The following is a 225,288-nucleotide window of genomic DNA, read 5'->3' as shown; positions in this document are numbered from 1 at the left end:
CCCAAAGCGGTCACATGTAATGATTGACGCATCAGAGAAACATCTCTCCCACTGATCACATGACGACCCCTCAGAGTCATCTGGTGACCCTCTGGAGGGGCCCGACCCTTAGGTTGGGCATCTCTGAACTCAACCAGCTAACTGTATATAAAGTAATGTAACCGCCATGACTCACTCCTGCTTGGCATGTGAATGATCACCGCCTGCTTTTAATTGAAATTTCTTTGTGTCTTCAATCAGTTTTTAATCGTCCACATGCAGGGATGAACCCCATGTTCCTGCCTTCCTCCACCTTTCCCTCCTCCAGTGTGTGTGTGTGTGTGTGTGTGTGTGTGTGTGTGTGTGTGTGGGCGTGCGCTCATCAGTGTCTCTTATCAGCTTCCTTCAACAGGAGCTCGTTCACATGTTCGAAGTGACGACTCATCGTATTAATTTCTGCTGCGCTGCTTAATGAATCAAACAATTAGCATATCACACAGATAAGGCGTGATGCTTTGTTTGAAGAGTCTCGTGTGGAATAATCGGATGTGACCGTGTCAGCACACACACACACACACACACACACACACACACACACACACACACAGAGTTTCTCCTATCTGTTGTCACATGTGGAGTGAGACCTCAGGCCAAAAGAAGCTGCTGTTTCTTGGTTTTCTCTTTCAGTCTCTGCTGCTGTGTGCAGACCTGACACACACACACATGCATGTGCGCGCGCACACACACACACACACACACACACACACACACACACACACACACGAAAGCACACAACGAGATTTTCAATTTTCAACATGACAAAAAAACAATAAATGTGTGGGAATAAAACTCCTATCTGACGTCTGTTTCTGAAGTTTTTATCAAAGCCAGATTATTATTTCAGTTTGATTTCAAAATGCTTCTTCATCACATTTCAGCCCAAATCAGTTTGTGAAGCAGAGCACGGCGCGGACGTTTAACCACTTTACCGTCCAGCCTTCGTGCCTTCGTCTGAACACAGCAGAGGCAGATGACAGACGTCGATGAAAGCACAGCTGTGCAGGCGTTCGTGCTGCTTTAACCTGATCAGACGCTCTGACATGCTGTGATTCTGCTGGAGGAAACAGTAAAGAAGCAACACAGTTCTGCACAAATACATCATACATCTACAACATATAATCTACAATGAACCATTGTGTATTACTGTAGATTAAGTAAAGAGTTTCTTTCCTGACTGTCGACTGTTTGACGCTGCGCTGATAAAAGACCTTTATGAATGTTTGCTCATGAACACTTTTCAATGGGAGCTACGTTCAGGTGACAGAAGTTTCCAAAGTGTTCATGGTAACTGATAATTCTGTGTCAGATACAAAAATATGAGTCATAAGTACCGATGAAACGTCCTCCTCAGACTCTTCTCCCAGCCGTCGATTACGGTCTCGTGTTCCTGTTACTGAATTCTCACTTTTTAATGAGTTTGACCTGAAAGCAGGTGGCGGACAGACGCAGAGAAGGAGAACGCTCCCGTCACTCTCGGGTGAGTCGTGCCTCTCTTTGTTCGTGTCACATCCTTTCCTCATCACCAGCTCAGACTTGAGCTTTCACTACCTGCACTGTGCTGTGAGGCTCAGCAGCTGCGAGGGGAGCAGGTGACAAATGAGATTGAATCCTGTTTTCCCTGCAGTGGATCCTAATAGCTCCCATCTGACAGACAGACAGACAGACAGACAGACAGACAGACAGACAGGCAGACAGTGAGGAGCACTGGTGCTCAGGATAAATACACTCCATTTCAGCGCAGAGCCACATATCTGTTGCTCCATCACTTCGGAGAGCTGACATTCAATTTGGCCGAGAAGGCCGCAATCCAGCGACCTTTTGACCTCACAGTCATCCAGCAGAGCTGCTCCGTGCAGCTTAATGATCTTGATGTGTAAATGGACATCATTTGTCTGGAACGCATCAAATGTTGAAGCATGAAATCAATAAACACGAGACCATGAGCCAATTTCAAAACCAACTGGCTGTGAAATAATGACGGCGGTGGAAGATTTACATGCAGCTGTAGTGAATTTGTCACCTTCTGGAAACACTTAAACAGCTCACCATCTGGTATTCAGAAGCAGCACATGAACAATCGATAAATGCTTCTTTCTAGTACATATAAAACATTCAGTCAGTAATCATAGTTTAACAGCTGTGACTGTGTGCCAAGCTTCGGATTTCTAAGTGTGATCAGCATCAGGCTGCAGTAGCAGCATTGAGCCGTGGCTGTTAAATTATTATATATCATTAGATTATTATTAGTCATGCGTTAACATATAAGCAGGATTTTACTGCACTTCTTCTGCGTTTCTTCCACAGCTTTCCCCCAACTTTGTCTCAGTGTTGATGAAAATGTGTTACATAAATAAGTAAACAGCTTCCTTCATTAATAAATATGATCCATAAGTATTTGGAATAAATCATTAATTAACATAATTTCATAGAATCAACATTCTCAACACCTCATATTCATATTTCAGCTGCTCTATGTTCATCATTAATGATTTTTTTTAGACACCAGTCAGATGTTTTCTAACTATGGACACAGAAACACGTCAAGGCGTCGTCATCTCAGCGCGCTACGACCCAGTAATTGTTCATATACTGTTACCTGTTTTGGACATTAAAAGCCATCATATTATATAAGCCAATATCATCAGACTGACCCGGAGCATTCAGGACTAATCCTGCTGGGATCGTATTAGGGGTCCAGATAAGTAATGTTGCATTTCAGGGTCATACAGAGTGATTTGCAGCCGCTGAAATCAGCCAGACAAGACCGAGACCAATCATTCGGCGTGTTGATGGGGAAGGGGTGTGTGAGTAAAGAGAGAACCGTGAGGGAGGGGGTGGGGGGTTAGACACCCCGAAGCGCGGCAGTGGTCGGGCGCTGTGTCGTGCGTTTTGGTGCGGTGATGTCCTCCGGAGCGCGCGGCATCGCGGTGCGTAAAGACCGTTCCACCGCAGAAAATGAGAGAACTGCGCGTTTTCCATTTTCACAAGCGCTGCTCCTCAACCTCCTAGAGAGGAATCTGCTCCAGTAACAGGACACTCATCTGTTTTTAACATCCAACCCACCAAACAGGCCGATGCACAGAAGATGGACTCTCTCTACGACGCCACGGATTTTAACGGCACTAACGGGACAAACGTGTCCGTGAACTGCAGCGACGGCTTCAACCAGTTCATCCAGCCGGTGTGGCAGATCACACTGTGGGCTGTCGCTTACTGCAGCATCGTCGCGGTGTCTGTGGTGGGTAACATGGTGGTCATCTGGATTATCCTGGCGCACAAACGCATGAGGACCGTCACCAATTACTTTCTGGTAAGTTCAGCGCGTTGACTGTAGCGTTACGTCAGGAGAGTTAAAGCCAGGTTCTGCTGGGATGTTCGGTTTTGTTGGAGAAGGTGATCAAACTTTTGAACTCTCTGTTGCCTTTTGGATTCTTTAATTTGTGTCTCCACAAAAAAACAGCAAATATGTGAAGTGAAGATGCCCCTCAAACACGAATCATGTGCATTCATGACTGTCAGTACAGAGAGGATGATACTGCATCAGTGTACATCTAACAAATACCACACAGGAAGTACAAATGCAACCATTCCACCTCTGACTGCTGCAGTGAAAAGCTCTTTTCAGCACTTTGCACAGAATCACTGAAGGGTTTTAACACTTACGTGCTCTTAAAGTAAAAAAGTAAACATCATCTCAAATCAATTAAAGTGAAAGCGGTGCGAAGTCTTTCATGTTGACTTTATTCCGGTTAGATTCAGCTCATTGATTTCTGTAAATACACTCATTTCTCACTCAGTTAATCCTGCATCTATTGATGAATGATTGGGTTTGGAAAATGTCAGATGATCTCCTCTTATTGCTTGTTTTGTTCAGCCAACTGAAATCCAAAGATATTCACTTTACTTTCATTAAAAAGTATCAAATGATCAAATTTGAGAAGCTGGAAACATCATTTTATCTGACAGATGACTCTCTCTGATTGGCTGATTGATTATTGATTATATAGTTGCGGTCCCTCTCAGTCTGCCTCAGACGTGCATGTTTAGATCAGTTTTTGCACACAATAACACAACATGTTTAATTTGAAGTTCTCTGATTTGAAACCTTTGCAGAAAAGGACGCAAATCCAATGAAATCATAAATATTAGGAAACCAATCAAAGCCAAATCAATGCTCTTTAGAGAACGGGCTCATAAAAACACTGACTGGCACTGAAATGAAATGTATCTGGAACTGAATGTTTACTATTGGTCAAGATAAGCGCCTGTGCTCCTGTGAAGGGAGATGTTTGCCCTGAAATGTGTCTCCCAGGCAGCTCTTCCTCCTCAAGAAAGTCTTAAAAAGCACTGAAGTCAGTTTCCTTTAAAAAAGGTCTTCGGCAGTATGAAAAAGTCTGACATTTAATTTACAAAAGCCTTTGATGTTTTTTTGGTTCAGAGATGTTTGTGTGTGTGGCTGCAGGCTGCTGGGAGACGTTTTCCTTCTAGAAACTAAAAGCAGGATGGCTGTGACAGTGGATTGTGCTGCAGGAGACAGCTCAGTCCTTTTCATGTGGAGTTTCAGTCAGCGCCATCATGTCTACAGAAAACACTTCATGTACAGCAAATACTGCAGCTGCACCAGCTTCTCTTAGTGGGCGAGAGTCGAAAATGGATAAAACACTAATTCATTAATCATTTTAATTTAGCCGATCCATCCGTCTGTTTTCTGCTGCCACTTTGCATAAATACAAGTAATTAAATAATCATGAATTATTATTATATACTGCTGATAAGTACCAAAAAAGAATGTGATATGATAATATTTAATTCTACGCCATGTTGTTCATCACATGTTCACAGTATGATCAAACAGGTGCTGCTCTATGTGATATTTAAAAGTCTTCCATTTAACCTGCAGAAACTCCGGTTAGGATCATTATCGATACTGCTGATCATTTTCTCCATGAATCGATCGATCGTTTGGTTTGGAAACATTCTGAAAATAGTGAGAAATGTGGCCACAATGAGCCCAAAGTGACACCTTCACAGTATTTGTTTAGTCCAAAGCTCCACATTATTACAAATACATTCAAATCATTCAGATCAATCAGAGGAAATGATCGTGTACATACTGTTGTTTAATTTAGAACCAAACACCAAGCTCTTCATATGTTTTGTATGATGAAACATGTTCAGCTCTGCTTGCTGTGTGCTGTGTCTCTCTCCTGCAGGTCAACCTGGCCTTTGCAGAGGCTGGCATGTCAGCATTCAATACAGTGATCAACTTTGCCTACGCTGTTCACAACGTGTGGTACTTTGGTTTGGTTTACTGCCGCTTCCACAACTTCTTCCCCATTGCCGCCATATTTGCCAGCATTTACTCCATGACGGCCATAGCTCTGGACAGGTGTGTGTTTTCTGCAGGGACTGTGTTATGGGACTATACTGTATGTCTTGAGATAAATGTGTGTATGAGAGCCATTCTTCTTTTCACAGTTCATACTTCTGTGAAAAGTTATGAAAAAGAAAAAAGCAAACAAGAGTCTGCAGGCATGCTAGCAGCTCTACCGTAAACTTAAACACAGCTTTGAGCTACATGCTAACAAGCTAACATGCTAACATGCTAATGATGACAGTGCTAACATGGCGATGCTTTGCAGACATAATGTTTACCATGTTGTTCACCATCACAGTTTAGCATGTTTGAATGCTAACATTTGCTAATAAATAAATCATCCTCGCTTCTACTCAGAAAATTTGTTAAAGGAAAAAAGTTGAATGTACAGACACAATAATCGGAAACATATAAAACGATTAGGAATCTTCTTTTGAAGTCTGAAAATAAACGTGTCAGGTGGCTGCAAAATAACAGAAAACATGACTTATTCACACAGAGGTCCCTTACTGTTCTAACTGCCCACCGGTGGGCCGTAGGAGCATTTCATGTCACTCATTGTTCTTCCTGTGTATTGACACAAATGCCACGTTCACGCTCATACAGATTTATACAGTTAGAAAGCTAAGATTCTCGTGACTCGACTGCTGCCAATCATTGCAAGACACAATCACAACAGGAGGCACAATAAATGCTAACATTAGACAAGCATTTTTAAAATTAAGGCAACATAAAGGCAACTCAGAGATGACGTCTCTCATTGATCCACAGATCGATAACACATGATAACACGCGATAACAAATGATTAATTGTGGATTTAAAGTAAGCTTTATGCTGTTGTGAAATGAGTAGAAATCAATGGCTGCCTGGAAAGCATCAATTAATTCATGCTTTGGAATGATTGGCAGTAATGTAAATGATAAAGTTTGTAGTTAATGGGCTCAAACATGCAAACCAAACAGAATTTATTTAGACAGTTAAGTCAAATAAATGTTCACCTCTTCTGCGTCTGTTTGTCAGATACATGGCGATCATCCACCCCCTGAAGCAGAGGCTGACTTCCACAGAGACCCGTGTGGTGATCGGTGTCATCTGGATGCTGGCTCTGCTTCTCGCCTTCCCTCAGTACTACTACTCGTCCACCACCCAGCTGCCCGGACGCACAGTCTGCTACATAGACTGGCCCGAATACTCCGTCGTGGACTTCAAGAAGATGTGAGTACCTGAAAGGAACAAGCAGAACAGGAGGCCCCTGTAAACCTGGACCAGCAGAAGGCAAAGATGCTGATTCCTCTCAACACTTTAAATACTAAAGCTTTAAGGATCAATGACAGTGAGAGAAGACTGATGAAACGCTCATGTCCGTATGTTAAACCTGCAGTCATTAATTTTTTATTTTTTATTTTTTTGGCCACTTGGGGGCAGCAGAAACAAGCTCACAGGTTACTGTGGCTAACGTGTTAGCAAATTAGCTAATTTATTTACACATGCAGTGGAAGTAAAGTGTGGACATAGAGCAACATTAGCATTAATTTGGAGTGGTGTTTCTGGTCACGGGATGAAGTCCCGCATTTTCTTTTTTAGCTTTGTTCTGGTGTCTACAAACCTCGCTGGAAACAAGGCTGAAACAGTAGAGCTACAGGTCATAAAACAAAGCAATGAGCTGAAAGACGCTAAAAAGCTTCAGCATCACCTTTCCTGTTACATTGAGAGAGCTTCAACTATGGAGCTGGAGTTAGCATGTGGTTAGCTTAGCTTATTGAAAACACTGGAAGGAGAGGAAGCAGCTAGCTGAGTTCAAAAACACAACACCTCTAAACGTCTCTGATGAACATGCTGTATTTCATTTCTAATCTGGGCACAAACAGAAATGTGCTTTCGGTTTGGTTTTACTGATCTGCATGTGCTGGAAACAAGTCACAGCTGGGACCAGTGACTCCCAGAGTCTTGGTGACTACAGATGGATCAACTGTTGTTTGTCAACAAATACAGGAAGTAACTGCCCTAAAACCTCCAGCTGATGCGTTCGCAGTCACGTTTGTGTCCAGATCAACACACTGAGGTACTGAACTGATTTGGTGTTCATGGTGTGAAACCTGAATGTGCCCTCCTTCTCCTTCAGCATTCAAAAGTTGTTTATTTATTTAAGTTATTTTGGCAGCTGGTATGTCAAATATTTGATGTCCAGTATTATTCCATGCTTATTATATATATATGCGTGTGTGTATTTGTATTTGTACGTATATATCCTGTGGCGGCAACACACCTTTTTGTGGTTAATGAGGTTTGATCTCATCGTCTCAAGCTGGACACGATAGCTGCTGCCTCAGAGACGCTGCAGTCTGCAGAACTGGTGCAATAATCATTTCCTAGATGGATTAATTCAGTGTCTGAAAAAATAGACCCCGCAGGTGAAGCGACTCCTGTTCAGGTGATGAATCCGTCTTTGACGATCGTTCTCACGTCCGGTCCATTTCTGCTAGAAATGTGTGAGGAGAAAAGAGAAAAGAGCATTTGATGAATCTGACTCCAAAATTAACGTCTTATTACCGTCTCTGACTGCCTCCCTCGCACTCTCTGCAAATTAAAGCATCTTTAATTCAGCGGTTTCTTTGGCCTGGGCTCTTTGCACAAAAGGAGATGAGAAGTTACTTCCACGTTGGAGTGTGTATGCGAGTGTGTGTGTATTAGTGCATGTGAACATGTTTTCCATGAGCTGACAGGAGGCGATGATGAAACTAAAGATGAAGGCTGAGAATCTGGAGTTGTGTTAGCTGTACCTAGCCTCAGTGTTGCTTTGAGCTAAATGCTAATGTCAGCATGCTAACACCCATGGTCACAATGACATTGTTAACATGCCGATGTTAGCAGTTAGCATACAATGTTTACCACTGACACATTAGTGTAGCATGTTAGCATGCTAATCTAATCACAAAGTACAGCTCTGGCTGATGGGAAATGTGGAGACAAACTGAAGTGTTGGACAAACTGGACAAACGTTTGGCCTGACGGTGGCGCTAGATGAAAAGAAACAGGATCATCATGTATTGAAATGAATCAAATCCAGTGCAGGATGGAGACACATTCACCTCGACCTTTGTGTCTTTGACGAACATTCCTTCTCTTTGTCTCCTTTTCCAGATACCATGTGTGTGTGACACTGCTGATCTACTTCCTGCCCCTTTGCATCATGGGATGGGCGTACACGACGGTGGGTGTCAGCCTCTGGGCCAGCGAGATTCCTGGAGACTCCTCCGAACACTACAAAGAGCAGCTTATTGCCAAACGCAAGGTGATGCAAGCACACGCGCACACACGCGCACACATACGCACGCACACACATGCACACACGCACCACTGCAGCCTCCTCAGTGTGGCCATGCACTATCACTAAACACTATCATTTAATTTAATGGTTTTTTAATCCCCACGTGGAAACAAAAACATTGGAAAAGATTATTTTAAAGCGGCCGCCGCCGTCGCCTCCTCCGTGTTTGTCTGTCAGGTGGTGAAGATGATGATCGTGGTCGTGTGTACCTTCGCTCTCTGCTGGCTGCCTTATCACATCTACTTCTTACTGCACCAGTTCTTTCCCGACCTGTTCGAGCAGCGCTACATCCAGCAGGTCTACCTGGCCGTCATGTGGCTGGCCATGAGCTCCACCATGTACAACCCGATCATCTACTACTGCCTCAACAGCAGGTAGGAAGTCCAGTCTGAGAATGGCGAGCTGTGTGTGTGTGCGTTTGGCCGGCTGCGTGGAGGTCTACTGTATTTGTGTCGTAATCCTGCGTATATAATGCCTCTTTAATCCATCCTGTTGTGAAATATTTGTCGTCCGCCCGGCAGGTTCAGAGCAGGTTTCCAGCAGGTGTTTTCCTGCTGTGCTCCCACTGTCGCCAAGGAGGAGCTCGAGCTCAAATCCCGGCGCTACCTGCACACACAGGTGCGTGACGCCGGGTTCAGACTGCACCATGTTTCTGCCTGCTCAGATGGTCACTGTGTCAGATTAGACGAGAGCAGCGTCAGAAATTCTTGCTTGGTCGAGAGCACGACAGACCGTAGTTAAACATACCTCGCCATCTTTTTCGACCGCCGTGATGTCATCAGGAAGGAGGTGCCAGGGACGAACCTCTGTGAACAGGAATGTAAACAAAGGAGGAAGGAATGGATTACACTGAGTGTTAGCGCGTTTCAACATAAGCTACAAACATTAGCACGTCACTGCTGTGAATGATGAGAAAAGGCTCAGTTATCGCTGTCCTGACCCAAAATCAATACACACAGCAATAATAATAATAATAATAATAATAATAATAATAATAATAATAATAATAATACAGAATTCATTGAAGACATTTAAAGAAAACTGGGAATTGAATCTACGTATAAACTCACCGTCTCCATTTTCAGGTGAGCATATACCGAGCCAGCCGGGTGGAGACTGTCGTCCACCCTGCAGCGGCGGAGCAGAACAGGGCAGAGCTGCCGTCCTGCGGCCCCCACGGCCCCCACGGCCCCCACGGCCCCCACGGCCCGCCTTGTGTGGAGGTCACATCCAACGGCTCAGGCTCAGACGCGTTCACCAGGAGCCCCAACAGTCCCTCACAGTACAGCGAACACCATCAGGTGGTGTGAGGACAAGGTGTGGAGGTGTGACGGGCGCCATCGGCTCACTGCGACGCATCGAGCTAAAGAGGCGGTCGAGCTCCACCGCCGCCGCTCTGGTCAAGTGCTTTATTTATGTTTGGTTCTCAGCATCCAGCCAAGTGCGTTGAGAACCCACAGCTGCTCAGTCAGCAGGACAGGAAGTGACGCAGTGGTAGGAAGTAACAACTGAAGTACATTCACTCAACTATTGTACTGAAGTACAATTTTGAGGTATTTGTACGTTACTTGAGTGTTTCCATTTACTGTTACTCCATGTTAGAAAGAGATATTATACTTCACTACATTCGCTGTATCTGACAGCTCGTTACTTTGCAGATTACAGTAATATTGTACTTTAAAAAACTTTATTATCCTAAAAATACAAAACTAGAGAAAGCAGTGTGAGCTGAGGGCCCGGATCATTTCAAGGATTGTTTTCTTTAGTGTAAAGTGGTAAAATTATTTTACAGAAAAGCAAATATAAGAGAAAATCACAAAAGATTTCTTCTTCTTTGCCCTCAGATTGAACAGGTGACCCCCTGGGGGTCGGGCCCCTCTGGCCTAAACTAGCTACCTGTATATGAAGTCGTGTAAAGTGGCTCCACCTGCAGCAGCTCCACCAGTAACATGCTGCTCTACATCAATGCTTCAGTGTGAACAAACTAATCATGTCTGAACTTATCAGTCACAGGGGCCAAGTACTTTTACTTTGATACTTTAAGTACATTTTGCAGAGAGTACTTTTACTGAAGTAGAATTTGACTGTGTTTTGACATTGCTGTATTTGTACTGTTGGTAAACTAAAGCTTGTGAGCAGATCTTCTCTCTGGGGAAAAGTCTGGGAGGCCTGACGGACGCAGCAGAAACGCTGCCGTCGACCTTTTCATCATTCCGCGCCGACATTTGACCTCCAGCGTTCTCAGGCTGGTTTTGGAAAGTGGCGTGACCCTCGGCCTCCCCTGGCGACAGTGCCACGTCAAGCTGAGTGTGTGTGTGTGTGTGGGAAATAGACAGGTTCAGTGTGTGTGTGTGTGTGTGTGTGGAGCACCTGTTGGACAGGATTAGCCTCTTGTTTTGATAATGTGCAGCGCAGGGTTCAGTCTGCAGCAGCCGGGTCACATGCCAGCTAAATATAGAGGATGGGACGGGAAATGGAGACACGGATAGAGGGACTGATACAGAGCCGCAGGAACGAAAGCCACAGGAAAACACAGGAGCTTCCTCACACTCGATGCATCCCTGTCTAAGCTGAGGGCCGGGGGCCGGGGGAAGAGGCCCCTCACTGCTGAGGAATGATGCTATCTGAGCCTCGCAGACAGCAGCTGCACAAATTCAGCCAAACAATGTCCACAGACCCGTTTGTCTGCTGTGCTCCTGGCGATGTGACGAGCGTACAGAATGTGTGGGGACCAGGTATTATCGTGTCACGTGGTTCAAGGACATGTCATCTTTTATTGGTCCAGTGTGATCACAGCAGGTGCTCAGGAAATCATCTACCACATGTGCTGTTACTGCAGGTCATTTTAACGACCTTCTCAGCAACATCTTTTAACTTCCTGTCCACACAGGAAGTGGGAATGTTTCACGTAGTTTAGTTTGACATCTGCTGCTTGTGATCACCTTCACCTGCATTTTATCAAACGTCCCTTCATTTTTATAATTCAGCATGAAGGAGGGCAGAGCTGGAGGAGGAGGAACAGGAGGGACTTTGTCGGATCAGTTCTTCTGCTGCTCTGGGATCAGCTGCTCATCGCTCTTCTAAGAGTCACGGCGACTGCTCATCATGTGTTTGTGTAAAATTCTGTCCATAACGCCATGAGGTCAAAACATGGAGACTCACCTGGTTACACGGATTATTATTACTGTGTAACAAGCTGATTATTCAAATATCAATAAAATTCATATTAGACGACATGTTTGAGTGAAGAGTTTTAACTTAAAAATCTTAATAACGCTGATCAGTTAAATATCAGAGCTCTGAAAACCACAGAGTGAGAGAGCTGAGCTGTCAGATTAATGCAGAACTTTGCACCAAATATCTGCATTTTAATCTGATTTTTGCTGCTTTGGGCTTTTTTTTCCAAATGGAACTGGAAATGGAACAAATGAAATGAGGTGCACACATGTCACCACAGCGCCACCTAGTGTTTCAACTCCAAACTGCACAGTGCTCATTCATATGAGCAGCACGGACACAAAGGGAAGCTTGAAATGAGCATAAAATGACCCCAAACTGAAGCTCACGCAAACAAACAGCTCAAAGGATCAGATCTTAAAGGCAGCACACAATCAGACCCCCTTTCAGACTGAAATACCAAAAGTTTTTACCGAATCAGAAACACTTGAAGAGCTGCAGTGGATGTCTGGAGGGCGTTTGTGGACCCACAGCTGCTGCTTTATGGGATCTGCACAACTTAGAGTGAGGAGTGAAGACCCCTGTTGATTTCCATAAGAAGCCTTTACTTCAGAGGAGCAATAAAGCTAACAGAAAGACCCAAAGCTCAACACAGTGGAGACAGTAGACAGGACAAACTGAAGTCCAGATTTAAGCTTTTATGTATCTGAATGATCTCTGATCAGTTTGCATGAAACAGCAACAAGTCCTTTACGACATGTGGACAGTCTCCATCTTCACCGCAGCTTCACCAGCACAAAGCATCTCGTTTCCTCTCTGCTCTCGTCTTTACTGACTCTTCGTTTAGCCCCGCACATCGTCTCACTGAATAAAAATAATGTGAAGAAGGAAAACAAAGCCCTCCGAGCTCACGAGCTGACCTGGGGTCAGTTAACAAACTCATGAGCTCAGTCGCTAACAGGACTGTTCACACAGTTTATACAAACGACGTATTTGTTGCATTGACTCCAAAGTCAGTTTAAAATGAGAGAAAGTTAATGTGACCTGAGAAGAATTAACATGTTTAAAACCTGCTGTGCTTCAGTTAAAGTGGTGGATTTATGGAGCAGCTGGAGAACAAAGTTTAAACTAACGCACTGAGAAACATGAAGAGGTGAACTCTGCAGAAGATTCATCGTCATTTTGAAAGATGTGGGCATTTATCAGGTCAGGGCAGCTTTTCGGTTGCATTATGGGAAAAAAAGGACCACGGTTTTTACAGCCTGATGCATGTCCGGTCTCTCATATGGCACCTCGTTAACATTAGGTGTTCATCCTCTTCGTTCTGCTCACGTTCTAATGAATGAAGCGTCATCAGACGATACGTTTTGGTCAGTTAAGAAATGCTCTGAGAAAAATCCTCACTTCAGTACAAACTGCTGTGTGCTGATTTCTTGGATTTGTCTTAGAAAACTGTGTATAAATGTCATTTATAGAAGCAGCTTATGTACAAAGACGCCAGCAGACTTTGACTTACGACCCTGCTGCGTGAAGAAGTGGAAGTTATTATCAATGGAGATAACGGCTGCAGCAGATAAAGAGGTCAAACTCCTCTGCATTCAAATCAGAGGATAATTACCTCAATCTGTGAGCTCGGACACTTTCTGTACGTGGAGAGCGCTGTGCCATCGACACATCCACAGGTAAACAGGCTCATTGGTAACAGGTGAGAGGATCATGGTTGGGTATGAAAGGGGCATCCTGGAAAGGCTCAGGCATTCACAGAGGATGGAGCGAGTTCACCACTTTGTGAACACATGATTGATTGAAAATGATTCTGGTTTATTTGTACTTTAGAAAGCAGACTTTTTAGAGTAGCTCTAATCCCATAAGAGCAATATACATTTGTTTGACTGAGAAATCAGAGCATAAAGAGGGATTCGATCATTACTTCATTTTATAATTGTTTTGTAGTACTTCATAGCTTTATTTTTATCGCTTGTATATCTTTAATTATTTATCTTTTATTATCTGACCACCATCTTTTAATGTCGTCTTACTTTTTGTTGCTTTCTGCTCGTTTTGGCATCCATTATTCTTTTAACTGAATCAGTCAACCAATCAAAAATCACAAAGTGCAGCCTCTCTCCACGAGTTTAAAACAAACAGACTGAACCTGAAGGCAGCGTTGACTGCAGGAATGCTGCAGACAGAATTTCATTTATTATCTCAAAGGTTCTCTTCATTTATTCAATCGATTCATAACGAGGAGGCGTCACTCACACCATTCTCAAGAAATACATTCACACCTTTACAGAAGACAGCGGCTGACGAAGAGGAGCGTCCGCTCTGCTGGACCGACTGTCGGGGAGTGTCTGATCTCCGCTTTCATCTCAGCTGTGATCCTCAGTGCACATGAAATACAAGAACCTGGAGGTTAGTTAGACAAGAAGTGCTTCCCCTTTATGAGGCACATTGGTAGTAAAATACTCTTATAGTTCCCTTGTTGTTGATACAGAAACATTCCTTTAAAACTGTGGTAAAAAGAGCCGCCAAGAATGAAGAGATGAAGCAAGAAATGCTGCGGCTGCTGGTGATCGTCAGCAGCATGAACACAACCGTCACTGGAGATGGAAAAAAACAACAAAAAAAAAGTGGCGTGAAGCGACAGAGCGGCTTCCCTCGCTCTGCCTGAAGAGATCGAACAGTCTCAACTCGGACAGCCTCGACACAAACAGCTGACGGTGAAGGTGAGTCTTTGGCTGAGAGTCTCATAAACGTTACAGTACACAGAAGACGTCCTGCCCAGCGGAGCACTTGTGCCAGTGTTTCACTTGAAAATACTGTGATGATGTCGGCCGTCAGGGAGTCCACGACACCAGCTGTGTGTGTGCATATTCGTGTGTGTGTGTGTGTGTGTGCGTGTGTGTGTGTCAGTCAATGTCATCTTGCAGCAGAGGGTCTTTCTCTCCGGTCGAAGTACTCGTGCTTCCGTCTGATGCGGCGCTGCCGTCACATGTCTCTCTCTGTGTCAGGACCAGAAGAAAGAAGAGTTCAGAGGACAAACAGACAAACCACCATCAGGCCTGAGCAGCTGAAGCGTCTGCAGCCTGTTCCCTTCACACAACACGCTTATCACTTCATGTTCTGACTGTTTTCTTCCCCCATCACTGACTGTGTCTACACACACTCAATATTCCAGTTTGTGCCTTTATTCCAAAAAAGCACTGAACACTTCAGTTGACATGCAGCCGAGCAAACGCAGCCTCCCTTCACTCGTTCAGCCACCTCCTTGAAACGGGCACTGCTGTGATGTTGTCCAAGTCTTTCGTAATGTGTCAAAGTGTGTGTTTTTCTGCTTCGGTGCAGAAACGTGAGCTTTGCTTTCGTGCTCGCAGCCTCGCCAACTGCTGGTGAAGCAACACAGAGCTGACAGCAAACAGGCAAAAGGCTTTGTGCCTCAAATTGCATTAAAAACCCCAAATGGGACGCGTACTGTGTCCAAAGAATGCTCCTAAAACCTGAGTCATGCTGGCATGTCACACACGTCCTAATCAGAAATTGCTCAGCTGGAAAAGTCCAAGCAGAACGTGATGTTTACACGACCCACCGAGCCAGAGGACGCCTCAGCGGGAATAACTGGAATATCAGTGTGCACAAAAACGCATTTCTGCAGCATCCTGGTGATGATTTATGCATGTAAACATCATATTCTGCTCATCTTTGAGTAAAAGTTAATGCGATTCCCTCAAGTCCTTCCTGAGGGACAGACGGACAGACGGACAACAGACTCTGCGCTGTCCACATGAAGAAAATGAGGGACAGAAATGCTGCTCTTCACCTCCGTCTCGTCCATTCTAGGCCTACGAGGACGCTCCTCTGTGCACTGACATGCAGAGCTTCATGCATCTGCTCTGCAAACTGCCAAAACAGAAGCTTGAACGGACGCTGCAGTACGTTTTTAACTAATGTCCAAACACTGACCAAAGAAGAAAGAAGAATAAGAGCAGCATACACGAGCGTAGGATCGGTTTGCTCAGTCAGCAGATAAAAGGTCTGATCCTGAGCAGATGTTTGATTCAACCAGCTTCTGTTTGGTTTCCTGTAAGAAACTGAGTGTGATGATCTGCAGAATCCTGCAGCTTTGTGCTTCGAGCTCAGACTGAAAACAAAGCCAGCAAAGGAAGGAGAACATTTCGACGTGTGTGTGCTTCTGTGTGCGCACCCACCTGAATTATTCATGACATATTTCTCCTTCGTTTCATGGTCATGTGAACCTGCTATCAGCTCTTTATCGGTGTCCTAAAAGATGACCAGATCGTCTTACACGTTAGCCAATCAGGAAATAGAAAAGACATTTAGCTTCTGGTTTGATTGGCGTCGTGACGAAGGCGGAAGCAGCAGCAGGTTTTATGTCAGATTGCGGCTGCGCAGTTATTAGGATTCATGCAAGGAGTCATTCGGGGCGTTCGATTGGACCATGCAGTTAATTCTGAGGACATGCGATTGGTTAATTCAGCGTCTTTCCAACATCACATTCAATCAAACATGAAGACATTCGGCTTGTTTGCCTCCGCTGCTCTTCTGATCATCGGGCGACAACACTGCTCGAAACCGACATTTCTGAGTTTCCTCGAACACATCAGCATCACAGACTGAAATCAGACGACTTCTGGCAGCTTTGCTTAAAAATGACAGTTTTCAGTAAAGTTACTGAAGGATGTGGAAGCTCATCCCTCTCAGCATCCGACAGGTTATCTGATGCCGTGTGAAGAACGAGCGAGCTGCCTGAAAGCTGGAGGTCTGAAAAAACTGCAAACACTTTTATGATCGGACTCCTCCAATTTACAAGAAATTCAGAATACTCTTGCTGCACTGATTAACCTCAAAGAAAAAAAATCCCAAATCATCTCCACCCCAAAAATCAAGCCGATCCCCAGAGTTCAAAATCAGACCAAAACGGCGACGTGATTCAGATCTGGATGATTTAAGGCGGACTAGGAGGGAACTGACAATGTGAAAAATCCCGGGCTCGTCCAGCACAGCGGGAGTCACCGAAACCTTCTGCAACACAAAACATCAAAACCAACTTTCAGTCGTGAGATTCAAACCTGCCCGACTAAAACTGAAAGCACCTGAGCGAAATCTGGAACTTAAACTTTGGGTTTTGACCTGAACACAACAGGAAGTATCAAAGTCAAACGCTCTGTTTCCTCCGTTTGTCTGACAAAGACTGATGAGCAGCTGTTTGTCAGGCGTTTAAGTTTACATCATCAGTGGGAACCAATGAGCTCGCAGCTGAGAACTTCAAACAGGAAGCCAGAAAGTACTGAGAGACGGAGTAACGTGATCTACTATAACACCAGACTCTTACTTTGAAAGGGTTATTCTGCTTTATTACAGCTTCAGTCTAGTTTTGGTCTTTAATAGAATAAAATCCATTTGTCCTTTAACGCAGGGAAAATTACTCCCTGTGTGTATTTATACTGCGTTACCAAGCTTTAAGGCTCTGTTTTCTTTGCTGTTAGGGCAGAAAATGACGTCGTAGCAGCTGTAAATAAAGTGAATGAGAGTGAACGTGACGCTGCGCCCGCAGACGCGTCGTCTCAGCGCGCTTAATAAATCCTGTAATATCAAGCATCTGTTTGTGGGAGAACATGCGAACTGTGCGACATGCTACATGCGGGTAAAACGCCGAGCGGCCGCACGCCGGCCCGCGCGCCGTCGGCTGCTTTACCTTCACTCGGTGAAGGAACACGGCGGCGATGACGACCGTCGCCAGGCCGAGGGCGATGAAGCCGTACTGCATGTACTCCATCACAGTCGGCAGGATGACCAGGTTTGTGTGGAACATGGTGAGGATGGGGCCGTCGATGTAGCCGCTCTGAGGAGGAGGAGGAACAAGAGGAGGATTATACTGCACACAGAGTCTTCATGTGCACTGGAATACTGCAGTTTTTACACGCATGGATGTACTCTGATGCTGCTTTATACTCTTTTTTTTTACTTCACATCCTCAGGTCCTTTAAGTGTCGCTGCGTCAGTACTTCTAGTCTAATAATATAATATACACAATATGACGGTCCACACACCGTAGTACACTTCAGAGTATTGGAAATATATACTTTTAAAGAGTCTACTTCTACTACTACTAGTTCTGCTTCAGTGCATAAAAAATTAATACACTAATTCTGCAGTACTTAAAGTGCTATTTCAAAGTACTTGTGTAAGTGTACTTTATTGTAAGTACATTATGAATTGTACTAAAACTTTTAGTAGTATAAAAGTGTACTTATATACTTGTTTTCGGGTCCTTTGTAATACACTGTTAGCATCCTTGGTTAAGTGTACTTTCATTTCACTTCATTTGAAGTATATTTAAGTATACTTCCAACACACGGGTGATGTAATACAATTGTACTGCAAGTGTATTTTGAACGCTCATGATTTTCTCTTCAGCACACTTGAAATTTGGAACTTCACGTACACTCAAGTGGTACTCTGGGACTACTTGAGTACCACTTGAAGGCAACAAAGTGTTCTTAGTGCTTCCTTCAAAAAGTATCATTTAAGCGTGATTTTTTTCAGCACTTACTTTTCCTTACAGTATTATTTTGGTAGTAATACTTGCTGACGACTGAACCTTCATGTGAGGTAAAAATCTGAGCTCTGATGTCTCTGATTGGTCGATGCAGAAACAGAAACAAATCTGTGGATCATGTCTTTCATTTCTTTCTTTCCCTGATGAGAAAAGGCCGCTTCAGGCTTCCCGCGCTCTGACGGCGCGACTCGATACCGAGCACTTCATCCTGAAACACCACAAAGATCTCAGCCGAGCGCCGGACGGGTGACACTGGGAATGTTCCAGTGTCACCAGCTGGCTGAGTCTGACACACGTGAGGAAGAAAAGGCTTTCTGTCAGTCTCTGATTTGCAGTGTTGAACTAAAAACTGGACGGCGGCGACTCACCTCCTCGAACCAGATCATCGGCATCACCACCTCAGAAATCTTGCCAGTTTGTCTACAAGGACAAAAACTTTTGACTTCAGACTCGAAGGATGCATCATGAACGGCCAGAAAAGCAGGAAATATCCACGAGACATTCATATTGAACAATGAAACATATACACACACACAATACACGACAAACGTTTACGGCCTGCTCTCAGTTCAGGGAATAACTTACGAAATTCCTGTCACTTTCTTCATTAAGATGTTGAGCTGCAGGCGGATGGACACGTTCAGCGGGACGCCCGTTTGCTGGAAAAGAAACACCACAAACGTCACATCGGAGCTTTGAAATCTCCATCCAGCTGTTAACAAAATGTTCCCATGTAACAAAAGCAGCTAACAAAAGAAGGAAATCCTCAAGTGCGAGGGATTCTTCTGGGGACCATATTTGACGATGAGCTGAATGAGCTGAAATGTGATTATGATGCACTTTTAGCATCACATCAGCGCCCAAAGACTGAGGCGACGCGGCAGCAACACCCACAAGAGGTTTTGTCTTAAGAGTCAGAGCAGCAGAGACTTCAGTCTTTGAGATTTACTGGAAATACCTGAACTGCAGGTAAACCAGAGGAGACGCTTCACATTTCAGCAGCAGCAGCAGCAGCAAACTGCACCATAATGACAGGCAGCGACGGCGGCAGCAGACAGAGCAGAGAGAGCTGCAGTGGGCTTTCGCTCCGCCGCTGAGCGTTTTCCTGGCAGGACAAACTGTGCAGCTCCGTCCAGGCTGAACGTCTCTCAAACATGGACTCAGCACCGATGTTCACTCTGAGGCACCATCCCGTCATCTGCCGCCGTGTGCCGGGTCTTATCTTAAATTAGCGTGAATCAAAGAGGCTTTCTGTGGGTGACGGCGCGGACGCCATCATAACCCTCGCGGCCTTTCATCTCACGGTCTTTCCTCATGCCATCTGGCACCTCAGCTACACAAATACTGGACTTTGATGTCCTGTGCTATCACGCGCATGAGAGGCGGAAATCAAGCGCTGACCGCTCAAAGCTGCAGGAAATGAAACGTCCCTGAGCCCCAGACAACATTTCTGCAGCTACTACACACAGAGAGGTTCAAGGAGAAACATGGAAGACCTTCGTAACGACAGAAATGTGACCGGTTTATCCCTCCATGGCGGCTGCGGTGGGAAGCACATCCTGCTGAACACAGCAAGAGGTGTTAACAAACAGATAAAGTTATTTTGATCTGCGAAGCTGGCGGACGTTAGCTCAGCCTGAACGGACTTTATGCAGAGGAAGTGATGAGCTAAAGGCGGCGCGGCTGAAAACCTGCCGACTCGTCGACTTCATCGGCTGAAACCTGGTCAGAATCAGGAGCTTTGAGCTCTGCAGGCAGACGAGCACGAAGCTCCTGCGAGGTCACGACTATAAAAGGTCAATAAAACCAGAATCAATCACCAATAATCAAACCGTGTGTGTGTGTGTGTGTGTGTGTGTGTGTGTGAAGTGTCTCTGAGTCCATGTGTTCATCTCCTTCATCCTTCATGCATTCAAAGTGGTGAACTCGCTCCATCCTCTGTGATCGACTGAGTCTCTCCAGGACGCCCCTTTCATACCAATCATGATCCTCTCACCTGTGACCAATCAGCCTGTTTACCTGTGGAATGTTCAAACAGGTGTTTTTGGAGCGTTCCTCTTCTTTCAGTCTGTGAAACGTGTTGCTGCATCAGATTCACAATAAGAGATATTTACAGAAATCAATGAAGCAGATGAGGAAGAAGATGAAATCTATTGAGTCTGAGCTGATTTCAGGTCAGTTTTGTCCAAACATTTCTGCACCAAAACAATCAACAACAACCTGCAGCTTGAGCTGTTTTAAAACATGAGTTCGTCTGTCTGACCCAGACTGGAACAGACCTGGTCAAACCTGGTCCCTTCTGTCCCTCAAAGCGTCCAGCAGCTCACTCACTTCTCCTGAGTCAGCTGTGAAGAACGAACTCTGTTTTTTTTTGAAAAATGTCCCATCACACGGGGGACAACACGGGAGGGAAACGTGAGCCTACACGGAGACGGTCTCCGTCTCTGCAGGGTTTGGGAGCTCAGTCCTCGACATGCTGCTTTGATTAACAGTTAAATGTGCTGGAATCAGGAGGACCCGAGTGCAGCTGGTGGCTCTTCGCCACACGTGTTCTCTGCTCCACACCCTCATGACTCTCTCAGAAACCAAACCACACACACGTGCATTGATGAAACACTGACAATAAACTGTTCTACATCAATAAAATGCTGTAAATACTTGCTTACATCCTTAGTTCAATTGTATTTTTATTACATTACTAATAACTATATATTTAGTCATTCTTAGTTAGATTTCTATTTTAACAAACTGCTGTTATTCCTGTTTTTGTTGTTTTTTTAAGCAGCTGTTCTGTGTTTTCTGTATGTTTTATTGCTACTGCAACAAAATACTTTCCCAAGTTGGGATCAATAACGCAGCAGTCTAAAGTCTGAAGTCTAAAACTCGGATGGCGTCTTTGAGCAAAGCACGTCGTCGTGCCAGAACTGTGAGTGTGAGGAAGTTTGAAGCCGACGGACTCAAACGGACAGAGCGACATTCAAACTGATGAAAGGCTCGAGGTCACGCACCAACGCGACTCCCGACCCCGACACGCGCTTTAAACGAGGGCACGCCGCCGCGGGAGAACGAGCTTTCCGTCGTTTCCACCTGCAAACTCATCAGCCAATCAGAGTGCTTCCCTCCAGCTGTGGAAATGGTTTCTATGTTTGGACAAGGCGGAAAAACAAGATGCAACAAACTGCGACTGAAATATACTAAACTGACAATAATTCATTATATTTAGAAGAACTACTACATACTACATATACTTCGCTGTATTTTTAAAAACTACTGCTGTTTATATATATTTAGTTATATATGTTAGTTTGCTCTTATTCTATGTTTCTACACTTAATTCTAGTTGTAAGAACATTCTTTCTGTTAGTTTTATTCTCATCCTAATTCTTCTCATTTTCTGTATATTTTATGTTTATGTGTATGTTTAACCTGCTGCTGCAGCGAAAGAATTTCCCACGTTGGGATCAATAAAGCCTAAGTCTTAGTCTAAGTCTTAGTCTAAGCCTAAGTCTAAGTCTACATGAAACGAACAGACCGTCTGATTTCCATCATGCTTCCCATCGTTTCAGCTTTGACTGCAGCTCTTCGTTCAGTCTCTTCTTCTGTGGTGGTTAAATGGCGTCTGCAGAATCAGCTCCACCAGCCGTCGATCTCCACCCACCCGCTCGAGATATTTACGTCAGCGGTGGACGGATTGCTCGTCATTAGCAGATTTCTGGACATTCAGCTGATTCCTTTGAGTGGAAAGCTGCCTTCAGCCGCACCGAATCCACGAGCTGTCAAGTCATCAGGTACAGCGACGTGTCCCTTAATTATTAACGCACATGAGCTTTAATCTGCGGAGCAAGAACTGTTTCCCTATCAAACACACTTTTTATTGGTGCCATAGAAAGTTTCTTAACAACTCTTAACTCACAAACAGCTGCAATTACAGAGAAATAGACCAATTTCCAATTAGCTTATCGCAGCACCTTTTACAGCCAGCTGCACCGCTGGGCCGTCCACTTGCATAAGGGCTTTGGAACGAGCTGAATTATGGCCGTGTTGCATCAAACTTATCTGTCCGCAGCGCTTGTTGTGTCCTGAAACAGCACTGCCATTATCAACAGTGCACTTTTACTGTGTTATGTATGTCCAGCAATAAAACCTGACATGGAGTTCAGTGCGGGAAGGAAGAAACCAAACATTAACTTCAAGCCTCCTCCGCACAGTTTATCTGTACTATCAGCAGTAGGTCAACAAAGGCAACTGTGGTGATAACGATTTTCAGCTTGATTCGCTAAGAACCAAGACTGCCTGATGGTCACAGCTTTCCTGCTCTTTGCACGAAGAATGGGCCTGGAGGAGAGCGACTTCCTGTAAACTGCTGAGTCTCACTCTGACTCAGACGCACACTCTCGTTTCGATGTGTCTTGACTTATTTCTGATTTGCTGCTTTAATCAGCAGGATGTCATTTCCGAAGCTGACAGAGGAGCTGAGGGGAAAGCTGGCCCACGCACCGACGTCTCACAGACTCAGAGTCATTAAACTCACTACCAGGGTTCTAAATTAACACCCGCCAACCCGCCAAATGCGGGTTAAAATTCATATTGGCGGGTGTAAATAAAAACTTACTAGCCAATTTGGCCGGTAATGCATTAGGCAATCATGTCAGTCAGAGCCGCTCTACAGTTCTCGGTCATTTGTCCCCCTGACAGTCCGTCCTACATTTCCCATGAACACTGTCGTAATGCTACGTGATGACGTACAAGACGCCCATTGGCTGTGCGCAGGCACACTACAGTCTGTAGTGCAACCGGCGCGAGAAACCACGGAAACGCAAACACAAAGAAGAAGAAGAAGAATGAACGGCGGCGTATGAACTGTAAAAAAGGAGACTGAGCTAGCTAAAAGTAAAAAGTAAAGTTAAACTAAATGCTGCGGTGGTTGGGAGAGACGTCTGGGGGCGAGAAGAGGAAGGAGGCAGGGGATGAGAATGTCGACAAAGCGTGCGAAACGAAGAAAAGAAAGTTTAACGCTAAATGGCTGACAGGTCGTGAATGGCTTGTGTTTGATCACGAAAATGCCGTCATGTTTTGTAAGGATTGCCGCATGTACACGAAAGAAAAAAACAAGACGAATAATTTTGTGGTGGGGACTAATACTTTTAAAGTGGAGGCAGTAAAGGACCATGAGAGTGCCCGAAGTCATCAGGAGAGCCGAAGGAGTCTGCAGTACTGACTGCTGCACTATTTGTGTTTTCTAGTTGTACATACATAATTCAATTTATTACCAATGCAATTTTTTGCAAGTGTTTAAGTCATGGCTGTTACTTATATATATTTCTTATTAAAGAAGGAAAGCAGAAACACTTTAAGTTGAAAGGAAAAATACATTTTATTAGGAATGTAATGATACTAAATACTTACTGGAAAAATGTCTTCTATAAAATAATTAATCTGACAGCATTTTTTGTTTGTATAAATTAAATGTTTGCACTTTCTGTGTATATTTTGTTTCATGTGTTGTACTTTCTGTGCATTTTTCATGCCAACAATGTAAATAAAATGATCAAATGTATTCAGTGGCACTCATAATCTCTTATTTTCACCGGGAAAAAATTTGGCTAGTGGAAATTCTGATTGGCTGGTAACTTTAGAAGGTCACCAGCCACATTGGCTGGTGATCAAAAAAGTTAATTTAGAACCCTGCTCACTACGTGATGAACATAAAATGTCACGTTTGAACGATCTCACATCCTACAGCTGGAGGCAAAGCTTCACCCCCCCCCACCCGCAGCACGCCATGCAGGGTTTGCACTTCTGCTGGAGATGCTCAGACGAGGCCTCGTGGACGCCAACATGGCCGCACTGAAACAACCTGATGTCACCTGACGTTCTTTTGGTGTTTCTGACATTCTGAAAAAACTTGTGTGTTCACGGCCAACTGAGCCAAATGTGTGTGACGGGATGTGATGAAAACTCAAATATCAAACACGATGATGATGACAGAAGCTGAGATAAACAGTGGAAACAGCAGGAGCCTGAACTGAAGTAACCGACGACGTGGATGTGAATTCGCCCTGAACTGTAAATTCTTTCCATGGCGCCGATGTGTGCGAGGAGTCAACAGGAAGTCTCAGACATGCGTCCTCGCCTGAAGAACGGCTCTCCCCAAAGTTCTACAGGCGAGAGAAGACGCCCTGATATCAGCCTCACCCACCAAGAATGTGCTTAACAACAAAGGTGGGTGACGGAGGTGAGGGCGGAGGTCAGCGTCCGTGGACTGTCTGTCCTGTTTACCTCTGAAATACGTCACATGACAGCAGATAACGATGCCGCTTCACTGTCATTTCCTCAGTACAGACTGTGTTCGTGTGTGTGCGCGCTCACCGGGTGGATGTCGATGAAGAGGCCGTGCTCTTCCTCGTTTGGATTAAGGCCCTGCACGAAGTCCAGCAGCGCGGGATCGCCGTTGAAGAAGTGAGGATGAGAGATGAAGACTGACGAGTCTGTGAAATGAAGCGTGACACTTGTACTTCATGTCAGAATCAAATATTTGTACTTCAGCTTCAGCTGCTTTGCAGATTTTACATGACAAACATGCGACGAGTCTACAAAAACAGTGACGCTGCGTCGTGTTTTAATGCATTCATGAGACAAACTGGCACAAACCAAAAGGCTTTCCGAGCTAACACAGACGGACGCGTGCTCACTCACTGTGGCGGCAGCTGCTGACGTTCAGCAGCCCGGACTGTCTGCAGGGGCAGAAGCCCTCGTTGGGGGCGTAGTCTGCCCCGTTGGCGAAGAGGGTTTTGGGTGCAACGAATCGAAACAGAGGGATACCCTTCAACTCGCCGGGCCGCTGGTACACGAGCTCCAAAGACCTGAGAGGAACCAGGAAGTTTTGTAAGCATGCTGAAAGAGAGACAGAAGGCAGGAAGACCTGAGGAGGAGCGGGGAGACGTGTACCTGCAGGCGTCAGGGCTGTAGAAAGGTAAAGTGCTCTCTTCAGTCATGAAGGGAGGCCACATCTGTCCAGCTGTTCCGTTGATCATGTTGCACTGAGGAGTCTGCCAGTAGTCCAGCTGTTAACAGAGCGGACAGTCAGAGCGGCACGAAGGTCCAACACGTTCACCTGGAGGAGTCATGCTCATGTCTCACCTGCGTCAGCCCGTTCCAGGAGTCGACTTTGTGGACGTTCCTGATGTCGTCTTGTCCGGTGAAGATGGTGAACAGGCCGGTGTTGGAGTTGTTGAACTAAATAAAGACACAGCGGAACATTAGATGTGATCTGATGCCTGAAGGAAAAGGTGCACCGGAGCCGGCCTCCGCCTCACGGCGACGTCAACTGACGCGTTTCAGTGGTGAAAAACCTTCAAGCTCATTGGTGCGTGTTTGTTCACGGTGCATGAAGAAATCCTCCACCGACGCGGCCGAAGGGTTTCTGCTCTGAGCGTTCAGACGCCAGCGCCACATGTGAACGTGCGAATGTGGAAGCTCCAAAACAACTTTGTGGACAGTAAAGTTGTGTTCAATGAACACGTGTCCATGTTGTCCTCTCTGGTGCACAGGCCATAAAACTGGACTTGTATGAGTGTGATAAAGCATTTTTAAGACTCACCTCAGCAAAGAGGCCAAACTTCCCCGATATGGGCAGCATGCCGGGTAACATTGTATTGAGGAAATCCACCAGCTGGCTGTCGTAGCCCCACATCAGCTCCCCGACTGTCTTGGTAACGAAGGCCTCCTCACCGAAAGACGTGAAGGCGGCGCTGGCGGCCATGCGTACAAACACGGACTTCTTTTCCAGCATCGCTGCTGCGCCCTGGAAACACACACGGGAGTGAAAAAGTCGCCAGCAGAGGGGCGGCGAGCGAGTGCACTGAGCGAGCTCAAACAGCGTCTTACCAGCACCAACATGTTTGGAATCGTGACATTATCGGACTCGCTGCCTGCAGACATGGACGGCTCAAAGTAGTACTGTCTGTACTCCCTGTAGGACACTGTGTGGTTGGGGTGAAAGGTGATGTTGTCTTTCTGGATGCGCTTCCTGAGAAAAAACACATACGAATGAACCTGAAAACAAAAGCAGCACCTGCCTGTTCCTGAAGTACGGTGGCCCTGAGAGCTCAACACAGCACAGCTTCCACAAACTGAATGAAACAGCCGAGCAAGAAACGCAACCGAGCACAGAAATACGGCAAGTGGCAAAGAGGGCAGCTGTTTCCAGGGGACGCCTAAAGGTGACGGACACGAGGGGAACGCGCTCGCTGATGTCTCGGCATGTGACTCATGGAGTTACTGCTCTGTGATCTGTGCTGGAAAATGTGCTAAAACGTGTTTTTTAGCCGGAAAACGAAGCTCGTTCGGGCGTGTTCGTCACCTTTTAGCGTCCCCCAGAAACGGCCTCTTTGTCGTCTGCGCACACTTCTGGATTCATTTTGCATATTTCCATGTGTTTTAATAAATATGCATTGTTTTCTTTGCTTTTTTGAACTCCAGCCTCGAGTTCAAGGTCCACTCTGTACACAGAATCCTACTAATGCGATAAAGAGGATGAGAGCAGATAAGATAAGAAGAGAGAGGAATCCTTCTCACACATGGCTGTGAATTTATCATTATTAGCAGATTTGTGTACGACCTCAATACCTTCAGCACGGAGCAAAACGTGTCTTTAGCAGCGCTCGCTGTCCGTCCGTCCGTCCGTCCGTCCGTCCGTCCAGCACAAACACTGCTGACTGACTGCCACATGCTTCTGCTCGCAGTATGAAAACACCTTTAACTGGACATTTCTCTCTCATATTTTCAGAGCTCCTGCTTCATTATTCTCTCTCCATGTCCCTCCTTTCACTTGAAGGCGGCTTGAGGAGCTTTTGACCACAAGCGGCACTTTGGAAGATCAAGCTTCATCTCCCGACTGTCTTTACACAAAATGTGTGGACAATCACGTGACCTCTGAACTCCATGAGTCCATAACTTCTTCCTGTCAACAAATCCCATGAAAAGACTCGAACCAGCGGTGAATGCGTCTTCTAACAGGCACTGTGTGTCACAGCCTGGTGGATCTTCTTCTGCTGTGTCATACAGCTCCATTTATGTTGCCCAAATACTCACAAGAGCACCAAATGTGGATTCATCCGCCGCTGAAAATAGTTCCAACAAATGCACAATTTCCTCCTGTTTGGGCAACGTTTGGTAAAAACGACAGCGAGCGGCTGTTTGAGGAAATCACTGAACCTGTTTTTTTAAATGAAACCACGTATTTCAGAGGTATTTTTACAGAGTTTCGTCTTCAGTGAAGCTGAGAGCCACAGATGGGGAAGTGAGCACTGAGAGACGGACTGACACGTTGTTGGTTTTGGTCCTTTCACGCAATTTGTTGACAGTAAAGAAAATGCAGAATAACACCTTTGAAACTGCACACACCAGCATGGCCTTGTGAGGAGTGGCAGCATTAACCTTTCATGTACAATAAAAGACTGAAATCCATAAACGATAGCACTTATTACATTTTTCCTGAGCTCCTTCTTGAGCTGTGGAGACGAACTCGGCGAGAAGGTTTACATCACTGCGCTTCCACCTTTTCACGCTCCAGTTACGCAAAGGGGAGTAAAGAGTTTATAGAGTGCAGTAAAAACCAAAATGTACAGACTCAACCCGCCCAGCATGCATGTGTGACCCACATACTGCACAGAGGGCACACAATGTTCCCAAAAATCAGCCAATCAGACCAAAGGAAGCAAATCAAATGAAGGCAGAAAGTCTGGAAGTGGGTCAAAAATCACATCTTGTTTCAAACGGAGTCTTATTTGACAACAAAGGACTCAAAGCAGCCAAAGCAGAGAAGACGACGTGGAAACGCGTCTTGCAACACATTTACAGTTTGCAGGACAAAGTGTACTGATAGGCAAATGCAATACAGCAAAACCTGCATGTGTGGGTTACAGCTGGGGGGAGTACTGCACGTTGGTGTAAACTGTGTACCTGTACACATAAGGTCCCCTCTGCTCCACCATGGGCTTCTCTCCATCCAGGATCTCCAGAGGGTTGAGGATGTGGAAGAAGTAGACGGACATGAAGAAGGGCACGGGAACGTCCTTCCACATGGTGTAGGACATGTGGTTCTTTGGGTCGATCATGGTGTTCTGACAAGAGCGAGAGAACAAAGGAGAAATCATAAACGGGATGATATTTTCATGACTGATCGGTCTTCCAGTTCATTTTTCTTTCACAAAATGCCAGAAAGAGGTGGAAAATGTCCATCACAGCATGTCCGACGTCCTCACGTTGCCTGTTCTGCCCCGAAAACCCAAAAGTTCACCATCACACATGTTAAAGACAAGCATGAAATCCTCGCATTCAAGGCGTGGGAACAGGGAAATGCTTCAAAAAGACTGAAAGGACTCACTGTTTCTGCTCCATTTAACTGACCCGTTTCAGCTCTGATGTAATCAAATCTACAGGAACACGCTGAAATCAAACAAATCCAGGAGATTTAGCAGAAACCTTTGTTTTAACGCCGAGGTGGCATGAAAGAGCAGCCTCGTCGGAACAGGTGGAGGGATGTTAAAGAGTCCACGTTCACTTCAAACTGTGATTTCCCATCAATCCGCTGATTGATCGGTCTGTAAAATGTCAGAATAGTGATGAACGCATCACGGTTTAGCATATCAGATGCGTCAAAATGCATAAACACAGTAAAATAAAGGTTTTTTCAGCCGAGTGATGCTGAGGTTTGCGTGAACGCTGCCTCTCAGGGGAAACGCTCCTCAGTGAACTGAAGGCGCCTGTACATCCTGAATACTTCATGTGAGCAAATACTCAAGACAAGTACATCACATCAACATTTATTTTACATATTACACACTTGTCTCACTGTCTCCTCTCATCCTCTGAGTTCCTGATGAGCTCATTATGGTCAGTGTATTTCTGTGTATCGATCTTCTATCCTGTCTATTGATCCTGCAGCCACTGAACATCTCACCACTCATTTCTGTAGAGGACAAACAGTCCTCTGACTCATGTGGACATACACCAGCAGGACGTCACATTCCTGATCATTTCTGTCTGCTCACCCGCACAAACACTGTTTTCGTCACGTGACCGTCTGAAGCCCCTTTCGGCTGTGATTGACAGCTAACTTGGCTCAGCCTGTTTAAAGTGGGTCAAAACATGCTAACACCGAGCCGGCCGGCTGCTTACCTTCACTATCTGGTCGTCGATGATTATTGGTCCCACAAACACAAGAACCGTCCCCAGAAACACCGTTATGACCCCCGCTACTATCAGCCCAACGGCCACTTTGGATTTATTGATTGCCATCGCAGGTAGCTGGCGGACTCTTCGTAGCTTGTTTTTGTCTCCGGAGCCGTTCGGCTAACCGGAATTAGCAAACTGCTAACGACTACGACGCTGTCCCGGTGTGAAACGCTGTCCTCTGAGGAGACGGGCGACGGCGCGGGCGGCTTATCGATCTCTCTCATCGATATCGTTAACCTGCTTCAATTGTGTTGTATTTATACTCTGCTGGTAACGCCTCCGCCGCGCCGAGGATTCTGGGAGTTGTAGTTCCCGCTCACTTTACGCTCAAACGTTAAGATTTCTTTTCATAGTAACACCTGAGGAAGAAGTACTCAGATTTACTTAAGTTAAAGAGCACTGAAATACTGCGGATATACTCAATTACATGTAACAGCCCTGCATTCAGGTAAAAGTATAAAGAATCTGTAAAATATAATTAAAGTATCAGCAGTGTTGTCACCTTCACGCAGTAAAAGTACTGTGTGCAGTAAAACTGTGTCTGATTGTTCGTACTGAAACTTCAATGTCAGAGCAGAATATTACTGTCGGAGCTGCTGCAGGTGGAGGTACTTTCAAATACTTCATATACTGTTAGCAACGTAGGGGTCGGGCCCCTCCACAGGGTCACAGGATCAATGTGAGGAGTCGTCAGATGATTCATGGGAAAGAAGAAAACAAAGGTCTGATACACAAATCTGGTTCGGATGGGAAATGTCACTTTCATGTAAGATTTCAACGGTGGAAAATAACTCACTTCTTCACGTTGTTTTTATTATTTTATTACACTTTCTATTCATGTCACTTTATACTTCTACTCCACTACACTGAGGGAAATATCGCACTTTTTGCTCCCCTGACAGCTTTATTAAAATTATATATATTTTATATACAAATCTGTTTTTTTAACCTCATTCAAAAGTCACTGTGACCGTGTCACTCCATTTTGATTTGGACCATCAATCATTAATGAATTGTTTTTTTTATTGTTGGCAAGGTTCACTCCCTTTGATTGCATTGCATGAAGCAGACAGATAAAATGGAATTAGCTTATGACACATAAAGTAAAAATACCTTGAAGTTACACAGAGCTAGTATATCAGTCAGTCAGTCAGACGGTTGGTTGGTAGGTTGGTTTGGAACTTCATTGTCTATATTGTGTAGAATTTTTTTTGTTTTGTTTTGTTTCACTGCAACGCATTTACATAATAGAGGACATATCCAGGTCAAAGATGAGGACAGACGCAGAGACACGATGTCAACAAACAGACACATAAACAAAGTCCAAATCAAAATAAAGTGGAATAAAATAAACGGTCTGCTGCCTTCACCATCCTACGCCTGAAAGTCTGGTTTCACGTCTGCTGGCTTTTACTTTAACCCCTTAAAGTCTCCAGCTGTGAGTCTGAACATACACTGTGAGTGAAACATTAGCAGCAGTGAAGATACGCCTCCTACGAGCAGCATGCATTAAGGCTCAGCTCTGAGGCTGCGAGTCTGATTCACTGATAAACGCTCATATATGAGTCCTCCATGAAGTCCCTTTGAATTCTCACTTATTTCATGAAGAGAACTCTTCACTGTGAAACAACCGGACTCAGCTAAAAAAAAGAAAAAAGAAAATACTCCACTTCTTTTAGTAATAAAAACTGGAATAAATCAGGCAATATGCAGAATTTAATGGTTCTGAGCTGATATTCATGATGTTAAAGTATTAAAATCATGACTTACCTTTTTTATCTGGTCACTCATGATCGATGGTCCCACAAACAGAAGAACTACTCCAAAAACCGTCGTCAGAGTCCCTGCCACTATGAAGCCAATGGCTACCTTGGCTTTACTGATGCCCATTGTCGCTAACAATGATCAGTGCTGCCTGATAAGAGAAGACAAAGAAGATCAAACCAGCTGAAATATGACTGATGCTGCTCAAAGTCCAGCCGGGAACAGTGATGGAGTGAGGGAGGCTGCAGGGAGGCGAGCTGGCTGTTTATACTCTGCAGGAGCAGCCCCTCCTCACGCTGAGGGCTGTGTGGACATCCTGTTCTCCCCATCCAAAAATCATCCAAATTCATATCGAGTCACGTGACCTTCAGATGACACAAATCACCCACTGAACAGGCGCCAGTGGTGTAAGGAATCAAGGACCACGATGTCTTTTAAAAATCTCTCACTCTGACCAAGAAGTATTCAGATCCTTTACTTTAGTGAAAGTACTAACAGATGTTTCAGCTTGAGCTCATTGAACTCCTTCATATCCTGTTGATGCTTTAAGCGATGCATCAGATTCCATAAGATCATCATATGTTTGCAGCGTGGCCGTCCTCTGAGAACCACGTATCTTTATTTTTTTTAATTTAGTTTGTACAGATACGAAGGTTTGCTGAATCTGACTTGTATGAACAAATCCAAACCAATCACCAGACGTTTCTTTATGTTCAAAGTTTACATTTCTTATTTTTAAACTTTACGTTTCCTGACATTCAAACTTAACATTTCTTTGTGTCCCGACGTCATCTTAAAACTACTCGTTTCTGTTGGCACGAGAACTATCTCTGGATCACGCGTTTCCAATGTCTTCCTGTTGTTCAGCACAAACACATCTCAGCCCAACGCACAGCATACTCGGACTAACCTCGGTCCGAGCTCACTCGTTGGGTTGTGAACCTTTACTGTCGGCGTGAACGTCCACCTCATCAGGTCAAATTAAACCACAAAACACTCTGTTCGTCGGTGATTTCTGGAGCAACAGCGTTTTCTGATCTGTCACCAGCTTCCAAAACGGTTACAAATGCCTCTGTTACGGCCATGTGATCTTTAAGGGAAGAAAACCTTCAAAGAACCAGGTTTCCTAGAGTTGACTTTGTAATTGTAATTTCATTTCCTTGTACTTCATCTCAGGTCTTTTTGTGTTTTAAATTGTGATGTCAAGACCTCTTAAAACCTACATACATAACCCTGCATGATGCCTCCGCTGTGGACCACACCCTGGGGGGTCAGCACCGGTACCTGCAGCAGACCAGAGGGTGTGAAAACACACCTTCTTCAGGTATAAATGTTTAGCTCTCCGCACGCTTGGGGTCTTTCTTCATTTTACCGCTCGTGTGATGATTGATCTTTTCTTTGCAGAGAAAATAAAACTTTGTCGGCCGGCAGAAGTCTCTATTTCATTCTTCACCAGCAGCAGAGAATTTCCACAACAACCTCTTTAAGGTTGATTATGCGCTTGATATGGTTAGCCATGGTGTCTAAAATATGTGCCTAAAGCACCAACACATCTATCAGGTTTATACCACTGTCTGCAGATATCATGTCCTTCTGCAGCTCAGTCCTTGTATTTTATTGGAGGCTTCTGATGGTGGGTCACGATAAAGTCAGTGTACATAATGTGGTCTCACATTTCCACCTATTGTCTTCATCAGGGTCATAATAACCCTACAGACCACATCACATAATAGCAATTTCATATTGTCGTACGTGGCAATGAACTTGAAAAAGGGCTGGTTTCCACCATTAAGTATTATTTTCCGTTGTTTTCCCCACAGTTTTCAAGAGCATCCTCTTCAGCAGATGAAGCTGTGCCAGAACGCTACTCCGACAAAACTCAGGTGTAACAGAAGACGGTGAATTATGAATGAAACAGAAATCAGCATCATCAGGACGACACCGACCTCTAACCGTTCAGTCAAGTTATTTCACTCGAGTCAGACATGTTCACACACACTCTGGATTTAGATAAGAACCACTAATGAAGATAACTTCATTTGTACAGGATTCTACTGTCGTGTAGAACATTTGATAAGAAAAACCCTCAAACATTAAGAACATAAAAGAAGACTGACAGTATTTTCCAACAGAAAAGCTCCAGGTCTGATGGGACCAGATTGCTCTAAACCAGGGACTTAAAGTCCCCTTTTGCTCTTTCCTGCTGGCATCTGGAGAACCTTGTAGACACAAATCAGACCATGACGAATCAAACACGACGGCAGCTTCTACAACTAATTTGCCGTTTCACGGAGAGTTACGTGCCTGAGTACTACTACTACTTCTTACGTTTTTCTCTTATCTTCACCGCAAATATGAAGCTACAGCCTGGGACTGTTAGCTTAGCTTAGCATAAAGAATAAAGCTAGCCGGCCTCAGGACTTGTTTGGGGACGTTTTGACCTGATGATGGAAGATGAAACGTTGAGGGATCACCAAAGTGCTGACAGTTTATCCCGAGGGGAAAATAAATATGTGTCGCATTTTCATGGTAATCCATCTAATAATTTCACTCAAAACCACAAATACCACCTCATGGTGGCACTGGAGGAAAAGGCAGATAAAACAAAGAGACTACATCGTCTTGGAACCATTTACGCTGCACAAAACCTCACGACAATCCAATGTGTAGATGTTTCGGTCTGGACCAGCCACTGGCTAAAATCCCTGCTTCACGTGGAGTCTGTGTGTCTAAGCCTGCTTAGTACAGGGTTCTCCAACACTGAAGTAAGTTGAATGAATGTGCCTTAAAGGTAAAGTCTGCTGACGTTATCGTGCTGCCAGTTACTTCACCAAAATTTAGCTTGGATCCCTGTTGCTTCCTCTGTCATTGAACTTTTGTTTGGCATCTGTCTGAAGTGATCACGTTGCACTGCAGCACACTGTGAGCGTTGCTAATAGAACACAGCATAATTCTGGAGTCTGAACGTCATTTTCGGTCATGCCAACAATCTCCTGTTGCATAAAGATGTCTCTTTGAGACATCATTAAAAGTTGCTCAATCTGGCTCCAGGAAATACAAAATCCTCAAACGCTGATAATGGTAACTGCCTCGCATATCTTTATTCATGGATTTGGTGAATTTGGGTAATGAAGAGGTTCTCTCTTTGTGAAAGTTCACATGATAACTTCATACCTATTAAAGGGACATAAGAGCACAGAGCAGCAGCCCACCACAGCCCCTCATCTGACTGCTGTGTGAAATCTCTCCTCCTCACATCGTTTGAGGCTCTAAAAGCGATATTTGTGCTCCTGCGTTAGAGCAGATGCACATCTTCCTCACATGCCTTCCTTCCTACATGCTGATGGTGGCATTTAATAAAAGGAAGTCTTAACAAAAAGGCCTTGAGCTTCCTTTTGTACTGAACGCATTTAACATATCAGTCACAACGTCATGTGACTCCGGTTTGATGTATCGTCACAGTCACTCGTTTTTCAGGTGATGAACGATTTCTTCACACAACATAAAATGCAGACTTCGTCATTTTGTGTCACATTTCTGAGTGAAAGGCTGATGTGGTTGACTTCACAGAAGACAAATAAAACCTTTGTTTTTAAGGTGTTTTTTTCGTTCTGAGTCACAAACACATGTTTCTGAAGACGCGCTCTTCACATCATATGCATGTTTAACAGTCTGTGCGCTCTTGATGTAAACATCTAATGTCAATAGCTCTACAGCTACATAAATAAATACTTATTTACTTTTACAGTTATGATATCACAATTTCGTTGGTTTCATTTTTTTCTTGTGACACATTTTGTGTTGTTTTATATTCGACAAGCACATTCTTGAAAAGACATTTGTACAGACTATTTGGCGCGTCCCCTGACTTTTCCTGTAGCGTCACCATGAGGTTATTTTTTTGTGTTTTTAAGTGAAATATCTCAAGAGTTTCTGAACAGATTCCTCAGACTCTGGTGTTCTCCTCCGGATTCATTTGAAAAACTGCAGTGACAGTGGTAGAAGAAGTACTTGGAACATTTATTCCAGTGAAAGAAGCAATACCACAGTGTAGAAATACTCTGTTAGAAGTAAAAGTCCCGCATTTAAAAAATCTACTAAAGTTAAAGTACAAAAGGACAAGCACGAAAACATACTTAAAGTACCAAAAGTACTCCTGTAGAATATGACGAATGTCCCATTACAGGGTAATGTATATCACAGAGATTATGCATTTTAACTGATAATAATCCATAAGAATTTTTTTGTTAATTAGATTTTATTAATCCGATTGAGCAAATTCACCACAAACTACATCTGTCAGATAAATATAATGAGGTAAAAAGTACAATATTTCAAAGTATCTAAGTACATTCACACATCGCACCATCATCAGGTCAAAATGTTTAGCAAATGTTAACATGCTAATATGCTAAGCTGAGATGGTCAACAATATACCCGCTAAGCATGAGCGTGTTAGCAGGACAGCCTCACAGAGCTGCTAACATGGCTGCAGACTCACTGCTGCGCCTCTTCACCATTCAGTCTTACAAAATATGCTCTTCAGTTTGCTTTAGGTTGCTCGAATGGGAGCTAATTCAGGTTTCAACAGCACGATTCCCTTTCTAAAAGTTGAGTTGGCTCGTGTTCAGGTCTGAGCACGCACCTCTGAGCAGGCAGGGAGTCCAAAGTGGCCGATCATCAGTTTGACACGGCTAAAAAAATTTGACTGAGACCTTGTTTCAGCTTCAAAACATCTAAAGAAGGAACAAAGCAGCAGCTTTCTCTCTGGCATTTGTTAAATGCAGAAACAACCAGCTGATCTGTTTGTGGTTTCTCTGCTGGTGTTTCATGGTTATTCCATTTTCAACTTCATTCAGCCAAACATGGTTTTATTTATCTCTGTTATTAACGAGCACACAAACAGTCGACAGGAAGAGAAAGAAAAACACTGATTAGTTTTTCTTAATTCTGCAATGAATCGAGGCATTTCTGTTATTTAGTCCACCCTCACTGACATAAATGGGGTTTACAAAATAATGGCACTGCTAAATGTGTTAAAGCAGGTCACAATAGGTCAGTTAGCAGTGTTTGCCAACCACATACTGTATATGATGTACAGTATATGTTGGTCATGTGTCTGTTGGTGACTTTCACAGTGTGATCGCTGTTCCCTTTTCTTGATGCTGTTTTCCTGTTGAACCAATTAAAAAAAAAACAACTGCTCTGCTTCATATTCTAATAAAAGATTTTTTAGACACGTGTGTGTCTTTGGGTGATGCCTCCAATCTCAACATATTGCCTCCATCACACCCATTAAACACATTTAGAAAGCTGATGTTGAACTGGGAGAAGAGAAGAAACTCCCAGTAGGGCTGCTGTGAGGTGCTGATCACTGGAAATAAACTTGAGATGAGAAAAGTGTTGCTCACTCTGGCCTCTCATGGATTTCTTTTATTGGGTGGCATACCAGCATATAACGTCATCTCATAAAAGAAGTGCGTATGGAGCCTTATGGAGAGCACAACACTCCTATTCCACTCAAACTGGACTCAACATGTGGCCTCCAGGATGGGAACCTTGGTTTTTATGGATGGGCACTGACTTTTTGAACTTTTTAATGCAGCACAATGAATAGTTTAATATTATATAGTTTGACATGCTCAAAACAACCATGAAATAATATGCTTATTGACTGTGTATCTTAATGATGACACTTAGAATCAGGTTGAGTTGATGTGAATTAATTGGCCCGACAGCCTGTCAGTTATATGAATGCTAAAGTCATGCAGTCTCACCCCAATATTAAACATTACAATTCATGCACGAACGGGCCGAGGCTGAAGTCCTTCATTGGTGCTAAACAAAAACAAACTTGGTGACAGCAGCATCAGCAGGATGGACAACATCAATAAGCAAGGCTGCAACAGCGTGCAGCTCAGGGGACATTTTGTTCTACCGTTCAATTGGAAAAAGATCCAATATTCACCTAAAAGCTGAAAAACAACGTGCACAAAAACGACTGGATGAATGAGGTGCCGTGCTCTCGCAACCATGACAAGAGCCAAACTGGAAAAAAACTCTCCAGGAGCGGCTGTTTATGTTTATCCACCAAGTCATCTGGAATTAATTCTCCAAGATGAGGGTTGGGAGGAGGGCGGCTAGCAGAGGAACGACTGCCATCCAGGGTCCAGAGACCCAGGCCCAAGCAGAGGTGGAGGAGGAGATGTTGGTGGCTGCACTTCTCTCTGCTGTGTTGCGAGCTTGGTGAAACCATCACAGCTCCTGTCTCGTTACTGGAATCCACTGAACTGCTAGCGGTAGCTGATTCCTGCAGCGTAGCTGCACCTGCTGAGTTGCTGAACCTTACTCTAAACCCGACTGAACCATAACCTCAACACAAGCCTTCGTCCTAAAATTTATTGATTTACGTTACGGGAACTTGTGTTTTGTCCCCGTAAGACAGCGGTGTCCCCACAATGTATAAAACGGATCTATGTCCCCACAACGTGAGTAAAACACGCATATATAGATCTGTGAGAATTTAATGTGTTTGTACGGTTCAGTGACAAACTGAAGAACAACAGCTAAAAGCTCTGGTGGTCTCCAGTGTAGAAAAGAGCCGACTGCCGTCAGCCTATAAGTCTATACGGAACACTGGAGCCATAACAGAGTTTCCGATCATTGACTCATTGACATTGACTCTGAACACACAATGGATTCATCGTCGTCCTTCACATTTCAACAAATCTGAACAGGAAAATCTCCAGACTTCAGGGACCAATAAGACGTTGGCAGATTCTTCTCTTCCTCCCGACTCTTCCATTGCTGACGTTGAGACTGCGTGGGGGGAACCGGAGACTATCAACCAATCAGACGTCAAGCGACTGTAGACTGCGGGCCAATAGGCGGCCAGGACTTGTCTGAAACGTGTTTTCTGTCCTTTCCACGTTTTACAAAAATGTGAAAATGCCCATTTCTGGATTAAGATTGTTACTGGGCTTCATTGTTCTGCTCACATAGATTTGTGATTTCACAGTCTGAGAAACGTTTTAATGTGTGAACTTTATTTCTGTTAGCTAAATTATTTTTTCATGCTGTTAGCCAAATACAGAGCAACATGCAGTAGTCTATTAGCTTATTAGATTTGTGTTATTTCATCGTCATTTTGGAAGCTGCAGTTTGCGGCGCCGTTACTTCAAAGAACAACCAACACTGTTCACACTCCAGAGCACCAGGGGGCAGCAGCAGGAGTGTCAGCGGCAAACGGAGATTTCTGTCTTTTTAGACTTTGGACTGCTTCTTTACTGATCTCAATTTGGGAAACTGTTTTTTTTTTTTTTTTGCAATAGCAAACATACAGACAAACACAAAATGTATACAAATTTGTTTAAAAAGTAACAAAAAAGTAACAAAAAATATAGACGAAGAAATGGAGAAAACACACTGAAATGAACAAAAAATGCCGAAAACCACAGAGCGACTGCAGCAGGCTGCCTCCTAACACAGCGCCATCTCGCCTTGTATTCTCTCGTCTGAATTTTAAATCTTACCTGTCCAGGAGAAGCCAAAGTCGAGAAGGAAGATGTCGGATCCCTGCGACGGGGACTGTACCTGCATCCCACCCTGATGGATTAAGAAATGGAAAGGAGAAAACTGATGATTTGCACCTGATCCACACCCTCTTGAGCCTACAAAGATGAGAATACCCACCGCAGTTTAACATGACATCAGTGAACAGTCCATCCTTTTCCTGTCACTTACTGGCTCTTGTTTTCTACCTGTGTCACACCTTGTTTCACCTGAGTCCTCTTTGTTTATACACTGCACTCCCTCACACACACAAGCAGTTTGGGTACAGAGAAACAGATTCACATATTAGATAAGTGTGTGTGTGATGATACAAACAGGAGCTCAATAGCTGTGTTTCCCTGTGTGTTTACTCATGTGTTACAGAACTCCTCCACTCCACTCACCAGGTGATCGGACGAGCTGCAGTGGTGCCATCTGTCCACCAGGTGTCAGGATTTCTCCTTCCTATAAACTATGAATGGGCAGCTGTGACTCTGGAGTAAAAACATCTGGAGCCTCTATGACACGCAGGTAAATGAGGGTTAGAGGTCAGGAGTGTGTGTTCATGTGAAGGCAACGTTAACCTGATGAACACATTAAGGCATCAGTAATTATAATACAATAACACCCATTATTCTGAAATGAGTCATTCTGCAGTTTTACTTGTTGCAGAGTATTTCTACACTGTGGTAGTACTACTTTTACTTGAGTAGTAAGAAATGTGAATAGCTTTGGGTCTGCTGCTTTTCTGGTGAATCTACATCTGATGCCTGCTTGGCTCCTTCTGCTCAGTGACGTGATGGTGCACCGCTGCTCCAGCAGCTCGGCGAGGACTGAAGGTGGATGATGAAACTGCTGGAGCACCATCCGCCTGTGGGCACCTGTTGGAGCCCGTCTGCAGTCCCGCCTCTGTGACAAGGCGTGTCACGCAGTCGAAGACCTGCATCCACTCATCTGTGAGTCACAGGGACGGCAGGTGAGGCTGCAGCCAATCAGCACGCCTCATTATCTCAGCTCAACCAGCTGGACTGCTGTGACTGACTGTGGCTGCTGATGAGCTCTGATTGTCTTACAGTCAGTGCATGAACGCTGGGTGTGCAGCAGCTTTGGACACGCAGACCAGGACGACTTGTGGAACGCACACACACATACGCACACACATGGAGATCGAAAGCATGGTAGCAAACAGCGCACTGATTAAAGCCAGAGAAGGTAAGAGTCCTCTTTCAATCACTTCTGCAGAATTTATGTCCAGAATGTTTCAGAGCTTTTCTTCTCAGGTGTTGGAGGTTTAAGTAGGATGTCCAAACAAGAGGCACATTTTAAGTGTTCAGAATGCTTTTCAGATCAGTAACATGCAGAATTTTTAGACTTTCTTTTACCGATTTTCATTTCACACACACGTCTCTCTGGTCTGGTCTTGGTTGGGTGATATGAGGACAGTGACTTCCCTAAACAGCATGCTGTTGTGAGGATGAGGAATGAAGACAGTGCACTGATTACTGGCCTCTGTCCACTTTTATTCCTCTTTTTCTTCTTCCATTAATCCTGCTTTCATTTTTCCTTCACGTCTTTTTTTCTGGGCTCATTCTCAGTGAATATTCCATCAAACACGGAGCACAAAGCCTCTCAGTCACAGATCATCTCCCATTAAAGTGGAATTCTCTCTGAAAGTTACTTGAATTTATTCGTGCATGCTGTTTCCTTTGAGTTGGTCAACAAATGTACTTTGAAGAAACTCAGACGTGATCTTCAGGTGACAGCGTGACCATTTAAGTCTAAAAGTAAGTTGCAGAGCAATGTGGTCCCACAGGCTTTGCTTACCTGCTCCCAGAGCTATTAATAGTTCATTCACTGTAGTGCAGCTCACTATTGTCTGGAACCTGACAGGTTAGACGTGCGTGTACGCGTGCATGGTTATGTCACTGCTGACAGACATGTCGGTCTGAGGAATTCATCACCGCTTTTGTGTGTTTTCACAACACTGCAGCCTGAAATACTTTCATTTTCTGTGCCCTGCTCTGCTGTCTGCAGGCGGAGGGAGTAAAGGCCGAAGCTGGAAGTGGAAAGAGATGCTTCGCTTCCCTCAGATCAGTCAGTGTGTGGACCTGGCCATGAACATAGGTGTGTGCACGAGTGCGTTTCATCAGTCAGTGCACGTCGCCGTTTGTTTCTCTGTGATTTCACTTCATGTTTTATGTCACGTTTGTCTGTCAGAGAGAGACTACGACAGCCTGTGTGTGAAGCAGCCGATTGGCAAGAAGCTGTTTCAGCTCTTCTGTCGGAGCCGGCCTGATCTGCAGAACTACACGTCCCTCCTGGATGCTTTGGTACACGTCAAAATCATCATTTACGGGATTTCTACTGTAGGAAGCACAGAATGGCTTCAGGATGCACATTTCAGGCAAAGGCTGTTTGACCGTAGTTAGAAAAGACACTAAAAAACTGCGAAGTGCATCGATCACACAGGGCTGTTCTGTGATATCACGAGCACAGAGCGAGTTTTCAGACCTGATCGTGTTCTGATACGTTTATGGATCCCAGAAGAAAAAATATTAGACTTAAATGATACTTTCTGAAGAATGTTGTGAGTATACTTTGTGTTATTTTTGTCACCATCAAGTATACTTGCATAATACCTGAGTACACTTGAAGCTTTTCCAAACTTTAAGAGTAATGAAGTCCACCAGTGAAAATCAGGATTCAAAACACACTCGCAGTACAGCTGTATTATATCACCAATGTGTTGGAAATATACTTCAAATGAAGTGAAATTAAAGTACACTTTCATTAAGAATGCTCATAGTGTACTTTTACTGTATTGATCCCAATTTGGAAATTCTTTAAAAGGACTTGAAAATCTACTTTTCCTAAAAATACTTTATAACTATGAAAAGTATTTGTAATCTAGTACACTTCTAGTACACTTCAATAAAGTACGCTTTTTATAAGCACTTTAAGTACTACAGAATTAGTCTATTTAGAGGTACATTTTTTAAAAGTATATGTAAAACATACTTTATGCACAAAATGTAAAAGTAATAATGAGTTTTCTATACTTCAGTTATATTTCTAATACTCTAAGAAATACTACTGTTTGACCTGGGGAGGAAAGGTGAGAAGTGTTAAATACTAATATTTGTGTGTCATGATCAAAAAAAATATGGATTCAGGCTTCAATCTGCATTAAGGACAGAAGAGTGAGACATGAATCAGTGTGTGTTTCTCAACCTGCACTTGAATTTAGGACAAAATACAAACATGAAAAAGTGGCGGCTGACCAACGTTTGGACGCAGGAAGAAAGATATCAAAATGAAAAACTTGTTGGACGGACTTGTTATCACTGAAAAGACGTAATGTGACGTGTGTTTGACAGCGTGATGGGTGTCAGTGAAGGATGTCTTCCATGTGATTATGTGTGATTATCTTCAGCTTTACAGGCGCAGGTTCGTCTGTTTTCGAACATCCTGCAGCTTTTCTGGAGAGCCGACCTGCACACTCACACGTCTGTCTGCTTCGTCCTCGTCTCCTTTAGGACGCCTTTGAGACAAAGTCGGACGAGGAAAGGAGAGATTTTGGCATCAGCATCATTCAGAGATTCCTCATGAGTCAGGTGTGTCCGCTGTGGAGAAAGAAACCTCCAGACTTTATTCAGCAGCTCAAAGTCGTCACTCGGTCGTCCCGTCTGTCTCACGCTGTTTCCTCCGTCTCCTCAGTCCAAGCAGTGTGTGTCCGCCCTGCTGAAGCATGCAGAGAGCAGCATCAGACGTCTGGAGCTCGATCCCTGCGGGGACGTCTTTCAGGACTGCAGGGAGTAAGTCCACGCCTGCTCGCTCTGCTCGTGTGTGTGTGTGTGTGTGTGTGTGTGTGTGTGTGTGTGTGTGTGTTCTGAAGGAATAATGTCAGACCTCTGTGCTTCATCCATTAGAGACCTGCATAAGCTCCTGTGCGGAGAGCCCTTCATCCAGTACCAGGACAGCATGTTCTTTGACCGTTTCCTGCAGTGGAAGATGCTGGAGAGGTCAGTATGTGACGCCCAGCAGAGGCACATCAAACCTCACGTGTGACAGACGCTTGTCCTGAACACTTTTCTCGGTCTGTCTCTTCAAGGCAGCCCATCACCAAGCAGACGTTCAGGCAGTACAGACTGCTGGGAAAAGGAGGCTTTGGGGAGGTAAGACTGCGGTCACGTCAGACCAAACATGTCTCTGCTGGCCATCAAAGCCGTTAGAAAACAGAGATTTTCTCTTTCAGTGGTAAAGTACGTTTACTTAAGTACTGTGCTTGTGTACAGTTGTGCAGTACTTGAGTATTTCCATTTTATGATGCCTTATACTTCTACTGCACCATGTTCTGGAACTAATACTAATACTTTCTACTCCACAGTACTTATTTGACATTAGTGACTAGTGCAGATTCAGCTTAATACAAAATACTGAACTAATAAATGATTACGTATTTTAACTTAACCCTTCTACGACTCGTCTTTAACCGACTTCTTTCAGCTTTTGACAATCCAGCCTCATGTCATGTCAGTTTTTCTGATCCTGTCCCTTAAAACTAATCAAGATCTAACCACACAGGCTCGCTCTGGGCTGTCCTGGTTGTCAGTTTGGGATCAAAGGCAGCGTTTGTTGCCCTCAGATGTCTTGTAGCTCTCTCATGCAAATATCGGATAAAGTGCCTAAAATAAATCTAGAAGGGAATTCCATTAAAGGTAAACAGTCGGTGAGGGAGGAGAACTCCTCCTGTGAAGCAGTTATACAAGCATTATCGTCTGGAGGGATTCTGTTAAGATCTCAAAGGTGGAATTTGAAAGCTGAGGGCATTTAGCAGCCGGGGAGGGTCTGCTGAGGGATGCTGTTCAGTTGCATTATGGGAAATGTAGGATCCAGTGTTGTTGGCATCAACTTATTTTGATCAGTTTGTTTCGCTCCGTCTCTCAGAAGTGCTCCAACGTCCTGAACAGGCTGTGTGTGTTTCCAGGTGTGGGCTTGCCAGGTGAGAGCCACGGGGATGATGTACGCCTGCAAGAAGCTGGACAAGACCCACGTGAAGAAGAGGCGAGGAGAGGCCATGGCTCTGAATGAGAAGCAGATCCTGGAGGGGCTGGACAGCCGGTTTGTGGTGAGATCACGACAGAAGCTCCTCCTCTTTGATCCTTTAGCTTCTGTCTGCTTCCTGTTGTTTCAAAAAGCGTTCAGGATGTTGAGAATTTATGATTTTGATGACTGAATTGATGGTTTGCCCCAAATCCTCACTGGAGCACCAAATGTTGATTCATCCACCACTGAAAATAGTCCCCAACAAATACACCGTTTCCTTGTTTTTTTTTGCTAAGAACTACAGTGGGCAGCTGTTTTAGGAAATAAATGAGCCTTTTTTAAATGAAACTATAGATTTATGAGCCATTTTTAAAGATTTCCAGCTTCAGTGGGAACCGGAGGGTTTGGAGCTGAGAGCCACGGACAGGAACACGCTGCTGGTTTTGGCCTTTTTGTGGGATTTGTTGGCAATAAGCATTAAATGTCACCACCTCCTTTATTTATTCCTTTTTATTCTAACACAGAGATCACACTGTTGCTGATGGCCTTTGGTGACATTTAGCTAACATTCAGAATATTGCCAGCGTTTCACAGTTTAACTGACCTACGCTGTTTGCTCTTCCTCGTTCTCCCTTTAGGTGAACCTGGCGTACGCTTACGAGACCAAACACTCCCTCTGCATGGTGCTGACCATGATGAGCGGCGGCGACTTGAGGTATCATATTTATAACATGGGAGTTCCCGGCCTGGACAGAGACAGAGTGCGGTTCTACGCTGCAGAGGTCTGCTGTGGTTTGACTCACCTCCACCATAAGTCAATAATATATCGGTCAGTGTTTCCACAGCAGCTTTCTGTCCCATCTCTGCTGTCCTGGAGGCTTTGAATGAAACGCTGTTTTCCTCCTGCAGGGATCTGAAACCAGAGAACATTCTGCTGGATGACAGCGGTATGTAGAGCCCCAGTGTGTTCCAGCAATCACCAGTAAAAAGTTCTACAGATGACATTCCTCACTCTGCAGACAGAACGCGGTGAAAGCCGCCGCGGCACCTTGTGACTCGACTATTTTTAGCTCTGAAATTAGTCTAAATAATTAAATGATAACCTCAGTCAGACAGTCAGCCATTCAGATTCATTCCTTCTACCTGCCCCTGAGGAGGAAGTAGTGCTGAAGGTATTTTAACGCGGGTCCAAACAAAGGCAGTTGGAGGAAGTGCGCGTGAATCAGGTGTGGTGTCGTCTATTTTAAGTAACGCAGCTGCAGAGCTGGAATCATGCACCTTTGTTTAGACATGCTTTGATAATTACAGAATACCAGTCAGAGCTGTCACATGACTGAATCAGCTCCAGCTCTTGCGTCAGTGAAGCCGGGGACAGGAAGCAGTAATTGATTGAGCAAAAAGGAAAGTGGGTTATCAAAAATCTCAAACCAGTTCGGTGAATTTTTTTGGTATCTGTTCCCTCAAGGACACATCCGCATCTCTGACTTGGGCCTGGCGGTGAGGCTGTCTGAGGGGAAGCTGGTGCGAGGCAAGGTGGGCACGCTGGGCTACATGGGTACGTATGTACCTCACATCACCGACGTCCAGCCGAGAGCCCGGCGGCTTGGCCTGATTTCACTGATGCTTTGAACCAAAAGAGGAGCTGATCTGTAAATAAGACAGAGTCTGCACCACGAAGCAGCTCTGTGAGGCTGAAATTCCACTGAGGAGAAACCCAAAAACCATCCGAGGAATCAGACCTCCACCTCCAGCAGGATGATCATGAAATAATTGGCCAGAGATGATGAAGGTGTTTGGATGATGTGGTGGCCTCACAGGTTTGACTCGTGTTTTCAGACTTCGCTGCTGCGTGTGGAAATCTTACATAAGGATTTCCTTTTTAATCTTGTTAAAACCTGAAACAGTAAGCGGGATGGGTGTGGTGGGCTGGATGTGATGACTCGACATTCCATCAAGTTGATAAAACAGCATGAAGCAGAACATCAGCAGCCTGTTTCCCTCTGTGGCTCTGAAGACTTCAGTTTGACAGAGTTTGAGCGAAGATGCTGAAACATCAACATGTCGAGTCAGTTCACACACAGAGAGAAGAAATAAGCCTGATTTCTTTACGTTATGTCTGCTTCTGGTCGCACAGCAGCAGCTCCGAACATGAAGTCCAGCTGAGGCTGATGGGACTGTCGTTAGCCTCGAAGGTATAAAGGGTGAAACTCAGAGGAAACACTGAAGTCATTCAGGTTCATCCTCTGGGGACCATTAATGTCCTCCAGCTTCATGGCAGTCCACAGTGATTTCTGAGCTGAAGAAGCTCACCTGTGTTTGGATGATCTGCTTCCATAAAGTCTGTATCCACGAGGCATTACTGCACAGTCGCAGGCTGATTTACTGATTATTGATCCGCGTCCTGATTCCAGCTCCGGAGGTGGTCGGCTACCAGTACTACGGGGTGAGCGCTGACTGGTGGGGCCTCGGCTGCCTGGTTTACGAAATGACTGCAGGGCAGCCGCCGTTCCGGGCCCGAGGAGAGCATCCCAAACCCCCAGAGATGGAGAGGAGGATTCAGACGGAACAGGAGGAATACAGCGACAAGTTCAGCAGAGAGCTGAAGGACCTCTGCTCTTCGGTGAGTCCACAAAGACGCCTCCATCCTGAATCAAATACGCCTCCGTCCTTCAAGGCGGTCACAGGGTTTCTGTTCTGGATCGTAGCTGTTGACCAAAGACCCCCAGCAGAGGCTGGGCTGCCGGATGTCAGGAGGCAGAGAGGTACGGTCGCATCCCTTCTTCCAAAAAATCAACTTCAGGATGCTGGAGGGAGGACTGGTCGAGCCTCCGTTTAAACCAGACGTGAGTGCTCAGATGATTTATTCAGCTTCTAATTATTTAGTCTGCATGCACGTTTTTACCTGCTGGACTCCAGAAACATCCCAATTCTTTACTTCAAAATACCACCGTGTAAACATACTCTGGTGCAAGTTAAAGTGTTTTAAAGTAAAATGTCCTTTAACAAGTAACACTTTATCATACTGGTTCATAATTTTCTAATTTCATAGGACACAAACTGATTCGTTACTAACATACAAAGCTGTTACTTCAGGTTGAGTCAGCTGTTAATTAAGTCTGGTCGCTTTAAACCTTCGTGTAAGTTAGATTTTATGTTTGCATGTTGACCTGCTTGCAGAAAAGTCAATGACGTGTGTAATCCACTGAAACTGTACCAGCTGACGTGTGTTCGGTGTGTGAAGTCTACAATTAACTACTATATAAAAGCACCTGCAACAGTGGAAGAAGTATTTACATATTTAAGTAGAAGTAGAAATAGTTAGGAGTAAAAGTCCTGTGTTCAGTTTGACTTCAGAATAAAAGCATAATAAGCACGAAAACATACTTAAAGTGCTAAAAGTAAACATTTTGCAGAACGGCTCATTTCAGAATCAAATTTTTGGTTTAAAATGATCGATGAATCATTATTTCATGTTGCAGCTGATAAACGTGGAGTGAAGTTAAAACACTTCATCCTGCTGGGGGCTTGTGAATGTCACACATTTTCTCTTCTAAATAAAAAAGTGAGCTTCTGCTCTCTGCGTTGATCTTACTCCTCCAGCCCAGACTGGTGTACTGCAGCGACGTGCAGGACATCGAGGAGTTCTCCACAGTGAAGGGGGTCACTCTGGACCACACGGACAGCGACTTCTACAACCAGTTCAACACGGGCAGCGTTCCCATCACCTGGCAAAACGAGGTGCGTTCATATCAGTTACCTGCCGCCATCCGCCCACGCAGAATCTACTGACCTCACCTCCTCTGCAGGTGATCGAGACGGGCTGTTTCAGGGAGCTCAACACTTTCGGCCCAGAGGGATCTCGATCTCCGGACCTGGACTGGTCCCAGACCCCCGAGAGCCCCAAACGCAGCCTGCTGGACCGGATCTTCCGCAGACACGTAAGAAGACATCCTGCTGTCTGTGTGTGTGGACTCTGTGCGAAGGCTGAACATCTCTCTCCTCCGACAGCATCCTGCAGACACGGCGGATGAGAGCCGGCAGAGTTTGGTGTCCAACGAGACGTACATGGAGTCTGGACTGCTCAGCACCACCCTGTGAGGACGGCCAGGCGCTTTAAAGACACTGAAACACAGCGAGGAGGCAGCGCTGTCCGCCTGTCAGTCACAGCGTGGCGTTTCTTCGCTGCTCTGTCGCTCACATGAGCCAACACTCATCCCCATCTGTTTTTTAACGAATGAAGCTTTTTGTTAAGTACTTGAATTTTGATAGAAATAACACGACACTACTTCATGACATTAAAGCCAGTTTCAGCAGTTAAACAGTTCCAGCTGAGGAGCCTTAAATATGAACCAATGACAAAAACAAAATCAGGATGAAAAGAGAATAAAGGCAGAAGGATTATTGACACTGAACTACAAAATATATCAAATGTTTTGTTTGCCTCTTTAAAGTATTTAAAATGAGACGATCTGAGCTGAAAAACAAACCAGCTGCTCTGAACTGAAACCATCAGCTGCTCCACAAAACCAATCCAGCCGATTGATCGTCGTCTCAGGCAGAAATGTGCTGCTGTCAGACTCGTTTCTGCTTCCAAATGTGAAAATCTGCAGATTTGTTTAGTCTCATAAATCCTAAATGAAACATCTTTTGGGTTTTTGACTAAAATGATCATTTAGCTGCAGCTCAGTTTAACTTTAAAGGCTCAGGAAACGCTGGTTTAACGTCAAACGCACCCACTTCATCTGTGTAACATTTTTTTATTGAACCCAGAGTATAAAACAGTAAATAAGTGACACACAATGAAAAACAAAATTAGCCAAAAGACTGAACACGCAAAAGACGGCGGGACCGGGAGGACCGTGCGACGTGTTGACGCCTCGCTACAGCAGAACTTCAAAATAGAAATATTTTAAAGCAGAGCACCAAATGAGCGGATTCAGGTGTCACATGTTCAGTGTGGAATGTCAGCTGACGGCACGCTGACGGGCAGCCGGCCGTCAGTACCGCGGCCTCGTCACTTTTACAACAAATCCTCTTTAGCTTCCTGTCTGAGTTGCAGCGCGCGGCGCTTTGACGTCGCTGCCTGAAGGTGGAGACATGTTTTCACTGGGTGGGTGTGTGTGTGTGTGTGTGTGTGTGTGGGGGGTGACTGAATGAAAGCTGCGTTCATCCTTCCCACGGAGGGCTGCGGCGTCCGTCCACGTCCGTCTCCACGTGGTACAGCATGTCGGCCAGCGTGTGCTCGATCACGGCCCCCCAGCCCATGTCACTCATCTGAGAGGGAAAGAAACAGGATCAAAGGACAGCTCAACGCCACGGAGACGCCACGCAAAAGACACCACTCTGCCCAGACGCTCTCACCGGCTGGTACTTCAGGTCCTTCGGAGGATGTTTGAAGTGCGGCCCGAAATTCACGGACACCTGCACAGAGAGAGAAGTTTAGCTAACGGGAAAACGAGAGCAGAGAGGACGCAGAGAAACGTGTGATTGGTGGAACGGACCGTGCAGCTCTTGTACAGCGAGATGGCAGGAAAGTAGAGGCCTTCAAACAGGTTTTCGAAGGCCATGCCCTGGCTCGCCCCGTTTTTAAAGAATATCATCTGGAAAACAGGATCAGAGTGAGCGGCAGCACACAGTGAGGATTCCTGACAGGACGGCGTGTCAGAGAGGCGCTCTCACCCTGCTGGGCGTCATCGACTTCAGGCTTTTCTCTGCTTTGTCCACGTAGTCCTTCTCCTCAAAGTACAGGTAGCTCTTGAACTTGATCAGCGCCTGAAGGAGCAGATTGAAGCGGTCAGAACCAGGAAGTGCGTTCGCTCAGCGTCCTCCTCGTGTCTCGGACGTTACCTTGTCTTTGTAGGTGTCAGGCAGAGCCTTGGCGGTCTCCGTGGTGTCCGGCAGCTCGATGAAGAAGCCCAGCGTGTCTCCCTGGCCGTAGCCTGACGAATAATGCTTTCCTATCGACTGGTGGAACTTGGTGCCCTTCTTGCTGCGCCAGGAGTAGCTGAACTTGTCGTAGCCCAGAGGAGCCTGCAGGTTGCCTGGAACATAAAGACGGAAAATGTTTGAACTTCTCAAGACGTCTTCTTTCAAAGAAACGATGGATCCACTGCCTCCACCTTCCTCTCGGCCGAGGTGGAAGCGCTGGTTTATTGATTAGAGCAAAGGAACAGCAGAAACCATCAAATCTGTGTGGAGGATGAGGAGACGTGAACCTTCATCACAGTAACACCTGTAAATAACAGAAATGCCTGATTTCCAACATGTTCTCAGCATTTTTAAGCACCTCTGAGCTTTGACTGCAGCTCTTTAGATGTTCCTGTTGTGTCGTCTGACTGGTGCACTGGCGCCACCTGCTGCCCATTGTCAGAACTTTGAGCTACATTTGGAAGGAAACCTGGTGCGAGTTCTGAAGAATAAAGATTTTCAGGCAGCCTCGTTTTCAGTTAGACTGCAAACACACTAAACATTATTCAAAAACAGGACGAGTGAAAACTGATTTTTCTCTCCAGCAGCTCAGAGTCCTGAACCTCCACGTGTTGAATATTTATATGGCTGCTTGTGTTTCGACACCATTACACAAATATTCTGTGCAGAAACGTAGCAGGATCGAAAACCTTCCCACTGCATGATGTATTAATACACAAAGTCAGTAATACTTGTGTACTGTCACGTACTGACATTAGTACAGGAGACAGAATCTTAATCTACAATCTCACATTTATTCCTGATTCAAAATGAAATGACGAGATTGGAGTGAGTTCTGAACATATTCATACAGTACTGCACTTTAATACAATCCCTTCCTGTCCAGTTAAAACCACGTATATCCAAAATGTTTGTGCCAAACTGGAGGATGAAGTGTTTGTTCATGGCTTCTTCAGCTGAATAAACTCTTTAAAAGCTGAAAATGCATCGTCACACAGCTGCCTGAGACTGAAGCAGTACTGACCGAGCGGTTGAGACCAGCCGAGCCTGGCCGCGGTCTCTGGAGGCATGTCATCAACAGACACCTCGAAGTACCACGAGCCTTTCCGGACCCCGTGGGAGGCTCGCACCATGGAGTAGCCCTTCTCCCCGGTCACCGTCAGGCGGTCGTCAGAGATCTTCAGCTGAGGCGCTGCGCCACAAACATTCATTAGTCGACAAAACAAACGTGGCTGCAGCTCTGACTTGGCAGAAAAATGAAGATCGAACCATATTTCCTAGAAATGTGTCTTCACTTCTGAGTACCTCTGTCATGTAAGGCCAGCAGCACCCGCTCATACAGGCAGGCCCTGTACAGGTCACCAGGGATGGGTTTGCCGGCCCAGCAGTCCAGTTCCAGCTTCTCCGGGTCTGGAGCGTGAGGATCTGGTTCTGCCAGGATGTAACGGTACCCATCTTTGTTAAAGGGATGCTCCAGCGGGTAGCCGTGAGGAGGCAGGCGCTGGGCCGAGAACAGGGGGTCACTGTGAGGAAGAGGAAGGCAGACTCCAGACCCAGTCTGAGGCAGTGCGTGTGTGTGTGTGTGTGTGTGTGTGTGTGTTCACTGACAGCTGCTCTACCTTCGGGTTCTCTTAGTGGCTCCAGCGGCGGTGCCTTCCTGTTGCTGCTGTTGTTTACGTTTGGCCCCTCTTCCTTTTCCTGGACCAGCAGCCAAAGCACCTTCAAGAACACAAGACAGATTATATACCTGAACACACACACACACACACACACACACACACACAGTCAGTCAGTCAGTGGCAAAGGCAATATACACTCAGTTGCCAGTTTATTAGGCACACCCACGCAGCTAAAATCAATGCAGTCTAACACAACAGACCTGCATCACGTCAGTCTCACCTTTTGGAGGGAGATATGAGATGTTTCTAATATTTTGTCCACCCCATTTACATCAATGAGGGTAGACTACATATTTAAAACATCTCCTACCTGCATGAAGGTGGTGCCTTACTGGAGGACTGTTGTATGAGGCTGCAGTGGTTTGAGACAGGTGTAGAGGACAGAGGACATTAAACACAGGCCGGTCCAGCACTGCAGTTCATGTGGCTGCTTACTAGCAACAAATCAGAATCTTTCACCACCAACAATGCCAAGACTGCTACGCACGCACGCGCACGCACACACGCACGCACGCACGCACGCACGCACGCACGCACGCACGCACGCACGCACACACACACATAAAGTGAAAGCAGGTTATTAGGTGCTTGGTGTACGGGGAAACAGCAGGCACAAAAAGGCAAGAATTAGTCTGCACGGCATTTTCCAAACACTATCAGCCTCTTGTAATGCGACCCACATCGTCCTCTGGTTCAGAAACAGAAGCTTCAGAGAGCAGATGATGGGACTCGCTAATCAGATTCTCCTCCTTTTCCTTCCTCCAAAAAAACTCAGAGAGCGAAACGCTGCATATGTGAAGAAAGCTCGGAGAGCAAAGCACCGGCTCTGCAACATCCCAGCCAGGAAAAATCACTCAATATCACCACAAAATGACTCGAACTGTGGAATCTGTTTCTGTATTTTCTAACTTAAACCAAATCAAGTCGGCTCGCTCAGATATGTAAGTGAGTGAAACAGGAAAGGCAGACCAGACACCCGATCTGAACGTGGAAAACTGAGCGTGTCTTAACAAACATGGAGGATTACGACTCAGAGCTAGATGCTAAAGAGCTACTCGCCTCCGTCAACACTTTCATCACCCCGCTACCGGAGCAGGCACACGTTCCCGTCATCCGTCCCACAGAACAAGGTTTGAGCACCACGCTGTTGCTCGCTAAGCCAACAAATCTCAGCTCTGCCACTAAAAGTTCAAAAGCCACTGATGGCTGGATGTTTCGATATTATTGGTTGGTTCAAGCTTACGTATGCACACGTTGTATTTTGCTTTTCAGAAAGAGAACATGATTGGATTCTGATATCAGAATACAAAGAAATGATTCCTTTATATTGTTGAGCAGGTGCACATTGTGACCTAAGAATTCCCTAAAAGGGTTAAAAAATGCATTTTGAAAGAAAATATTCCACAAGACATGTTCACGTGGAGAAAAGCAGTTCCATATCCACCTGAGGGCCTTCAGTTATTGAACTAAAGTCTGAGCATAGACATGTCTGCTCATAATAAAGACCATTTACATCAGTACATTCACAAAAAGTCTTTAAAATCTGATTCCTGATGATTTTCAAACTCTTCATAATCTTCACAAACAGCTGCAAACTCGCACAGAGCAGTCTCAGGTCGAGTCTTACCTTCAAACTAATATAATTCAGTTTTAGCTGAAGTCATGTGGTCTGACCCAAAAAGTACAGATGGAGGAGAAGGAAGAGAGGACGAGGCTAATTAGCATTGGATGAAAGCCGATGGCGAATCAACAATGGCACTCTGCTCTCACGTGTGGCGGTGCGGAGGGCAGAGAGTCATTTCAGCCAGGAGGTTTTTAGGGATTCAGAGCCCTTTAGCAGCAAGCCAGAGACGAGGAAGATATGTTCACCGATCAAAGGGGGCAAAGCTTCTGGGGTGGGGGGGTGGGGGCAAACAGATGCAGAGAGCAGACAGGGGGGTTACAACTGGACATGGATGAAGTTGCCCACAAGATGCTTAATGAGGATCAGTTTGGCTCAAGTTTGGTTTGAGCTGGGGGGGCGAACTGAAGTCTGATTGGAACCTCACGGCCAACTTCTATCCAGAGGGTTACAAGACACAAAAACACACTGATCAGCCCCAGATGCCAAAATACCACATATTCACCTGAGAAAGCAGATCCACCTGGAACACAATGCACAAGATCGCCATGGTCATCACATTTAACACGCTCTCACTCTCGTTTTAGGGAGTTTAAACTGGCTGATGTGAAACATTTCCCCTCTTTGTGGACACAGAATGGTGCAGATGTGTTAGTGTTTGGTGTCCTCACCGTTCAGCCCGCCAGCAGTGGGAGCAGCTGTGGTCTGTTTCTGTGTGTCATACGAGGGTCCAATGTTTCCCAAGTCCTGCAGAAGAGAACCAGGACCTGATATAATCATTTATGTTCATATGAAGATTCTTCAGTTTGTGCAGCCCAAGCTCTTTCTCTGTGCTACATACTGTAAGATAAGACAAAATGAGACGTTATTGATCCCATGTTGGGACATTCACTGGTTATACGTGGTCAATACCTGGTCCAACAGGCCAAATTTGGGGTACTCTTCCTCCAGGTCTTTACTGCCGGGGTCAGGGTGTTCTTTCACCAGGAAAACATCTCGCTCTTTGCTCTGGAAAACAGCAAAAGCACAAAACCTTTACTTTATAATAACAAAGGGCAAAACAGCTGGAGATTCAATGCAGGGCGGCACATGCTGCTGCCTTTCTAATGGCTGCCTCGACATTCAAAGACACATCTTCTACATCCGTGTGTGTTTCTTCACTGCACACCACCACATTACCATCGTCTTCACTATGTTGTTGGGCCAGGTGAGCTTCCCCGGTCTCTGCCGAGTTGTCATACACTCCCAGTACTTGTCAATGAAAGGTATGATATCCTGCAGAGAGAACAGATCGCTTCCATGAGTGACAAGTCAGGAGATGTTCACCAACCTCCTCGCTGTTTAGGAGACGCTGCAGAATTCCACTTGAGATATTATTGACAGCAACGTGTCAAATACAAAGTGTAAAGTGCATCAATGTGTTCTTCTTGCATAGAGTCTGTATAAAACAGTGATTATTTTAGCAATGTAATGATAGTAAGAATTGCATGAATCTCTTCCATATGGTGGAATAATCTTTATTCATGCACAGAATCGAAACTTCCTGACTATATGTAAAAATTTGGCTTCGGTTTGAGACATTATTTCTACTGAAAATCAAGTCAAGTATATTTAAAAAGCCCAATATCATGTACATTTTAATTAAGAGGCTTCAGACGACCAACAAAAGTTATTAAAAACAACTCATGCTCACCTTGTCTTTGGAGAACATTGTCTTTGGGTGCTCTTCTTGTGTTCTGGACCGCCACGTCAGGTTGGCCAGGGCTGTGAGACACATCTCCTTCAGGTCTGAAAAAATAACACTGTTATATCGAAAACTGAAAATACTAACGTTGAGTACAAGTATAACGAAGCCGAAGTCCACCGTTGTGTTAATTAACACGGATCACCTACTTGCTTGTTTCCTGAGGAAGTACGTGTTGCCGCTGTGATGGCAGACGTTGCAGTGAAAAACATAGTTCGTCATGAAGGGAAGACAGGTCCTGCAGAAAGGGAGAAGCATCATGAAAACGATCCGTACTGTACAGTCATATAACTGCTGATAGGTGACTATACATACGCAGTGTCGATGCCGAACGTGTCCGCAGTGAACCACTTCATACACAAAGCACACTGCAGCTCCACCTCTCCCAGCTGCCGCCCACTCTCCTCGTCCCCAGATCCGGTCAGAGCATCAGCCGCCTCAGAGCTTTCACCAGCTGTTTCCTGTCAAAAAGAAACTCTGCTTATGAAAACATCAGAGTTTATAGCAAAGTCGTGGACAGCATTTATCACAAGCATTAAAAAAATACAAGCAGCTACATGCAAAGCAAAAACAAATGCATAATGATATTAACAGCTAAAACTGTTACCATGCCCTCTTTGCCGTTTGATGATTCAGTATCCATGCTGGTGGGTAGTTCCCCAAATGCAGCATCTCTGAAGGTCAAAGGAGAGATTAATCAGAAGACTAAATATTTACACAGAAGTTCGCACCCACTGGTATAAAGAACAAATCAAGCCTGAATAGGTTTTGTACGGTGAAAAAGGAGAGAAGGGCAGCAGTGTCCGGGCTTTTCACCCTCCCAGTAGGCTTGTTTGAGAGGACCATGCAGACGAAAATTAAACTACACTGGTTGTAATTCACAGAGGGAATTTGCTGACATATTACCAACCTCTTATGTGTACAAAGTATTCTTATATTTCCCCAACTAAAGAGGCGCTCTGTTAGCATCCTTTGTTATCCGTTAAAGTAGACATTTTTCAAACAGAGTCTGGCACAGGTCGTTACACATATATGATTATCAAGGGACACATCAATACAAGTCTCACAAAAGCTCGTGTTCATGAGTTTGCCGGTAGACAGTGTGGTATTATATTTTCAGATGTTTTGATGTAGCGGGTTTTTCTCTTTACAAAGAACAGCTAACGTTAAGCTGTAGTTTCACTCGGTGAGTCTATGGACCGCTAACGTTTGATAAGTCAGCCAGTTTGCTAATAGCGTTTACAGCTAAAAAAGAACGTATCTGTAGGTTCATATTTTCACAAATAATCCGAATCATGGTCTACATATTTCTAAAAATTAGAAATACACCGCATGAAGGAGCCATACCCCTCTCCAGCCTCCGCTTCGGTTGTCGCTACACTGCCCGCTTCTCCTTCGGACGCCATCTTTCAAATCAATGAAAACAAAAAGCATCGCGAGACACTGCTGGAGCATCAACTTCCGGGTTGCTGCTGCTCAGCAGCGACACCGCAGGTTCACCGGCGAACTGCATCTGCATCAGGATACGGATGATAACGGGCAGCTCTTCTCCCAGAGGTGGAATATAAATAAGTACATTTATTCAAGCACTGAAATGAGGTACAATCGTTTGGTATATGGATTTTACGAGCGTATTTTATGCTACTTTTGCACCACTACATTTTGAATGCAAATATTGTACAAACAAATAAACAAACAAACAAACAAAAAAGATTGGGAACCACCGATTTATCTTCAACAAGGTGTTTTATTTTAGTTTTAACACGTTTTTTTAAATGTCAAATTGTTAAAAGCACTATAATGCAGATGCAGTGGAGTAGAACAACAAAGTATCCTAGAATGGAAATGCTCGAGTAAAGTACAAGTACCACAAAGCTGTATTTAAGCACTGAGTAAATGTACTTAGTTACTTTCCACCACTGTATAATTGTTTTTTCACGCTGAGGAAAGTCACATGTGTGAATGATAACATGAATGATGGCTGAGTCCCATTTAGCTGCTTCAGTTTCAGGGTCCTGCTGTTGCACTTGCTGCCTCACTGTCAAACTGTCAGAACTTACTGGGACACTTGAATAAGAAGTATATTTTCTGATTTTGTAGCAAAGTTAAGTTCTCTCTGGGTTCAGGATCAGAGCTGTATAAAAGCACATACAGTATCCAGTATAATGCATAGCTGGAAATATAAAACATGTTAAGGTCTGACCAGTAGAGGGCGCAGAGGTTTCTGACACCTCCTGTTTAAAACCCAAAAAGTCAGAATTGACTGATTATTCAGCAAACAAAGCAAACTGTTAAATTAATGTGAAATCAGTGTGATCTTATCAGGTTGGAGTAATTTTAAAAGATTAAACTCATAACTCATAATAAGGATGTGACTTTTATTCGGGTTTATGTTCACTGTTGTGGAAACTTTGCATGCTGAACTTGAATTAAGATGAAGTGGGGATCATCGGTTAGAGAAGATTATAATGTTTGTGTCTGATGGCGACAGGCAGGGTTTGCTCTGTGGAAGCTGGCCGCTGTGGATTTGTCCACTCGTAGTTTCCTCACTGGATGATGGATGTGTGGTCAGGAGGTCTACAGCTTCAGAAGCAGCCAGTGGTTTTGGCTGAGAAACCTGACGATGTAGAGGAGTCCAGAGAATGAGAATCCACCTCAGACTCTCAATCAATCATGTCTTCTCACTGGAATGTGGTGCTGCTGCAGATTTGCTGTCAAAATCTACAGCCTTTGCGTAAAAAGAGGTCTGTGCACCAACATCCCTGCTGGCGTCTTATCATCAGACCCCACAAAGAAACCCACCTGCAGCAGTAATCAGTGGATTATGGGACGGATCTTACAGGATCAGTCTCGAGTAAATCTAAATCTCTACATAGGTTTGGGTAGTTTTTTTGCTTTTTTCCTCTGAATTTACTGTTTGTTTTGCATTTTTGGCCTATGTAAATTCAAGTGTTAAATGTATCCCTCAACACCGAATTTCCTTGAAAAAGTTACTAAATGTAGACAAAACTGAAAGTACAGTGAAGTAAAAGTACTAATACTACACTGTGAAAACACTCTGCTACTAGTAAAAGTCCTGCATTGAAGATGTTACTTGAGTAAAAGCAATATAAGACGGAAAATGTACTTAAAGTATTGAAAGTTAAGTGCAGTGAAGTGTCCCCTCTGCCTGTTGTCCTCTTGTCTCTGGTCTCTTTAGATTATTGTCTCCTCATTCATGTCAAAGCAGGATGTTCCTGTTGGAGATGGTTGAGTTGGAGCTCATTTTAACTGTTTTTTGGATCAATCTGCTGATGATTTCCTCGAGTGATTTAGAGATATGCACTGTTTGGTACTTTAATTCTTTACAGTCCATCATATTCTGAAGGTTCTTCATATGTTTTGCATTAAAGATCTTAAATGTATGAAATAGTTAAAGCTGTCAGACAAATGCAGTAGAAGATCTCTCTCCAGGAAAGTAGCGCAAACATGTCATGAAATGTGAAGTTCCTGATACTTTAAATTTGTGCTTCAGTGCAGTAATGAGTAAATGTTCTTGTTGACATTTATATGGAGCAGCTGATCAGGTGTTTGGACATGCAAATGGCTTCTTTACGTTTTAACGCTTCCATTCAGTGTTTACAGAGCAGAGAGCGGTATAGAAAGCTTTGTGAGGAGGCGAGACCACCCCTCGTACGCTCTGAAAGTCAGACTGCAGTTAAACGTTTGCGGGGGCCGTTCCAGCACCAGTAAACATCGTCCAGCACAAAGACAAGTGTGCCGGCAGACGCGTCACAAAGAGCCGGGGAATGCTCCGAGCGCCCGGGGGCCGCCGTAAAGGCCTTCAGGCCTCTCTCAGGCCTTCAGGCCTGTCATGATCCTGCTTTCTCCTCCTCTCTCCTCCTGCAGAGGACACATCTGTCATGTTACTGTGAAGTTATGAACACATGAAGGAGCGACATCATCATGGAGCTTCTTCTTCATGTTTACAAAAACTCACTCTATGTTCCTTTTTTTTAAGGTTTTAAAGATTTTTCCGGTTGGGATGTGAGTCTTCAACTGGTTTGAAATCTCCTATTTTCCAATTTTTTTTTTTTTTTTTTTTTTTTACATTTTTTTTATTGTGTTCTGTGGATTTCAACATTTGTTGTTGTTTTGTTTGTCTCACTTAAGGATGCTTTTATCAATTATTGATATGATCGATGTCACTTGTTAATGGTTTTCAAATCTCCATTTTGTCCAACAGCTCCGTGTCTGTCAGAACTGGGATTACTGGAACATTCTGGTTGTAGGACTGGGATGCATATTCTGTGATATATTGCTGTATCACATACTATGTATTGTATTACATTATGTTACTATATTTTGCCTCATATTATATCCCATTATACTATATTATATTGTTCTGGTTTCTTTCATTATATATTTGTGAGTATAATTACTGAATTACAGTAGAGGCATACATATTATTCTGGTGTACATTGAGAGCGTCTGAATATCAGAGTATGTGAATTAGCTGGTATGTGATATTTTGGGGCTTTTAGAAAGTACATGTGCTGCACTCAGGAAGTACTTTATATTCATCAGTTGTTGTGAGAAATGAAGTACAATTGCTCAGGTACTGTCCTTCAGCAGATCTTTGATACTTGTACTTTGCTGGAGTTTTGCCTCTTGATGCTTCTTCATTCTTTTCTTTTCCGACATCTAACTGACAGTTATTTACTCCCCCCCCCCCGAGTCTGTCCATGTCCCCTTGTCCTGCAGAACAAAGCCCAGGGTCAGAGAGGGTCAAGCCTACTGGTGACATCTGCTAATTGTCCTGATGAGCCGGCCTCTCTGGGCCTTTCAATGCCGGTGGCTCTGTAGGTGTCTGTAGCTGAGAGCGCGCTGGCAGCTGCCAACTTCATGAATTACCGCCATCATTTACCCCCCGACTCTGAACCCCTGCGGACCCTCCTTCACGTTATGAGGGATGATCGCTGTGGGTATTAGGAAACTGTAAGCCATAATGTGGCTTTAAAGATGGGACTCTTACCTGAATTGTGAAGTTAATGAAGCCGTTGGAGGCAGATAAAACTGTGGAGGGCAGCTGCAGCCAACTGAACACAAGCAAAGAGGCACGATGGAAAGTAACTAAGTGCATTTACTCAACTACTGTACTGAAGCACACTTGGTCTTCACTCAAGTATCTCCATTTTTTGCTACTTCAAACTTCTACTCAACTACTTTTGAGAAGGAAATAATGCACTTTTTGCTCCACTCGATAGATTTCGTGTCTCACATGGTTTAATTCAAAAAACAGTTTGAGGCTCAAAGACATTAAATTGTGTAATTTCACAAAAAAGTAAAGAGAAAAGTTTCAAATGTTCATATAAATGAACTTATCAGAACTGTGTTTCTTCTTCTTTCTTCTCCCATCAATCATCTGACAAGCCCTCAGATTTATCTGGTGACCCTTTGGAGGGGCCCGACCCCTACGTTTGGCCCCACTGGCCTAAACTATCTAACTGTATATGAAGTATTTGAAAGTACCTCCACCTGCAGCAGCTCCAACGGTAACATGCTGCTCTAACATTGAAGCTTCAGAATGAACAAACATAGAATCAGAGATGAGACACAGGAGACATTTTACTGCACAGACAGTACTTTTACTGCTGATACTTTTACTGCATGATGCTGAGAAAACTTCTAATTAAGTAAGATCTGGAATGCAGGACTTATAATTGAGGATTTTTGACATGAATGTTGAGGTGCTTTTATTTAAATGAAGGATCTGAACTCTTCTTCTGCCACTGTAGAAAGGAGACTGTGGACACTTGTCTTATCTCCTCTGTGGATTGACATGAAATATCTCTTACTTTATCATGTGATACTCGTTTTATGGCATTAACCCTTACTGCAAGCTTCTTTTCCTTTAAGCATTTAAGGCTGAAAAATGATCTCCTCCACTCAGTCTGACAGTATCATTTATATTCTGCTTGTTCAGCTCTTCATTGAAGCCATATGATGTTTACACCGATGGAAATATTCAAACCACGGACTGTATTCATGGCTGCATTCCTCATGTCCTCTGCATCATTTTACACACATTTCCCCAAAATTCAGGCTATTTGGTGTCTCTGACAGCTTTGACATCTGCTGTTTTAAATAAAGTTCTGTGTGTTGGAGGAACGTCTGGCTGCAGCAGTTTGTGCTGACTGAGCGTCCCATCAGACATTTGTTGTTTATTGTTTTCAGTATCAGTTTATCTGTCAATTAAATTTATGATCAATCGATAACAAATACGAAATGTTAACGCCCCCATGAGTCAAAGGTGAAGTCTTCATACAGTCTGAAATCCACGAGTCATTTTTTAATCTAAAACAGGAAATAACAGGAAATCCAGAGACTATTTGTCACGTTTGTTTAGAATTAATCACCAAGTTAGTTAATTAATATTATTTCAACTAATAGATCAGAGAACTAATTGATTCAACACTAAACAATAAGTTTAATAAGAGTGATAGAAACGTTTGGCTGTCTGATTTTCTTCATCTGTCATCTCTAAGCTGCAGGAAGTGGCTGCAGCCATCAGCAGCTCTCATAAAGTGGTCGGTGGGCTTCTAATTAAACCGCAGCGCTTTGTGGAGACGCCGCACTCAACAGGACAAGTGGCGCTATGGAAACTGGGACACAAGCGACAAAAAGCGCAAACTTTCCCTTTGATGAGTCCATCAATTAGCATCACAACCGGCGTTCACGTGTCCGACCGGCGTAAAATCTCACATCTGCAAATAATGACAAGCCAAACCACAAAGAGGAACACGGAGGGGAAGAAAGGAGGCACATTTTAACCAGATGCCCGGCAATAAATAACCGGCCCAGTGTCCCCCCAACTGAGAGCGGCCATTTACATTTTGAAGTGCCCACACGGGGGTCCCACGGGGCCGGAGCGTGTCTGCGCGTCCGCACGGGAGAGACTGAGGCTGCGATTGTTCCTGCACGACGCATTTGGCCAAATTTTCCAATGACATGTAAATGAGGCGCCCCGGCGGCCTGTGATATAAAGCCCGGAGGAGAGCAGGCTCCCGCACTGCTGCCTGCGCCCTGAACGGCCCACAGAAAGCTGAAATGCAGCCACCTGCAGCCAAACTACCGCTGATCCACAGGACACCGTTTTCCGTGGAGGATATTTTGGATCCCACAAAGTTTACAAGAAGAAGAAACCGCGCCGAGGAGCCAACAGGTGAGAATCGAACTCTGAGGCCGGAGAAACAACCCAGACCTGGAGAGAGAAGTTAAATCGAACTGCTGCCTTATTCTTTCATGCATTCGTAAACTGATGTATTGGTGATTTTCCTTTGTAGGAGCCTCTCTTCACAGAGATGAAACCAGAGAGCAGCAGCAACCTCCGGCAGGTGGAGGCTGCAGGCCGGAGGAGGAGGCTCCGTGTCCGGGAAAGCTTCAGAGGTCGAAAGCAAAAAGCCGGCGCATCCGCACCGCTTTCACCCTGGAGCAGCTGCAGATCCTGGAGCACAGCTTCCAGAGGTGCCACTACCTGTCGGTGCTGGAGCGGCACACCATCGCCTCCGCCCTGCGCCTCTCCGAGACTCAGGTGAAGATCTGGTTCCAGAACAGACGCACCAAGTGGAAGAAGGAGCGGCTGCAGGGGCCGGAAGCAGAGGAGGACCACGGCTTCACACCATCCTTCCCCTCACATCCCGCTGTCTGCTCATCTCTGACCTTCAGTCCTCTTCACCGCCCGCAGCGCACTCCGCTGCAGCTGTTTGCGCCACTGCCGCTGCTGCCCTACCGTCATTATTACACATGATGCGCACATCTGCAGAGACTGAGTGCATGATGGACCAACGTGCGGTCCACCAGCATCTCCACGAAGAGCTCCTGCAGAGTGGGGCTGTTCAGGAGAGCTGCTGAAGTGCCAGACAGGACTGAGTCAGAACTATGTTCTAATGTAATTATGGTATAATTTATTTTGATAAACATTTTTTATTGAATCTGATCTGTTTGTTTGTCGTTTCTTCAAATATACTGACTTCAAACCTCCACCAGCCACGAGGCGACAGGAAGTCTTTTTGTGCCAGTGCCCGAAAGGAAAGCGTTAAAATCAAAATAAGTTGCTTGAGCACACAAGCGTGTGTGCAAAGCTCTAAAGAAACACACTGATGGACTAAAGACATTTCTTTTCATATATATAAATTGTGACTTGTTGCCTCATTGTGAGCTATAATGGCTTTGAGGACACCATGATGTTACAGCTGGATGTAATAATTTGGCCCTGGACCATGTTTTAGCTGTAATTCTCACTCAGAATGAAAACAGGTACATTGACTGGTCTAAAGGGGCAAACGGAGCTGGACTGAGGGTCTTAGGTTTGAGAGGGAGATCACTTTATTGATCTAATTAGATGGTTCTTGAACCAAGAATCATCGATATTTAGCACTGATGATACTATGAGTAGCATTTTGCTGTTATGAGAACATGTGGCCACACACATGCAGGAGTATTGTCTGTCTTATCCTTTTTATTACTTACAGAGAGAGCAGAAAATGTGATCGGCTCCATTTTATGACCAAAGGCAGCTGCTTCCAGATGCTTCACACAGAAAATATGAAATGAAGACAGAGGCTCATAAATAAGTTCAGACAATGATAAGAGATGATAGCAGCTCTGAGAGGCTGCACTAAGGCACAGCCCAGGCTGGGGCTATTTGGGGGTTTGGGGGTCCTGGTGACTTTTCATGCATGTGATGATTATAATCAATCGATCAACATTTAGAGATCCTAAAAACTACATCATGACACCTTCCAAAAATGCTTAGCTTTGCCAACTAGCACAACCGAGCATTAGCAGCTAACATTAGCTTGCCAAATAGTAATTAACATAATGTCAGACAGCCAGGAGTTCAGCAGCAGCACGGAAATGCAAAGATTAGTTAAAGTATTGAGCGCTAACTTACCCTGAGTGTCGTGTCTTTATTCTTCTCTGCAGACAAATGTCCAGCAAATAGTCAGGATCCTTCAGGGTCTCTAGTGCAGGAGCAGAGCAGCAGTTTCAAGGTAGGAGACGTGTTCGATCTGTATTTTGTGGGTGAAATCAACAGAACAAGGCCTTTCCAAATTCAGCGAAGTGAACAGGAGCCCTACAGGAGCCAGATGTCAGTTATCATCTGAGGCCAGCACCCCTGTGTCCCGGAGCCCGGGTCCTTCCATGAATCCATCCAATAATTGATGAGATATTTTATTAAAAAGCACGAAAGACAGTAGGATTCATCCACTGGGAACCATGATTGTCAGTACACTATTTTGTGCCAATCTATCAGGTAGATGTCAAAACTTTGACCTGCTGGTGGCGCCAGAGGGAAGGTCAGAGGACCAAGACAAACTCATTACATAAAGAAACAGATGTAGAGTGAAACAAAACATGAAACCCACTGAACCCTCTCCAGGGTGAGGTTAGAGAGTGTGTGTGTGTGTGTGTGTGTGTGAGAGAGAGAGAGAGAGAGAGAGAGAGAGAGAGAGAGAGAGAGAGAGAGAGAGACTTGAACAGATGGTCTGAAGTGGACATTCTAACTGGTAAACTCCGTCCAACACTTTTTTGGACATTCTAAACTCATTTTGTACCGAAAGTATTTTAAAGAGACACATAAAAGAACAAATATCTGCTTTAATCTTTTCTCTCAGAGTCTTTCTTACACTCACACACACACACACACACACGCACACACGCGCACACGCGCACACACGCACACACGCGCACACACACACACGCGCACACACACACACGCACACGCACACGCACGCACGCACACACACACACACACACACACACACACACACACACACTCCTGGGCACATCTGTATATAATTTAGCACATACTCTTATCCTCAGATGTCAGGGGGCTCTGAACTCTCCACAATGTCCATCTACTACAGGGAATGAGACAAATCAGAGAAGTATTTAGTTTTCATGTAGACTTAATTAAGCCAGGTCCAACAATAGGATCTATGGGAAAAACAAAGACGCACAAACATCAGGACGAAGAATTGATTTAGCATCAACTTTTTTTTCCAGGTGCTAAAAACTGAGATTTCTTTTCTCAATGAATAAATCTTGATGATGAAAGATGAAACATCACATTATCGCCAGCTGTTTTTTCCTGGCAGGCCTGTTAGAGCAAAACAGATCTGAAACCACCTCCATCAATGAGGTATTGGAAACAGATGGAGGCCAGAGAAAACAAAGAAAACAGGCCGACAAAATGGCAGAGAGACAAGGTTATTGTTTCCCAAAATATGAGCCCGAGCCGAGAAATGAGTCAGCATCAAATGGAAACAGAGGAAATGTTTTCCACAGAGTCTGTGTGATAAAACTCATTATTGACAAGTGACATTTAGCAAAGGCTTCTTGTCCGAGCAGGTTTTGACCCAGAGGACACGGCTGTTGTCCTCGTGGACGTGAGTCATCAGTGATCACTTTCTGCTTCTGAACATTTCTAAAACCAGTCTGCTTCTTGACTTTGGAGCAAAACTAAGAGTCTGCAGCCGTGCAAGCAGCGCTGTGAGGCTGCACAGGAGCTCTGAGCTAAATGCTAACACCAGCATGCTAACATGCTCACAATGATAATGCTAACACGCCAATGTTTGGAAGATATATATATTAACTTTTTAATATGTCCAATACTTTAGTTTATGACCAAAAACCCGGAAAACTAACATGCTAAACTGAAATGGTAACATTATACCTCGTCAACATTAGCATGTTAACAGTGTCGCTGTGTGCATGTTAGCACACTAGTGTTAGCATTTAGCTCAAAGTGTTCCTGAGCACAGCTTCACAGAGGCGCTACCAGTGGAGGAGATTGTTTACTGAAGTAAAAGTACTGACATCACACAGTGAAAACGCTCCGATGCAAGTCCTGGATTAAAATGTTTCTTAAGTAAAAGTATAAAATGTAGGTTACTTAAGCAGGACTGCTTTACTGAAAAGTAAAGTACAAATACTTCAAACTTGTAGAAAGCATTCAGGTTCAGAGGTGAGTTTTTATATACCGCACTAGTTTATATTAAGGCTTAAAGTTGTGTATAATTAAGGGTATGGTCGCTTTGAGTGACAGCTAGCTGCTCGGTCTCATCAAGCAGGCTCCATTCGGCCCGCCTCAGCTCCACCCACGCTGCACCTCTTTTCCTATTTTTGTATTAGCCGGAAGTTTGGTGCCAAGATGGCGACAGCCAGAGTCACTGAGCTTCACGACGGCTCTTCAGAAACCTGAGGGCGAGGTCACGGAGACCACGTCCATGTTTTATACACTCTATGTTCATCACATACACCTCCTGTTGTAGGCTGTACTGTGTGCATAGTACCATCACTTCTTATCTTTGATTGTCTTCTTGTCTAATTAATGTCTGTCAAAGTCGAGATGACCAAGCAGAACAGAATGTCCCTCTGCTGACTGTATAACATGACTCAGTTTGTTAAACACTTCAATCCTCACATCTGGGAACAGTTTTTCTGACTGAGGTAATGCTGCGTGACCCATCAGTGACCGAGACCACAATCGAAAAAGTGTTATGCAAACGATTCCTTCATCAAGGTACGGCTTTATAATATTAGTCAAAACAGTTAAATCTACATCTTTCTAACATCAGATCATTCAGACTTTTCCTGCATGTTTTACAGGCCGAGTCCAGAGAGTCTGCTCTGGTAAGGCGGCTCAACACCGACAGTCAGGACATGTTGTCTTGCAGAGGGACTCAGGATTTAGATCTTTTACCTCCAGAATGAACATCAGACCAGTCGGAGCCGTCACAATTACCTGACATGTTGGACATTTACGACTAGAATCTGGACAAATCTGAAAGTGACCCTGCAGTTTGACCTGGTTAACAATAAAACTTCTTCTCTTAATCTGCTAAAATCAGTCTTTAAAGCTGCACTAATAAATATTCATGTATGAATAAAGGGTTCAGTAACCATTTGAGATACTGATCTGATCAACCTTGTTTCAGATGATTTCAGTGAATGAATCTACTCAATCTACCAAACAGCAGACAGACACAGTTAGAGACAGGCTGGTGAACACGGTGGAGCATTTAGCAGCTAAAGAGCCAGATATTTCAACCAGGAGCTGGTGGAGACCAAAAACAGAGCTAAAGAGGATGAACGCTGGATCACATTCATCAAAGTGCTGCTCATCAATGCTGCTTTAACAAACTTCAGCCATCATGAGCAGATGTGTGAAGCTGCATCGAGAAATCATTTGTGAATTCAGCTTTTCATTTTCAAGAAGAAGAAGAGAGCTACTTCTTCTTCCAGAAGTTGCTTTAAAGTACCAAACACTTGGAAACATCACATGCAGCCGTCTTGTGCCCACGTTGTTCATATCTCCGGAGTATCTAGTAGGAGGCGGGCAGTCGTCTACATTTCTGTTCAGGAGAAATGTGGAGGCTCAGCTTGTTTCAGCGTCTTTCCAGTTATGTTTCCTATTGTTGAATTTCCTCACTGAGGTCTAATCATCTGCACTGTGGTTAAGTCACTCTCTTCTCGTCGTTGTATGGACAACCTCAAAGCACATTAAAATGTCTTTCTTCAATGCTGTGTGTCTTTCTTTCTTTCTTTCCTCCCTCATTGGAATGTCACATGTGGCAGACGCTCCTCCCCTCTGCTCAGAGATGGGTGAGGGGAAAAGGGGGTGAAGGGCCATGAGGGAGAGATGTGACTGAGCAATATGTGGGAGAGGAGGAGGAAGAGGAGGAGGAGGAGGCAGGGAGGTGTGCTGCTGCTGCTGCTCCACTGCAGACAGACGCTCCAGGACGACCAGGAGGCTGCTCTAAAAACTTCAGCCCACCACATTTTCTTCCTCTCTCCATGCTGACTTGCCATCGGAAGGGAGGAAGCTCTCTAGACCTCCACAAGCTCATCCCTTTGTTCTCTCCACAGCGCATCCCTTTCATGTCCTCTGAGACTTCATAAGGAGCTCAAAGACTGAGACAGCTGAATCTGTGCATCTGCAGGTCAGATGTTGGTTCCTAGATATTTTTAGTAGTTTGAGATTCAGGACTTTTCCCGGAGGACATTTGCCTCATCCTCGTCAGTGTCGTGCTTCCACTGGAGACATGAGGGCTGAGGTGCTGCTCGTCTGGCTGGGTTTGACCCTGTGCTGCGCTCTGGTCTGCGCTCGAGAAGATGTGAAGGAGGACAAGGTCTCCAGAGACCGGATTCAAGCGAGAGAAGCCCGAGGACTGGTCGAGCACAGGAGGCGGGGGGAGGAGGTGGATGTCGAAATGTCAGATGAGCCTGCTGAAGCGGTGGAAGAGGAGAAGTCAAAACCAAAGAAGAAGAAATCACCTGAGGAAATTGAGGCAGGTAAGAGGAGCTTCTACAAACGCTCGTCTACTGCTCAGATGATGTTAATCTGGGATCGAATTTAAACCTCGTTTGGCACAAACGTTAAAGTCAGATTAAGATTTTTCTGGACTTTCCTGGCCTCCTCTCTGCTCCGAGCTTCCAGTCACAGTTTGCAGCCAAGACACTGAGGATACACAGACAGGAAAGGCTGCAATCAATCTCAGAGGCAGGAAAACATTTGGTTTGAACTCTGTTACCTAACTCTCCGTCTCCAGCTTTCTCTCTGAACTCATCCAGAGATTTGCTTCCCTCCATAAAGTCGCAAAAGCCTTTGTTAAAGTTTGTGTGTTTACCAGATGAAGTGCATTTCAAAGGCAGCACGGCAGAGGAATTTGGGGACTTTGCTTTGATGAAAATATCGCAGTGATTCAGAGATGACAGTGCAGAAACTTGCACTGATTCAGTTGGTGGTCTGACATTTTCTTGGCAGCCTGACCGCACCGCTGCTTACAGTACATGACTTACCTTCTCTGCCAGGAATACAGGCTGGACACGCGACAACGCTTCCAGTCACAAGTTTTGTCAAAGCACAGAGGTCAGAACGTGAGCTTTACCATGAGAGTGGCGTCTGTGCCTCACTTATGTCTACAAGACAGACACGTCTGAAAAAAACAAGTCTGAGCAACAGCAGAAATAGTTCCACTACGATTTTCCATAAGAGAGCGGACGGGATTTACGAGACGACCCACTTTCAGTAGCATTGATTCAACGGCACTGATGTTCTGAACGTTAACTTTCCGCTGCATGAAGCAAAACCACAAGCCTTACAGCCAGAGCTTTTCATGTGTGACTGATTTAGGTTACATAAAAGGCCATAATTAACAAAACCTGAGTCCCAAAACAATTTTTCATTTCTCTCAAGCTTTGTTTATCCAGGGAAGGCTTTGCTGAGCAGGCAGCATCTCTCTCAGCCCTGTTTTACGTCATACTTTGCTTTGACTTGCTGTTCTTTCTGCACAGATTCTTGCAGCCTATCAGTGCCGTAATCTTCTGTTTACTTTGATGACATTCACTGTGTGCACAGCCAGAGGATGTGTTGTTGGGCTCCTACTTCCCAAATCTAAGTGTAAAGTTGTCATCAAGCACAGCGCACACAGCAGACCACATGCCCAGAAACAATCACAACCATCTTCGGCAATGCAAAGTCCAGGATGCAGTGATGATGCTCTTGCAAAGTAGTGTCAGCAGGGATCTTGTTTTGAACCTTTTGCACGTGGGAAGGTGAGCGCTGGAACTAAAATGGTTAAACTAACCAGTAACACACAGAGCAGGAGTGGAGGAGAATGCCAGCTGAAAGCCAAAGGCAGGCTCCCACCAACAGTCCACTTCCTGTGAGTCAGGCTATGATTTGATCAAACACAGATTGATGTAGGAATTTGAATTTTACATTTTTATGTACTGGGAAAACTGCACAGCCCACACAGCACATAAAAAAACTACTTGTCGGTCAGTCGCTCCACCATTTTATTCCAGACTGAAATATCTCGACAACTACTGGATGGATTGTGATGAAATGTGGTTCACACATTCATGCTCCCCTCAGGATGAGCGCCATCAGCAGGTCAAAACATGAACGCATCTTTTGCAGCTTTGTGATGAAACACCTGCAGAACTTTTCCATCAGCTGCACTTTTTGTGGAGCGCTAATTAGCAAATGTTAACATGCTATTGCTAACACTCTAATCTAAAATGGTGACCATGTTAAATGTTATACCTGCCTAGCATCAGTATGTTAGCATACTGGCATTAGCATTTAGTTCAAAGCAGAGCCACAGAGCAGCTAGCATGGCTGTAGAATCTCGTTATCCTTTAAATTTCTTTGGTTAATTCCTATTTTTACTTGAACTGTAGTTATTTTTCTTTGTTTGTGGCGTTCTCTTGAGGCTACGCCAAACAGCCTTTGGCGTAGCCTCAAGAGAACGCCACAAGTAAAACCTTTGAATCCTGAATCTGGAATATGCGCCACAGTATAAACTGAATAAATGGTTTTAAATTAGATCTATTTTTATCACAGGGTCAACTACAAGACAGGGCTGTTTCCTGACAAATGAGCAATTACTTCACTACGAACCATTGGACGTGCAGTGAACCCGAGACCTCTGGGGCATGTGGTTGGATGTTACCATCACATGATGTTTGGCAAAGAAACCATGTGCCATAAAACCACCGTGTATGAGAAGACAAATCAGGAATAGCTTTGTGGTCTGCTGCTAACGCTGGAGCTGATGCATGTGAAGAATTCACAAACCTCCCGTCTCTCCAGTCTCATGTTGTTTAATGTTATTTCTGTGCGCAGTCACAGAAAAGGTGACTGACAGTAATGAAAAGTGGCTCCCCGGCACACCGAGGGTGAGTCATGGATTGGCTGTGAGGGACTGTTGTGTTTAAGGACCAGTGGAACATCAGGAAACAGACGAAAACAAGCCGCCCTCGGAGTCTGTGCTGGAGTCTGAAGATGATTGCATAACGACGGTGGATTAAAAACACTGAACCTGAAGACCTTTGAAGATCTCCTCTCTGTAATATTCTGTGTAATTCTCCATGAAACCACCTATTTCATTCTTTCAGGTCTTTAAGCAGTTTCTCATCAGACACTGGAGGGGGTGTAAAGCAACGCTGAGCTGACTAAAGGCCAAAACATTTCAGTTTGGAGGTTCTGAGGTCGCCCCCGTCCATCCGCTTGTTAACCTCTTAATAGCTTGGGAAAAGGCTGGATTTTAAACTCTGCATACATTAAAAAAACATTTGGTTTTGTGTGCAGCTTCCTGACACAAAACCATAAGTTTGTCATTTTCATGCACCAACCAAACAAGCGAGATGTAACTTGTTAATTAAGACAGAGCCAGGCTAGCTGTTTCCCACGGTTTCCAGTCTTTGTGCTAAGCTAGGCTAACTACATCCTGACTCCAGCTTCGTACTTCAGGCACAGACCTCACTCTTCTTCTCTTATTCTCAGAAAGAAATCAAACAAATGTTGAAGAATGTATTCTTCTAACGAGAAAGGAGGAGTTGATTTAATGAAGCTGGTTTGATTTCCTCCGGAGGAAAACAGCGAGCCGATGTCGATGTCACCTCGTGGCCTCTCGTCTCGCTCGACCATCAGACCAAACTTTGTCTCCTCTTATATAACTCCTCCGTCATGCAGACTGTTGAGCGCCTGGTGTCAAAGGAGCAGCTTTCTGGGGAGATTATTAGTCTTTGGCAATGGTCTCCACTCTGAGTGCTTTCTTTTTTGGTCTCAGACCAAAACAAACCAATGAACTGCTGAGTTCTCTTTCAGAACCAGGTCCTGCTGGGTTTATGTCACTGTCTCGTCTGTCTGAGACTCAGTTGGACTTGTTTTATAGGAACATAATGACGTTTGCTGTAAATACATGTGTGCTAAAAATACAGCCTATAAAGAAAGACTGAAGAGAAACATTTGGCAATAAAAGTTAAAGAAGCTACACAGCTGCTTCATGTGCCATACTGTCGTTCATACATGTATATATACACACACACACACACACACACACACACACACACACTGTTGACTGGTTGAACTGAATGTTTTCCTCTTTTAAACCCATCTGTGTGAAGCCAGGGCAAAGAAGGCAGCGGAGAAAGAAGCCAAAGCGAAGAAGCAGAAAGCCCCTAAACCCACCAAAAAGCCAAAAGCCCCGAAGCCCACCAAAAAACCCAAAGCACCAAAACCCACGAAGAAGCCAAAGGCCCCCAAAGCCACCAAGAAACCAAAGGTGTTGACCACAGTGCAGCCAGACAGCAGGCGACCTTCTCTGGAGGAGGAAGAGGAGAAGCTGCTGATTGAGCTGGGCTGGGACACACGTATGTTCACACGCTCTATTGATCGGGATATTGATGATCATTTCCAGGGTACCTGCAGATCTTACACGATCTTAAAATGAATGCATACTCCACTTAATGTTTTTCAAGGACGGATGGTTGCAAATCTAACTTTAACGTCCTCCGGTGGAATAAACATGAGCATTAAACTGATTTGATCTTCTTGAATCTCAAAGTTCTCTGTCAACATTTGGTCTGATGGGATTCCTCCTAACTCTTCCACTCCATCTTCGCAGTGTTTCGACCGGTGACCCCACAGGGGCCTGGAGCCGCAGAGCCCGTCGAGCCGGACCTGGGTGAGACTCTCACCGCTCACTGCACTGCTTCCAGGGCTCGTTAAGTAAAGAGCAGGGGCTCATCACGTTAAACGCTAATATTCCTGATTCACTGCTGCCATACTGTCGGCTAAAATGCAGTGATGGAATGTACATTTACTCAAGTAGTGTACTTAAGCAGGATTTTGAGGAGCCTTACTTTGGTATTTACAGTTTCTGCTACTTCAAACATCTACTCCACCAAATTTCAGAGGGAAATATGGAATGATTTCACTCCACTACATATATTTGATGACCATAGTTACTGGTTACTTTTCAGCTTCTGATTAAATTATATAAAATACAATCAACAAGTAATGTATAAAACTTTACTGATCACGCTCCAGCGGCATATAAAGTCACTAAAATGAGCTCCAGCTGTAACATTGAAGTGATCAACACATGATTGGATTACTAATTATGATACATTGATGAATTAAATGGGTCATTCTGCAGCATGAGTAGTTTTAATTTTGGTACTTTAAGTATTTTGATGCTCATACTTTTGAAATTTTACTTGTAACTGATTATTTCTATACTATGGTATTGGTATTTTTACTTAAGTAGAACACCTGAGTACTTCTTTCATAAATTCTAAACTGTAAAACAGTCAGTTTGTTGATTTAAGCATCATGTTGTCACGATAGCGATAAACCCAAAGCTTCCTCCTCGCCTCTCTCATGCAGTCGACGTTTCCAAGAAGCCGACATCTCCACCAAAAACTCGCAGTGAACTCGACGCTGACTACTGGGATGCCAGACGTAGGTTTCACCAACATCTATTCTGTCAGAGCCAGAAATTTTATGAAGCCTTTAATGACAAAGCTTTGGGGTTCCAGCAGGTTACGAGGGAAGCAGGAAGTACATGGAGTCGCGATCAAAGCCAGGACACTGCTGTACTGCATGAAACACATCCACCAAACGTTCATTTCTAGTCCACTTTATTGCATTTCTTCTCTTCTGTACTGACCGAAAGACTGAGTTCCTTTCCCTGTTTGAAGTAGAGAATGTGTTGTGTGTCTCACAGACGAGCTGCCTGGTGGACTCCCTGACAACAAAGAAGTCACAACTCCTGAGGTCATCATGTATATTCCAGGTACCCCCGCAGTGTAAAACAGCATAAGGTCATGTTTGTGAGAAGGGGTTTCATTTGTAAAGTACAGCGAATTGAGGGTTTAAAGCTAGAACTGTAAAAATGCTTTAAAGAGTCATGGATATTCGAATTTACAATAACTGTTAAAGACTGATTTTGTCTTGAAAATGATCTTTTCCCTCTCAGCCATGAGCAGAATCAGAGGTCAGAGTGATGCGTATCTTGTATGTATTAGTTTATCTTGACGGGAGGAACAGATGAGCTAAATGCTAAATTTGAAAGGTCACCCTAAAGCTACGGGTGATTACCGAGTGCCGACCGTTCACTGCATTTCAGCTTCTCTTTGTTTGCTTTGGAAGAAAAGTCTAAGCTGTAATCATCTATTTGTTTCAGAGGAGACCACCACAGTCCCGTATGTGGGCCCCTGGTATGAAGAATACGATTACGCCGACTGTACGTCCCTCACTGCGATAACTAACCAACAACATAACGAGCTGCACTTCGTGATCGTGACCATGAGATGAGTCGCTTTCTGTCTCTCTTCACAGTGGCCGCCAAGAAACAAGAAGAGGAGGAGGAGCGAGCGCGAAAAGAAAAGGCAGAAAAAGGTCTTTATTCTACTTTTCTGGAATTCAACTCAGTTTTATTTATAGAACGTCAAACCACAGCAGAAGCTGTTTCAGGACATTTTCCATACAGAGACCCAACAATCCCCCCACCAGCAAGAGCCTGCCATAAAAAACACTCTCTAAAGCACCAAATGTGGATTAATCCGCCGCTGAAAATAGTCCCCAACAAACGCACTTCTTCCTCCAGATACACTTGTGAGGTGTTTTCACAGATTTATGTCTTCAGGAGGAACCAATGAGCTGACAGATGAGAGAAGTCAGGCTAACATGTTGTTAGCTTGGTCCTTTCATTGGATTTGTTGACAATAAGAAAAATTTATAAAAACTCCAGACTTCTCCTTTATCCTTAATTCTTCAGTGGTTTAAGATAAGATAAAGCCTTGAGGAGGACGGCTCAATTAGTCAATGGAAAAGTTTGAATGATAAGAAATGGATGATAAAATACAGTGTTTTTGTACTACTGCACTGTAGAAAAATGGGTAACACAGCAAAAAAGATTGCACAAGATATTAGCACAGATGTGATGGATATTAGCTAATGCAGTGCAAGACGCAGGTTTGTGATGATAAAGGACGATTTGACGTCTAACAGCTGCCCTGTTGTTGTGGACGGTTTTGTGGAGCTCAGAGAGCAGCTGGCTGATGTTCTGGTGATATCAGGAAGCAGGGAGGGAGGTGTCTGAAAACATCAGTGTGATAACTCTTCAAATCCAGTGAGGACGAATGAAAAGTTGTGAAAGCCGACTCTGAAGTCCAGCCTTGAATATCTGACCTCGAATACACCAAACTGACCCAAATGTTGGATTGGAAGCACATGAGGAAGGAGTGAGTGGAAACCACGGTGCTCTGTACGAGCACATGTGGAAACAGTTTGTGTGGCGGCTGCAGAGCGAGGTCCATGTGAGAACATGTTTGACACACACTGTTTTCTCATTACGCCGTGAAGCTGAGCGGCTGAGGAAGCAGTGGGAGGAAGAGGAAGAGGAGCGACTCAGGCAGATGTCAGTGCCCACTGAACCCAAAAGTAAGAAGACTTTTCTCCTTTTAAACTACGACATTAAAGACAGAGAGTCGACTGATTGATAAAGGTTTTGGTTTTGATTTGATGTGGTGAACTGTACCCAAGTACATTTACTCAATTACTGCATTTAAATACAAATACACGCTGCTTGTACTTTGAGTATTTCCATTTAATGTAATTTGATATGTCTACTACATCTCAGAGGGAAATATTGTACATTTACTCCACTACATTTGTCTGGCAGCCACACCACGTATCTCCAGACGAGTGTTTGTGCTGAACTGAAGGATGAAGAGTTCCTTCATGTCTTCTTCAGCTCAATAAACTCTTAAAAAAGTCTCTTGGATCAGCTGAAAATCATCGTCACAAAGCTGAAAACAGCCTGTTTTTCTGAGCTCGTCAGACTTTTTGGAGATACGTGGTTCTCACAGGACGGCCGCTCTGCAAACATGTGATGATCTTCTAGAATCTGAAGCATTGATGTAGATTAAAGCACCAACAGGATATAAAGGAGTTCAATGAGCTCCAGCTGAAACACCTACAGCAGGAACATGAATGAACACATGAATGCAGCAGGAACATGAATGAACACATGAATGCAGCAGGAACATGAATGAACACATGAATGCAGCAGGAACATGAATGAACACATGAATGCAGCAGAACATGAATCCACCGACAGCAGAGAGAAACACTCTGACGAGAACACTGTACTGACACAGGAGTACTTTTACTTTGAGTATTTTAAGTACATTCTGCTGATGTGTAACTCGACTTGCAGCAGAGTATTTTCTGCCTGGTAGGATGTGAATACTTCTGCCACTGTTCATCGGTTAATCCGCTGAGCCGTTTTAAATCACCTCAGTGCAAACTGTCTTTGAGGACACGTTTTAATGCTTTTGACAGACTTGTTAACGGCTGCGCTGCTGCTCCCACGAACGAAGCCGATGATTGTTTTGGATTAGCCTCTCTCTGGATCATTTGTCAAGCAGATCCTGTTTGTGTGAGCCTGTATGTTTGCTTTTCCTCTCAGAGTGTCCTCCTCTGGGCTTGGAGTCTCACCGGGTGGAAGACGACCAGCTGCTGGCTTCCTCTCAGTCTCACCATGGCTTCGTGGCTACGAGGGGACGGCTCAACATGCAGGTAGGCGTACAGCTCGCCTCAGCCCGCCGGGAATCAAGTCAATGGTCTGTTTTAAAGTTTGGCTGTGAAGTGAAGCCGCGGTCACCTGCAGGGCTCTGATAACGACGATGATCTGTACGGCGGCGGATGGTGCGCCGAGCCAGAGGAGAGTAACCACTGGTTTGAGGTCGATGCCCGCCGAGAGGTGGAGTTCACTGGGATCATCACTCAGGGAAGAAACTCAGAGACGCAGTGAGTCCTGCTGAAACGAGCTGTGTGCACACGCTGACGCTGCTGTGATTGGCTGTTTTTATACCTTCTATATGTCACATTGATGGAGCTGAGGTACGGAAGCCCATTTCTTCTGAGAGACAATAAATGGGACTAACTTAAAAAGGGAAAATCAACATTATGAGATACCAGATTCATACTTTTGAGTCAGTAAATTTCAGATGTTTGACAGCCTGCATTAACAGATTTTTTGGCCACTTGGGGGCAGCAGAGCGAGCTGACACTGACACATTCAATCATTTTAAAACACTGCTGATGTGTCACCAAACAGCGGCATATTTACACATCCAGCAGAAATAATCATTCCTTTGGAGTCATGTTTGGGTTTGTGTTTGTGCTCTGTTTGTGGTCTCGTCCAGCTCCTGGTTGAAATATCTGGCTCTTTAGCCGCTAAATGCTCCACTATGTTCCCGGCTGGACGCTAACTGTTTTGTCTGCTGTTCGGTGGATTTAGCTTCAGATTTTTTGCTGAAATCAGCTGAAACAAGGTTGATCAGAGCGGTGCGAGTGAACCAAAACAATGAGCTGAAAGACACTAAAACACTGAAAGGAGCTGCAGGGTCGGCTGATAATTCTCTTTGGGTTTGATTCAAGCGACACGTTTCACATCGCGCATCTGATCAGTGTATGAGTGCATTTTTAAAAAGTCAGAATTTCGATTTAGTATCTCATAATTTCTATGCCATCGTGTGTTGTTTTTTCTCGGCAGCAATGATCTTCCATACGGTCAGAACAATTATGGACTGATTAATGTCATTTTGTTCCCAGTGAGGATTTCATGTCCTCCTACTTCGTGGCCTTTAGTAACGACAGTCGTGATTGGACAACGCTGCACGATGGCTACGCTGAATGGGTGAGTGGAAATGAAAAAATACACAAACTGGCCAGTGTTTACACAGAAAGACTCTGACGGATTACATCTTTTCTACTGTGTGTGACCGTCTCATACAGTTGTTCTATGGGAATGTGGATAAGGACACGCCGGTGATGAATCAGTTCGCTACGCCCGTGGTGGCGCGCTACATCCGCATCCTGCCTCAGAGCTGGAACGGCAGCTTGTGTCTTCGAGCAGAGATCCTGGCCTGTCAGCTTCCCAGTCAGTAACCTCACAGCACCACTGACCATGTCTAAACGTCACATCTGCAACATGTAAACTTTACAGCAACCAGCAAGCTTTGTTTTAAAGCAGTTCTCAGCGGTTTCATGACCTCATGAGTCTCAGAGCGTCTCTCTGAGGACTACGTCACCGTCCACCCGAAGAGAAAACACAAACTTTTGCCAGACTTGAAGTCAGAACTGTTTCATCCAGCAGTGGTGATGCACAAGAGTCTGTTTCACAACACAAACTTCATAACCTTAGTTTTAAAGAGTGGATTACACAACTGCACCAGAAGGTCTGACTTCAGTACTTCACAGTAACACACATCTTCTTTTTTTTCATTAATTTGCACATTTCAAATATTCTTATTCTGCAAACTGTGAACTTCTGCTCTTTACTGTTTTACTAATATTTCTTTCAGATTTTATTGTCTTCTTGACTTGCAGTACTTCTTTCTTTATAGTGTTCTATGTTTAGCACCAAAACAAATTCCTCATGTGTGAAAAGCAACCTACAAATAACCGATTCTGAAAACTGCAAAGTGTTTCTGCCATTTCCACTTCCTGCTATCATCAGCATGCTGCTTCTTTCAGGCAGCTACCGCGGTGAGAATGAAGTCGACCCGTCAGATGACCTGGACTTCAGACACCACAACTACAAGGAGATGAGACAGGTCTGTTTTTAAGTCTGATAAATAAAAAACAAGAGTTGAGCAGCCGACAGTTCTGCAAAGAACGATCTCACAAAGGCGTTTCCTCTTGTCTCTCTCCTCCAGATGATGAAGGTGATAAACGAAGAGTGTCCCAACATCACCAGGATCTACAACATCGGTAAAAGCTCTCAGGGCCTGAAGATGTACGCCATGGAAATCTCTGACAACCCCGGAGAACATGAGACAGGTACGAGAGACCGACAGAATCCGCTGAGTTCACGTGAGACCACTGAGAGTTTTGTCCCGTTAAAACAGAATCCAGCCACAGAATATTAGAAGAGTCTGCAGCAGGAACATGTGGGAAACGTCACAAAACTGAAGCCAAATGTTGTCACTTCCTGTTAAAATAAAGCCCCCAGGGGTCACAGTTGGATGTCACCCTGCAACTCTTCACACTGCCTAATATTGAAAGCAAAATTGCCTTGAAAATGTAAGAAAAAAAAAAAGAAACAGCATCAGTGGCATCCTGAACCACAAGGTTTTGTTGTGGTGGACGAGGGAACGTTAATTTATCCTCAGAGATACTGAAGAAATGTGTTCATGCACTGGTCTGAATATTCCCATCGTCTTGGCGCTAATAAATCCGCGTGCTGTTCCTTTTGTTTGGCGCTCACCAGGTGAACCTGAATTTCGGTACACGGCTGGTCTCCATGGTAACGAGGCGCTGGGCCGAGAGCTTCTTCTCCTGCTGATGCAGTTTCTGTGCAAGGAGTACAACGATGAAAACCCCAGAGTGCGCCGCCTGGTGGACGGAGTGAGAATACACCTGGTGCCTTCGCTCAACCCTGACGCTTACGAGCTGGCGTATGAGATGGTAGGACGAAGCATAAACTACTCCTCTAAAGCATTTCTAACCTGTTGTTAACGGAGCACTTCACCGGTGGAGCGTGGTTTGCTACTCAGCTTGTGAAACCTGTTGTAAAATGTCTTCTTTGGCTTTGGAGGAGATTTGTCAAATCTGAGAAATCAACCCTGATGATGTCATCAATATGACGCTAGTTGCATCATGGGAAGCGTAGTAGATCAAGTGTCTTTGGAGCTTGTCCCTCACACTAAACCGCTGCAGTACTCCTTTAATGGAGGTTTTCCATAAATCTTTGTGCTTGTGAAATGAATGATCTCTCTTCACATCTTCACAGCAGATTTCACACAATACACAGTTGAATGGCTGTCTTGCCTTTTTGGAGATTTATCATGGTTCTCTTCTTGTCCAGGGTTCAGAGATGGGGAACTGGGCGCTGGGCCACTGGACTGAAGAAGGTTATGACATCTTCCAGAATTTTCCAGACCTCAACAGCATCTTGTGGGGAGCCGAGGACAGAGGCTGGGTCCCTCGGATAGTCCCCAATCATCACATCCCCCTCCCAGAAAACTCCCTCAATGGCTCTGTGAGTTTGTTTTATGCCACCATGAGATCATTCACCACTTTAATCCTACACAGTAATTTGGCATTCAAACGTTTCTCTGCTTCTTGCTTTTACAGCTCGCCACTGAGACAAAAGCCATCATTTCCTGGATGGAGCGCAATCCATTTGTGCTGGGAGCTAATCTGCAAGGGGGAGAAAAACTGGTCGCATACCCTTTTGACATGCAGCGTCCACCCATTTCTGTAAGGCACTTTTACAAAGACGACCAAAATCAACCTGTCGATTACTTCAGCGGTTATACACCGATTCAATAATCCTATAATCCCTTCATGTCACTAAAGCTGACCGACAGCCGGCGTTGGAGAAATAATGCTGAGATGAACGAGGAGACGTGGGCTCGCATTCAACGGCAGAATGAGGGAGCTCTGAGGGAGACGCCCGACGACGCCATGTTTCGATGGTTGGCGATGTCATACGCACACAGTCATCTGACCATGACGGAGACGTACCGAGGCTCCTGTCACGGTGATGACATCACTGCGGGACAGGGCATCACCAACAGAGCCATCTGGAAGCCAGTTGTGGGCAGTAAGTGTTGACACTGTGGTCAGCAAATGACTTCCTCCAACGCAAGAACTTGTTACTGAGCATCTGTTGCGTTCAGGTCCTCATCAAGTAAACATCCAACTAAAATAAAACCCATCGGCATAGCTGGACACCACTTGGTGTAACTGGAGGTGTGAACTAATCCTTCATTCTTCTGAAGCTTTTGTCATCTCTCCCACAGGTATGAATGACTTCAGCTACCTCCACACCAACTGCTTTGAGCTGTCCATCTTCTTGGGCTGTGACAAGTTTCCTCATGAAAGTGAATTGCCTCTCGAGTGGGAAAACAACCGCGAGGCTCTGTTGTCCTTCATTGAACAAGTAAGAATGGGACTGACAATTACAGGTATACCTTAAAAATCAGCTCAGCTCACCCACTTGCAGACTCAAGAGGTGGTCCTAGAAGAGAGGAACCAGGACAGTTGGCCACTTTCCCAATTGGTAGTCCAGCCATCAGGACGGCATGACACAGAAGGAGTGTATTTTAAGGCTGTTCAGCACAAGACAGTCAGTATCACAAACCGCTTCTGACGCCATGTTTGTTTACTTCTTGCTCCAGGAAGTCCGTACCTAGAACCTTCTTCGTGATGACAGGTTATGAATAATGGAAGTGAATGAAGTGGTCATTGGCCATTGTCTCCCATTGAAACTGATACTGTCTGAAGTATGGTTGGATCTTCAGGTGGGATTTCAGGCATAACATGCTGTTTCATGTGCAGGTAAATCGAGGGATAAAGGGTGTAGTGAAAGATGTGGAGGGAAATCCGGTGTCTAATGCCACCATATCTGTGGAGGGTATACGGCACGATGTCAAAACTGGTATGTTGGGTACAACAGAAAAGATACTTGGCATGATGGAAATTTACAGTTTTTGCATTTTTAAAGAATTCCATTTCCTGACCAGCGACCTCCCCAAAATGTTCTCTCATTTTAGCTGCAGGTGGCGATTACTGGCGGCTGTTGAATCCTGGAGAGTACAGAGTGACTGCCAAAGCTGATGGCTACACCCCCCAGACCAGACTATGCATGGTGGGCTATGACTCTGGAGCCACTCCATGCAGCTTCACTTTAGCCAAATCCAACTGGGACCGCATCAAACAAATCATGGCGCTGAACGGCAAGAGGCCCATTCGACTGGTCACCAGACCCAGCGTGGTGAAACCGACGCCAGCCAGCACAGTGGGGTTCGTGAGCACCACAGAAAGCCACGCCAGCGCTCAGAGGGCAGAGCGACTCAGGCGGCTCCGGATCATGCGTTTGCGCAGGTTGCGGCTGCAGAGATTACGGGGCGGCCTTAGTACCACTTCTACCACGACAACAACCACAACCACGACGACGACGACAAGAGCCACCACGACGACACCTGAGACAGAGAGTACCACCTCCTGGTACGACTCCTGGTTTCCCGTGGACAGCTGGTCCACCGAGAACCCGTTTGATAGTGTCATCTTTGACTCTGTACCCACACAGGACTATCCGTTTGAATACACTATTGATTGATTAGTACTTTCAGTGGCCCCACATCTATGTTACACAAAGACCTTACTAACCACTTCAGTTTGCTGCAACACCACAGCTTTAAAAATACACAGTACTTAGGTTGTTAATGATGTAGTTCTCACCAGGTCTTCACTTGTTGGGTAAACATTTTGAGACAAAGCTGATTTTAAAGGAATGTCCATAAGATAAATGTTTTTTGGAAAATTCTTCACAGAAGATTGATCTGGAACAGAAAGCTTCTGCTGAGCAGAGACCACACAGCACAAGTTTAATTGACTATGTTCAGTAAAACAGTGCACAGGATGTCACAATACAAGGATATGATTACTTTTCCATTAGAAATGTACTGTGTGTATATCTTTATTTTTCTTTAATGGCCTTACAGTGTGATTGCAGGCCTCAGTTAAACTGATTTAATGTACTGCTGAATGCATTTGATTAAACTGAAGTTATTTTCTAATTAGCCTAGTCTGTGTATTATTTTGTGTTTCAAATTAAGTTTGTAGCACTACTTAAAACGTCTCATTATTAGTAGAAATTGAAAACAAACCATAAATAATAAGCAGGATTAGAAGAAAACTGTACAGCTGTTCATTTAAATGAAGCATGAGCTGGCTCCACAGCCAAACTCAAACCGCATGAAGCACAAACGCTGACTTGAAAACTTCTAATTGGAACCATTGAAGGCAAATCTACAAACGTCCAAGTAACCTGCTGTGTTTCCAGTTTCCAGAGTATACGGACATTTCAACAGCTATGAGATGCATTACCTTTAAATTTGATCCATACAGTCGTGGACGATGAATCCTCATCAGTTCCATCAGCTCACGGTTTAAATTCGTCCAAACAGCTGAACTAACTTTCTGTTTGCTGCTAATTAGCAAATGCTGGCATGCTAACTCGCGTCTGTGGGGACCTGCTACACCTGCTTAGTACACCTGCATCGTCAGCATCGTAAATACATCCCATTAGAACAATACAAATACTGAATGTTTGAGAAGAAATTACTTTATTTTAATAGACATTTTCATTGTTTCCAGAACAGACGCATTAGAAATGAGATTATATGGATGCTGTGTTCTTCTTATAATCTCAGTTTACGTTTGGAATCGACAAAATCCAAATTCAAACTGATGCTGTTTAGATTTTCCTCTGCTTCCTGTGTTGTCATAAGTCAGCAGTCGTGGTCCGTTGCTGGTTGCTGGTCTGCACAGCTTCAAGAGCCCATTAAATCCAGAGTCCATACAGTTTATATTTGTCTTGTTGGGCCAACACTGGAGACCCAACCGTCCATCTGCAGTTCAACATCCGGGACCGAAACGTGTACTGCAGCTATGACTGACCTGCTTTGCCTTTTCTGCTTCTCCCTCCGGTGTATCGGAAACTCTTCAGTGGGTTCTTCCCCTGGACGTTCTTCTGCAAAACAAATTACCGCAGTCAAAATCTGAGGTATCATGTCGGTCAAATCTGTGCATTTCCAGAGCTTTCTATTTTAATATAGAGTTTTTATTCTGTGTAAAAGGCGTCAACAGGCAGAACTTTAGGATTATTTCCACTATCGATTATTCACATCTCAACTGTTTGAATAATTTGGTCTATAAGAGGTTAGAAAACAGCTCCTTGAGCCCATGTTGACATCTTTAAATATCTGGTTTTGTCTCATATGATAATAAACTGAATATCTGTGGGTTTTGAACTAAAAGTACTAGAAAATATTTCCTTTTTAGAAGGAGAAACCAGCGAATCTTTGCCATTTTTGACCCCCCAAAAATACATAAACTGATCATCAAAGTCAGCTGTAGTACCCACGCTGGCCCTCAGGGAGCTCTATAGTGCTTTCACTGAGTCTCACCTTGAAACTGGTCTTGACGACTCCTTCTGGTTTTGATTTTTCCCTCATCCTCTTCCTCCTCCTCCTCCCTGACAGGCTCACCACGCTCCTCAGTGTCTCTGGAACTGCAGTGAAAATGATGAGTTAGCAGGGATGGAGGTCCCTGTAAGCATGGTGTGTGTGTGTGTGTGTGTGTGTGTGTGTGTGTGTGTGTGTCTTACTGAGGTACTCAGGGACGTTCTTCAGGTGGGGTTTGACGACAGCAGGATGGAGGTCTTTGTCATGTCTGAGCAGCTGCAGATCTCTGGGGTTATCTTCAAAATATGTCTGAGTGACAGCACAAACATCCAATCAGAGCGCGTCCACACACACTTCCACCCCCTCCATGGTCTCTGTGAGGTCACTCACCTTCAGTTTCTCTGAATTGAGCAGCTCCTGCTTGATCTCCTTCAGTCTGGCCTCCCTCACTGCCTGCTTTGTCACCGAGCGCATGGCGTCCTGCACGCCAACACAACACAGATTCAACATCCAGACTTTCACAGCGTTAGCATGACGGCCGCTTCCGTACGTCCTAACATTAGTAAACAGGACAGAGAAGACAGAGAGTTCGTCCTGCTTTGACTCTTCAGGTACGATGAGGATACTCACCCTGCACCTGTACCTGAAGCCCTCTATCTCGTCCATCTTGAACTTGTATGGTTTCAGAACAGAGTCACCGTGATCTAAAAACAAACAATAAACATGCTAATGTCACTGTTAGCTCAGTAACATCTATCTGCACTAGCATAAAACACTGACATCTTTAACAAAACTTAATTAAGTGGCTAAAATGTGCCTGGAAGTGACTTTAGTCACATGACCTCAGACTCCATGAAAAGAAGTCGTGGTTACCTCCAGTGAGGGCTTCCTCCACCTCTGACAGCAAACCCAGCTCAGTGTGAGAGATGAAGGACAGAGCCGTGCCCGGGTTGTCTGCTCTCGCCGTTCTACGAAATAACAAAGAGACCACATCAGGGTTTGAGTCTCATCAGAGGTAAACCGCCTCGTATTGAGCCCCAGAGAAAACTAAAGACACACGACAAGACTAAGTGATCCTGAAGAAAAGCGGCTCAATCAAAACCTTCTTACCTTCCGACTCGGTGAATGTACGATTCTACGGTTGGGGGGAAGTCAAAGTTGATGACATTGGCAACGTTTTGGAAGTCGACACCTCTGGAGACGCCGTATTCTTTGTCCTTGGTCCTTTAAAAACATCATTTAGAAAGGATCGTCAGCGTGAAACCAGTGGAAACCAGTTCCTGATGATCCAAACCCTCAGGCCCACATGCAGGTCGCATGAACACAACAACCAGCCTCCTGCTTGTTTTCTGTTTGAGAATAAAAAGGTAAAGTCCTCTTTCTTTTCCCCACAACATGCAGCCACTTATCAGAGGATCAACTTCTGCGAGTGAGCTGCTGTTTGAAGGATCCTCCTGGCAACGTACATGCAATCAGGAGGAGGAGGGCACCTTTCAAACACTCACTTAAATGACCCTGAGCTCTTATTAAACTGCTCCTCAACATAGTTCTGTAAAGGATCCTGGTGTGTGCATTTTTTCTGGTACATTAATCAGGTGTCTCAAATCCTGAAAAAGCTGAACGACGTGCTTTTAAACTGCACGAAAATGACGACAAGCATTAAGGCAAAGCCAGCGTTTCTTCCAAAATCTCGTCTCACTCACCTTCCTCGTTTCTCTGCGCTCTTCTTCTTCCCTTTGCCTGCAGGCGTCTGCGCAGCTGCACCGGGGTCAGCCAAACTCTGCTCATCTGTGGCGATGATGTAGTCGTAAAACCCCTGGTTAAACTGGCCGATGATGTGACACCTGCAGCAGAGCGGCAACAAACATCAATACGCACAGAAGAAGAGGGAATTCACACGCTGGACGGGGTTCTAACATAATGCACTTTTCTTCAGATTTGGCTTCTGGTTCGAACGTGAACGGCTGAGTTATTTCATTATTACCACCTGCCACTGTGTAGCGTGCAGCAGCAAAACATGCAGAGGTTTGTGAGTGTGGTGAGCAGGTACGCTCGAGCTGCAGGTGAGCAGTGGAGGGTGGAGACAGGAGGTGAGGACTGTTCAAACTACATGAAGGAAAAGGAGCGCAGTTACATCAAAGTCAAGGCATGAAGGGTGCCAGGAGAGGGACTTTAAACATTAGCTGAAAAGGATCATTTCTGCCATCAATAACTCACCATTGAAACAACTAAACATACACAAGAGTCTTGTTATTCCTTGAATGTTCGTTTCTTTGCATTTGAAAATGGAAACAGTAGATAAGAATCAGGTTCAGACAAACTACTGGAAAGAAAATCACGACATAAAACAGAAGGGCTGAGACTGGTCTGTCGTCCTCTCTCACCTGGAATGGATGGGCAGCTCAGAGTTCAGCACACAGGCAGGAATCCCAAACTGTTCCAGAAACAGTTTGAGTCTGTAGCATCTGTCCACGGCGCCCACAAACAGCAGAGTCTTGCCCTGAACCAGCTGCAGCCTCAGCAGCGTGTAGATGAGCAGGAACTTGTCCTCCTCCTCACACTTGATGCTGTACTGCTGCAGCTGGCTGCTGTCTGGGAGCTGAGAGCCTTGAAGCTTCAGGATCACCTGAGAGGACAAAGATCCAGATAAGAGGAGTAAACCAGACCCAACGACACACAGACGACTTCTCTCAGACAATGACTGCGAAGAGGACATTACAGGGTTGTGCAGCAGCAGCTCCTTTAAGGCCTGAACGTCCTCAGTGAGAGTAGCCGACATCAGGAAGGACTGGTAGATCTTTGGCAAATGGCTGTTAAAAAAAAAAAAAAATTAAAAAAAAGGTTTTCCACAGAGAAGGTAAATATTAAGAGACAGAGACACGACCCTGATTGGATGATGCTGCTCTGTGTCTGCCGGATGTGTAAATAGGCATGTTAGCCATATCAGCAATACAACCTGATTTCAAGTTAGCTGAGAATTTGTTTAAGTTATGCTAAGTTTGCCCCCTGCTGGCCAAAGGATACAACTACAACTTTAAAGGTAAAATCAGCGCTTCTTTTCTGCCAGTATTTGTGCATCAAGTCTGAAAACGATCAGTGGAAAGTCGAAATCTGTCTGCGTGTGTTCTCACCACAACAAGCTCTTCAGGTCAGCCTCAAAGCCGAAGGAGAAGAGCAGGTCAGCCTCATCTACCACCAGTGTCTCCAGGGACGAATTCAGGACCAGGTTCTGGGCGTTGAGGTGGGCGAGCACGCGGGACGGCGTCCCCACGACCACGTCAGGCTTCTCCATTAAGATCGGCCTGTTCAAACACAACATCAGCCGCACACTTAATCTTTAAATCTGGTTACACTTGATGCAGGAGAGTAAAATCTGACTGAATTATCCTCTGGAGATGTAAATATGTTGTGTTTGTACAAACTGCATCGATGTCACTCAACAAGAAAATCTTCAGTGAGGGAAACGTGTCATGACTGCCTCTGGACAGACCTCTGCGCTGACAGGTCAGCTTTTCTGGAGATGTCGGCCACTCGCACGTCCCTCGAGCAGAACGCCGTCAACTGTCTGATCATGGTCTGGACCTGCTGACCCAGCTCTTTGGTGGGAACCAGGATCAGAGCTCTCACATCCTGCTCACGAACACTCTGAAGAGCACCAAACACAAAGGAGGTGGTCAGGAGGGAGAAAAGGACAAAGCTGCAGGTACGTTCACTTCATCCATTACGGGCGGCCGCTCTTCCACCGGGTGCATCCACTGCAGCCCTCCATGCTCAAAGAAGTAAAGCGAACAAATGAAACATGAGAAAAATACGACCATCTGCAGGTATTAATCCCACGAGACGGTTTAGTGGTGTAAACGCACCTGCGGGCTGGTGGACTCTTAGATTAAATTCACTTTCCTCAGTGTAATTTCTCCTCTTTTCCTCACCTGTTTGGAGGCCAGGATGCGCTGTATGACAGGTATCGCATAAGCAGCGGTCTTTCCAGATCCGGTCCGAGCTCGGGCCAGAAGGTCTTTCCCCTCCAGGGCCAGAGGGATGGCCTTCTCCTGGATCAGAGTGGGCTGGGACCAACCCAGATCTGCAACCGCCTAGACGGTGATTCAGTGGAAAGTTAACAGCAGACACAGACAGGAGGACATGCAGCAAAGGTCCTCAGCTGGAATCGAGCTGGACTTATACTGTTAAACCACCTGTACACAAGGAAAACCTCCAGTACAGTTTTTAAGTGTAGGACACAAAACACACGCACATCGAGGTGTATTAGTTGATGTGTTTGTACAACCAAAGCAATCAGCTGGTTTGACTTCATCAGACAAAAGTCAAAGGAAATAAATTTGGTAACTTTTTCCTAATTACACTTTATCACGTGTTGTATTTTGATTGTTGTTACCAAAAACAGCCCCAATAACATTTGGAAAACAGGTTAACTCATTCTACAGCTTTGATTTTGACATACCAAAGTCTGTTATCTGTCACACCGGTCCAGCACATCTTTTCTAACCATACATACATTTATCAGCTTTTCCACTATCCATGGCTCATTTCTTCAGCTTTGTTATGACTGAAAACTGAACATTTTAATGTTTTACATTCGGTTAAATGGAAGAAAGACGCCTTGTGGGGCAGCCTAGAGTCCCTCTGAAGCCACTTTTCACCTTCGGTTATCAGGATGTCGGCTGAAGACTATGGAGGAACATTTTCAGTAACAGAGAAACTGATCTAAATATGACACAGGGAAGTTTTCTGCATCATTTGATAGAGTTGATGTTAGATTTGGTCCATTAAACGAAACTGGTTTCTGTGGGAATGTTTCAACACAAAGCAAAGGAGGTAAACTAACGTTATTCTACGGATACGAAGAGCGAAGTCTCCTCACATTAAACCTGTAGCTAACAGTGTATGAGCAGCTAGCGCAGCCGTGAGAGCTCCTCCTCTACTTCTGTCCACTTTCCTTCACTTTTCTGCGGTTTTAACTCTTCTGCTGATCATTCAACGGTTTCACCAACACTTCGTCGAAGATTTACCGACGCGTCAAACGGTTTGTTACCTTTAAAAGACGGTCGTCTAAGCCCATTTCATGAAACTGTAGCCTCTCAGCAGCCATCTCTCCGCCTCACGGCGCTCACACGTGCGTCGCATGAGTTTTACGTCATGTTGCCTTCAAGTCCCTCCACTAAAGCTGGAGGGACTTGGCTCGTGTCCACTTGTCTGCCCTTCTTTTCTTCTTCTTCTTCTTCTTCTTCTTCTTGATTTTTTTTGGGGGGGGACTCTAAATTAATGCGTCTCACTATGATAAAAAAAAAACGAGCAAAAAGAAAACAAACAAAAACACAACACTTTTGTATCCTCACAATCGGAGCGAAATAGAAGACATTAATATACCGAAATACTGATTCAATACAAAATATCACGTTACTCAAAGTTTAATTTAGTCTCTCCGAGGCTGTGAATCAGGTCTCTACTCTCGATTTAATATATTTTGCAATTAATATTAAACAGGTTGAATTTCCTCTTGTCAGCAAACGCCTCTTCCTCGTGTGTTGTGTGTCCACCTCTTAAAAACTTCTATTGTGTTTTATTGACCGAAACAAAAAGGAGGCTGAACTTCAGTGGTGAAAGAAGTACTCATACCTCTTAGGCTACTTCAGTAAAAGTAGTAATACTGCAGTGTGGAAATACTCTGTGAGAAGTAAAAGGACCGCATTCAAAATTTTACTTCGGTAAAAGTACAAAAGCATCAGACTATATTTAAAGTACCAAAAATAAACGAACGACCCATTTCAGATTAATAATGACGCATTAATGTGTATACGTTTCTATTAATATATGCTAGTGTTGTAGCCGGTAAAGGTGGAGTTAATTAACTGCTTTATATACTGAATATATACTGACTTAGTCTAAGTCTAAGTCTAAGTCTAAGTCTACTGCCACACAGTGTAATCCATAAAGACATACCATAATAATACGATTATACTATGTTATTGCTGTTGAATAGTAATTATATTTTGTGTTAATCTGAAACCAGTGACGCCATCGAGAGGTAAAAGTGTAATTAGTAATTAGCACAGTATGGATATACTCAAGTACAGTTCAAGTACCTAGAATGTGTGCTTAAGTACAGTAGTCGAGTAAACGTATTTTTTAGTTAGATTCCATCACAGCTCTGTAGAGATTGTTAATCAATTTCCGTCCCTGGTGAGTATTTTTAAATAAAATTCACTGATTTGACCGGAAGGCGGCGACAAACGATTGAGCGCCCACCTCATGTGAACCATCATTAAACAATTACATATAAAAACATCCACGATGAGTGAAACCCAGCTCCCATGAACCAGAGAAGCCCCCCCATGACCACAGCAGAGGCTGCGTGTGGCTTTACAGGCGGAGCCGCGTCTGCAGAGCTCATGAGGACTTGTTGAGAAGAAGATGGTGAAGATGTCTGGTGGATGCTGAGCGGCAGCATCATCTCATCCATCCTCCCACAGCAAATAAATGAGTCAACATGGCCGCGGAGCAGCTCGCCCTGTAGCACCACAGAGACGCGGAATAAAGCAGCACAAAGGTAAAGAAAACACGCGCGGACGGTTCATGGAAAAATGCTGTTTTTATTTCCCAGTTTACAGGATGGCTGCCTCAGACACACACAGACATCCAGCCCAGTGTTCACCAAAATAAAGCTACAGGTATTCATTACATAATGTAATCACTTCGAATATTTAAATGATGGCGGCTCTAATTATTCCCCTGAACGCGTCTTGTTCTGGCCTGATGTATCTTGTTATTGCTCACTGCTTTCAGATTTTCTCAGAGACATCGATCTACTCGCTTTCTTCTCCGGTTTGCAGACTAAATGGCGTTCATGTCCCGGTTCTCTCGGTCCCGGAGCAGCTCCAGGTCTCCGAACCGAAAGGACTCGGAGCGCGCCTCCCCGAACCTGAGCGTGTCGGAGCTGGAGAGGCTGCTTTGCACGGGCAAAACCGCCTGCAACCACGCAGACGAAGTGTGGCCACGGCTCTACATTGGAGATCAGTGAGTTTACATAACCCTCAGCTGAAAGCCCTGATAGGAAGCGATCTGCTACTCTGCACAGTGTACAAATACTCGGTTACAAGTAAAAGTCCTGCGTTCAAAACTACAAAACACTGCACACACACAGAGATCAACAGTGGCAGCATTTGTCTGTACATAGTCACACTCTGTCACTGTTAGAGACGGCCCATAAAGGTAGTATTACAGTACTTTTTTCAGGTATATACATATTTACCATAAAGCCAAGATTCCATTACAACAAAAACACTGGGAAAAAAAAAAAAAAAAAAAAGCAGTCGAATGGAGGAAACGTTGCTTAAAATAAGCAAAATGATCTGCCAACAGAGCAGGAAACTTTCACTTACTGGGATTTTTAAAACAAGTCAAAATATATATTTTCATTTCTGGAAATTCTGGTTTCAAGCATTAATTTACTCAGAACTAGGAATTTTTTTCATATCTTTCTGTAATGTACACAAATACTTACTCTAAGTACTGTAAATATATTCATTCATTCATTCATCTTCTTTACCCGCGCATCCCATTTCGGGGTTGCGGGGGGCTGGAGCCTATCCCAGCTAGCAATGGGCGAGAGGCGGGGTACACCCTGAACCGGTCGCCAGCCGATCGCAGGGCTACATACACACACACACAGACAGACAACTCACACACTCACACTCACACCTACGGACAATTTAGAGACCAATTAACCTAACGAGCATGTTTTTTGGTCTGTGGGAGGAAGCCGGAGTGCCCGGAGAGAACCCACGCATGCACGGGAAGAACATGCAAACTTCACACAGAAAGGCCCTGCCCGACTGTAAATATATTTTGAATCAAAATATAATTAAAGCACACAGTGAGAAAAACAACATACAGGATGCTGTAGTCATATAATAGTGTGAAAGGAGTCTGCATAACGAGTATTTTTACTTGATACTTGAAGTACATTTTACTGTACTTAAAGTGCAGGACCTTTAACTGTAACGGAGTATTTTTGCATTGCTGTATTGGTGCTTGTACTTGCATTAAGGATCTAAGTACTTCTTCCGCTGCTGTCAAACTGTGTATTCATGAAAGTAGCTGGAGCGTGAAGTTGTTTCTATCAAACTGGTGGTCAGGTGTAAATATCTGCATGTTGCTGCAGGACTGTTTGTTTCTGTCACGTTTCCAACAGTTAATTCACTTCAAATCTTCATCACGCTGACATGCGGAGGAGTCAAATCTGATTGTCCTCCTCTCTGCAGGGACATTGCATCAGACCGGCGCGAGCTGGCCAAACTTGGCATTACACACATCCTGAACTGCGCCCAGAGCAAATGGCGCGGCGGAGCCGAGTATTACGCCGGGATGAGCATCACCTACCACGGCATCGAGGCTCACGACTCCCCGACCTTTGACATGAGCGTCAACTTCTATCCTGCAGCTGAGTTCATCCACAAAGCCCTCACGAGTGGAGGTCAGTCAGTTTTATTCAGTGTTTCAGTCATTATCAGATTATGCCGTCAAACAGGAAATATTACGATAACACAGTGTCTGCGGCGAATCTTTCCTCGAGATTACACAACGACAATATGATTCATCAGAATATGTAATAGACAAAGACGAGTGAGGAGAGAAAATGTGCAGAAGTCACTGTTTTAAATAACGTAGAGTAACTTTTGAAGGCTTTTATGTATTGAAATGCTGCATTACTGTAAATACATGCATCACTTTACTGTTTCTGCTCTGCTTCGACCACAAAGAGACATGAAACCTCAGATATTTACATCAGCTGTAAGTTTAAAACAGAAATACAAAGAGATTCTAAAACGGTGATGTTTGCGCCTCAGATACATCAAGCAGAAAAAAATACGTTTTATAGGAGATATCCCTGGAAGAGAAATAGAAACCCCATTTCGATTCAATATCAAATAAAAAAACTTGTAATTGAAAACTGCGATAAGTATTTTTGGCCACTTGGGAGCAGCAGAAATTAAAGCTGCAGTCCATCAGTTGAACTTGTTAAGAAACGGCAGTGGCAGAGCAGCGCTGTCATTCATTTGGAGACTTTCTGTTTGCGTCACCTGATGAATTCAAGTCTGATTTTCACTTTGTTTTTGTTGTTTTTGGTCTCGCTTTAAAGATTTAGTCCGAAAAGAAAAGAAAAGAAAATCACATTGCAGAAATGCACAGAATGAACACGAGGAAAACAGCTGGAACTGAGCAGATTTAGGTTCTTGTTGTGTGTGTGTGTGTGTGTGTGTGTGTGTGTGTGTGTGTGTAGGAAAGGTGCTGGTCCACTGCACTGTGGGATTGAGCCGCTCGGCCACTCTGGTGCTGGCCTACCTGATGATCAGACAAAACCTGACGCTGGTGGAGGCCATCAAAACGGTGAAGGACCACCGAGGCGTCATCCCCAACCGGGGTTTCCTCCGCCAGCTCAACGGCCTGGACGGCATCCTGAGAGAGAGCCGCAAGACGTCGCCGCAGAGCTGAGAACGTCCTCGACGCTCGAACGACCAATCGGAGGCAGCTGCTTGTCTGGTTGCACCGAGTGAGGTAAAGGGACCAAGTGAGGAGCAGCTATGGGATCTGTAGCAGCAGGCGACAGCAGAGTCAGCGTCCTCAGATCCTTCATTCTCTTTAATTGGTTATTTACTGAATATTATTCATTTTATATTGCCATTTGTTCGTGTTTGAACCTCTGACACAACAGCTCTCCGGTGAAGCTGGTATCCGTACATGTGGTACTCGCGGCTCGTTAATGAAGAATTCATTTAAATCAAGTCAGTTTTATTGATCGCAAATTTACCTCAAAGGGATTTATGATGACATCCTTCAGGCAAGGTCACACCAGAATTTAAAACAACAAATACATTCATTTAAATGAAGTGGCCACGATCAATGAACTTAATCTGGACAGTTGACCAATAGCGAGCCATGAACGGAGACTTGAGTAAACCTGGAGGAAGCTCTCGTAGCTTTTTAACTGTGTTGCATCATTTTATTTGAGCATAAACTGCAACATAAACAGGGATGTTTTTTAGTCAGTCATGAGACAGGGGTCGATGGTACAAACACACCTTCAGAATGAACCGTGCTGCGTTGTCCTGTTAGCGACCAAGCTAACGGCAGACATGACTTTCCCCCTTCAGTTACTCTTATTTGAAATGAAGTGAAAGCGATGCACGATCCTGAAATGTGTTACTGTGACTGATTGGTGCCAGCATGTCACGGCTGGCTACTGTTTTAGCCTCAAGCCACATCACCAAGCTTCTAGATCGTGGATGAATTCAGCCGGGCCACTTTCTCGTATGACCAGGCCAAGACCTGGACTCAGATAAAAACTCCCCCCAGAGAGAACTTTAAAACCTCCAGGACGGATTTACTAAATCATAACTGAACAAAACTTCAGAAAAATGTTATTTGGAAGCCAGACAGGCCTTCAAAATACAAGAAACTGAAGTTACAGCCTTGTTTTTCATTAGGTTAAAAAAATGGTTCCCTACCTCAGGATAGGGACCCTCAGAGGGGTCACAAGATAAATCTGAATGGTCGCAAGATGGTGGAAGACAAGCTGCTTAAAATTATGCTATATAACTAATATGGGCATCACAGCTGATAACTGCAACGTCCTCAGTTTAAATCAAATTAAATTAAACTCAGCTCTTAACAGAATCCATGGTTGCTAACACACAGCAGGAATCCTTAACAAGTCATTTAAGTCTCATCTCGGTGCATTTGTCTGTAGGACTTTCTGGAGGACAAGAACTTTATGGTGAGCATTCACTTGTTGTAATAAAATCAGATTTTAGGACCAAATACCTGGGAAAAAAAATTGGGGGGGGGGGATCACCACTGCCCCCCCTCGTCCCTCGTTTAGGAGGGATGGTGGGACAGCGAGCCTCACGTTGACTGTCCTGTCTTTTGTGATCAGACTGAGGTAAAAAATGGAACTATCAGCCCTCACAGAGAAGATTCTTCCTCATAGTTTAAGTCTTTGAAGGTCTTCCCTCCACTTTTACATTCAGCAAGTGTCATTAAGTGCTCTGAACAGCTCTCACAGTAGTTGTAGCCCAGGTCTAAACCAGCACAGTTATGTAGCCTGTTGATTATAGTATTAAGAGTGTTTTCACGGTGTGTACATGACTCTTCTCTTTTTCAGAATAGCAGCGTACAGTATACAGTTTGATATGATTTTCCTTTTCAAATGAGTGTTGAATAAGTTCAGTGTGTTTTTTCAGTCCTTCTTGACTTTTGTATTAAGTATCTTGTGTGATGATCTGAAATTCATCCAGTAGCTCGGTCGGTGCTGAAGCCCTTTTGGGCAGGATTTACATGAAATATTTACTGCTCTGCAATTTAACTGGTTATCCTGGATGGCACGTTAGCCATCGTGGATGCTGTCTGTAACAAACATTCAGTAGGACAAAGTCAAAAGTGAAAGACACAGGCATCTCCAGAGCATCAAAAATCACACTCTTTCTGAGTTGCATCTGAACACAAAAGCATACGATATTTCTTTTCAGATTAAACATCCAATAATCTGCATAGAAAGCATCGAAAAGATCCTTCAGAACTTGCCTGAGAATCATCACATTTAGAAATTTCTCTTCATCATCAAAGTAATCCGGTGACATGTCTGTACATCCATGGGTACATTTCAAACAGGAGCTGCTAATAGCTAATTCGGCATAATGCTTCCACTTGGTCAAAATACAAACAAATATTGACTTAAAAATGGGGCTCAAAAGACATTATCAGTATCTCACTGTGGCTGACAGACAGAATATTTGCTGGGCTTGTACAGTGTCTCTAGTGGCCTCCATTTCTTTCATTCATCATATTGTTTCTCAAATTTTCCTTAAGGCTGTTGTTAGCATGTTGTAGCAAATTAAAATCAGCCCACCAGAGAAATAAATCCTGTCCAAATGGTGCCTCGTACTCAACATCGTACTCTAACGAGGCTTCACGTTGACTTCACAGTGACTGTTGGCTGTCTAGAGGAGAAGCAGAAGAAGCGTGCCATTGCCCAAAGCTACGAAATGCCCTGAAGGCAGAAACCTTTTGGTATGATGAAGCTTATGTTCTCATGGTAGTGGAAAACAAGAGATGTGGCTGAAACATAAGCCAGTTTTTCCAGAACCCTTGGGTGTGTTTTTAATGACTCGTGTTCTTCATCTGTCTCGTTTTAATCCCACCGTGGCAAAGCAGAGGTGAAAGGGGAGTGTTTTGTATCGTGGCCATGGAAAGCAAGCAAACAATCTGGACACGACTATCAGGAGTTTGAAGGACGGTGTGTTTCATTGTGTGTTAAATTACTTCTTGTACCACAGCTGGCTGCTTGGGGACCAACAGACCCAAGAGGCCACATCAGACCCCTGTATCCCCTCCACTTTAAAAGATGTTTCCATGAATTTGTGGATGTCTTAAGTTTCCATTTTTTCTATAATATGTGGGTTGAATCGTGAGGCCGTGCAGTTACTCCCAACGCCTAGAATCAAAACCCTTCTTGTGTTACGTTTTGTGTCGGGAAATCAGACTGTTAAACCCCACGATGTCCTGGTGCAGCAGAATCTGCCTTTTCTCAGAAGCTTTCCTCACTCAGTCACAACACAGAGGAAACACTGAAAACAGGGAACCATCCATGGACGTCCTCTGGACGGGGCATCGCTAACATTACCATCTCTACCTTTGCTGTATTGGATCTGTACATTTTGTATTTGTGATTTTACTGTGCTGTGACTGGTCGTTGGTCTCACTTCCTGTTTATATTCTGGTACTACCTTTGTTTTCTTACAGACACCTTTCTATGGGAGAACTTGAATTCTTTTGAATTTATTTTTGTATCACTCTCTTTGAGGTTCACTGAAGGAGAAACTGGAAAAGGAGATGTTGATGCCTTAATCTGTGTACTTCAACTTGGTTTGTATGGTTTTATTGTGAAGAACACTGAGCATTGATAACTTTGTTTTGATAAATTCTATACCTAATCAGAAATTAAAATAAAAACTTCTCTCAGCGCTGTTGTGCTGTATTTTCTATTAAACAGAGGTAGATTTAGTAGCAGTGAACAGGTTTTCATCTTGAATATAATCATTTCCTTTTTACGCTTTTATTCAACTCAGCTACCGTTAAGGTTCAAAGTTCATTCTTGACCTGTTCTGCAGTACTTCAGTCCTTTACAAAATAATTGAAAAGCTGAAGAGCTTCACCTCGACCAACTCCAACAGTAAAATCCTGCTTTGACATGAATGCAGGAGTCAGAGAAAAGAGGACAACAGTCACAGGGGACACTTAACTGCAGTACTTTTACTTTCAAAACCTGAATTACATTTTCCTTACTTACATGCTTTTACTGCAGGAACATTTTCAATGCAGGACTTTTACTTTAGGAATAGATCTGAATACTGCTTCCACCACAGATGTATGACAAACATGACAAGCTGTATTTTCCCTGAGTTGACTTAATGACTTTAACGACCTAGAACCACTAGAACCATTGACAGTGATGTCAAAGAAAACTTTGAGATTTTCCATGTTTGTAAAAGCACTTGAAAAACACACTAAATTGTGTCTGTTTATGTCTGTATTTATTTGATTCTACACACCGGTGATGTAAAGGCTTCTGACAGCCAATCACAGCTAGGTTGTGCTAAAAGGCTCAAGAATGGACCAGTGGGAACGCAGATGGGCAGGGCAGCGAGCAGATGGAGGGTTTATGTTGTGATACCTGCTCAGTTTAAATATTAGGTGATTTTTAGTGTCCCGTCAGGCAGGAAACATCTGTCCAGATGAGAAATGACATGTGCTTAAAACAAGTTATTTTCAGTCAAGAACTTGTTCTGCACAGAAGATACAACACCGAGGACCTTCTTGAAAGCACTTGTACCATAATTAGCTGAAAATAAGACAAACACTTTCACACCCTTTTACCCTGTTTATTATGTTTTTTTTTCTTCTTTCCACTCCAAATAAAACAACACAATTTAAGCTTCCGCCAGTAGGCACTTATGAATAGTAGTGTGCACAATTAATAAGAAAAAAAAGCTTCATAACCCCCATAAAAACACATGTTAAACCTGCAGTAATTGACTCAATGGCCATGTACGTGCAATGCAACAGGCTGTTACTACTGACATTTTATCGCCTGTATGTGGCTAACATGTTAGCAAACAGTTTACCCATTCAGCAGATACAGAGCAACATGACACAGACTGTGCAGCAGAGTTAAGTTGGATTCATTCCAGCAAAGAAGAAGAAGAAGAAGAGCTGAGAGGCACAGTCTGTTGAAACGAACGTATTTTACAACATTTCACCCCAGGCAAACTTTTGATCATTTCAGGCAGAAAGCACACATCCATGAAATAAAAGTATGCAAAATCTCTGTAGATGCAGCCTGATGCTCTATCACAATTAAAAACACATGACAGCCGGTGCTGGTACTGTAGTTATGATGAGTACGGAACATTGTCACCTGAGAACACAAATATTGAGGAGCCGCTGATAATATTTTGCTGATGCAGCTTTTGTTGTTCTGCTCTGAGCTGTACTGGCAGCAGCCTCACCCTTCTCGATTCATCACTACCAACATGAGTTTGATGCATTTAGTAAATACGTAATAATGTTATTATGCATCACCAGCTGCTCCACTAGTTGACCAGCTAATTGCTAACTTCAGAAGATTTTTCAGAGCAGATTGGGTGCATTGGTGGGTCCAGCACCCAATCAGATTGAGCTAGCTAAAAGTAAAAAGTAAAGTTAAACTAAATGCGTGGTTGGGACAGACGTCTGGGGGGAGAAGAGGAAGGAGGCAGGGGATGAGAATGTCGACAAAGCGTGCGAAACGAAGAAAAGAAAGTTTAACGCTAAATGGCTGACAGGTCGTGAATGGCTTGTGTTTGATCACGAAAATGCCGTCATGTTTTGTAAGGACTGCCGCCTGAACACGAAAGAAAAAAACAAGACGAATAATTTTGTGGTGGGGACTAATAATTTTAAAGTGGAGGCAGTAAAGGACCATGAGAGTGCCCGAAGTCATCAGGAGAGCCGAAGGAGTCTGCAGTACTGACTGCTGCACTATTTGTGTTTTCTAGTTGTACAAACATAATTCAATTTATTACCAATGCAATTTTTTTGCAAGTGTTTAAGTCATGGCTGTTAATTATATATATTTCTTATTAAAGACGGGAAGCAGAAACACTTTAAGTTGAAAGGAAAAATACATTTTATTAGGAATGTAATGATACTAAATACTGGAAAAATGTCTTTTATAAAATAATAAATCTGACAGCATTTTTTGTTTGTATAAATTAAATGTTTGCACTTTCTGTGTATATTTTGTTTCATGTGTTGTACTTTCTGTGCATTTTTCATGCCAACAATGTAAATAAAATGATCAAATGCATTCAGTGGCACTCATAATCTCTCTTATTTTCACCGGGAAAAAATTTGGCTAGTGGAAATTCTGATTGGCTGGTAACTTTAGAAGGTCACCAGCCACATTGGCTGGTGATCAAAAAAGTTAATTTACAACCCTGTATGTACACTACATATAGTTAAGAGTCTATAAGTCTATTGTTAGAGCTGTGACTGTTGCTGTGATTACAATTCTCTCTCTTTCTCTCTAATCCAACTGGTCGAGGCAGATGGCCGCCCACCTGGAACCAGGTTCTGCTTGAGGTTTCTTCCTGTTAAAAGAAACTTTTTCCTCACCACTGTTGCCAAGTGCTTGCTCATGAGGGAATTGCTGGATTGAATTGAAATGAATTGAATTGAATTGAATTGAATTGAATTGAACTGAACTGAACTGAACTGTAACTGAACTGAAGATACTGACCTTGAGGGCCAGTCAGCAGCTTCCAGGATGAGGATCGAATGGCTGCCTGAATGGACACATCAGAGCCAGATGTGGCCCAGGTGGTCAACTGATTCTCTTTGTTATGACCTGCAGAGGACAGAGGACAGAACTCATCACAAATGAAATTCTGCTGAAGGTATTAGGTCTTAATATTGTGTTCTGGTGACAGTATAGACAGACTGGTAAAAGCCTCTTATATGCACAGCTAAACATGAACTTACCTGAACTGGCGGACAGGGGATCAATGTTGTGCAGCAGCTCCAGTCTGGGTGAGGCAACCCCTTCGCTGTAAGAGAAGACGCAGTGTAGCTCTTCAACACATGAATCCACAACCAACACACATACACATCAAGATGTCTGACTCATGCAGTGTAAAATCCACTGGGATCTGTTAAAAAAAAACAGCTAGCCATTGTTCAACAGGCAGTCATATGCTCTGACCGCACTCCACCACAGACTCTCACTGACCACAGTGTCTGATAACACAACTAAAATAACTCTCACTCTGTCCTGCCTGCCTACTGATCTTGGCCTTCATTTAGTGTTTAATGTCATCGGCCGAGCTGTCGGGCTGCTGTATTGTGTAACAGTAGAGCCGATTAAGAATGAGATCAAAGTGCAAAGTAGCAATAACCAACAGCAGTTTATGCCCAGCATTGCTGTATTGCTCACATGGCAACTCCAGCAGCCAGGCTGCGACCAGTAGCTTCATTTTCTTCTGGGACTCTGCTGTAGCCCTCAATTTCACCTTCTCTACTGTGTCCACATTTAGTTTACAGATATAAAGTGTCAGTCAAACAGGACTCAGTGACAGCTCATGATGACCTGGTAACATGGAAAGTTCATCTGTGGTCCGCCAACAGTTGCGTATTGAGAACTCAAGCGCTGGTGTCGCTCACGCTGTCAACTCAACTAAACACGTTCTCGACCTGAATTCAAGTCCCAGCTCTGTGAGAACAGCCCAGCTCACCTGATTGTGTTCCACACGTTGAATCCGTCCAGTGGCTTTGTACCATTGGTGCTCCCGCCTGCCAGGCCAACAAATGTTGGCAGCCAATCAGAGATGTGAATGAGCTTGTGGCTGACGGTCCCGGGTTGCTTCAGTAACGGGCTGGCAACAAATCCGACTCCCCGGATCCCTCCTTCCCACAGTGAAAACTTCCTCCCTCGCAGTGGCCAATTGCTGCCACCAGACATTGTCTGACCTCCGTTATCTGTCCAACAACCAGAGGCACAAAATGTGACAAGACAAGCAGAAAAACAGACAAAGACAGGCAAGGAATTTCAAATCACTAAAAATAAGGACAACGGCACAAAGATCTGGGGAAGTGTCAGTGTGTTGTGTGGTGAACAAGAAGAGGAGTCATTTAAACCAACGTTAAAAGGAACATTTCCATAGATTTGCAGTGGTGCAGTCTGTGGAAATATTGTTTTTGAACCCACACTTTGCTTTCACAGCATTGTTCCTGTCTTCTAATTACTCTTTAAAAGCCCCTGAAAATAGCTCCAAAGGAGTCACCTACTTCATATGCAATTCATTAGAAGTTCATATTTGCTTTCTACACAAGGCATTTCACACTGTGCAACACGTAATTACCTTTGTTCAGCAAAACCAATATTTACCCATTCATATTAAACATTTTCTACTCCACAAGACAGAAATTTTGAGAAATAATGAGTGCCTATAATTACCATATAGATCCCTTTATAGTCGTAAACTATGTTTGATATGACATTGATCAGGGTTTAAATCCTGGCTATGTGTCTCAGTACAAAAACACACCTGTTGAGAATACTAGGACTGTGTTGTCCCAGAGACCTGCCCTCTGCAAAGCCTGAGTGATGTTGCCCACTGCCTCGTCCATGGCAGACACCATGCCTGCATACAGCCTGCGATCTGGGTCTTTGATGAAGCTGTAGGGGGCCTTATAGTGCTTTGGCACCTGCAGCGGTTCATGGACTGATGGCAATGCCACGTAGAGGAAGAGTGGCTGAAAGATAAAGAGAAGAATATGTGAGGACTCATTTCTGTGACTTAGCAGGATAAACAGTGTAAACACTCAGGGTCAAGTGGCCTGGGAGCTGAAGAATGCAGGACTGGACAGGAGCAGAGCTAGAAACCTCGGACGGGCTGTCTGGGGCCTAGATAGATGGGTGGGACCGCCTGGGAGGTCTGGCAGGAGTTCGGCAGTGAAGGCGCAACCCCTCTGGAGATCAGGCAGGATAGCTGCAACCCAGGAAATTGAGACAGCTGCAGCTCTGGCTCAGTGGATCACTGCAGCTCAGGGGTGAGTGTTGGCCTGGCTGCTGTGGGGGATGAGCAGGTGTCGGCCAGACCACCTAATTGAAACCAGGAGCAGGTGTCAGCTAGACTGCTGATTGGGAACTAGAAGCAGGTGTCGGCTGGACCGCCAGCTGGGAACCAGGAGCAGATAACGACTGGACCGTCAATTGGGAACCAGAAATGGACTTGGCAGTGATGTTCAGTGATCAGTGTTCAGGCAGACCAGTGCTGATCAGGGGCGGCTGGCCGATAGAGGGCACTAGGGCGCCGCCCCCTCTGTCTCACATCATGTCGAATCACACAGCCCTTCCTTTAATAAAACATTTTTTAAAATGACTTTTACAAGTATATTCTATGTTTTAAAAAGGCAAAATGAATAATATAGTCTGAAGTGAGTTACGGAGCCGTGCTTTCAATTAACTAAGCCTCACCTCCATATTTATTACATGTACCAGTCATTGAACTTAACATTTTTTGCCTGCCTATCTGTTTGACTGACAGTTTTATGGACCACTGAGATAGCACTGTCCTGGAAGGAAGTTGATTCAATGTAAATAAAAAGTAGCTTGCATGTAGTGAAGTACTTTAGCTTGCTGCATTTCTCTGGGGGTAGCTGTCACCTTGGCAGAGTTGTATTTTTCAATGATGTTGATGATCCTCTGGCTGAACAGCATAGTGGAATAGACTCCTTCGTATGTGGTAGCGGCCTCCTCTCCGTCCTGCAGGTCCAACGCACAGCGAGTCACATCCAGGTCCTTGATGTGATAACAGCGCTAATGAGTGAAATAATCCCTGCAGCCTCCAAGGCAGCCTGGAGCACACAGTGTGCAAATGACAGGAATTAATCAGATAAAAATGTGTAATGCTTGAAATAAAACTGCATCTACATACGGCATTAGGACATCAAAGGCTTTACTCTTTATGAAATATACCAAAGAATGTGTCAAATCCTCGGCGTGTGGGCAGGCAGTCCTTCTTGTACATGCCCAGGTGCCACTTGCCCACCATGTGCGTGGCGTAGCCGGCCTCCTTCATCAGTTGGGGCAGCAGTTTCTCATCGAGTGGCACACAGGATGGTTGACAGGCCTTGATGACACCATGTGTCAAGCCTGTGTGGATCTGAAGAGGACAAAACAAAGTCTGAGAACTGGATGAGATAGGCGCTTTTTGATTTGCTGCTGTGTTTGTTACCATTTGGGTATCCATGTTCCTGGGGATTTCCCAGTATTCTTCTGTATTTTTCCCTTCTCTCCAGCTGGCCTCTAGTTTAACTGTTCCCTCTAAATGTCCCGTATTTGCAACCTTTCTAAATACATTCCTTTCAGAAAGGAATGGACAAGAATGTTTTGTTGTTGTTGTCGTTTTTCACAAAATCTTCTACTTAGTATTTCACAAATACATGTTTCATAAAATGTGCAAATATTTACTGACAATTAACAACAGTTATTCTTCTTTTTTAAAATACATACATAAGAAATACCCTTTGTTCCATGACATGTGAGGCTGATCTGGGGAACAGTCATTTGGGCTGAATCTTGCTCTTCCTGTTCCAAGAGGAGGAACGGACTTCGCCATCACGCAATGATGCCGAAGAGGACGACTGACAGATTATATTTTCATCTGAACAATGTCCACGGCAGCGCGTCATGGAAATGGAAAAGTCTGGGGACGCCGTTTCCCCTATTGCATTTGAATATTGTCCACTGTGAAAATTAAATGTGTAATGCTGATTTCATTTTAATTGTGACGTTGTTAAAAAATGACAGTTGAATTCTTATTTTGTCTGCTTTCGAGCATAATGTGAAAATGGCAATGCAATAGACTGTAGGCGCTGTTTCCCTGGTTGCATTCGAATATTGTCCATTTTAGAGCAGGTCAGCACTGAAAATGAAATGTCTGATGTTATTTTCATTGTAGTTTTTTTATGGTTGTTGAACACCCATATGAGTACGTGAAATCAAAATCCAAATGGATTGTTGCATTTTCAATTTGACCTAATTAACACATACATAAATGGGACAATATAATGCTATTGTGGAATTACATTTTCCTTTTCAAGTTTGCACATTATTTTCTAAGTCAGTAAATGTACTTTGTTGCTTTCCACCGCTGCCTGTGAACGACCCTAAAACACAGCCCTGAGTGGGCAGCAGGATGTCACCTGACCTCACCTGATACCTCCCGGTCATGAGCTGGTTTCTGGACGGGGTGCAACAAGGCTGGATGTAGTAGTTCTCCAGGCGGACTCCTCCAGCTGACAGTGTGTCAAGGTTCGGTGTTCTGATCTCTGAGCCGTGGTAGCCGACATCATGCCAACCTAAGTCATCTGCCATGATGAACACGATGTGAGGCTGCCGAGTCGCCAAAACCGTCGGAAAGCTTCCGAGGAACACTGCTACGATGAGCAAATACCCCGACTGTGTTTGAGCCATCATCGTTTCTGAGCGAGTCGAAGTCAGCAAAGAACAGTTAAATAATAGTGATACTGATCAACCTTAACCAACCAGTTGAGCCACTCCCCTGCTCCACAGACTGCGCCCTGATGTTGTGAATGTACTTTCTTACATTTCTCACCGTCCCAAAGTGTCATGACTATGAAAAAGTGTAACTGCATTATTTTGTAACTTTTTATACACACAACAGGCGTTCATTCTTCATTTGAGCTCTTCTGTTGAAAAGAATCGAACATTCTTCAGAAATCAGGGATCAGAAAAGCTGTAATAATAGTGGAGAAGAGAACAAGGACCAAGTTGAAAACAGTCCTTCTCTACGAAAACCACCCACTCCACAATACATGTAAGGAGCTCAAAAGCTCATTTAGTGAGCGGGTAGTGATGCCTTCTACTGAACGACTCAGACGCTCCTTTGTTCCTGCAGCAGTCAGATTTTTTGGTGGTTGTGGTTTTTAGTGGTTGTTTGTTGTTTTTTACCTTCTGGAGGTGTGTATTTATTTATTTATTTATTTATTTATTTATCTTTGCCTGTATCAGTTTCATTCACTTGTTTTGAGTACTCTGTCGTATGAAGTATCCAATCATGTCGATACAGCTGTTTTTGTGCAATGCTATGGAATTGTTTGTATTGTTTAAGTGGATGTATGTATTTTTATTGGGTGGCAAAGCAGTTTCCCCTTAGGGATCAATCAAGTTTTCTATCTATCTATTCATTGCCAAGTATGATTTTACACATTTGTTCTGGTGAAGTTGGTGCATGACACACCTACTGAAAATAAGCTATTAAAAAAGTTTAAAAAAAAAAAAATAATAAAATATATATATATACACACACACACACACACACACACACACACACACACACACACACAATCTGTTTTGTTTTGGGTTTTTTTTCTCAGAAACACAGTCTGTTTTTTCACAAAGTCCAAGCTGAGCATTATGTAGCGCTTATGGCGATGTGACAAGATGAGGCAGAGCTGGAGTGTGATACGGTCTGCAACACTCTGTAATGTGTGTGCAGGTCCTCTGGAGTTTGCATGCTCTCACAGGGACGCTGTAGCTGAGAGGGGTGGGCCGGTCATCGCTGCAGGGATCACGGTGCCAGCTGGTGAGAAGAAGGTCAGCAGACACAATGAGATGACTCATGAAGAAGTCTGAAACCACACAGATGCAATAACTTCAGCTCCCATTGTTGCATGTCTGAAGGTTTGAAGCCACGCGCGGCGGTTTCCAGTTGCGGGCGGTGGCTTCGTCTTCACTCGGGGGCTAAGTCAAAACGGAGGGTGGACACCTGAGGAGGCTGCACCTGTAAATCCAGATTGTTTGGGTGTTTTTGAACAAAGTGCACAGGTATGTGCGCGTGCCCTCGGGGTGTTGTTCTGTCCTTTTTGAACCGCCATCTCCTTTAGAGATGGCTGCAAAGTCTCCTCAGAAAATTAAAGCCACTTCTCACCTGAAGGAAGCATTTGGACAAGGATTCAAAGCAGCCTTTGTTTTTCAAGTGAACTGGAGGACTGAAAAGAACAGAAAACAGTGAAGATTCAACTGAATCTGATGGTGTGCAGTGGTGACATGCAGGTATTGCACACAATACATTTGAAGTACTTGAGTATTTCCATTTTATGCAGCTTCATAGTACTGCGCTACATCTCAGAGGCAAAAACTGCATTAATACTGTACTTTTCACTGTACTACATTTGGCTGTCAGCGTTGATTTTCAGATCAGTTTCTCCACATGTGTTGAATGTTTGTGCTGAACTGAAGGATGAAGTTTTCCTTTTTGTCTGGAGAAAATTCTCCTTCTTCAGCTCATTAAACTCTTTAAAAAGCCTCTTGGATCAGCTGAAAATGCATCGTCACAAAGCTGAAAACAGCCTGTTTTTCTGAGCTCGTCAAACTTTTTGGAGATACGTGGTTCTCACAGGACAGCCACGCTGCAAACATGTGATGATCCTATAGCACATGATGCATGACAAACATAACCAGCAGTATTTTCCCTGAGTTAATGCCTATAATGACCTCTAGTGGTCAACTGTGTCAACTGCAGTAAGACAACGTGAGACCTTCCTGTTGGATCACATGATCATCATTCGCTCCTTGATCAGGTGTTCATTCACAGAAACATTCACATCCAAAAGTCAGCCTTCAGGTTGTTTTATTTACACAATCACCATCACTGTATTTAAATTTTGTTAACAAATGTGCTCCTTGAAGAACAAATTAGAAGGTACCAGCTGTTACACACAGATATGAACACAGGAGAGAAACTTGTTTGGAGGAGAAAGTGTCATCACGTGTTTTTCTACTGATGCTGCAGACGAACCATCTCAAAGACTGACGGATGTGGGTGGTGAAGGACACATCTGACAGGTCAAAGGAGCTTTGTGGCGCTACTTTAGTTCACCACAGTCGGCGATGACAACCTTGGCTTTCGGGGTGCCGCTTTTTGTGCCTTGCTTGTCCATCGCCTTGACAACATCAGTGCCTTCCACAACTTTGCCAAACACCACGTGCTTCCCGTCCAGCCTGGAGAGGAGAGGAGCTGATTAGTATGAGAGACGAGTATCTGAAAGGAGCTGAAAGTGCTGATGGAGCCTGAATGCAGCAGCACGTGGGTCAGAGTGGAGCTCACCACTCAGTTGAAGCTGTGCAGATGAAGAACTGGGATCCGTTGGTGTTGGGTCCAGCATTAGCCATGGACAGTGTGCCCATGCCTGTGTGCTTCAACTGGAAGTTCTCGTCAGGAAACTTCTCCCCGTAGATGGATTTGCCTCCCGTTCCATTGTGGTTGGTAAAGTCCCCACCCTGAAAAAACAGTTAATTCAGCAAATGTGACAACAGGTTCAATCTGAGAAACGAGGAAACAGCACAAATTCCTCGCCTTCACTGTACCTGGCACATGAACTTAGGGATGAGACGGTGAAACGTGGAGCCCTTGTAGCCGAAACCTTTCTCTCCGGTGCACAAAGCACGAAAATTTTCTGCAAAACAAAGACACTGTTGCTTAAGTACAAATATATATTAGAGGTTCATATCAGCAGAAATAAACTCTGAAGTTGCCTCAGAACAGAGGTCTCAAACCCAAAAGAAGTCAAGAGCCAGGCTGCAGAGGACTCATTTTACTCTGTCTCAGTAATAACAATCATCAATAGCGTTCACCTCCCTGGTACCTGTCACACTGCTTGGCTTGCTCAGCGGAGTCATGCTGCTGGCATGGACGGAAAATGGGCCCCTGGGCGATTTCAAAGGCCCCACAAACCTCCCACACAGCACCCACGTGACCAGCATCTCTTTGTAGCTGTTCTGCCTCTTTGAGATCATTCTGAGTCTCTGGTCATTTTTCATCTCTTTCTCGCAGTTCTGAATGTCTTTGTAGCCGTGTGTGTCTCTGTGTAGTCATTATGTGTTGCTTTGTCATCCTTTTGCATCTTTGTGGTTGTTTCGTGTCTCTTTGGATCTCTTTGTGGTCACATTGTATCTCTTCTGAGTGTTTTGTGTCAACAGTGTCTGTGTAGATCAGTAACACATGATGCTGGTGTTCTTGTTGGGAGTTGTATGAAGACCGTGGGTCAGAGCAACAAATATACTGCTGTCAACCACCACCAGCTGTAAATAGGCAGAAGTAAACAGCAGGACATATCAAGGAAACACGTCTTCTTCGTCTTCTTCTCCTACTTAATATGACTCACAGCAATGGTAGCACTCCTATCTATTTACACTCACTTTTAGCTGTGGAACTGGCTATTCAGCCTCTTTATATTAATGCCTTCAAGCCTTGACCCATATTCAGACCCAGATTCCCAACCAGACTCATTCTGGGTGTGTGGAAGACGCCTGAGCAGCGGCTCTGCAGTCAAAGCTCACCTACCTGCAGTCTTTGGGACCACGTCAGCCCGGAGCTGCAAAACACAGACGTTTCAGATCTGGGTGGCAGTATGACACACAGTGCGAGGACGGGGGGGTGAGAGGCACGAACAACTGAAGCTCTGCAGGAAAAGAAGGCTCAAAACAGCAGCAATGAACCGGCTCGTGTTCTACTCAGCGACAGAATGACTGGCTGACTAAGACTCAAAGTCATCTGTCCAGAACATAACGTGCTTTCACTATCGACTCGTCTCAGGATCATTTTATTCACAGTTCTTTCTGTAAAATTTGTGAGAAAACAGTCAACATTACTTATTAGAATTTCTCAAAGCACAATGGGATTTATTCAGGTGTCTCGTTTTGTCCAACCAACAGTCCAAAACCCAAAGACATTAAGTTTACACCATGTAAGACGAGACGGAGTAAGAAAGTGTGGGTCTGGGAAGCTGACAGCAGAGACTGTTCGCTGCTTTGGCTTGAAAGAAGACCTTGACTGTTGGGTATCAGAATTCTTGCTTTCATGGGAATATTCCCACTGGACTCCCTTTCAAAAGCGAGTCCTGGACGAGACGGAAGCATGAAAGACTCGCAAAAAGAACAAACAGCAAGAAAGTGAATAAAATATTTTGATAAAAGAAAGACGCAACAGACCGGAAACAAACAGTAAACTGCAGGTAACGAATGAGCAGCGGCCACTTTGACGCTCATTCAGTGCGGCAGTAATCCCGCTTCGATCATCTCAGTCTTAAATCACGCAGTTTAGTGACTGATGGGGCTGCATCGGCCGCAGACTGTGCGGCTTCCAGGTGAATTTCCCATGACTGAGTCATGAGAGAAGCTGCCTGCGCGTCGCCATCAGCGTGATCACCTGCGCATCTTTTCACTGCTCTCATCCGGATTCATGCAGTCCATCGTCCTGCATCAGCGCGCCGCTCCGGGCACGAACACGGATACCAAAATGGCTGAATGAGAAGTTGACGCACTGCAACGTGTTAGAGGACGTGAAGGCCTCTCATGAATCAGACAGCACGATGTTCAACATGTCCTCGATTTTAAAGCTCAATAAACCAAACAACGCGCCAAATGTTCAGTGAATGCTCTCAGATTCATCTTACCTCCATTACAATGCGGCCGGCGTTAGCGCCATCAACAGTGATGTCAAAGAAAACTCGCGGGTTTCCCATGTTCAGGAAGGCGCAGGTGAAGCGGTTATGAAGGTACGACGCACCTGAGTGACTGAATGAATGAATGACACAATGAATTCCGCACGCGGCGTCAGATAATCTGGATCTATGTAGGTCTGCATGTAAGTGAGTCTATGCACCTGTGATGTAAAGACTGCCGACAGCCAATCACAGCCACGTTCTTCTAAGAGGCTCAAGAATTGACCAATAGCAATGGAGGTGGGCGGGGCCAAACGTGAGCGGGTCCATAGAAACCTGGCGGTCAGAGCTGAGCACAAATCAGTGATTTTAAAGCAGCCGGAGGTGTGAAAATCCAACTGACCCAGAACATGAGCAAAAGCAGATGTTCAACACCTGGAAATATCTGCCAACATGTGGAAAGAAATGCGCTTAATAATAATACTAATAATAATAATAATAATAATAATAATAATAATAATAATAATAATGCTCATCTGTTGAGTGATATTTACATCCTGATACTTAAGGAAAAGTTTCAATATGCCGATTAAAAAGCTGCATCACAAGTTCAAGTCCTGCAAACAAAACCTTATTTAAGAGAAGTACAGCAGTACTGTCAGCTTCATGCAGTAAAAGTACAGCAGTACTGTCAGCTTCATGCAGTTAAAGTACAGCAGTACTGTCAGCTTCATGCAGTAAAAGTACAGCAGTGCTGTCAGCTTCATGCAGTAAAAGTACAGCAGTGCTGTCAGCTTCATGCAGTAAAAGTACAGCAGTGCTGTCAGCTTCATGCAGTAAAAGTACAGCAGTACTGTCAGCTTCATGCAGTAAAAGTACAGCAGTGCAGTCAGCTGAAAACTGGAGACAAAAGAAAAAAAAAATCAGTTACTGCAGGTTTAACACTGAAGTACAATATTTCCTTCTCAAATGTAGTACAAGTATTAATGGCTGTGACAAACTTATAATAATACCATTACATAATATTTTCAGAGGGAAATATTCTACATTTTACTCTGCTGTAGTTTGCAGATTAAGTTAAAAACTATGATCCTATTGAATATAATGCATCACTATAGATGAATCCATGCAACAGTTCTAACCTCCACTTGAACAGCAGTAACATTAAATACCTCAGTACGAAACGTATTCACAGCAGGTTTAGACACCAGACGACCGACTCTGTCAAATAAAGTGATTTTTAATTCTGATTCTGAGCTTCAGTTGAGGGACAAAGTAACTGTAGGTACAATGACGATTATGGTTAAAAAATAAATAGAAAATAATGGCAATTACAATGTGTTACAAAATATGTGGAATAGTTTACATATTAAAAAACTTTTTTTCTAGCAAATTTGAAGTTAAATAGTCCATAATTTCCAAATATAACATTACTGTGATGCTCTGTTGGCAAAGAACGTTACTTCTTGCTGCCTTGTCGGGGCGATGTTGGACCACAAAGTCGGAAAAGTGATTCATAGAAAAAAAGGTCAGCTTTAAAAAGTGGTATTAAGAATAATTTCTGCATCTTTAACTGCGTTACTCGATGTCAGCTGACTGCTTCCTGTCATACCTGCGTCAGTGTGACCTCAGATTTTATCATATGCTAACATACAGTATGTTTACAGAGCCAACAATGATCCATTATCCAACTAATAACATTAAAATTACCATGATTAACAATTCATTTGATACACACACGTTCTCTAATGAAAACAGCTGATTATACAGTACATGAACCCGCGTCAGGATGGGTTATACATGTCAAACCATCGAAAAACATACGAATAGCTTTCAAATGGCAGAAAATGCCATGACACACAGCTGTACTCATTTACAGTATGTCTGTCTGTCTGTCTAACCCCCCCCCCCCCCAACAGAGAGTGAAAGTCAACAGAGGGAAAGATGGGAGTTTCTATATATTTCACAGTGCTGAAGGATGTCGGCGACACAATGAACCTCAGCGCTCTGCCAACGTCATGTGTACAAAATGTCCACTGTACATCTTTTTTTTCCGTGTTTAACATGAGGTCAACGTTATTTCTTTTCACTTCGTATCTGACTCATCAGCTTAAAGAAAAACTGTTAACTGCCCCTATCTTACACCACAACCAACAAACACACCCGACTCCAAAACAGCCTGAACTCTGTGGAAAGCATAAAACCAGAATCAATCAATAATCAATCTGTCCACTGACAGCAGCTCCATGTGTTCATCTCCTTCATCCTTCACGTGTTCACAAAGCGGTGAACCTCACTCCATCCTTTCATACCCAATCATGATGCTCTCACCTGTGACCAATCAGCCTGTTTACCTGTGGAATGTTCAAACAGGTGTTTTTGGAGCGTTCCACATCTTTCAGTCTGTGAAACGTGTCGCTGCTTCAGATTCACAATAAGAGATATTTACAGAAATCAATGAAGCAGATGAGGAAGAACATTAAAGCTGTTCTCAGGTCAGTTCATGTCAGAGAGGATCAGCAGGTGATCACATTCTACCTTATTTATGGTTTACACAGCGTCTCACCTGGTTTGGAATCAGGGTCGTATTAAAGGATGAGTCTGGTGACATCATATATTTCTCTTATTGTCAACAAATCCCATGAAAGGACAAACCGGCAGAGGATGCTAACTGCTAACAGTTGACTGTGTGCATCACAGCCTGACCTCCATTAAAACACATCAGTGAGCCTCACTGAACACACACACTGTAGTTTATTCTGACTCAGTCACACACACTCCATCCTGCCGCCACAAACACACACTGCAGCACCAAAAAAGGATTCATCCGCTGCTGAAAATAGTCCCCATCAAATGTATTGTTTCCTCCTGCTTGAGTCACGTTTAGTTCCAACTACAGTGACCATCTGCTTTAGAAATGTGCCTTTTTTAACAGTATTATTGTAACAAAAGTGGAAATTTGACCCATTTGTGAGTCTTCAGTAGGAGCCAATGGGCTTTGGGCTGAGAGCCACAGACAGGGCAGGTGAGTCAGAAACACATGAGAGCTGCTGACAATGAGAAACATACTGAATATCAGGAGCTTTAGTCTTTAATGCAGTGGTTCCCAAACTGGGGGGTGACCTCAGGGGGGTGTGAGCAAAGCATGGAGACGTTTGTGAAGGTAAATTTAAAGCAGGCGATGAATGAGCCAATCGTCACTGCTCCGTAACGCCAAATCACAGCTGCTCAAATATTACTTTACAACTCTGAGAGCTGACACAGTGATGATGATCGGTCGCTGTTTCGCCGTGATGGTCATGAGGTAAGGAGTGGGAACATTTGTGTACAAATGAATCTACCAGGAATATGCGTGTGTGCTGTTCACGTATGCAAAAGAGGCCCAGAGAGAAAACGTCTGGGAGCCACTGGATTCATGTGCCCATCGCCTCCACATGAACACATCACAGCCTCCGTCAGCCTCCACTTCCACTGTTAACACTGTACTTAAATCCTTCAGCCTGCGGCGTGTGCTATAGTTTAAGATGCTGGTCTGCAGAGTCAGCGCTGACGTTCTGCTGGATTCTTCATACGACAGACGGTGATCACATGACAAGTTCCCCTCCTGTTCCTGTTTCCTGCACTGACTGACTGTCAGAGGACAGCAGGACACCCCGAAAAGACAAAGACACACAAAAGCACTCACTCACACGCACGCACGCACGCACGCACGCACGCACACACACACACACAGACACACACACACACACACACAGAGCAGTCTTCAGCCGGTGAGGGCGGAGCTACAGCAAACGGAGGCGCAGAGGCCGGGCTGGAAGATGGCTGCGGCGACGGCGTGAAGGGCGTCAGTTGTTCTCAAACAGAGACAGCAGGTCATCGCTGCTGTTGGTGGGGAGGTCGGGGGGGCCCAGGTAGGACAGCAGCTCGTCCGGGTTGGTCAGCTCAGGAAGGAGCTTAACGACAGACGCAGACAGAGAGAAATTGTTGACTTATTATTGTCACACTTCAGTTTTTGTCAGCTCTGTTGGTCAGTTCACCTTTAGACAGAGACAGGCTAGCTGTTTCCACCTGTTTCCAGTCTTTATGCTAAGCTAGGCTAACGGCTGCTGCCTGCAGCTTCATGTTTAACATAAGGGCATTAAAGTGGAAGAAAATCTGTGGTTTTTCCAAAATGTCTTCCTGTGGGAGACATCTGGCGCTCTCTTATAAAGGTCAGCAAGATCTTTACCCACGTTAAAGTCCTGCAAACGTGTGATCATCGGGCTTCCACTCACATCTAGTGCATGATCGGCTCCCTCGCCTCCAGGCGCTCCCGGGCCTCCCAGACCAAAGGAGCCTTCGCCCTGCAGACGGGAATTCTGGGTACCGGCGTTCCGCTGTGGCAGTGGACTGCCGGCGTCACCGAGACTGTGAACACCTGAACCGTGCTGCTGCAGGATGCCGTGGGCGTGCTCGATTCGTCCGGGATGAGGCGTCTGACGGTGGCCGACCAGGAAGAGACACAAAGACAGAGAGAGACACGAAACACGAGGACAAGCTTTATTTTAATGTCAGAGAAATGAATTCAGAGTGCGTCAACGCTGTGCACGAGGTGGTCTTTCCTTCAGAGGCAGAGCACCAGAAGGGCGCGACAGAAGAGGAGGACTTCCTGTAAAACCTTCAGCAGACGGACGAGCAGCTGGCAGCGACAGGCGGGTGAGCGGCAGATATGCACTGAATATCTTCTCAGTCAGTGCTGTCGACTTCAGGTTCGGTTAAAGGCTCTTCACTGAACTCACAAGCCAGACGGAAAAGACAGTCAGTGTCACACAACAGCCAGAGAGCTAGAGGAGGGCATCGCTAAGACCAGTCCTACGGACACTGCTGACTGATCCGGTGCTTCAACAGCACTCTCATCCATTATTTCTGGTATTTTGTAAGAACAAAAAAAAACTAATTAAGGATAATTATTTTCTAATGTGTGCTCCATCACACAGCTTTACTGTGCGCATGCATGTACTCCTTCCTTTGTTTGCAGAAGACTTGTTGCAGTGATAACAAGTGTTGTCACCTCCACTGGCTGAAAAACAACCAGATCAAAGAGATTTGACCGCCGTCACATTCAGGCAATGATGCCTTGGTGTGAGCTGCGTGACAGAAACCTCAAACTCACGCAGCGGCGCCTTCTGTCCGCACTCTATTCATACTCTGGCTGCCATTGATGCCAACTCGAGCATTAAGGAAAACGTCCTGAGTGAGTGGAACAGAAAAGACAGCGATGCCCGTCACTGCGGCCGGAGGCTGCGGCCGGAAACGGGCTGCTGTGTGCGCTCGCACAGGTGTTACACAACAAAGAGTCTCACCTGCTCGGGCTGATACGGCAGCGGAGGCGGCGGTCCAGAAGAGGCGTACTCTCCGAGCGTCGGGGTACCGGGAGTGTTGGGGAAGTCTGTGAACCCCGATTGGCCGGAGAATCCCTGGCTCCCTAAAACCACAACAAATGTTACTTCAAAGAGGCAAATAAAAAGAGGTCAGCGTGGACAAAAGCGTGCAGCTGGACGAGGACATGCGCAGGGGGATGGGGACGCTCAGGCTGCACTCACTGGTCTCTGCTGCTGAAAAGCTGTTCTGGGTCACCTCACATCTAAGAGCAGATCATCTGTTTGACTGAGCTGTGTGACCGCGACATAATACACACATTATATTCTACACCAGTGGAAAGAACACGTTTCCATATTTGACTCACGTGCAATTCGATGTGCCAGTGGTACATTTTCATGACACCAGAATCTCAATGAACATAAATACAGTTGATTTGTATTTTTTATTCTGCTTCCTCTCTTACTGTCCTCATCTTACCTCATGCAGCTTCAGAAAGGTCTTGTGCATCTTACAAGCCCTGAAAATTTGCCTTCAAATCCAGTTTTTCTCTCTTTTGTTAAACTCCCTCAACTAAACAAACAGTTTATAACAGACTTATAAGCATTAAACATTTGTTTTCTCATTTCAGCCGACTGACACTGCTGCCGTTCTGCTGATTTCCAGCTCTCGTTTTCACTCTTTGGTGACATTTCTGAAACTCCGCCCCACCTGGCCTGGTGTAGTCGGGGGTGTTCCTGCCCCCTGCAGTCACACTCTGGTAGGGGGACAACGCCGGGCCCAGAGCGGCGATCATTTCCATCACATTCGGCAGGACCATGTGACTCGGGCTGACTGTCCGGCAGCGTTTCAGGACCGGGCCGTCGGGCTCCTCCTTTATGTGCAGGTCTGGTTTGACGGGCACCGGCCTCCACCCGCACACCGGGTCTATGGTGATCTCCTCGTAGTCCGAACTGACGGAGGAGCGCACAGATGGGCTTTAATTACACCAAAAGTTACGGGACGGCAAACAGAAAGATGTCAGCATAAATGATTTGATTGACATGAACTCCACAGATTAAGACTCACTTCTGGATGTAGACCAGAATCCCGAGCATGTACTGGTCCACCTCCAGCCCCTCGAGCAAAGCCGTTTTACTGTGAACGACAGGAACAAGCTGCTGGTCACGTTTCACGCTGAGAAAACCTGATTCTGAAAGGTGCCACGAGGCCAGGACACTGAACGTACTTGCACACAGGACATCTCCAGGTCCCTCTTTCACAGTTCAGCTGCAAATAGGACTCCAGGTCGAAACACTACGAAATAAAGAGGCCAGCATGAGAGAACTGATTTCTCTGTGTGGGTGGATGTAAACAGGTGCGTGTGTGAGACTCCACCTGTATGTGTCTGCAGTCGTGACCTCTGGCTGGCAGCTGGATGCGTCTGAACGTGATCGGGCATTTGAGAGACACTTTGATCGCCGTCTGCTCCACGCCGTCCTCTCCGTTCAGACCAGGGGTGCCGGGGATGGTGCCGCTGCTGAAATTTCTCTTTACTGAAACAAAGAGGCGGCAAACAGGAGGCAGAATCACCCTGCTGCTCAGCGAAAAGCACTTTCCTGAAGCTCAGGACAACTCGGAGCAACGTCTTCAAGTTCAAGGACCAGTTTGAAGGACTTAGTGGCATCTAGTGGTCAGATTACAGATTGCAGCCAACCACTGCCGAATCGGGCCCTCTTGATGCAGTACAATAAGAATAAAGTTATAAATAAAGTAAAGTAGTAGTACCTCAGAATTGTATTTCAGTGCAGTACTTGAGTAACTGTGATACAGAACCACTGGTGTAACTTCTTTTTTGCACCAAGGTGACACTTTCAAATCACAGTCAGCTGGATTTCAACTCACTCTTCGTGATGCAGTGCTCGGCCGGCAGGAGCCTCTTCTTCATCAAACCCTGCAGGACAGACCGGACAGACGGCCGGTGGACCAACTGCAGCACAAACAGGTGGGACTATGGAGAGAGAGGAGGGGAAAAATGCTTAAGATGGGATTTAATGGATGTAACGTAAACGTGTCGGACTGTGGGAACGTGAAGCGCAGACAGGAAGCGGTCGCTCGTACTCACACAGCAGCAGGCCGTCACTGTGATCTGTACGGTGTTACGTCCCGGCTGACACACTTGCTTTAGGTACAAGGGCTTGTGGGAAGTTTTGTTGTCGCCTCTTTCAATGCACAGAGGAGTTGCATTGACGCTGACCTGGTGCAGAAGGAGAGAAGGGACAGAATGAAACGACGAGCGGCGCCGTCACGATCAAAAAAGCTTGGTTGACGATTGATTGTCATTCATAGTTGCAGTTAACGATTTAACTGTGGTTTTCTGCTCATTTGATGCACCGTGACTCGCACCGGTCACCTCAGAAGGCCAGAAATGTGTTCTCACATGAGCCGAGACCAGCAGCAGTCAGGCTATCACGTGTTTTTCCTGACACTGAAGCCTCAGCAGAGTTTACTTACCTCAACCTTTCTTCTTTTCATCAGTCAACATGCAGCACAACTTTGAACTGCATTTACAGAAAATCAGCACCAAAACCAGCAGATATGTAAATATTAAGAATGATGCTGAGTGCATCAAGCTAAACAGCTGGTGGCGCTATTCTCCAGTCAGGTGGCTTTAAACCTTTGCAGAGGAGTAGGAGGACAAAATTTCATTCTTTCTATTGTTTACTGCCTCGTCATTCTTTATATATATTCTTTATATTTTGCACTACTGAACTTATTGTTAGTCAGGCTGAAAGACAGCATTTATTTCACTTTTCTGGACGAGTTTTGATTTTCATCCCGGCTGCTGCTTCACGGTAACTTTAACAGCTGAATCAAAAATCATTCTGTGAATGAATTATCATCACAACATCCAAGTTTACCAATTTCAATTTCAGTTTGAAAAAACAACATTTTTAACATTATCTGTCCTCGTGATGACAAAAAGAAAAGAAAAGAAGAAGGCCAAGAAAAGCACAAGATTATAATGAGGCGAAGAAAAAGAAGAAGAAAGAAAAGAAGAAAGAAGGAAAAGAAAAAGAGGAAGAAAAAGAACAAGAACAAGAAAGGGAAGAAAAAGAAGAAAGAAGAAGAGGGGAAAAGGAAAAGCAGGAAAAAGAAGGAAAAGAAGAAGAAAAAGGAGAGGAAGAAAAGGGAAAAAAGAAGAAAAAAGAACAAGTACAAGATAAAGAAAAAGAGGAACAAAAGAAAGAAAAGAAGAACAAGAAAGAAAAAGAGAAAAAAGAAGAAAAAGAGGCAGAAGAAGAAGCGGTGTCTTCTTTCTCTCATTAGAAGCTGCGGCTGCTTACCTGTACAGAGGCGGGCCAGTTGGTGTTCATCTGTCTGTCCTCGTGGTGGTAACACTTAAACTGCAGCTCCAGATCCGGTCTGCAGGGGGCGACACAGCACAAACCATGAGAGGGGCTGGGTGGGGTTATCAAACACTCCTCATTTGTTTTTCCTCATCTGGTGTTTGTAAAATCGCTCAGGAAGAGAGACGTGTTGTTACAGAGGCACATTTTTATTCATATTCATCCATAATTCACCTGATTTCAGCAGAGATGAGAAGACTAGTCTGAGGTTATGACACTGGACAACATAGAACAACAACATCAGAGTCAGGCTTTCACTATGATGACCAATTTTTCCATGAGTTCGCTCTCAGTGCTCATGGGAACACCCTGTTATCAAGATCTCTGACAGGAAGTGCGATTTTGTGTTTCTAGCTTCTTCTTCTTCTCTTGTGTCCCAACTTTTACTGGATTTTTCCTTTACACACAACTTCAGGTGTGAGAACGCCTCTGTTATCTGGTCACCACATATACAGTCGCTGTTTTTGGGAAAACCGTCTCTTTGTGGTTAAAAGGTATTTCAGGTTCACCGTGTGGGAAATGTGACTTCCACAAGGTGTTCGACTCCCCGACAGACGATCTGAGGGCATGTGAGGTCGAATCAGCCGTCCTACCTCAGCATGAGCGTTTTGTACACCGAGTCTCTCAGCTGGAAGGCGTGGTTACTGACGGCCAGGTTGTGCTCCAGCCTGAACGGCTCCAACACGACGCCGTCTCGCACCGGGAAAGTCAGACGCAGGTCGTCGCTGGGGTTACCTGTGAAGGGAAAGCAGAGGCGGCTTTTAGGGCGCTCAGCAGGAAATTCTACCAGGAGAGCAGGAAGCTTTTGGGGAACTCTCTTTTTCTTGGGATACACTAATGTCCAGACAAAGCATGAAACAGGAAGTCTGCGCGCTCCAGGTGAGATGTACCTGGAGAAAGTGTTCAGTGTTTCCTGCAGCCGGTCTCACCTGTGGAGGGCTGCTGGGTGCTGATGTTGGGTTTGATGTCCGGTGGGAGGTAGGGGGGTTTGGCGTCCTGGCCCGGGGACAGGTAGGGAGGTACGGACGTCCCGGGCGTCATCGGAGGCGTGGGATTCCCTCCCATCGGCGAGCTGGGATATCCGGGCATCACTCCGCTCCGACCTGGCTGAGGGACGAGGACGAGGAAGAGCATTTAGAGCTTCAGATCTTCAGAGCGTCTCAGATGAAGTGAAGAGCTGGACTCCCCTGAGGGGCGGAGTTGAGTGCACTTACCCCGCTGACCGCAGCCTGCGTGAAGGCATTGTATCCTCCTGCTCCTCCAGATGGCACGCCGCCCTGACCGTTGAACGGCTCTGACTGCAGAGCAGAAACAAATACGAGATTAAATTTTTTTAATTTTTTAATTTTCCCGATTGATCATCAAGCATTTTCACTATCAAATAATTGATATTTATGGATCATCAAATTCTGACGTCAGCCTCAAACATCCGGAGTCTCTGCTTCTGGCTTCTCTGCTGGAGAAGCCAGTGGAAGCCGTTACCTTATAGTACTGTGGAGGGTTGGGCTGGCCGGCTCCGGGGGGGAACGGAGCCGGGTTGTGCGATCCAGACGTGTACTGTCCCATGAGGGGCATCCGAGCAGAGGGGTAAGAGGGCGAGGGGGCGCACCGCTGCTGCGGACCAGCGGGGTACTGCAGAGGCTGGTTCGGGTACCCTGACATCCCACCAGAGCTGTACTGCTGCACCGGAAAACCCTGGAAACAAAAGGAGCTTCAACAACTTCCACATTCAGCCCAAAAATCGATGTGACCGCCAGCATCAATGGCGTTAAACACAGTGATGGAACAATAAACAGGAAGTCGTCCATCACGCCGGGCTCGGTTGAGGGGAATAATTGATGAATTGATTGTCAAAGTAGTTGCTGATTTATTTTCTGCTGATTGATTGGTCAATCAATCGACTAACTGCGTCAGCTCTAATCATCACTGCTGCGATAATAATCAAACACACTGTGTGTATTGTGTATGTGAGCCGTGTGTTTGCTGTTCGTTTGAGGACCCCCCCCCCCTCCCGGTGACCCCCCCCCTCACTGACCTCTGAATGAAAAGGCCGTTTGAGCCCTTGCTGGCCGCCTGGATAACCTCCATGGTGCGGCATCTTCTGAGTCTGGGCAGGGTGGGAGGGATACAGGCTTCCGGTAGTGGGCGGAGGTCCGGGCCTGGAAGAGACCATCCCTGGAGGAGGGCCGCGGGGGCCCGAATGAGACAGGAACTGGGTGCTGTAAGAGGATGCTCCACCCATCTGGGAGGGAAAAGGAAGTACGACAGCACGAGGTAAAAACACAGCTTAGAGAGTATGTGTGTGTGTGTGTGTGTGTGTGTGTGTGGGTGTGTGTGTTGGGGGGGTGGGGGTGGGGTGGGGGTGAAAGTCCAGATCCTGGATTCATCAAACATCTCAGGACTGAAGTAAAAACTACGACGCTGTACATGAAGTTCTCTTCAGGCTTTCAGGATTTTACCAATAAACCATTTGTGACCCGAATCATCAAGCTGTTCTTCACTCAACGTCTCTGTTTCCCGCACAGTCGGTCAAAGAGGATTCTCCCAATAAGCTCATAGTTTATCAACAGACGTCTGTGGAGGAGATGACTGAAACATCTGGCCACTCGGGACAGATTTCCTCCTCTGAGACTTGTGATAAATATGACTCCAGAACTTTCTCCAAAGAAATGAGCCACATTTAAAGTAAAGCTTCAGGGACATGAAAGATTATCAGCTTAAACAAGTATGTACAGTGACATCTACGCTGTTGGACAGCCTGCATTTACTTTGTTCACATATCTGGAAGCAGGACTATGAGGACCGCGTGCTCCTACAGCGACTTTTGTCAACTGTGTTTTGTATATAGAGTCAACACTCTGTCAAATGATGTGATGTCTCTGCCTCTGCCATGTGCCCCGACTCTGTAAACAGCGTCTGCTTTTGAACTCCTCCCATAGACCTGCAACCAAACATCACAACTCCGCTGTGTATAAACACTATGAGAAGAACTGAAGAACTTTAAGACTGAGAGGCTTTCTATAAATAATCTAAATGTGACTTTGGGCAAAGTTTAAAAGTGGTTTTTCAGACGGTTACCTGTCCATAGCTCAGCTCCTGGTTCTGCTTTTCCTGTATTGCTGCAACAGTTGCCGTGGCGGTGGCAGTTGCTGTGGCGGCGGCGGCGGCAACAGCGGCGGCGGCAGCCTGAGTGAAGTCAGAGGGAGGACGAACGCCCAGACCGGCGCCTCCACTGTTACCGGAGTAACTGCAGGGGAAGACGGGGAGATGAGTGGGCGGCGAGCTGAAGGCATGAGCGTGTGAGGTGTCATCGTGAGCGTGAGTCAGAGCCGTGGGTGAGAGCCGCCATGCTGACATATGCTGATACAGAAACCAGCAGAAACAGCACGAAAACACACGACAACGCTGTTCAATCGTCAAAGTCACGTGGGAGAGCATCACAGCCAGACATGAACTGCTCGGCGCTGAACGAGAGGAAGCTCAAAATTATGAACTTCTTCACTAAACAGGTGCTAATTATGTCTTCGACACCTGCTGCCGTGAACAGCTCCCATGACGTTTCCTTACGTGACGTTTATTGTGTTTATTTCCTGGGTTTAAAACCATCCGGCCAATCGACCAGAACCAAAACAAACTGAGCTGAAATCAAGTTTTTTAGATGAATTTTCCTTCAGTAACAGGTGGGTTTTTAGCCACGCCAGCAGTGTAGCTCCAGGGGTGGCAACGGTCCAGCCTGACACAGGTACTGGACTGGTCCCCTGAGGATGAATCCCTCAGACTCCCATGATCCTCTGAGGTTCACGTTTATGGCTCTGAGTGAAATATCAGAACAAGTGTTTGATGGATCGTCATGAACTTTGGCTCAGCCATTCACGGTCCCCAGAGGATGAATCGCAACCATTCTGTTGATCCCTTAACTGTCCATCATCAGGTGAGCATTTAAATGTGTGTAATTAGCAAACGTTAGCATGCTAAACTAAGAGAACGTCTGCATCTAATCGTCAGCATGTTAGCATTTAGCCTAAACCACAGAGCAGCTAGCACGGCAGTAGACTTATTTCGTGATCGCGGTCAGTGTGATAAGTAATGGCTGCCATACCTTCCACCGTAGCCTGATCCTGGGTTGTAAGCGGCGCCGGGACGTCCGTACATGACCGGCTGGCCGTAACCTTTCGAGACGGCCTCTCCGTACGACTGCTGGCCCATGAACTGGGAACCCATGCCAGGACCCATGCCGGGGCTGCCGCCGGGCATCATGTGGCCGCCAGAGCTCTCACCCGGACCCATGGGCGCACAGAACACCTACACGGGAAACGGAGAGAGTGAAACAGAGCCAATCAGAGGAGGGATGGTGGAGGAGAGGCAGAGGTGACACCTCACAGTCAGACTGAGTCTTATGATTAATCAAAGTGAAACTGGGACTAAGACACGAAGCAAAAAGAAGCCACAGAAGCACATTTTCTCATCCGAGAGAGACGGGCATCCCTCGAAACCAGAAAATCACTCAATCTTACACTCACAGCCGCGTTTCTTTTCTCTGTACTTCAGAGATACATCATTTTCCAGGAGGTTTCCTGGAAAAACCTACACAATCTGCTACTGACTGCAGACACAGTCCTTGAAAGAAAAGCTCCATTTAAAGCAGGTATCGACTCATTTAAGGACGCCACTAACATTTCTTTGTCATTAGCGATCAATCTGCAGATCCTCTGGTTCATAAAATGACAGAAAACCACTGAAAAATGCGGCTGAAGACACAGTGTGAATATAAAGCTTGTGGGTATTTGAAATCAAATGTTCTGCTGCAGCTCTCCCACATCCTCCTCTTAGAAGGAGCAACAAATATTATTTAATAAGATGTGAGAGTTGCAGTGAAAAAGGCTCCAAAGAGCCGATGGAGGAGTAAAAATATGTGAAGACTGAGACACATTTATCAAGCAGCTCCCTCCTACTCACAGTGAGGTGTAGGCGTGACCTTTAGCAGCATCCTGCAACTGTTTATTTACGACGACGTGGATTTAGCCTACGTCTGCTCCATTGATAACTCTGTTCAGGAAACTCTGCTGGTGATGGAGGAGGTGTCACAAGCCGCTTTACGACAGCACTGACGAGCGGACGGACAGAGAGCGTTCAGAAACGCGAAGCCGGCTTCGCGTTCGATGTCGTTCAGAGGTGTGAGAGAAGCGGTGTGAGCTGACTACCCCGATCTGAACTGTGGACACTCCTTTAAGCATCGTGACCAAAAACAGGCTGACCTGCAGAGCGCTCTTTGACCTGGCTGTTCAGCACTTTTAAGTTTAGATTTCACTTGAACTCTCAGCGACTGATCGCTCGCCCACTGTGGGGCAGCAGAAAGCAGCTGTGAACGCATCACCGCCGTCAGTATCTCACATTAGAGAGTCGCTGTAAAGCTCGTTAAAGCTGATAATTAAACACCTCTGTTCACACTGTCACATGCCATTTGTCCTAAAAGTATTGATCAAGGCTGCTCTGTATCAATAGAAATCTGATTTCATTTGGCTTAAATCTATCTGTGGCGATCTGCTCGTATGAGCTTTGACAGTAAATAAACACCCGCCGCTCTGCTCTGCTCTGATTGGCTCCTAACAGCACATAAAACAGGAGGAGCGCTGAGACATGTGTTACCTGGCTGTGTGTGGGATTGGTCACGCCCCACACTGTGGTTACTACAGAGAGAGATCCCGCGTGCTGATTGGTGCCTGGTTGCCAAGAGACTGGGTCATTTAGGAAGGGGCCGTCACTGCTGCAGAAGGATATGAAGGCGAGTTACTGGTTAGGAAGGTTCAGGAGAGCATTCATCAAGACATCGACGACATGGCAGCGTTAAGGACAAAAGTGTTGGACACGTCATCGGGGCGTCTTTGTCCTGCAGCTGCACAGAGGCAGCACCCAACAAAAGGTACATCAGACACCTTGAGCTAACCGTTAACCTGAGCTGGTTCACTCATCCGACGGCTGAGGTCACCCTCTGCTTCCTCCTTTAAACCATTTCCTCAGCAGGAAACGACCACAGCAGCGTTACAGTCACACACGTCCACAGAGGGAATCTTCACCAGCAGGACTGAAGCCTTTTTTTAAATTCCACTGTCAATTTCTCTCTCTTTTTTTTTTTTTTTTTTTTTGCAAAGTCTCATAAGCTTCAGCTGTCAAACACACGTCTGCAAGCCTGAACTGAGCCACTTTCTGAGGCTGCCTGTCACGTCAACACGTCTCCGGCTTTCATGGCTTCCCGGAGAGAAACAGAGCAGTCAACAGGCCTGAGGCTGAGCGGAGAGCGCTCAGCAGCCGACCGTCCTCACGGTTTGTGATCTGAAGCAGGCCGAGCCCAGTTTGGTGGAGTTCATTCACTTTTTCTGCCTCACCTGTACAGGTATATGCTTGGCGGTGACGCCACTCAAGATCTGTTCCTCACATTCTCTAGCAAAGCTAACAGAAACGTCTGATTTCCATCAGCGGAGCTCTGACTGAAGCCGAGCTGACACCAGTTTGATTTTGGCCCCACGTCGGTCGGCGCTGACTAGTTTCAGCATCGAGTCAATCAGCCGTCGCTTCATGTGCAGTTTCATCAACGGTCCGGCCGTGACGCTCATCTCCGGCAGGTTGGATTTTGGTGCGAGCAGCTCCACAGGCTGCCGTCAGAGGGTCCCTTATGAGCTGTGGTGAGCTTGTTTTCATCACTGCAGCCGTTTCCCACATGTTGAGGCTAAAACTGAGGCCTTGAACGAGACAAAACAACAGACAGATATCATCTGCTGCTCCGCACATTTCTTTCTAATCCCTGCAGCTCAGAGCAGAAGTGCACCAAATAACGCTGCCTCCCTCTCTTTTTGTCAACGCTGTTGAGGTCGTCTTGTTTGAATAAACTTTATTGGAACTGTCACAAAACCAGCGAGGGGTTTCCCTGCGTTTGAGCAGCGCTGTCATTGTTCTCAGGTACGATGAAATATCGCATCATGTAACGGTGGCGGATGGAAGCGCACATTTACTCCAAGTTTATTTGGAGGGAACTGAAGCTTGGGCTCAGTGAAGGCAGGTAACCCAACGAGATCCCGACTGTGATCCAGACCCCCAGGATCCACAACAAACCACGACAAATCCAGCACTGAGCGGAGCAGGTGAGGTGTCGTGAGGTTCAGCTGAGGACACTAAGCGTAATGTCACCGCGGCGTGTGTGTGTGTGTGTGTGTGTGTGTGTGTGTGTGTGTGTGTGTGTGTGTGTGTGTACCTTTGTGGATTGGAAGGCAGGGAGGGTTTCATGGAGTTGAGGGGGTTCATCGGATGAACAGGGGGATCATTCGAGAGCCCCCGCTGTCCTCAAGAGGCAGCCCTAAGAGGGACAAAGACGCATAAAAAGACGGTTACTCAGAGCTCATTTACTGCACAGCAACAATTTATCATCGCTGGAGCCCACACTGCGTGCACAAAGACACTGTGCCCTCCCACTCAGAGCCACTCACTTTAATCTGCGTGTGTGTGTGTGAGTGTGTGCGCGCACATCAAAACGTTAGCCTATCACTGACTGCTGTAGCTCTGATACCTCTCAAAGGAGGGGGAGGGGTGCTGCAAGCTAAATTTAGCTTGCTGATTTCAAAAGGAATTTAAGAGAACAGAGATGTGAAGAGGCAGCCTCTCCTCTCAGCAGCACATCAGTCGCTCGCTCGCTCGCAAACACACACACACACACACACACACACACACACACTCATCCGCTCTTCCATTCGGATCGTTTAATGACACCCCTCCATGTTTATCTGCACGCTTTCCCTCCGTCGGTACCAGATGTTTTCACCATCCTCGGCACATTCCTCGTCCCCGCTGCGCCGCCGCGCTCCTCCCGCCTCCCGCTAATGATTTTCTTTATCTGACGCTTTCCAACCGACATGCTAATTTTCCAACATCAGAGCCTCGAACACCCCCCCACCCCCACCCCACACACACACACACACACTTCTTCTCTTTGCTTCCTTTTTGCACTCTGCAGATTTGGGTCAGACGCCCCACATACTGTGTAGAAGGAGGCGGGGGGGGGGGGGGGGGGGGGTGCTCAGATCACATGACCGTTGTACCTGTTTTCCCACCTATCAAAAGGCACTGGCAGCCTCCAGACAGCACCTTGTAACTAAACCACACAAAGGGGGGGGGCACGTAGGACGTCTGTCTGTGTCAGGTGTTGAACGTGAACAGAGCAGCACAGACTGTACCTGCTGTGGATGATGGAGACACCATGTTCCCTCATGCTCTCTTTGCCTCTCCTAACCTCCTCTTCCTGACCTCAAGCAGCGGCTCCGCCTCTCCATTCAGCGGCTCGCCGTCTTTTCTCGCCTCATCCTTTCCCTCTGACCTCTCAGACCCTCGGCCGACCCTCCAAACCAGCTTTCAGCTCTGTGCTGAAGCAGATCAAAGAGATAACAGTTTATGGAGACGGTTCGATGCTTTAACCATCAGCCACATCTCTTTCTGATCTCCAGCACCGGAGCTGCAGCTAACTCTGATTCTCGCTGTCGTTTAGACTGCAGATGATTACCAGTTTGGTCTATAAGGCATCAGAAAACGATGAAAAATGCCAAACGCAACCTGAGCCTGAGGTGGTTTCATCGAACCAGCTTACTGCTCAGAATCCAAAGAGGGTCAGTTTGCTGAAATGTAATTCAACACAGAGAAGCTGCGAACTGTGGAAACAACAAACATGTGGCAAAAATGGCAATTATTTCAATAGTTGCAGATAAATTTCCTCATTAATTACTTGACTAGCTGTCATTAACTGACAGTTTGCACATCACGTGCACCAACTGATTCAGACATTTTTCATTATTCATTAGTCTGACGATGATTTTCTCGATTCTATGAAACGTCAACACACTGAAAAATGCTGCTTATAATTTTTCACTCTTTGAGGTTTCAGGTTCTTTAACGGTCTTGTTTTGTCAAACCAGAGTCCAAAACCAAAAAATATTCAATTTACAATGAGAACAAACAAAGAAAAGCAGCAAATCCTAAAATCTGAGAAGCTGCAACCATCAAACGTTTGATCATTACTTCATGTTTACTGTTGTAGACTCTTAATTTGAAGAGCCAAAATATTGATATATGCAGCCGGGATGCAACTAATGACTCCATTGTTTTCATTATTGATTAATTGGACCACGTTACGTCCGTAAGATGTTCAGACGTCTTTATACGTGCCTGAGCGACAGCCCAAAAGCCCAAATTATTCAGTCTACAGAGTTATAAAGCAGAAAATTTGTTTGTCTCTGTTACTGAAATGACTGAAACACTGAGTCAAATATTAAAACTGCTGCTCAAAACATGAATATTTGCTTGTTTTCTTTGTTTTCTATGTAAAATATGAAGCTCAAACTAATTTATCAACATTGTTAATAAAACATATGAATAACAAACAAGCGTTTGTGCATAAACATGTTTATATTTCACAGAAAATTTAAAAAAAAAAGTAAAAACTCCCAATGTTTGAGTTAACTTTGGTGTTTGTTCCAAACCTCAATCCCCTGCAGTCATCATCACTAATCACTTTGATAAGTGATTAATGGTTTAATTTTTCATGCTTCCGCCTCTTAAATGTGACGAATTGCTGCTTTTTCTCGTCTTAAATCACATTAAACTGAATCATTTTGAGGTTTGACTCCTGGTCAGAAAACATGTGAGGAGTCACTTCAGGTTCAGAAACTTTACAAACTGATCGATTAATGGGGGCAATGATCAGCAGATAATAAAACCTGTCCCTCGAGGCAGCCGTGTGTAAAACTGGTCAAAATTAGCTGCTTACATGTTAATGCATGCGTAACAATAATCCAGTCATAAAACAGTCACATGGGCCAATTTTTCATTAAGGATTTAAATACTTCCTCCATCACAACTTACAGGAGTCAATTAATGGACAGAACACAGTGATTTTCAGTACTAATCACTGGTTCAGGTGTTTGATATTTCTCGGTTTCGTTTTACTAAGAATTGAACGTCTTTGAGTTTCGGACCTGTCAGCGTGTCTTCCTCTGCAAAAAGTCTGTCAGCTCATTGAGAAAAATAATAAGCAGATGAACAGACGGCGGGAACCTGTCAGGAGCCTTTAGTGCCATAATTCAGAGACAGTGTTCATTCAGGGGTCCAACTCAGGTGTCAAAGCGATGACAAACAGGAAACGCATCACCTGTAACCGGCTGAAGGTGTGAGTGGCGTCACGCCGCCTGAGCTCATTTCTATTTTTGACTAAACAACCAATTCTGCAGCGTCTGAGTGGGCCGACGAGCCCGCCAGAAAACAACCTGCATCTGAAACAAAGCCAACAGCTGAGAGCAACGTCACATGACTACCACAGCTGTACAGTCACATCTGTGTACAAACCTGAGAGACGCTTTAAAGAACAACACGCACAGCAGTTTATGAAAGGTCAGAAAACCGAGGAGACAGCGGACAGGTGATTCTGTTATTCAGCTTAAAGTTACAACACCTGAGCGGACCACAAGATGCAGGTCAACAGCAGCACGAACGACATCCTGAAACGATCAAATCGACGTCTCTCTGAAGCCTTTACAACAAAAACTGAATGCGCTCATGGAGGATTCACTGCAGGACTGCTGGATTCACCTGAAAATTAGTTTCACCTGAAAATCCAAACACACTGTTATTGTCTCCACTGACTGATTAATCATTTGATCCATAAAATGTCAGAAAATCATGTGAAATGTCAATCACAACTCTCTCAAGGCGAGGGTGACGCCTTCAAAACACAAAGACACGAGTTTTACCATCACACAAGAGAAAAGCAGCTGCACAAAACTGAGAAACCAGAACTGTTTCAGCTCCAAAAATGACTCAAACAATCAAAACATTTGCAAACAAATCATTTTTCTGTCAATCTACGACTCAACCAGGTGATTACTGAAGGGAGCTTGGCAGGTAAATTGACACAGATCAGAGGAAAACACTTATTTCCTGCTACTTTTTAACAACAATCCCGCTTAACAATAACATGTGGAAACTGAAAGCACTTCTCTGAATGAGCAAATGACTGATGAAGGCCACTGCCTGATAACTCGTCTGCTGGATGAAAACACACTGAACAATATGTGAGCTTAACTGGCTGATCTGCATTGCACCTGCCTTTAATAAAGCACTAATTAAGAGTGTCAAAGGGATCTGAGAGATCACCAATTAACAGCCTCTTAAATACAGAAGAGGCAAACGACAGATGAGATATTATTACTCCAAGGAATGAAAGACTGTGTCACACTAACAAAAGACGTCCAGAAACAGTGAAGAAAAGACAAATAAAGGTCTGGAGGACTGAGTGTTGTCTGAGTGTGTGTGTGTGTGTGTGTGTGTGTGTGTGTGTGTGTGTGTGTGTGTGTGTGTGCTGACATTAAGTGTAATGGACAGCATGGTGTGTGCTACAGGTGCCTCAGTTGGATCAATGAATGGGCTGATTCTAATAATGACAGAACACAATGAGCACATCTGGATGCTTCACTTCAGCCTGCACTTTTCAGTCTTTCTAACCACCTTCTTCATCTTTTGCACGTGAGCACTGACCCAAACTAAATCAGTCTGGCTTCGAGCCAAGGCAACATGTTATTGTACCCATGATACATCCAGGAAGTCATGGCCACAGAGAAAAACAGGCGCTGGATACCTCACAGCCACACTGCAGCACAACAACAACCCATGCACATTAAAGCAACTGCTGAGAAACACCCGGACACCAAATGAACTTGTGCATTTCTTTCATGTTGTGGCCATTCATCTGTCGATGAGATGATTGTCAGAGCGATGCAAATCTCCACCTGCAGCCTGCTCCTGCAGCAACACAACCACAGCGTGCAGCTCGCGTTTGCAGCAGGACAGAACAAAGCATTTGAGCAGTGTGCTGGCTGTGGAGGAGTGCAGCCTCTCCGTGTCTGCACATCACTAAAAAGCAGCGCGGCAGATGTTTTCTTTCACCTACCTGGCCGCGCCGCTTAATAAACGCTGGTGTGTTGAGCTTGCAGTTCACCGCGAAACACGAGCATAATTAGGAAGTGTTAATAAAGAAAAGTCCTGTTCTGTAAAGCTGCGGTTTGTTGGTGCCGTGGCTTCAAGTTTGAATAATCTGTGGTTGTCTTGTTGGTTGTCTGGAGCCGGAGCTGTGGAGGGTCTTTAACACGCCGCCGCCGCCGCCGCTGCCGCTGCCGCGCTGCTGGCTGCGCCGCTGGCACCGTTAGCTACCCAAGGCTACTTAGCTCACGTTAACTTTGTGTAACGGCAGCTCGTCTTTCGTTACACCGAGTGAGTAATTAGCCACGCAGCAACGAAAAGCGCTAGCTAAGGAGCTAACCACGCTATCTTGATAGGTAATTGCCGTGAGAGGAGCTTACCTTCTGCCTGCCCCTGCTGCCAGACGATGAAGCCGCTTGACTGTAGACAGTTAAGTTAGCTAACGTTAGCTAGCAACACAGTGTCGCAGTCGGGCTAACAAGACAAGGCTGCTGGATAACCGTGTTGTCGAGCGATGTTAGACTCTTCACATATTTTCTCTTTGTTTTCACATCCCAGACTGTTGAGGAGTAAGTACACTATTCAGCACTTTAAAGAGTATCGTGCTGCTGTTATTTATTACAAACTTCCGTGCGGTGTCACCTATTAGCAGTATTATTAAGTAATAAGGCTAACTAAGCACCTAGCCGAGGTAATTAGAGTTAGCTTGTTGCAGGCTGTGTTTGGGCAGGCCATAACCTGGCAGCTCGGTGTACCTTCCTCATTGCACAATGAGCCGCTATAATATATTCATGAGATCACAGGGCTAATGTCTCCCACAGAGAAAGGCATTTTCCTGTCCCTCCTCCTGCAAGTCAGGCGGCTGACTGACTGCAGACCAGAGCAGCAGATCATTTCAGAGAAGAGGGTGGCGGTGTGAGCGCGTGCGTGCGTGCGTGTGGTGGAGATCATGGAGAGTGACGTCACCCGAAAGCGATCACGTATGTATGATCCATGTGTGTAACATGGTCTGTGGTCTCCTCTCAAAGCCATCATGCACCTGCAACACCTACATGTATGTCACACGCCAGCTCCTCAGCGCGCGCGCACACACACACACACACACACACACACACACACACAGAGGTAGGGTCTGTGTCACTTGAAGCAGGCAGTGTTTCAGCAGCAGGGCCGACAGCAAGTGTTTTGGAGTCATTAGAGGTGTCTGCAGTGTCTTGCCAGAGGGCAGTGCAGCGTGGAGAATAAAAAGTCCAACCTGCCGTGTTTTTCAGACCTCTGTTGCCCTGGAAACAGGTGCCGAGATTTCCCATTTCTTCATTTTTTCTCTACACTATCCATATCACCCCCCCCCCCCACCCCACCACCTCGACACTCCACACACTGCTGCTGCCTTGCTGCTTCCTCCCCCACGACCTGCCGCATAGTACAATCACACACACACACACACACACACACACACACACACAGTTTCCAATCTACTGCAGTCATTTCACAATGTCACAGGACGGACTAACCGACTCTTCCGCGACATAACTGCACACAAAACCTGAGAGCGCGCACGCCGCCGAAGCCCTGACCCTGCTTTGACTCTGAGGCTGAGCAGCCGTCAGCGCTGCAACGATCTGACCTCCAGCAGGAGAAAAGGGGGAGGTGGGGAGGGTTGAGGAGACAAAGAGGGAACGACTGAAATCAAGGACTGGTGGGAGTAAAAACAAAGCTGGCTGCACGCTCAGATTCAGCAATGTGGCTCATCTCATTCCTGTGTTTGTGGTGTAGGCGAGGGTAAAGTAGTGAAGTCAGCTTTATTTATTAAAGATCAGTATCACAAATTTTGCCTCAAGGGGTTTTACAGTCCATACAGCGTCCGACACCTCCGTCCTTAGACCCTCGATTCGGATGAAAAACCCGTTAATGGCAAAATTGGAGAAAACCTCAGGATGAGCAACAGACTGTGGACGCCTCCTCCAAAACAGAGTTGTGTTGAAAGCATCGTAGAAGTGCGTAGCAGGGGCAGGGACAGGGACAGAGACAGAGACAGAGACAGGGACAGACAGAGAGAGGGACAGGGACAGAGACAGAGAGAGGGACAGAGACAGAGACAGGGACAGAGAGAGGGACAGGGACAGAGAGAGAGAGGGACAGAGAGAGGGACAGAGACAGAGACAGAGACAGGGACAGACAGAGAGAGGGACAGGGACAGAGACAGAGAGAGGGACAGAGACAGAGACAGGGACAGAGAGAGGGACAGGGACAGAGAGAGAGAGGGACAGAGAGAGGGACAGAGACAGAGACAGGGACAGAGACAGAGAGAGGGACAGAGACAGAGACAGGGACAGAGAGAGGGACAGGGACAGAGACAGAGACAGAGAGAGGGACAGAGACAGAGACAGGGACAGAGACAGAGACAGAGAGAGGGACAGAGACAGAGACAGGGACAGAGAGAGGGACAGGGACAGAGAGAGAGAGGGACAGAGACAGAGACGGGGACAGAGACAGAGACAGGGACAGAGACAGGGACAGAGACAGGGACAGGGACGGGAAAAGTGCCATCTTGCTTTCCCTTCTCTCAAAATGTTGATTATGCTCACGGGAGCGCTGCGTGGAGTTCGGGCAGATGGTTCACCATATTGCACATGCACCCATTTCATAACTGTAGGTGTTATTTTGAATATTCATGAATAAAAGTGGTGAAGAGAGGAGGCGTGTGTGCTGCAGAGACAGAGACGGGCCGGAGACGTGCACTCAAAGCCGCCTCTGTCTCCTCACTCTCAGGCCTTTTTAAGTCATCCTTGTGTTTCTGCAGTGTTATGTGTGCATACCATTGTAGTGACTTCTCTTTGGCAGGAGGCACAGCATTCCTGGGAAATGGCTGACCCAGAATAACACACACAGACGCAGGATGACTGAGCGAGCGAGGGTCCTCCACCCTTTCATTGCCCCAGCGCGCTTTAACCGCTGTTTGCTAACGGACGCCTGACAGAAGCACCGCCGCTCATCGTATATGCAGCTGGAAGAGCAACGCACATGACTGTCATCACAAGAACTCATGACGCTGGCTGCCCCCTCGCTACTCTATAACTCCACTGTCATGTCCTCAAACCATACAAATCTTAATTTCTACCCTGCTGTCACCTCTGACCCCCCCAGGGCTCAGTCAAAGTACATTTACTCGAGTACACGGCTGCAGCCTCATCGCTGAGGAATCTTCCAGTCTGTAAATGTCAGTTTAAAATGCTCCTTGGAGTTTCCACAAGCCCTCCATGATGTCTTCAGATGGCTTGTTTGGTCCGATTAACAGTCCAAAACTCGACTGAAACATTAATCAATTATCAGAATAGTCGCCCGTTAATAGACTGCAGTACTCAGTTGAGGCTGTGGGAACGAATATGAGTACGTAGTATTTTCTGTGACTCTGTACATCTGCTCCACTCAGAGGGAAACATGCTACTTTTTATACCACAAAGCAGTACAGTGGTGGAAGAAGTACTTGAACTCTTTACTTAAGTAAAAGTACAGAAGTTGTATCATTGCTTCGTAGTGCTTTAATGTGACAGCTGTGGTGCTGAGTTACAGTTAAAGTTACTGAACAGCTTCAGATTTTATACACAAAATATACGATTTCTTTAAAAAATGAACACACTGGGATACTTTGAACTAAGTATAAATCTAAATCCACCTCAACAGAAGGATTCTGCTTCCGCATGAATGCATCAGTAAATGATGGAGCAGAGCATCGAACAGTAAAACACCCACAGGGAGCATTTTTCTGCCTTTTCAGGACCTCCACTTTTGGGCCTTCGTGCGTTCGTTTATTCAAACGTCTTGGATGCTTCGACCTGTCGTGTTTTCAGAGTGTGGTTTTATTTCATGATAAATGGTCAGAATACTTCCTCCCTTGATCCTGCTGAAGCAGTGGTGCAGCGCAGTGTTTTTACTCCTCTTTGACTGTTTGAGAGCAGTTTGTCACAGTTAACATGAACTCCAGTCATCCCTCCGTCCTTCAACCTCTGATTTTCATCTTTTTACGTGCTACTCCTACGACCATCTGGTGCCGCGGACTCAGATTTCACCTCCTGTTCTGATCTGGGCAGACGTGGAAGTGAAATGTTCGAGGCTCCTCAGCTGAAACTTCACGTAGCTGCATGGATCCAAACATCTGCAGCAGCTGGACTCTGCAGTTACAGTTAATGCCTGGATTGGCTCCGGCGTGCACAGTGGAACGTAGCCGAGGACGTTTCAGTTTCCCCGGTCTGTGCTCACTTAATGCTACGACGCTACGCTTCAGAGGGAAACAGCCGTAGCTACTTTTCACATCAAGATTTTACATTAAAAACATGATTCGTTTATAAAATACAAAGAATCATGAAACCACTGGTTGCCATCAAGCTGTGGCCTCTCGACACATTTGAGACCCAAAGATTAGAGAAAAGTCAAGAAAGAGTTTTTTCTTCTTTCCCATCAATCATCTGACGACCCCTCAGATTGATCTGCTGACCCTTTGGAGGGGCCCGACCCCTAGGTTGAGCCCCACTGGCCTGAACTAGCTAACTATGCCAGCTCTAGTGATGATGATGATTTTCATTCACGTGGTGGGAGAAGTATTCAGATACTCTACTCAGAACTACAATACTCCATTCAAAGTACAAGTCTTATCAAAGTAGTATCAGCAAATGTACTGAAAGTATGTTAGTAAACGTGTTCATTATCTAAGCAGATTTGACCTGTTATGATATCAGTACTGCTGAGTAGTCTGATCAGTATCAATATGTTGTATTTTCTAAGCTGATCATATGTTTTGTGTGTAAAGGATGAATGTGAAAGGTAACCAGTAACTGTTGCTGACTGAATGAATGTAGTGGAGCAGAAAGATCAACGTTTCCCTCTGACATGAGGAAATTCCTCCGTTTTAGACGAATCACAGCCGACTCACTGCCGCCATCTAGTGTTCAAAAATCCAACTCCACTGAATGCAGCATGAGGCTGCTCCGTTCACTGATCCAACAGGAGTTTGATTAGTCAAATTAACGACACATCTGTGTAACACACACACACAGAAATATTCTGTCACGTGTAAAACTCACCTGGTCATCACCTGCTGGTTCGAGCCCACTCAAACATTCAAATATCAGCATAGCTTTACACAAAAAAGGAAGCATGAAACAGGTACATAAGAAGAATTTTATTCAGTGTTAATACAATAAATATACAAAACTCAAACTGGTCAACATGCGACTGAAGGTGAAACCAGAGTGCATCTTAAAAGTACAGCAAAATTTAGAGCAAACAGCCGACATCTGTAAATCGTACAAAACATACAAACATCCTTCCTACTCGTCTTCAATAATTTCATTAAAATATTGGAGTTAGAGATGCTTATGAAAACTTTAATTTCCTTCTCAGTGTTTCTACCACAAACCATGTTGATTATGAAGCACAGCTTAAAGCCACAGTCGAGCAACAGTACATCAAACAGGCAGGAGACTCCAAGCAGTAAATACCTGAAACTGACAGATCACCCAAAATCAAAACATCAAAATCTCTTCAGTATCAAACGCTGCTTGTCGGCGGGAGAGGAGGCTGATTGAAGTCTGCCGCTCACACAGACGAACGGATCCGATCGACCTCAGATTCAAACAGTGAAACGTCTTTTCAAAGGAAAAGAGATCAATTGATTGGTCAATCAGTAGATCGACATGAAATTAAGTGACGATTAATTAGTCTCTTCAGCAATGCTAGCAGCTCTGAGGCTGTTAGCTAAATGCTAACATGCTCACAATGACGGCGCTTACATGCTACTGCTTAGCAGGTATGGTGTTTCCAGAGACACTATCTCAGATTTGTGATAATGTCTTGACAACATCCAGTCATTGGCCATAATATTGGACAATTTTAAATTTCGAGCTGGGTATAAATTTAAGGGATCAAACGGCAAACTTCCAAAAGTTGTGGAGATATTTCGCTGAAATCACAAATGCTAACTTCATGGTGGCGTTGGAGCAGAATTCATCCTCTGGGGAACGTGAGTGTTTCTCTAACAGTAAATATTTGTTGATATTCCAGTGTGGACTCACCCAGCGGTCCCACTCTCTGCCTCACATACGCTGAACATCTTTGCTCATCATTAGCCCTGCAGCCTACAGCGGTGAGCGTTTGATACTTCACAAATAAGATTTTGGGTGGCACATCATGTTAAGCAAGGAACCTGAACACTTCCTGAAAACAGATTCAGAGGACAGCAGAAAGTAGAAGGCAAGGCAGTGAACTGGAATGCACAGCATTCATCTTCAATACAAAGTCCCTCCACCGGGGGGCAGCAGTGTTGAGTCATGTACTCATGGAAAACAGCAAAACAGATCAGAGAGCTGCTGCTTGTGCTTTAACCGACAGCTACTGAGAGCGAGATGACCTCCGTTTGTCCGATAATAAATTAATTGAAAAAGTAGTGATCGGGTTGATAAATTAGAGAATGGCTCAGAAACACAGGAAGCAAGTGATGCACAGAACCTGGAAGGTGGCGGATGGTGGAAATGCCCAGGTAGGTTTAGAAAGGGGGACGAGGTTCAGCTACATCAGAATCTGTCTACAGAGGACAGACAGGCCTTTTAAAGAGGCACACAAACATTCACTTAGCTGGCCACACACACACACACACACACACACACACACACACACACAGACACTGAGGCTGAGCCCGCTGGTCGAGTGGTGGTGGGAGTGCAGCGAGGGTCTCAGAGTCTGTGATGGGAGTGCACACTGTTGCCAGGCAGGTAGCAGAGGACAGAAACGAGCCGGGTCCCCGTTTCAAATTCAGACGTTGAATCCCGGATCGTGGAGACTGGACACCCGACCTCACATCAACCACCTCCATATTGTCAGGAGGCGGGGGGACAGTCGGCTCGAGTGGAAGCCGGAGGGGCAGAGATGGAGGGTGAAGGGGGATGGGGGTTGGACGGAGAGATGAGCGAGCTCTGGGGGCCAATCAGATCTGCTCCTTGAAGGTTCCCTGTGCGGCCCTGGAGGCGGCATTAGCAGCGGCCGCCTGGACCGTCTTGTTGGACATGACGCCTGTGGCGAACTCCTGCTGCGCCCTCTCAAAGCTGGCGCCAGTGGTCCGGTACATCGCGTGGACCTGATGAGGATGAGGAGGGAGGAAGAGATGAATTACATCTGAAGGGACTTTAGTTCACTTAAACTTCCTCTCTGTTTGTTTTGCGTCTACCTTCTTGAACATGATGAGGGACATGACAGCCAGTGAGGTGAAGAGAGCAGCGATGAGGATCATTATGATGCCCACCGGGACGCTCCGATTCAGGCCGGTCAAAGCCGAGATCCACCCGCTGCGGACGAGGACGGAGTCATTACAGGGTCAAGCTGCTGCTCTTCTATCCTTTTCTTTTTGTTAACAATCCCACACACACTGTCCTACATAAACACTCAACAGTGCATCAAATATGTATTCATCCGCAGCTGAAAATAGTCCCCAACAAAGGCACCATTTCAGTCACGTTTGCTGAAGACTACAGCTGATTTAGGAAGTTACTGAGGCTTGTGTCAAAAATCACGTTCTGATCATTGATACTGATTTCGTCAGAGCACTAAAAACGACTGAAACGTTTAAATTCACGTTGCTGTGTCTCTTCTTGTCCTCTCTTCTCACCTGGCGCCCCAACCGGTGATGCCAATACACTGCAGAACGTAGACGCCAAACTGACAGATGTACACGAAGAAGAAAACAAAGAACCTGAATGAACTGTCGCTCCTGCAGAAAGAGAGAAAACAGGGCATGAACAACACGGACGACAGAGCGCAGGAGTTCTTTGTTTGCACATCCACGATCAACACACGTGTGTGAACATGTACCTGAACGCTCCGTAAAGCGGTCTGTACCAGCAGACGAAGGAACACGGTGTGAAGAGCAAGAACCAGAGGATGGACAGGCCGAAGTCCACCCCACGTGAGGTGTCCACACAGAACCAGGCCAGGCAGCCCACCATGTTCGCGAGCAGCGTCCCCGCATGAACTGAAATATGAGCAGGAAGAGGGAAACATGGACCTTTAATATCGTCTCCATACATTTCTTTACCTCCAGCCAGTATGGGATGATACCCAGACAACCCCAAAAAACATGATCTGCTTTGTTTGCATCCCCTATCTGACAGCGCTGCAGGCTCAGGCTTGATATTTCAACATGTAACACGGCGCAGGACTGAGAGCAGAGCACACAGATGCACATTCAATAATTCAGTATTTCCATTTGTTCCTGGGGTCCTCAGAGCGACTGCACGGTTAGAGGCGCCGCTCGCTAACGGCCCGTGAAAGTGAAGGGTTTCATGTTCCGGTGTGAAATATGACATCCGCCTGCTGGTTGGGGGCGGCGCCGACGTGTCCTCAACATCTTCTCTACTTCAGCTCGGAAAGGAAATCCAGTTCGCTGGAGTTACTCCAAGGAATTTATCAGACGGTGAAGAAACGAGCGATGGAGAAATGTGAGCGTGTCTGAGCCGACCTTCACGCCATCACCTGACCGAGTCACTTCAGCGGCCACATGACTGCACCATGTGCCGCCGAACACATGGTCAGAAACGCAGCGGCCATCCTGAACATTAGAAATAAAGGCATAAAAGCAGCCACTCACACATCCAGAGGTAATACATGATCTTGACCGTCTTCTGAAACTCTACAGGGATGTCCACGGTGATGTCGTGGTAGAAACACGGACCCACGGGGAGCATCTCCGGGAGGGGCGGCCAGTTGTTTTTCCTGCCTGAAACAGGATGAGACGAGTTCGAGTTACTGGAAAGCTGTCAGAGAAATGCGAGATCAGGTTTTCCATCGTGCTCTTCAGGCAGGATTACGGACATGTTTTACAGTAACCGGCGGACTGTTGTGCTTGTGAACGCTTCCTTCCTGCCTGGATTCTTGTGAGCATGTTAACACTGAAAACACCTTTAAGTAAACTCATCTCATGGTTGGCAGTGAGATACCGAGATGCTGAGAGTTACATGAGGCAGCTAGCTTAGCTTAGCATAACAACTGTAACAGCAGGGTAACCTCATGGTGTTTGAAAGACGTGGACATCACTGCAGCCGGCTCAGAGAGTGACAGCAGGTAACTTCCTGTGAAACCACTGCTCGTCAGTTACTTTCGTTTTTTTTTTTCAGTTTTGTGTGAATAAGTAACATTTCGAGGTGCTGGTGGTATAGAGCCACGCTAGCTGGCTCCCCCTGCTTCCAGTCTGTATGCTAAGCTAAGCTAACTGCCCCGTCTGGATCGGATTTTTTGGGCTGGACAGCTGCGATCTGACGCTGACCTCCTGAAGCACTGAGTGACTGCATCTCTCGCTCCCGGCGGTCCAGCTCTGCCGCCTTCCTCTCCAGCTCCTCCTGTCTCCTCAACAGCTCAGCAGCTCCTCGCGACTGCTCCTACACACACACACACACACACACACACACGCACATATAAAACAGATGTCAACACACTGGTTAGAGTACAGCAGTGTGTGTCAGGCTGTCTTGTCGACTACTTTTTTCTACTTTCAGAATAAATCCAATTGTCGACAGGGGCAGGACCAGCAGGAGGAGAGACATCACAACAGCATGTTCCCAGGAGCAATGACTACAAAGGAGGTGCACCGTCACAAGTTATTTCTCTCTGTCTCCCTTGGAGCAACAGCCTCCTGCAGAGCGACTTTTCTGTCCACAAACTCAGCGTGAAACCAGCTGTCATGTTAACGGATTTTCTGCCTTCGGCGCGCTCTCAGAGTCTCTGCCATCGATGCTGGACTGAACCCATTAGAAGAGTCTGAGTCTGCTTCCTGATACAGACCTACACACAGTATGATCAGCACAGGGTGATGTTTCTCAGTGGACCAAAGAGCATAAAGCTAAAGGAAACGAGGCTCTGTTTCTGGCTGTACGAGGCCCATTCGTGGTCGGTGCTACCTGTGTCTGCGACTGTGAGTAGGCCGGAGGCTCCTCTGTGGGTTTCATGATGGCCGGCTGTGTGTTGATGGTGGGTGCTGCAGTCTTGGGCGCCATACCTGCAGGCATCTGTGGAGGAAACATGCAAACAGACAGATGTAACTGGTGACAGCATGAGCACAGTTTGCCTCCAGTTCATCAGAATCTGCAGTGCTGATCTTCTGAAATTAACATGGAGGCTAAAAAATAAGAGACACGTTTTCTTCTTCTTCTTCTTACATTCAAATCAAACAGGTCAGCTTAGTGGAGGAGTTTAAGTCCAAGCATGAAAGCACTCCATTAAAGCTGCACAGTGTGAAAGGCAGATCAGAGTGAAGAACGACTGAAGAAACCTAAAAGCGTATTATTGGTGACTAAAACACATTCTTTAATGTGGAGGCAGGACAGCTTATGTCGCCTCTAACGCAACACAAAAAGGTTTTCACAGAGCTCAAAGGTTCACTTTCTGTCTTTTAACCACATCTCATGCTCTTTTCCAGCAAATGAATCATCCGCTGATGATTGGCTTTTATTTAGTTCTCAATATTTCTTATATATTTTAAGAATACATGATTTTAGTTAGTAGTACGAACGAGAGCTAAATAATGAAGTGGGATAGATGGAGAGGATTTCAATTCAAAGTGTCCATTATATTCTCATGGCTCATCATGTGAAAAGCAGAAATAACATGTATGGACTCACTGCCACTGGTTCACAGTACAAATACTCACCGGTTTGCCATCTGCGAAGGGATTGTACTCCTCCAACCCCGGAGGAGCAGCCTGTCTTACTTGTGTCACGGATGGATCCTGAGAAAACAGATTAAAAAAGATCTTGTGAGAACAGTAATAAACATAAGATGCACATGAGAAGCTTAACAAAGAGTGAGGAATAGTCTTGACGTGTGTACCCTCGTGTTCTTACCAAGGACAGCAGCAGAAATCTGCACAGTGCGGGTGAAACGACACATGTGAGCGTAAAAACCCTCCATTATTCTGTCACATCAAGGCCAAACAGGCCTGTAATTCAATACTGGCAAAGATGGGATGATTCCAATAATTTTCACAGGAACATGTCTATAAATAGTCCACGACTTTCAGAAGGGGGGGGGGGGGTCTAAAGACAGAAATAAAGAGAGACTTTGTGGTTTTCTAGTATGCTGCACCTGCTAAATCGCTTTCGATCCTTTCACATTCTTGATTTTCAAGAAAATCAAAACATCGGTGTTCACAAACACTCGCGAACGTCAGTTTTAACGTGCACACACACAAAGTGAAAGTGAACTCAAACATGGAGCTGAAATATTCAGAAAAGTGCAGGTGTGGCTACCACAAACTTTCAAAGTACACAGTTTAATATCCTCCTGCTCCTGCAGTTAAGATACAGTAACACACCTCTGTCTCATGACATGCTTACCATCAGCTGCTGTCCGTCTCGCACTACTTTCATTCAAATCGCGGCTCAGATTAACATCCAGTCTGCATAGTCCTGCAGTCCTGTCCTCATCCAGTCTCTGTCCTGTCCTCTCGCTGTCTCCCTGACTCTTGTTCTGCCGAACACACAGGCTGAAACCTGTCACCAGACCAGGGTCATCAATATTTCAGGCTATGATTGTTTAAAGTTTAATGTCGCCCTATCGCACAGCCAAACAAAAACATGCACATTCCCCAAGTGTCGAGTTTTTGTCCTGAAATCTATACTCGCAGTGGTAAAAATCAAAAGATGGCTGTGCACGGTCCACTTGTTGCATGTGTGAAAACTGATCTCAGAGATATGGATTTCCTGTCGCCTAACAAGGCACGAACCAGCAAACTTCCATCTGCCTGATGCAGCTGACAATAAAACGGGCATTGTGCTGCCTGAGCTGGTGCACAAGTCTCAGCGGCCGATGACACTTCATCCAAGACTTCAACACGTTGCAAGCTGTGCCGTGTTTAAAGGTGAAGCTGTAATATGCAACACAGTGCCGGGTCAGCAAAAAGAAAAGCAGCTGGACTCCACGCTCTGAACGCAACTCACATTTCATTAAGCTGCTAATAAAACACAACGTGACATCTGTACTTTCTTTTATTAAGGAACATGGGAGACTAATCCCTGTAATTAGCCTACATCGGAGAAATAGGTCAAAACAGAATCTGATGCACGACTGGGAGATGAAATTCAGTAGGAAAGGCACCACAAGGGATCAGATCACCACATGTCGCCATGATGGCACCATATGATTTCATGAAGAATTGAAGATAGCTCAGAGGGAACAAGGCTCTGCTTCTCCTCAGGCCAACGAGTGTGTGCCAGCGAGTGACAGAAGAACGGCAGGACAGCAGGGGTTCACTGGACACGTCACTATGTTAATGTGGCTCCATCAATAATTCACTTTTCATGCGTCTGTACCGTCGAACTGTGCCGTCAGCGACTTTCGCCGCCTCGTGCCGAGCGAGCAAGATGGTGGGAGGACTTTTTACTTTTCTGGGACACATTACAGCCTCGAAAATGGGAGGAATCAGGAATATCTGTGTCTGAGTATCGGCCAATTACGGCATCTTTTACTTGTTCAATCACACGTAAATGAATGGTTGATTAGCTGAGCAATCTTATTCATTTAAATATTAAAATGCCCAGCGTGCTGATAACAGCTTTACAGATATGAAGACTGCTTTGCTTTTCTTCGGAGAATATCTGAATTTAAGAAATACTTTGCTCTGTTTGGTGATGGAGACATCTTTAGAAATCACTTCTGGCAACTTCTGATGGGCAGAAACAATCTGTTGATTATGTTCTCAGTGAACGGATAAATCATTTGGCCTGTAAAAATATCAGAAGAAAGAGGTCAATGCTCATCACAATATCCTACAGCATTCACTGTTATTGTTCTAAAATTATTTTTGGTACAGGCCATGTGATTTATCCTGTATGCCAATCCATAATGAAAGGCAGGGCTGCCACGTCTGATCATTTCCATCATCAACTAATCTGCTGATGATTTCCTTCATTCGTCTTTGGCTCATAAATGTCAGAATAGTGAAAAACAGACTCGCTGATGAAAGATTTTTGATGCCAATTTTGATATTTAGGAGTAAATAAATAAACATACAAATAAAATCAGACAATTTTATCACTGCCACAATCAATGTCTTTACACAACCCCGTCACTCATAAATAAAAACAGTTGATAAGATTCCTTTAAATTTTCTTTTTTGACAATGTGACCGTGGACAGCGCAGGACATTTCCCAGCTGTCCACTCCCTGGTGGACAGACTATGAACTGGTGGTGCTATTTCAAAACAGCTGACGTACATCTACACTGATCTGATACTGTTTATTACATCAGCTGGACTGATTTCTCAGTTGGCTTCTAGTTAAAAATGTGCATCACAGTTTCCTAAATGACAAACTGACGAGTTCAGGAAACTCATTTTGATCGACCAACAGTCCAAAGCTCAGAGGTATTCATTAAACTATCGCAGGAGAATATATCACAAAAGCTAATAATCACACCTGAGTAGCAGGAAGAAGGGACTTTTCATTGAAAAATCAATATTTAATCAATCAGTTGTCAAAATAATCACTTGACTAATCAGTAAATCTGATCTTTTCAACTCTAATGAAAATGCTAATGAGCTGCTGCCCTGGGCCCATGTTCAGTACACCTGATATGACGAGACAGAGAGGGAGACACCATCTTCAGGCCTGCTGACGGAGGTTTAAGGCTGAAGAGGACATGATCAAATGCATGCTTTCACCATGACTGGAAACAAGTGTGTGCACGAGGCCAACAGCATGAAGGCATGACAGTCATCTGTCCAAGAATCATCCCCTAAAATCCCGCACCACTGCTTGAGTTATTACCATCTGTGGCTTGTTGCAGAAAGTCCATTAAGGGACTCTAATCTAATTTCAGACTTACACTGAAAAATGCATTGAATGTCTAAACTATTGAGTCAGGCAGAGAATTCTACATCCATGAAAACAGGAACAACATTTTAACAACAGAAATGTATTTCCTCAACGTTAAAAGCAAATGTGTGTGTGTGTGTGTGTGTGTGTGTGTGTGTGTGTGTGTGTGTGCTCCCTTTGTAAGTCCGTCAGACAGCCGGAAAGTTAGAGCTGAAAAGTGCAAAGAGAGCCTAAAGAAAAGCAGAGACTTTCTATAAAAACACACACACCTGACTGAAAGCTAACACCTGCTCGATCAGCAGGAAGGCTAACAAAAGTCATTCAACTAGCTAACACAATACCTGCTACCTTTACGTCATTCACACCAGTCAGGCGAAGAGTGAAAGACTCTAACTAGAGCCGACCAACAAGTGCATTAACGTCTGCTTTCAGTTGCTATTAATATTTTTAAACTCACATATCTTTATCACTGCTGCTTAACACAGAACAAGCAGAGCCCGAGTAACGTCAACCAGTTATTAATGCGAAATAACGCAGATGCTAACGCTAATGTGGCTAACGTCGCTAGCTAACGTTACCTGGAAGGGGTTGTTGAACTCCGGGTCCGCGAACGGATTGCTGTCGAAATCCGACATTCTCCAGAGGGGATGACTTGGGCGGTTTCCGTTAAACGTGTTCCAAAGCTAACAATTACGAGAAAAGTTTGAGACAGCGACTTGAAAGAAACGACTCGGTTTGAGGTAGAAGCGACAGATGAGACGGAGGTGAAGTCAACTGTTGACTGTGTCCAGAGATACTACTGAGGCGGAGGAGCATCAGCAGCGAACCAATGAGATACAAGCACACGCCGGACGGAAGTAAAGAATCGTCACTTCCTGGATCCAGAGGCGGAACTTAGTACATTTAGTGAAGTACTGTGCTTGAGTACAAACTTAAGGTACTTTTACTTTACTTCTTTTCTTTTCATGCCACTTTAAGGAAAAATTGCACCTTTTACTTCACTGCAGTTACTTTACAAATTGAGATTTTTGCAAACAAAACACATGAAGATCTCGATGCTTTGTTTTAAATTTAACCACCCAACAGGATATACAAGCACAGATGAAGCGATTAGTCGTTTAATCAGTTGGTCAACTGATAGAGAATCAATTCGCAAATATTTTGATAATCATTTAAAATATTTTTCATGCAAAAACATTTTATGGTTCCAGCTTCTTAAGTGTGAGGATACAGCAGATTTAGATTATAAATACAAAATATGAATCAGCTATTAAATTAAGATACGCTACCCAGCAGTAAACAAAGTAATTAAAATAAGCTCCGCCTTTACCAGTTGCAACACTAAAGTGATGAACACATTAATGCAGTAATCCGGTGATATTATAAATATATTATTCTGAAATTGGCCATAGCGCACAATGTGCACTTTCATTTTTGGTACTTCAAGTATATTTTAATGCAAATACTTATAAATAAATATTTCTACACTGTGGTGTTACTATTAATTACACAGAATTTCAGAATCTGTCATTTATTTCATGGCAGAAAAATTCCCATTCTACAAATTTGGAGTATTTTATTATATTTGTCATCAATGTTATAAAATACTAAATGCCATAAAAATCCGACTGCCACAGAAAGTACTATTGCCAACATTCTTATGAGAAAAATTACTATTTTCATATGTTGTATTGCACTTGAGAAATACTAGTCTGTGTATATTCACAATATATACAACTTAAAAAAATACTATTACAATACGGACAATAAATAATGTTATTATACGTTTGTGAGAAATATACAACAACTTAAAAATCGCACTGTATTAGTAATTTCAGTTAAAACGGTTTTTCTGTTGACTAGTTCGCAATTTTTGACTTTCTTCCTCTCTGGTTGCCGTTGTTACCTTGGCAACACAACGGCTCGGGGCGTTTCGACCATAGATCTGTGACTCTAAACGAGACGTCAGTTTCTGTACTAACAGGCGCCGTAAGAATTCGTACAGAGCGCGTTCTAGTTCACGCAGATCTGTGCGCTGTCTGCGGCTGAAGCCCTGTCATGTGACTCCAGCTTGTCCAGCTCACACTTCCGCTACTGCGTGTGAAAGTTGGTTGAAATCTCGGAGAAGTTTGGCTTCGGCGAAACTTTAAGCGCGACGTTACACAAACATTTCCAGAAGTTTCTGAGCCGTTTATCAGCTGGAAGAGGAGCCGAATCGAAGTTACTTTTTTAAACGCGAAGCATGTCGACGAGCGCCTTGTACAATGACCAAGGAGGAGCGGAGGCTGCCGTCGAAGCGGGTCAGGAGAGCACCCCGACCTCCTCCAGTACCGGAGCTGCCTTTGGACTCTTCAGCACGGACTTCAAAAAGTAAGCTAGCTTAGCGTGTGTTCCGTCTGCTAGCAGAATTGTTAATTTGTGGTAAAGTTCGTTGGTTTTGGAGAACTTTGTGCGGCTAACGTCCAGCGTAGCGTGCGAGAAAAGAGGCCAGAAAGAGTCCGCATCATCAACAAGCTGGGCAGTGATGGCGACTGACGGTTAGCCGTTAACTAGCAAAACTGTTATGGTTTTAGATGAGTTTCTGGGGCTTTTTGGATAACTTTTGTTTTGTTCTGTGTGTATCAGAGCTTGTCTGCGTAGATAAAGCCGCCATAGGTTCAGCTGCAGGATACAGCCTGAAGCCAAAGACCTTTATGTGCACGGGACGAAGTGGAAAATGAACATTTTCCCTTTGCAATGCACAAACTGATGATTTAGGAGAGTCAACCCGCCAAGAAATGGCTCAACAAAATATCTCTGCTGTCCAGATGATCTAAAAGAATCGGCTGTTGGCAAGATTGATGAATTTTGGTGGAGACGAAGAAGTTCTGAAGAGCTGCTTGTAGAAGTTGTTAAGTTGACTTTTCATGCCATCGTTTGGAAATGTGAATTCTGCACTTATGTGCTTTATATGGACTTATGGTGTCCTGTGGAGCCATGCAGGCTGCCCATGGTTTTATACATCGTGTACAGTTTGCAGCAATGAGCAGACTTTACACAGTTGGTAAGAAATAGCGTTGGGAAAAGTCTAATTAACTCCTTAACCAGTTCATCAGTTTCTAATCATTGCTCTGTGCTTCATAGAAATGTGCACAGTAGTGATTTTCTTCAGATTTAGCAGAATTGTCACTCGGCTTGAGGCTGAATGGCCTCCACAGGTCTGTGCAGTGTTGATAAGAGTCCCTGTGCTGGAGGATGATGGTGTTGAACACATCAACACAGCAAAGTGCGCTTTTATCAATGAGTGTAACATCCTCTTTTTTTTCATTCCTCGCCAGTCAAACTCCTGTTAGTCCACATATTGACGACAATTACTGAATATTTCACTCACAAATATTGAAAACAACCAAGTGCCAACCGATATGCATTAAACCTGCCGTGCGTAAAATGAGCATACACCTGCATACCACATGGAAACGACGGTGCACAGTTCAGCCTGCAGGTGCTTTGGACTGAGCCCCACATGCCTTTTCGGTCAGTAGTCAAACAGAAAGATGAGAGCACATGCAAAACACTAAGATCTGCTTGCTTCACCTTTTGTATTTACTAATGATAAAGTCTGATGGGCTCTCTGTGTGAACAAGTTCATACATTAACCTGTTAAGCTGTGAAATGTACAGACTGCTGTTGTGGAGCTACGACCAGGTTTCTGCTTGTGACCAGTGGTTTGCTTGTTTTCAGTATCATGTTTTACGCACAGTGTTTGCGTATAGAAGACGTCTCAGCAGCTGAAATTAGTTTGTAGCTTGATTCTGATTCCTTATTGCTTCAGAATGGACGATTCGTTTATTCAAACATTGTTCAGATGAGAGAGAGATTATTTATTTTTTATGTGATGGTGGGATTGAATTTGGAAAGCAGAAATGTCTTTGTTTGGACCTTTAGGTTTGTCTTAAAGGCCTTTCTGTAGAATATATCTGCCTGTTTTATAGGCTCGGCTCGGTGATTCTCTGTGTTTTATTATGCCTTTTTTGTTGTAGCCGTGTGGGTGTCCAAGGCTTCCTGTGTTAGCTTCTACAGTAGCTCAAAACCTTGTAAAACCAACCTTTCACTGGTTTAAAGCTGTGCTGTCAGCATGTTTTGGTCATGTTTTGAGTTTCATCTCAGAAACCTGCCACTAGAGGGCAGCCAGTCATCACTGTGTCCACCCTTTGCATTTTGTAATTTACTTGTAAAATCAGTTTAATGCACTTTGAATGGGCAGTTAGCAAAGCACACACCAAACTAGCTCCACAGGTGGAGATCATAGCTGCTTAGCACTCAATGCTTTTATATGTTCAGTCCAAATGAATATGTGGTCAGTACATTTCCTGAGATGTGGCAGCAGAGTGTGTGCGGTTCCCCTGCAGCGTCTCGGTTTGTTTTGAGCTCTGTCTGCAGCAGAAATGTCGTTTTGATGATGTTCTTTTCCCATCGTGTTAAATGCTGCTTCGTATGCTAAAGTCAGCCTCTAAGCTGTCTCACATGACCCTCTACCCAGCTAGGCGAGGCGAGGTCATATGTTTGCCTACCTCTAAGGCAAACTGGGAGATCAGAAAGAGAGCAGAAGGGCATGAATGATGCTTCTGTTTGCACGTCTGCCTCACACAGTCCACCCTGCTTGAGCCGTGCCAAGACAAGAATCTGCATCTCATATTAGCGCAGCACACAGGCTTTGTCCTCCTCAGCATGCCTGCAAATTCAAGTTAGCCCCAGCTCGCTTCAATAGTTGTGTTTTTGTTGTTTGAAATTGCTGAATGTTTGTCACATGTGAGGGGCACAAACAACATTCCTGCAATGTTCTGCAGACATATAGGCGTCTTCTTACCGACGGAAAGCTCTGTGCCAGACCTCAGCCAGGCGTGAGACATGTGACGCGTCGTTATCTGCGACTGAGGAGGTGTTCGCTGTGGCCGAGTGCTTTGGCTGTATGGGTTTGTTGTGTGAACACTTTGATTATGGGCTGCATTAAAGGTAGATTTTTGCTCTTTAACTCTGTTTATGTTGGCACATTTATTAATAATATCCAGTCAGGACATATTTGACTTTCAAGCACTGAAAGGTTTGCAGCCTTACACGCTCACCAGGAAGTGGAATCAGTAGTGTTTGGTTATTGGTCACCGCCCACTTGTTATGGAAGTGTCACAATCCATGAAAAGCCTGTTTCTCTGTGTACATGATTTATTATTATTTACAGTTTTTTTCTGACTGCTCACCTCACTGCAGACTTGCTGCTGTCAAACCCTCCTTTTGGCAAACTGCTGGAGATTTGAACAAGAACTTGCATATTTTCCCAGACTTCTTGGCGCGTTCGATCAAATCACAGCTACTTATATTTTCCCCCGTTACTGAGGGTAATTTGCAAGTTTTTCCTTTTCTGACATCAACAAACATGCAGGATTTTCTTTTTGCTGCCTGCCCCTCAAAAAGGTCGGATTCAGCTGTAAAAATGTTCTGCTTTGACCCCCTTTTGTCATCTATTGTCTCAAAGGCCAAGAACAAAAAACGTTTGATTGCAACTTCTAATGCAACATGATGAGAAATCCTGGAGGGGGGGGGGGGATTTGTTTTTATGCCAGCATCATACATCGATTTACAAAGGGTCATATTTTTTCTTTGAGTTATTTCAGGAAAAAATGTGACCACATCCATTCACTGATTCATTAACTCCTGAATGAACGGAGGAATCCAGCCAAATGCTCAGACCACATCGTTCTTCTTCTGTGCCCTCGTTTACTCAAGAAAAACACTAAGTTTAGAATTTTGTTTTACCAAAGTCAAATAGGAATACAGTTCTGCATAAAATCCAGCTTTGAGAGACGTCTCTGCCGTCCATTTGTCCTTCACGCTTATCTCAGATAAAAGAGTGAGCATTGAAATACAGAGCTCAGATAATGATCATCAAATCTCATCTTCTTTCATCCTCTGCCATGGGTAAATGACATGATAATAAGTCTCAGCAGTGATGGAAAAGAAGATTCGAAAAGCTCATCATGAGCCAGAAATGGTGCAGATTTGGCTTTTTGGTGAGTGGAGAGATGATGCGATGCAGTGGTGTTTGCACCAGCTAACTTGGTGCCTCCTTAAAACAGATTTTCACTTTGTGTTGCGCTAAAGTATTTCTGATCCAGTGAATTAAAATATTAACTGGATTTTGTCCAAAAGAGGAAGAATTAATGTTGGACTTACCTTCGTCAGGTGGCCAGAAACACATCTTCAAATCAATGCTAATGTTGCTTTGTTTCTGCTGTAAGTAGGTACCTCTTTGCTCACCAAATCAACTTAAATGCTAATGTGTCAGGTTGCGTTAGCTTGTCTTGGCTGCCTCCAGGTGGCAAGGTTTAACACAGTTGTGCAATATATAAATTAGCTTGTGAGAGAGTTGAAGTAAATTTGCACCCTCCAAAATCCTCCTGTAACTCACATCATCAAGGTGTTTCCTGACATTCAGCTCGGTGCTGTTAACTTGGCCGTGGGACCGTCCCGTCGGCCCTCTCGGCCAAACTTGGCAGGCTGTGTGCTCTTAGCGGTGTCAAGCTAAAGTCCATTATTGTGCGGTGGAGGTGATGAAAAGTAGCACAGTGTTTACCCACCAGTGCTGATAAGGCCCTCCTTTTTCCCCTGGAGGGAAGTGACCACAGCCACACAGAGACTGAGCCACAAACACAGCCAGAAGGCAGGTGAGATAGCTTCCAGAGGACAGTTTACATGAATAAAAAGAGAGGAGTGACATCCCAGCACGGGCCGACCACAGCTGACCACAGAAGGAGAGAGGTCCTGCCCAGCGAGCAGGCGCTGCTGCCCTCAAGCATGAGTATGACTCGCCATTAGCGAGCTGACGGAGCATCTTGTGACTTTTTGTTGCCCAAGAGAAAGAGGAAGGGAGCAGTGAATGACAGGCACGGAGCCAGTGGAGCCAGTGGAGCCAGTGCTGTTTTTCCACTCTTCCCAGCTTTGACAGTTATGAACAAGAAGGAGACGAGGAGACAACTGTAAATAAAGCCAAGGCACACAGCCTGAAGGAAAGTCATTACCGCTGCTCTGTTTCCCTCTCCAGTTACTCGAAATACGGCTGGGTTTGTAGAGTCTTTCTCTCTCTCTCACACACACACACACACACACACACACACACACACACACACACACACACAGAACAAGTGTCCTGGTTGTTGAGTGTTTTTCGGACTGCCGTGGGGGAAAGCCGGTATGGATGGCGGGTTATCCTCTTTGCGCTCGGAGGCGGTGGAAGCCATGAGGACAGCGCTGGTGTCTGCTGAGAACTTACAGCTCACCCTGAAGACTGGGCTGAGTCAGGAGGAGCAGGCCCTCACACACACCACGAGTAGCCCCAAGGAGACACACAAAGCCGGGTACTGTAGCACGATCACCCTCAGCACTGCGACGGAGACTTACCGTTTAACCTAACTTGTAGTTCAGGGTATTGTTTCCTCATCAGGTGGGTTTCAAAAGAAGATCTTAAGAAGGAATTATGTAAAACTTTTGAAACCATTTCTCAGTGACTGTAACTTTAAAATCATGTTTTGAAGTCAGTTTTCTCCAGGGGTTTGGTGTTTTCTTACTAAGGATTATTTTACTAGGAGCTAAAAATAAGACTTCAGATTATTGTTGCAGAATCTTGAATTAAGATTATTGTCTCTCAAAACCTTTAACACAATCCAGGCAAAATGCAAAACATTCATGATGTCCAAAGGTAGCTCATAGAAACAAGAGTCCGCAGCCACGCTAACGGTTCTGTGAAGCTGTGCTAAAGCGCAGCAGTGTTTTGAGCAAAATGCTAATGTTGCATGCTAACATGCTCACAGTGACGCGTCATGCGTCAACATAACCAATGTTTAGCAGGTACAACGCTTACCATTGTCACCATCGTAGTTTAGCCTGTTAGCATGCTAAATCATGACACTCCAGTCAAAATTTTAACCTGATGATGAACCTGATTATCCTGTGAAGAACATGGATGTCTGTGCAACATTTCACCACAGGTCATCCAGCAGTTGTGGAGATTTATCACCTCTCTGAATATCTCAGCTCTGCGTGGAACAAACAACCCGTAGTTTGTGGTTGCACAATGACGCTGTGTGTTAGCATCAGCCAAAGAATGAGCTTTGTAATGTCATGTGAACGCGTTTAGAAAAGCTGCTGATGCTGCTGCTGCGTTGACATCGATGACGTTCTTGCCGTTCCCTTCACTCCCCTCTAATCTGTGAAGGTGACACAGGTGTCGTACACACGGGGCTTTCGTAGCACCTTTGGTCAAACTGTTCAAAGTGGTGAGTGAAGTCACCTGAGCAGTGCTCACCATAACACACGGTGGAGGTGACGGTGTTTTCTGTCCTCAGGAATGAAGACCTTAAAGAGATGCTGGAGAGCAACAAGGAGTCGCTCAAGCTGGAGGCCATGAAAAGGATTGTTGGGGTGAGTGCATTGTGGGAAATCACGTTTTAAATTGCTAGCAGCATCGTGTGTGTGTGTCTGTCTGCCTTCTCTCGGCTGCTGAGTTTAATATTAGTGACAGAATTGGTGGATAAAAGAGTTTCATTGTTTGATTTGTCCTCAGCTGATCGCCAAAGGGAAGAACTCGTCCGAGCTGTTTCCTGCCGTTGTGAAGAACGTCGCGAGTAAAAACATCGAGGTAAGACATGATGAAGAAAGCGCTGTTGTTATCTTCACGACGGTCGGCTGTTATGATTCATTGAGTTCTCGTGTGACGCTGCACGTGGGGACTCATGACGTCGCAGGGGAGCGTCCTCATGCAGAGCAGCAGCAGGCTGGTGTGGACGGGCTGCATGCGGAAGCTTTTCCTCAGTGTGGTTTGTGTTTGTTTGCTTCATTCAAATGGTCTCATTATAATAATGACATTAAATAAATGGATAAAAAATGGACATGAGTGAAGAACAAAGTCTCGATCATATGCTCACTGATGTAAACAAAGAGCTATTATACAGCCACCATACTTTAACAAACAGTTTCCTGTGAGCTTTAACCTGGAAAAATGGCAAATGAATGAATCAGAATTAATATATTAAAAAAGGAGAAAAAAACAAAAATGAATAAATATGTAAGAGCATTAGTTGAAGTTTGCTATGCTTAAAATAAATTGAAATGACGGAATTTATTAAAAAGAAAGACGGCAATTAGTCCAAAGTGACACCTTGGCAATGTTTATTCTGTCCAAGCAACAATGAAAACCTACCAAAATATTAAAAATAAATCCAAACCGTGAAAAACGGTTAAGATGATGCGTTTGTGCGGCGTGCTCTTTAACCGTTTAGCTAACTGGGACAAAGTGAATTTATTCTTTTTCATTTTTAAGGTAGATTTGACTTTTTCATCGGAGAAAGCATTTTTTTTTTAAAGGCCTAATCTCTGATCAATCAAGAGCAGCTCGACCAGTTTTATCGCTGCAAATCATAAATCGGTGCAGCAGCAGCGGCAGCGAGGCTGCTGTAAGACACCGGCGGCCTGTCTGAGTGCGCCAATACTGAACCGTACAACGTGTGAGCCATGTGCACAGACTATTCCAGTGGACGACCAAACACTGAGCTGCAGCTCAAGAGGGGTTCCCATGGCCAGAGCCTGTGAATATTGATTAGCAGCAGCAGAATAATCAGGTAGCGCGAGGGCCAGCATGTGAGCGGGGGGCCCGAAGCCGGGCCCTGTGTGCAAGGCATGCAGCCGAAGCAGCTCGTGGCAGGGTAGGGGAGCAGGTGGGTGGACGTAATTGGCAGGAGACAGCCCACAGTCACGTCTTCGCTCTCCCTCCTCACACACACCAGCTGCTAAGGCAGCGCGAGCTTCTCTCTCGGTTCCTTTGCCGTCTCCTCCACACTTCGCTCGCCTACAGTACGTCGCGCTAAAAACAGCCTCGTCTCTCGTCCTCGCCCTCGTCCCTTCTCATCCGTGAGCCGCCGTTTATCCCCGCTAATTAGAAAACAGCATGAGAGCAGCGATGTCAGTCGGTGCGCTTCATTTCAATATCACACGTGAATGTGTGTGTTAGCAAGTTTCTCTTTGCTTTTGAGTTCATGTTCAAGTGAGGAGACGAACAGCAGACTCTTCCTGGATGCTGAGCAGGTTGTAGAGGCCTTCATCGCCTGCTCAGCTGCTGAGAATGAAACCAGTTGCGTGTTTGTGGTCATAGCAGCCAGATCCTTGAGGGCAGATGGGCGGTGTCTCCCTTCATAGTGAGTAATGCCATTAATTCCAGCAGTAATGACCAGAACGATGATGGAGAACTGTGGTGCAGCGCTGCAGGTCGATACTCGCTGCATTAGAAAGCACGATGCTGATTGCTAATTAAGCTCTTGGCGATTGTACCTAAAATGCGACCTTACCCCTGACCTCAGATCAGTTCTTAAATGAAATTAGAAATATTTTTTGAAGACCGCTTTTATTCCATTATTTTGTGTGAATCTGCAGCCTCACAGGCAGAATTCAGCTTTGACGATTCCTCTTTTTTTTCTGAATGAATGATGTGAATCAGCACAGGAGCGACGTTTGACCTCCAGTTAAACTTGTCAGACAACAGGACAAATATTATCTCAGGCTTTCCTGCGAGAAAATAAGTGTGGAAGTGTGGACGCCAAAGCTGGGGGGGGGGGGGGTACAAAACCTCGTCCTCTGCCTGAAACAACACTGGATCCAGTCCTCATCAGGTGATCTCAGCACAGGAAATCTTTCTATACCAACGCTTTTTCTCACTCGGTGAAACAATAAACTGAAACTTCCTGCAGAAAAACCGAGCTGAGAAGACTCCCCGTCTCATTCATTGTTGTTCATTCGTTCCTTTTATAGCTGCAGTCTTTTATTAGATAAAAACCCACACGACACGTCCTCTCACATAAACCTGCCTTACTTAGAGAAGCAGCTGTTTTAATTGCTTTCAGTACGTACTGCATTCATCTCCACTGCTGTTTGGTTTGACTGTCGTGTGCAGCTTAAGAAGCTGGTGTATGTGTACCTGGTGAGGTATGCAGAAGAGCAGCAGGACCTGGCTTTGCTGTCCATCAGCACCTTCCAACGAGCCCTCAAGGTAACATTTCTACCTCTGCCCTCTGTCTGTCTCTTCATTATCATTAACACGGTATACGTGCTGATACATGCTTTTCTCTGGATCTCCATGGCAGGACCCAAACCAGTTCATCCGGGCCAGCGCACTGAGGGTTTTGTCCAGCATCCGGGTCCCCATAATCGTCCCCATCATGATGCTGGCCATCAAGGAGGCGGCAGCTGACCTGTCCCCGTATGTCAGGAAGACATCGGCCCACGCTATCCAGAAGCTGTACAGGTACGGTTCTGTGCATCCGACGGTCTGGTGGCGAACAGCTGCACGTGTTAGCTCGACTGGCTCTGCTCACTGCCTCATTCCTGAGCAATGAAGTGAGCAGCTGATACAGTAAATGTTGGTAATGTTGATCGAAGGGGGTTTGCCCTGCTGCTGTCTGACTCTTATGTGCTGAGTCTCTCTGAGATTGGCGTGGTTCAAAGAATGACGGAGAGCTTAAAACCTGAGCGAAGCAGTAAAACTGAACTTCAGTAGATTAGTTGCATGTTTGATTTAATGGTTGATATCAGGTGATAAAATCTCACCTGTTCGCTCTGTACTACACTGTATCCTGAGTGTCTGAGTGTGAAACGTACGCTTTGCTCACTGGCCTTTAAAATGTCCTCAGTGGGACAGAAAAGTAGTGTCCACGGTCGGGCTGCGACTAACACTTATTTTCATTATTGATTCACCTGCTAATTATCCTCTCGATTAATCGTTTTGTCTGTAAAATGTCAGGACGTCGTGAAAGGTGCCCGCTATAATTTCCCAAAGCACCAGATGATGTGTTCAGAAGGTTTTATTCAACCAACAGTCACAAATCGCAGAATACTCAGTTCACCATCAGATGTGACAAGCAGAGAAATCGTCACTTTTGAGAAGCTGCAACCAGCCAATCTTTGGACATTTGGCTTGAAAGAGACTTAAACGATCGATTAGTCAGCGTGTGGCAGCTGTAGTTCATGGCTTATACAGCGTTCACTGCATTTTACATATCGCTGCACACTGTCGATGATGAGTCACGAGTATCCAAAGCCTATAAAACACGCTCATAGACAGCTGACCGATCCAGCCCGAGCACTCAGACACCTCAGCATTCAGAGCACACAGAGGGGACATAATTTAATTTGTAAGTCCATCAAGTTTTCATGTTATGTGAATAATTGGCATTCCTTCATGACGGTTGGTCTGTCTCTGTCGTCTCCAGCCTCGACGCGGAGCAGAAAGAGCAGCTGATCGAAGTGATAGAGAAACTACTGAAAGACAAAAGCACAGTAAGTACAGACCGAGCGGCCAGTGTCATACAGTAAGCTCCCCGCGCCGGAGACCACTGGAGGGCGCCGCAGTCAAGCGATTGCCCTCTTAGCTCTCCATCCCACAGCTCATTCGGCAATGCCATGGTTTGTTAACACCCACTTAAACCCACACATCTTCAGATGCTCCTTGTTAAGTGTCCATTTGGAGGGAATTTTCGCACTGATGCTAGTGTCAGCTTAATTTTCTCAAAGGCCAACTTCTTCTCTTTTTTCCAAAATGGACTGTAAATGAGTTGGATTCTCAAATCCTGTGTTTAGGCCAGTCTCAGACACAATGCAGGCACCCCATTAGAAGTCAGCAGGCAGCACATTAATTTGAGGAGGTCACAGCGAATACTAAGGGTGTTTAAATGCCAATTTCAAATATGTAGACGTCGGCCGCAGAGTGCAGAGCGTGTTGTGTTTGAACGTGCAAGTCATGCACAGTTTGTTATAATTATGTATTCACAGCGTATACCTATCGTTATACAAACAAAACAAAGCGGCTCAGGCCAAGGGGGGATGGAAAGCCCAGTACCAGATGCATAGCATATTTAGCCCCAGACGCTAACGAAGACAGATGACTTCTCCCCGTCCGAGCCCACGTTGTGAGGCAGGCGGACAGAGGGAGAGGGCACTGTCATCACACAGATGCACAAGCACTATCAGCCGGTGATGAATGGTGAAAAAGCCAAACACGGAGGATACTTACTGTGTATCAGGACCATTTCATGGACGTTTAAAAGTCCCACAACGACGGCGAGTCTCCACGCCATTTTATTTCTTTTTCTATTTGCTGGAGTAATACTTCATGAAGATGTCCTGGTCTGGAATCAGTGACGTCGGAGACTGTTGGTGGGTCACTGAGGGTGAACGTGTAGCTCAGCGTCACACCTGAAGGTCAGCGTCCGAGTCATGACCTGTGAAAGCAGTTTGTAATGTCTTCTGTAGCTCTGCAGGAGTTTTGTCAAGTCTGAGAAAACTACCCCTGATGGTGATGATGATGATGAGGATGATGGTTTGTTAGATGTGTGCATTAATCAGGCAGGGATGAAAAGATGCTATTGGCTGCATTACTGGAAATATTCATATCTGAGAAGCTGAAAGTTACTAATTGATCAATTATCAGAATTGTTCCTGTTTAAAGTTCCTCTCCAGGCTTTGATTAAACCCCAGCTTCTATGTCCACCCGCCCCTCTGCCGCTGAGTCACACCTGTCCATCACCTGCCGCGACGTGTCAGAATAAAAGCTCTGTTCAGGCTGGAGGCTCTCCAGACGTCGTTAGGTCTGTAGCACCAAGTCTGATGCTAATTAATCAATTTAAGCACAGATAAGTGAATTCATCTCTGTAAAGACCGTTCAGCTGATGCCACTGTGCCGTCTGTCCAGGAAGGAAGCGTTTGGTTATTGTTCCAGGCGGTGGCGGTGTCCAGGCCTCCTGACGTTTACCTTTACAGATGTGCCTGTTTGGTTAAATGGCTGTGACACGCGGGGCGCCTGCTTATAGGCAAGATGCTTTAAAGAGAAAATGGGAAGGCCTGATGACAGAGACAACATAGGAGTTTGTGCAGCTGTTTTACCGTGATGGATCTATTATCCAGCCATTACAAGATAAATGATCGATCCCTCCCATCCTCCCTCCCCGTGCACCCTCTGCAAAATTGAAATGAGAACGGAAAGTAGGGGAGGGGGGGTGCTATGATTAGGGGCTAGGTGAGATGCCCATTAATTTAAGAGAAAAAGGAGGGAGGAGGAAGAGAGCAGGAGAGGAGCGAACGGAGGGAGGATAGGCCGACCCCACGCCGGGCCATCAATCAAAAAGGCGCGCGTTGTCTCTGGCGTGATGACCCAGCACTCTCTGCCTCTCTGGCACCCTAATTAGAATTCATAGCAAAATAGATGCAAGGAAACGGTTTGGGCCCTTCATAATTTTATAGGAAATTTATTGTTATTAGAAGAACCATTTGCTTAGTGTGATTTTTCCATTACCGGCTTGTCACGCAGGCTAGATAATACGGTCGAGGAGGAGGAGGAGGGGGAGGAGGTGTATGAACTCCATAGATTGGGGTGTCAGTTTTGTTGATGGTGCATGTAGTTTACCTTGGAGCTGTGTCTAATGGGGGAAGTTGGTGGAGAATGCACAAAGCCTCGCGGCAGGATCCGCACGCTCAGAAACGGTGGCGCCTGTAATAGCCTTCGAGACAGGAGAGGGCGGAGGAGGGTGCCAGGGGAGAGGGATGCAAGAATACGCCCCAGAACACGCTGAAAGCAGATATTCTAATTGGCTGCTCTGAGTCGGTTCATCTACAACCGAATGTGTTGGCAGAGATATTAACTGAAAGCCCGGCTGTGCTTTAACGTAGAAACACACAAACCCGTGTCGCTCAGATCACGCGAGGCTGTTTCTGTCGTACGTCCTGTGAAAACCGCCTGCATTTCTGCCGACCAGTCGACCCTTTTCCTCAGCAGTCCGACTGTCTGAGCCGCTGAAGCACAGGTGATGGCTCAGCTCCATTTGGACGTTCGGTAAGCTCGTGAACACACCACCCTGAAACAGTCACACTCATAACTGGAATGCAGCCATCATAAAGGTCAAGAGGTCTGCCGTGAAAAAGGTCTAAAGAGGTGACAGCCGGAGATACTGGGTGCTCACACGAGGTAAACTCTGGATATGTTCACTTCCTTTAAGTCCACATTGTGCTTTTAGAGGTCTAACGTGTAGGATTTAGAGGGATCTGTGGGGAGAAATGGAATATAATATTCATAATTATGTTTTCATGAGTGTACAATCACCTGAAAATACCAATCCGCCATGTTGCACCGTCATGTTTCTACAGTAGCCCAGAAAGGACAAAGTAAATACTGACTCTGGGAGCATGAGGCAAACCAAATAAAAAAGCAAATATACACTTTTATTTTCTCTTCTTAATATCCGTCAGTAGCCAAACATGCATTTGCCAGTTTATTAGGTACACCTAACTAAAATGAATTCAAATCAAATATAACAGCTCACAAACTGCAGCCTGCAAAACGATCATAAAGGTGATTAAAAAACTCTTTAAAACGAGGTAGTTTCTGCACGGTGTACCTAATAAACTGGCAGCTGAGTGCATGTTGCCTATGATAACGTGTTTTGGCCCTGAGCTGCTTTTATCATGTAATTGCCTGCTGGATCTACATGCAGACATCATTTTCCTGAAAGCTGGTAGAGTGTCTGTGAATATGGCCTCGTGCATCAGCGTGAAGCCTTAAAACGTCGTTGTTTGATCCCTCCAGCGATCTGTTCATCAGCGTTCGTATGTGAATGTCAGAGAAGCTGACCGTCACTCGCATTTAAGGTCCAGATATCTCAGAGAATCTACGACAGCAGCCGTGCACACACACACACACACACACACACACACACACACACGATCAATGCAGGCTCATGACAATGCTGATGGGTAAATGCACCGGTTTCCCACAGGGCCACCAGGGGCCAGAAGGCTTTAATTGGGAAGACCAGATTCTGCTCCCTCTCTCTTCTTCTTCACCCTCGCCTGCCCATGATAATGCTGTTTGCATATTAATACACCACCATGTCACTCAGTCTCGCAGTCAGTCAGCGAGCCAGCAGGCAGTTGGGTGGCGGGGGGGCATTCAACAGCCAAATGGGTTTTTTCCTTCTACCAATAAAACACGGTTGATTATTGGCTCCCTCAGCTGCTGCTTCCCTCTTGTCCTCCTTTCCCCGTGAATTGAAGATAAAATGAGTTTTGTACCTGAGAAAAAAAGTCTAATTTGTAGAGAAAATATGAGACTGAACACACACTGATGGATTCCTTCGGCAGGGCTGCCAGTTAAAACTTTAAGCACAAACATTTTCCTCCTAATTATCAGCTAACTACTCAGAGGCTGAACTGTATGTGTCGTAATCAAAGTAGTAAATTGGTAATGTGTTTTTTTAAGTGCAGTAATAGTACTTTTTTGACCAGGGTCAGTTTTTTCTTATTTCTCCAGAGTCTGTATATTACTGCTTTTCTAAGAGATAAAGTATCCGTTCAGTTTGCCAAACAAAATGTCTACATATGCTCACGGTGTTGATGCTGGAGAGGAGGAGATCAGAAACATCAGCGTTTCCCTCCTGAGCTGGTTTCTCCTCCTGAGCTGGTTTCTCCTCCTGAGCTGGTTTCTCCTCCTCTGCCTCCCTTCGTTCCTCTCTGCAGCTGGTGGCCGGCAGTGTGGTGATGGCTTTCGAGGAAGTGTGTCCAGATCGCATTGACCTGATCCATAAGAACTACAGGAAGCTGTGCAACCTGTTGGTGGATGTGGAGGAGTGGGGCCAGGTGGTCATCATCTCCATGCTGACGCGCTACGCCAGGACGCAGTTCACCAGTCCCTGGAAGGAGGTGAGGCACTCCGCACCTCACAGACTTCGACCAGTGGGGCTCCAGATGCATTAAGTGGAAATTCACCACACGCTTACTTCGAGTTTAGCAGTGAGCAGGTTCTCCAAACATGGCGGTAATTCCTGAATGCCAGCCGCTCAGTCGGTCAGGTGGTATCTGATCTTTAAGGAAAAGTCCGAAGACCAGAGCCGACGATGAACTGATCCTGCTAGCAAGTATTGTGCATGTGTGCGTGTCAGAGGCTGATATGTCTTATTCCTCTGTGCCTCAGAGCTCCATTGTTCACTTCACATTTTATATGTGGAGCACTGTCTCATTCAAAAGTGCTTTACAATGAAAAATTAAACATAAAAGGGAAAATAAAAGAGCAAAAAAAGTGCCGCTACACAAGAAAATCCAAGCATGTAAACACATAAATGCACAGAAACATAGACTTTGTGCAGAGCAGATCAAAGTCAGCCACAGCTGATAGATGAAACTGAGTCAGCTCCACAGACGCTGACCTGCTGCTGGAAACAGTCCTCAACAAATGCACCGTTCACTCCTGTTTGAGTGATAAAAACTACAGCAAAAAAGAAAAAAAACACTGTTTTTGAAGTTTATGTCTTCAGCAGGAACCAGTGAGCTTCAAACTGTGGAGGACATTAAATATTTAGAGCTTTTCATGGGATTTGTTGACATTTTACAAACTTAATCAATCCTCTGCTTTAAAAATGTAATTCTAGAGACGTATAAATCGAAATGACAAAGCCAAAAAGTCTCTGGATTCATAATTTAGGAATTCAGATTGTGACATCTGAGTTAAGTTCTTTGTGTTTTTAAATTACTTTACAAAATGTCTGATGGCTCCTTTGTGAAGAGAAGTTAAGAGAGACTGGAGGCATTGAAAACATGTTTCTATAATTAAAGTGAGAACATTGTGGGGTGTCGTCCGCTGTCAGCTGGATCCTGGTGGAAGATGGCTTCATGCGTTATGCGATGTGTTGTTTGTGTTGCAGGGTGCCACGTTTGATGAGAATAATGAGAAGGCTTTCTATGACTCTGACTCGGAGGAGAAAAAAGAGCAGCCGGAGGCCAAGCCCTACATCATGGATCCAGATCACAGGCTGCTGCTCAGGAACACCAAACCTCTGCTGCAGAGCAGGAACACTGCTGTGAGTTAGCCTCAACACAGGCGCATGCGGCAGGGTTCGAGGGGTAGATCCGACGCCCACCTGACACGAAGATGACTTACAGGCATCGTTAAAGGCGTGGGAAAGTGCAGAGCGTGTCAGTGTTTAACCTGCTCCTGTGTTAGCAACACAAAGCTGCACGTTAGCGAGCGCCGCCGCAGCCCCGTGTGGACGTCAGCGCGCTCTCAGAGTCACAAACACAACACACACACCTGGACACACAGAGCAAGTAGCTGCGAGTACACACTCACACGTGCCACAGTGCCCCCCCCAAGACAGAAAAAAACGATAGAAAACACAGAGCAGATCTCCATCACCCAGGAGCCTCAAGGTCTCTGTCGCGGAGTAGCAGCGGGAGGAAAAATGCTCCCAAATGAAAGTGTTGATTAAAATGCGACATGCTGTGTCTTTTACTGGCAGCAACGCGGCGACATCCTCCATCTTCATAGACGGCTGAAACCTTTTCATTCCGCCCGCCACGATGGACACACGTCCGCCTGCTATTTAAAGCTCCGCTGAAAAATTACCCTCATAGAGTCGTGTCATGAGCGCCTTTGTAGAGCCCGAAGAGATGCAAGTGAGGGAATTTCATTTTAGCCTGGGTACACAGATGCTACAGTAATATACTGTGGGTTGTGCAGTAATAATAATAATAAAGCACTTAAAAGTTACAAAGTGCTTTTCAGGGCGATAAAAAACACAGAATCAGGCAACAGCAGCGTGTGGAGTTCGAGGGTGAAAAGTGTCTGAAATGAAACCAAAGACAGAAGCAGGTCTCCTCAAGGTGTCTGAATCTGTTCGATTCCTGACTGCGTTTCAGGTGGTGATGTCTGTCGCTCAGCTCTACTGGCACTTGGCCCCGAAGCACGAAGTCGCCATCGTCACCAAGTCACTGGTTCGACTGCTAAGAAGCCACAGGTGACGCAGGCGAACCGCATGCTGCATGTGCCCGTTTGCCTCCTCCTGACTCTGTTGTTGATGTCTGGACTTGTTGTTTTCTGTGTCCTTTGCTCAGGGAGGTGCAGTACATCGTGCTTCAGAATATAGCCACCATGTCCATTCAGAGGAAGGTGAGTCTGCTTGTGGACAGCAGGTCGGTAATAGCGTCTCGCATTGACGCAGACTGCCTGGTAACATGACATTATCTCCCAACGAACAGGGCATGTTCGAGCCCTTCATGAAGAGTTTCTATGTGAGATCCACGGACGCCACGCATATCAAAACGCTGAAGGTAACTGCCACTTTATCATGAGCATGCTTTACCTCAACACCAGCTCAGGCGAGGGTCAGCGAGATCGGGAGTTTGAGACATGACGTTCAGACGTGATTTCGCACCCTGTGGTTGTTTTATCCCTTTTTTAAACCTGAGCGAAACTTCTGCAGGTGAAATTCAAGTTTGTGAAGATGATCAGAAAAGATTTGCTCGCAGTAGAATAAAACACAAAATCTTTCAACGGTGAGGCGACGCAAAGACTCAGAGAAAAACCTTATTGAGCCACACTTCAACCAGCCTCTCCCTTATGATTTCCATAGCTGGAGATCCTGACCAACCTCGCCAATGAAGCCAACATCTCCACCATCCTGAGGGAATTTCAGGTTTGTTTTGTTTCCTAGTGATTAGAAGTGATTGACACCAACATTCAGGCATCAGAGATCAGATGTCACTTTGGAAATTACGTTGTTACAGATAGCAATAAAAGCAAGAATAACGAAGGAGATGTAGAAAAAGAACAAATAGACAATATATAGAATATATAAATACATGTGCATTGTATACAAAAAGTGTAGAAAAATACATTTCCCTGTAGGATGTCTCAGTTTGAGCACATTAGATATGGATCATAAAATAGTGTTTTGCGCAGCAGGAAACTTTCCGGTGACTTAAACAGCTTCTCGTCTTCTTTCAGACCTATGTGAAGAGTCAGGACAAGGCCTTCGCGGCGGCCACCATTCAGGCCATCGGCCGCTGTGCCACCAACATCTCCGAGGTGGCGGACACTTGTCTCAACGGTCTGGTGCTGCTGCTCTCCAACAGGGACGGTAGGGACGTGTAGCTGCGGCGTTGTGAGGTCCTGACCTTCCTCGCCGTGTTAACGTGTTGTTTAAAGGGACTGTGTCGGCGCCGTGAGGTCCTGACCTTCCTCGCCGTGTTAACGTGATGTTCAAAGGGACTGTGTCGCGCCTCTTGTGTCAGACTTGCCGTGTCGTCTTTGCAGAGAGCGTGGTGGCCGAGAGCGTGGTGGTGATCAAGAAGCTGCTTCAGACTCAGCCCACCGAGCACAGCGAGATCATCAAACACATGGCCAAGCTCTTCGACAACATCACCGTACGATCCGCCCTCTTATCTGTTCTGTTGAACCATTCCTATTTGTTTTAGACCCGAGTGTGTCGCGACACAGCGACATGACGGCGTTTCTGCCAGTGCTGCCAGTAACTCTGCTCCTTCTCTCTGATTTGTCGCCTGCACTTGCAGGTGCCCATGGCCCGAGCCAGCATCCTGTGGCTGATGGGAGAGTACTGTGAGAAGGTGCCAAGAATTGCACCTGATGTTCTCCGTAAGATGGCGAAGACTTTCACAGCAGAGGAGGACATTGTGAAGCTGCAGACTGTCAACCTAGCAGCCAAACTCTACCTGACCAACTCCAAGCAGGTACGAAACACACAGTCCGTGACACATGGAGCACACAGGTAACCGCTGCTGATGTCTGAAAGCAGCACATACGGGGTAACTATTAAAAAGAGATATCAGACTCCTGTCGCCCATGAATTATTCCTCCAAGTCTTTACTTCACGACACGCAGCTTCGTCTCGCAGTAATCGCAGACTTCTGCAATTCAGCTCTAAACGCTCAGTTTAAATGCAGAGCTGTGAATGAGACAGCTTTAACGTAATGGAGCATCTCCCAGCGCGGCCTGCTGCCCGCAGGCCCATTCGCTTAGATGGGGTGATTTTGGCCCCCGAGTCGGGTTTATGAGCCCAGACGGCGCCTCCTCAAACGAGCACATCATTACACCTCTCGCTCCTCGTAATGTGTCGGGGAGGACAGAGAGGGAGAAACAAAGACAGTGCAGGGTTATAAGGCTTGCTTCATGGCAGCAGTAATTTTTGCTTTTACGCCTGCTTAACGTTCGTCAGTGCGAGCGCTCGTTCTCCCTGTTTTGGGTCGTGTGTTTTGCTTATCGGGCTGAAATAAGAACCGAAATATGTGAACAAGGAGAAGACAGAAGTTGTTATTAGTCATTAAGGACCAGCCGTCAATGGAAATTATTGCTCTGTATGTGAAGTTTATGGCTATGTTGCAGTTTTTATTGATTTTTTTAAAGGAAAAGTTCAACATTTTCAGAGATATGTTGCCTCTCTAATGTTCAGGTGAGATCGGTCTCACGTTTTCGCCGTGCAGAGTGCAGAGCTGGAGGAAGTGGTCTTAGCCGAGCGTAACACACCGTGTCTGTTTAACCCAAGCAGAAATAGTCATGTGACAGTGGCAGGTTGTGGTTTCCAGGTGAGCTCTGTGCTGAAGCTGCTGTGTTTCTCAGAGACATTGACTTCCTGCGATATGAAGATCTCGACGCTCTATACTTGGCGTGCAGACGTGAGAGCTGTAACGATCTTCTCTCAGCAAGGAAACAAATGAGTGTGCTTCCTAAAATGTCGATCTTTTCCTTTTAATGGCTTTTCCTTCTGCTCTGGTAAATTAGCTTTATAAACATCCTTTAACGCCTCCGTCCCTGCCCGCCGTCTCTCTTATCATCCCGCTGTTCTCATCAACCCCCGCACGCCCTCCCCGGCTCCAGACCAAACTGCTGACCCAGTACATCCTGAACCTCGGCAAATACGACCAGAACTATGACATCAGAGACCGAACACGCTTCATCAGACAGCTGATAGTGCCCAACGAGAAGAGCGGCGCCCTCAACAAGTACGCTCGACGCATCCTGCTGGCCCCCAAACCGGCCCCGGTGCTCGAGTCGGCCTTCAAAGGTACTTCAAACATTTCTCATATCAGCCCATTATCCTTACTTTGAGACCTATTAGCTCGTCCGAATCGGCTGAAAGTTTTAGATTAAATACCATTCCTCTCTGGTAATTGATCTATTTCTCATCGAGTGGCTCTTATTTGAAGAAGTATGCAAAGTTGATTCAGGCAGTGGTTTTATTATTCTGCTGTGTCTGTCTCTCTGAAGGGCAGGTGGGTCAGACCCCTTTACCTCCGACTAATGACATGGGTAAATAATTGAGCTAATGCTAACCTTTTTCAGACACTCGGAGGAGAAAAAACCTCCCTCATTTAGCCGTCTCTCCTCTCTCTCCCTGACAAAAGGGACAGAAACGGCCTCCTGCAGCATTAAAATTCAGAGGCAGTGTGCACCTACTGGATGTTTATGGAAAGCGTTAACCGCCCCTGTCATTCTTAATATTCACAAGTGAAGTCTTTTTTTCTCTTTTTGGTTAGCAAAGCACAGTTTTTAGAGCACACCTCCCCAGGCACAGACGCTGATTATCTGCCTGTGTGAGAGGAAGTGTGTGTGTGTGTGTGTGTGTGTGTGTGTGTGTGTGTGTGTGTGTGTGTGTGCGCGCACACACAAACACAGAGCTGGTGTTGAAGGCGTAGGTGGGGATGCCTTCATCTCATTTTAAAGGTTTCTGTACGTGCACAGTGACGGTTTGGCCATCGGCCTGAGGTGACTTTGAACCATCCCCCCAAATTCTCCACCGCTCATTAACCTTCTTTTATTTTTGCTCTTTTGTTTTCCATTACTTTAAAATGACACGAGGAAGTATTCAGGTCCTTTACCTCAGTAAAAGTACTAATACCACACTGTAAGAAGACTGTTACAAGTGAAAGTGGTGCATTGAAAATGTTACTTAAGTGAAAGAGTTTAAGTATAATCAGGAAAATGTACTTAAAGTGTTGAAAGTAAAAGTACTGAGAAATTTCACCTTGTCACCAGTTTCAGCTTTTCACTGCTTTTGTTCTTTCTTCTGACGTTTTTTCCTCAGTTTGTCTTTTCTCTGCTTCCAGATCGAGACCGTTTCCAGCTGGGCAGTCTCTCCCACAGCCTCAACAGTAAAGCTAATGGATACCAGGAGCTCTGCGACTGGCCAGCTGTGGCTCCTGACCAGTCTGTGAGGAACGTGGAGGTCATCGAGCCAGTAAGGAGCCCACCCTCCAGACATGCCTCGTCACAGTTACACCTCATACGAGTCTAATTCTGTCCTGCCTTTAGGCAAAAACATTCATGTGAAGTGGATTTTAAATAAAACAGGAGCTAAAATGGAAAAAAAGCAGGAAAAAGAGAAATGAATGAATAACCCTAAATTTGATTAACTAAGAATCAGTGGTGATCAGAACTGTCTTAAACCTCCACTTAAAGACGTTTTCTGACCTCCGGCGTCGTCGCTGTCCAGCCGTGTTTCGTGGGATGCTTCAGTTTTCCTGCGTTCATCTGTTCCGTTCAGAAGTTTTGGTGCCTCGTTATAAGTTAAAGAACAAAAATTACAGATATTAAAGGCCTTTGTTTTTCAGTGGGAGATGTTATTGATTCTGGTTTTGCTCGAGGCGCCGGCTCCAACTTTATCGCTGGTGCTTCGTGGCAGCTAATGGAGATCCTAATAAAACAATAAGCAACACTAAAGCAGAGCACAAGCGGCCACTTCAACAGGCTTTATTCCTTAAACATAAGATGGATTCAACAGAAAGATCTCTGCTAACGTGTTAATTGACTGGAGGTGATTGAGGGCTGTAAGTGTGCTGCTAACAGGCAGATGATGCTCTGCTTTGTGTGAGTGGTTCAGTCATGACGATGTAGCTGCAGAATGATTAGTTTTTTCCCATTGACCACACGTAAAGCAACCACTATTGGATGATGCCTCTGAATAAAGTCTTAATAATTAAAAATCTGGTCAGTATGCTCATCCCTAAATTATCAATCTCAAATGTCACTGACCTCATTTCCCTCCGCCGTATCCGTTCAGGTCAAAGAGTGGGCGCCGTTGGCTCGGAAGGCCAAGCAATCCAAACCCGACGACAAGTTCTACTCGGACGACGAAGAGGAGAAAGATGAGGAAGGATCAGAGAGCAGCGACAGTGAAGGCAGCAGCAGCGACAGCAGCAGCAGCAGCAGCAGCAGTGGTGAAGGTCTGTTTGTGTCTGTGTCTGAAAGTTTCTGTTTTTAGTCTGACAGCGTTGTGCTGTTGTCCTCGTGGGCTCGTTCGGTCAACTCACAAAACTCAGTCAGTAATTGGCCTTTTTCAGTCAAGCCTTTTGCAACCTTGATCTGATTTTTTTTTATGCTGCACACAAGCTCATAGTTTTCCACTCAACAGCCAAACACCGAAGGCACATTGAAGTCTGGGCGGGAACGGCGGACTCCGCCACTAACAGTGAACACTGCACAGATAGATAATAACACGATGTAAATACGTGAAATGACTTCTGCAAAAAACATAGAAGCAATCAAAAATGTGCTTTGATTTCATGAAAATGTGAGAACTCAAACTTTAATTCAGCAGGGCGGTTTTTAATGTGTAAACTGTGTGTGTGTGTGTGTGTGTGTGTGTGTGTGTGTATGTAATGTGTGTGCGCACAGAGTCAGGCAGTGAGAGTGAGGAGGAGAGCAGCGAAGACTCAGAGAAGACCTCCAGTGATTCTGGACAGAGCTCCAGTGGGTCTGAGAAGAGCTCTAGTGAATCTGAGTCAGAACAGAAAAAGAAGAAAAAGACCAAGAAGGCACCACAGAAGAAGAGCAAGCCGGCTGCTGCCCACAGGTACGCTTTAATCCCTCCTGTCTGGAAGCCTCATTTCTCTTCCCTGTGAATTCTCTGTGTCCAGATGTTACCTGTTTCTTCCTCTTTTCCTCTTTCTCGCTCAGCTAATTAGACAGGTGTGTGTCTGCGCGGTCGTCAGCAGCAAGTGTGATCAGCGCTCTGCTGCACCAATAAGCTCAAACTCCCATCTGTTCACAGCTTCAGCCATTTTTATCATGGATATGACAGCCCACCGGCTGGCACCATGCTTCCCTCTGTTCTGTTTGATCTTTTCTTCTCTAAACCCGCCAAAGTCTTTGCACTCCGTCCAGCTCGTTTGCCAGGAAAAATCTCAAAGTGTAGATAACTTTGATTCTTGTGCTTGCTGGAAGCACAAAAAAACATCTTTAGCACAAAGACGCACGTCCAAAACATGATGCTGGGCCATCAGAAATAGTCGAGATAGTAGAATTAGATGCACACTTCCATAAATGGAGAAGAAGATTTGGCTATTGATGTTCACAGTATTGCGATCGTAACGGTATCCAGGTTTGATTCCCAGAAACCAGGATCAGGTGTTCACGCGCAGCAGTATCCTGGTTTCTATCCAGGTAGGTCCTGGTTCCCCGCACCTGAGACACGGTCTCTGAAAGCAGGATATGACGTTTACATGCACAAAAACCCAGATACTCCAAAAACCGGATCAGAACCTGTCTGAGAGTCAGTCCACTGGACGCTGTGAGTCCATGTTTTCAGAGAGCAGAGCAGAAAATAACCTTTCTTAGTGGGGGTATTGATATAATCTGTGAGCCGCACACACCTACTGTACTGTGTATACGCCTTCTGTGTCCACACACACACACACACACACACACACACACACACGCGCGCAGACATCAGGCTGGCAGAGCTGCTAGAATATCGTTAGTGTGAGTTCCATTAACAAGCTAATCAAGGAGAATTTTCCTCCAGTAGCGTAACCCACATTTACATGGCTAATGGATAATGACTTTTGATTGGTCATTTAGCAGCCTGGTGTTACCAATGAATGAGATTTGAGTCATTACTGCTGAATATGCTCACGTACACTCTCTTACACACTGGCAGATTTAGTTTCTTATGCACTCCACTTCATTTCCTCACGGACACACAAACTCACAGCGAATGTACCTGATTTCGCTGTGACAGGCCGCCGGCTGACCCTGTTCTCTCCATTAGAGGGTATAATTAGAGCAACTCACCCCAGTGCTCGAACACACACAAACACGCGCGCACACACATACACACAGTAATTAGAGCAGCTCACCCCAGTGCTTCCACAACAAACACAGCATAATGCCCTCATTATGGCCCAGTCATTTCAGGCAGGGCCTAATCAGGCCCACAGTGATTTATATCACTTTTTCCTGTTCGCAGCAAATGAAATCTGTAGGCCAAATTAATACTGGCTTTTCATCATCGCCCAAGTTAAAAAGCCAGTTACCGTCACAATTCCCCTCATTAATTTAACGGCTGAAAATTCCAGGCAGGCGGAGTAAACACTCATTATGGGGACAAATTGAAGAGGGACGGAGCAAGTGGAAGAGAGAGGAGAAAGATGGGAAAAATCTTTTTGAGTGAATTAACTTCACAAACAAAAACAGATTGATCGCCGCTGCTCTGACGGGCCCAGCTTTAGCTCTCACTTTGGATGGAAGTGCTTAGTTTTTCCTGCTGTTTTCGACACTGTTTGTTCACAGTATATGGTGGAAGCCGTGTGCCTTCTGTGCAGATGTTGTGATGAAAGTGATCGAAGCCAACAGTCAGGACTCTGAGGTCTGTTCCTGCTCTCCTGCCGTGTTTCAGTGACTCCGACGAAAACGGTAACGGGCCAGTGACCCGAGCCAGCAGCTCCTCACCCGAAAGCTCCCCCGGCTCAGAGACGGACTCCGAGGACGACTCCGACTCAGACTCCGTCACGGCGCAGAAGAAGAAGAAGAAGAGTGATGCGACGTCCAAACCCAAGGTGACGTTATGATTCATGTGGACGCCGGACAGTTTCTCAACTCTGAGCGTCAGAAGTGAAACTCGCTGCTCAGTCCAACATGCTTCACTCACAGCCGGCTTTTCAGGCTGCTGAGCGATGGTGGAGAAATCGAGTTCGCCCACAGGTCATAAATAAACATATGTTAGTAAAATCCTCCATTGTTCATGTGAAAGTGTGATGAATGTCAGCTTTGGTTTTGTATTCAGTGTCCTGCCTTTCACAAACGATGGGAGCATCACTCAGATAACTTCTAAACGGCTTCTCTGAACGTTTGTTCACAAAGAGCAGTAGTTTCGCTGCGTGTAGTTCACTTAGTTCACTGCGACCCAAGAGATGCTAAAATACACTTAAAATACACGTAATGATCCTAACTGTTAGATAACAGGTTAGTGCATGTTGGAGCAGGAGCACTTTGATTTTACTCTGGATTTCATGCTGCTGGGTCGTCTGTATCATCCAAATGAAATAAACAGCACGCTAAAAATATATGTAAAATGTTACACAGAGCTTCGACGTTCTCGTGCGATCGCGTGCAGTTTGTCTCCGTCTCGGTCAGAGTTAAATCTTCATCCCTGATCAGACGTGTTCCCAGATATCTCTGATGTGTTGTGGTTGCGCCGCCGTGGAACGTGATGTCACTGTGAAGAGGGTAATGGAGGAGCACCGTGTTCTCCCTGTCGTTCCACAGGAGTTTCCCTCCTCTGTCGTCGGCTTTGTTCTTCCTCCTCTCGTCCTTCGTTGGTCCCCTCTCAGCCCTCCTCGTCTGTTTCTTACCTGTTACGCTCATCACATTATTTCACCCTCCCTTTGCTTTTCTGCGCTATGAAATTCTCATTTCATACAGTTTGTCATTTGGACATGGCCTATGAATTATGCATCTCTCTCTCTCTCTGGCTCCTCCAGACCTCCGTTTACTAACAAGGTTTCCGTCTCTATTACCACCACGAGCGTCAGTCAGAGGAGATCTGATAAGACACGGCCTCTAACTTCATTGTTTGTCTTCACTCTCCTTCCTCGCTCCCTCCTCTGTCCCGTCGTGGCTGTTTTTCCTTCCCGTCTGCTCGGCCTCGAGTATGCAGAGTGGAATTTTCTGGTTCTTTATGAGACGCGAGCGGAGCCGTGCTCAGTTAGGAGGCCGTGGAGAACAAAGGCGCTCGTGTGTTCAGACGTGGTTTTATCGTGCCTGCTGTGTCGAGCTGTGTTGTAATTCCCACAAGTCAACAGCTGACGCGCCGGCCTCAGCGGCACGAGGTGGCGTGTTTCAGGGTGACGCCACACTGTGCATCGCTGGTCTTTCAGAACTCCAGACGTGCTGCATCTAAATGAGCGTCAGGTCTTTGGGATGGACGTGTCGCGTCTTAAGACATGCTGTCAGCAGTAGCACAACACACAAGTTCAGTTTCTCACCGTCGTGTTTCTTTTTCAGGTGGAATCGAAGTCCAAGATGGAGGTCTCCTTACTGGATCTAGATGACTGTGAGTTCATCCTCTGTAAGATACTCAGTTCCCAACATTTATCGTGCAGCTCTGCCTCTCCTCTCGGCTCTCTTAACCTGAGCAAATCCTGCTCGTACCATCCCAGTTTTCAACAGCGCAGTCGAAGAAATGGCTCCAATAAACCAAACGTCTTCTGGACAGACAGACAGAGGACGTTTGCATGTTCCCAGAGAGGAAAGACCTGAATCTAAGATCCAACAGCCCAGATGTTTTTCTCTGAGCTGAAAGAGCCGAAGTGAGCGAACAGGAGAGTGAATATTTACAGACACAGTGTTGTTCTGTGTCTGCTGGCTGTGTAACAGGACAGCTTATGAGACACATTAAAGGGACACCCTCTTTTCCGTGTTGTCGTGTCCATGTGACTAATGTGGACCTCAGTTTTTGACGTCGGTCCAGTTTTGAGCACTTGCTCTCGTCAAAACCACCAGACTCCATTGACAAAAACAGTAATTTTACAGTGAAAACGCTCGACAGAAACAAACTAAAACTCACCAGAACTGTCTTGAATTGTCTTTCCAACAACTGTCAACTTCGCTTTAGTTGAAATAAACCCATAATTCACCAAATTAGGTGTGAAAATACCAAGGGGGGGGGTGTCTGCCATCAGAGAGGGAGCAGGGAAAACAGCGTGTGGAGCCGAAAGGTAAAATATTCCCTTAAATCAGCTGTAGATAACCAAAGAAATACGAGGCTTGTGCTAATCGTGACAGCGTGGCCTGACGTCATCAAACGATGATCCGTGCCTCAGACCGGCTCCTGTGCCTCAGCAGAGCATCAAGTCCAATAAACTTTCCCCATAAATAACACAGAGAAGTCGTATGATACTCTAATTTAAAAGAACCAGGTACCCTGTGGCTTCAGGTCAGAGCAGATTCACGTGCTGATAACATTGTTTTTTCTAACAATCATAGCGACAACCTGCTCGACCAGGACATCCGTTAACTCTCTGTTTAACATGAGCTGCTGTAAGTGTCACCTGCCATCACTGTTATTCACTGAATAAGACTGAAAGTAACGTGTTGAAAGCACACAGGTCGGCGTTGGCCATTCGCTGACAGGTGTTATTGAATAAGGTGATTCTATACTCTGACAATTCTGGCCTTTGGCGCCCTCCAGTGGCGTTGTCAGACGAGGCGGACGTGCTCGCCGCTGCTCCACAGCGGCTTTAACCATCTGAAAGTCTCTGTTTTCTCTGCCTCCTTCAGTTTCTCCTGCGCCGACAAACGCTTCGAGGTACTCCGCCCTGTCCTCGAGCCTCCTGTCCGACCTCGAGGGCCTCTCTCTCTCCAACGTCTCCTCCGCCGTGCAGGTGAGTACACTCGCGCGTGTCCGCATTAGGAACACACGGCGACGACATTTCCTCCATCAACGTGTGCTGAGAGTCAATCGTTCCTCTCCGTCTGACGCTGACAGGACAGCAGAGCGCCGTGTGAGATGGCGAAATGAGCCTCTCTCCCTCGTGGAACATTTCTGCCTCAGGCGCCAACTGTTGACCTTTCCTGCCTTCTTATATTTATAGCCGGTCAGGACAGGACGACTGCTCTCCCTGTTTCCTGTATCTCTTATAGTCTGTCTCTCTCACCCTCGCCGTCTTTTGCTCTTCCACACCCTTGAACTCTATTTCTGCGTCTCATCTATAAGTCCACCCACTCCCTTTCTCTCCCCCTCTCCCCCTCTTATCTCTCTCCTCCTCTCTGTCACCTTCCATCTCTCTCTGTCAGATGTTGCGTCCCTCGTGTCTCGCTGGTGTGTATATCTGATGGTTGACCTTTCCTACTGTGACGGCTCCTTTCTCTCCTCAGTATGTGAGCCGCTCTGCCCCTATGTGTGTTTTCTATCTTGTCCTCCCCCCCGCCCCCCGGGAGGAAAATGTCCAGACCATTCTTTCTGCTGTTGCTGTGTCTATTTTGTGTCTCAGAGCAGGTCTGTGCCGTCTCTGCTGGATCTTTGTGTTTAGCACGTTGTTGACACCTGCTTTTGTGATAGAATTTAGCTTCTGCTCTCAATAAATTGCTCATAATTATAAATGTGGCTGCCAATAATGATTATTTTGCTTAATATTTGATCCGCGGAGCATTTTTTATTAATTTAGAGATTAAATTGTCAGAAATATGCCCCGAGTCACAAGTTGCTTGTTGTCTCCAGTTGCAATGAGAATATTCTGCCAAGCGCTTGTTTAATCTCAAAGGCGCTGCAGTGCAGGAGAGTTGTGTTTTTTACAAGTCGAGCTAATTCTATTAATATATAGCAAATTAAAATTAGTCTTAGGACGTGTTTTTCAGTGCGAGCGTCATGTGACGTCCTGTGTTATGTGGAAAAAGGTGAGAAGCAGCAGCGGTTTCAGGAGAAGCTTTTTAAAGTCGCTGATTCCTTTAAAGTCTGCGCGTAAACAAACGTGTTCGCGACGCAGCTGCGCGTCTTCCCAGCAGCCTCTGCTCTGTCCCAGCTCCGCTCAGCTTTGCGGCGAGTTACTCTGTATTCTGAGTGTGCCCGTCAGCCCTGCCCGCCTGTCACTCAGCCTGATTGACAGCTGCTCTCAGGACAGCGTTTATGCAGCGCGAGTCTTGTTCGGCACTCTCTCCTCCTCAGGTGAAGGCCGTGCGGTAATAGAGAATAGAAATGCAGATGAGAACAGGGAACTTTTTGCGCATCAACATCTGATTTTAGAGTCAATTCTATGCATAAATACATGATGGGCATCGGGATTCATAGACAAGGGTAAATAACCTCACCTTTATTCACACACGCCCCTCCCCACGCATGCACACGCTTACATATCAGCTCACACACACACACACACACACACACACACACACTGGCCTCGGTGTCATTTCTATTTCTCAGCAATCTGCCCACAGAGGCAGCGAGTGTGTCTCAGCTGAGCGCTCGGGCCCTTTTAGAGAATTACTGCATGGTTATCAAAGGCATTTAGATTAACCCTGGTCACTGTCTTTGACCCACCTCCTCTCCTGTCTCCTCCTCCTCTCCCCAGCTTCTGCATGCTCCCGCTCTCTCTAATAACATTTTGACATTAGGATCTCTCACAAATGCCTCTTAAATCCCCCCCCCGCCCCCCCCGCCCCACACCTCTTCCGCCCGCTGTCCGTGTGTGCGGCGGGGAGGCTGAGGCTGATAACTTTTCATTCATAATTAGCAGTCGGCGAATGGGGCTGCGTTGGGGGGAAATTGAACTGTCAGCGGCGGGGCGCGGGGCGTTTGACCCCATCACGCCCAGAGGGGGCCATCATAATTTGTTCATTTGGTGTCCATCAGGCGGGCGCCAGCGCGGCCCCTCCTCCTCCCCCGCCTCCCTCCTCACCCCTCTGACCTCCCCGTAGTGGGCGCTCTGGGTTCACGTCTAATTATGAATCAGCAGAAGGACCCCGAGCGCCACGAATATAGCAGCCCCTGCCCTCCAAACCTCCTGCTGCCACTCAAACTGCGGAGATTGCCTCTTAAATAGGAATAAATGCCCACACAGAAACAGCCAGTCGGCGCTGTGGCCAGCGCGGCGAGCGGAGACTTTGGGAAATGTTTGTGTTTTCATGCCGCTGTCGCAGCATTTCTTCTCTCATTAGCTTCTTCTCGAGACTCTGAGGACAGGTTTTTGTTTGTTAGAGGATTAACAGGAAGCTCCTTCCTCTTGTCGTCCTTTTCCGAGGTGACAGGTCATAACGGCGCTCCCTTAAACCTCGACTGTCACGCATGTTTTCATTGTCCACTTGTCACAACAAACCACCGAGCTATTTAATGACAGTAAGCAAACGAATCCGGGTCTTAACCCTTTGTTTTGAAATCCAGAAACAGAAATTTGATGCCATATCCTCCTCTGCATGAGCGATATGCAGCTCGATTCTTACAGTGACGGACTAATTATCAATTAATTACTGACCCCTAAATGTATTTTTATTTAAAATAATAATGAAAAATCATCTCTGTGCTTGACTCACACTGTTAATGAATGCACCGGGAAGACGAGCGACCACTTTGTGGAAGCTAATAAGATGAATTAAATTAAATTAACAATATTAAAGAACGAAAGAATATTCTACTTTGATCATCTGCACGAGGAAAGATGCACGTTTATCTAAAGAATCTGTTGAATCCCTGTCGGCTTTTGATCCTGTTCAGAGCTGAAACGATTGCTCGATTAATCAATTGAATGAGTTATTGGCACAATTTGGATCATTTTTAAGTATTTTTTCAAGCAGAAGTGCTAAAACTTCACTGCTTCCAGCTTCTTCAATGTGAATATTTGCTGCATTTCTTCGCCTTTTGTGACAGTAAGTTGAAGATCTTTGGGGTTTGGACTGGAGGATGCTGCGATTCACTGCTTTCTAAGATTTTATGATCCAAACAATTCATTGATTAATAATCCGCAGATTGATCCCAGATGAAAACAGTCATTAGCTGCAGCCCCAGATCTATTCAATATCATGCTAATCCAAAGAAACTGTTGGCAGTTTGTTAGGAACCTGCAAAGCTCGATGAAGGACAACACTTTAGGAATAACAGTCCTCTATTATTGCTAATATTCCTTAATGGAAAATTTCAAAATTAATCATTTCAGAATACCCAATTTACTGGCAAATTGGCATAAATGAACTAACCTCTGTCTATATGCGCTGCAGAGACTTCCTGTTACATTAAAGTAGTTTTAGATGGCTGCAGTAACATTTATTTAATTCAATTTGCAGTCAAGGTCTTTGTGACGCCCCTCAATTAATTGTCATCTCCTGACTGAGGAGAACAATTAGGCGCTAAAGTCAAACACATGTCCCTTACCTTAATCCTCACAGCTCTTGTCGAGCATAATGAAATCCTGTCCCTGCTGTTGGCGGCAGACGCTGTCTGAAAAGCAGAAATGGATTTTCAATATATGCCCATACATCTCTGCACCCCGCCACGCCACTTTCTTTTAAATTGGCCTTCTTGTGCACACGGCACAAGGCTACCCAGCTCCGGTTAGCCCTTTTGAATATGTCAGCGGGATTTTCAGGTCATTTGCTCGAGAGGATGCTGGGAGCGTGGCGTCCGGGCTCTGAAGGTGACTGGCGTCTGTGTCATCCATCACGGGAGCTTCCTTTAAGTTGATGCATAATAGAGCCTCTCAATCAACTTCCTCCCTCATTGTCAGCTCCCTCCTTCCTGTCCAGGCTGGAGAAGGCGAGCCAAAGCCAAAGAAGAAGAAGAAAAAAAAAAAAACGGAGATGGAGACTGACAGAGGAGTCAAGGTTACATCCCTCTTCTTCTCTTATTTACACTTGAGGTGTTATGGGCTTGTGCGGCGTAACAGGACAACAATGGATGGCGGAGCGAAGGGGCTCGTGTGGGCGCTCGTGTCAGGCTTTAACTGTCCACTGTGTCAAATTGGTGATAATAAGCAGTTTGAAGCCCTGTCCTGTCTCCGTCCGTCCCCCCCGCCGCCGCCGCCCGCTCGGGGCGAGGCGACAGACGGGACCTTGAAGCAGGATGTGTCTGTCAGGGAGGTAAATCTCCGTCGTGATGGGGTGGCAAACATTATGGCCGGCTTTATCGACACCGACTGCTCTGACACATCCAAAAGTGGCCCAATAAATTTGCGGGCTGGCGGTGGCGTGACGGGCGCTTGCGAGGGCGCAGCGGCGTTACAGCACGGCGACAAATGTTTGTTTGACCTCCTCTACAGGCGCGCCGGCGCTCCGGGCACAAGAGACGCTGCTGCTCTGTCAAGGGGACTGAAAGATGGTGGACGGATCATCCTTTATCCAATGTGACGTGGGCTGGCTGCTGTTTTAAATGTTCTACACCGTGACGCCCAGACTCAGCCTCACACGCCCTGAAGGGACACACGTGATTTTCTTTGACCACAACATGATCTCAGCTGCAGATCAGACTGGTCGCACAGAGCTGAAGGGTCACGATTCACAGAAAGATTTCAAACAGAAGACAGATTTGAACAGTTTTAATGTCCTTTGATGTTTTGATGGAGTCAATGTGCTGTTTGACCTCCTTTAATTCGTCATTTTCAGTCTGAGGTTTCAACCAAAAAGGTTTGAACTCTGTGTGAATCAGTCATCTGCATACAAACTGTGTCTCTGAGTCTTAAGAAGGATGCTGCTGCGTTGCATCATGGGATATGAAGGCTCCAGTGGCTCACATTAGGGACTAAAGAAACAGGATGGCTTCTGCTGCTCTGATGATGGTCATTCCTTTTAGATTTGACGCTCCCACTTTATGGACGTGTCATATTAAATTGCCTTCAGTACTTTTTTGGCGTGGCAGCGTCATGTTCTACCATCGCGGATTATTCGTGGGCGCCCTCCTCGACAGATCCTCTCGATGATTCAGCCGTGAAACCTGTTGCCTCTCCACGTGTTGCTGCTGCAGCACAGCGATCGTGTGAGCACAGCGCCGCTCGTCCCCGCAGCCCCTCTTGTATGTCAAAGCGATTCTTCACCGTCTCCGACCACATGACAAGTCGCGGGATGTCTCGAACATTTCTCTCCCGAGTCAGAACACGCTGCCACCTCGTCCAGCTTCAGTGAAACGATGTACAGTGACGCCGCTCGAGGCAGCGGGCTGCGCCTTCACGGCTGCGTGTTTCCACTGTGTTTCTCCTCATCATATTATTAGTCATATTCAATTAGCTTAATTAGTTTTCTTAATCATTTCAGTCTGTTATTTGCAGGATCTGTTTTTGTTTTATCATGTAAAGCTTCGTGGTATTTCTTACTATTTCTGCCCTCTGTCACTCTTCTTCGAGTGTTATATTTGTTAATTCTTCCATCATTCTGACACGTCTTTGAGGTGGTAAATGTTATTTCTTTCCTCTGAACAGCAGGATGACACGTCTAAGCGTTGCCTCTGTGTCAGCGTATGAATACCCTCAGGTGCTAAGTGTTTTGGAAGGTGTGAAGAGGCTTCATCCGTCCTGCTGTTTTAAACTAATTACCGCTGTCACTCAACACAGACGGACCCCTTTGATTTCCGCTGAAGCTTTAAGAAACTACTCAAACTTGTTCCACTTTTGTGATCTTTTATATTACTTCTATAGATACAGCAGAGGTGTGTCTGAATTTTCTGCACGTTATGTGAGTTTTCTCACGTTTGACAAGTGCCGTATGTTCAGTCCGATGCGCTGCATTGTGTGGGCCGACCCACCTCCTCTGTCTAATGGGAGCTGACAGTTGCCACCATCAAGTGAAAAACTGAAAGCCACCAAGTGTGAACAATGTTCATCTAAGTAACAAGATGTTAATTTCCAGGAGAAAAAAGATACACCAGCAGCACATCCACCCCCTTTCTCTTCCACATCTCTCAAAGGTAATGTAATTTCCTGCCTCTGAAAGGGTAAAAGCCTCTTTAAAAAGGCCTGCGAACGGCAGCTTTGGCCCATGCAGGCACTTGTGTTTCTATTCATTAGAGGTTGTTTTTATTCAGCCTGGTTTGACCGAGCGTCCCTCTAACTGGGCTGATTGAGGACATGTCTTAAATGGGGTCCTCTTCACCCTGCAGAGTTAATGAAGGGAGGGTTGGTGGGGAGTTTTCAGCCAACCCTCCGTCCCACTCCACTCAGGAGTGCTGCATTCTGCCTGCTGATTGGACGCGGTGAATTGCATGAATGTAGGTGATGGAGGGAGCGGAGCTTCTTGGATTAACTGTCCTCTTGTGTGGATGCATTTGCAGCGTAATGTACGAGGCGTCCCTGGATGTCGTGTTTCGTGCTTGTGGGTAAATGTCCTGCATGCACTGCTTTTCTCATCTTCCTTCTCCGCTTCTGCTCTCAGGCTTTTGTTTCCAGCAGTGCGTCGTTGTTCGTAGATCAATGCGGCCCAAACTGCACTTGGTTTCTCTGATAATCAGGAAGTTTGGGTTATTTTTCAGAAATGTTTGTTGGCACTAAACTTCTGTACCAAATCCCACTCAGACTCAGCTGCTGTCCATCACGTGTCCCTCCAGGTCACCACTCCGTCTTTCGGCCCCGTGAAATCCTACGAGCTGCTTCACCACATGACAGGAAAAGGACTGTCAGCCAAGTACCACTTCCCCCGGCAGCCATGTTTGTACCAGCCCAGCATGGTGGCTGTGCAGGTCACACTGACCAACAGCTCAGACCACAGCCTGGAGGAGATCCATGTCGGAGACCAGAGCCCAGCGAGCCTCCACATCCACTGCTTTAACACCATCGGTGAGTATTAGTACCACATGGCAAATACTCCACTGCTGACTCATCAGAAAACCACCAAGTAGTATTAATACGCTGTTTTCTTTGCAAATTCACAACACATCATGGTACTGTTAAGAGTTTTGCAGTATAAATTGTGATACAGTACATTTTGTGTACTAATATGTCCTACATATTGTTTCAATAGTTTCATACTCTAATCATCATCAAGTCCCATGAAAAAGCGGAAAGCAGCAGTGAATTGTTCCTAACAGGTGTGTGTGTGTCACAGCCTGATGTATCTCACATAGGATCCACAGGTGTCCAAAAACCATGAACACACACGCTGCAGAATGAAAGTGTGTGTTTATGACCTGTTTGGCTGCAGAGGCTCAGAGAGGACGGACAGGTCAAAGTGTTGAGCGTCTACACAAGCTCATTTTCTGCCTCTGCTGTAAAGCACAGGCCTGCTGACACACGCAGGGTGACGAGTGGGTCAAACCCCAGCTTGAACTCTGCCTTTCCCTCCACTGTAATGTAAAACTATTACAATCTTTTCAATATCAGCAGTCTCTCCCAGTCACTCATGACGGCTCTCTGGCCTTTCTGCAGCTCTGTTCATACTCCGCCCGTTTGCTCAGATAGATATTAAATGCTCATTATGTTATCAGAAACCTTTAAGCCTGTTTGCTGTCAGCTCAGCAAATAGCCCCGTCCCGTTCCCCCAGCCTCAAAACAGCCAGTGTTCCTTCAGCTAATCCCTGTTCATTAGTATCGATCAGGGCCGACGAACAAACACCATCTCCATATTTCTGTTGTCTGATGGCTGCGCTCAGTATAATATGAGACTGAGAGCAGCACTCCCTCAAGATTTTCTTTGTCATGCACACACAAACATACATGCATACGCACACACGCAGACCTGGTGTGCGGTGGAGCATGTTAAAACTGTCAATTGCCAGGGATTGATTGGGCATTGAAGGAACTCAAGCAGCCAAACAGTGGGTAATTTGGATCGATCGAGCCCGGCCACTGTGAGCGGGAGGCTGGGCTCGGTTTGAGAAGCTGCAGGGGATGAATACAGACAAAGCTTTATGTAACGCTGCTGTGTGTGCGTTCGTTAAGGGATGCACATGACAGGGTTTGCATTTAATAAGAAATACACTCGCACTTTGCCTCTGCAGGCCGCGTTACTTTCCATCGCTGCTAATCTCCCCGTCAACGGCTGTTAAACACATAATTTAACTGTTTAAAATGTGTGATTTGGTCGCTGTTTACGTCCACCGACATGTTCCTGAATCACTTAACATCTCTCTTATTAGCTCGTTAGTAAGAGCTAGTCACTGGCCTCCACCTTTAATGCTCCGTTCATCAAAATAAGAAAATAAAACAGCAAGTAGCTTCGTGAGTTTTGCAGTTTGAAGGACTATTCCTGTTGGTCACAGCGTGGCTTTGATTTCGTCACTCATCTGTAATAATAACACTCACAGAGGAAGTGCAGAGATCGGAGAACACAGTGACAGGAAATCAGACACCTGAGCAGTCAGGTGATCGTACAGGTTGTAAACAAACAGGCAGGTTAGCCAAGAAAGAAGTGACAAGAGGCGATGAAACTGGTGGAACTGTGAAATTATCTGTTGTAGAGGGAGTTTACACACTGGCCTCCTGACGAGCTTTGACCTGCCGTACTTCCAGCTGTTGTGTTTAGGTGCACTTATTTTTATCATCACCTCAAAATATTAAACTATTGGCTTGTTTTCACGCCGTCTGATTGTCTTAATGCTCGTTTTTCTTCTCCTATGGGACATGTGAGGTCATAGTAACCGATGGCAAAGCTGTGACAGGGTTAGCTCAAGCTGCTGAATCTTAGCTTAGCATGAAGAAGAAGAACTCCTCTGAACTGGAGGGCGAGCGTCGTGTGAGAAGTTAAAGTGCTGAGTTTGGAAATCTGCACCTGCCTGTTTCCTTCCAGATCCAAAAGAAGGATTTATGCTACTCTGCAGCTTTAATAAAAGGCTTTTTTATTCTTGCACGTGCTTCACGTTGCTTTGTGTTAACACCTCGGGAGAAGCATGCCGAGGCTGTAAGAGAAGAGCGTGAGGAGGAGCTGGAGGCTGGACTGCAGTGAGTTCATGATGGCTCTGTTTTCGGAGGCTTCCCTCTGGAGTCTCTCCTCTGCCTGGAAAGAGTTATACGGTGAAACAGCCGAGCTCCACGGAGAGAGAAACAGGCCGACTGGGGAAGCGTGGAGGATGTTTCTGTCTGTCTGTGTTCTTCTCATCCTTAACCTCCCTCCTCCTCCTCCTCCTCCTCCTCCTCCTCCTCCTCCTCCTCCTCCTCTCCCATTCGGCTGTCCACACTCTCTCTTCAGCAGTTTTTGGCTTTGTTTAAGTCTCCGCCTGGCTCACATTTCGCCGCTGCGTCTGCCTCCCTCACCCGTCTCTCTTCATGCCGATGCTCTCTTTGACAGGCCTGTTGTTTTGGAAATATGCTAGTCCTTCATGTGTTTTTTCTTTTTTTCCCCGAGGCTGGAGGTGAGGGGAATGAGATTGAAGGATAGATTTCTCACACACGGTGGCCTTGCTTTGTGAAGTAGAAAACACAAGTGGTGTGGATGCCTGTCTGTTCCACTCTGCTGCCGCCCCCCCTCCTCTTCCTCCTCTCTCCTCCCTTTGCTCCATCCTTCCTCACGCTGCACACTGTGCCCTTGTCACTCACTCTTCCTTTTCTCCTCCCGCCTTTCCTCCCCTCTCTCCCGTTCTCAGAGCGTCTGGAGCCAGAGGCCTCCGTGACGGTTTCCATGGGTATTGACTTCAGCGACTCGACACAAGCGGCCCACTTCCAGTTGTGGTGAGACAACCTGACACCCGCTCACGTCAAACCGGCCTCATTTTTCCTCTCAGACCTTCAGACGTACATCTGTTTCCCTCCCGTCCTCTGCTGCTGTTTCCAGAGTCACGTCTCCCTCAAGTGTCTCCTCCTCCTCGGCTCGTTTGCGTCTCCTCTTACCTTTTTCCTCCCTCATTTGTTCTTCGTTAACTCTCCTTTTCCTACCCGCTCTGTGCTGGCACTCCCAGGTGAGACATCAGCCACGATTGATCCGGGTTCACTGGGATAACAATTATTCCTCCAGTAATCAGCCCCGGCCCAAATCAACCTGCTGAATGCCATCGGCACCGCTGCTCAGCCGATCGATAACCTTATCAGAAAATCTGTTCAGGATGGGGGAATCAATCTGGCCCAAAATGCCATTCACAGAGCGTGATTTGGAAGGCAATCAGAGGAGAAACATTTAATACACAAACGAAGCATGAGCGTGCACAAAACACTCAACATGACAGCGTCATCGTGTGAATAAAAGACTTTTCGTGTCTCAGCACCAAGGAGGACCAGTTCAGTGTGTCCATCCAGCCCGCCGTGGGAGAGCTGCTGATGCCCAGCACCATGACAGAGCAGGACTTCAGCAAGGAGCAAGGTGAGCGAGATTTACGTCTAAGCTTCAGCGAGTCTTCTGCTAATTCAAAGTCTTTGATGCACGTGATGCTCTGAGTACGTGCTTTTACCTGTAAGTGGCCCCATGCTGGAGAATGACAAAGACGTACCTGCAGAGTCGCTGCAGTGTTTGATAGTGTTCAGAGTTCAGTGGAGTGTGTTGCTGCTTTTTTACGTAGTGTTACATCATCATTTTTCATCCTCGTTTCCAATCAAACTGTTTTGACCATCAGCAGTTTGATCTGAAGTGTCTCTGAGTCCATGTGTTCATCATCCAACCCACTGAGCCTTCCCAGGATGCCCCTTTCTTACCCAGTCATGATCCTCTCCTCTGTGACCAATCAGCCTGTTTACCTGTGGAATGTTCCAAACAGGTGTTTTTGGAGCGTTCCACATCTTTCAGTCTGTGAAACGTGTTGCTGCATCAGATTCACAATAAGAGATATTTACAGAAATCAATGAAGCTGATGAGCTCAGAAAGGATGAGCATCACTTTCTGCTTTAGTTATATTTTACACTGCAAACCTTTGTTTTTTGGAGCTGTGGTTGTATTGAATTCAATGCAGGATCGACCAAAGTAAACCTCAGCAGGGCTGCAGCTCACCATCATTCCATTATTGATTAATCTGAAGGTTATTTTCATATCAGAGCCCAGAGTGAAGTCTTCAAACAGTCCAAACCCATCATTTACTTTCATGAATAACAAAGAAAAGAAGCCAATCCTCTCATTAAAGAAGCTGCAAAAACTGACTGAAACAGTTCATCACTTCTCAAAATGGTTGCTATTAATTTTCTTTCGGCCGACTTATCGATCAATCGACCGACCGGTGCAGCTCTGAACCGCAGCCTGACCAGTCCTGGAGTTTCTGGTTGATGCTGGTAAAGATATTTGTTTTTCTCACAATATTTCTGACATAAATACAAAACGTGAACAGTTTTGATCCAGATCTGTCAGGTTTGTCATTATGTATTGATCTGTTGTCACCGGGATGCGTTCACTGGACGTTTCACAGTTCAAGGATCAGCTCGTCTCGTCGTCTCTGGTGGACAAACTGTGTAATGTCGGCACTGTTTCTGAATTCTCACTTCGAAGCTGCAGCTTCTCGTCACTTATCGGCCCACACATCCACCAGACCGATATATCTGAATAAGATAATATTGGCCTCGCTCGTGCAGTGAAAGAAAACGTCATCAATGGCTCGTTGATGCGTCTTAAACAGTTTTTGGGCGACAGTGGAGCTCCGTGTGTTGTAGGTCTGAGTGACAAAGGTCAGAGTTTCTCTCATCTGTTGTGTGCAGAAATCATAAATGATGCATTTAAAACGGAGTAAAACAGCTCACCTCTGATGAAGCACTTAATGGTGTTTACCCCACACACACACACACACACACACACCTGTAGAGTGAGAGCGCGCTCATGCCTGAGCCATCAGTGCTCTTAAGTGCCTGCTAAATGCTGCTTCAGCCTTAATTAATCTTGGTTCTGTGTTGTGAGCTCTGCTGAATGCACCTCGCACTCAGACAGTAAAAAGCTTGAGCGGCGTGGAACAACTTGCTTTGCTTTATACCAGCTGAGCGCAGATAATGAATTCTTTCATTCAGCAGGTCGTCCTTATATTTGCCTTTAAGGCCTCTTTTCTTTCCGCCTGACTCGGACGTGTTTGTCTCCGCTCTTTCTTTCTTTCCTCTCTCATCATTAAGTGTGCATGAACTGGCCGTTTGCCCTCAGCTGGGAGGCTTTTTATCCAGCTCTTATTGAAGAAGGGGCTCTTTTATTGTTCAGCTTCCCCAGTTTAGTTACCGTCAAGATCTGTTTTATCCCAGAATACGCTGACACAGCAAAGCGATGGACGTTTTGGATGATGAACACTTGACTGTTGCAGCACTGCAGCTCAAATGCAGATCAGCGTGCGTTCCTGTGGGCCCTTTCGTGGCTAAACGTCTTTGCTTCCTTTCAGGTAAACTCCTGGGCATGAACGAGACCTCGGCGACTGTCACCATGGCAACAACAAACACCTCCAGCCAGACCGTCAGCAAGCAGGTCCTGTCTGTGGCCAACGTGGGCGTCGTGTCGTCCAGCCGGACCGGCCTCCACAGGTGAAATGTCTTTTATGGCTCATACACAGATCGTCCTTCCAGGTTGTTCATCATTGTACTCATTTATACTGATACTCCAAGTACTGCAGCCTGGTGGTACATTCATAGATGTTAGGATTGTTGTACTGTAACTAGAAGTGTTTCTGTGGAACTCGTACACATTTAATCGTCAACCAGCTGAAGACTCAGAGCATTTCACACTCGGTGACAGATGTTTAGAGTTTTGTTCCAGCTGTTTGAAAAGTGCAACCACAAGGCAACCAGGACGGATTGAATTCACAATAAATGACTGATTCAGGACTTCAGACAAACACAGTCCTCTGAGATTTCACCAAACCTGAGCCTGAAAATGAATATTCTCATTCTCTTTCTGGTGGAGAGATGGATGAGTTGGTTAGCTTAGCTTAGCACTGACTGCAGCTTCCTGGAGCCTCCTCCAGGAACTTCTGGCTGGACCTTTGTATTTAAGGGACAAATAGCAAGTTGTCCATTAAATGTGACCCCAAACTGTGAAACTATTCCTTTAAAGGGACAACCGTCCTCATCAGAAAACAAAAGATTCAGCAGCCAAAACTGCCCCAAACCAGTGAAGACATAGTTTCCTCTGGTGGTTTTAGATTATTCAGTCTGAATCTAACCTTTGTTAAATCAGTTCAGAGTCACGTCCGTACGTTGGTGTGTGGAGATGAGTGAAAGAGTGAGCGTGCAGGGCTCACACAGTCAAAGTGTGTGTGTGTCCCCAGCAGCCTCACACACACACACACACACACACACACACACACACATGCCAGGGGAATGCCCTGAGAAGCCTGGCTGTGTAATTGGTGTACACAGAGTGTGCTAATGAGCTTCCTCCTCTGTCACGCACACCCGAACACCTGATAGATAATTACACCTCCCTCTCTCCCTCTGTTTCCTGCTCTGTCTCGCTTTCACTTCATCTCTGCGCCCCCATCTGTCTCTCCTTCCACGCCGCTGTCTCTCTTTCACTTCCTCTTTGTCTTTCACTCCGTCCCTCCGCGCCGCGCTCTGTCCCGCCCCTGCTCGTCTGTCTCTGCCTGTCTTTTGTTAGCTCGCCGCGGGCGGACGCCTCTCCGTGTCTCCGTCCCCTCGTCTTTCGGCGTCTGTGATCATTTCTTTGTAGGGGTAGAGGGAAAACGCAGGAGACGGTGGATAAGTAAGGGACAGAGACGGTAGCACAAGGGCACGGTGAGCTGAAGAGTGAGTGGAAATCAATGTTAGTCAGTGGAGAGACCTCCGTCCAATAAGCCCATACCTCATTCACAATAACCAATAGCTGAAATGACTCCGTGTTATCAATCTCTCTCCGGCTTCTGTGACGGCTAAAGACGAAGACAGTCTCCCAGCGTTGTCCCGTCGTCTTGTGGTAATGAAGACGCCCTCTCACATACTGTCCTTAGGATCACCGGCTCTGACTGGAGGTCCATCTATTGGAGACGATGGAGCTCCTCTGTGGAGAAACCTTCAGTCCTCGCCTCCTCGAACGCCTTTAGTTCCTCTGAATTTGTCCATTTCTGGTTTTGACTCGGTGCAGAAGCTGCACGAGGTCTGATGAATGAAGTTAATGAGCAAACATTTTGCTGCTCGATGAAACCTTTAAGTCACAGATCGGATGTCAAGTGTGAGTGTTTGCTGGTTTCCTCACTTTTTGTTTCACTGAACTGAATGTGTGACGGCTGTTTTTTCACTTGTTGCTATCAAGAGCAGTCAGTAATGAATTGAATTATCGGTTGCAGCCCAAGTTGGTGTCGATTGCTCTCTTAATTTGCCAACTCGAGGTTAATTCCATCATCCAGTTTATTTACTTATACTTTCTTTTGTTCCAGCTCTCATGTTCAGTGTAACGTTCAGTTTATGGGCGGCGGTGGCTCAGAGCGCAGAGCGGGTCAGAAGTTCAGTGGCTCCGATCCCGACCCCTGCGTTCTACGTGTGGACGGGGTCTCGAGGAGGATACTGACCCGGTTGGTCAGACGGCTCATCAGCTCCTTTGTTTACGCCACATTTTCCTCTCCGTCCAGTTTCAGCTAAAACTATCCATTGGTTTCTTTATCGACCAATCTGTTGATTATTTTGAGGATTAAGGTCAGAAAACGGTCCTGAATGCCACATCACAAGTCCCCAGAGTTGACTTCAAATATCAGAAACAAGAGTCCAAAACCCCAAAATATTCAGTTTACTGTCCAATGAAAGACAGGTTCTCACCCCGGGGAGACAGAATATTCAGCCTTTTTCTTTCACCGTTAACCGAAACGATTAATTCATTCCACTCGACTAATCGCTTTAGCATTGCTAATTTCAACTGTGGCGTTTGCGTGCGTGTTGCTGCACACACACACACACACGCAGCAGAGTGATCGATCTGATCGGATACACCCACTGAGAGCTTATTGTGGAGGTCGCTCGGCGTTAGCTGTGATGCCGGAGGTGACCTCCATCCAGGACCCCTCTTCTTCTCCTCTGATCCCCCCAGAGAAAGGGCCCTCTAATCCGGGTGAGATCACCCAGAGTCCCTGCCCTCGGAGGGAGTGAGTTTGGGTTTAATGTAGAAATAATGGATGGGATTGGGTCTTAAGCCTCAGACTGATACAGTTCAGCACACGTCGCCTGCTCAGACGGAGTTAGCACAGGCTGCGTTTGACGAAGCAACAGCTCGCCTTCCTCTGCAGGCCTGCACTCCCCCTCTTCATCAGCAGGGTGCAGCACTGCTTTTCCCAAACAGGCGTGGAGGCGGGCGGAGGGGGATGCCACTGAAACACAGAAATTGATTGCTGGAAAGGAGGATGGCAATAAATCAAGCAGGAAAGCAAATGTAGAAAACGCTGTTCTTGTTTATGTCTAAACAGGCGGAATAGAATAAATGTGCTCTATTTTTCAGTCCGTTTGAAAGCAAATTTGATCGAATTTTGCATGCATTGCCAATCCCTCTGGTTAGAGCCTAATTTTCCATGAAAAAAAGGAAAAACTGAACCCCTTGATTTATAAGCTGTGCTTTCTCTTTACTATACACTTTGATGTAATTAAATTATCTTTCTCTAAACGCTGAATTTTCCCTTCGTCGGTGAAGTTGAATTCTTGTCCCTGTTTAAAATTTAATTGACTATCATTTATAACCTGACTAATTAAACGTCTGGTCTCTCCATCACAGACCGCTCCAGCCGACGCTGGCTCATGATCTGTCTTCAGATGAGAGTTCAGTGTAACTGTTGTAATGTGCGTTGTTAATCGACCACGATGAAGATGCAGCGTGCGGCCGCGGTTACGCGTTTAAGCCCGTCGTAGGTATCCTTGAAGTTAAATTGTCGTCCCCTCTGTTCGTCCTCTGCCTCTGTGGTCTGTCTGTCCTCTCCTTCCCTTCACGTCCGTCTGCCCTTTGACTGCGGCGCTGCAGTTTGTCCGTATGGCGAGCTCTGGAGATGCGTGGAGGGTTCCCGGTTCTAATTGGGGCTAATAGCTCTGGCCATCTGCCTGGTCGGAGCCTGCTCGCATGTGTTCAGCTCTGCTCCGGCCTCGCTGACCACTCAGTTGAAGGACACTCGTCCACCTGGCCAAGAACCAGGATGGAACAATAATACCCAGCAGCAGCCACCACACATTTGGTCCCAGCTTTTCCGGACTTTGGTGCAGCCGTCACGCCTCGTCGTCGTCTTTGCACCTGAAGAGCTCCGAACGTTTGCCTATGATGCAGCGGCTGGTGGTCTCGCTGTGGGTTAAGTCCTGCGTTCCTGGTTGCGGACTCCTCGCCGGCCTGTGTCTCCTCTGCATGAGGGTGAATGTAAAGGTGAAGCCCACTTTGTGTTTGCAGTGGCAGGGTGGAGGGGAGGCAGATGGCACACACACAGGCTCTCTGCACTGAGGAGAATCACAGATAATTGGAGAGTGATGCTTAGCCGCAGCCCTGCCGATCGATGCCAATCCGCCTGCTCTAAGTCCAGGGGTTATGCTTTGCTTTTCTTTCCATACGCTGCAATTAATCCAGTGTTTAGCCCAGTGTGTGAAGAGTGCAGGAGAATACCAATGACCCGTTTAAGGCCCGCTTGTCCTTAATCTTTCCCCTCTAGCACCTAAAAGTGCGCTGATGTTGTGGTGGATGGAGATGCGATGTAGATCAGGTCTGAACGTGAGCTCTGCCACAAAGCCAGAATTTTCAAAGCGAATACGCTCGGAAATCAAACACGGCGGAAACGCGCTCTGGTCTCTTTCACCGCCTCTTATTACCACACGTGAACAAAGGCCCACGGCGGCGTCTCCCGAGACGCAGTGGAAGCAGCCTCAGGGTAGTGTTAACTGGCTGAGTAAATGATAGATTTATATCCTAAATCCATTAGCAAAGCCACAGGGACCACATAGACACCTTAAGCTGCTGACAGTGGGGGCAAGAGAAGGGCTGAGGGAGAAGGACGAGGGACGAGGGACGAGGGACGAGCGTTCGTGTTTGCATGTGGTCATGATTGTGCATTAAACGGAGAAAATTAGCCCAGAAAAAATAAAAAACAGGTTGGTTTTTTTTTTTCATAAAAAAGACTATTTGATTCATTTTTTTAAAGGTTTGAACAAAATCAGCACCCTGAATTCCCACAGATAGAAGTTATGATTGGATTTTATTGTTGTTGGAGTTAAAGTCGTAAATGTTGGATTGATGTAGAACCCCTGAATTATTTAAAGAAGAGCGAGCGGAGCGGAGAGGTCGGTGTTTTGGAGAGAAATGAACCCTCTTCTTCAATGGCTTGTGTTTCCTGCTGAAGTGGCTAATATTTTAATTAAGCCTGAGGAGGACTCTCTCTCCTCCCTGAGAGCTCCCTGATAAACTCCCTGTCCTGTGTTGATGGTAATTTAGCAGCTCCCCAGAGACGCACCCAGACACACTGGGTTTGTGAGCCAGCGCCGTTTCATTGTGTGTGCGCCCCCCCCCCCCCCCCCCCCCCCCCTTCCCGTCTTTAACGTGTGCGTGCTAATTGGTGGACGTGCTGGTCGCCGCCGCCTCGCAGCACGGCGTCACGGGGCTCTGTGACAGCGCCTGTCCAGAGGCCGTCCTGCGGGGGCTCTTCACAGGCTTTAGTCAGGCCTAAGTGGGGCTCTTTGTGGGCTGTTTGTCAGACCTAAGCGGGCTGCCGCGGGGGGTCTTTGTTGCGGGGATGTAGTGCTAAATGGAGGCAGATGGCGGGGAGTTAGCCACGTGAGGCTCAGGGATGCAGAGGTCCACGGGGGAGCGGGAGAGGGGGCTCGGCTCGGCTCTGTCGCCCCTCAAAGAGGGTCACGCTGGGTCATAGCCTCTTGTTAGCGCTCTCAATGGGGACCATGTGTGCCCAGATTTGGCCCCAGTCTGCAGGGACGGTATCCAAGGAAACCGTGGACTAAGAATTCTCCCGATGGCCCAGAGGGAGCGGGTGGGACGGGGCGTCCCCCACCCCGGTCCGGAGGCTCCCACACACTCACAGACACCCAGAGTCCATAAAAACAGGCTAAACGGTGTTTGACTGACACAAAGGGCGGGCCCCGGCCCTCATGGCTCCTCAGTGCGCTCGGATAATAGACTGTCTGCTGCTCCGCGCTCTATATTTCCTGTCACATCATTTTCCGTCTTTGTCTCACTCGCTAATTTGGAGTAATTACAAGGTGTGAGGTGTTGGAGAATTTTCCAGTGTGAGGGTTTGTGGGTTTGGGGGAGAGATGTGAGCGCAGCCTTTCCTTTTTCGGTTTGATGTTTTTGGCTTCACGTCCTCTGTTTTCTGTGAATAAAATGACTAAATTTAGACTTAAATTTAGACTTTAAGCGGAAAGTATTTCACTGATACAGAGATCAGGCGCTGCAGTGAATTTCAGTTGAAAACACGTTTCATTTAATGAAAAACAACATAGAAACGTGTAATAGAAATGACGTCGGCTCGGTTCAGGGTACCAATGAGTCTCATTTGTTGTTTTATTCCTGTTAAAAACAACATAAAGTACACATCTTTGTTTTTATTTTCCAATGCCTCCCATCCTCCATCATCTTCAGAAAACCTCTTAGCTCACTTTAACCAGGATGATGAATACGCACCTTTTCCACGTTTTTATTTTTACAGATATTTTGTAAAAAATCGAGTAACATTGAGAAGTTATTAGAATCTGTGATCAGTGTGTTGATTGTTGGATTGTCTCAGTTAGCCTGGTGCTATTTAGCCAAACAGATGGTTTCAGCTTTTATTTGTCTTCTCCATCATGATGGAGGTGAGTGAAAGAAAGAGAGCAGCATGATCACACATTATTTTGAGATGCACATATTCACCATTTAGTTGCTAATTAGCATGCACATGCTAACCTTCTTATTCTGGAGGTTGGTGTTATTAGGATCATAATTCATGAACAACAAGAAGAAGGAAAACTCCTGTTTAATGGCCTCGCAGTTGTTGAATGTGGCCACAGAGAATAAGGCATGAATGAGTGTTTTATAATGACTAATAAAGAGCCGGTATGCTGCTAACATGCTGCTAATCCTGCTGTTAGCAGCTGTTCTGTTTGAGCTGTGTGGTGAACTCTGGCTTTAAGGCCTCGCTCCCTGCAGCTCTCTGCGGCTCTCTGCGGCTCGGCGTCAGCCCCGCTCGCGGCGCTGTCAACCTGACCCTTGTCCTCTGACTCGCCTGCAGGTTTGCCGGGCGGACGGTCAGCAGCGGAGCCCTGGTCCTGGTGTCGCTGGAGCAGAAGGAGTCGTCCACTGCGCTGCTCACCATCAACACAGAGAAGAGCGTCGTGGCGTCCATGCTGCTCCGAGACCTCAAACAAGCTCTGGTCCAGGCGTAGAGTCCCCCCTCCTCCTCCTCCTCCTCCCTGCTTCCTTTAGTGCAGGTAAAAGGGGGACGACACTGATTTGAAGATTTCATGGATTTTATTTCTGTGGTTTAGGACAATTCAGGCAGTACTTTCAAACACGAGACACTTTTATCCAAAATACAGAAACTTTAATTAGAGCTCGAGCTTACGTGCTTGCAGAGAATGAACTGGAAACGATAGAAGAGCGCTCAGCTGCTTCTCTTCTTTTTCTGGCCTGTGGTTTTGGAAGGATTGTCCTGAATCGTAGGAATAACTGTGTGAAGTCTCTCATGACGTGACGATCCCCTGAAAACTCACAGAAGGCATCACAGAGGTGGTTCTGAATGTTCTCGGTGACACTACTCCTCCACACAAAGGTCAAAGCAGCCGGTCGCTTACCTCGCCGGCGACTGTTAAATCACGTGTTTTTGACACATCACATCACTGTTTGTACAAACTGAGCTTCTCTAAAGTGCTGACGTCCAAACTGGATGTCATCGGTGCTTGTGTCAAACACAGAGACATTTGTCCATGCCATTAAGACCCCCGTCATGACAGTATGAACCTCTGGAAGCTGCTGACTGGCCTCTCTGATGGAGTTTTACATTCCAGCCTTTACACTGCCCCCAAATCACACTTAACCAAGTGCCTTCGACGTGAAATTCATTCAACATTAGACTCAAATCAACAAGGTCTTTTTATCTGTATCGCTTTGGCTGAGCAATAAAAAGTGAATTTATCAAAACAACAAACATTTTTTTTCCTTTCTGTCCGGCTAATAATAGCCCCGCCCCTCAGTTCGACTCGGGTGGCGTCGCCCAGCCGTGTCTCTGCAGCGTCTTCACGGTCGCTCGCTGAACGTGGCTCAAACACAAAATCGTTAATGATGAGCGCTGCTAATTGGCAGGCTGAGGCACACACCATGTACTCATGACATCATGATTTTGATGAATCTGCCGCTCCACCTGCTCACATATGTTCTTCTCCCATGTTTCCATCCACTGCGTTGTGTCGTGTATACCAGGAGGAGGCGAACGATGAAACACAGATCACATCAAAACTTTGACGATTTCCCCCAAACATCCTGTAGATAACGATGAAAATACAGAGCTAATGTAAAAATCCAATAAACATGACCTTGGACGTATAATACTGCCACTTAATGAGACACACAGCCTTTAAATTTGAGCATTAATAACGCAGCTTCAGCCTGTTTGACCAGAACTGATTCACGTCCCACACAAACTCAGAAAGGTGGCAGCGGCTGCCTCGTGTCTGACCTTTACGCTGGAGTCGCACAGCTCCGGCAGAATGCTCTTTAACAGCACTTACTGATCTGAAGGGCTGTCCAGAACCCTCAAAGATCCTGAGAACCAGCTGCATGAAAAATGTTCCATCTGCTGCGCAAAAGACGAGATTTTTAATCCATTTCTCAATCAGCTGAATTCAAACAAAGATGGTGGCCTGAAAGAGCAGGGAGATACTGAGAGGTAAACATCGGTTTGGTCCTGCAGCAGACACGATGTCGTCCCATCCAGATGCTTCGAATAATCTTTAAGGACTTCAAGGAGAAATGCCCTGAGAGCAGCAGGTTTTGTGAAAAGGGTTTTTCAGACATCACAGGATACCCGTCGTATGAAGAAACGGGTGCTCGGCTCTGTGACCTGACGTGGGTTAATGGACTAAAGCTGGATCAGATCTGCGCTCACGTTCAGGCCTAAAACCAAGAGTTTTATTATTTGTTTCATTCTTAAGTTCATTAAAAGACACAATCAAAACAGAACGGTTTGAGTTTCCACTGAGCTGAACCCAAACTGCCAGAATTAGTGATGAAACGAGAGTCAGTCAGTTTGTGGCCTCAGAGCCGATGTCAGGAGAAGGACTGAGTCTGAGCTGCCAACTGAAGAAACCGAGTTCAGCTCCAGGATTAATCTTAACGTCTGCGGCGGACGACGCAGGAAGACACGACGAGAAGGCCTCAGCTCGCCTGTTGAGCTGAAGTGAAGCCGATCCGCAGCCTAACCACAGCTCTGCTGCGTCGGGTGAAGTTGTGCAGATGTACGTGATGTGTTTTAGCATCGAGCAGGCCGGTGGCGTGGTGCGGCGCGGCGCGGCGTGGAGCGCCGTGCTCTGCGTCTGGCTGTCTTTTCCGGCTCATAAATAGCGTCTCTCTGAGGGCTGTGGTGAACACCTGTTAGCTCATCTGTCACAGGAGCTCCACTCGCATCCATCACCTCTCCCTCTGTACTCATTCCCTCAGCCAGCTGTTCCCATTACACACACACACACACACACACACAGTCAAGCTGTGTCAGGCCTGCCAGATACACACAAACACACACACATCATACATGTCATACACCTCCACAGCCACATAGATGATTTTCAAACACATTTTACAAGTTACTTCACAAAAAGACAAAAACGTGACACGTGCACACATTCTGCCGCCGTTTCGAGGTTTTGTCCTCGAGTTTCTGCCTAAATGTGAGAATCTGGACTCTGCAACAAGCTAAGCCAATGAGAAAGAGCTGATTAAGTTCTGCTTCCTTCTTTGGTTGTTTGGCTGCACCTGAGCTAAATGCTGCAGTCAGCATGCTAACAGCCATGTGATGATGATGCTAACTTTAGCGTTCTAGTTTAGCAGGTGTTAGCATGCTAACACTAAACACAAAGTACAGATGAGGCTGATGGGATTGTTTTAAGCTCTTCAGGTGTTTGTTCATGCCGAAAGTGTTTTGCATATATTTTGATGCTTTCTCGAATCTCTGTGCAGCTGTTTAGACTCCTGATAATGTGTTCAAGTGTTTCTGTGTGTTTTGGTTTTAAGTTTCGATGACTTGACGGTGACATATAGGATAGAAACGTCGTGACGTTCCTCATAATGTGGAGCAGAATCCCCCATCAGGAGCCTCACAGCCCGTCGTCCTGGCTCGAGCTGCTGTCATCCAGCATCCAGCAGACGCTGCTCAGTGTCCCACGTTCTCCTGACTTAGTTAATTGTGAGCGTAAACACGGGAAAAGAGCAGCGAGTGGTGGGCGTGTTTGAATGAACAGCAGAACTTTACGTCTGCGTTTGCTGATCGGGATATTAATAATCTCTTTCAAAACATGAAATTCACCTCTCCTTCGGTGTTCTTATCATTTCCAGTTGCAGAAACAACTCATTTGACAACTTAGAGACAGAGACATATGATACCTGGGCACATTTGAACAGATAATAGCTGCCGTGTGTCTGGCTTCAGTCACAACAATGTAAATGTTATTAACAGAAGCTTAAACGGCTCGTTTTACAGCTGCAGTCACGATCTCGTTGGCAATCTGAGCGAACCAACAATATTGAAAAGACGGCGTGTAGAAGTGAGTTACTCTGAGGACGTGTCCCCCAGAGCGAGGAGCAAAGTGCTTCTGTGCACGTCCCGTTTAGCTTCAGAGCCGCTGCAGGAGAAAACACTCGAGGAGAGAAAAGGTGGAAGTGTTTCATGTCTGCGAAGGAAAGTGTGTGTCAAACAGCAAATTATGACAAAAATATACAACAGCACTTTAATACATGACCAAAAGTCTGATAAGTCGCACAGAGGTTGTAGAAATAACCAAAATATAGACAAAATATTTGAATTTGTGTGACATTTTGGCCTGAAAAGCACAGCTATGATGAACAGCTGTGACACCTGATGGGAATGAGCCAGCAAATGTTAGCATGCTAACACTAGACTCAGATGGTCAGCGCCATAACCGCTAACATCAGCATGTTAGCATTGTCGCTGTATGTCAGCATGCTGATGTTAGCGGTTAGCTCAAAGCTCCGCTGTGCTGCAGCCTGGCTCCTGTTAGGGTTTGTCAGTCAGACCTGAAGAAGCCTCTTGGATGAGCGAAACATCTTCTAGAAGCTCCAGCAAGTCCAGCTACTTTTGAAGCACTTAGAAAAATGACCTCTTGGACATTTTTGTGAAAGTATAGTTTTTGGAGACTTTTTCGTAGGGTGTCCTCATACTGATAGATGCACAGAGGTGTGTGTGTGTGTGTGTGTGTGTGTGTGTGTGTGTGTGTGTGTGTGTGTGTGTGTGATCCATCTCCCGGTGTTGGCACCTGCTATAATGGGCTCTGGGGAGGGAATGAGAGCGCGGGGGGCTGCCTCTCTTCCCTTCACCTCTCCCTCAGCATTGCTCTGCAGTGACAGCTTGATTTCTTTGCCTCTCTGGGCTGCAGCACAGTGACATGATGGGCCTGCTCAGTTGGTCTTATCACGGTGTGTGTTTGAAGAGAGTGGATGGAGGGAACGCCGGGGGGGGGGCGGCGGGACGGGGTGGGGGAGTAAAGCAGAGGATCCCAGCTGAGGAAACGGCTGTCTGACCTTACCAGTGAGAGCAGCTTCTCATTAGCCAGAGTGTCTCTGATCAGGCCTTCGTTGGTCTGACGGGCAGCCACAGACTCACAGCGCAGATACAACACACACACTCACAGACCGAATGTCAGCGTTCACTGAAGGATCTCCTCCTTTACTGACAGTTTCTGTCATAGCAGTAATATGGAAAAGAGCAAAATTAGAAGGATAAGAAGTAGAAAGACAGAACCCACAAACAGTGTTTAAAGAGTGATAATGATAAACTTTGTTTGTGTTCCATCTTTCACTCTGGAAATATCAGTTCAAAGTCATCCAAAAAAGAGCCGAATGAAGCCTGTCGATGAAACCAGCAGCCAACTGTCCGTCAGAGCAGCCGTACCGTCTGTTAACATGTTTATTTCTGCTGTGAGTTTTAATGTAGGGGTCTATGGGGATTCACTCACTTTTGGAGGCAGCCCTCAGTGGCCGCTGGAGGAACTGCAGGTATTTGCTGCTTGATTTCCAACAAGAAACGATGTTCAGAGCTACAAAACACCAAACTGTAGTTATTCTGTAAACACTGACTCCAGAAAACTACGACCAGCAGCGTCAGAGCTCTCTGATGTTCTCTTTCTTTTCCCACTTTTGTCGACATCATGGCGGCGCTCTCCTCCAGTCAGCCGTTAGACTGCTGCCATGTGACCTGTGACGGTCTGGAACCTGGGAAATAAACCCAAAATGTTTGTGCATGGCTGGATGTGAACTGGCCCTTTAAACTGTATTTCAGACTGACTTCTGTCTAAAACTTGTCATCGGAGGATAAATAAGTAGATAACAGATTCTGTAACTGATCATTTCACTAGTCGCTAACGCAGTTATTCCTCTAGCAACACAAAATGATGTTCCCTTGATGAGCTAAACACGCTTTACTTAAAACAGAGACCTGCGTGATGATGGAGGGAGGACGCACGACGTCTGAGGAGAAAGTGTCACATCCACACAAACACAATTTCTCCCCCAAAACAATCAGTGTGTAACTCCAGCAGACCCGTGGGAGCAGTAATTGTGGTGATTATGCCTAAATTGATGCTTCACAGCTATTCTTGTGTCTCCTGTATCGTAATTAGGTTTTTTTTTCTTCCTGAACTGAAGTTTCTTTGAAATGCTTCTTTGGAGCATGGAGACTAATGACTACATGTTTCCCCACTGAAATGTTCAATCAGCGGCTCATTAGGGCGACAGACACATTCAGCTCTGCTGATTTGATTTTTCACTTTCCTCCTCGGTGTCCCGCATTTATCAATCTACAGTCCAGAGGAGATGAGGAGCCCGAGGTGACTGTCAGGTTACTGAACACTGCTCAAACACACCTGGTGGGTTAAAGTAACAAAGCCCTCAGCGTTTCCTCACTCACACAGAATATTATGACTCCTGATCAGAGGAGACTTTTTCTCCTCAGATATGATGTGTGCTGTTTGGCAGTAATGAATTTTAGAGCAGTAATTAGCTTCTTAGAGCTTTAAATGTATCTTTACACACATGGTATAGTGAATATTCCTGAACAGAAAGGGCAGCTTGCCGTCTCCTCATGGCTTTATGCGCTGATCTGCTCTGCGCTGTCACTCAAAGAGCAAGGAAAAACTAATCACTGCTGATTCTTTGAAAGGCTGCGCTTTCATTACATTATTTACCCTCCATTTCTGCTCCCTTTCAGAGGAGGCACAGCTCACGGAGGGCCGCCTCGCAGGTGCATTTAACAATTGACTCATGCTTATGTTTCTGCCGTAGTGAAAGCACGCACAAAAGAACACACGCAGAAAGACATTTATGGTCAGCGGCTGAGAGGAACCTCCCAGCAGCCTCTAATTAGCATTTGATTGCACTTTAAAAAACACTCAAGTGCATTAAAAAGTGATCACAGTCAAAATGGAGATCGGCTTCATTAATAGTGAGGAGGAGGTGGAAGCCTCGCGGAGGTAAACACGACACTCCTCTCCACCCGCTCCTGTGATTTATTTGTGATCCAGCGGCGGAGCTGTTGACAGGTTAAAATGAGTTAATACAAGTTAATAAGTTAAAAGGGGTGAGGAGAAGGTGAGTGCTGTTAAAGTGCTCCGCGCTGCTATTCGCCACCAATTTGCCGCCATAAAGGCTTGCACTAAAGCGGACTGCATCTGACATAGTGGCGTATTAGTGGTGCAAAAGACACATAAACCGCGGTGATTCACGCGCACAAAAGCCGCTCGCCAAGTCTCCAGACGCCCCTAATGAAGACCTGTATGTGACAGCCAGCGCGCAATAAAGGCCGCGAGCAGAGTGCCAGGCCTCCCCGCCTGCTCAACACTCTGCATGTGCGTCAGCCTCCTCCAGCAATGAGTCTAAAAGCCTGAGTGGAGTCTGGAAATCAGACGAGTGCCTCTGCGTCTTTCCCTTCAATGGATGGATTGTTCATTCAGGGAATTTACGTGCGTTCAGAAGATTGAATCCGCTTTTTCTGCGTCCTCGCCGACGTCTTCTCTGCTGCTGCGTTATGTTTGCACCAGTTTGTTTCCCTTCGGAGCGCATCACTCATCTCTCCCTGCCATGATTAATAATAATCAGAGCTGCAGCATTAGTCGATTAATTGCTTCGGTGATCGATTCATCATTTCAGTCATTCCTCAAACCAAATGCCAAACTTCCTGCTCCAGCTCGTAATGTGAAGACTTCCGGTTGCTCCTCGTCTCACTTGACGGTTGTGAAGTTGAAGTTTTCATTGTTTTCAGTCAGTTGCAGCTTTTGTAAAAACGTCACCCGCTAACTTACAGTTTCTCCTGTTATTTCTCCTGAAGGAAAAATAACCAGCTTTTGATAATAAATTCATCTTTTCAGTCAGTGTAAACTTCATGTTCTGGAGTTTGAGACTCTCGGTCAGACTGAACAGAACACCTCGTCTGTTTCCTGACTTTCTTTAACTGACTGATCTATAAATTAATCACCAGTGAGAATAATCATTAGCTGCCATCCAAAGATATTAACAGATACCTTGACGCCTGTCGTCATGTTTAAAGATGCTGAAGGTTGAGTTGTTTATGAAAAAGTGCGTTTATGTCACCTGGCTGGCAAAAAATAGAAAAACATGGAGGCGGAAACAAAAACATGAACACTGACTGTCAACAAGTCACTGTTGCGTTTGTTTGATATCGTTATTTATTGAATCTCTTCAGGTTCCTTATACTTCCTTTACTCATGTCGTGTAGCAGCATGTCAGGTAAATGTGACCCAGTGAAGGTAGAATATTTGAAATGAAGCAGGACGAACTGAAGCGCTGAGTGAACCTGACTTCGTGACACTCCGCCGCTGAAGATCATGCTGAATGCTGGACTGGTGGTTTGGAGAAAGAAGACATTTTGAGGCGTAACCTTTGAACTCGGACAGAAACGCTCACGTGGTCTGCGCTAACCTGAACTCCTCTTCAGGTGCTCTGAGGGCTGATCGGGGGTCTGGACTCGGTTTGCCTTCAGATCCGAACACCAGGTGTGTGGATGGAGCTGCTTTGGCGCGGTGACTCTCAGCCTGTCACTCATCAGGATCTTCCCCTGAAATGTCACCGCTGTATAATGTCTAACTCTGCGGCGCCCGCGCGCGCTGCTCTCTCATCTGAATGCTAATTTGCTTTTTAAAAATCCTCCCTTGCGCGCGGTGGGGGTGTGGATGAATCTGCTAGAAATCACAGATGTAGAGCGCATCGAACCCGGCCTCTCCTTCTCCTCACACAGCTCTGAAGGCTGCTTAATTAACCCCGGGCAGGCCGGCGGGGCGGGCGGGCTTCCTGGCAGCGCGTGGCCACAGGCGGTGGACCCTGCGCTCGGATTTAAATGCGCATCTCATTTCCACGGTGCTGAACACGCACATGCAGCCCCTCTTTAGCGGGGAGAGATGCAATGTTGCAACCTCAATTCTCCTCCCAAATCCAGAAACTAATCCCCCGAGATGGCCTTTGAGGAGGCGGGTCCCGGGTCGTCCCGAGTCACTTTTGGGGAGTTAAACGCTTTGGAAAGATCCTTTTGTTTGCGCCACGCACGCAGCCGCGCTCTTCTGAGGCGCCTTTGATAGAAAGAGACCGGCCTTTAATTGGAGTGGCCTGCGCGCAGTTGTCATATGGAAATATTTGAATAGAGATCGCGTGCAGCACTTCAGCCAAATCCACTGGCGGTTTGGAGGGTTTGAGGGCAGCGCTGAAACGGAGGGATTAGATAAATGGACTCAATCAGCCTATTAACACTTTAACCGGCTTCAGGAACATGCTGGTTAACATTTGAAAGGACCTGAAAGGCTGGCCCTCTCGTGCGGCCACCTTTGTCACCTTTGTTAATAACAGACGTGTCATAATACTGAGGGATTACAGCAGAGGAGGCTGTAATCTTGTTAGTCGGGATTACACTGAGATGTGGGCGCTCTGGGTTCTGGTTTCTGCACTTTGGGGGCTGATGGTGTCGATTGTTCCATTCACTTTCATTCCTCATTGAGGATGATCTGGCATCAGCTCGCGGGCTGACGAGGTTACACGCTGCATTTGTTTGAGTTTGGCATCTCTAATCATGGCGTTTCCAATTGTGTGATTTATGTTCACCGTCCAAACGCGGGTATGATTACGGGCCCGGTGGCGAGTGCAGTTTGGATGTCTGTGGTAGGCGAAGGGGGAGTAAATGGGCGTTTTATTTATCACCGGTGCCACAGCCCCCCGGAGCGGAAGAGCGCCCTCCCAAATTGAAATATAGCGGAGTTTACTCTCCTTATTAGGGCTCTCTCCGCCGCGCTCAGCCCAAGGCTGCCATCAAACTGAGAACAGCAGCTCTGACACCTAATTGCGTCTGGATTAATGTGGCCTGGACTGACAGCAAGCTTCCCCCAAACCAGCCAGTTTACCTCCTTTGTAAAGACCAGCAAATGCACAATTTATGGGCCTTTAAAGGAAACGAAGCAGAGATTATTTATTTCATTTATCTGAATATATAATGGATTAAAAGTGTCGTATGCTTTCCTTAAAATGAACATATCGCACGTTTGAGGGGGCAAATCTAGATGAATAACATTTCTGCAAATAATTGATTTTTTCTTTCATGAGTGCAACTGGATGTCATGTATTTGAAGATGATACGAGCCTGTCGGACATCAGCACACAGCACTGCCTTTTTTTTCTGAAAATATACAAGATGTTATTTATTATAATGTCAGATCATCACTGGTCGCAACTGTTACTGCTGCTCACCAGTCAGGTTAGAAATAAATACATGCACATTAAATAGGAGAAGAAGTAAAAGTCAATGTAGATCACAAAATTAATTAATCAAATGTTAAACTTAAGAAATAAATGGAACTGCTCATAAGAAGCTTTAAGAAATAAATGTAAATATCCCAAAATATCTAGAAACAAGGTCATTGGGTGACACAAACCATAGGGAGTGACTTAGGGAGGACTCAGAGTCCTTTAATAATCATTATAACGTCATCAGTGGTTAATTAATCCGTGCAGCGTCCTGAAGGCAGCACCGAGCCTCCTCCTGCTGAGCTGAAGGCCACAAAGAGACCTCAGAGGTAAAGAAAAGGCTGAAAAGCATCTTGATAACGCGTTCATAAAAATGAAAGGGAGTTTTCAAAGAAGGCAAACTTTGCTGTCTGCAGCTGTCACTGCGTCGGTGTTTACGTCCCTGTGGGGACACTTGTCCTCTGCATTCCATCAGAGCTGCTACTGAGCAGCTCCTCCAACGTTTCTCTTATTAGCTGTGAAACAGCTGAAGCAGCTTTAGTCGTTTGGGCCAAAAGCCTCCAAATGTTCACCTCTGCAGTGTCGCTGAGGCCACTGATGGAGCGATAAAGGTTTCAAACACACGGCAGCAGTTTAGCTGTGACCATCAGGACCGTCTCTGCAGGAGACAGTGTGTCTCTCAGTGATGGGAGAGGGACTCAAACCTTTTTCTCAAGTAAAAGTGACAGTGCCACAGCACAGAAACACCCTGGTGCCAGCAAAAGCATACAAATTTACAATCAAAATATACTTAAAGTACCAAAAGTGAAAGTCCTCATTCTGCAGAACGTTCTGTTTCAGAGTAATATTACATTCTAACTGTTGATGCATGAGTGTGTTCATCACATGACGCTGCAGCTGGTGAACATGAGGCTTACTTTGGTTTTACATACGGCTGATAGCTCGTGCATTCACTGCAGCGATCAATGAAGTCTTCATCTATAGTATTACATCATTGCATTTTGTATTAATCAGAATCTGCAAAGTAGATAAAAGTGTCAATTAAATGGAAAGTAGCAGTAGAAGTAAATGGAATTACTCCATTAAAATGCAGTAGTACAGTGAGTACAGTAGTTGAGTAAAGGTAATTATCATGTGCAGTTCAGAGTTCTTCCATTGTGAAATCTGTTGAGTTAATATTCAGCGTTTTTTTAAATGGCTTCAAAGATAAATATTACCAGGTGATTCATTTTCATGTCCTCATCTCATTCATTCGGCATTAATTTGTTTGTTCGTTTTTCACTGACTTGTATCCTGTTATGTGATGGTGAAGTTACTTCATGAAATTTGAATCAATCTTTTCCTCATCCGAATAATTTCCAGTGCAGTCTGAGGATGTAAAGGCAAAGTAAACACTGCAGACGCACGAGCTCATACAAACACAGACAGAAGAACTTGATTACAAAAGGTAAAGGCAGTATAAAAAGCATCATGGAGGCCTGCAGAGACGGTGAGAGCAGTTAGTCTGACGTGATTTGTCGAGCAACATGGAAACATGTTTCTTTGTTGAAGCACACGGCTGCATATGTTCTGAGTTTTAGTCGAAAGAAATTCCACGAAAAGACCAAAATCAGAGGAATGTTTGTGGACTTCCTGAAGCAGCTTTCACTGAGTCACAATGAGCTGCAGTGTGTGTGTTCATGAAGCAACATGTCAGCCAGAGCAGCAGTGAGTGAACAGTGGAGCTCTGCTGTGACACTCACACACACACACACACACACACACACACACACACACACACACACACACACTGTCAGTGGATGCATTCAGTGCTGGTTTGGGACTTTTCTTTTTGATTGATGACAATTTAAAAAAGATTTCCAGACTTCCTCTTCTTAACTTCTCTGTCAGTGCCAAAGGCTCATGGGAAGTTTAGCTCCCATTACCTGTAAACGCAAAAGGTAAAGTTGTGTTATGGAAAAAGGTGACCCTCCACCCCCACGCTCCTCCCAAGAGGCGCAAGAACTCCTTAACCTGAACGAATAATGCGTACGTGTGTGCGTGCGTGCGCGCGCGCGCTCGAGGCACCGGCCGGCCCTGGAGGCGCTCACCTGAGCGTTACCGTGCAAAGCCTCCATAAAGCGGCGGCAGGCTGTGACCTTTCCTATAATTCATCACACGGCGGTGACAGAGGGGCCCTTCACAGGCCGATAATTTGATTACTATAACATCTGTAACATCAATAATGTCCGATGAGATTGTTTTGCGCAACCAAACATGCAGAGGCCATAAAGGATTGTTGTGGCGCGTGAGGGGTGGGAGGAGGAGGGGAGGGGGGTGTCGTGACATTTAACCGCGTGCAGTCAGCGTGGCCCCTTTCCAGGGACGAAGATGATGTCCACGGTGATGGTGATGGTGATTTATGGCCTCATGTGTTGGTGGAATCACCTTTACGCACAGGTGTAAATGACGCGCAGGTTAAAGGGAGAGACACCTTTACGGCCAGGAAGTGAGCTCAAGTGAGACGGCACCGCGCACGTTCATATTCCTGCAGAGGTGTGTGTGATGGAGCAGATTGTGTGTGAGAGAGAGATCGCGGGATATAAATGTTTTGCTTAACCAGAGGAAACACCGCGCCCGCTAACCGATCGTCGAATCCATTAAGCTAATTTATTAAATGCAATTTGCCGTGTGTCATTGAGCTGAGTAATGTTGGGGAGAGTTGAAAACGGGGCGACAAAGGGCCACTGGGCGGGACAGCGGGGATACGCGGCCCTGACACGCGGAATTAGGGAGGAATTAAGAGACTCATTGAAGAGGTGGTTCCAGGATAAACAGAGCAGCCATCACAGGCAGACACTGCAGAAGAAAAAAAAAACCCTCTCAGGCCCTCCGCGCGCTCCTGCTCTCTTTTCCGAGCTGCTTTGATTATCGAATTTCCATGTTCAATAAAGCCTATATTTAGCGCGCCGTCCAGGTTTGATTTGCAGGAGCCGTTCCCACCGGCGAGCACGCATGATTAGCACTTTTCTCTGGGAGCTAATGTGCTCGAGCTTGTTTTCCCCACGCACCCCGCATTAAATCATCTTCCAGTGCGTGTTGCAATCCTCTTTGTTCTGCTCTGCGGGTTCCTTCATTCTGCAGGTGCCATGGTCCCACCGTGAGGCGTTTAAGGCTCCAACTCTGCCTCGAAGTGCAAGCTTGACATTTTTCCCCCTTCTTGTTTCTCTCTTTCTTCTAGCGCGCAGTTCTTTAATTCCTCTTTCAAGCGCGCGCCGGCTATGTGCCTCACCAGTCACAACTGTTAATGTTACACTACAAGATTGATGTCTCATCATTTTGACCATTATTGTTCATAGTAACGAATGTGAAATGAAAGAGCAAAGAAAGAAAGAAACGCGCTCCAATCCCCGCACTGGATAACAGATAGAGAAAACACCTCACGCGCCATGGTTATTAGCTCGGGCAATTTATTTTGTGTATGTCAGAAAACAAGAAGACCAGAAAAAAGAATATATAGGCTTTCTTTTCCATTACCAAACATTACAACCTTATTTCCATCACTGCGCCGTTCAGTAATTTGCGGGGAAAAAAGCCAACAGAGTCTGGCGGCATTCTGGGTGCGTGTGTTTAAACCCATTACTTTGCCTTTTAATCAAACGGCGCGCTGGTGTCAAAACGCACTATTTTCTCCATGCATCTCCTCTCCCTGGTTCCAGTTCACCGGGTGACCTTGAAAATGTTTGCTCTCCTAAACGTCTCCCTCTCCCTCCCCGCGGGCCTCCGGGCTCTCACCTCCCGTCTGATCCCAAGGAAAAGCGAAGCCTGGCCGGGCCACGCACGGGGCCGCGGCCGGGCGCAAAGATGCTGGTGGTGTTGACGATTGAAAGGTGCAGTCATAAAAAAAAAAAAAAAAAAAAAAAAAAAAAAAAAAAAAAGATGTTCTGTACATGATCATCAAATTCAAAACTAGCACTAATGTCAACAGAAAAATCGATCAGGCTTTGCTTTGTGTTTTTGTTGAAGCTCCGGTGATGGATGACATTCATTTATGCCAGTTAGACTCATATCAGCTCAAAAAGGCCTGCAGTTGTTGGGTTTGTCATCAGCTGCTCATCCGTGCTAATATGAGGAAACGACAGAAGGCCTCACCTCCGCTGCTGCGTTCACTGACACGAGGAGGCAAAAAATGCATTTAAAGCAAATGATCTAAAGCAGAGTGTTGTGTAAACCGAGATTAGGCCAAAGAATTAAATGAATATTAGTGCGTAATTGTTTTACTGTCATGGCATCAGGCTCAGATAATGGACTATTGCTTCAATTACACCGCTGATCAATTGCTTTAACCCGCAGGTGTCAAGGTGTGAGAGGCGCGTGGCCGGCACGCGGTGGAGTAAACATACCTGCGAGCTCGCGTGCGTGTGAGGGAGCGAGCCAGAGGAGGGAGGAAGAGGAGGGAGGGGGGGCGTAACAACACTGGGCCGTATGATTTATCGCAATGGGAACGCAGCTCCAGTTTTTTGGTGCCCGGCCTGTCCTAACGCATTTCGCTCCAGCCATCAGCTATGATTAAACACCTGCTGTTGCGGGGGAACAAAGCGCACTAATCCAATATGTATTTCTGACATCTTAAATATCACCCAATCCCCTGACATCACGGGCCGCTTTTTCCGCGGGATGGAATTCTAAAACATATTTTTCTAATTTATGGACGGACTATAAATCAAAATTAAGCCCGCGGACAACGAAATATACATCAGTGCAAAAAAAAAAAAAGGGAAAAACTGACGATGAAGGAGCCACATGCTCACACACAAGACTGGAGCACGTGCCCTCTCTCTCTCTCTCTCTCTCTCTCTCTCTCTCTCTCTCTCCTCTCTCTCTCTCTCTCTCTCTCTCTCTCTCTCTCTCTCTCTCTCTGGCTCTTGTCTTCATGTTGGGGTTCAAAGTAAAATCCTGATTCTGATCACTTCAGATATTCATGTTGCTCATGTAAAGAACAGTCGCGTGCTCTGTGCTGGGAGCCACACACACACACACACACACACACACTGAATGAGCGGTGATGAGTCACTCATTCACACCTTTATGAACGCGCCCTCAGGCCTCAGTGGATCAGACACTGGACAGGGACCCGTGGGCTCTTCCTCCCATTGGTCTGTGATTGACGTCCTTCTTGGAGCCTGAACGCACCACAGGGACCTGACATCGACACCTCCACAGCCCTGTCTTTGGTATTTTTTGCCATATTTTGAAGCTTCAGTTCACTTTTTTGTTCACTGGTATAAAGAGTACATTCACTGAAGTACTGCACTTGAGTACAAGTTTGAGGTGCTTGTACTTTACACTTGTACTGCATTACATGTCAGAGGAGAGTATTGCTTTTTACCCCATGATACAAAACCTGTGAGGGTCTTCAGTTCATCAGAGTTTTGCTGGTTTAACAGCTGAACATGTCAAAGCATCATCAGTGACACATGGATGTAACAGACACTAATAGGACAATCTGTCTGATGAATACTTTACATACTTTTGCAGTTACCTCTTCTTTTGGATGCTTTGGCTTCATTCAGGTATAAAAGTTCAAATGACCAAATATAATAAGAGCAGGTGATTCCATGCAGAGATGTTTCATAAATATTTCCATTTCAAGAAAAGTTTTTTATTTTGTTCACTCTCATCAAAACTGCAGTTTTTTTCCTCGATGAATCTTTTAGAGATGAAAAATGAAGATCATTGTTTCCCCAAGTGTCCGGTGACGCCTTCAAACTGCTTCAAATTCCCAAAATACTCAGTTTATTCTTTGTCACAAAAGAGGAAGAACAGCAGCACATCGTCACACTGGAGGAGAACCAGATCGACTTATCATTTCAGCTCTAACATCAAGCCAATCAATCAATGAATGAGGAGCTAAATCTGTCCCCCTGATCCATTTCTGCCCCCCCCCCCCCCCCCCTGTGTGTGACCTTTGACCCACATCACACTCCTCACCGCCTTTATTTTAGCAAATGACTGCAGCAGTTTACATTTCAGGGATGAAACTCTGTTATTCCTTCAAAGTCGCTGCAGTGTTACAGGAAGTGCTGCAGAACCTGCCCCCCCCCCCCCCCCCCCCAGCCCGAGGCCACTGTCCCCCCGGAGGTGACGCTCATTGTATGTGACTCCTCAATTTCGCTGCTTCCCTGCATTTACAGCACATTTCTGCCGCTGTATTACCGCGCTATGAACTATGTGGACAACCGGTGTTTGCAGCAGGTAATGGATTGTTTTTTTCCCGCCATCCTCTGGACCCCGGTGCTGATGTGCCGAGAAACCATTTCTCCCACAGAAAACCTCCCACAAAAGACCAAACATTATTCTATTTGTTCATTTTCTGGCTGCAGGACTTGGCGCCCTTTGTTCTGACCTGAGCCGCGCGCTGTAGGAATTAGTCTCACTGCGGTGTTGATTGTATCACAACAATGAGCCATTACAGGATAACTGAAAAACTAACCCAGATAATTGTTTATAGTGGCCTTAATTAATGCACTAATGACTGCATTTCATGCCTCCTAATGAAAATAAAGTATATTTTCAAGCATATAAAGTTTGTGGCCAATAGGGCGGCTAATTGTCATAATGTCTTCTTATTGATATTTATGTAAATAAGCAGGTTCCTTTAATCAAAGCGTTGGATTCAGGTGAAATTGTTGGGATTGTTCGCAGCGCGCATGCGGAGAATGCACGCGGCATTCATTTTAGCACCACGGCCCGCGCGCTCACAGCTCAGGACGCATCGGCCCATTTGCATCTAAAACGACTCTGTCAGACATGTTTTGGTAATGCGTTTATGAACGTTATTCAGGCATTAGTGCCGCGGATAAAGAGCCGTATTAAGGTGGATTATTTCCCCTCACCACACCGCAGTTAAACGGCGCGGGCTCGCAGAGGAGCTGCCTGAAGCTTTAACTCTGACAAACTGCAGAATATCAGACGAATAATCAGATTAAATGAGCACTTTGTACCGCAGCAGCGGTGCCGGATCTCAGCCTGCAGGCCTGCAGCACCGGAAGCGTTTCTGCTCCGAGACGACGCGAAGAGCTTTTGGGGGAAACAGGTGGCATTAATTCAGAGAGGACGGAGAAACGAGACGTTCCTCTTCATTCAGAGGCGTTCAGGGTCACAGAGTGAAGAAGGTCTGCTGTAACCATCGTCTTCAACTCCCTGACAAACGATGTGCACAAAGTACAAATATGAGGTACCTGCACTTCACTGGAGTACTTCTTTATACTTGTACTTCACTGGACAGAGAAGGAGACTTTGTTATTTTTCACATCTTAGACAGATTAGGATTTTTCCTACAAATGATGCATTATTAAAGATTAAATTAATTATGACGTCAACTGCAGCAGTAGAAATACACGAAATAGTCCCTCAGTATGACGTATAACAGTAATTTAGTATTTACCAGGAGCAGGTTCTGTTGATATTTTCCTCCACGGTTTTGCTAAAGTGATATTTGTAATCGAGTTATTTCATATGTGTAACAGAGTACTCTTCTATTGCAGTATTGCTACTTTTACTTTGGGGCTGAGTCTGATCTGAGTACTTCCTCCAGCACTGTGTATTCTATGTACATAATGTGCATTTGAGAACGTGTAGGCAGGTTTAAGTTCTGTTCTTACAGCATTTCATGTCAATGTGAAATATTTTTCTCTGATACTACTAATAACTACATACTCTGTATACTAAGATTTTAAATAATGAATCCACGATGGACTCACGAAATATATGAAATTGTCAAAACAGTCTGCAGTGATTGACATCAGGATGAAGTACACAGTAATATAAGATGACACAGGCCATTCTAGTACATAACAAGTACTTCTACTTAAAGTACATGTTGCTGATAATACTCCTGTATGTTTAGGATTTTTGATGCAGTAGGTTTACTGCACTGGAGTATTTTCACTGCTACAGTTACTTCAGTAAATGATCAGAGTACTTCCTCCACTGCTGTATTTGTATCAGTCATGCAGTATCATGTAAATCTGGTCTGTTTTACATCAGTTGAGTATTATTTCCTATATTTTATGGGTTTTTTTTTTTTTCAAAGATACACTCTTAAAGCACCACAGCAGCGTTCATGTGTACAACAAAAAAGAAAATACTGCTGAGACACACACACATACATGAATGTGTGCGCAAGAGAAATGAGAAGTGAGGAGGGAGAAGATTTTTCATTTTGTGTTTCGCTTCAGCTCTGCCCCCCTTCTACAGAGGATCCAATCAATCTGCCAGCTATTAAGTTTGTTAATTGATAATGCATACTAATTAGGCTGTGCGCAGTTACTTTGGAGACTCTGAGGAGGTAATTGTAGGCACAAGTCCAAATGGAGTTTAAAACAGTCTGTGCCAGGTAAAAATTCATTAGGCGGATAGATTGGAGAGGACGAGGAGAGGGAGGAGGTGCGGAGCAGAACAGGTGGAGGCCGGGAGGAGGAGGAGGAGGAGGAGGAGGAGGGAGGATGGGAGGATGGGGGTCAATGCTAATGCCAGTCTGTGGAGAAATTTCCCACTGTGATCCAATCATTGTTTCTCCTCCGCTCACCGACAGACTTTGCTGCTGCTGGTAAACTTCTCCACTCAGCTGCAGGTCAAAGCAGCTCCGAGCTCACTCCTCCATCAGGCGACGCTCTCCACCACCACCAGCTCCTCCTCCTCCTCCTCCTCCTCCTCCGCCATGCTGTTGCCCTGAGGCTGATTGACACGCGTTTAACATAATGAGACCTATCTCCGGCATCTCCGCGTGGCGGCTGTGAATCAAAGGCCCGGCCACTAATTGAGACGGTTGTGGTGTGTTTACTGTCCCCTCTCGGTGTCAGCCTGACGACCCTTTGAACTGTCTGTCACTCTCCCCGACAAATGAATGTGTCCCTCACGGTGAGAGGCATGCCGGGGGATCATGTCAAAAGCGTGTTTTACAGCTCGCCTCAGTGTCTTTGTCACTGAGGCTGAGTGACAGAGATATACTGCTGCACGAATGGAAATAGATTTGGCTCAGAAAGGTGTGGATCCCTTCAGGAGACCGGGATCTGTTCGGATCCAGCTGTTTCTTCGGCCTCTCTTTATCTTCTCACCTGTTTTCGCAGCTGACAAAGTGAATTAGCTTCACTGTTGCTCTAATTTGAAAAAGCGGGACATTTTTTGTGTCTCAAACTCGATGAAGAGAGACCATAAACTTCACAAATCGCTCCGATGTCCCGCCGTTGTCACATTATTTATCCAGCAGCCTCTTAAACATCTCCAGCCCCCTGATGTTGAATTAATAATCATTTGTGGTGAGAGGTTTCAGTGCCAGTCCATCATTCACTCCTGCTTCCCTCTCTCCTTCCTGGTCACTTGTTAAATAATCTCTCAGTCTTATTCTGGTCTCTCAGTTTTGTTTGTTTCCCGCTCCCCTCCTGGGACACCCAGAGACAGACAGCCTTGCCAGATTCATTTTCTGATCAAAGCTGTTTGATTTGGTCAATTTTGCCACATTGGAGACGTTCCCTATTACTGAGATAAATAGCCTCGGGCTAACTGTCAACGAAAACTTGTAAGCTAATAAATTATTCCAATTTCTTCCAGCTGGATTTCTCTTGGGAGTCGGCCTCTAGGAAATACACTTTTTGATTAGTAAATTTCTGCCGGCGCGTGCGTGTGCGTGCGTGTGCGTGTCGGGTGCGCCGCCGTGCGCATGTGTGTATGTCTGGACATTGGGATGTGTCGTTTGTGATTAGCGGGCGGGCTGCAGGAGTGGAGGCGGCAGAGGGGGCTGTCAGTAGAAGGAGGCCTCTAATGCATTATGCATTGACAAGGCTTTGGATCCTGCCACCTCCGCTGGCACGCCTGGGAGAGGAGGCTGAGCCGGGCTCACCTGAGGGGCCTCCGCTCTGCTTTCCCCTCCGTGCTCCTCAGGCCTCGCCGGCGCTCCTGGGGGAGAGCAGACTTTGACAGGAGCCAGCCCCCCCCACCCCCCACAACCCCCAGGTGTGTGTGCGTGCTCTCTCTCTTGACTGACACACACAAACACACACGTTGAAGAGAAACACACACACCCAGACTTTCTCTTTTCGCTCTTGGCCTGGAAATGGGCCGATGGGCAGAGAAAGTGTGTCATCAGCAGAAACGGACAGAGTGAGAGGACATGACTGATAGGCTGGAGGGGAAAATTGATCGGCTCCACGTCTCCCAGCCAGGCAGTCTGTCCTCTTTCCATCGCTCCATCCCTCCACCTCCTCCTGCTCCTCCTCCTCCCCCTCCTCCCCCTCCTCCCCTGGCCTGTCTCTCCGCTCAGCCAGCCCTGGTGACTCAATAAGGCTCAGCATGCTCCGCATCTCCAGCCCTGCTCGGCTGCTTTTAGGCCGGAGCAGATAAATAGGTGTGCGTGTGTGTACGAGCACCAAAGCCACACACACCATTCATCAACCTACCAAAACTGTCCCTAGATGATTACCTCTTCCAAGCTCCCCAAAACCAGGGGGAGGGAGATGGAAGGGGGAGATGGTAAATGAAACTTTTGAGGGGTCAGTGGTTTTGTACTTTGGCTATTCATCTTCTCCCTCACCTCGCAGGGCTGCAGAGAGGCAGGAGTGCCGCTGGATAATTACCTCTCAGCGTGCCGCACTGCTTCATTATGTCCTGCAACTCCAATCCACTGAAACATTTGTAATTTAGTCTGGGAAGCTTCGCGCAGGCCATGCTGAGAGGAAGATGGTTGTGTGTATATGCTGGTGTGTGTGTGTGTGTGTGTGTGTGTGTGTGTGTGTGTGGGAGCAGCCTGCCTCTGAGGGTAACGTGTGAATGCATATTATTGGTTGGGATCATTTCTATCTCTACCCGAGCCCATTTAGGAAATGAATTGAAATTTAATTCATCAGTTGTAGAGATTGCCCATTATTTTCAATGAGTATTGTTTTTCAGATCAGGGATTGGATTCACTGAAACTAGTTGAATGCAGTGAACACCATGCATACAGAAATCCACCTCGATGGACGCTGAGGGAACATGATGCTCTGCAGCAGCGTCAGCATCCGCACCGCATTTACTTTCAGCGCTTTGACGAAAATGCATCAAAGTTTTAGTCAGATTTTAGGAGCTGCATCTGAATTAGTTTTCATCAGTGTAATAGGTTGTTTGCAGTCATGTGACGTTAAATCCAGATGGAGGGCAGGAAGTGAAAACCGCAATGGACGAGACGGAGGAAAGTTGTTACTGAGCTAGTTTAGGTGAAATTACGTAGTAAGAGTGAGAGAAAGGCATCAGCAGACAATGAAAGCACATTTGAACATTTGTGTTAGCGGTTTGGTTCAAGACCTCGGTACCAAAGTGCTCCAGGATGACTGTCGTTTGGCTTTTTCAAGGGTTCGTAGCTTTATAGTCCTGTGGATTAACTGAGCAACAAACTTTTAGCGTCGCGGGGCTGAACGTTGACGTTGATGTTACGGTTGTTTGCTCGGTCAACAACTCGCAAAGGTCCTGTGAAAGAACGCTGAAGACGTGGATCGTCTCAAAACAAGACGAGGTACGTTATTTATGTTCAGATATGTGAAACCGTAACGCTGATTTAACAAGTGTTATCGTGTTGCTTGTAGCTGTTACTTTGAATCTTTCACCACAGATTAAAACAATAGCTAATGTTACAGCATTTCCACCATTAGCCGACTCGGCTAGCTCGATTTGAACAACCGTAAATGACACAAAACATCATCATCTTAAGTGTGTGTCACAGTGTTTCCTACGCAGAAAATCACTTCCTGCCCTCCATCTGCAGTTTGCGGCACAACAAAAGAGTGACGCCCCTGCCAGGCGTGCCGGCGGGGGTCAAACAGCGAACTAACCTTCTGAACGAGAGATGTTTTGGGTGGTGGATTAAACAGTTTTACTGTTCAGGAGCTACAGTGTGAGACTCTGCAGGTCGTTGACTTTGCACTGAAACAGCCTTTAGCTCATTTGTCCGTCTTCCACATTATTTGTAACACGATTCTTAATAGCTCTCATTTACTTCAAGGTTATGTTTTATTTAGTCTTGTTTTCTCAGAGTTAACTAAATGAACGCTGCTCTGCCTCCATGCTTGACTTCAGCTGCGTACTAAAGAGTCCAGAAACTGGAACAGTCATTACCAAGTCTTTCCGGTCGTGACCTCATCGTTCCGCGTGTCCTCCCGTCGGCCAGTGACGTCACGGTAAGTTGGAGCCAGACCAGGAATGAACCCCTGTCATACAGACAGACCAGAGACGCCCAAAGCCCCCGGGGCCGGGTGTCCAGGCCGAGGCCCAGGCTCTCAGATGTGGACTCAGATGAGAGGACGGATGGATGAACAGGCCTTTGTTTAGACGCAGCCTTTGGGACTGAGGTCCGTCGCTGGAAAGATGTGTTTTCAGTTCTTCTGAAGGCTCGCTGCTGTCACTCAGATGGCTTCGTGACTGAAGCGTGTTTTACCTCTAACAGCCTACTCCAAGCTGTCATACAGGTGAAATGGGTCTGAAACAAACAGTCATTTCCTAAATCAAAACACCAGTTTTAATCAAATGTTACTCAAACAGGAATTAAAAGATGTTTGTTGGGGACTATTTTCAGCAGCGGATTAATCCACATTTGGCGTCAGTGTGGCAGCGTTCTAATAACTGAAGGTAATAACGTGGAGCTTTGGACCAAACAAACACGGTGAAGGCATCACTTCAACAAAGTAGAAGAAGAAGAATCTTGAAAACTGGAAACAACATGAGAGAAAGATGGAGACACGTCTGCGTCCAGCTGTAATTGTTCTTTCATGTCAGCTAGCATTGGCCACGTTTTCACGTCCTGTTGTCAGTGCTGTCAGCCATGTTTTCCCGCATTATGGGAATATCCAGGAAGACGACGACAGCGGAAACAACTTCTTCTTTTTCTTCTTCTTCTTCTTCTTCTTCTTCTTCTTCTTCTTCGGGTTTTGTAGCAGAAACAGCTGATCAGTCAGTTTGCTGTCAGAACTTATTTTGAAAAGGTGTTTCCATGTCCTGTTTAGCGCATTAGCTAAAAAGGCAAAAACCACCTCAAGCGAGCAGAAAAACTTGCCAAATTGAGGACTTTTTAAAAAAAATTTGCCGTTTCCATCAAGCTGTTCGAATGCGATATTTGACTTGATGAAAACACGGCTGGTGATGTTTGACTTTGGTTGAATTCTCCTTTTCATGAGACGTTCATGTAAACATCCTCTTACGTCGTGCATGAATAAATAAAAGCTTCCACCTGCTCTAAGCTCACGTCTCCTGCTCTCCTGACTGCTCCCACGGTCTCCTCCCTTGGACAGGTCTTGGAAAGTCCTTGCCTGTGCCCCCCTCTTCATTCCCTCTTTTAAAGCCCTGTGTGCTTCCTTTGCTCCTCGCCCCCCCTCACTGTCATCCTGGAGCTCCTACTACCTAAGCAGCTCCCAGACAAGTCCCTATTAGAGACTGTTGGCCTCTAATCCGCTGATCAGAAAACTCATTTTTTCCCATCCATGAACTCCCAGCAGCACACGAGTGCACAGACACATTACGCTTGTTCACTTGCATGTTTACACACCCACACAGTCTTCCTGTAAGAGGAGGGGCCTTACAGTAGGAAGAGCGCCCCCGCCCCCCCGCCCCCCCATTCCCTCCTCCTTTCCTCCTGAGTGGAGAGGAGAGAGTGTAGGGAGGGCAGGAGCAGCCAGCTGGGTTGTAGGAGTAATAAAGAAGGAGAATCAATAGGGCATGCAATGGAGCCAAGGTGCTGCCATTCATCACGCCGCCTCCCTGACTCCCATCATTCATCATGCTCAATGAGGCAGCAAATAGGAAAATGACTATTTGTATCAAACACATCTGCACTCATCCACCAAGGTATTTTATTCCCATTAACTCTCAGAGTAAAATACGCACAGGGTTGTTGTTTTTCTCCCCCCTCCCTCCAGCGGTTGTGTGTGTTTGCGTGTGCGTCGCGGTCGTGTTGCACGTGTCTCTCTGTTTGTAAAGAATGGTGCTGAAAAATTTCTCGGGCAAAGAACATATTTACGCTGGAGTTCTCTCTCTCTCTTTTTTTTCTGCGGTTTTTATGATTCAACCACACCCACATTCCCACCCTCCCCTCCCAGGCCTCGCACCCACCTCCCCATCATCCTTTATGTGCTGCCGTTGGCGGGTTGTCATGGATGTCTTCATTCCTGAACGCCGGCCGCAGACACACACACGAGCAGGCCGAATCTATTTGCCTTTTGGGTTTACACTCCCATAATAAATCTCCGCGGTTGACTCTAAGTGTGGCTTGTATTATTCCAGAGCGGCTTATTCACGCCTTTGCTCTATAAATTACCCGTGCCAGGTAAGATGGAGGTGCAGCTCGGCAGCTAAAGGCTGGATGGGATGCAAATGTCGAGGACTATCATCATTATAGTGTAATACCCCATGAAATGGTGGGATCATTACAGTCTATGGCAGGATCATTATTGTCTATGAGCTTTATGAGCTGCTGGGGAATGGCAGAGAAGAGCGACTATACGGGAAAATAGGCCCACGTGCACGCACGCTGGCACGCACACACACTCCTGCCTCCGCTTCAAGGCTCTGTGATCCGGCCTCTCAACCTTTACATTAAACTAGTGCTGTTTGTTTTGAGGCTGCTCCCCCGGTGGCAACCCCATCACGTCATTATGGGCCTACAGTTTTAATTGGATCTGTCAAATTCTAATTAATGTGGATGATCCTCAAAACAGAAAACATAAACAACCAGATTCTCATTAAGATGAAAATAATGCACTCTGAGTTTTGAGGGGCTCGTTTGTGTTTATAGAGAGGACAAACAGTCGGCGATGGGTCCGAACACGATGCTGCACATAAACACAACTGTTGGCAAAGTGCATATTTAGCGTAAATTATCAGCATATAAACATTTAATAAATGGTTTATAACACTGCACTAATGTCACGAGCAGATATGAGTTAATTCATGATTAAAACTGGTGTTCAAATAATGAATGATATTAAAAAGATAAGAATTAGTTATAATACAGCTCCAGTCCAGGACGCCGAAGAGTCAGAGTGTCGGTCGAAAGTGTAGCTTCTGCTCACAAAATCCAGTCTGACATTTAATTTTATTTATTTTCTTCCTTCATACTTATTATCTTACAGGGACTCATTGTTTCCTAATCGGGACTCAAACATGGCGTCATTCCTGTTCAGTATATTGTGTTTTTTTGCAGGTTTCAGTGCTGCATTCAAAGCACATTTTCAATTATTTTAGTCAACATTTTTCTACGTGCACACGAGCTTAAACGGCGATGCCTGCTGATAAAAGAACGAGGACAAAAAGACAACACATCGAAGGAAAAATGAGGAAATAAACAACACATACAGTGAAATGCACCCGTGTATAAACACAGTGCGTTCTGAAGGCTGTTTTTCATTCATGGAGAACTGCAGCTGATAGTTCATAGAAAAATAAGTCACCGGAGCTGCAAACAACTCAATATGTGGACAAATTTTCTCCAACTACAAACATTTAACCACCTCAGCACCAAACATTCACCTGAACAAAGCAAACTTTCAGATTCGATGTCAGAGTTCAGCTTCACATCAGCGGCTGTTTCTTTGTGTGGGTGTTTGATTAAAGCAACGCGGCAGAAGCGTTAACGGCTGCTAATATCACCCAAAGCCTGAAGTTTATTTATAAAGAACATTTGCCATGAAGCTGATCTGATACTTATCACGACGCTTCCTGACTCTCGTTTTGCTGATTAGGCTGTAACAGTGTGACAGTGATAATAAGCAGAAATCCACTGTAGACGTTCACCTCCTGAGAACATACATATATACATATATCACAAATACACAGCTGAGGTTTATAAAAAGAAACTGCTGGTCAGTGTTGGTTTTTTCAACACTGCGTTTGTTGGGGACTATTTTCAGTGGTGGATTTATACGTATTTGCTGCTCTCGTGCTGGACTCATACAGGAGTTGTTACAGGATCAGTTCACTGCTGGTTTTTGTTTTGTGGTTTTCAAACTCACCTCTAATGATTCAGGAAATGTGCACTAAATTTCTCAAATAAGATCCCACAAAGTCAGAATCAATGTTACAGAGTTTTTCTCACCTGTATCCTGAGCTAGATGTCACAGAGTTTTACTTGTCACCTGCTGCTAAGTGTAGCTGCTCTGGTTACCTGTTAGCCGTGCAACTAGCGGCCTGTCAGCTGACTCAGCTCCTGTGTGTCGAGCCCAGCGATAAAAAACTCGTGGTGCTGTGTTCCATGTCATCAAACTGGCCTCTGCTGGTCTCAGAGGTTTTGTTCAGTCTCAGTCGGGCCCTGTTCTCTGGGAGGTCCCGGTCCAGGCAGAGTCAGGTCGGACTCAGGTCGGAGGGAGCGCACAGTCAGGCTGCTGGCTACTGTAAACGCTAATCAATATCCACGATAAGTCCCTCCGCAGCTTCCTGTTTCCACAGGAAACACGTGAACATGTGTAAGGAAACAGCACTCTGCTAGCTGAGGTTTATCAAGCTTATCTGAGGAAAAATCGGAGGTGATGTGCGCCTCTTGTCGACAGTCGTTCCAGCTCTTGAAATGCTGCTCGTGCTGCTTTTGACTTCTCAAATAACGATAATAAAAAAACTACAAGCAGCATTTTTCTCGAACCTCTCAGTTTTGGCCGCTCGGACATAAACCTGAGCCTCTTCAGTAACATCCATCAGCACGTTCTGTCTATAAAAACTGAGGCCGACTTGAATCCTCGCTGGTTCCAGACTGCAGACATGAAGTTCACACAAACCTCTGCACCTTCCCGTTCTTCCCCTCTTCTCCTGCAGACCTCCATTTGGCCGCCTGCCTGCGCCACACTCTCCATCGGGCTCCTCTGGGAGCCGCCGGCAAAGTCACAGACTGCAGGAACAGACCTTTCAAATTCATAAAATTCATAGGATTTTTCACAAATGAATGAACACAATTTTCTACCAATTTCCTCATTATGCAAATATGCAAAATATCGCATTTAGGCCAATTAGGCTGCCACACAGTTCCAAATTTAACCGTTTAAGCCATAATTGCAGAAACTATCAAATAATTACCGCCGCTAATTGTGAATATTTGTGACAGATACAACAAATTCTCACACAAATTACATTTTATTCAAGGATCCACCGAATGCCACTGCAACTTTTTTTTTTTTTTTTTTTTTTTTGCAATGTCTAAATTAACTTACATAATAAAGAGAATTGAGTGCTTGTTATCAAATTTGAACAATTCATAAGGCTGTAATGTGGAATGATGAAGTAAATTGGTCCGAGATCCACACAATATTTTACTGATCTCCTTCACTGGCCTTTCTATTTGTGGGAAAAATGTCTCCCACTATTACTGAAGGTGTCACAAAGTCGTCCAGAGACGGACAGAAGCTGATAAGAAGCGATGGGCTCTCATCACGGAGCCTCACTCCTCCCTCCTCAGTGAGGCTGACGTCAGAAGTTCCCAGTGTTTTTGTTAAAATGAGCCATTTAATAACAATATAATAAAGCATTTTTGTGACAAAGCCTTTCTTCTTTTTCTTTCTTCCTTTTTTCCGCCTGTCCCGTGATAAACTGCAGAGAGCGCCGGGTGCTGCATTCAGGGAAGGTCATCTTTGGACACGGACATCTATTCTGCCCCTAATACAAGACACAGGCATTTATAACTGTCTTGCTGGTGACCCGTTAGCGGATTATGGATGTCCCCCTCGGGCAGTGATTTGTTTAATCCGTGGAAATGGTCCTGGTGCTATGTAAACAAGCCAAGTGCGGAATGAAGGTGGCCACCCAAGCGTGGCAGGGAGGCCCTATTTGTCAGGGACCCTTCATAAAATACGGGGACGCTGTTGGAGAAGTGATGTCTTCATTTTTCGCAGAGGGCAAAAAGGCTAAAAGACTATTCCAGCGAATTTAACCACAGGAAGGATTTTGGAGCTCATTGTAAGAGCTGCAGCAGAGAGATGAAGGCGTACTCAAGCAGCGCATGCATGAAAGTATTTTCATGTTGATTTCCTGTTGAGAATATTTCTGGATTACATTCAGCGAAGTTACAGTGAACAGTCCCAGCCTGAGCGAGTCTCACTAAAATGAGCTCATTTATTCTTTAAGCCTTTTTATTCTTTACTCTCCTTTAGTTCAGTAGATTAGTTGGCTCTTAAAAAAGTACATTTTAGGATTTAGCCCTATTTGCTTTCTTGCTGATATCATCATGTTTGTCTGTTAACAAGAAATTCTGTTTATATATAACTAATGTGCAACAATTAACACGTTTTGCAGGAAATATTATGGATTAAGTTTTCTGTTTCTGCCTGTTTCTAAATGTCCAAACATAATCTGTTCAGTTCAATATGAAGCAGCAGCCTTGGAGACCGTTAGCTTAGCATAACCGCCAATCAACCAGCACGTCTATACTCACTAATTTACACATTATATATTAAAAAACAAAAACACCTTTGGACAGAGCCAGGCCAGCAGTTTCCAGTCTTTATGCTATGCTAAGCTAAGCTAAGCTAAGCTAAGCTAAGCTAACCTCCTCCTGGCTGCGGCCTCATGTTTCTAATAGACATGAGAACGATCAGCTGGTGTGATTCTCTGCAACAAAACAAGTGAGCGTAATTCCTTTAAATTCACTTTAACAATAGGAGGGTGTTATTTTACCCAGAATGCAGAGCAGACTTTAATACATGATATATGAAAAATAAGATAACTGAAAGCACAGGAGCAGACCTGCATTAGCATTCAATTTCATTTCAGACATTTAGACCAAATTTACATGTGAGAATCATTAAACCACATGCAAACCTTAAGCACACACTGTGTCTGGATGGGTCCTGTGTTTCAGTGAAAGCTCATTCTGTATCAGCCCCCCCACCCCCCCCTCACCCCCCCTCACCCGTCTCTACAAACAGGACTGCAGTCGGACCCTCGTGGAGAATGGTTTTGGGAGTGAATAGAGATGAAGGAGGGGATATTAAGTCACTCTATATAACATCCAGGACACAATGCTGCGGTGATTGATGGGGGACAAAGTGGGAACAGCAGGACAGGGGAGGGGGGGGGATCCTTGGAGACAGCAGGGTGAGGGAGGGAGGGGGAAAATATCGGAGAGGAAAAGGAGAGGTGAACAGAGGGAAAACACATTTGTGGAGGGACCGGGCGGAGTCTGGAGTCTATTTGTATGAGTAATCAGCCGCCCGTCCAGCGGCTCACACACAGCCGTCCTCCCGCTCTCTGTCAGCCTGTTTACTCACTGATTCTCTCAACAAGACAGCCATTGACACTGGATGGATGAGGCTAATCCGACACAGAGAGGAACAGCTCTGCCGGGGCTGCGGGGCTGAGATGGAGCGCCCTCGACACACTCCCCTCACCTAATCTTCCGGCAAATATTTATCACTATCAATTTGGCCTGACTCCGTGACATTAAAATACCTCGTATAGATAACCTCTCGCTGGAGAATCGATCGCGGGCTCCCGCCGGCCCGTCCGGCTCCGTCTCCCTGTGTAGCCGACCAGAGGATCAGATGAGAAGGTCACTTTAGCGGCACATCACACCTGATACCGAGCAGGTCATCCGTGCCGCTGCTGCCGCGGTGCCCGGGGAGGCCTCATGCATTTTAATGGGGGGTTTGTTTGAGGGTGGAGGATTCCAAAGAGGGGCTCAGGAGCCAAAGGGGTCCGCGACAGGAAGGGGGCACCGAGAGGCCTCCTGGCAACAGAATGAGGAAATAGAGAAAATAGAGAAAGACTTTTCTAATCACGGCTTTCATCGTCATCTCACTGTTTCCAGATTCAGGCTTAAATTAAAAACCACCTTCATGTTCACTGAATTTTATCTGTGTTTTGCATCTTTTGAAGCGTCCCTGCACCACATGCACGGTGGGCTTTTTTCACAAACTCAACATTTCGTCACTAATAAAGCCTAAATATGAGAAAAATAACACACACCTAGAAAAACGTGCAAATCTTTAATTAATTACTCAAAGTATTATTATAGAACAGGTCAATTTGTAAAAGAAAATATTGTTATTACAGTACTTATAGTATTTATTTAAGTTTTTAAATAAATAAATAAATAAATAAAAAATCCAGCTATAATATGGTCTGTTTACATATATAGTGATTTTATCCCATTAGGTTTTGTGCCTTTTTCATCAAAAGTCTATTTATGCCTGAAAATATTCTAAACTCAGTTTTAAAATGTCTTATAATGAAGGAGACTGCAGTGTCTCTATGTGATGGATAATTAAAGTTTTGTTAATACAAATATAACAGCTCAGTGTTGATGGACTCTGAATGACAAAAATACACGTTATGATTGGCTGAGTGTGTTTTTAACAGGGTCCACTGATTTCCCTCATAGTGTCTTAAAATCGTCTTATTTCTCTTTCTGACAGGATCACAGTCATTCAATCAAAGGAAAATATTCTACATTTTGCATCATTTTAACACATATTTTTAAAAAGGGGTTGAGTTTTAAAAGAAGTTCTGTTGGAACATGTTTGGCTCGTTTGCAGCTGCTCCTTAAAGCTTTAAGGTGTTTGGAAACAGGCTCAGAGATGGATGCACACCGACTACAGGTGAGAGAAGGTGAATTGTCCCTTTAAGGTCTGTGATTAAACATGTTTGAAACCAGATAATCAGCCAATGATGAAGCGCGTCTCCTGTGTCGTCATCACAGGCAGAGACGTTATTTCCCAACTTTATTATAATTCAGAGGAAATCACATAAAGCTTCTGAGAGAGAGACAGAAGGCTGTGTGTGTGTGTGTGTGTGTGTGTGTGTGTGTGTGTGTGTGTGTGTGTGTGTGTGTGTGTGTGTGTGTGTATCTGTGCGCTCTCTAGGCAAATCTGCCGTGTGAGAGCACCAGCTGATTTCTCGCCTCCTCCCTCCTCTTCCTCTCGCCTCGCGCTAATTGACCGGCGGCGTTCATACACACATTTCTCTCTAATTTCTCATTTGCTATTCCAGCAGTGGCCGAGGCGCGTCTCGAGGAACACATCTCGGCCTCACCGCCGCAGAGTCCATCAACGATTCCTCCCTCCCACAGCTAAATTAGCTGTTTTGTTTGATAATCAAATCTCTGTGATTCAGCCTTGTTCTCTCTCTCACACACACGCACACGCGCGCGCACGCGCACAGATGCTTTACGCTATTTCTGATGGAGAAAATTGCCAAAGTGAATTGATATTTGATTTTCAGAGATATGACTTGCTCGCAAACGCACGCGCGAGCGCATGCACGTTCGCACACAGCACGTGCGGAGACCGCGAGTGCATGCGCGCGCGCACACACACACACAGGCGAGGCGGCACATTAGAAAACTCCAAAGTCATCCAGTTTGCTCTAATCATTACAATTAGCCGTGAATTATCACCGGACTCTGACAGACGTTCCTTGTAACTCTCTTTTATTTCCACCCCGCGCTAATCAGCGGCTCTCATTACAAACGCTGATTAAACTGCAAATTACCCAGCAGCGGCCCCGTCCACGCCTACCAGTGCCTCGCTCAATATCAATTAAGTCTAGCAGCCCGTCTGTAGTCTCACGGCGCTTCCAAATGCTTGATAGTGCCACTTATTAGTTTGGAAAACTCGGAAAATACCAATAATCAACGGCCATGAAGCTGCGGGGGAGAGAGCCCGGGGCTTTCCCACCTCTCAGATGCAATCACAGGAGCTTTGCACGATATAGGATTTCTCTGCTGCTGCTGCTGCTGCTGCTCCCATGCATGCAGACCTGGAGCAGATATCCATCCCATGCATACACACACACACACACACACACACACACACACATTTATTCTGCTGCTGAGAGAAAAACATGTCTTAGACAGCTCATATCTTCTCGCTTCAAAGCAATATTTTAAAATAATGTCCTGTATTATTAATGCATGACAGACCTCAAATGTGACATCATGAGATGGTTCCGGTTTGCAGAGAATGAGCTCGTTTCTACCCTCTTACGTTAACCTGTTCAGTCTTGGTTTAATAGGAATTAAAAGCAGCTCGTTCTAATTATTTTGCATTAGATTTGAATCTGTCCTCTTTCTGTAACTCTATGCTCGTGTTGAGCAAGAGAAGAAGAATTCAGATTTACTGAAGTAAAAGAAGCAGTACATCAAGTTAATGTACTCCATTATGAGTACAACTACTGCAATGTAAGCAAAATAAAAGTGTTATCAGGTAAATGTATTTAAGGTATCAAAAGTACACTCGTTATGCAGAGAAATGGCTCCTGACTGTTACATTATCACGCAGTATGTTACATTAGTGGGTTATTCTTATTGATGCAGTCGCTCCATGTGAAGCAGAATTTTAATGTTTTGGCTGGTGGAGCTGCAACAGTGTTTAATGTTTTATTGGGTTAGTGTGCAGAGTGTTTCTCTGCAAAGTAACTACAGCTATCAGATAAACGCAGCGGCTTTGAAATGCAGTGCAGTACAAGTATAAAGTAGCTCAAATAAAAGGGTTCAAGTAAAATACAAGTACTGCAAGACTGCACTGAAGTATTTCATCATTGTCCTGCACATTTTGCTGTTAGAATGTCTATTTGCAGTAATAAAATTCATTTACATCCAGTGAACAGTGTCTTTGCCGCGTATTCATAAATATGTATAACTCTACATTGTGTGTAATAAAGATGAGGTTTTTTTTTGAATATTAAATTTATTATGTCATTTGGATTGAACTTGGATTTGTAATCTCTGGTATTACACAAGCAGATGCTGCATTACTGAGTCCTTCCTGTTTGCCAGGCTTTAATAACATCCCACATAAATGAAAATCAGAAGTTCTGGCTGTGGAATAATGAACATATTCACAGGAGATGAATTGCTTTTTTATGTTGCAGCACAAATGAGATATTTGCTGAGATTTGTCAT

At 45.5% G+C, this 225,288-nt stretch overlaps 12 protein-coding genes and 1 pseudogene across 30 annotated transcripts; 6 read left to right on the top strand and 7 right to left on the bottom strand.

Moving 5' to 3' along the window:
• Positions 1-2,928: 2,928 nt before the first annotated feature.
• Positions 2,929-9,123, top strand: tacr1b (tachykinin receptor 1b). The gene is made up of 5 exons (XM_076757620.1): positions 2,929-3,349; positions 5,253-5,428; positions 6,438-6,632; positions 8,559-8,709; positions 8,923-9,123. The coding sequence occupies exons 1-5, from the start codon at positions 3,125-3,127 to the stop codon at positions 9,121-9,123; spliced, it is 948 nt and encodes a 315-aa protein (XP_076613735.1). The 5' UTR covers positions 2,929-3,124.
• Positions 9,124-14,084: 4,961 nt separating this feature from the next.
• scarb1 (scavenger receptor class B, member 1) lies at positions 14,085-30,045 on the bottom strand. Of its 2 annotated transcripts, XM_076757619.1 has the most exons (13): positions 29,684-30,012; positions 28,466-28,626; positions 26,390-26,531; positions 26,103-26,306; positions 25,643-25,738; positions 25,451-25,566; positions 25,199-25,365; positions 24,872-24,990; positions 19,088-19,161; positions 18,871-18,922; positions 17,639-17,785; positions 16,131-16,203; positions 14,843-14,927 (listed from the first exon to the last, which is right to left on the bottom strand). In XM_076757619.1, the coding sequence occupies exons 1-13, from the start codon at positions 29,801-29,803 to the stop codon at positions 14,914-14,916; spliced, it is 1,485 nt and encodes a 494-aa protein (XP_076613734.1). In that variant the 5' UTR covers positions 29,804-30,012; the 3' UTR covers positions 14,843-14,913. The 2 variants fall into 2 exon arrangements, with proteins under 2 accessions (XP_076613733.1, XP_076613734.1); XM_076757618.1 differs by lacking the exon at positions 16,131-16,203 and having other exon boundaries at positions 14,085-14,927; positions 29,684-30,045.
• Positions 30,046-40,157: 10,112 nt separating this feature from the next.
• On the top strand, positions 40,158-48,484 carry grk5 (G protein-coupled receptor kinase 5). The gene is made up of 16 exons (XM_076758135.1): positions 40,158-40,267; positions 41,090-41,179; positions 41,273-41,385; positions 42,592-42,669; positions 42,773-42,870; positions 42,985-43,077; positions 43,167-43,230; positions 44,043-44,183; positions 44,740-44,930; positions 45,011-45,048; positions 45,567-45,656; positions 46,513-46,721; positions 46,807-46,944; positions 47,702-47,839; positions 47,908-48,039; positions 48,110-48,484. Exons 1-16 carry the CDS (start codon positions 40,216-40,218, stop codon positions 48,197-48,199), a joined length of 1,755 nt encoding a protein of 584 aa, XP_076614250.1. The 5' UTR covers positions 40,158-40,215; the 3' UTR covers positions 48,200-48,484.
• A 357-nt stretch (positions 48,485-48,841) lies between these two features.
• On the bottom strand, positions 48,842-56,505 carry ash2l (ash2 like, histone lysine methyltransferase complex subunit). Of its 2 annotated transcripts, XM_076758936.1 has the most exons (17): positions 56,421-56,498; positions 55,681-55,747; positions 55,389-55,534; positions 55,223-55,311; positions 55,023-55,117; positions 54,509-54,604; positions 54,242-54,337; positions 54,001-54,076; positions 53,835-53,852; positions 51,649-51,748; positions 51,335-51,552; positions 51,054-51,221; positions 49,949-50,142; positions 49,781-49,873; positions 49,603-49,701; positions 49,463-49,522; positions 48,842-49,375 (listed from the first exon to the last, which is right to left on the bottom strand). In XM_076758936.1, exons 1-17 carry the CDS (start codon positions 56,477-56,479, stop codon positions 49,268-49,270), a joined length of 1,782 nt encoding a protein of 593 aa, XP_076615051.1. In that variant the 5' UTR covers positions 56,480-56,498; the 3' UTR covers positions 48,842-49,267. The 2 variants fall into 2 exon arrangements, with proteins under 2 accessions (XP_076615051.1, XP_076615052.1); XM_076758937.1 differs by lacking the exon at positions 53,835-53,852 and having other exon boundaries at positions 56,421-56,505.
• A 5,657-nt stretch (positions 56,506-62,162) lies between these two features.
• Positions 62,163-62,862, top strand: pnx (posterior neuron-specific homeobox). Its single transcript, XM_076757507.1, has 2 exons — positions 62,163-62,277; positions 62,399-62,862. Exons 1-2 carry the CDS (start codon positions 62,163-62,165, stop codon positions 62,860-62,862), a joined length of 579 nt encoding a protein of 192 aa, XP_076613622.1.
• A 4,983-nt stretch (positions 62,863-67,845) lies between these two features.
• aebp1a (AE binding protein 1a) lies at positions 67,846-82,511 on the top strand. The gene is made up of 21 exons (XM_076758895.1): positions 67,846-68,414; positions 72,036-72,281; positions 72,536-72,595; positions 73,300-73,374; positions 73,640-73,708; positions 74,099-74,158; positions 74,254-74,313; positions 75,280-75,357; positions 76,388-76,497; positions 76,589-76,728; positions 77,536-77,620; positions 77,719-77,863; positions 78,460-78,539; positions 78,642-78,765; positions 79,196-79,392; positions 79,793-79,966; positions 80,062-80,187; positions 80,287-80,533; positions 80,733-80,872; positions 81,271-81,370; positions 81,486-82,511. Exons 1-21 carry the CDS (start codon positions 68,165-68,167, stop codon positions 82,049-82,051), a joined length of 3,132 nt encoding a protein of 1,043 aa, XP_076615010.1. The 5' UTR covers positions 67,846-68,164; the 3' UTR covers positions 82,052-82,511.
• A 525-nt stretch (positions 82,512-83,036) lies between these two features.
• On the bottom strand, positions 83,037-89,042 carry ddx56 (DEAD (Asp-Glu-Ala-Asp) box helicase 56). 2 transcript variants are annotated; one of them, XM_076758440.1, is made up of 14 exons: positions 88,951-89,042; positions 87,830-87,991; positions 87,391-87,545; positions 87,032-87,202; positions 86,620-86,710; positions 86,285-86,526; positions 85,604-85,744; positions 85,011-85,124; positions 84,774-84,868; positions 84,531-84,604; positions 84,291-84,380; positions 84,104-84,209; positions 83,904-84,007; positions 83,037-83,467 (listed from the first exon to the last, which is right to left on the bottom strand). In XM_076758440.1, the coding sequence occupies exons 1-14, from the start codon at positions 89,005-89,007 to the stop codon at positions 83,384-83,386; spliced, it is 1,686 nt and encodes a 561-aa protein (XP_076614555.1). In that variant the 5' UTR covers positions 89,008-89,042; the 3' UTR covers positions 83,037-83,383. The 2 variants fall into 2 exon arrangements, with proteins under 2 accessions (XP_076614555.1, XP_076614554.1); XM_076758439.1 differs by having other exon boundaries at positions 86,285-86,710.
• Positions 89,043-90,121: 1,079 nt separating this feature from the next.
• Positions 90,122-96,939, top strand: LOC143338233 (dual specificity protein phosphatase 26-like). 6 transcript variants are annotated; one of them, XR_013079233.1, is made up of 5 exons: positions 90,122-90,465; positions 90,749-90,932; positions 92,180-92,391; positions 93,199-93,473; positions 95,901-96,939. XR_013079233.1 is itself a non-coding variant. In XM_076758484.1 (4 exons), the coding sequence occupies exons 2-4, from the start codon at positions 90,754-90,756 to the stop codon at positions 93,408-93,410; spliced, it is 603 nt and encodes a 200-aa protein (XP_076614599.1). In that variant the 5' UTR covers positions 90,122-90,465; positions 90,749-90,753; the 3' UTR covers positions 93,411-96,934. The 6 variants fall into 6 exon arrangements, 4 of the variants coding, with proteins under 4 accessions (XP_076614599.1, XP_076614597.1, XP_076614600.1 ...); XR_013079232.1 differs by having other exon boundaries at positions 93,148-93,473; positions 95,901-96,936; XM_076758484.1 differs by having other exon boundaries at positions 93,199-96,934.
• Positions 96,940-98,365: 1,426 nt separating this feature from the next.
• LOC143338386 (arylsulfatase B-like) lies at positions 98,366-104,490 on the bottom strand (annotated as a pseudogene). Its single transcript, XR_013079245.1, has 8 exons — positions 104,230-104,490; positions 102,991-103,177; positions 102,679-102,869; positions 101,558-101,765; positions 100,745-100,988; positions 99,978-100,060; positions 99,754-99,861; positions 98,366-98,391 (listed from the first exon to the last, which is right to left on the bottom strand). The product of XR_013079245.1 is annotated as an arylsulfatase B-like (transcript).
• Positions 104,491-106,652: 2,162 nt separating this feature from the next.
• On the bottom strand, positions 106,653-109,717 carry ppiab (peptidylprolyl isomerase Ab (cyclophilin A)). Of its 3 annotated transcripts, none has more exons than XM_076758010.1 (5): positions 109,494-109,717; positions 108,383-108,413; positions 107,407-107,495; positions 107,147-107,319; positions 106,653-107,040 (listed from the first exon to the last, which is right to left on the bottom strand). In XM_076758010.1, exons 1-5 carry the CDS (start codon positions 109,560-109,562, stop codon positions 106,905-106,907), a joined length of 498 nt encoding a protein of 165 aa, XP_076614125.1. In that variant the 5' UTR covers positions 109,563-109,717; the 3' UTR covers positions 106,653-106,904. The 3 variants fall into 3 exon arrangements, with proteins under 3 accessions (XP_076614125.1, XP_076614126.1, XP_076614127.1); XM_076758011.1 differs by having other exon boundaries at positions 108,383-108,437; positions 109,494-109,711; XM_076758012.1 differs by having other exon boundaries at positions 108,383-108,500; positions 109,494-109,707.
• A 984-nt stretch (positions 109,718-110,701) lies between these two features.
• LOC143338045 (zinc finger MIZ domain-containing protein 2-like) lies at positions 110,702-131,195 on the bottom strand. Of its 5 annotated transcripts, XR_013079216.1 has the most exons (21): positions 130,618-131,195; positions 125,475-125,576; positions 123,875-123,992; positions 122,328-122,530; positions 121,307-121,475; positions 120,264-120,470; positions 119,711-119,923; positions 119,443-119,526; positions 119,158-119,335; positions 118,822-118,963; positions 118,166-118,244; positions 116,944-117,075; positions 116,724-116,829; positions 116,217-116,374; positions 116,068-116,135; positions 115,908-115,976; positions 115,551-115,792; positions 114,824-114,945; positions 113,756-113,956; positions 111,416-113,434; positions 110,702-111,365 (listed from the first exon to the last, which is right to left on the bottom strand). XR_013079216.1 is itself a non-coding variant. In XM_076758167.1 (20 exons), the coding sequence occupies exons 2-20, from the start codon at positions 125,522-125,524 to the stop codon at positions 113,327-113,329; spliced, it is 2,649 nt and encodes an 882-aa protein (XP_076614282.1). In that variant the 5' UTR covers positions 125,525-125,576; positions 130,618-131,195; the 3' UTR covers positions 110,702-113,326. The 5 variants fall into 5 exon arrangements, 4 of the variants coding, with proteins under 4 accessions (XP_076614282.1, XP_076614284.1, XP_076614285.1 ...); XM_076758167.1 differs by having other exon boundaries at positions 110,702-113,434; XM_076758169.1 differs by lacking the exon at positions 130,618-131,195 and adding an exon at positions 130,209-130,324 and having other exon boundaries at positions 110,702-113,434.
• Positions 131,196-135,396: 4,201 nt separating this feature from the next.
• LOC143337883 (secretory carrier-associated membrane protein 1-like) lies at positions 135,397-144,892 on the bottom strand. Of its 2 annotated transcripts, none has more exons than XM_076757853.1 (9): positions 144,670-144,892; positions 140,928-141,005; positions 140,179-140,286; positions 139,548-139,659; positions 138,873-139,001; positions 138,098-138,257; positions 137,895-137,996; positions 137,457-137,574; positions 135,397-137,366 (listed from the first exon to the last, which is right to left on the bottom strand). In XM_076757853.1, the coding sequence occupies exons 1-9, from the start codon at positions 144,724-144,726 to the stop codon at positions 137,217-137,219; spliced, it is 1,014 nt and encodes a 337-aa protein (XP_076613968.1). In that variant the 5' UTR covers positions 144,727-144,892; the 3' UTR covers positions 135,397-137,216. The 2 variants fall into 2 exon arrangements, with proteins under 2 accessions (XP_076613968.1, XP_076613969.1); XM_076757854.1 differs by lacking the exon at positions 144,670-144,892 and adding an exon at positions 141,613-141,742.
• Positions 144,893-146,167: 1,275 nt separating this feature from the next.
• On the top strand, positions 146,168-193,590 carry ap3b1a (adaptor related protein complex 3 subunit beta 1a). 3 transcript variants are annotated; one of them, XM_076757851.1, is made up of 27 exons: positions 146,168-146,461; positions 152,467-152,542; positions 152,685-152,759; positions 155,064-155,159; positions 155,254-155,414; positions 156,379-156,445; positions 160,673-160,855; positions 161,854-162,009; positions 162,848-162,945; positions 163,043-163,097; positions 163,187-163,258; positions 163,561-163,623; positions 163,935-164,067; positions 164,244-164,353; positions 164,501-164,677; positions 165,822-166,008; positions 167,051-167,181; positions 168,004-168,166; positions 168,618-168,795; positions 170,620-170,779; positions 172,227-172,275; positions 173,502-173,605; positions 180,238-180,466; positions 183,208-183,292; positions 183,820-183,917; positions 185,893-186,031; positions 192,676-193,590. In XM_076757851.1, the coding sequence occupies exons 1-27, from the start codon at positions 146,334-146,336 to the stop codon at positions 192,827-192,829; spliced, it is 3,327 nt and encodes a 1,108-aa protein (XP_076613966.1). In that variant the 5' UTR covers positions 146,168-146,333; the 3' UTR covers positions 192,830-193,590. The 3 variants fall into 3 exon arrangements, with proteins under 3 accessions (XP_076613966.1, XP_076613967.1, XP_076613965.1); XM_076757852.1 differs by lacking the exon at positions 146,168-146,461 and adding an exon at positions 151,160-151,185; XM_076757850.1 differs by lacking the exon at positions 146,168-146,461 and adding an exon at positions 151,279-151,479.
• Positions 193,591-225,288: the final 31,698 nt, after the last annotated feature.

Source organism: Chaetodon auriga, chromosome 19 (genome assembly GCF_051107435.1).
Source record: "Chaetodon auriga isolate fChaAug3 chromosome 19, fChaAug3.hap1, whole genome shotgun sequence".
In the NCBI taxonomy this organism is placed as follows: domain Eukaryota; kingdom Metazoa; phylum Chordata; class Actinopteri; order Chaetodontiformes; family Chaetodontidae; genus Chaetodon; species Chaetodon auriga.
The sequence above is the reverse complement of the archived record's forward strand: the minus strand, read 5'-3'. Positions and strand labels throughout refer to the sequence as shown.

Excerpts from the sequence above, each read along its gene's own strand:
- tacr1b (XM_076757620.1), top strand. The coding sequence starts at position 3,125 with ATGGACTCTCTCTACGACGCCACGGATTTTAACGGCACTAACGGGACA. Across the intron at positions 3,350-5,252 it reads CCGTCACCAATTACTTTCTG|GTCAACCTGGCCTTTGCAGA; the intron begins GTAAGTTCAGCG and ends TCTCTCCTGCAG. Across the intron at positions 6,633-8,558 it reads GTCGTGGACTTCAAGAAGAT|ATACCATGTGTGTGTGACAC; the intron begins GTGAGTACCTGA and ends CTCCTTTTCCAG.
- scarb1 (XM_076757618.1), bottom strand. The coding sequence starts at position 29,803 with ATGGCAATCAATAAATCCAAAGTGGCCGTTGGGCTGATAGTAGCGGGG. Across the intron at positions 28,627-29,683 it reads TCGACGACCAGATAGTGAAG|AACACCATGATCGACCCAAA; the intron begins GTAAGCAGCCGG and ends CGCTCTTGTCAG. Across the intron at positions 25,366-25,450 it reads TACAGCCCTGACGCCTGCAG|GTCTTTGGAGCTCGTGTACC; the intron begins GTACACGTCTCC and ends GGTTCCTCTCAG.
- grk5 (XM_076758135.1), top strand. The coding sequence starts at position 40,216 with ATGGAGATCGAAAGCATGGTAGCAAACAGCGCACTGATTAAAGCCAGA. Across the intron at positions 42,670-42,772 it reads AGAGATTCCTCATGAGTCAG|TCCAAGCAGTGTGTGTCCGC; the intron begins GTGTGTCCGCTG and ends CCGTCTCCTCAG. Across the intron at positions 46,945-47,701 it reads AGCCTCCGTTTAAACCAGAC|CCCAGACTGGTGTACTGCAG; the intron begins GTGAGTGCTCAG and ends TTACTCCTCCAG.
- ash2l (XM_076758936.1), bottom strand. The coding sequence starts at position 56,479 with ATGGCGTCCGAAGGAGAAGCGGGCAGTGTAGCGACAACCGAAGCGGAG. Across the intron at positions 51,553-51,648 it reads GCCACTAAGAGAACCCGAAG|TGACCCCCTGTTCTCGGCCC; the intron begins GTAGAGCAGCTG and ends TCTTCCTCACAG. Across the intron at positions 49,702-49,780 it reads AGTCGATGACGCCCAGCAGG|ATGATATTCTTTAAAAACGG; the intron begins GTGAGAGCGCCT and ends CCTGTTTTCCAG.
- pnx (XM_076757507.1), top strand. The coding sequence starts at position 62,163 with ATGCAGCCACCTGCAGCCAAACTACCGCTGATCCACAGGACACCGTTT. Across the intron at positions 62,278-62,398 it reads CCGCGCCGAGGAGCCAACAG|GAGCCTCTCTTCACAGAGAT; the intron begins GTGAGAATCGAA and ends TTTCCTTTGTAG.
- aebp1a (XM_076758895.1), top strand. The coding sequence starts at position 68,165 with ATGAGGGCTGAGGTGCTGCTCGTCTGGCTGGGTTTGACCCTGTGCTGC. Across the intron at positions 75,358-76,387 it reads AGTGCCCACTGAACCCAAAA|AGTGTCCTCCTCTGGGCTTG; the intron begins GTAAGAAGACTT and ends TTTTCCTCTCAG. Across the intron at positions 78,540-78,641 it reads ACTACAAGGAGATGAGACAG|ATGATGAAGGTGATAAACGA; the intron begins GTCTGTTTTTAA and ends TCTCTCCTCCAG.
- ddx56 (XM_076758439.1), bottom strand. The coding sequence starts at position 89,007 with ATGGCTGCTGAGAGGCTACAGTTTCATGAAATGGGCTTAGACGACCGT. Across the intron at positions 85,745-86,284 it reads GAGCTGCCCATCCATTCCAG|GTGTCACATCATCGGCCAGT; the intron begins GTGAGAGAGGAC and ends GCTCTGCTGCAG. Across the intron at positions 84,605-84,773 it reads GGAGGAAGCCCTCACTGGAG|ATCACGGTGACTCTGTTCTG; the intron begins GTAACCACGACT and ends GTTTGTTTTTAG.
- LOC143338233 (XM_076758482.1), top strand. The coding sequence starts at position 90,754 with ATGGCGTTCATGTCCCGGTTCTCTCGGTCCCGGAGCAGCTCCAGGTCT. Across the intron at positions 90,933-92,179 it reads CGGCTCTACATTGGAGATCA|GGACATTGCATCAGACCGGC; the intron begins GTGAGTTTACAT and ends TCCTCTCTGCAG. Across the intron at positions 92,392-93,147 it reads CAAAGCCCTCACGAGTGGAG|GTTCTTGTTGTGTGTGTGTG; the intron begins GTCAGTCAGTTT and ends GAGCAGATTTAG.
- ppiab (XM_076758010.1), bottom strand. The coding sequence starts at position 109,562 with ATGGGAAACCCGCGAGTTTTCTTTGACATCACTGTTGATGGCGCTAAC. Across the intron at positions 107,320-107,406 it reads TCCCTAAGTTCATGTGCCAG|GGTGGGGACTTTACCAACCA; the intron begins GTACAGTGAAGG and ends CTGTTTTTTCAG. Across the intron at positions 107,041-107,146 it reads TGCACAGCTTCAACTGAGTG|GCTGGACGGGAAGCACGTGG; the intron begins GTGAGCTCCACT and ends TCTCCTCTCCAG.
- LOC143338045 (XM_076758167.1), bottom strand. The coding sequence starts at position 125,524 with ATGAACCCCCTCAACTCCATGAAACCCTCCCTGCCTTCCAATCCACAA. Across the intron at positions 119,527-119,710 it reads ACCCTCCACAGTACTATAAG|TCAGAGCCGTTCAACGGTCA; the intron begins GTAACGGCTTCC and ends TCTGCTCTGCAG. Across the intron at positions 117,076-118,165 it reads ACTGGCCCGCCTCTGTACAG|GTCAGCGTCAATGCAACTCC; the intron begins GTAAGCAGCCGC and ends CTTCTGCACCAG.
- LOC143337883 (XM_076757853.1), bottom strand. The coding sequence starts at position 144,726 with ATGTCGGATTTCGACAGCAATCCGTTCGCGGACCCGGAGTTCAACAAC. Across the intron at positions 141,006-144,669 it reads AGTTCAACAACCCCTTCCAG|GATCCATCCGTGACACAAGT; the intron begins GTAACGTTAGCT and ends CTGTTTTCTCAG. Across the intron at positions 139,660-140,178 it reads ACTCACAGTCGCAGACACAG|GAGCAGTCGCGAGGAGCTGC; the intron begins GTAGCACCGACC and ends GTGTGTGTGTAG.
- ap3b1a (XM_076757850.1), top strand. The coding sequence starts at position 151,316 with ATGGATGGCGGGTTATCCTCTTTGCGCTCGGAGGCGGTGGAAGCCATG. Across the intron at positions 155,160-155,253 it reads CCTTCCAACGAGCCCTCAAG|GACCCAAACCAGTTCATCCG; the intron begins GTAACATTTCTA and ends TCTCCATGGCAG. Across the intron at positions 167,182-168,003 it reads ACGTGGAGGTCATCGAGCCA|GTCAAAGAGTGGGCGCCGTT; the intron begins GTAAGGAGCCCA and ends GTATCCGTTCAG.